The 288,358-nt window shown below is 43.8% G+C and overlaps 2 protein-coding genes and 1 long non-coding RNA gene across 7 annotated transcripts; 2 read left to right on the top strand and 1 right to left on the bottom strand.

Annotated features, from left to right (window-relative positions):
- The first annotated feature begins 135,222 nt into the window (after window positions 1-135,222).
- On the top strand, window positions 135,223-142,115 carry LOC115471607. The gene is made up of 3 exons (XR_003942376.1): window positions 135,223-136,030; window positions 136,426-136,427; window positions 141,846-142,115. It is a non-coding gene; the product is annotated as an uncharacterized LOC115471607 (long non-coding RNA).
- Window positions 142,116-146,093: 3,978 nt separating this feature from the next.
- On the bottom strand, window positions 146,094-190,646 carry GLYCTK (glycerate kinase). Of its 5 annotated transcripts, none has more exons than XM_030205313.1 (7): window positions 190,631-190,646; window positions 190,227-190,317; window positions 168,419-168,606; window positions 166,642-167,091; window positions 166,232-166,383; window positions 153,389-153,564; window positions 146,094-147,517 (listed from the first exon to the last, which is right to left on the bottom strand). In XM_030205313.1, the coding sequence occupies exons 4-7, from the start codon at window positions 167,034-167,036 to the stop codon at window positions 146,624-146,626; spliced, it is 1,617 nt and encodes a 538-aa protein (XP_030061173.1). In that variant the 5' UTR covers window positions 167,037-167,091; window positions 168,419-168,606; window positions 190,227-190,317; window positions 190,631-190,646; the 3' UTR covers window positions 146,094-146,623. The 5 variants fall into 5 exon arrangements, with proteins under 5 accessions (XP_030061173.1, XP_030061171.1, XP_030061174.1 ...); XM_030205311.1 differs by having other exon boundaries at window positions 190,512-190,639; XM_030205314.1 differs by having other exon boundaries at window positions 168,419-168,603; window positions 190,512-190,639.
- A 162-nt stretch (window positions 190,647-190,808) lies between these two features.
- On the top strand, window positions 190,809-280,614 carry WDR82 (WD repeat domain 82). The gene is made up of 9 exons (XM_030208504.1): window positions 190,809-191,318; window positions 203,774-203,871; window positions 217,455-217,521; window positions 217,908-218,007; window positions 225,724-225,840; window positions 263,702-263,857; window positions 271,281-271,350; window positions 273,132-273,274; window positions 278,598-280,614. The coding sequence occupies exons 1-9, from the start codon at window positions 191,158-191,160 to the stop codon at window positions 278,625-278,627; spliced, it is 942 nt and encodes a 313-aa protein (XP_030064364.1). The 5' UTR covers window positions 190,809-191,157; the 3' UTR covers window positions 278,628-280,614.
- Window positions 280,615-288,358: the final 7,744 nt, after the last annotated feature.

The raw sequence follows: 288,358 nt of genomic DNA, 5'->3' as shown, positions 1-288,358 counted from the left end.
CAAGGGTGTGGATGAGGGTTTGGGTAGAGTGCTCGGAAAGAAAGGGGCGGATTTTACGGATGTTGTAAAGAAATAAACTACAGGTCTTGGCGATCTGCTGGATATGATCAGAGAAGGAGAGAGAAGAGTCAAAGATGACCCCAAGGTTTCGAGCTGAGGAGACAGGGAGAATGAGAGAGCCATCAATAGAAATAGAAAACGGGGGGAGTGGGGAGGTGGATTTGGGGGGAAAATGAGAAGCTCGGTTTTGGTCATATTTAATTTCAGGTGGCGTTGAGACATCCAGACAGCAATGTCAGACAAGCACGCTGAAACTTTGATCTGGATGCAAGGCGAGATATCAGGGGTAGAAAGGTAGATTTGGGAGTCATCAGCATAGAGATGGTAGAAAAAGCCATGGGATGAGATTAATGAACCAAGGGAAGAAGTGTAGATAGAAAAGAGGAGAGGACCAAGAACAGAACCCGGAGGTACGCCGACAGGCAGAGGGATAGAAGTAGAAGAGGATCCACCAGAGTGAACACTGAAGTTGCGGAGGGAGAGGTAGGAAGAGAACCAGGAAAGGACAGAGCCCTGGAATCCAAGTGAGGACAGGGTATTGAGGAGTATGCTGTGATCGACAGTGTCAAAAGCAGCGAAAAGATCAAGAAGAATGAGGATGGAATAGAGACCTCTGGATTTTGCCAGTAATAGGTCATTGGAGACTTTAGTAAGCGCAGTTTCGGTTGAGTGGAGAGGGCGAAAACCAGATTGTAATGGGTCAAGAATAGCATGTGAGGACAGAAAATCAAGGCAGCGGCGGTGAACAGCAAGCTCAAGTAATTTGGAGAGAAAGGGAAGGAGGGAGATGGGTCGGTAATTAGAGGGACAAGTAGGGTCGAGTGAAGGCTTCTTAAGGAAAGGTGTGACCACAGCATGTTTAAAGGCAGCAGGGACAGTCGCAGTGGAAAGTGAGAGGTTGAGAATGTGACAGATAAAAGGAATAAGAGCAGGAGAGATGGCATTAAGAAGGTGGGTGGGAATGGGATCAGAGGAACAGGTGGTACATTTTGAGGAAGAAAGGAGAAGTGTAGTTTCCTCAATAGTAACTTCAGGATAGAAGGAAAGGGAATAAGGGGAAGGAGAGAGAGGGGAACAGACTAGTGAAGGGAGAGGTGGGGAGGTAGAGAATGCAAGGTTTATCTTTTGAACCTTGTCGTGAAAGAATTCATCAAGGGTCTGAGGAGATAATGAAGGGGGAGTTGGGGGAGGGGGCACCTTGAGGAGAGAGTTCAATGTGGTGAAGAGAAGTCGAGGGTTAGAGCCAAGAGAGTTGGTCAGTTCGATATAATAATCCTGTTTGGCCGTAAAAGGGCAGATTGGAAGGAGGTCAGCATGAACTTAAAGTGTAAGAAATCAGCAAGGGCCCGAGATTTCCGCCAGAGGCGTTTGGCGGAGCGGGTACAGGAACGTAGGTAGCGGATATTAGAAGTCAGCCAAGGCTGGGGTTTTGTACGCCTTATAGGGTGGGTCATCAAAGGTGCAAGAGTGTCTAAGGCAGAGAATAGAGTATTGTTGTAAGAAGAAACAGCCTCGTTGACAGACATGGATGGTGCCACAGTAGAGAGGAGGTTTGAAACATGGGAGGATAGAGATGAAGGGTCAATATCGTGAAGATTCCTAGATAAATTAGATAAGATAGGACGGGACTGGGAGGGAGGAGATTTAAGTGTGAAAGTTATAAGATGGTGATCAGAGAGGGGAAGATCAGAGGCAAGGAAACTAGAGGGTGAACAGTTGGAGGAGAAGATGAGATCAAGACAATGACCATTTTGATGAGTGGGGGAGGTGGAGCATAGTTGGAGATTAAAGGAGGATGTTAAAGCGAGTAACTTGGAAATGTAAGAGTTGGAAGGATCATTAGCAGGAATATTAAAGTCATCAAGGATGAGAGAGGGGGAGGAAGGATCATGGAAGAAGGCAAGCCAGGCATCAAAGTCACTGAGAAAGGATGAAAGGGACTTATCAGGGGGACGATAAATGACCGCTATTCGAAGAGGCAGAGGAGAGAAAAGGCGGATAGAGTGGACTTCAAAGGAGGAAAAACAGTGAGATTGAGGTGGAAGAAGGGGTTGAAATCTGGAGGAGGGAGAGAGAAGTAGTCCAACACCGCCCCCGCGACCAGCAGGGCGAGGAGTATGTGAAAAAAGATAACCGCCATGGCAGAGGGCTGCGACTGAAGCAGAATCATCAGGGCAGAGCCAGGTTTCTGTTATGGCGAGCAGATGGAGGTGACGCGAGATAAAGAGGTCCTGGATATAGGACCTTACCATAATGTAATGTTACTATGAAAGTGTGTACTTTGTTAGTCGACACATACAGGTACAGAGTTTGGACAGAGTGTGCTGGGAGGTCTCAAGTACATTCAAAGATGATAACATATACTAATCTACCTGCATACTTAAAAATTATAGCTCTGAACAGTAACACCACACCTGCAAGGTAGGCACAATTTCTGCCACTTGCACTTGTGTTTTATAATGATGACCCCCCTGGCAAAACTTTTATCTAACCATAACCTTAATCCACATATATATGCCGATGATGTAACGATATATATTCCATTCAAAAAAGACATCAATGAAATCTCTAACGAAATCAGCCAAAGTCTACACATCATGAACACCTGGGCAGATGCATTCCGACTGAAACTGAATACAGAAAAAACTCAATGCCTCATACTTACCTCCCAATACAACACGAATAAATTTACCGCCATCAACACACCTAAACTAAATCTGCCAATCTCAGAAACTTTAAAAATCCTTGGAGTCACTATCAACCGCCACCTAACTCTCGAGACTCATGCGAACAACACAACAAAAAAAATGTTCTACTCCATGTGGAAACTGAAAAGAATTAGACCATTCTTTCCAAGATCTGTCTTCCGCAGTCTAGTGCAATCACTCGTACTCAGTCACCTGGACTATTGCAACTCATTATACGCAGGATGCAAAGAACAAATACTGAAGAAACTTCAAACAGCCCAGAATACAGCAGCCAGACTCATCTTCGGAAAACCAAAATACGAAAGTGCAAAACCCTTACGGGAGAAACTACACTGGCTACCACTCAAGGAACGCATCACTTTTAAAGTATGCACCTTAGTCCACAAAATCATTCACGGTGAAGCCCCTGCATACATGTCCGACCTAATGACCTGCCACCCAGAAACGCTTAAAAGATCGTCCCGAACCTTCCTCAATCTCCATTTCCCTAAGTGCAAAGGCATAAATACAAAGTACTGCTCGGATCGACTTTCGCATACATGAGCACACAATTCTGGAATACACTACCGCGCAGCCTGAAAACGATCTATGAACTGACTGACTTCCGCAAACTACTAAAGACTTATCTCTTCGAGAAAATCTACGGCAAGGATCAAAACACATGAAGCCCATACAATCTCATAGACACGTACCAATACACTCTCTGAAATCTCTTCTCCCGCGCTCTCACCACTCTTAAACCCTACCCACAGATAAATTGTCAGACCTCCCTGTTCCCTCGATACTGTTTTGTCCCCCTCTCAACTCACCACTGTTATATTGCCACTGTTCTATTCCCTAATAATATCCTGAATTTACTCTGTCTTATATAACTCTTCACAATGTAACCCATAATTGTACTGCAACCAATTGTACTTCCATCATTTACAATGTATTGTAAGCCACACTGAGCCCGCAAATAGGTGGGAAAATGTGGGATACAAATGCAAGTAAATAAATAAATATAAATACAGATAGGACCAAATTCTATATATGGTGCCTGAAAAATCAGCACGGAACAAAATTCCACCTAAGCATATTCTATAACCAGCACCTTGATTTAGGCACAGTATATAGAATACAATTAGGTGATATCCCAGGTAAACGTGGCATAAATACCAGCACATAGATTAGACGCAAAGGGCCATATTCTATAACAGTGTGTGTAAATTTTGGAACACCCACAAATGCCCATATCCCCACCCATAACCATGCCCATTTTGGCTGCGCATATTAGAATTCAGGCACTCTGCATTACAATAATGCCTTTGTATCGCTCCATGGTGCTACCGCACCTCGAATATTGTGTTCAATTCTGGTCACCGCATCTCAAAACAGATATAATGGAATTAGAAAAGGTACAGAGAAGGGCGATGAAAATGATAACATAAGAACATAAAAGTAGCCATACTGGGTCAGGCCAATGTTCCATCTAGCCCACTATCCTGTTTTCCAAACAGTGGCCAAGCCAGGTCACAAGTACCTGGCAGAAACCCAAATCGTGGCAACACTCCATACTACAAATGATAAAGGAGATGGTCTAGCCCCCTCTTTGGCCGTTTTCAAGTCCAAACTTAAAGCCCACCTCTTTACCACTGCTTTTGACTCCTAACCACTGCTCACTTCCCCTCCTTTATCCTCACCTCTTTATTCCCCTACCCTTAATTGTTCTATCTGTCTCCTGGCTTATCTAGATTGTAAGCTCTTTGAGCAGGGACTGTCTTTTTGTGTATGGTGTGCAGCGCTGCTTATGCCTTGTAGCGCTATAGAAATTATAAGTAGTAGTAGTAGGATAACTTCCCTATGAGGAAAGGCTGAATCAGCTAGGGCTCTTCAGCTTGGAGAAAAGATGGCTGAGGGGAGATATGATAAAGGTCTATAAAATAATGGGTGGAGTGGAACGGGTAGACGTGAATCGCTTGTTTACTCTTTCCAAAAATTCTAAGACTAGGGGCACGCAATGAAGCTACTAAGTAGTAAATTTAAAACAAATCGGAGTCAGTTTTCCTCACTCAACATGTAAATAAACTCTGGAATTTGTTGCCAGAGGATGTGGTAAAGGTGGTTAGCTTAGTGGGGTTTACAAAAAGGTTTGGTTGGCTTTCTAAAGGAAAGGTTCATAGACCATTATTAAAATGGACTTGGGAAAAATCAACTGCTTATTTCTAGGAAAAGCAGCATAAAATGTTTTGTACTTTTGGGATCTTGCTAGGTACTTGTGACCTGGATTGGCCACTGTTGGAAACAGGATGCTGGGCTTGATGGACCTTCAGTCTGTCCCAGTATGGCAATACTTAGGTGCTTATGTACTAAAAAGCAATTATCAGCACTAATTGGCAATAATTAGAATTTATGTGCGCATGTTTTTAGGTAAATTCTGTATATAGATGCACTTAAATTCTAGTGTGTGGATCTAAAAAGGGGGCACGGGCAGGTTGGGGTATCTCTCTCATGAATATTCATTGTGGTTATCCTAAAAACATGACTGGCTGGGGTACTTCCAGGATCAGGTTTGGAAACCACCGCACTAGTAAATATTTTACAAGAGGCCACTTACAGATGTAACTAACTAAAATACTGCATCTGTACACATTCCTAGCACCTAAAAGTAGGGAGCTTATATTACTACTACTTATCATTTCTAAGCGCTACTAGACGTACACAGTGCTGTACACTTGACATGAAGAGACAGTCCCTGCTCGACAGAGCTTACAATCTAATTAGGACAGACAGGACAGGACAAACAAGAGATAAGGGAATATTAAAGTAAGGATGATAAAATAAGGGTTCTGAACAAGTGAATAAGGGTTAGGAGTTAAAAGCAGCATCAAAAAGATAGGCTTTTACCTTAGATTTGAAGACGGCCAGAGATGGAGCTCGACACACCGGCTCAGGAAGTCTATTCCAGGCATATGGTGCAGCAAGATAAAAGGAATGGAGTCTGGAGTTAGCAGTGGAGGAGAAGGATGCAGATAAGAGAGATTTACCCAGTGAACGGAGTTCCCGGGGAGGAATGTAGGGAGAGATGAGAGTGGAGAGGTACTAAGGAGCTGCAGAGTGAATGCACTTATAGGTCAATAAGAGGAGTTTGAACTGTATGCGGAAATGGATAGGAAGCCAGTGATGTGACTTGAGGAGAGGGCTAATATGAGCATAACGACACTGGCGGAATATTAGTCGTGCAGCAGAATTTTGAACAGATTGAAGAGGAGAGAGATGGCTAAGTGGGATACCTGTGAGAAGCAAGTTGCAATAATCTAAGTGAGAGGTGATAAGAGTGTGGATGAGGGTTCTGGTAGTGTGCTCAGAAAGGAAATGGCGGATTTTGCTGATATTATAGAGAAAGAAACAACAGGTTTTAGCAGTCTGCTGAATATGTGCAGAGAAGAAGAGGGAGCAGTCGAAGATGACCCCAAGGTTGCGAGATGAGACAGGAAGGATGAGAGTGTTATCCACAGAAATAGAGAGGAGGAGAGGTTTGTTTAGGGGGAAAGATGAGAAGCTCAGTCTTGGTCATGTTTATATAAGTATGCCTAAACGCTCAGCCATACCTCAGTGGGTTGTAAGACAGGGGTGGGCAACCACGGTCCTCAAGGGCCACAACCCAGTCAGGTTTTCAAGATTTCCACAATGAATATGCGTGAGATCGATTTGCATATACTGTTTCCTTTATATGCAAATAGATCTCATGCATATTCATTGTGGAAATCTTGAAAACCCGAATGGTTGTGGCCCTCGAGGACCGTGTTTGCCCATCCCTGTTGTAGAGTTAGTTTGTTTACATGGAAATCTGTTTTTCTTGCATTCATAGGGTCATTGGTTTAGAGAGAGAGAGAGAGAGGGAGGGCTATAGGAGACAACAAGAAAAGGGCAAAAAAAGGGGGGGGGATTGGGGTAATGACTGATATTCTGCAGGAGATGAGTTTCACAAAGGATGCTGACTAGCTGAGCTATTAAAATCATGTCACTGTCTAATAATTGGAAAATAAATATTCACTGCATACTGTGCTCATTTGTGATTCCACAGCCTGGATGACAAGGACATAACAAGCGTTATGTGTTTAATGCAGGTTATAAATTGTAGCTCCTGCTCTGCTATTTAATATGTGATCATAAATCAACTGCTGTATTTCTTAATTTTATTTATGGCTGCTTATTGTGGGATGTTTCTCCTACTTTTATGTAGTCAGAGGAGGAACAGAAAGCAGAGAAGACAAAATGACAGAAAAATGAGAGGACAAGGGAAGTGAGAGACGGAGAAAATGTGGTAAAAAAGATACTGGAGGAAGAATAAGATTACAAGACATTATGTAATCAGAATATGAAAGGCAGATAACGACACAAAGCCTCCGGCTGCAATAATGCTGATGCCACATGATTTCAAGCCTTACTCTTAATTTTCTACTCATCTTCTCTACTTATTCCATGCTTACATGATCCCAATACTGATTCTAAAAGGAGAAAGAGAGTCAGAGAAAAAAGAAGGAGGCAGACAAATGATGTACAGTTGTTCAATTATTCAATTTTTCAGTTCCATTCTAATTGATATGATAGATGGATGACTATAAATTGTTACCTTTTTGCGTCTAGCATTCGTTTCCATATTACATATTGCAACTACTCAATACTCATTTATTTTGTTATTACTACTTAAATATATACTATCCTGCATCAGCATTTGTACTGTTAATCACAATCAGTTGAATCTGGTGTATTGGGATATATGGGATATAAACGAAATAAATAAATAAATAAATGATGAGAGCAGTGGCGTAGCTACGGGTGGCCTGGATGGGCCCAGGCCCCGCCCAGTTTTTGATCAGGCCCACCCAGATGTCCTGTGTCTCCTCACCCTCTCCCACCCCGCCATAGCACTTGTCTTCTACGCTATCGGCGCTGCCTCCTCCACATCACAGTCTCCTAGTCCGTCTCCCACTCCTGTGGCAGCTTGCGATTTGCTACTGGCACTGCCTGACAGCTGACAGACGCGGCGCAACGTCCTGCTCCGGGGGCGGGGCCTTCCCTCTGCTGCGCTGATTCAACTTCCTGTTTACGCAGGGCAGAAGAACGCACGCAGCAGAGGGAAGGTCCTGGTCTGGAGCAGGTCGTCAGCTCCACGTCTGTGATGTCAGGCAGCGCCGGTAGCAAATTGTAAGCGCTGCCATGGGGGGGGGGGGGGGGAGACGGCGACTGTGAGGTGGAGGAGGCAGCGCCAATAGCGTCGAATACAAGCGCTGCGGCGGGGGTGGGAAAGGGTGAGGAAGACAGTGGTCTGCTTGCCCTGCAAGGGGAGGGGGCTGAAGGGAAGGGATAGGTTCTGGACGTGTGTGGGGGCAAGGAGAGGTCTGGACGTGTGTGTGGGGGGTGAGGAAGACAAAGGGGAGTGGGCTGAAGGGAAGGGACAGGTTCATGGACGTGTGTGGGGGCAAGGAGAGGTTCTGGACGTGTGTGTGGGGGTGAGGAAGACAAAGGGGAGTGGGCTGAAGGGAAGGGACAGGTTCTGGACGTGTGTGGGAGCAAGGAGAGGTTCTGGACGTGTGTGTGGGGGGTGAGGAAGACAAAGGGGAGTGGGCTGAAGGGAAGGGACAGGTTCTGAACGTGTGGGGGCAAGGAGAGGTTCTGGACGTGTGTGTGGGGGGTGAGGAAGACAAAGGGGAGTGGGCTGAAGGGAAGGGACAGGTTCTGGACGTGTGTGGGGGCAAGGAGAGGTTCTGGACGTGTGTGTGGGGGGTGAGGAAGACAAAGGGGAGTGGGCTGAAGTGAAGGGACAGGTTCTGGACGTGTGTGGGGGGGGTGAGGAAGACAAAGGGAGTGGGCTGAAGGGAAGGGACAGGTTCTGGACGTGTGGGGGCAAGGAGAGGTTCTGGACATGTGTGGGGGTGAGGAAGACAAAAGGGAGTGGGCTGAAGGGAAGGGACAGGTTCTGGACGTGTGTGGGGGAAGGGAGAGGTTCTGGACGTGTGGGGGGGGGGGGGAGGAAGACAAGGGGAGCGGGCTGAAGGGAAGGGACAGGTTCTGGATGTGTGTGTGGGCATCAGGGAAGAAGTGGGGGAAATCCTGGCCACACTGGATCACAGGAGAGGGGGGCAAGACAAAAGAGAGAAGTGACAGGAAGATGCTGGGAGGGGGTGAAGGTGGGGAGAAGAGAGGGAGCAGATGCTGGGCTAGAAGGGTGGGGGGAGAGAGACACTGGGAAAGGTGGAACCATGTGGGAGAGGCCAAGGGGGTGGCAAGGAAATAAACGCGAGGAAGATGGTGATTACAGGGGAAAGAAATATGTAATGGGGAATAGATTGAAGATGGAAGGGAATGGATGGCTGGGGAAGTAGAGAGATGAGGAATAGGAGAACTAGTGTGTGGAAAGGAAATGGAAATCTGACAGATATCTGAAAAGTAAAACAAAGGAAAAAGGGTTAGGATAAAATTTGGGTGGACAGAGAAAAGAAAAGAAAAAAAGAGGAAAGAGCTAAAATGGAAAGGTCAATATGTCAGAGGCAAGTGAAGTGAGGGAATGGAACAAGAGAGGAGAAAAGACAAATGGACAGCAGCTGCTTGAAGGAGAAATAGCAGAAAGATTGGAAAGTTCAAAAGAGAACCTGGATCAACATGATGGAAAAAGAAAATGACCACAACAAAGGTAGAAAAGGCATTTTATTTATTTTGAATCTTAACTGAAATATGATAGCTTGAGAAATGTGCATAGCGGATGTCACTTTCCTCATGAGCTAAAGTGTTTCTGTTTTATTTTGAGTTGGGAGGTGCTGGGGGAGAGGTGGAGAATAGGGGGAGGAAGGGGCGGGGCAGAGAGAAAATTTTGTGCCCACCCACTTTGGGCTGAGGCCCACCCAAAATTGGCTGTCTAGCTACGCCACCTGGATGAGAGACAGAACAAGATACTGAGACAAGGAGAATGAGAAAGATAGAGAATGGTGTAAGGGGGTTCTAAAAGTCCTTCTCCCTTACTAATGGTCTCAGTGTCTTGTCAAACAGCTTATATCAGAAAGACAGGAAGTAACATGGTGTTTCTGACACTTCCCTCTGGGAGTAATATTAAGATGGGAGGTTTCTATATAATATGGCAGCTTAAGAGCCAGCTGTGTAGGTGCCAGTGGGTGCTGAGCACCTCCAATATTGAGTAAGCTCTTTCATTGTATCCAGGAAAGGGTAATTTTGTATTATGCTTGGCACCACCAATCATTTTGAAGTTGATATCTATATACCTCAGGACTTCCCAAACCTGTCCTGGAGACTCCACAGCCAGTTGGACTTTCAGGATATCCACAACGGGTATGTCTGAGTTAAATTCATACACTTTGGAGAGTTAGCATATCCAGAGTTATCTCATGCATATTCATTGTGATATCCTGAAAACCCAACTAGCTGTGGGATCTCAGGACAGGTGTGGGAAAACCTCTAGTAGAGAAACTAAGAAGACCGTCTAGTATTTCCTTCTACCTGTCTCCCAAGGAAGGTGGTTTAAGATTAGAGTTTCTAGGCTTCAAGGAGATCTCAGGGTTCAGGAGAACCCTGAGAGAATCAGAAGATGATCTGGTGTAAGATGGGGATTAGCTCCCTACTCTAAGTATGCACTGTAGATGTTTTTTGCTTAGTTTGTCAAGTAAATTATCTGCTAGAGTTAGAAGAAGAACTGCCACATTTATGGACCTGCTGCCAGGGGCATAGCTCTGAGCTGACCGTGGTCATCCCACTTTGGAGTCCAGCCTATCCAGCAATGGCAGTGACACAGACCAAGTGGCCAGCCCTGCTAGCTTGGGGTCCCACCAAAAATCAGTCCTGGCTATTCCATTGGCTGCTACAGATATTGTTTAAAAGAAATGTTTATTATTTATTTATTTGTTACATTTGTTTCCCACATTTTCCCACCTATTTGCAGGCTTAGTATGGCTTACATAGTACCAGAGAGGCAATCACTAGTACCGGTTTGAACAAATACATAGTGAGGTTGTGATAGAGTAAAGTTTATGTGTGACAAAGACATTGGGAATTGTAAGGAGGAAGAGTTAAATTATGTCCAGTTCTAGCTTTGTTTCGACAGTGCCGCCGGTTAAGGCATTTAAGTTGGTCATTAGCGTATGCCTTTTTGAACAAGTTAGTTTTTAGTAGTTTCCGGAAGTTTCGGTGGTCTATCTTGTTTTCAAGGCGCTTGGTAATGCGTTCCATAGTTGTGTGCTTATGTAGGAGAAGCTAGACGCATAGGTTGATTTGTATTTGAGTCCTTTGCAGCTTGTTAGCAGGCGTTCAGAGTCACCAGGAGATACAGGGCCAGTGCAAGAGTATTAGGAGCCCTAGATGAATAGTCAGCCTTGTGCCCTATCAATTAACTTTGATAACTGGACTTAACAATCATGATTATTCCAATAACATCACCTCTCAGAATGATTCTATATAAAAACATATTATCGACAACATACTTTGAAATATTAAACTTTGTTTCATATATAACAAAAAATGAACCAAGAGTGATATAACCATTAGATGCCACTGTCACCATTTTGACATACTAGGAGCAATCCATATTCAAATGTGTGGCAGAAACAGTGCCAAACTACTCATCCCGACTTGGATCTAGGTTTCACGAATGCTGGCTTTCTTGGGGTATAAACCACAAAACTGCGAGAGGGGAACCTCCTACTTCAAAATGTTGCTGCCGTACATTTTGAATATGGATTGCTCCTAGTATGTTATTATGATATGGATTTATATTCATCAGCCGGTGAATTCATGGATTACTACCCTTTCATCTTCGAATTTCTATGAGCTGCTAATAAGATAAGTGCTGAGCACTATATTTAATATATATTTGATGATGGAGCAACATTGGACCATACAATTTACATTTTGTGTAATGATAGATAACAGTGTCCATATATATGTATGTAGGCATAATTTGTTTTCCGAGCACAATTTATATATTAATAGATTCAGTTGTTAAAGGTGATCTAGCTTTTTGTATATTTATTTAACATTGATTTTCTTGGGGAAGAGATAGAAACAATTTTTTCACCTGGGATATTTAATGGTGGCTCATAGGCAAGACCACTCAGCAGAACCCAGATTGCTGGGAGGGGAGAGGTATCACAGATCCCAAACATTGGAAAGCAAGAAGAGGAGCAGAGGCCCAAAAGTAAGCAAGAACAGGCTCCTCTTTTGCCTGGGCATTTGGCCTCTCAGGCAGCTGCCTATGTTGACTATGCCTACATCCACAAAGATGCCAAGGGTGGCTGATCCAAAAGCTGGAGATTTACCACCACTATGCTGAACGTTTTTCTTGTGGGCCCCAGCCATGTCTAAAACCAGCTCTGGCAGAGGTACATTCCAAAAACTGACATTTTCTAATCAATAAATAGAAAATAAGATTCCTTTTTCTATATTTGTTGTCTGGTCATTTTAATTTTCTAATTGTGTTAGCCCTAGGCTCTGGTTTCTGCTTTCTTCTGTCTTCTCTTAACTTTCCTGCCAGGGTCTCTTTATCCATTTGGCATTTCTTCTCTCTCCATGTCTACCATCCATTTTCCCTCTGTGTCCTTGCTCCTATATTCCCACCATGTTCAGCATCCCCTTTCTCTGTGTGTGTATTCTAGCTCTGTCCAGTATTGCCCTTTTGTGTCCTCATCCCTCCTCGCATGTCTATAATCATCCCTCTGTGTCCCTGTCCCCTTACCTGGCCAGTATTCCCCCTCGGTGTCCCTACCCCTCCCCACACAAAAAGCATTTCTTCTTCTTTCTTCCCTTCCTCCTGCCCTCCTCCCCAGGAATTCAGCAAATATCCCCCTATCTCCTTTCTCCCCCCACCACCACCACCTACTGCAAGTCCAGTAACTCTCCCGCTTCCTTCTTCCCCTGTAGGTCCTGGCATCATTCCTTCCCTCCCCCCCCCCCCCCCCCCTCCATTCTAGTATATCTCCCTCTTTTCCAGCAGGTCCCACGCCATTTAGCTCTACCCTCCCCCTCATGGTATGGTATCTCTCACTTCCCTCTCCCATTCCACATCTTTCCTGCTTTCCTCCTCCCCCGCCATTCCACATCTCTCTCCTTCTCTCCCACCTGATTCAGCAATCTATCACTCATCCCCCCCCCCCCCCCAGGACCTTTAAACTTGTCCTCAATCCTCATCGGTATGGACAGCAGCAGCAGCCACAGCACAAAAAACAACCTGCCTAAGGGCAGTCCACGGGGGCCTTCCCTCTGCCGGTCCAGCCTCTCTGATTCTACTTTCTGTTTCCAGAGGGGCGGGGCTGGCAGAAAGAGGGCCCCACAGACTGCCCACAGGCAGCTTGTTTTCAGAGCTACAACTGCTGCCAGTGCCAGCGAGGATCAGGGCAAGTTTAAAGGTTCCTGTGTGTGTGTGTTTGGGGGGGGGGGGGGGGGTGAATAGCAGATTACCAAACTGGAGGTAGGGGAGGAGGTAAGTGGGAGAGAGGCACCAAATGGGGGTGGGGGGAAGAGAGGAGATAAGCCAATGCTGGAGGGAAGGGCACTTTGGCATATGAGCTGGACAAAGGCAGTAAATGTGTGTGACTTGGCATGTCTGCATCCAGGCCTACCTAAAGCAAACAAATTAGGCTCCTTTTTTGGCCAGTCTTTTGGTGCCGTCTAAATGGTGGCCATTTTTCTTCTCTGTAGACAGGAGTGAGCATGCGATGCAACGAGAGCCTCTTCCCTGAGGAAGTTTTGCCAAACCTGGCCATGTTGGCAGAGGTTCTCCTGTGAACTGAAATTGCTGCCATCTTTGAAGATAAGTGCTGGGCTAATATGCACATTAAGATATTTACTAAATCGTATAGAGAATATATTTTTTCTAAGACTAAGACTAAGATTAAGACTAAAAGTTTAAGACTAAAAGCAATATGAGATATATAGTTTCTAAAAAAGGACTTTGAAGGGCGAGCTAATGAAGATTCTGCACCACAACCATTTTCTTTGGTCAAACTGAGAAAGGAACTGATTGTTCTCTATGGTGTGAGCTGCTACCATATCTGATGGTCCCCATAAAAAGTTTAAAAAAATTCTTTTTCTCCATTGTATTCAGGATGAAAGTTAGATAAATATTGAATGTTTGGGACACCTTATGAAATATTTGCTGAATTCAGTCCCCACATATATCTATACAAGTTGGACTATTCATTAGAACTTTCACATCTAACTGTAAGCAGTTAGGCATATAAATAATAGTATTCTATAAGCTGCATGCATAAGTACCTGACACACCCTTGGCCTGGCCTGCCCCCCTCAGGTCAGGGCCCCTAGTTGTGCACTCTGGAATTTGAGCATGCAACTTATAGAATAGCGTCTCAGGGCAGTTACACACGTAACTGCTAACTGATGCCAATAAGCACCAATTATAGCTGTTAACCCCAGTTAACAAACAATTATTTAATTAAGCCATGTGTGCAACTGACCTTATTCTATAACTTGAAAGTGCAAATTTGTGCACTAGTTGGAAATTTGAGTGCACAAATGTATAGAATTTGGGGATTTGTGTTTGTGTAAAGTCTTCAATTCTGGAAAAACAAGATTTTTTATTACATTTGTACCCCGTGCTTTCCCACTCATGGCAGGCTCAATGTGGCTTACATGGGGCAAAGGAGGGTTAAGTAACTTACCCAGAGTCACAAGGAGCTGCCTGTGCCTGAAGTGGGAATTGAACTCAGTTCCTCAAGACCAACGTCCACCACCCTAACCACTAGGCCACTCCTCCACAGGATATAGACACAGGATTTATTCCTGACTGGTGTCTTTGTCTAACCCTATGGAGCTGAAGCTATTGATTTTCCCCACTGAAGAACCTTGGGGGATGAAGCAAGCTAGACAATAACCTGCAGCATTCAAAAATACCTTTTATAGTAGCCAAGGAAAACAAAGGAGTTACACTGGGAACATATACTCTAGAAGAAAAGAGTGGAGAGAAGAACTAGGGAGAGAGACAGAGAGAGAAGTTGGGTTAGTGAATCTTTGCTTCTGCAGTGAACAGCCAAGTACTTCACATATTCCATGATTTAGCACAGAATAACAAATTGAAGCATCACTTAGCTTTTAGTGAATGAGTAAATGGGAAAATCAATTTGCTTAATGATGGTGAAATGTGAAGGTAATTAACATTTGTGACTGAGGTATTTGGAAATGAAGGAAAGATTCCTATGAACCCAGAGTGTGATGCAGTGTACTCATGTGAACCTCAGCAGTGGGATGCTTATGGATATGATATTGGGGTATTTGTTGAGTCACTATTGCGACTGCACTCTCACAGGCTCCTGGAGCCAAAGAGGCCGCTGCATCAGGAATGCTTGATTACTCTATACTAGGCAGAACCATCTGCATGATGTATTCGTCTATGTTGTATGCTCCATTTGTAGGAACACATTTAGAGAAATGAGTTTACCATCACATATTAGGCTTTCTTGACAGTATTCTGGTATTTTATCCTATGGTGTTGCTCAATCCATGTGACAGAGTCACTTTCATTGATGATGAAATGCATTGAAAGTTTTGTTACTGGTAGGTCATATTGAGTAAAATGGAAATACTGGTGTTGTCTCTAGTTCTCTCATCTGTGGCATTCCACAAGGTACAATCTTATCACCAATGCTTATCGAACAATACCACTGTTAAACTGCTTTATAATGCCAAAAAAAATTGATCATGTGACCCCACTGCTGCGACATGAACACTGGCTTTAGATGGAACAGAGAATTGTTATAAGATCTTGCTACTGATCTATAAAATCCTCCACTTGGTCTCCCCTTTATTTTTGGTTGCCCATCTTGTACTGTATTTCCAACAAGAGTTCTCCACTCAAGCCAACACGTGCCTTTAAGTACATATCGGAAGTCGATGTTTAGTGTAGCAGGTCCTACAGTCTGGAACGCTCACCCTCTATCCATATGTAGAGCAGATACTTTGGCCAGGTTTAAGACCTTGTTGAAGACACATTTATTTTGTTTAGCATTTTAAATCTGGACACGGCCTGTTTCACTGCTGGTGTCTTGTGGAGCATAGTAGATTTGTGATGTTTTGTGTTATCTATCTTTTCTGTTAACACTGGATTGTAGTTTCACTTTTACTTTGTTTTTAATCTGTGTAATCCGCTTTGATGGTCTGACCATAAGTGGCCAATCAAATAAATGAAACCTTGAACCTTGAACTTTTAATTTATATGTTTGTCCATTAGAAGATCTTATTCATTTGCATGAAGTTACATAATAAAGAGTAATATGTTATTTCTACACAGATGATACATAATTATTTCACGAATTGGTAATGATCAATTAAAGGCTGGCGAGCACCTGAATAGCTGCCAATCTGATGTTGTGTACAGTTGGAACTTAATAAATTGAAACTGAGTCCTGTAAAAATTGATCTACTTTGGCTTAGCCATAAAAGAATTCCTTTATGAGTAGGGTTACCATATGTCCAGGTTTACCCGGACATGTCCTCTTTTTGAGGACATGTCCGGGCAACCGGGTGGGTTTTGCCAGCCTGCCCGTTTGTCCAGAAATCCGGACAAACGGGTAGATTGCTAGCCTCCCCTCCCCTTACTGACTAGTGCCCTGGTGATATAGTGACCTCTTCTGCCTTCGGGGCAGGAAAGAGCCCCCTCTTTCCTGCCCAGAGCACTACCCTGCATGCATCCTTCCTGTTGCCTATCTCGACGCCGATTCGAAATGGCCGCCGAGAGTTGAAGTGACCTCGTGAGACTTCAACTCTTGGTGGCCATTTTGAATCAGTGCCGAGATCACCAACAGGAAGGATACGTGCAGGGCAGCGCTCTGGGCAGGAAAGAGGCAGCTCTTTCCTGCCCCGAAGAGGTCACTAGACCACCAGGGCAGTAGTAAGGTAAGGGGAGGGGTTTGACGGGGTATGTGATAGGGGGGAGGGGAAAATGTGATGGGGCGGAGCGAGGGCGTGAAAGGGGGTGGGGCATGTGTCCTCCTTTTGGGGGGACAAAATATGGTAACCCTATTTATGAGTCCACCCATGATTGTCAGATACTGCACTACAACCAAAGCTAGTAGTACAAGAATTAGGAGTACAAACAGATTCTCAATTGAATTTTGAGGCACAAGTATCCTGTGTTGTGAGAACATCTTTTATGTCCCATTGACACGTACGACTTTTGAGATCCTATTTTTCTATTGATCACTTGTGGCTTGTGATTCATATTTTGATAATTAGCTGTCTTGACTATTTTAATACATTCTACCAAGGACTGATCAAAGGCCTCTTAAGGAGGTTGCACATGTGTCTGTTCAAGCTCTTTTCAGTTGGTTTGGGATTGAATCTGGACTGCAGTCTTCAAGTCTTGCTACAGTTTTTTTTTTTTTTTTTGGGGGGGGGGGGGGGGTTGTATTCAGGTCTGGTCTTTGAATGAGCCACTCAAGGATGTTCGTTTTCATTTTTCCGAGTCATTCCATTGTCACTGTTCCTTTGTGTGTGTCTCCAATTCCAGATCTATGTCAGACTCAAACAGGTTTTCCTGCAGGATCTGGCTGTACTTTTGCACCATCCATTTTGCCTTGATTATCACAAGCCTCCCTGTCCCCACTGCTACAAAGCATTCCCAAAACATAATGCTGCCACCATCAGGTGTTACTGTAGAGATGGTATTAGCAGGGTGAAATGCTGTATTTATTTTACACATATTGCTTTGCATTGAGACCAGAAACTTTTGGACTCATCAGACCACGGAATCTTCTGCTACAGGAGAGCACAGTGTCCCCAAAGTGTTTCTTTGCAAACTCTGTATGACACATGAAATGGCCTTTCTTCAGCAATGGCTTCCTTCATGCTACCCTCTTATGTAGGCCATGTTTGCTGAGAAATGTAGAAATTGTTGAACTGTAAACATTTTCTCGTCTTAGAGACTGTTGTAGTTCTTTTTAAGGAACCTTATACCTCACAGAGACCTTCCTCAACAGTTCTTTCACCCTGGGTACTGACTTTACAGGGACAGCCTGACTGAGGCAGTGTATTGCTGGGTGCCCAACTATTTCCACTTTACAGTGATGGACTTACTGTAGCAGTTCACCAAGGGATATTCAAATACAGTGAGATTTTCTTACCCTTACCCCAGTCTTAGAGTTCTTTTAGTGGCTATTTTGGATTTTGCTCACACCTTTTTCAGTAGTATATCAAGGTGAGTTGTTGTTGTTGTTACATTTGTACCCCGCGCATTCCCACTCATGGTAGGCTCAATGCGGTAGGCAATGGAGGGTTAAGTGACTTGCCCAGAGTCACAAGGAGCTGCCTGTGCCGGGAATTGAACTCAGTTCCTCAGTTCCCCAGGACCAAAGTCCACCACCCTAACCACTAGGCCACTCCTCCACTTACATTCAGGTACACTGGATATTTCTCTGTCCCAAGAGGGCTCACAATCTAATTTTGTACCTGAGACAATAGAGGGCTAAATGACTTGCCCAAGATCACAAGGAGCAGCAGTGAGATTTGAACCGGTCACCTCTAGATGTCAAGACCAGTGCTTTAATCACTAGGCCACTCCTCCACTCCACTTTATGCAGGACCCCCCCCCCCCCCCCCCAGCAGTATGCCTCACCTCTCCTTAATCGTACCCAGCACTGTGCCTCTCTGCCCTTTCTTACACATGGGGCTGCAGCAGTATCCAGTCTGCAGGAGTTTCTTATCCTGGGGCCACCACTCTCAGTCTCCTTTTCTCTGCTTCGCCAGTTGACCATACACCTCCCTACTTGTGGGAGGTCCTCTACTTCAGCTAGTCTTCTGGACCTGCTGTTGTCATGAACACTGGCTCCATTATCTGCTTGGCAGATCTCCATAGTCTATGGCATCAGACATTACAGCTCCACTGTCTCCTCTCCCTCCTTCCCCACAGCACCCCCATCAGGCTACTCTCCTAGGCCAGCTGTGCTTGTCCAGTTCAATGTGGACTCCAGGGCTGCAGCTACAGTTTGGTTCCTTCCTGATGTAATTGAAGCTATGTGTTCAACAAGTTTAGACCTTTGCCTCAAATTCACCTCATAATATATAATAACATTGGAATTTATATTTCGCTTGTAACTACACAGTTCTAAGCAGAGTATATATAACAAGGCAACTAGAAATAATTCCTGGGATTTACATAATAAGAAAGAGTATACTATACTAAAAGATTAATTTAGGACATATTTGCAGAACAGTATAGTTTTAAAGGTAGGCAACGGCGGCGGCGGAGGAAGGTTGGTGGTGGGAGAGGGGGGTCCAGAGGGTCGTCGGCAGGGGGGGGGGGTCAAAGTTGTTGTTGGTAGCAGCGGGGGGGGGGGGGGGCAATGGCGGGGGGTCAGCAGTGCCGGGGAGGGGGGCTAAAATGTGCCCCCTCACCTCAGGCTCTGGACCCCCCTCCCGCCGGTCTGGCTACGCCCCTGATTGTGGATATCATGAAAACCTGAATAGCAAGGGGTGTTCCAGCACCGTGTTTGGGAAAGCCTGCTCTAGGCCATTTAAATTGCTTGTGTGGAGCTAACTGAGGATATTCAGCAGCATTCAGGATATCTGGTAGTCTGATCCTTATGCTATAATTTATCTGTTTTTAATTTATTATGTTTGATATCTTGTATGATTGTGGCTGTCCTATGCAATTTGGAGTTCTTTTCTTTATTTCATTTTTATACTGTAAGCTGCCCTGACCTGCTTGCTCAGATTGGGTGGTATATCAAACCAAGTGGTTACCAAACCTGGAGGCACCCCAGCCAGTCAGGTTTCGGGATATCCACAATGAATATTCATGAGAGATGTGTTTAACCCCTAGCTTACCCCTCAGTCAGGGCCACAGGCAAAGCTCCCTGGGCCAGGTTTCCGGGATCAGGGGTCATAAAACAGACTGTAGTGAACTGGGCACAGGCCGGAGTCAGGCAAGGACAAAGAGTAATCTTTCTCTGGGCACTCTCAAGTCCACTCTCATTCCAAAACAACCAGCAGTTGTTGGGTTAAACTTTAACCGGCTTTACTTATCAACAACTTGAAAACAGTTCAGAAATGCAAATTGATATGTACAGTCAGGGCACATAATAGTTCCAGGTCAGCTTCAAACAGAATCTCCTCCAGTCACCAAAAGAAATGGAAATAGTTATTGATCACCAGCAGCACGGTTTCTCTTTTATTTCTGTCCCATCCCAGATCAGGATTCCCCTTCGAACACCCATTGAATGTCCTTCCAGAAGTGAAGCTTCCATGCTCTCACTTCGCCTACCTGAGGTGTCCTCCCCCCCCCCCCCCCCCCCCCGTGCACTCCTTTACATTCTCAAGTCAGGAACACCCCACAGGCACCCTCTGCCCTGTGATAGGGGCTTCATATACTGGATTTTACAGGCGTTCTCACCCCCCCCCCCCCCTTTAGTGTCCAGGACTTCCCCCTCGGTGCTTGGATCTTGGCAGGGATGGGCAACCAAAGAGCACATTCTCCACACAACCATTTCTTTTATTAACTCCTGGCCCTGCCCAAATGGGCTGGCCTCTCCCATGTCCACCCACCACGCTGTCAGTTCCAGCCCTTGTTGCCGTAGTGATCTCCCTGAAAATCCTCACTCCCACTGCTCTAGAGCAGGAACATTTTTCAGGGGGGGTCACATATGTGAGGGAGAACAGGGACAGGTAATCCACCTAGGTAGATGAACAACAAACACTAAAAGAAAATGGGAAGTGAACCAATGACTCCAGAGGCTGGGGCAGCAGGGGGTCAAACTAAGAGATTTTATTACAGACTCGACATGGATCTGTGTTTTGGCCATAGGCCTGCCTCAGGAGTCTCTGTAATGTGCGATCAAATAAAATGTCGCTGGGAAGAAAAGGAGATCTTGAAAAAGACCTAGGGGTTGAACTCGCAGCAACACATAACACAGATCTGTCTACAGAGCCAAATATGAGATTCTGATGTTCCTGGACACATGAGAGACTCATGGTTGTAACTATTCTTTTCTTTGCATATAACATAGTAACAGTAACATAGTAAATGATGGCAGATAAAGAATTATAGTCCATCTAGTCTGCCCAACATGGCAGCCCAACATGCCACTCTGTGCAGGTTACACCACTCTATGCCCTGTTTAAAATGTGAAGATCAATTAAGTTTTGCTTTGATTCCATCTTCTCTATGTAGGGATCCTCTGTGTTTATCCCACATGTTTTGAACTCACCACCTTCAGCAGGAGGGTATTTCAGGCATCCACCATCCTTTCCATGAAAAAGCATTTCCTGATATTACTCCATTCTATCACTCTTCAAACTCAATACACACCCTCTAGTCCTACCGCTTCCCCATCTCTGAAAAAAAGATTTGTTTGTATAATATTGCCTTTCAAGGATTTAAACTTCTATATCACATCTTCTCTGTCTCCCTTTCCTCTAAAGCAAGAGTGGGCAACCTTTATACACAGAGGGTCACAACATTAGAAATTAAAGTCACGGGATAGGAGGTAGTGTCCTATTGTAGATTAAGAACTGGTTAACAGATAGAAAACAGAAAGTAGGGTTAAATGGTCAGTATTCTCAATGGAGACGGATAGATAGTGGGGTTCCCTTGGGGTCTGTGCTAGAACTGTTGCTTTTTAACATATTTATAAATGACCTAGAGATGGGAGTAACTAGTGAAGTAATTACATTTGCTGATGATACAAAGTTATTCAAATTTGTTAGATCGCAAGAGGATTGTGAAAAATTGCAAGAGGACATTACGAGACTGGGAGACAGGAATCCAAACGGCAGATGAAATTTTAATGTAAGCAAGTGCAAAGTGATGCATGTGGGAAAGAGGAACCCAAACTATAGCTATGTGATGCAATATTCCACATTAGGAGTCAGTGTCCAGGGAAGGGTTCGATGTGTCATTGTTGATCATAAATTGAAACCTTCTCCTCAGTGTGCAGCGGCAGCAAAGAAAGCAAATAGAATGTTAGGTATTATAAGGAATGGGAAACCTAAATGAGAATGTTATAATGCATTTGTATCACTCCATGGTGTAACCGCACCTCGAATACTGTGTTTGATTCTGGTCACCACATCTCAAAAAAGATACAGTGGAATTAGGAAAGGTACAGAGAAAGGCGACAAAAATTATAAAGGTGATGGGACAACTCTCCTATGAGGAAAGGCTAAAGCTCTTTAGCTTAGAGAAAAGGTATGATAGAGGTGTATAAAATATTGAGTGGAGTGGAATGGGTATTCATGAATCACTTGCTTACTGTTTCCAAAAATACAAGGACTAGGGGACATGCTACTAAGTTGTAAATTTAAAACAAATCGGGCAAAATATTTCTTCACCCAACATGTAATTAAACTCTGGAATTCATTGCCAGAGAATTTGGTAAAAGCAGTTAGCAGGGTTTAATAAAGTTGGGATAATTTCATAAACAAAAAGTCCATAAGCCATTATTAACATGGATTTAGGAAAATCCACTGCTTATTTCTAGGATACTGTAAAAAGGATTAGGCGTTCTACTTATTAAGTTATCAAAACTCAACAACCAAAAACGAAAAGTAGAAAATAGATAAGTGTGTGTCACATAGTATGATATAACTTAAATTTTTGGGGATGTCTCATAGATAATAGTTTGGCTGTATGTTATGACAAAATATTTCTAGGATAAGCAGCATAAAATCCATTTTACTCTTGGGATCTTGCCAGATACTTCTGACCTGGAGTGGTCACTGTTGGAAACAGGATACTAGGCTTGATGGACTTTCAGTCTGTCCCAGTATGGCAGTGCTTATGTTCTTATGGAACCCTTTCCTAGGAGGTGGTAAGTGCTCGCGCATTAACTCCACGTTAGCCAGATAGCACGTACTAATGTGAACATGCTAGCTGGATAACACTTCCCCACCCATTCACCACCCATGACATGCCCACTCCCAAAAAAATTACCAAAAAAGTAATGTGTGATTATGACAGACATTTTACCACAAAACTTTAACACATTTTGTGGTAAGCCTTTATCCCACATTAAGCATGCATTAGTGCTTAACGCAGTTTAGAAAAAGGGCCCCTTAACCAGGTAAGAGAGGGTTGGGGTTGGAGTACTGCAGCACTTACCATGTTCTGAGTCTTAATAGATAATGCAGAGCAAAAAAAAAAATGCCAATCAAAAGCCAATCTTTTGACTTCCACTGTCTGAGGTGCCTAGGCGGACAGCATCAGATGTTTCTGGGGAGAAGGCTGTGGAGGAGTAGCCTAGTGGTTAGGAACTGGGTTCAATTCTGATTGAAGCTCCTTGTGACTCTGGGCAAGTCACTTAACCCTCCATTGCCCCTGGTACAAAATAAATACCTGAATCAGTGGCGTAGCCAGACAGCCAATTTTGGGTGGGCCTGAGCCCAAAGTGGGTGGGCACAAAAGTTTCTCTGTCCCGCCCCCTTCCTCCCCCTCTCCCCCAGCACCTCCCAACTCAAAATAGAAATAGAAATAGTTTAGCTCATGATGAAAGTGACATCCGCAATGCCCATTTCTCAAGCTATCATATTTCAGTTAAGATTCAAAATAAAATGCCTTTTCTACCTTTGTTGTCTGGTCATTTTCTTTTCCATCATGTTGATCCAGTTTCTCTTTTGAACTTTCCAATCTTTCTGCTATTTCTCCTTCAAGCAGCTGTTGTCCATTTGTCTTTTTCTCTTTTCTTGTTCCATTCCCTCATTTCACTTGCCTCTGACATATTGACCTTTCCATTTTAGCTCTTTTCTCTCTTTTTTTTTTTCTTTTCTTTTCTCTGTCCACCCAAATTTTATCCTAACCCCTTTTCCTTTGGTTTACTTTTCAGATACCTGTCAGATTTCCATTTTATTTTCATCCACTAGTTCTTCTAGTCCCCATCTCTCTACTTTCCCTGCAATCCATTCCCTTCCATCTACAATCTATTCCCCATTACCATATTTCTTTCCCCTGTAATCACCATCCTCCTCGCGTTAATTTCCTTGCCACCCACTTGGCCTCCCACATGGTTCCACCTTTCCCAGTGTCTCTTTCCCTCCACCCTTCTAGTCCAGCATCTGCTCCCTGTCTTCTCCCCACCTTTCACCCCCTCCCAGCATCTTCCTGTCACTTCTTTCTTTCCTCTTGCCCCACCCCTCCCGTGATCCAGTGTGGCCAGGATCTTCCCCATTCCTTCCCTCATGCCCAACTCCCCCTCTCTATGACCTATCCCTCCCCATGGCAAGGATTTCATCCATTCCTTCCCTCATACCCAGCACCCCCTCTCCGTAACCTGCTCCTCCCTGTGGCTAGAATTCTACCTTCCAGAATTCTGCCTGCCAAGCCATCCACCCCTCCCCCCTCTCCCTTCAGCTCTCTAATCTTCCTGTTCACTGCAGTGGCTCCTTTCCGCTGCTGGACCTTCATTACTGCTTGCCTCCAAGATCCGTGGGGAGATGTCATCATCCATTTCTCAGACTGCAGCTTGGGACCAGCCACATGCCTGCTAACAGCTCTGCGCAGCGTTCCGACTCCAAGTCCCGCCCCTTAAGATACAAACGTCCTGTTTCTCTGTATCGGAAACAGGCTGTTTGTGTATTAAGGGGCGGGACTTGGAGTCAGAACGCTGCGCAGAGCTGTTAGCTGGCATGTGGCTGGTCCCGCGCTGCAGTCGGAAGAAAGTGCTTGGGGATTCAATCAGCTGATTTCCTCTGCCATGGATCTTCGGAATCAGATGCTGCAACTTGGTTGCTGAGCTGGCGTGTGCAGCTGGGAGATAACTTTGCTGCTGAAGGTGCTACAACGGAGGAGGGATAGTGGCTGCTTTTCTGCTGGGTGGGCCTGGGATGAAAATGGGTGGGCCCAGGCCCGCCCAGGCCCACCCGTGGCTACGCTCCTGACCTGAATATATGTAAACCGCTTTGAATGTAGTTGCAAAAACCTCAGAAAGGCAGTATATCAAGTCCCATTTCCCTTTATTTGGCCTTCCTTATACCAGTACATTTTCTATAGTAGAAAATAGTTAACTTTGAATACATTTGCTTTCTAGACTTCATCATTCACAGAGGGACCCTTTTACTAAAGGGTTGGCATGCAGCAACAGGCTTGCCGTTTGCCAATCCAGAACTACCATCGGGCTACCGCAGGAGTCCCACCCCTCCAGCATGTGCTTACCTGCCGCGCGCTGTCTGGTTACCACCGGATTAGCGCAGGAGCCCTTACTGCCACCTGGGTGGCAGTAAGTGTTTCTTTCTGCAATGGCCACACGGTAAGTGGTTCACTTACCAGCAAAAAAGACAGCTTCGTACCCGCTGCAGTAAAGGGGAACCTTAGCGTGCATCAAAAACACTAGCTGATGCTAGAGCAGGCACTCTTTTACTGCAGCTTAGTAAATGGACCCCTTAAGCAATTGCCTGTTGTTGCTGGTTTGAGCAACAGCATGGAGAGCTAGTGTTAGGAATCATGACCTGAACAGTGTTCACTTTTTATTTCAATGTGAGCAAGTAGGAAAAGCATGCAGAGTATGGCTCATGGAATTCTGCATAACCCCTCATGTGTGTATGTGTTGTCTCTGAGAGAGGAAAGGGGCAATTTGAATGGAGTGATACCCAAACATGTTGTTAGTGTGGAAAAAATAATGTGAAACAAAATGTGATAGACACATGTTAGAGGTTACTGTCAACAGATTTCAAATGGATTTTAAACTAAAACCACAGGGTGTCACTGTCCCAAGACAATAGATATTACCTACTAATTTTGCAGAAGCATGGCAGTATACATATGGAGGCATATTTTCAAAGCACTTAGACTTCCAAAGTTATATAGAGGGGCATTTTCGAAAGAGACGTCTAAGTTGGGATTTGGACGTTTTTGTAAAACGTCCAAATCCTGAGGCAGGGTAAAGCTCATTTTCGAAAAAAGATGGATGCCCATCTTTCGTTTCAAAAATACCAAGGACGTCCTTCGATTTGGACATCCTTAGATTTAGACATCTTTGATTTTCGGCAATTTTCGAAACCAAAGGCGTCCAAGTCAAAAACATCCAAATGCAAGCCATTTGGATGTGGGAGAAGCCAGCATTTGTAGTGCACTGGTCCCCCTGAAATGCCATGACACCAATTGGGCACCCTAGGGAGGCACTGCAGTGAACTTCATAAAATGCTCCAAGGTACATAGCTCCCTTACCTTGTGTGCTGAACCCCCCAACCCCCCCCCAAAACCCACTACCCCCAACTGTACACCACTACCATAGCCCTTACGGGTGAAGGGGGGCACCTAGATGTGGGTACAGAGGGTTTCTGGTGGGTTTTGGAGCAGTAGCGTAGCCATAGTTTAATTTTTAGATGGGTCTGGAGGTGGACTGGGTGGGCACAGGCCTCGCATTTCCTCTCCACCTGCTACCACCACCACCCCTCCGCCGCATTTCCTCTCCACCTGCTACCCTCCCCCCTCCCCCCGCGACAGCCCCCTTCACATGGTCAGTTCTGGTCATTTTTACTGACCTGAAGCGCTGTTCTTCCTCCAGCACCGGCGATTCCCATAGCCAGCCTTCTGCCAGTGCGCGTCTTCGGAGCCTCTTCTCAGGTGCGTCCCGCCTACTCTGCAACTTCCTGTTTTCCGCAAAGGTGGGGCGCAGGAAGCTGCAGAGTAGGCGGGACGTGCCTGAGAAGAGGCCCCGAAGACGCACGCTGGCAGAAGGCTGGCTATGGAAATCGCCGGTGCTGGAGGGAGAACGGCGCTTCAGGGCAGTAAAAGTGAGCAGACCACGTGGACGGGGAGAGCGGGCAGAAGAGGCTGGGCGGGCCTGGAGCAAAAGTGGCTGGGCCTGGGCCCGTCCAGGCCCACCTGTGGCTACGCCCCTGTTTTGGAGGGCTTGCTGTTTCCTCCACAAATGGGGGTATGGGCCTGGGTACACCTGTCTGAAATGCACTGCACTCACTAAAACTGCGCCAGGGACCTACCTGCATGCACTGTCATAGACCCGAGTATGACATCTGAGGCTGGCAAGTAATATTTTTAATAAAGTCTTTTGAGGGTGGGAGGGGGTTAGTGACCACCGGGGGAGTAAGGGGAGGTCATCCCCGATTGCCTCCAGTGGTCACCTGGTCATTCCGGGCACCTTTTTGTGCCTTATTCATAATAAAAACAGGTCCAGGTGAAAACATCCAAGTTGTAGTCATGAACATCTCTGCTTTTTTCGATTATGGGTCAAAGACGTCCAAATCTTAGGAACGCCCAAGTCCCGCCTTCACCATGCCTCCGATATGCCCCCTTGAAATTTGGACGTCCTTGCGATGGACCTCAGTAAGAGACGTCCAAAATTGGGTTTCGATTATACCGATTTGGACGTCTCTGAGAGATGGACATCCAAGTGCCAATTTATGTCACTTTTTGGATGTCCATCTCTTTCAAAAATGAGCCTGATAGTAACCTTACAAAGTTCTTGTAAGTCTAAGTGCTTTGAAAATGAGCCACTATGTAACCAGCATCAAACTACATAGTTAGTCATTCGGTGTCACTATAGCAACCATTAGGAGAGCTATATGGTTCAATCACTAGGTTTCAAAATAGGGATGGGTGTGGCAATGGCATATGGGTGAGTGGGGAGGATGAACAGATTTATTATTTTGCAGCTGCTGGAACTACCTCTCCCATAGAAATGCATAGGGTCATCGGGTGGGGGATCTTTATTTCTCTGGAATCCCATTTGATCAAGTTCAGTTTCGAATTAATGAGCTGGATGTTCAGAGATGGTAGTGACCAATAATTTAAACAGCTGCCAGAACATTTAAATTATTACATATATTAAGTGCCTTATGCATATATTTACTTGCACTAAACATAAGTATAATGTGGTCAGTGCTGCCACCACTATCCATTTAGTTTAGGCCTTCTATTAAGCAAGCCCAAACTAAACAAATAAATTACAGTAATACCTCGGTTTTCGTTGACCGGTTATCGTCGGTTTTGGTTTTCGTCAATTTTTTTCCATGAAAAATTTGTCTCGGATTTCGTTGGCGTGCCCACATGACCTCGCTGATAATTTTGCGAAAACAAAGGGTGACCCTACTATTACTACTATTTAGCATTTCTATAGCGCTAGAAAGCGTACGCAGCGCTGCACAAACATAGAAGAAAGACAGTCCCTGCTCAAAGAGCTTACAATCTAATAGACAAAAATAAAGCAAGCAAATCAATTAATGTGTAGAGGAAAGAGGAGAGGAGGGTAGGTGGGGCGAGTGGTTACAAGTCAAAAGCAATGTTAAAGAGGTGGGCTTTCAATCTAGATTTAAAGATGGTCAAGGATGGGGTAAGATGTAGGGGCTCAGGAAGTCTATTCCAGGTGTAGGGTGCAGCGAGACAGAAGGGGCGAAGTCTGGAGTTGGCAGTAGTGGAGAAGGGAACAGATAAGAAGGATTTATCCATGGAACGGAGTGCACGGGAAGGGGTGTAGGGAAGGACGAGTGTGGAGAGATACTGGGGAGCAGCAGAGTGAGTACATTTATAGGTTAGTAGAAGAAGTTTGAATAGGATGCGAAAACGGATAGGGAGCCAGTGAAGCGACTTGAGGAGAGGGGTAGTATGAGTAAAGCGACCCTGGCGGAAGACAAGACGGGCAGCAGAGTTTTGAACCGACTGGAGAGGGGAGAGGTGACTAAGTGGGAGGCCAGCAAGAAGCAGATTGCAGTAGTCTAAACGAGAGGTGACAAGGGTGTGGATGAGGGTTTTGGTAGAGTGCTCGGAAAGAAAGGGGCAGATTTTACGGATGTTGTAAAGAAATAAACTACAGGTCTTGGCGATCTGCTGGATATGAGTAGAGAAGGAGAGAGAAGAGTCAAAGATGACCCCAAGGTTTCGAGCTGAGGAGACAGGGAGAATGAGAGAGCCATCAACAGAAATAGAAAACGGGGGGAGTAGGGAGGTGGGTTTGGGGGGAAAAATGAGAAGCTCGGTTTTGGTCATATTTAATTTCAGGTGGCGTTGAGACATCCAGACAGCAATGTCAGACAAGCACGCTGAAACTTTGATCTGGATGCAAGGCGAGATATCAGGGGTAGAAAGGTAGATTTGGGAGTCATCAGCATAGAGATGGTAGAAAAAGCCATGGGATGAGATTAATGAACCAAGGGAAGAAGTGTAGATAGAAAAGAGGAGGGGACCAAGAACAGAACCCGGAGGTACGCCGACAGGCAGAGGGATAAAAGTAGAAGAGGATCCACCAGAGTGAACACTGAAGGTGCGGAGGGAGAGGTAGGAAGAGAACTAGGACAGGACAGAGCCCTGGAATCCAAGTGAGGACAGGGTATCGAGGAGTATGCTGTGATCGACAGTGTCAAAAGCAGCGGAAAGATCAAGAAGAATGAGGATGAAATAGAGACCTCTGGATTTAGCCAGTAGTAGGTCATTGGAGACTTTAGTAAGCGCAGTTTCGGTTGAGTGGAGAGGGCGAAAACCAGATTGTAGTGGGTCAAGAATAGCATGTGAGGACAGAAAATCAAGGCAGCGGCGGTGAACAGCAAGCTCAAGTAATTTGGAGAGAAAGGGAAGGAGGGAGATGGGTTGGTAATTAGAGGGACAAGTAGGGTCGAGTGAAGGCTTCTTAAGGAGAGATGTGACCACAGCATGTTTAAAGGCAGCAGGGACAGTCGCAGTGGAAAGTGAGAGGTTGAGAATGTGACAGATAAAAGGAATAAGAGCAGGAGAGATGGTGTTAAGAAGGTGGGTGGGATTGGGATCTCCTGCTCAGAAATAATTGCCTTGGTTTTTTGTCAGTTTCAGATTTCGCCGATTGTTTTCGGATGGATTATCGACGAAAACCGAGGTATCACTGTATCTTAATAGTAGTTGAATACCCCTCACCCTGTCTCTTCACTAAAAATAGGCATGGAGAAGCACAGAGCAGCAGGCACAACCCTAAAGGCTATAGAAGGAGTAAGTTACATGAAGTGGCAGTTACAACCCTAAACAAAGGAACAGAGGAGGGTAACCTGCACAGAGCAACAGTTACAAACTAAAGAAAGGAACCAGAAGAGGGCAACCTGAGTGGAGAAACAGTTACAACCTAAACAAAGGAATAGAGCAGGGTAACATGCAAGGTCAGAAGTTACAAGTCTAAAAAAAAAAATGTGTGTATGGGGTGGGGGGGACGTAAGCTGCACAGAACAGTAGTTATAACCCTAAACACTTCACTGAGCAGACTAAGTGGTCATGCAGGTCTTTATCTGACATTATTTTCTATTTTACTATGTATCTCTTTCTTCATTGACTCGGTCAGTTGTTATGTACTGCATATGACCTCTGAGTCAGTGAACTGCCTCAAGGACACAAATTCTTCTAACTTTACATCACTGTATTTTGTGGCCGACATGAAATTAGCTAGATTGTAATAAAAGGGCACTGATATGTGTGTGTGTGGAGGAGAGGCATCAGGAATGGAAGTCTATTGTTATAATGCAAAAATACATAAGTATTGCCATACTGGGCTAGACCAAAAGTCCGTCAAGCCCACATCCTGTTTCTAACAGTGGTCAATCCAGGTCACAAATACCTGGCAAGATCTTGAAAAAGTACCAGTGTGGACCTGCTGTTGATGGAATGGTGCTAGAGTATGTTTTTGGGACACAGCCAACCTTAGGGGCAATTTTACTAAATGGGGGTAAGCCCACAGTGGGCTTACTGTGTGCCAATCTGGAGCTACAGCCAGTCCAACGCAGGCTTCGGCGGTAGGTTTCACCCCAGTGCATGGCATTTCTGGTGCTAGCGGAAATATTCAAAAAATATTTCCACAGGGAACCCCCCGGGCAGTGCTGCTCACTACCTGTTTACCACCAGGTTAATGCAGGAGCCCTTACCGCCACCTCAATGGGTGGTGGTAAGTGCTGCCCCCCCCCCCCCCCACCACCACCACCACCACCACCAAAGCAATCTTACCGCATGGCCATGTTTTTTTTCGGCCTTTTTACCCACTGCAGCAAAAAGGCCCTCAGCGCATGGCAAAAATGGCCTCTGCCGCTTGCGCAGGGCCCTTTTTACCACAGCTTAGTAAAATGGCCCCTTAGGGAGTAGTTCTGTGCTCCCAAAGACACTGTGTTTCTGGCCCTCCCTGTGCCAATCAGATGTTTGCCACTTAGCACAGTGGTTTTACCTTGCCCTGGGCCTCCATGCCACAGGGGGCCCCAAACCTGTCTCAAGCTGGCACAGCCTGCAGGTGGGCTTTAGGGCCCCTCCCCATTTTTTGCCCTTGGCCCCTGAATGTCTAACACCAGCCCTGACTGCCCGCATCCCCTTCTCCTACTTCCAGGGTTCAGTGTGGCTTACAACTAACATATACAATCAGTTTTAAAAACACACAGTAACAAATATTGCAGCACTCTCACATAACTTTTATCATACTACAGTTAGTACTCACTATACTGCAGTTGATACCCATCATACTACATTTGACTTTAGTCAGTGAACAAACAGAGTCATCACAACTCGGTGCCTACTTGTCTAAACAGAAAGACTTTCAATACTTTTCCTGAATTCTAAAGTGTTTAAGTAGTAGTAGTAGTTTGTTATTAATCGCAATTCTGTGAGTAAATTGTTCCATAAAACAGGAGCTACAACCAAGAAAACATACTTCCAGTTTTCCAATAACCCAATCTGCTGGAACATAGGGACAACTAGCAAACCTGATACAATCAATGGTACTAAGCCATGCCGACTACTGCAATGGAATTTATGCGGGATGTAAAGAGAATCTTATAAAGAAGCTTCAGATCGCTCAAAACACAGCAGTCAGACTTATATTTGGAAAATCACAATTCAAAAGCGTCAGACCCCTTCGTGAAAAACCTACATTGGCTCCCAATCAAAGAATGTATTACTTTTAAAATCTGCACCCTGGTCCACAAAATTATTTATGGTGATACCCCGGGATATATGACTGACCTCATAGACCTGCCAAGCAGAAACTCAACAAGATCATCACGAACATACTTAAATCTTCACAACCCTAGTTGCAAAGGACTGAAATACAAATAAATTTATGGATCCAGCGTCTCCTAATTAAGCACGCAACTCTGGAATGCACCTAAAGCCATAAAAACTACGTACAACCACCTCAACTTCCGGAAATCACTAAAGACCAACCTGTTCAAAAAGGCATACTCCACTGACCCAACTTAAGTGACTGAACCAGCAACACAAAGAAACCTAAACACTATGAGTGCTATATAACTTCCCTCTCTATGATTTCAAATGTGTCTGTAACATATTTATCTCATTTTAATAACATCACTTTATATTTGTTTCATCACCGGAGGTGGCTATCGCCTCACGGTACTATGTAAGCCACATTGAGCCTGCAAATAGGTGGGAAAATGTGGGATACAAATGTAATAAATAAATAAATAAATAAATAAACCCTGATTCTCAAATTATGTTCTGCTTGGACAGTGTAGACTGACACCTATTACAGGAACTTCCCCATTAAAAGAGGCAATTCTATAATGGGATGTCTACATTTACACACATGCTACATGTGTAAATGTACCAGGGGTGTAGCCAGACCTCAACATTGGGGGGGGGGAGGGGTCAGGAGCTCAAAGTGAGGGGCACAGTATGGTCCACCCCACCGCAACCCCACATACCTTGGCTGGCGAGCATGTACACGACATGAGAAGAAGCAGTGCAGGCATTGTGCAGAAAATAGTGCTGGAGAAAGGCTTCAGCTGGAGGGGGTTTGGGGACCTCTACCAGCCAAACCAGGGGCTCCGCATTCAGGCCCCACTGAAATGCACACAATACTGACATATGCGTGTAAACATCATACTCCACCTACGCACTGTTCTGTAACAGCATGTCTAAGTGGCATATCCCCAAATTTGGGTGCGCTGCCAAAATGTGCATGCAAATTAATTGGTTAATGAGCTCTTAACCATCAATAATTGGGTGCTAACAACAATTATTGCAGTTAATTGCCACATTAAAATTTGTATGTGCATCTGGCTGTGAACTATTTTGTAAGGCACAGCACCTAACTCTAATAGCACGTAACTTCAAAGGGGTCGTGGCCAGGAATATATTGGGGCTATTGAGGAAACTTGCGTGCATAGTTTTAGAATACTGGGTAAGTGTGCCTAACTTGGGTGCCAACATTTACACCCAGGGCCGCCGAGACACTGGGCCAGGCCCGGGGCAAGGCCGCCCCTGGGGCCCCGCCCCTGCCACCATCCCCCACCTCGAGGTCGCCGCCGCTGCTCCCTCCTCCACTCGCCCCCACCTCCGTCCGCCCCTGGGCCGGGCCCCCTGCATTGAAATCACAGCACCTCTCACCTCCGTGTGAAAGCGCTGCAGGCAGCAGCAGATCGCCTCCCTTCGGGCCTCCTTCCCTCCCTGTGTCCTGCCCTCGTCCGACGTAACTTCCGTGAGGGCGGGACACAGGGAGGGAAGGAGGCCCAAAGGTAAACGATCTGCTGCTGCCTGCAGTGCTTTCATACGGAGGTGAGAGGTGCTCTGATTTCAACGCAGGGGGCCCGGCCCGGTGACAGATGGTCAACGACAGAGGGCGGGTGGGATTGCCCCCCCCCCTCCTCTCGGCGGCCCTGTTTACACCAGGTTTCAGTAGGTATAAGTCTGGTGTCTACAGGTAGGCATGGGGATGGGCGCTTTGCGCTATTCTATAATAGAAGAGCACACGCCCTTTATATAATAACATTTTGCAGTGTCAATTTTTGAGCACTATGTTCTGAATCTGGTCCATGGTGTATAAATGCAAGGGGGCTTGAACATGGGCAGAGTATGGTTGGCACATAGGCAAGGCTCCCACTTATGTGCATAAACTTACAGAATATTGTACGTTATGTACAACTCTGCCATACATCTGCTCCTAACTCATGTTTTACTGGTCTATCATTATATGATGTATTTTACTTTCTGTTAATATATTTTGAACATATTCATGCTTTTCTAATTGTTATGTAAGCCACATTGAACCTGAGTTCTACTCGGGCTAATGCAGGATATAAATGCCATAAAGAAAGAAGAAAGAAATATTTAATGCCCACATTTATCCCATCTCTATGGCTGGTGTAAATGCAGATGCATAAATGTTAGGCACATGGTACCAGGTTACACTGGAATTCTATAGTGGAATGAGGCACCCGGTTTACATTGGCATCTTATAGTGGAAGGGGGAACCCAGGTTACACTATCATGTTATAATGGAACCGGGTACCTGGGTTACATTAGCATTCTATAATCGAACCAGGCTCCCAGGTTACACTAGCATTCTATAGTGGAAATGGTCACCCGGGTTACACTTGCATTCTATAGTGGAATGGGGCACCCAGGTTACATTGGCATTATATAGTGGAATGAGGCACCCGGGTTACATTGGCATCTTATAGTGGAAGGGGGAACCCAGGTTACACTAGCATGATATAATGGAACCGGGTACCTGGGTTACACTAGCATTCTATAATGGAACTGGGCATCCAGTTACACTGGCATTCTACAGTGGAACTGGGCACCCGGGTTACATAGGCATTACATTGAGCCTGCAAATAGGTGGGAAAATGTGGGATACAAATGCAACAAATAAATAAATAAATTATATAGTGGAATCGGGCACCCGGGTTACACTAGCATTCTATAGTGGAACTGGGCACACAGATTCCTTCATAGAATAGGCTCTCACCTCACAGCATCAGGGTACCTAAATGAAGGCACCCTCATATAGAACTGCCCCCTTAATACTTTATGTACTACTATCAAAATTGTGAACTTTATGTAATAACGCAATCCGCAGCCAGTGCAACTGAGGCAATAGAGGTGTACCTGAGACACAGACTTGCTCCTTTCAGAACACACACTGTGACATTTTGCATAACCTGTAATGAACTCAATGCTATTTCTGGAAGACCCAGAAATAAACTGTTACAATAGTTTATATATGAAAGGATCAGTAATTGAAACAACGCACAAAGGCTATGCAACGCCAGAAATAGTTTAAGATGATGTAACATGAGCAACTTGTAGAATACCATTTTTACCATTTGTGCCACCTGAATTTTCATTGATAGGTTTATCTATCATGACTTCCAAATTTCTTAATGAACGTACAGTTGGTGTTAGTTCCGTAGCTATTGAAACTTGAGATGGTTGTTGTAATACATAGGACACCTGCTCAACCATTACCTCATCATCACAAACTGCATCAAATAAAATTTATAGAGTAAGACACATGTAATTGATTTGATTGTTTTGTTGTTGGTGATGATGGTTTTTTGTTTTTGCTGTGTTGTTTTGGGATTTTTTTTCTATTGAAATAGGGTGGGGATGGGTCTACATGCAGTGATTAAGAACATAAGAACAGCCACACTGAGAGGCAGATGCAGCAACCAAACGTAAAAAAATCTAAATCGTTAAAGTCCCTAACGATTTTAAAATAACGAAAAATGCACCAAAAAAAAAAGTCACACATGCTGAGATCGGTAGTGAAACGTACAATGTATCAAAGAATCACAATACACATCGGTCTGGACCTCTCGTTAGGACAGCTCCGTGGCAGGAAAAAGTGTTAAGTGAAAAAATAAACAAACTTTGAGCCAATCCCAGCGCATTAGCAGAGCTAAAAGCGCTGTGATTGGTCCAAAGGACCTCAGAAAACACATAAAAAAATAAAAATAAAAAAAGGATCGGGAGGGGGCAAGGGCGCTCATCAGGAGCGTCCTGTACGGACGGCCTTGCCCCCCCCCCCCCCGCTGCTCCCCACTTTCCGCTGCTCCCCCCACCCCGAAAAAGCAAACTTCTAGAAGCCCCTGCCCCCCTCCCTTCCTCACTACTCTCAGCTCCGCCTCCCGACATCCTCCGTCTGTGCCCCGCCCCCTTTGGGGATCGTCGCCGCCATTCCCCTTCTCCATCGGGCCCCCTCCCTCTTACCGGGCCCGTGCAGCGCCTCTCTCCTCTGTCCGAAGGCGCTGCACGGGCAAGAAGAACGCTGAATCAGCTGATGCCTGCCTTCGCGATAGAGCGTCTTTCTCCTCCTGGGCCCGCCCCTGTCTGACGTCAGTAACCTACGTAGGTTACTGACGTCAGACAGGGGCAGGCCCAAGAGGAGAAAGACGCTCTATCGATGCCATCGCGAAGGCAGTCATCAGCTGATTCAGCGTTCTTCTTGCCCGTGCAGCGCCTTCGGACAGAGGAGAGAGGCGCTGCACGGGCCCGGTAAGAGGGAGGGGGGCCCGATGGAGAAGGGGAATGGCGGCGACGATCCCCAAAGGGGGCGGGGCACAGACGGAGGATGTCGGGAGGCGGAGCTGAGAGTAGTGAGGAAGGGAGGGGGGCAGGGGCTTCTAGAAGTTTGCTTTTTCGGGGTGGGGGGAGCAGCGGAAAGTGGGGAGCAGCGGGGGGGGGCAAGGCCGTCCGTACAGGACGCTCCTGATGAGCGCCCTTGCCCCCTCCCGATCCTTTTTTTATTTTTATTTTTTTATGTGTTTTCTGAGGTCCTTTGGACCAATCACAGCGCTTTTAGCTCTGCTAATGCGCTGGGATTGGCTCAAAGTTTGTTTATTTTTTCACTTAACACTTTTTCCTGCCACGGAGCTGTCCTAACGAGAGGTCCAGACCTCTCGTTAGTTTTCCTGCCTTTTTCCTGCGTAAAGGCAATCGGAAAAGGTTAGTGCATGTCGTTTCAATGGGGTTTTCACACTAATTGCTCATCTCCATTCCGTTTTCGTTAGCTGCTACTACCGTCGAAAAATAGGCTTTAGTGCATGGAAAGGATCGGAAATTCTTCCCCGAGGGCTCATTTAACGATGAAAAACGTTTAGTGCATCTGCCTCTGAGTCAGACCAATGATCCATCCAGCCCAGTATTCTGCTTCCAACAGTGGCCAATTCAGGTCACAAGTACCTGTCAGAAACACAATTAGCACCATTCCACGCTATCAATCCCAGGGCAAGCAGTGGATTCTCCCACATCCATATCAAAAACAGGCTATGGACCTTTCCTCCAGGAACTTGTCCAAATCTTTTTTAAACCCAGATACACTAACCACCATTACCAAATCCTCCAGCAACAAGTTCCAGAGCTTAACTATTCTTTGAGTGAAAAAATATTTCCTCCTATTTATTTTAAAAGTATTCCCATGCAATTTCATTGAGTGTCCTCTGGTCTTTTTACTTTTTGAATGAGAGAAAAGTCAATTCACCTCCACCCATTCTACTCCACTCAGGATTTTATAGACCTCAATCATATCCCCCTTCAGCTATCACTTTTCCAAGCTGAAGAGCCCTAACCTCTTTAGCCATTCCTCATATAGGAACGGTTCCATCATCTATCATTTTGGTCGCTCTTCCTTGGACCTTTTCTAATTCCGCTATACTGTATGTTTTTTGAGATACTGTGACCAGAACTGAATACAGTACTCAAGGTGAGGTTGTACCATGGAGCGATACAGAGGCATTATAATAATTTTGGTCTCCTCTCCTAATAATTTCTAGCATCCTGTTTGCTTTTTTGGCACCGCTGCACACTGAGCAGAAGATTTCAGCGTATTGTCTATAATGGCAGGTCTTTTTCTTGAGTGCTGACTCCTAAAGTGGACCCTAGCCTTAGATAACTATGATTTGGATTATTCTTCCCAATGTGCATCACTTTGCATTTGTCCACATTAAATTTCATCTGCCATTTGGATGCCCAGTCTTCCAGTTTCCTAAGGTCTTCCTGCAATTCTTCACAACTTTTGACAACTTTAATAGTTTCATGTCATCCGTAAATTTAATCACCTAACTCGTCGTTCCGATTTTCAGATCATTTATAAAAATGTTAAGTAACACCGGTCCCAGTATAGATCCCTGCAGCACTCAACTATTCACCCTCATCCATTGAGAAAAATAGCCATTTAACCCTACCCTCTGTTTTCTGTCCAATAACCAATTCCTAATCCACAAAGGAACATTGCCTCCTATCCCATGACTCTTTAATTTTCTCAGAAGTTTCTCATGAGGTACTTTGTCAAAAGCTTTCTGAAAAATCTAGATACACTACATCAACCGGCTCACATTTATTCACGCCTTCAAACAAATGAAACAAATTGGAAAGGCATGACTTCCTTTGGCTGAATCCATGCTGACTCTTTCCCATGTTTGTCTACATGTTCTGTAATTTTATTCTTTATAATAGTTTCCACTATTTTGCCCGGCACTGAAGTCAGGCATACTGGTCTGTAATTACTCGGACCACCCCTGGAACCCTTTTTAAAAATCAGCATCACATTGGCCACCCTCCAATTTTCAGGTACTACAGATGATTTTAACGACAGGTTACAGATCACTAGCAGCAATTTGGCTCAGGACATCTTCCAAGTTCACCAAGATTTCTTTCAGTTCCTCTGCATTGTCACCTCTGAAAACCATTTCTGGTACACAAAGATCTCTCACAATCAAAACAAAAAGGAAGACCCACTGTAATTGCAAAAATGTGTGTGAGCAAAACAAATATGCTATACATGGAAGAAAAAAGCCTCAAAGAGCTCCAGATCTAAAGATCTATAGAGCTAAAGAACAAATTGATCATCATTGGCTAAAAAACCTTCCAAATGAATAAAAAAATAACTGTCTAGAAAATCCCACAACTGAAAATAATTGCTGTGTATCAAAAAAATCTATTCTCATTAATAAAGCAAAATCCAATAGAGTCTAGAAAACTCCATGAAACGTACTTAGCTTCAACAAACTTTCAAACATCCCTCCTGGAGCTCAAACAGTTCTTGTGGCTATTTTCAGTGTCCATCAGTCCCCAGACCAACGTTGGCTAGCATTTTGCTCAGCTCAGATTAGCATTGCTGCTTCAGGGGCTCAATTATTGGGGCTGTGAAGAAAAAAAGTATATTAAGTCAAAGAGCATAACCACATCAGCATAAAGCACTCAGTCACACATTTCTTACTCCAATTTGGACGGCAACTCCAAACATAACTACTGTCTGACGACTCTAATCAGCCCCCCAAAATGGCAGGCTTAAATAAAGATGATGTCAGAGGCCGGGCAGTACTCAGCCAATAAAATGATGAATTTAGAAAAAATGACACCATTCAATGCGAGAGTTTAAACCCTCGGGTTCCAGGGAGTGTAACAAGAAAATCCACTTCTGTTTTTTCTGTAATAATAGTTTGCGAATATCACCACTCCTAACCAAAGACTGTACTTGCTACAGGACCAGACACTAAAGTTCATTGAATGAGTACTTAAACAAGAGACAATGCGCTGCTAAGGGCAAATTAGTTTTCCCCATTTGGATAGCACTCCTGTGCTACACTAAACGCACTTGCAAACTTCTTGAAGTTTGTCCCACATAGATCTTATTGCAAGGACATTGCAGGCAGTAAACCACCATACTAGATTTACAGGAAGTGGTGTACTTTAAAAAATATGTCTTCCCTGTCACCAGATTTGTACATTCTGAAGTTATTGGCATAATTTCGCACATAGAACAATTCCCACATGTCTCGTGTCAGCCACTTCTCATCAGATACAAAGACCTCTCCACTGAGGGCAAAGCTGAAGGACACAAAAGTTCTTTTAAGTTCTTTCCCCGACTGTAAGCAAGGTCAGGTCTTTAAACACAGGTAGAGACTGAACCACTTCCCAGTTCTTTCATACAGCCCACACTACCTTGAAAGAGCTCATACTTCATAACATAAGTTAAAGTCATTCCGTCATCAGCAGCATGTGCCTTGGGGACCAAAAGAAGATCCCAATTATTAAATCTTGCTCTGCGATATGCTTGCTGGATCACTGGAAAGTGACCCAGTTATAGTGGGTCTTCCTTTTTGTTTTGATTGTGAGAGTGTTGCTCAGATAGACTACACATCCACTTAGTTTTTTGGTTTAGTTGATTCTAAACACATAGATCTCTTACATCTTCTTCCATAAAGACTGAAGCAAAGAATTAATTCAATCCCTCCACTATAGCCTTGTCCTCCCTGAGTGCTCCTTTTACTCCTTCCTAATCTAACGGTCCCATAGATTCTCTCACAGGCTTCCTGCTTCTGATATACCTGAAAAAAGTGTTACTATGAGCTTTCATCTCCGCGGCAAGTTTTTCTTCATATTCTCTTTCAGCCTCAGTGCTTTGCATCTAGCTTGACAGTGCTTATGTTGCTTCTTATTTTCTTCATTCAGATCCTTTTTCCATTTTTTGAAAGATGTTCTTTTGGCTCTAATAGTCTCTTTCACCTCATCTTTTAACCACATTGAATGTCATTTGCTCTTTCTTCCACCTTTGTTAATACGTGGAATACATCTAGTCTGGGCTTTCATGATGGTATTTTTAAACAATGTCCACGCCTGATTCAGAGTCCTAACCTTTGCTGCCGAACCTTTCAGCTTCTTTTTAACCATTTTCCTCATTTTGTCATAGTTGCCCTTTCAAAAATTAAAAGCTCCTCCAGTTGATTTCCTTGGTGATTTCACTCCAGATAGCTCAAATTTGTTCATGTTATGACCACTGTTTCCCAGTGGATCCAACACCGTTACCTCCTGTACTATTCCCCACATTCCACTAAAGATTTGATCCAATATAGCTCCCCTTCTCGTTGGTTCCTGGAACAGTTGCTCCAAGAAGCAGTCATTATTATAATGTTGCCTAATTTGCCAGCTTTCCTATTTTCTGTAGACATATTTTCATCTGTCTGTTCATTCTGTCCCAGTGGATGGTAATACAGCCCTACCAGTATATTTCTTCCCTTTCACACCTTGAATTTCTATCCATAAAGATTCCACCCCGCTATCCATTTAATGTAGAATGTTTATTTTGCTTGATTCAATTCCCTCTTTAACATATAGCGAACCCCCCCCCCCTTCCCAATTTGATCCACTTTATCATTGTGATATAGTTTGTACCCTGCTAGCACAGCATCCCATTGATTGTCCTCCTTCCACCAGGTCTCTGAAATGTCTATTACATCTGTCTCTTCATTCAGTGCTATATATTCCAATTCTCCTATCTTATTTTTAAGGCTTCTTGCATTTGTATATAGACACTTCAAATTGTCTTTTTTCCTTGAATTTACAGGCATTGGGCCAGTGGTCATTCCAGGTTAGCATGCCATTAGCCCGCGTTGGGCTTATCAACACTTTGTAAAAGGGCTCATAATTATTTAGCACATGGCGATGCAGCTGCACTAACCAATTAGTGCAATACACGTCTACTCTCGCACCCCTAGTGCAAAAAAATTATATATATTTTTTAGTGCATGGGAAGCGCGTTCTCATCCTAAAATGACTGCAGGATGCCTGAGCGCCCCCCACAGTAGTGGTTTTTAATCTGCATTAGTGCTTACCGCAGCTTAGTAAAAGGGGCTCTTAATTGGTCATGAGTTGCCACTTAAAGATCGGACTATGTTTTATGCCGTCTCATTTATGCAGTTACCCTGGCTGAATATCGGCCCTTAACTGGCTAAGTGTTGACTTCGCCCCCTGAAACGTCCCCCAAATAGCCGTTTTTTACTTTGGTGCTAACCGCTAATTTTCAGCAGCCATAACCAGTTAAGTGTGAAAATGAGCAGATAGCCTCAAACAAGCAATTTAACTAATCAGCAGCCATTTCCAGCCAGTTAAATCATTTGAATATCGACCAGTGGCATACCCACAGGTGGGCCTGGGTGGGCCGGGGCCCACCACTTAGGGCTCAGGCCCACCCAACAGTAGCACACGTTTAGCGGTAGCTGGTGGGGATCCCAAGCTCTACCAGCTGGAGTCTTCCCCCTGATGGTAACGAAATCGCTAATCTCCACGATACATGCATCTACACATGCTCAGTTTTCAGCGCATGCCTGCTGCAGACTGCCAAGGTGGAAAGAAGTGTTTTCCCACCAGCTGAGATATTTTTTTGGTGGGGGGGGGGGGGGGGGGGGGGGAGGGAGGGAGAACACTTGGTGCCACCCACTTCTTGCCTAGACACACCCAAATTCTGTTGTCTGGCTATTCCCCTGATATCGACAAGCTGAAGTTTAAAAAACATTTTAAGAAAACTTTGACTGGTGCCAGGCTGGCAGTAAGGTGTTCAGATGTACTAGTATGCTTAATCAAGCATGCATGTGCATTCCAGGCTATTTGTAAGGAGTGAATCTCTCTACTAAGCCCCAAAATAAAATGCTGTGATAGTCAAGATGTGGCAACACAACTGCTCTCATGACTCAGTCTTCTTTATAGTTAAGGTTAAACTATTATCTTGAAACAATCACAATCAAAAGTTATCCTTCTTCCCCACACTCCATCCTCATTTTTCCCACTCTCTTCATTGGAGCTGGTGTGGTGATGAGGAGGGAGAGGGTACAAGAAAAAAAAAACTTAGATTGCAAGACCTCTAGGGACAGAGAAAGTACCTGCATATAGGGCTAGATTCTATATAATGCACCTCAATTTCTACATGGAAATCAAAGTATATTCAATAAAGTACAGTTGAATTTAGGCATACATTATAGAATACACCAAGCACTGCTCCACATGACTACATTTAGTCACAGTCAATTATGCCAACTTAAACCTGGGTGTAAATCCCCACGCGTAAATTACTACTTACTACTTATCATTTCTAAAGCACTACTAGACGTACGCAGCGCTGTACACTTGACCATGAACAGACAGTCCCTGCTCGACAGAGCTTACAATCTAATTAGGACAGACAAACAGGACAAATAAGGGATAAGGATAAAGAGTAGCAAGATTCCGGAATCCCAAACGGTAGCAAGATTCCATACAGAATCCCAAAGAGTAGCAAGATTCTGTGCAGAATCCTAAAGAGTATCAAGGTTTTGGAATCCCAAAGACTACTACTACTACTTATCATTTCTATTGCGCTACTAGACGTACGCAGTGATTTACACTTGAACATGAAGAGACAGTCCCTGCTCGACAGAGCTTACAATCTAATTAGGACAAACAAGAGATAAAGGAATATTAAAGTGAGGATGATAAAATAAGGGTTCTGAACAAGTGAATAAGGGTTAGGAGTTAAAAGCAGCATCAAAAAGGTGAGCTTTTAGCTTAGATTTGATTTGAAGACGGCCAGAGATGGAGCTTGACATACCGGCTCAGGAAGTCTATTCCAGGCATATGGTGCAGCAAGATAAAAGGAACGGAGTCTGGAGTTAGCAGTGGAGGAGAAGGGTGCAGATAAGAGAGATTTACCCAGTGAACGGAGTTCCCGGGGAGGAATGTAGGGAGAGATGAGAGTGGAGAGGCACTGAGGAGCTGCAGAGTGAATGCACTTATAGGTCAGTAAGAGGAGTTTGAACTGAATGCGGAAACAGATAGGGAGCCAATGAAGTGACTTGAGGAGAGGGCTAATATGAGCATAACGACACTGGCGGAATATTAGTTGTGTAGCAGAATTTTGAACAGATTGAAAAGGAGAGAGATGGCTAAGTGGGAGACCTGTGAGAAGCAAGTTGCAATAGTCTAAGCGAGAGGTGATAAGAGTGTGGATGAGAGTTCTGTTAGTGTGCTCAGAAAGGAAAGGGCGAATTTTGCTGATATTATAGAGAAAGAAACGACAGGTTTTAGCAGTCTGTTGAATATGTGCAGAGAAGGAGAGGGAGGAGTTGAAGATGACCCCAATTAGGCATGGAGCGGGTGTATTCTTTAACAACGAGCATAGATTTTAGAAACGCCCACACCCCTCCCATTCCACTCCCATAACCATGCCCACTTTTCAACTATGCGACTTAGAATTTACAAGCACCATGTTACAAAATACATTTAGCATGTTGTGAACGTAAATCTTAATTGATACCAATTAGTGCTGATAATTGCTTGTTAACATCCAATTAACAGCACTGATCAGCTAACCAATTAATTTATGTACATTGTTATAGAATACACTTCGATTTCTGTGTGGAAATTAAGACGCCATATGTAGAATCCCAGGAATAATGTGTACAGCACTGCGTACGTCTAGTGGTGCTATAGAAATGATTAGTAGTAGTAGTAAGAAGAGAGGATATGTGCGATGGTGCTGTCGGTATAAATGCTTTTGGTGCATACAGGGGATGGGAGCTATTCATTATGGTGCTGATGGATACTTGGATCACGGTGTTAAAATAACGTTTCTGATGATGCTGGGAAGGAGGAAGACGCAGCCTTAAACCTATGGAACTAAGGCAGACAAAAGAGATTTGCAACTTGTTTGTTGGTTGGCTGGTCAGTACACCTTTTCTCACTTGTCATCCACAATTAATAATTACAGCAGAAGTAACCAAGTTATTTCCTCTGCGCCTGGTAAAGATCAATAGCTTAAAAACTGCCAAGCTCAGAAATCACCTCACTCTCCAGCAACAGCCTGAAACCTTCCCTCCAAATCTGAACTGATTTCTGTCAAAACTGTTCCACTCCCTCCAGGTCAGTGCTAATGGGACTGAACTCAAGTTCTATCGGTCGTATACAGAACATGTTAACATAAAAGCAATTACAAGTGCTTTATTCAAGGTTTCCTTCAGTAACAAAATAATAGATGGGAATGTGAATACTTGATTCGTTTAGACTTTTCTTTGTGTGTTTTTCTGCAGTGGCTTATAATCATGCCACATATAACTTAACATTTATTTCTTTTTTGCCTTGAAATCTTCACAGAGTCATCAAGGATGAGAAATTATGACATTGAGAGTGAGAGAGGAAGTTATCAACACTGGCAACCATTACCCCAGTTATTAGTAGCCAGGTCTCATTGTATAAAACTGGGCTAGTGCTCAAATAGCACAAGTTAGTGCTAAAATAACACATCTTAATGGTAGCCTACGTTGATAACCATACCCCTGAAAGTCACTATATCAGGACAATTCCTTAAAAGGAGTTAAATGACAGTAGTGGAATTTTTTATACCTTCTTATTGCATTGGGTATCTGATGTCCTAGGCAAACCTACAGGCATACATCCCCCTCCACCCCAGGTGGCCCAAGGCCCCATATCCCCCACCTTGGGCAGTCCAAGGCTCCCCCCTCACAGGGTAGCCCAAGGTCCTACTGTCTCCTCCCCCCCCCCCCCCCCCCACCCACGGATTAAACCTCTACCTCTGTTCTAGGGTAGCCAAGGCTCTGCCCCCTCTGCCAGGGGTAGTCCAAGCTCCTATCCCATAGTCCAGCGTCATCGCTTCTTTTGTCTATCTCAAGGCATCCAGAATCTACCTATCCCCTCCCTACCCCCTTCCAGATGGGCAGTATTTCCTCTTCCCTTGGCAGGTAGCCAGTATATCTCCCTTCCCTCCCTACTCCCGCAGATGGCCACCATGTCTCCTTCCTTTCCTATTGCACTCTCCCCAAGTAGCCATATTCCCCTCTCTCCCTCCCTCCTCCTAAGTTTCCAGAATCCCACCTCCTACTTTCTTTCCTCCTGCTACTCTCACAATTGTTACATCCTCCCTACCTAGGGCATCAGATACCTACGTATTTGTCCCCAAGTCCATTTTAATAATGGTCTATGAACTTTTCCTTTAGGAAGATATCCAAACTTTTTTAAAATCCCGCTAAGCAAACTGCTTTTACTACATTCTCTGGCAACAAATTCCAGAATTTAATTACACGTTCAGTGAAGAAATATTTTCTCCGATTCATTTTAAATTTACTACTTTGTAGCTTCATGTGGAACCTTGCATTACATAGCTATAATTCGGGTTCTTCTTTCCCACATGCATCACTTTGCACTTGCTCGCATTAAACGTCATCTGCCATTTGGATGCCCAGTCTCCCAATCTCATAAGGTCCTCTTGTAATTTTTCACAATCCTTTTGTGAACTAACAACTTTGAATAACTTTGTCAGCAAATTTAATTACCTCACTAGTTACACCCATCTCTAGATCATTTATAAATATGTTGAAAAGCAGAGGCCCCAGCACAGACCCCTGGGGGACCCCACTATCTACCCTTCTCCATGGAGAATATTGACCATTTAACCCTACTCTCTGTTTTCTGTCTTTTTAACCAATGGGAGGGAGGCTCTGGAAGCCAAATTTATGCTCTTAGGTAGAAATCTGAAGTCCAGATCCTTCAGGGTAGCATTTTCAGAGGTGCTCCCTGTTCCACGCGCAGGACCCAAAAGGCAGGCAGAGCTCTGAAGTCTCAATGCGTGGTTGAGATGATGGTGCAGGAATGAGGGATTTAGATTTGTTAGGAACTGGGTGACGTTCTGGGAAAGGGGGAGACTGTTCTGAAGGGATGGGCTCCACCTTAACTGGGATGGAAACAGGCTGCTGGCACTAACTTTTAAAAAGGAGATAGAGCAGCTCTTAAACTAGAATGGAAGGGGGATGGGATCCAACAGTTGCTCAGGAGCTCATGGTTCGGTGTGGAGTATCTTTGAAATTGAAGGATACAGTTGAAACAAGACATTTAGGGAATCCCAGTAGAGATGATTCAACAATGCTGAAAGTAAGCCAGGTGTGCTTCATGAGAGAGCAGGATAAAGGGTGTACATTATCCCCTTCAACATCTAAGCAGCTTGTACATCAAAGGAAAAAAACATAATTTGAAGTGCCTGTATACAACTGCTAGGAGCCTAAATGATGAGGTAGATATAATAGGCATCTCAGAGACTTGGTGGAAAGAGGACAATCAATGGGACACTGTGTTAACAGGGTGCAAATTGTATCACAATGATAGAAAGGATCACATTGGAGGGGGGTTGTGTTAAAGAGGAAATTGAGTCAAATAAAATAAACATTTCACGTGAAACAGATAGCAGCGTAGAATCATTATGGATTGAAATTCCATGTGTGAAGGGAAGGAGTATTCTTGTAGGACTGTACTACCGTCCTCTGGGACAGAACGAACAGACAGATGAAGAAATGTTTACAGAGATTAGGAAAGCTGGCAAATTGGGAGATAAAATTTGTGAGAGGAGATAGTGTGAGAGGTCCCCTGGGAAATAGTGATCATAACATGGTCAAGTTTGAGCTACTATCTGGGATTAACCCACAAAGGAAATCTACTGTAGCTGCATTTAATTTTCGAAAGGGTGACTATAATAAAATGAGGAAAATGGTTAAAAAGAACTAAAAGGATTGGCTGCAAAGGTTAGGACACTAAATCAGGCATGGACATTATTCAAAAATACCATCTTGGAAGCCCAGTCCTGGTGCATTCCACTTATTTGCAAAGGTGGAAAGAAAAGAAGATGTCAGCCAGCATTGTTAAAAGCTGGAGTAAAAGAGGCCATTACAGCCAAAACATTGTCCTTCAAAGAATGGAAAAAGGATCCAAATGAAGAAAATAAGAAGCAACATAAGTGCTGGCAAGTCAGATGCAAAGCATTAATAAAGAAGACTAAAAGAGAATATGAAGAGAAACTTGCTGCAGAGGCTAAAACTCACAGTAGCAACTTTTTCAAATACATCAGAAGCAGAAAGACTGCGAGGGAATCTGTGGATCTGTTAGATCACAAAGGAGCAAAAGGGGTGCTCAGAGAGGCCAAGGCCATAGTGGAGAAACTGAATGAATTCTTTGATTCTGTCTTTACGGAAAAAGATGTAAGAGATCTGCCTGTACCGGAAATAGATTTCAAGGGTGATGATGCAGAGGAACTGAAAGAAATCTTGGTGAACCTGGAAGATGTATTGAGCCACATTTACAAATTAAAGAGTAGTAAATCTCCTGGACCAGATGGCATACATTAAAGGGTACTCAAAGAACTCAAGCATGAAATTGCTGATCTGCTGTTAGCACCTGAAGATTGGAGGGTGGCCAATGCGATGCTGATTCTTTTAAAGGGTTCCAGGGGTGATCCAGGAAATTACAGACTGGTAAGTCTGACTTCATTGCCGAGAAAAATAGCAGAAACTATTATAAAGAATAAAATTAGAGAGAGCATAGACAAACATGGTTCAATGGGACAGAGTCAGCATGGGTTCAGCCAAGGGAAGTCTTGCCTCACTAATTTCTTCATTTCTTTGAAGGCATGAATAAACATATGGATAAAGGTGAGTTGGTTGATGTAGTGTACCAAGATTTTCAGAAAGCTTTTGATAAAGTTCCTCATGAGAGATTCCTGAGAAAATTAAAGAGTCATGGCATAAAAGGCAATGTTCTGGTGTGGATTAGGAATTGGTTATTGGACAGAAAACAGAGGGTAGGGTTAAATGATCATTTCTCTTGATGGAGGAGGGTGAACAGTGGAGTGCCACAGGGATCAGTACTGGGACCAGTGCTATTTCACATATTTATAAATTATATGGAAATCAGAATGACGAGTGAGGTGATTAAATTTGCAGATGACACAAAACTATTCAAGGTTGTTAAAACACATGCGGACTGTGAAATATTGCAGGAAGACCTTAGGAAATTGAAAGACTGGGCATCCAAATGGCAGATGAAATTTAGAATGGAGGAAAAGTCCATGGTCTGCTATTGAGACAAACATGGGGAAGCAACTGCTTGCCCGAGGATTGGTAGCATGGAGTGTTGCCACAATTTGTTTCTGCCATGTACTTATTTCCAACAGTGGCCAAGCCAGATCACAAGTACCTTGCAGAAAGCCAAATCATGGCAACACTCCATGCTACCATTCCCAGGGCAAGCAGTTGCTTCCCCATGTTTTTCCCAGGATACTGGGCTAGATGGACCATTGTTCTGACCCAGTATGGCTATTCTTATGTTCTTATAAGGAGGGTGGATCTCTGAGGAGGGATTTTGAAGAAAGAGGGGTAGAAGGTAGGTGTAGGGGAGTGGAAATGTATAGACAGGAGAGGATTAAAAAAATCAAGTAATATGGGGGAACAAAAATGTCAGTTATGAGAAAGGAGGATCATTATGAGACTGAGATGATGTCATTGGTTGTTCTTTCATCAACTGACCCTCTCTGATACTAGTACCAGTTTGTCTGTGTTAATATGGAACATGTTTAAATAAACCATTGTTGATAGTCATGACCTGCTTGGTAAACACTTTCCTCTGACTTTATTAAACTCAGGATCTGTAAAGACACTGATGTAAATAGTAAGCGACACTCTTGTGACACACACTCAAAACATAGAAATATATAAACAGGGATCCTGCTCTTCCATAGTTTCAAAGCTGCTGAAAGGACTGCAAAATCTCACCCTTCCCAGCATTCCCAGCAGAATCAACATGTTAGATTGAGGGCTACTATGTCAGCAATGGTGGTGATGGCTGCCCTATATCTCATTCCCTTCTCCACACTCAATGTGATCTCACCTCAGAGCTGCCAAGGGGGCCTGATTATTGAGAGAGAGATTTTAGGACATGCCCCCAGCCTCACCCCACTCCACCCAGCCCAACTCACTTCACCCCTTAGCAGACCTTAATTCTATGGCCACAACACCAACAAACCACCTCCCCTCCACCCCCAGCAGCAGGAGATGCCTTAATAAAACCTCAGCTCCTGCTGCAATGGGACCAGTCTCAGGATAAAGGCTGTGAGATTTTGCAGCTCTTATCACAAGACTGGTACTTCAGCAGCAGAAGATGACATCTGGAGGGGAAGGCTGCTGAGTGGGAATTCTTGGCTCTACAGTGTGGGAGATGACCTGAGAAGGTGGGAGTCTCCAGCTGAATGCAGGAGACTTGGCAGGTCAGCCATCTCCTTCTGAATACAGCATCATCACTGTGCTTTAACTGTGCCCCCCCCCCCCCTTTGCTTCTGGCTCGAAGTGTGTGTGTGGAACTGCAAAATACATAGTGTGACACTGGCCCAGGACAGTTGAGGAGGAAGATATGACCTGAAGTGCTCTGTTGCATGGTAGTGAAAACTGATTCATCGGAAGTGTTATTTTCTGCAACTTCTACCATATGTATTTTGTCACTGTTTGATTTCTGTTTGCAGAAAATGATTCTTTTTCTTGCACGTTCTGCAGAGCCAGAAGTGATTGTTCCTACAGTGCTGGCATCTGCCATTCTCTTCTCTGGAGTATGCTTGGGTTATTGTGTGCCCTACTCCCTGTGCTATTTTTTCCCTGTTGTCTCTTTGCGGTCTCTGTATTGGGTGCCCAGATTTTCTTCAGTTGCAGATCAGCAGCGTCAGTGCTACTCAGTGCTCACATTGAGGGAAATAAATGGGACCAATTAGAAAGAAAAGTCACTATTTTTCAGCCAAGCTATTTGCTATATATTTTAATTACAGTCATGATAACAGTAAAGGCAAAAAGTTCAAATAAAACGTTTTGATACAAGAATATAGAAAAGTTGTCAAAATAAAATGAATATGGAGGAGGAGGGGTTTTTGTTAGACCCGTGAAGATATTGCTCAACAGTATAACTGCTTAATTGCAAGTTATTTGATCTCAAGATAAAGATTCTTGATTTCAATAGTTGAGCCACTGAGGTCTTTTCCTCCTACCTCTTAGTAAATGTTATCTCAGACTCATTACTAGTGCCTAGCACTTGTATAGTATTGAGGGAAATAAGCATAACATCCCTACCCCCATCAAGCTGACCATGAATATACCCATAATCACAGTTTTGCTACTATATAATGGCCTAAACCTAGCTTGTCTGCATGTTGAGCTGGGTTTCACCTAGCAATCTCACCCTGACACCTGTATCTTTAGTTCCAAAACCTATGTAAGCATAGAAGCCCCCTCCCCCAATTCACACATTGCTGCTGTCTGCTGCAGCTGGTCAGTGGTTTCAGAATGGACTAAGAAGTTGAACATAAGAATAGCCATACTGGATCAGATCAGTGGTCCATCTATCCTGTTTCCAACAGTGGCCAATCCAGATCACAAATACCTAGCAAAAACCCAATTATTAGCAACATTCCATACTACCAATACTGGGGCAAGCAGATTCTTCCCCCATAGTCAATAACAGACTATGGACTTTTCTTCCAGGAACTTGTCCAAACCTTTTTTTAAACCCAGATATGTTAACCGTTGTTACCACATCCTCTGGAGGCAAGTTCCAGAGCTTAATTCTTTGAGTGAAAAAATATTTCCTCCTATTTGTTTTAAAAGTATTTCCATGTAATTTCATTGAGTGTCCCCTGGTTTTTGTATTTTTTGGAAGAGTGAAAAATCGATTCACTTCTACCTGTTCTACACCACCTAGGAATCATATCCTCCCTCATCCATTTCTTTTCCATGCTGACGAGCCCTAACCTCTTTTGCCTTTCCTCATATGAGAGGAGTTCCATCCCCTTTATCATATTGGTTGCTCATCTTTGAACCTTTTCTAATTCCGCTATATCTTTTTTGAGATACGATGACCAGAATTGAACACAATACTCAAGTTGAGGTTGCACCATGGAACAACCCAGAGGGAACATAATATTCTTGGTCTTATTTTGCATCTCTTTTCTAATAATTCCTAGCATCCTGTTTGCTTTTTTGGTTGCCACTGCACACTGGGCAAAAGATTTCAGCATATTGTCTACAATGACACCTAGATCTTTTTCTTGAGTGCTGACTCCTAAGGTGGACCCTAGCATCAGGTAGCTATGATTCAGATTATTCTTCCCAATGTGCATTACCTTGCATTTGCCCACATTAAATTTCATCTGCCATTTGGATGCCCAGTCCTCCAGTATCCTGCAATTTTTCACAATCCACATGTGTTTTGACAACTTTTTGTATCACCTGTAAATGTAATCACCTTGCTCATTTCATTTCCAGATCATTTATAAATATGTTAAATAGCACCACTCCCAGTACTGATCCCTGTGGCACTCCAATATTTATCCTACTCCACTGAGAAAAATAGCCGTTTAACTTTACCCTCTGTTTCTGTCCAATAACCAATTCTAATCCATAGAAGGACATTTGCCTCATATCCTATGATTTTTTTCATTTCTCAGGAGTCTTTCATGAGAAACTTTGTCTAAAGCTTTCTGAAAATCTAGATACACTGCATCAACCGGCTCACCTTTATCCACATGTTTATTCATGTCTTCAAAGACATAAAGCAGATTGGTGAGGCAAGACTTCCCTTGGCTGAGCACATGCTGACTCTGTCCCATCAAACCAAGTTTATCTATGTTTTCTGTAATTTTATTCTTTATAATCATTTCCACTATTTTCCCCAGCACTGAAATCAGGCTTACTGATCTGTAATTTCCAGGATCACCCCTGGAACCCTTTATAAAAATTGATGTTACAGTGGCCACTCTCTAATCTTTAAGTAGTATGGATGATTTTAACGACAGTCCGGTCCAGGTGATGTATCACTCTTTAACTTGTCAATTTGGGTCAGTACGTCTTCCAGGTTCATGAGATTTCTTTCAGTTCCTCCGCATTGTCACCCTTGGTCTGTTGTATTAAATAAATATCGCTCATACATTGGAAAAGGTTTTTAAGTGTATAAATACCTCTTTAACTTCTTGTCTGCCTCAGGCAGTGTGGGGTGCTACTCCCTCTCCACACAGAGAGTGTAGGGAAACAATTTCTCACTTTGTGTTCTTTCTGGTCCAGTCCATTTGCAATTTCTTAATCCTCTCGTTGTGACCAAACATCCATTTTGTAGTCAGGTTCAGGAGGGATGGGGTAGGGAAGTTGCTTGTTCCCATCATTCTCTCTTTTTGCTTGTTCTTCACTTTTTTTTAGTCCTGCTCTTCTGACACCATGTTTTCTAAGCAGGCATGTGTTTCAACAGTGCTTTGTTTAGGCATGCTCCACAGTAACATAGACAAACTTGCATGAGTGTCAGGAAAGGCAAATAGATGGCAGAACTACCAGTGACATCATCTATCTCGTAGCAAGAAGAAATGAATTCTGTTGCCGACACTTCCCATTGGGAGGTGTCCTTCAAAGAGTGTTTTTTTTCCCCCATAAAACTGATAAATCCACTTTGACTCTTGTTCTTTCTGTTTTCTCCTTCCTCTTTCTGGATTTCTTCCTAGGAGTGTTCTGAAGTTCAAGAAGGGAAATCTCAAGCACCCAGAAGAAGACGTGAAATTGGAGATCAAGAGGATGCCAAGATAAGATTTAAACAGGTGATAAGGGGTGAGTTAGTCCCATAATCCTTGGTTTCACTAAAGAGTAACCTCAAAGGTCTGAAGAAGTGGATTTCATAGCTGAAGTTGGAAGGGAGCACTTTGAGTCTTTTCCTGAAGAAAACCACAAATGAACTCCTACTGTTCCCTGTGTTAGGCAGTAGCTCTGTGGCAGCTTCACCATTCACCAATATGAAGAAAACCCAAGGGTCTTCAAAGAGTACCTTAGCTAAGGGGTGAAGAAACTCCTGTTGTGAGCAGGGTTCATTGTATTCTTTAGCACCATACTGACTTGATTTTCTGTGTGGATTGCACCATCTCTATATATAAAAGGCAACACCAACGTTCTATGAAGCCTCCAGCCGGAAGTGTGAAGGGGGAGAGATATCCGGTTTCCCCATGAGTGTCTGCCCCGCCCTCGCTCTCTCTCTAACACAAACAGTGAAGGAAAACAGCAAAGCAGGAAATCAAATCGCTCTCTCTGTAACAATGAAGGACTCAGAGGGGGGAGAGGAGAGAGGGCAGGGACACACACACTCCCACATGCACACAGAAGAAAACCTTGCTAGCCCCCGTTTTATTTGCATCAGAAACGGGGCTTTTTTACTAGTATATAAATACACTGTCAATTAAGCCACCTGCATAAATTCCCCCATAGATCATCTTCTTTTGGAACAATCTCAAACCAGAGTGATCTTGTGATTATCCTGGATTCTACTGGGAAGCACCTGAGGTTACTACACAAACCTAGGGACCTTTAAAAAAAAGCACTTGAGAGATATGGGTTGTTTGGTCACCCCAGCTTGCCCAGAAGAAAGTGAGAGGATATGAGATGGGGCTATCTCTCTCTCTCTTTTTTCATCTCACTTAATATGTAAACCCTGAGTTGGACCATGCTTTGCTTAAGCTGCCTCAAGTATATTGTTATCCATCATGTAGTGGTTAAAGTGATCTTCAGTATTATTAACACAGCTATTGATGGGTCAACCAGTATTATCTTTAGCTGGATGTGGTTCCCCTGAGGCAGCTTAAATGAAATACGGTCCATATTGGGGGTCACATATTAAATTATTAGCGAGAAGACTAACATCGACCAACATCGACCATTTATAATATGCTCAAGGTACGTACTTATATTTTTGAGAATTTTTTAAAGACTACCTTGCAATATGCACTTATTTAAATAATGAGTCTCTTGTGGAGTTTTGAAATTAAATTGAATACCTGAGTAGAAATTTGAATTGGTGCAATGATTAGAAATCACAAGAGATGAATGTTTTTGGACACCTTATGGTGCAAACATCATTCTTATTTTACGAGCACTAAAATGTTTCTTTGGCATGTGTGAGAAATATACAAATGTTTATGGCTAACATTGTGGGGAAGTTAAGTTAAGGAAACTCTTCAGCTATACCCAAGGTAGTGTCCCTCCTCCACCCTGCTGCAGACTCACTCCTCCTTTGGGATTGGCTCTCCCATTCTCTGCAGCTAAGGGACCAGGGATTGTTCATGCTTCTGCCTCTGGGTTCAAAGTTGTCTGAAAGGAGCATCTCTACAGTATCCAAATGCTGTGATGTTTCCATAGGCTGCTTCCCCGCCCCCTCATTCCTGCCACAAGCCATGAGTTTGCTTGCATGTTCGTGTTGCATCTGCTAGGCTGTAGATTATCTCTATGATCTCTGACAGTGTGACATTCTGGCTTTATGATGTCTCAGTGAGCATGTTTGTGATGTGTCTCTCTCCGAAGCAGCGGAGTGTTAGTACCTATCCTTGTGCAAAATACATGATAATAATTGTTGTAAGCCCACCGCCTGCAGTCTTTTGTAGATGGGCAACATATACAGCAGTGGTTTTCAACCCAGTCCTCAGACACACCTAGCCAGTCAGGTTTGCAGGCTACTCACAATGCAAATGCATGAGATAGATTTGCATAAAATAGATATGGTGCATGCACATTTATCTCATGCAAATTCATTGTGGATATCCTGAAAACCTGACTGGGTTGAGAACCTTTGATATACATTAAAAGAAAGAAAGAAAGAAAGAAAGAAAGAAAGAAAGAAAGAAAGAAAGAAAGAAAGAAAGAAAGAAAGAAAGAAAGAAAGAAAGAAAGAAAGAAATAAGGGTCTCTGTTCTGTCCCTCAGTGGCAGTTCTCCAAGTGTCTCTCTGCGTGTCTCTCTGTGTATATGCATGTATGTGTGAAGTCTGTGTATAGGTACTTGCACCTGTGGGGACTTTCTGGGTATAGGAGTCTCTGCAAACGCTCAGCCATGCGTTGGTGGTGTCTCTCTGAATGTAGAGGTATGTGTCTGTGCTGTTCCTCTATGTGCTTCCCTGTCTTGTCTCCTGTCAAGATCTCCCAGAGCCTGCCTGCAGCCATATGAGTGTGCTGTCTGGGGATTTAGGCTTTGACAGGATTGTCTGCTGGCCCATCCATCAGCTGCTCACTGCAGTGACTCTTTCCCCATAGGAATGGAAAGCGAGATCTCATTCTCACCTAATGCCAGAGCTGCCAGACAATGATGGGATGACAAGTCATCATTCCTCTGTCAGCATGGAGTAGGGATGGGGGGGGGGGGGGGGGAGGGAGATAGCAAGGGAAGGAGAGTAAGCCTTTTCTGTCTTTTCAGGCTAAGAGAAAGACAATACCTCATGTAGGCTCCTAAAAGCACAGACATTGGTACTGCTCTGCTGTGTCAGACAAGACCGTTCCATGACAGCCACAGTAGAGATCTGGCTCTTAAAATCTACTAATAGCATCAATGCCGGCCCACAAGTGAATCCAGAGTTGCTTCCCGTTCCCATGCCCTGACAGACGTAGCCCTGTGTTGAGACAATAAGGGGGTAGTCATTAAGGTATGTTACAGCCCTAACGCATGTTATTTGCCTAATAACATGTGTTAAAGGGCAATAACCTGCATTATATTACTGTAAACGAAGATACAGAAGAACAAGCCTTTGCAGTCCAAAGACACGCACAAACTCAGCGACAAAACTGAAAATGATCAGACGATGCTATAAAAGGTTTAAATATTTATTACATCCAAGACTCGACACAGGCCATGTTTTGGCCACTTGGCCTGCATTAGTAGGATGTATGTTGAACAGCTTGTGGTGTTACACAGATTTCAGAGATACACTATCCACAGATTTCAGCAATACATTGTGAGAGGTTTGTCTAGCTAGAGTTTATTTATTGCGTAACTTTGCACCACTGTCATTTTCACATCTTACTATGTGAGTGCTGGCATTTTGCCGGAGTGGACCCTATCACATAGTGCAATACCACAAGCTGTTTAATATACATCCTACTAAGACACCTGATGCAGACCAAGTGGCCAAAACCAAAGATAACCACCCAAAGGTGGAGGTGCGCTAGTTTCCTAAGTCAAAGGATGCAGAAGCAAAAAGTAGGGGGAGTTGGCTCTTCTCAAACACCGGAGGAGACGTAATGATGGAAATAAAATCTTTATTGCAAGAAAAAAAGAAACGACTCAACACAGCAGCCGTGTTTCGGGGCCCAAGCACCTTCCTCAGGAGTCTTATGATGTATAGCGGGATCTAGGTGTCGTCGTTGATGATACATTGAAAACTTCTGCTCAATGTGCTGCTGCAGATAGGAAAGCAAATAGAATGTTGGGTATCATTAGGAAAGGGATGAAAAACAAAAATAAGGATATTATTCTGCCGTTGTATCACTCCATAGTGCGACCACACCTCGAGTATTGTGTTCAATTCTGGTTGCCGCACCTCAAAAAAGACAGAGAGGGGCATAATCGAACGCGAACGCCTATCTCCATGGGCGTCTATGTCCGAAAACGAGTAAGTGAAGAGGAGGGACAGACTGTATTTTCGAAAAAAATGGACGTCTTTTTTTATTTTTCGAAAATACAGTTTGTACGGACCAAATGCCATGGATTTGTTCGTTTCTGAGCTGGGCGGTTTTTTTTTTAGCGATAATGGAAACTAAAACCAGCCAGCTCAAAAACGTCCTAATCCGAGCCATTTGGTCGTGGGAGGGGCCAGGATTCGTAGTACACTGGTCCCCCTGACATGCCAGGACACCAACTGGGCACCCTCGAGGTCAGTGCGGTGGACTTCAGAAACAGCTCCCACATGCATAACTCCCTTACCATGGGTGCTGAGCCCCCAACCCCCTCCCCCAAAACCCACTACCCACAAATGTACAACACTACCATAGCTCTTAGGGGTGAAGGGGGCACCTACATGTGGGTACAGTGGGTTTTGGAGGCCTCCCATTTACCAGCACAAGTGTTACAGGTAGGGGGGATGGGCCTGGGTCCGCCTGCCTGAAGTGCACTGCGGTACCCACTAAAAGTGCTCCAGGGACCTGCATACACGCAGGCCTCTAGGACTTGTTGCTGCTGTAGAACCTTGGCACACCAGTTGACACCTGAAGACTAATGTCTCCGAAAACGTCCTTTATTTGAATAAGCACGTTTACTCACAGTTAACTGCAGATCAGAGGTTGTGCCCCACTGGCAACGAGTCTCCCTGGTACTGAGATTAGCAGTAGGTCAGAGCTGGCAGAATGCTGTACAATGCCCACTTTCAGTAACATGGGTAACACATGAAAGGGAGCTAAAACTGGCTTACAAAAATGGCCACTACCTCATGGACTACCGGAGGGAAAAGCACCATGGGAGTAGAGCCTACCAACTACAAACATCGTGAGCATTTAACACAAGCTAGTGGAATCACGGAGCCTAATACCCTACACCCACCACAATACACTGCTGATGTGCCTCTGCAGTGCGCATAACAGAAAAGGTGTCACACTCACCCAAGAGCCACATCAGAACCAGGGAAAGGCTGTCAGAGGATAGAACACATTCTGCTGTCATGGAGGTGGGTACGGCATTTTAGGCTGGCATACAGGCTGGGGAAAAAAGTTTGTAAAGTGGGTATTTTTGGTGGGAGGGGGTTAGTGACCACTGGGGGAGTCAGGGGAGGTGATCCCCGATTCCCTCCGGTGGTCATCTGGTCAGTTAGGGCACTTTTTTGGGACTTGGACCTGAAAAAATAAAGTCCAAATAAAGCGGACCAAATTCTCGTCCAAAACGCCCTTCTTGTTTTGATTATCACCTAAAGACGCCCATCTCTCCTCGGCCGATAACCACGCCCCAGTCCCGCCTTCACCACGCCTCCGACATGCCCCCGTCCACTTTGTTCGTTCCTGTGACGGAGTGCAGTTGAAGACGACCAAAATCGGCTTTCGATTATATCGATTTGTTCGCCCACGGGAGAAAGATGCCCATCTCCCGATTTGGGTCGAAATATGGGCATCTTTCTCTTTCGAAAATAAGCTGGATAGTGTAATTGGAAAAGGTGCAGAGAAGGGCGACAAAGATGATACAGGGGATGGGAAGACTTCCCTATCAGGATAGGCTGAAGAGGCTGGGGCATAATAGCATAATCTCTTCCAACCAAAAGGCTCACTTAGCTTTTAGCTCAGATCAAGATATACATAGTAGAGAGCAGGTGAGAAATATTTTGAGAAGCAGAGCATAATTGCGACTGATGAAGCTTTTGCTAATGGCAGAAATGGATCTATGTAAATGGGTGACAAACTCAGATGAATTGCACCAGCATTGGCAAGAGAAAACTGTCCAAATCACAAGTCTGGAAAACCGTATGGTGTTATGAAATATTTCAGGTCTCACATGGAGAACTGAACCAGACTTTTAGAATTCCTAGAATGCTGGATTTACAGTAAACAGTCCCTCTGATATTCAAAAGGATTTAACCAGGCAGCAGAGTCTCCTGCCTGGTTAAACCTTACTGAGAGACCTGGCACATGATATTCAGTGGCACTTAACCAGTTAGCCCCACTGAATATCACCACTAACTGGCCATCTCCTAACTAGTTAGCTTAGAGGTGGGCCAGAGGTGGAATGCCTACTTAGCCAGTTTGTGGGAATATTGAGTCTGCTAACCGGCTAAATAACCACATAAACTTAGGACAACAAAAAGGCTGTCCTAACTTTATATGGTAACCAGGCACCAGTCTGAATATCAACCAGCACCCAGTTAACTTCAGGGTGACCGCCGAGACCCACATATTCAATTCCAGGAAACATGCGTGCTCCTAATGTGGAACCTTATATTAGGTAGCTATAGTTTGGATTCCTCTTTCCCACATGCATCACTTTGCACTTGCTCACATTAAACATCATCTGACATTTGGATGCCCAGTCTCATAAGGTCTTCTTGTAATTTTTCACAATCCTCTTCTGATTTAACAACTTTGAATAACTTTGTGTCATCAGCAAATTTAATTACCTCACTAGTTACTCCTATCTCTAGATCATTTATAAATATATTAAAAAACAACGGTTCTAGCACAGACCCCTGGGGAACACCATTATCTACCCTTCTCCATTGAAAACACTGACCATTTAATCCTACTCTCTGTTTTCTATCTTTTAACCAGTTTTTAATCCACAACAGTACACTACCTCCTATCCCATGACTCTTCAATTTCCTCTGGAGTCTTTCAAGAGGTACTTTGTCAAATGCCTTTTGAAAATCCAGATACACAATATCGACTAGCACACCTTTATCCACATGTTTGTTCACCCCTTCAAAGAAATGTAATAGATTCCCTCCGAAGGGACACCACCTTGTAGTGGTGGAGGGGCTTCTGTGTTTCAATGACTCAGAGGGCTATGCTGAAGGGTTACCCATATCAGACAGGCCTCTGAGGAGAAACCAGACAAAGAGTGTCCCAAACTAGGGAGAGTGGAAAGATGGTGACCTGAAGCTCGTACACACAATGGCCCAGCTGTCCTCTGAAGTTCTGTCTGTGTTTACTTGAAATTTCCTCTCTGCATTTGCAGTTACCTTAACTGAGAGGAAGGGGACAATGGGGGGTCAGCCGCCGATGGCCAGTGTTTTGTCCCCTGTGCAGCAAGAGTGGGACCGCTGCGCGACGAGCTGCCCACAGATGACTGGGTTGGTGAGTCCTTTGATTAGCACCGGCGAAGGAGCGTCAATGTTCTTGGACCTGGAAACAACTTCATTGCTCCCGAATCATTTAACCAACATGTCCAAAGGAGTGGAAGAGTGAGTTAGGAGTGTATGCTGAAACAGAAGTCATTTACAGCTGAACCCATGTCGGTGGTGCCACTCCTAAACCCATAAGAGCTATCAACTTGGAGTTTTTTGCTCCCGTGGAGGTTACATTGAAGGCGTTCCAGGACCTAACGGTGGTAGTAAATAATTTTACTTCAGATATAACCTTATTATTGAGCCACATGGATAATCTAATCGAATCCTTTGAGAATGAAAAATTGATACAGCAAATGAAGTTCTATAGGAGTAGGAAACGGTTAAGATTTTGAAAATGATAATAGACCAGAAAAATGTGAACAAAATGAATATTATTACAGATAATTAATATCGAGATTGTTGTTTTCCCAGAGTTCCGGGAATGACTCATAAAGTTTTTTCCTCTGAAATGATTCCTCTTAGTACATTAATTCAAAAGGAGTGAAGCCTGTGAAACTGGGATTACCTTAATCAGTGGGAATTGGATTAGAGACTCAAGTGTTTGTATTGTTAAATAATTTCTGGTTTTAAAAGAGAAAAAAATGAAATCAGGTATATTATTTCCACTAATATTGGGCAATAAGTATGTTTCCAACGAAATAAATTGACTATACACCGTCTTGGGTTTGAAGAAGCCAACCAGACGATCAATGTGGAATAATGATTCAGATAAATAATAACTGGGGATAATCAAGTTAATACCACGTTTTCTTTGTTTACTGTTTAATTTATCTCCTTGTCTTGTTTCACTCTCCCTATTTTATGGTCTAAGGAAGAGTATAGAATTACCTGACTGAAATAATTCTTGTGTGTTATTTTCTCTGTATTTCTGGCAAGTTATTTTAGTGCTTGTAAAATTAAGTTGTTATAAATAAAATAAAATTAAAAAAAAAAGAAATGTAATAGATTGGTAAGACAAGATTTCCCTTCACTAAATCCATGTTGGCTTTTTCTTATTAATCCATGCTTTTGAATATGCTCTGTAATTTTGTTCTTTATAATAGTCTCTACCATATTGCCCAGCACTGACGTCAGGCTCACTAGTCTATAATTTCCCAGAACACCTCTGGAACCTTTTTTAAAAATCAGTGTTGCATTGGGCACCCTCCAATCTTCCAGTACAATGCTTGATTTTAAAGATAAATTACATATTACTAACAATAGTTCTGTAAGTTAATTTTTCAATTCTATCAGTACTCTGGGATGAATACCATCCAGTCCGGGCTATTTGATACTCTTCAATTTGTCAAATTGCACTATTACATCTTCCAGGTTTATAGAGATTTTAGTCAGTTTCTCTGACTCATCAGTTTTGGATATCTTTTCTGGCACCTGTATCTCTCCCAAATCTTCCTCGGTGAAGACCAAAGCAAAGAATTCATTTAATCTCTCCATTATGGCTTTGTATTCCCTGAGTGCCCCTTTTACCCCTCAGTTATCTAGCAGTCCAACCAATTATTTTGGCAGTTTCTTGCTTTTAATATACCTAAAAAAAAAAAAAAATTAGCATATGTTTTTGCCTCCAATGCAATATTTTTTTCAAAGTCCCTCTTTGCCTTCCTTATCAGCACTTTGCATTTGACTTGACATTCCTTATGATGTTTCTTACTGTTTTCAGTTGGCTCCTTCTTCCATTTTCTGAAGGATCTTCTGTTAGCTCTAATAGCTTCTTCACCTCACTTTTTAACCATGCCGGCTGTCATTTGGCCTTCCTTCCTCATTATTTAATACATGGAATTTAACTGGTCTGGGCTTCCTGGATGGTATTTTTGAACAGCATCAATGCCTGATGTAAATTTTTGATCTTTGCAGTAGAGAATGACACGGGGACGAGCACCCACAGTAACTGTGGTGATGGGGATGGGGACAAAGCCTGCGGGGATGGGGTGGAGACACATCCTGCAGGGGCAGGGTGGGGACAGGGACAGATCCCAAGGGGGCGGGGTGGGGATGGGGACAGAGCCCATGAGGATGGGGACAAACTTTGGCCCCATGTCACTTTCTGCTTTGAAGCCTGTTAATGAACTGGACTGTTACTTATGTTTGATTGATGCAGATGACAATATTTTCATTTTGTAGAAAAACAAGCAAACATGCTGGCCACAGCTAGCAAAATTTGCATGGGGGATCCTGTACATCCTGCTACCAGCACATCTTCTAAGAAGACATTTTCTATTGCAGGAGGGACTGTGGAAGACAGAAGAGCTAGACTGAATCCTGAGATTGTTGATGACTTTTATCCACAGATTTAAAAATCATAACTGTGCTTCATAGGGCATATTTTCCCCCTCTAGGGCATATAGGACTGGTTGTATTTTGTACCCCTGGACATTTTAACAGGGTGGATTAGGATTTCTTGGGGTAGTGGAAGTCAGCTGTTGTTGGGGCTGGAAGGCTAGAGGGTGGTGGTAGTGGGAGGGCTTATTATAGCTGCTCATTGTTATTATTTTTTTCTATTTGTAATTTATATACAACAGTTGCACAGCACATTGTTCCTTTTTATACTTTAATGAAAAGATTTAAATATAAAATCATAAGTGTTTGAGGCTTCTGCAGATGAGAACAGAGCTCATGGGGACGGGGTTGGGAAGGGGACAGAACATGCGGGGACTGGGCAGGGACAGAGACGGGGCCTGCAGGGACAGGATGGGGATGGAGACAGAACCCATGGGGATGGGCCAGGGTCAGGGACAAATATTTTCCCCATGTCATTCTCTACTTCGCAGCTGTTCCTCTAAGTTTTTGTTTCACCATTCTTCTCATTTTATCATAGTTTCCTTTTTGAAAGTTAAATGCTAACGTATTGGATTTCCTATGTGTACTTACTCCAAAGCCCATATCAAATCTGATCATATTATGATCACTGTTATCAAGCAGCCCCAGCACCATTACCTCCTGAACCAGATCATGTGCTCCACTAAGGACTAGGTCTAGAATTTTTCCTCCTCTTGTTGGCTCCTGTACCAGCTGCTCCATAAGGCAGCCCTTGATTTTGTCATGGAATTTTACCTCCTTAGCATGCCCTGATGTTATATTTCTCCAGTCAATATTGAGGTCATTGAAATCACCCATTATTATTGTGTTGCTCAGTTTGTTAATCTCCCTAATTTCTGATAACATTTCTACATCCATCTGTTCATCCTGGCCAAGTGGGCGATAGTACACTCCTATCACTATCCTTTTCCCCTTTACACATGGAACTTCAATCCATAGGGATTCCAAGATGTGTTTTGTTTCCTGTTGAATTTTCAATCTATTTGATTCAAGGCCCTCCTTAACAAACAATGCTACCCCTCCACCAATTTGAACCACCCTAACACTATGATATAATTTGTACCCTGGTATGACAGTGTCCCAGTAGTTATCCTCCTTCCACCAGGTCTCAGAGATTCCTATTATATCTAATTTTTCATTTAGTGCGTATTTTATAGAATAAGCCTAAATTTCTACGCAGTTTAAAGAATAAACTGAGCGCTGGTCCGCATAACTAAATTTAGTCCTGGGTAGTTATGCCAAGTAAAACCTGGTGTGAATGCTGAAGCCTAAATTAGGTGCAGATTGGGTGTATTCTATAACAACATACATAGATTTTAGATACACCTGTGACCCGCCCATTCCATGCAAATGGCTGTGCCCCCTTTTCAACTATGCAACGTAGATAACATTGATAACGTGACCAAATCTTCATTTTTTGCACTTTCTCATATAAGCTCTGTTCCGCCTTTCCTGTCTCCTCAATCTATCCGTTCTCTTATCTTGGTACTTGTTATAACTAGGCTGGACTATTGTAATTCTCTGTATGTGGGTCTCCCGCTTCATTCTTTAAAGCATCTTCAATTTATTCAATCATCATCAGTCAAACTAATTTATCGTGCACATCATTTTGATTGGGTTACTCCTCTTCTCTATCTAAAACACTGACTCCCAGTGTCCTATTGCATTAGATATAAGCTTCTTATGCTTGCTTTTAAGTGCCAGAATCCCTCTAATCCTGCTTATTTTCATAAACTCCTTGTTCCTTACATTCCACCACGCTCCCTCGGGTCCTCTTCAGGAAATTTGCTTTATGTTCCCTCACCTACTGTTCTTTACTTATCTCTCTCTTGTGATACCTCTTAGGCACCAGGTTATGGAACAACCTCCACCCCCCCTCTTAGAGCTGATATGCCTCTTCAGTCCTTCAAAGTCCTTTTGAAAACTTTCCTTTTCTCTTCCACTTTTCCCTCTGCTTAATTGTTCTTTTATTTTTCCTTCCCTCAGCTACAGAAGAATTTTGTTTTTCTTGTTGTAAACCGCTTAGTCGCATGTATAGGCTCAGTTTGCGGTATATCAATGCCTGGAAATAGATAAATACATACATAAGAGTTACAGATAAGTAAATAAATAAATAATGTGTATATCTATGCAGATGACATACTGATCCTCCTGCCTTTAGATAGCCTTGAGATAAAATCTTGAGTCTGTTTAACATATGATCAAGCAGTTCCTTCCATTTGACCTCTTCCAGACTCTACTCCACTCTCTAGTGTTGAGCCATTTTGACTACTGCAATGGGATTTACACCGGATGCAAAGAACACACCCTTAAGAAGCTCCACTGGCTCCCGATAAAAGAGCGTATCCAATTCAAAGTCTGTGCTCGCACCCACAAGATCGTTTACAGGGTTGTTCCAGTTTATATGTTCAGCCTGATTGATCTCCCTCCGAGAAATTCCATAAAGCCGTCTCGCACTTATCTCAATCTCCACTGTCCTAACTGCAGGAATCTAAGATACAAATTGCTCTTCGCCTCCTCTTTTTGCTTTGTGAGTCCTCGTTACTGGAATGCTCTACCATCATCATTAAAATAGACTACCGACCACACTTTGTTTAAGAAATTCCTCAAGACTTATCTCTGTGATAAAACTTACTCCGCAGTAACTTAACTTCCTGCCGTCTCTCATTGTTTCCCCTGTTGTCCTCCCCCCCTCCCCAAGTTGATCCTTATTCTCTGTCCCGAAATTGCACTAGTATGATGTTATTTCTTTAAATATTGTTAGCCACATAGAGCCTGCTATGTTGGGAATATGTGGGATATAAATGTTCTCAATAAATGAATAAAATTACCTCTGATGATAAAGTGGAAAGAAAGTAACCGATCAAAGCTAAATGAAGAAAAAAAAAACAACGGAGGTAAATGCCATAGTACGTTTGCTTTCAGTGATGTGAATTTTAAGTTTGGGAGTTATTCTTGTTAGGTTACAGGCTGTGCAAAATGCAGCCACTTGGGTAGTTATTGTCAGCAGATGGTGGAAAAGAGTTTCCCTGGGACTAGAATCCCTGCATTGGCTTCTGACACGGGCGTAGTTTGAAGGCGCAAGTAACTGATCTGCAGTGGGAATTCTCCTTGTTGCCCAAGGGTTCAATTAATGGCCAAGTGCTAATGTTGCTATTAGAATATGGCCATTAAAAAAAATTAGTGCGTGAGCACTTAACGACACCTCTTTTGTAGGTGGTAAGGGCTCACACACTAATCCTGCACTAATCAGTTAGCACAAGGTAATGTAGCTGAGCTAACTGATCAGCACAGAAATGCCCACACTCTGCCCCAACACATTCCCTCTGTCAAAAAGATAAAAAAATATTTTTTTAGCTCGTGGTTTGTGCGTGCAGGTCTGAAACTTACCACAGAGTGCCTGAGCGCATCCCAAGGTAAGCAATTTTGTTGGAAGCACCCCAGCAAAAATTGTGAATGGATTGAAGCCATGGACTTTATACATACTCTGAATAAGCAGTATTTTTTAACATCTTATATAATGCCAATGTGATAAAGAATGTTCAAGGCAGTTCACAACAAAATGCATGCCTACTGCCTCCAATGTATACAAATCTCTCTCTTGTATATTCATTAGCATTACCCTGAGGTCCTAACTTGTTGGCGGCTCTCAAGAACTGGGAATAACCGAAGTTATGTGAGCAGCTATGTGGACCCCCTCCTTCCTGACACCCCATATTGCAGAGGCTACTTGAGTAGAATTTAAGTCACTGCCTTCCAGGATGCAACCTGCAGAGAAAAAGAGGGGAGGTTGGAAGCTGGAACGGACTAAACGCTGAACTATATGCTCCAACTCATAGATCTACCTTCTCGCAACGCGCTCCTGACTGCAAGGACTTACCTCAATCTCCATTATCCCAGCTGCAGGAATGTTAGATACAAGACCCTTTTTGCTTCGTCCTTCCCCTACACCTGCCCAAAATCCTGGAACATTCTGCCAAGACAATTGAAAGAACTGGCTGACCACTAACTGTTCAAAAAGTCTTTAAAAACATTCTTATTCGCCAAAGCATATTCCATAGGCAACTCCTCTGTTTAACCCCTCACCCTTGCTGCCTATATATGATTATCTGCCGGTTGCTTTGCCCCTTTCTCTCATCCCGTGTGGTCCCCTATTCCATTCACTACCTATCTCACTCTGTAACTGTGTCCTCCAAGCATTGTATAGTTTCCTCTTGTATTAATGTGAGCCACATTGTGCCTGCTCTTGTGGGAAAATGTGGGGTAAAAATGCACAAAAATAAATAAAGCAACTAAGCATAGAAGAGTTACTTTGCTCCCTAATCCAGCCTCTCCCTTCTTCACCTGCCATAGCTCTCTTACCGAAGGTACTACCTTTCACCTAGGGATGGAGGGGAGGTGTAGGGGACAAAATAGCTGAAAAAAAGAGAATTAGAAATAAAAGCCCATGCAGACAACAAAGGTAGAGAAAATCAATTTATTTTCAGTTTAGTGACTGGAATATATAACAGACTGATAGAGTATCTGTATGGCTTTTTGGAGTAAGATGGATTCCCTACAGCCTGTGATAGCTTTGATCCTGTTATGATAACTTTTATTGAATCAATATTAAGTTTATCCAAAATGTTATACATGAGATATTCAGACTCCCACTGTTTGGTTTTAAAAGCTTGTGTATAGTATTTTTAGATTGTTAGGTAATTCTTACATAGATCTCTAAGGGTTTCAGAATCTGCTAGGAATCCTGTGATTTGAAAATAATTTCACTATTAATTTATAAATATGTTCTTTGTATGTTTCATTTTTTATTTTATTTTAAGGAGAGAGATGATGGAGGGTTAAATAATGTTGTCAGAATGAGGATCACCTCATCAAATGGAACAGAGCTGGTAAGAGACCTGTAATAATAAACTAGCAGAACAGAAATCAGCCACAATGCTGTACACCATTAGCCCTTCCAATGAATTTGCCTCCATGGTTGGTGCATATTATGGAGAGATCATTTTATAACAGGGTATCTATGTAAAAAGCCCATATTGGCATCTATTTTAAGCCTATTTTACAAAGGCTACATAGGTGCCTATCAGGCTCATTTTCGAAAGAGATGGGTGTCCAAAAAGTGACATAGATCGGCACTTGGACATCTATCTCACAGAAACGTCCAAATTGGTTTATTCGAAACCGCATTTTGGACGTCTTTCTTGGAAGTCCGTCAGAAGGACGTACAAATCTCAAGGAGGCATGCTAGGGGCGCGTTCAAGACGGGACTTGGATATTCCTAAGACTTGGACGTCTTTGAGCCATAATGGAACAAAGCAAAAACGTCCAGCACTAAAACTTGGACGTTTTGAGCTGGACCCGTTTTTCTTACAAATAAGGCACAAAAGGTGCCCCAACTGACCAGATGACCACTGGAGGGAATCAGAGATGACCTCCCCTTACTCCTCCAGTGGTCACTAATCCCATGCCATCCCCAAAAGTTGTGTCGAAGAACATTACTTGCCAGCCACTATGCCAACTTTGGATGTCATATTCAGGTCAATGATAGCAGTATGAAGGTCCCTGGAGTAGTATAGTACACTTCAGACAGGTGGACCCAGGCCCATCCCCCCACTACCTGTTACACTTGTGCAGGAAACTAAGCCCTCCAAAACCCACTGTACCCACATATAGGTGCCCCTTTCACCCATAAGGCTATGGTAGTGGTGTACAGTTGGGCGTAGTGGGTTTTGGGTGGCTCAGCACACAAAGTAAGAAAGCTGTGTACCTGGGAACATTTTATGAAGTTCAATGCAGTGCCCCTTAGGGTGCCCAATTGCTGCCTGGCATGTCAGGGGGACCAGTCTACTAACAATGCTGGCTCCTCCCACATCCAAATGGCTTGACTTTGGACATTTTAGACTTGGACATCTTTGTTTTGAAAATGGCCAAAATCGCAAAGACGTCCAAATCGCAAAATGTCCAAATTCAAGGAAGACCATGGTATTTTCGAACACAAAAGATGGACGTCCATCTTTTTAAAAAATGACCTTCTCCCTGCCTCAAAATTTGGACATCTTTGTAAAACATCAAAATTCTGACTTAGACGTTTCTTTCGAAAATGCCCCTCCATGTGTCCTGTTAACAGTGCTTTTTTTGTGCCGGTACACAACGGTACGGCGTACCGGCACCTTTTTGTTTGCTCCCCCCGCCCCGTGAGTCCATGTCCCGCACGCAGTGCCAGCCCCCATTTCCGGCCGCTGCTGCTTCTCTTGTTGAGCAGCAGCGGCCGCTACACAAAGAAAAAGATTTTTTTAAAAATTGAAATCTGGCTGAAACGCGGCACCCCGGCACTGTAGACAGCCATTAGGCATTGGCTGTTGCCCCGCAGCTGCTCCTCCTCTTGCCTCTACGTCACTGCGCTCCTCCGGGGTCTTCCTCCAGGGGCAGTGACGTAGAGGCAAGAGGAGGAGTGGCTGCGCGGCAACAGCCAATGCCTAATGGCTGTCTACAGTGCCGGGGTGCCGCGTTTCAGCCAGGTTTCAATTTTTTAAAAAATCTTCTTTTTCTTTGTGTAGCGGCCGCTGCTGCTCAACAGGAGAAGCAGCAGCGGCCGGAAATAGGGGCTGGTGCCGCGTGCGTCGCGACTTTGCGCCGTTCGCGGAGAAACTTGGCAGGGAGAGGGAAACCAGCAGAGGGAAGGATTGGGGAGAGAGAGAAAGAGGGAAACCAACAGAGGAAGGATTGGGGGGAGAGAGAGAAAGAGGGAAACCAACAGAGGAAGGATTGGGGGGAGAGAGAGAAAGAGGGAAAACAACAGAGGGAAGGATTGGGGAGAGAGGGAAAACAACAGAGGGAAGGATTGGGGAAAGAGAAAGAGGGAAAACAACAGAGGGAAGGATTGGGGAGAGAGAGAGAGAGGGAAAACAACAGAGGGAAGGATTGGGGAGAGAGAGAGAGAGGGAAAACAACAGAGGGAAGGATTGGGGAGAGAGAGAGAGAGGGAAAACAACAGAGGGAAGGATTGGGGAGAGAGGGAAAACAACAGAGGGAAGGATTGGGGAGAGAGGGAAACCAACAGAGGGAAGGATTGGGGAGAGAGAGAGAGAGAGAGAGAGAGGGAAAACAACAGAGGGAAGGATTGGGGAGAGAGGGAAAACAACAGAGGGAAGGATTGGGGAGAAAGGGAAACCAACAGAGGGAAGGATTGGGGAGAGAGAGAAAGAGGGAAACCAACAGAGGGAAGGATTGGGGAGAGAGAGAAAGAGGGAAACCAACAGAGGGAAGGATTGGGGAGAGAGAGAAAGAGGGAAACCAACAGAGGGAAGGATTGGGGAGAGAGAGAAAGAGGGAAACCAACAGAGGGAAGGATTGGGGAGAGAGAGAAAGAGGGAAAACAACAGAGGGAAGGATTGGGGAGAGAGAGAGAGAGAGAGGGAAACCAACAAAGGGAAGGATTGGGGAGAGAGAGAAAGAGGGAAACCAACAGAGGGAAGGATTGGGGAGAGAGAGAAAGAGGGAAACCAACAGAGGAAGGATTGGGGGGAGAGAGAGAAAGAGGGAAACCAACAGAGGAAGGATTGGGGGGAGAGAGAGAAAGAGGGAAAACAACAGAGGGAAGGATTGGGGAGAGAGGGAAAACAACAGAGGGAAGGATTGGGGAAAGAGAAAGAGGGAAAACAACAGAGGGAAGGATTGGGGAGAGAGAGAGAGAGGGAAAACAACAGAGGGAAGGATTGGGGAGAGAGAGAGAGAGGGAAAACAACAGAGGGAAGGATTGGGGAGAGAGGGAAAACAACAGAGGGAAGGATTGGGGAGAGAGGGAAACCAACAGAGGGAAGGATTGGGGAGAGAGAGAGAGAGAGGGAAAACAACAGAGGGAAGGATTGGGGAGAGAGGGAAAACAACAGAGGGAAGGATTGGGGAGAAAGGGAAACCAACAGAGGGAAGGATTGGGGAGAGAGAGAAAGAGGGAAACCAACAGAGGGAAGGATTGGGGAGAGAGAGAAAGAGGGAAACCAACAGAGGGAAGGATTGGGGAGAGAGAGAAAGAGGGAAACCAACAGAGGGAAGGATTGGGGAGAGAGAGAAAGAGGGAAACCAACAGAGGGAAGGATTGGGGAGAGAGAGAAAGAGGGAAAACAACAGAGGGAAGGATTGGGGAGAGAGAGAGAGAGAGAGGGAAACCAACAAAGGGAAGGATTGGGGAGAGAGAGAAAGAGGGAAACCAACAGAGGGAAGGATTGGGGAGAGAGAGAAAGAGGGAAACCAACAGAGGAAGGATTGGGGGGAGAGAGAGAAAGAGGGAAACCAACAGAGGAAGGATTGGGGAGAGAGAGAAAGAGGGAAAACAACAGAGGGAAGGATTGGGGAGAGAGAGAAAGAGGGAAACCAACAGAGGGAAGGATTGGGGGGAGAGAGAGAAAGAGGGAAACCAACAGAGGGAAGGATTGGGGGGGGAGAGAGAGGGAAACCAACAGAGGGAAGGATTGGGGGGAGAGAGAGAAAGAGGGAAACCAACAGAGGGAAGGATTGGGGGGAGAGAGAAAGAGGGAAACCAACAGAGGAAGGATTGGGGAGAGAAAGAAAGAGAAACCAACAGAGGGAAGGATTGGGGAGAGAGAAAGAGGGAAAACAACAGAGGGAAGGATTGGGGAGAGAGAGAGAGGGAAAACAACAGAGGGAAGGATTGGGGCGAGAGAGGGAAAAACAGATGGAAGGATTGGGGAGAGAGGGGAAAAACAGATGGAAGGATTGGGGAGAGAGGGGAAAAACAGATGGAAGGATGGGGAGAGAGAGGGAAAAACACAGATGGAAGGATGGGGAAAGAGAGAGGGAAAACAGATGGAAGGATGGGGAGAGAGAGAGAGAGGGAAAAACAGATGGAAGGATGGGGAGAGAGAGAGGGAAAACGGAAAGATGGGGAGAGAAAGAGGGAAGACGCTGGATGGAAGAATGCAGAAAGAAATAGGGGAGACACGGGAAGGATGGGGATAGAAAGCAGAGCTGCTGGATGGAAAAGGGGAATAGAGAAAGACTGGAGAATAAGAGGAAGGGGCATGGGGAGAACAAGCGTGAGGAAAAGATGAAAAGCCACAGGTAGATGAAGGAAATTAAAGAATGGATAGTAAGAATGAATTAAATCTGGACAGAGAGAGAGCCTGAAAAATATTGAAGAAAGCAAAGAAAAAGGAGACAAAAATGACAAATGGCACAGAAGAGTTAAGCGAAACCAAAGGAAAGCAGAATCACAGACTGGGACTAATATGGAAAGAAAAACAGTCACCAGACAACAAAGGTAGAAAAAAAATCATTTTATTTTCATTTTAGTGTTTGTAATATGTCCAATTTGAGAATTTACATTGGCTGTCTTATTTTGCACTGGGTATACTGAAGCTGTAAGAGCTTACAGAGATTATTTATAATGAAAAAAATCACGCTATTTTTTTCTCCTATAGTACTATAATATTTTCAATGATGTCTGTTTATATGCGCCATGGCTGGTATAGGGGGTGTGGTTAATGTGGGTGTGGCTATCATAGGGGTGGATCCATGTGTGGTGACCCCACCCATAATGAGTACCGGCACCTTTTTTTCTACAAAAAAAGCACTGCCTGTTAATATAGAGACCCAGAACCAGCCCCAATTGGGTGTCTATGCTGATATACACATTTATGCCTTCTATGAAGCTAGCATAAATGGGTGTGTGTGCTCAAAGCATGCATTGGTGTATTTTATAAATGCACAGTAACACATTAAATGACAGTAGATAAAGACCTGTAAGGTCCATTGAGTCTTCCCAACAAAGCACCTGTCACTCTTCAGGTTACACTCCTTCATAACTTAACATTGGCATCACAACCAGGGTGGTTGGCAATTTGTTACCAGTCTTGTCACATATAGGGAACTGCAGTTATCCCATACATTCTTAAATTTCATCACCATTTTTGTCTTCACCACCTCTCCTGGGAGGGCATTCCAGACATCCACCATTTCCTGTGAAAAAGTATTTCCTGATGTCGCTCCTAAGTCTACTACCTTCCAGCCTCAACTGTTGACTTCTAGTTCTACCACTTTCCTGTCTCTGACAAAGATTAATTTGTATATTAATTTCTTTTAAATATTTAAATGCCTGTATCATATCCCCCCATTCCTCCTTTCCTCTAGGGTGTACATATTCAGGTTCAAGTCTTCTCATATATCTTCTGGCACAAGCCCCATATCATTTTTGTCACCTTCCTCTAAACCACCTCGTCTTTTGATGTCTTCAGTGAGAATCTGTCTCCAAAATTGAACACAGTACTCCAAATGGGGCCTTTCCAATGACTTGCACAGGGGCATTAACACCTTCTTCTTCTGCTAGATATGCCTTTCTTCATGCAGCCTAGCATCCTTCTGGCTATGGCCACTGCCTTAACAACCTTCGACACTATCACCCAAGGTCCCTCTCTTGGTATGTGCTCATAAGCCTCTCACCTCCTAACAAATACAGCTTTTTAGGTTTCTATACCCCATGTTCTTCACTCTGCATTTCTTTGCATTAAATTTTAACTGCCAAGCATTAGACCATTCCTCTTATTTCATCAGATCAATTCTCATGTTGTCCACTCCCTCTAGGGTGTCCACTCCATTAAATGTGTCACGTCTCAAAGCAGCAACTAGGTTTGTGAGCCCTTGGGCCGCTGCCAAGGAGCGGCAGTGGCAGGCAAAACCACCCCAACCAGCAGTGGGATAATACACACACAAAGCAGGGACTGCAGACAGGGATAAGCAAAGCAGGAACACACTGGACAAAAACACTTGGACTGGAACACAGGACTGGAGAATGGCTTCACCTGCACTTGACCACCCTTCCCCAGGAGTTGAGCCCCTGGGTGCAGGCGGCCGACAGGACTTACCGGACTGGGCAGGAACTGGATACCAGCAGGAAACACACAACAGAGTCAAGACTACAAGCTGCCAGGCAGCCACTAAGACAGAAACACAGACAGGAGGGAGTCAGGACTAAAAGCTGCCAAGCAGCCACTAATAAAGAACATAGACACAAGACAAGGAAATGCAGACCAGAAACAAGACTAGGAACTAAACAATAAAACTAAAGCTAACTACACACAAACAAACAAGAACCAGGCAAGAACTCAGAATAAAACTGGACTAGGAAGAAGTGCACAGAGCATACCCACATACCAGGGACCTTAGACGATGCAAAGGCAAACACAGAAGTTTCTAGGTGATTAATAAAGCCCATCAGCTGCTAAAGCTCAGCTGCAGCAATCACACGGTAACTACAGGTGCTGTTCAGGTACAAACAAGGAAAGCAATTCTGGCAGCCCGGAAGATCTGGACTGAACTGGGCTGAAGTCTGGAACGGGTGACAGTAAACAGACAGTCCATTGCAGCCACCAGGTCTGGCCACCAGAGGGTGAGGTGAGCACAGACAAGGAAACGGTCACAAACGTCTTCATATATCCACAAAAAAGCAAACTTTTCCTTCTAGCCCTTCAGGAACGTCACTCACAAATATATTGAATAGAATTGGCCCTGATACCAATCCTTGAGGCACTCCACTATTCACCTTTTTTGAATAAGATCAGTGCCAAACACAGATTTCTACTAACTGGCAAGGACATATCAAGATAAAGTATGCATATGTTATATTGCATCATATAAACACACAAGGGTGGAAGAACACCAACAAGTCTGTGCCAGAGCCGGTGGTGGGAGGCAGGGATAGTGCTGGGCAGACTTATAGGGTCTGTTTCAGAGCTGGTGGTTGGGAGGCAGGGTTGGTGGTTGGGAGGCGGGGATAGGGCTGGCCAGACTTATACGGTCTGTGCACTGAAGAGGACAGTACAAATAAAAAAGTAGCACATATGAATTTATCTTCTTGGGCAGACTGGATGGACTGTGCAGGTCTTTTTCTGCCGTCATCTACTATGTTACTATGTAAGTCCAAAAATGACCACTTCTGAAACCACGGTAGTAAGAGCACCAAATGAAAGTTTATTGGGACCCTACATGATCCGTGTTTCGGCTAGACAGCCTTCATCAGGGGTCTAAAACATAAAACTAATTAATTTAAAACATCAAAACGCAGTATATAAAATATATATTTTACATATATAAATTGTGAGATGAGACAAATATAAAGCTTTAAAATTAGAAAATATGACTATGAATTATAATAAAATGATATCATGCATAAAACTCATAAGACTTAATTACAGAGTGTTAATATATTGTACAGAAAAAACATTGTGATGTTTTGTAAGTAGAGCAATTAAATATATACTTATATATATATATATATATCCATACTTGCATATGTATATTTTGTATGAATATAGATTATGATAAGATAATGTCATGCATAAAAAATTATAAAAATCAAACACAGAGCAATAATATGTTGCACAAGACTTTCAGTGGCAAAAAGCGGGGTATAAATGTTCTAAATAAATAAATAAAATATGGTGATGTTTTGTAAATAAAACAATTAGATATACGTGAACATAATATGTCTATATATATCGGTACATTCATATGTATATGCATACAAACACACATATATAAATACAACAGAGTTTTAAAAAAAGGTATATAACAAATAAAAATTCTTAGAAATAGATGTAAACATATGACCTTATATGTGTATATATATGTTTCAAAAAGGACACATATGAACACCTGAGATAGTTAAGAGTTTACGTACCAACAGCTTGACGTATACAGATTGACTTCTCGATCTCTCAAGTTGAGGAAGGGTTAACTATAAAAGATGTGAAAAGATCTTGATAAACTGTTCAAATTAAAACCATGGAGATATTTGAATATAAAAATTAAAATTAAAAATAAAATGTTTGAAAAAATAAACAGATGGAAAACAGTAAAAAATGAAAAAAATGAAGATGAAAAGCATTTTTATAAAGTCTAATTTAGAAAAAAATAAAAATTACAAAATAAAAAAAATACAAAGTGAAATAAAATAAATAGTGATTTAAATCATAAATGGAAACTATTCATATTTCACACCATCATCATAATTGAATTATAATTGCTATTTACAATATTGTAGTGGCGTGGTGAGTGGTCCAATTTAATATCAAGATGGAAATAGTGGACTGACACACATAATGACATCACTAACCGTTTTGTCTTGTGAGCATACCTAAACGCCATGGGTTATAGTAGACGATATTTCAGAACAAAAACTATATGGAAGCATTGGACCCCCCTCCTTCTATATTGCATCATATCACATGCTATGAGTTTATCTTGTTCAGCAGACTGGATGGACCGTGTAGGTCTTTATCTGCTGTCATCTACTGTGTTACTATCCTGCTTATTTTCAAACGAGAGTGCCGGCCATCTTCCGACACAAATCGGGAGATGGCTGGCCATCTCCTAAACCCGGCCAAATCGGTATAATCAAAAGTCGATTTTGGCCGGCTTCAACTGCTTTCCGTCGCAGGGCCGGCCAAAGTTAAAGGGGGCGTGCTGGCAGGGTACCGAAGGCGAGATGGGGCGTGGTTACGAGATGGCCGGCTTCGGCCGATAATGGAAACAAGAAGGCTGGCTCTGAAGAGCACTTGGCCGGCTTTAGTTGGTCCATCTATTTTTAGGACCAAGCCTCAAAAAAGTGCCCCAACTGACCAGATGACCACCGGAAGGAATTGGGGATCACCTCCCCTTACTCCCCCAGTGGTCACCAACCCCTTCCCACCCCCCAAAAAAATTATAAACATTTTTATGCCAGGATGATCCATGACAGCACTATGCAGGTCCCTGGAGCAGTTTTTAGTGGGTGCTGCAGTGGACTTCAGGCAGGCGGACCCAGGCCCATCCCCTCCCACACCTGTTACACTTGTGGTGGTAAATGTGAGCCCTCCAAAAAAACCCGAAACCCACTGTACCCACATGTAGGTGCCCCCCTTCACCCATAAGGGCTATGATATTGTTGTACAGTTATGGGTAGTGGGATTGGGGGGTTTGGGGGGGCTCAGCACACAAGGTAAGGGAGCTATGCACCTGGAAGCAATTTGTGAAGTCCACTGCAGTGCCCCCTAGGTTGCCCGGTTGGTGTCCTGGCATGTGAGGGGGACCAGTGCACTCTAAATGCTGGCGGGTCCTCCCACAACGAAATGTCTTGGATTTGGCGGGGTTTGAGATGGCCGGCATTAGTTTCCATTATCGGCGGAAACCAATGGCGGCAATCTCTAATGCTGGCCCAAATGTTGAGATTTGGCCGGCCCCGACCGTATTTTCGAAATGAAACATGGCCGGCCATCTTGTTTCGATAATACGGTCAGGTACGCCGCTTTACGGGGCCGGCCTTAGAGATGGCCGCCCATCTAGATGGCCAGCCCCATTCGATTATGCCCCTCCACGTTACATGTATTCAGTCATGTGATTTTACAAAAGTCCTTTATCATGTGTAAAACAAGCCTTACAAATGGAAAAACTGTGATCAAATTATCCTTTAGAAGAATAGGGATGACCACAGTCAGGTACCCAAGGGTTTGAGCTAGCAAATGCCAGCAATGCTATAGAGCTACAGGCAAGGAAAGAAAGCCTTCAGAGCCATTCACCCATTTTATTAATACAGATTAAAAAGGCATTTATTAGTCATAAAACAAAGTTGAAGGCTATGAGCTAAACTATGTTAATTATCATCACATCAGGCAAGGGTTTTGAATGCTTTGCAGGATTTTGTGATGTGTGCTGAAGATCTTTATAGTAGACTTATAACTGCTCAAGTTGACGTTATGGGATACTGCCTCTTGAGACATCCCGAAATATAATTGAACTGTTTCCCTACATGTGTATGTGGTTTATTTTTGATGTGCTTGAATTTAAAATATTTAAAGAGTAACCCATGATGCATGACAGCTGTTGCAGACTGCTTGAGAATCTATTGAGAGGTGCCCTCGTGGGGATTATTTGCTGATAAGAGTATCAAACTTACATGCCTTAGTGCAGTGCTTCTCAACTCAGTCCTTGGGGCACACCCAGCCAATCAGGTTTTCCACAATGAATATGCATGATATAGATTTGCATACCAAGGAAGCAGTGCAGGCAAATCTATCTCATGCATTTTAATTGTGGATATCCTGAAAACCTGATTGGCTGGTGTGCCCTAAGGACTAGGTTGAGAACCACCGCCTTAAGTTAACTGCCACCATGTTAACTTATTTATTTTTTATTTGTTACATTTGTAGCCCACATTTTCCCACCTATTTGTAGGCTCAATGTGGCTTACATAGTACCGGAGAGGCCTCTGCAGGCTCCGGTTTGAATAAATACAGGGTGATGTTGTGGTAAGATCAAGTTCATTATGGAATTGGAGAACGGAAGAGTTGTGTTATGTCCATTACGTGCTTTAGTTTGGTTGTGTTGCATTAGGCATTTAAGTTGGATCGGTAGGATATGCCTTTTTAAACAGGTTGGTTTTTAGTGATTTACGGAATTTTAGGTGGTTGTAAGTCGTTTTCAAAGCTTTTGGTAATGTGTTCCACAGTTGTGTGCTTATGTAGGAAATACTAGATGCGTACATTGTTTTGTATTTAAGTCCTTTGCAGTTTGGGTAGTGAAGATTTAGATAAGATCGTGTTGATTCGGATGTATTTCTATTTGGTAAGTTGATCAAGTCTGTCATGTAACTCAGGGCTTCTCCACCTCCACCTCTCCTCAGAGAATCTGGTTTGGCTATGGTGCTGCTCCGTGGGTAAGCTGACTGTACTGTAGGTCCTTAACACTTTTTTTGCCCAAACCTTTAACCCTTTTCATAGACTACAGCGTGATTTTGTGTCAAACATTTTCCAGTGTCTTTATTCTTCATCTATTAGTTCTTCTCACATGTCCCCTCACTTCTTTATCTATCTCCATTTACTAAATTCCTGCTCTTTGTCCCTTCTGTTCTTTTTTCTCCCTTCCTTATCCATTCCCTCTCTCTTTCTCACCTTTCTCCCACTTTTCTAGTTCTTTTCTTTCCTCTCTGCTTCCCATGCACCTGCCCAAGCTGTCACACTACAACAGCTTTATGAGTGGGTGAGTATATCATGTGTGACACTATATAAGAGCATGTTCTCCAGCAGTCCTGTAAGCCCTCTCCCTTCCTCTTTCACATAGCCCCCTCATTTTATAATCTTGTATGCTAATTTATGCACCTTGGGTGTATAGGTTATAGAGTAGTAGCAATTAATTGCACCCACTACAAAGAAAATGTTCCACTCAATGTGGAAACTCAAACACTTGAAACAATTCTTCCCGAGGGAAACACTTCGCAACCTAGTACAATCAATGGTACTAAGCCACGTAGACTACTGCAATGGAATTTATGCGGGATGCAAAGAACAGACCTTAAAGAAGCTTCAGACCGCCCAAAACACGACAGCTAGACTTATATTTGGAAAAACGTGATTTGAAAGCGCAAAACCCCTCCGCGAGAAACTACACTGGCTCCCAATCAAAGAACGCATTGCCTTCAAAATCTGCACCCTGGTTCACAAAATTATCTACAGCGAAGCCCCAGGATATATGACAGGCTTGATCGACTTACCAACTAGAAACACATCAGAATCAACACGAACATATCTAAATCTGCACTACCCAAGCTGCAAAGGCCTCAAATACAAATCAACTTACACATCCAGCTTTTCCTACATAAGCACACAACTGTGGAACACACTACCAAAAGCCTTTAAAAATGACGCATGACCACCTAAACTTCCGGAAATCACTAAAAACAAACCTGTTTAAAAAGGCATACCCTACCAATCCAACCTAAATGCCTGATCACTGCGACACAACAAAACCTAAGTACGTAATGGACATAACTCAACTCTTCCTTTGTACGATTCCCTAATTGTGGCTGTGCCACACGAACATTATCTTACCACAACATCACTTTGTATTTGTTCTCACAGGAGTCAGCAAACACCTCTCCGGTACCATGCAAGCCATATTGAGCCTACAAATAGGTGGGAAAATGTGGGATACAAATGTAACAAATAAATAAATAATTGGGAGCAAATTGGTACTAACAACCAATAATTGGAGTTAATTGGCATTCATTGAAACTATAGAAGTTAGCTCTGTGGGTCTATGAGTGCTTGAGCACCCCCAATATTGAGCAAACTCTTTGACTGTGTCTAGGGAGGGATAATTCGCATTGGGTTTAGCACCACTCAATCATTTTGAAAAGTTGGTTTTCTATGATTGACACTAATTTGCAGTTAGGTACATAACTGCACTTAGTTTACATATTATTAAAACTTCTTACACTGCTTAATCAAAAAAAAAAATAGAGTCTAGGCGGTTTACAAATTAAGGGGTCCTTTTACTATGCTGCGGTAAAAGGAGCCTGCACTAGCTGTTTTTGCTGCACGCTGAGGCCCTTTGTACCGCAGTGGAAAAAAGGGTTGAAAAAAGAAATAGCCATGCAGTAAGATTGCTCTTACTTCATGGCCATGCGGGCGGGGGGGGGGGGGGGGGGGGGGCACTTACTGCCACCCACTGAAGTGCTGGTAAGGGGTTCTGTGCTAACTTGGTGGTAACCTGCCAGTGTGCAGCTTTGACCAATTACCCCTGCAGAAATAATTTTGCTAGCACCAGAAATGCCGCACGCTGGGGATGGAACTACCGCCAGCGCCCGCATTGGGCCATTAGTAATTCCAGATTGCCACGAGTAAGCCCACAGTGGGCTTACGGCTGCTTTGTAAAAGGGCCCCTAAAATTGTAAATTTCTAAAAAAGAATTACGTAACTTTTATAAGAATGAAAATAAATCATTTGTACCAGATCATTCAACCTATTCTATAATGTTAGCAGAAACAGTCCATTGTGCGTAACTGCGAGAGGGGTGGGGCAGGGGAGTACCAAGTACTTAAGCGCTAAGGTTTAAAATACTGTCAGTTACAAAGCGTAACTTCTGCATTCAGGGACGAGCATTTGCACCTGCCATAGAGCTAACATAAGTGCTGACGTCTAATGTTATGTGTATAACTGTGGACTTACGCTAGTGTTCTATAATGACAATTACACATGTAATTACCATTATGGAATTCATGCTTAGGGCACACTATAGGTGTCTTACTAAGGCATGCTCACGTTTTTAGCGTGCGCTAAAATTGTGGGCAAGCTAAATGTTAAAGACGCCCTTAGGAATGCATTGGCATCTCTAACATTTAGCGCGCCCACAATTTTAGCGTGCCCCAAAAACGTGAGCGTGCCTTAGTAAAAGACCCTCTCTGTGACTAATATTAGGCAACTTATAGAGAATTACTCCCTAGGTGTTGTGGCACTGATATGGCTACTGAAGTGCTGATCCCCTGGGCTTGTGCTACTGTCATTTCTTTTCCATCTCTCGGCTGCCCTCATTGTCCCTCTTCTCATTCTAACCTTGGGTACTCTTTTTCTCCGTTCCTCCCACAGTTTGGTCTCATTTTCTATGAGGTGAGGAGCTAATACTCAGCTTTCTTTCTTCTGCAGTAACAACAGATCAAGATTTCCAGGTGAGATGCTGATGGTGAAACTGACCCTGATAACCCCCGCAACGAGTGGAGGAAGAATTCCCTGTTGCTGCTGTGCTGAATGGCTGAGAAGAAGTTAAGTCTTACGGCCTCAGAAAGAAAACGGAGGCTTCTGGCCCTCCCTCTCCCCCCACTGTGTTGTATGGCTTTTTATTCCTATGTGATTCTGTCAGTCATTTCATATAGGGATTGAAGCCGTTTAATACACTGGGGAAATTTCCCAGAGAACAAACGTATTACTAAAAAGGCGAGCAGATTAAGTTCTGGCATCTTATACTGCTATCCAAGACAACAGGTCTGTATACCTGGCACTGGCTTCAGATGTAGTAGGTTACATTCTAGCAGATGGCAGTGCCATCTGGTACACAAAGGCTATGTGCCTATCACCTGGCACAGTGGCAGAGCACATTAAGACTCCAAACAAAGGATGTACTGAAACAGGCAATTCATTTTCCAACAGGAATAATTCATGTCTTAAACCGCATCATCCTAGAAAATCCTTAACAAAGATACCAAGGTTGCAGATGGGCTGTGGCTCGAAGACCTACTCCAATGCACTGGTCAGGCTGGTATAGGAACATGATTTGGGAGGTGGTATTGGTGATGAGGAGTGGAGGTCTTTTGAGGAATGTGTCTGCAGTCCTACTCTGTCATCTGCTTCAGTCTCTTTTCTATGTGCCACATAGGACGCTATGGATGCCTTATAAGATTTCAAGACTGGCGGGAGGTGGATCTAATTTGTACAGGTCTTGCAGGGGGGTGTGTGGGCACTTTTTATCACATGTTGTATGGGTGCAGTAATATACTGGGTTTTGGGATGTGTTGCAGGCAAGAACCCAGGATGTAATCCATCTTCAGAACAAGCATTCTTATAAGGTGGTTGTTTTGAGGTCTGCAGCTCTGCTGCGCTTGTTGCAAGGGAGTAGAGCACGGCTATTTGATGTGCTCACAGAGTTGGCCATACAATGTATTCTGTCTGAATGGAAGGACAGCTCTGTTTTGTCCATGAACGCCTGGGTGACTGGAGTCTGTCTTGTGCGCAAGTACAAAGAAGTTGCTGCTGTCAAGCACTGCTGCATTCTGGAATTCTGGAAGGTGTGGACTCCGTTGGATGGCTATTGTACCTTGCATAATGTGTAACCTGTGCTAGGACTGCATTATGTTCTGTGGGTTTTGCTCTGCAGGATGGGGTGGGAGGGTACAGGTTTTTTGGACTGTACGCAAAATGTGATGGGATTGGAGCTGGGAGGGGGTCTGCTTGACTAAATTGTAGAGCTTTGTATGTTTGTCTGCAGTCTTTGGTGCTGGGAGCTCTTGTACTTTATTTTTTGACAATAAAGGCTTTTGAAGTTAAAAAAGAGAAAAGTATTAAATTTAAGAACTGGGAAAAAGTTCCACAAGCACAAGTTGATAACACTATTTTCTTTCTTGCTGTAGAATTTGTTTACCATACGGAATTTGTAGGATTTAAATATTTGGGCAAAAGCTGTGCCAATTCAAATTTGTGCCAGTAAGCCCACCTGCTGGCTTTATGTATAATTTTGTCCTCCTTTTGCCTGTCCCTTGATATCTAGTATAGCGTACTATTGATTGAAGAAGTTAGAGAAGAAATGAGCCAACATTAACAATGTTGTTCGTTTTTTTTTTCAAAATTATCTACGACTTTCTTAGCAGAAGTTGGAGACACTGGGAAATTGTACATAACAGAACTTATTTATCAGAGGCTTGTTCTGAACAGTGTTATAGCTGTTGAAAGATTAAAATTAAAATTTTTGGTTCATCTCACAATTAAAAAAAATTAATCTTGTGTCGAAATATTGTTGAACATGTAAAAAAAAACGTTTTTAAAAATAGTGTGGTAGCCGTGTTAGTCTACTTTTAAAAGTAATGAATAGAAATAAAACAAAACAAAAAGAAAGAAGATAAGATTATATCCTTTTTGTTCAACTGACTTTTTTTCTAATCTTTTTTATTGAATTTTTTGAAAAATACATAATAATCTATAAACATTCATGCCAAAAACTTGAAAAGTATAAAAAATACAAAAACATTAGAAAATTTGCTGTAAACATTTAGAATAATAACAAAGGAAAGAAGATTTTACACTATCGCCACACACTTAATTTTGTCTAGAATGATTGTCCAGTGGTACCCAGTTTGTTAGACTAATAATACATTTTTGACTAGCTTTCAAAGTCTGTAGCTTTCCCCATTTCTACCTAATTATTGTTTATGAAATTTTCCTTGAGAAACTTGTCCAAAGTGCTTTCATACTGAGTTATGTTGGATGCCTTGACCACATCTTCTGGCAACATACTCCACCTTTTGATTGTTCGTTGAATGAAAAAATATTTATTTTGTTTTAAATCTGCTGTTATACTGGGTACACCAATGCCCATCAAGTCCAATATCCTGTCTCTGACAGTGGCCAATCCAAGTCACAGCTACCCTGCAGATCCCAAATGCAGATGTTTCTCAAAATTCATTTCCAGGGATGAGCAATCATCCTCTGGAAACAATTCCATAGCATAATTATTCACTGCATGAAATTCAACTTTCAACAATTTGCTTTTAGTCTGCTGATCATTAAATTCATGAAATGTCCTCTTGGTTTTTTTTTTTTTTGTGTTTGAAAAGTTAAACTGTTCCCTATTTAACCATTCCACACCACTCACAATTTTATAAAAATTCTGTCATATTCTCTCTCAGACATCTTTTCTCCAAGCTGAAGAGCTGTAAATTATTTAGCCTTTTTGCATAAGGGAAGTGATTCATCACATTTATTATTTTTTGTCACCTTTCTTTGAACCTTTTCTAATTCTGCTATACTCTTTTTGAGATGTGGCGATCAGAACAGCACACAATACTCAGAGGGGATAATTCTATAAGTGGGTATCTCCATTTAGGAATCCTGATGTCACGTGGTGAAAACCTATCCTACAATGGCATCAGGGTATCCAGATTCAGTAATAGAATATTAGTATAACCCAGTATCAATGTACCTTACATTTAGGCGCCTGTAGTTACTCTACCCATAGACCTGGTATAACTGCGAGCACCCAAACGTGGCAAATAGCATGCATAACATTTTGTATTTTGTAAGTTGCTCACATAACTGACAGCCCTGTCTAGGCCCTTCCCATACTCCACCTTCTGTATAGGTCACCCAAATTTGGGCACAGATCCCAGATCCACGCATAAACTAATTAGTAAATTAGACGCTTACAATCATTGGAGTTAGCAATTGGCAGTAATAATGTTTTATGCACAGATCTACCTTATACCCTATTCTATAATATGCATGCCTAAATTTCATAACATGCAACTCCAAAGGGGTAAGGCCATGGGAAGAGCATGGGTGGGTCAGGGTGTTCCTAGAAATTAGGCGTGATGTTATAGAATACCAGCATTTGCACACCTAACTGGCATCATTTGGGAACCAGCATTTGCAGGTGTAAATACTTATGCCCAAAGTTAGCTGCAAAATGCGCACTAGGGCCCCGATGCACAAAGACAGCCATAAAATACGGCTGCCTCACTAAAATTTAGCAAATTGCTAACAGCCAGCGATGCACAAAGGGGATCGCATGCAAATAAGCTGTACGGATCCCCCTTTGTGCATCCTCGATGTTTGCAAGTTCAAGCTGTCAAATCCATTTGACAGCTCTGATGCACTGGACCTGCCCGACTCCACACTGTTTGTCTTTTTTTTTTAATTTACTCTGGTGGTCCAGTAGACCTTGACCACCCCAAGCTTTTTTTCAAGTGGACCATACGACCTCCCCCCATAATCCCCCATAACCCACAAACCTTTTTTTTTAATTATTTCCATGGTGGTCTAGTGAACAGAACTCCTTCCCCTACATGTGCACACACACCCCCTCCCGTACCTGACCCCCACCCTTCCCCTCCCTGCACCTTTACAACAAGGTGGAGGCAGGAGTGCAGGAACAACAGCTCTTCCCTCCTGCCTCAGGCCCGCCTGGAACAAAATGGTGGCACCCAGGCCCTGCCCAGTGCATTCTGAGATGCACCAGGCAGGGCTAAACATCATATAAGGAGTTTTTTCCCTTATATGGTGTTTAGCCCTGCCCAGTGCATCCCAGAATATACTGGGCAGGGCCTGGGTGCTGCCATTTTGTTCTGGGCAGGCCCGAGAGACAGGAGGGAGGAGTCGTTGCTCTTGTCCTCCTGCCTCCACCTTGTTGTAAAAGTATAGGGAGGGACAAGGGTGCAGGAGGGAGGGGTGTGTGCCTGCTCGGGGGAAGGGGATTGGTCCACTGGACCACCAGGATAAGTTTTTAAAAAAGGTTCCGGGGTCATGGTTCACTGGACCACAGGGAAAGTTTAAAAAAATTGGGGGAGGTCAGGGTCCACTTGACCACCAAGGAAATAAAACAAGATGCAGCTGGGGGGGGGGGGGGGGGGGGTGTTATGGTCCATTGAACCACCAAGGACATTTTTTTTTTTTAAATTCAGAGGGAGGGCGCCGGGAGGTCAGGTAGGAAGCACAAGCAGGCAGCCTTTATAGCTTCCTGCTTATGCTTCTCTCCTCTCTGACAGCTCCAGAGTAGCCATAAAATTTGCTCTTTAAATTAGGGCTGCTCTGGAGCTGTGCATCCCCTGGAATACACATTAGATTATGAATGAGCTCACTGTAACACATTTGCATGGGATTCTCGATGGCTGCTAACGGCACACGTAGATCCATAGAAAACCTCTTTGTGCATTACTAGCTACGTAAATGTTTGCTTTAGACTGGCTAGAACCAGTCTAAAGCAAACGTTAATAACAAGGAACGCTTTGTGCATCTGGCCCTAAGCTGTAAACTGTGTTAAAATCGTCTGTAGTACCTGAAGACTGAAGGGTAGCCAATGTAACGCCAACTTTGAAAAAGAGATCCAGGGACGATCCAGAAAATTACAGACTGACAAGCCTGACTTCAGTGCCGGGGAAAATAGTGGAAACTATTATAAAGAATAAAATTATTGAACACATAGACAAACCTGGTTTAATGGGACAGAGTCAGCATGGGTTCAGCCAAGGGAAGTCTTGCCTCACCAATTTGCTTCATTTGTTTGAAGGCGTGAATAATCATGTGGATAAAGGTGAGCTGGTTGAAACACATCTCTTAATGTGCAGATAAACTAGCACTTATCTTCAAACATGGCAGCAATTTCAATTCACAGGAGAACCTCCGCCGACATGGTCAGGTTTCGCAAAGCTTCCTCAGGAAAGAGGCTCTCGTTGCATCGCATGCTCACTCCTGTTTATAGAGAAAAAATGGCCGCCAATTTTGGCCAGGAGTGAGCATGCGCTGCAACGAGAGCCTCTTTCCTGAGGAAGCTTTGCGAAACCTGGCCATTTCGGCGGAGGTTCTCCTGTGAATTGAAATTGCTGCCATGTTTGAAGATAAGTGCTAGTGTATCTGCATATAAAGAGATGTGGAGGGGCATAATTGAACGCGAACGCCTATCTCCATGGGCGTCCATATACGAAAATGGGTACGTGAAGAGGCGGGACAGACCATATTTTCAAAAAAAATGGACGTTTTTGAGCTGGGTGTTTGTTTTTTTTAGCGATAATGGAAACTAAAAACGCCCAGCTCAAAAACATCCTAATCCGAGCCATTTGGTCATGGGAAGGGCCACGATTCATAGTACACTCGCCCCCTTGACATGCCAGGACACCAACTGGGCACCCTAGAGGTCAGTGCGGTGGACTTCAGACAACACTCCCACATGCATAGCTCCCTTACCACGGGTGCTGAGCCCCCAATCCCCCTCCCCCAAAACCCACTACCCACAAATGTACAACACTACCATAGCTCTTAGGGGTGAAGGGGGCACCTACATGTGGGTACAGTGGGTTTTGGAGGCCTCCTATTTACCACCACAAGTGTTACAGGTGGGGGGGATGGGCCTAGGTCCACCTGGCTGAAGTGCACTGCGGTACCCACTAAAAGTGCTCCAGGGACCTGTATACATGCAGGCCTCTAGGACTTGTTGCTGCTATATAACATTGGCACACCAGTTGACACCTGAAGACTAATCTCTGCGAAAACGTCCTTTATTGGAATAAGCACGCTTACTCACAGTTAACTGCAGATCAGAGGTTGTGCCCCACAAGCAACGAGTCTCCCTGGTACTGAGATGAGCAGTAGGTCAGAGCTGGCAGAATGGTGTACAATGCCTTCTTTCAGCCACATTCAAGGTAAGAACTAAGTTCTGTAATGTGGCTAACACATGAAAGGGATCTAAAACTGGCTTACAAAAATGGCTACTACTTCATGGACTACCGGAAACAAAACAGGGCACACTCTGACCCAGTAAGCAGAGGGAAAAGCACCATGGGAGTATAGCCTACCAACTACCAACATCGTGAGCATTTAACACAAGCTAGTGGAATCACGGAGCCCAATACCCTACACCCACCACAATGCATTGCTGATGTGACTCTGCAGTGCCCTTAACAGAAAAGGTGTTACACTCACCCGAGAGCCACATCAGAACCAGGGAAAGGTTGTCACAGGATAGAACACATTCTGCTGTCATGGAGGTGGGTACAGCATTTGAGGCTGACATAGAGGCTGGAAAAAAAGTTTTTAACGTGGGGTTTATTTGGTGGGAGGGGGTTAGTGACCACTGGGGGAGTCCGGGGAGGTCACCCCCGATTCCCTCCAGTGGCCATCTGGTCAGTTGGGGCACTTTTTTGGGACCTGTTCGTGAAAAAAAAGGGTCCAAAAAAAAGTGACCCAAAATCGCTGTAAAAACGCCTTTTTTTTCGATTATCAGCTAAAGACGCCCATCTCTCCTTGGCCGATAACCACGCCCCAGTTTCGCCTTCACCACGCCTCCAACACGCCCCCATCAACTTTACCCGTTTCCGCGATGGATTGCAGTTGGAAACGCCCAAAATGGCTTTCGATTATACCGATTTGGGCGCCCACGGGAGAAAGACGCCATCTCCCGATTTGGGTCGCAATATAGGCGTTTTTCTCTTTCGATTATAAGCTGGATAGTAACTGCAATAGAGAATATATTTTTTGCTAACAAGAAGATTAAAAGTTGTAAGATTAAAGCAGCATGAGATATATTGTTTCAAAAAAAAAAAAAAAAAAGGACTTTGAAGGGTGATCTAATAAAGATTCTGCACCACAACCATTTTCTTTGACCAGACTGAGAAAGGAACTGTTTGTTCCCTATGGTGTGAGTTGCTACCATATCTGATGGTCCCCTTTTTAAGAAAAATTTCCCAAAAAATTCTAAATGAAAGGTTTGTTTTCCCCGTTGTATTTCGGATGAAAGACAGATGAATAATGAATGTTTGGGACATCTCATGTAATATTTGTTGAATGTAGTCCCCACATATATAAATATAAGTTGGTCTATCTATTGAATTATATTTAATGTAGGCAGGTTTCTGGGTGGAGATGGGCTGTACAGTGCCCAGGACATTAAAAAATAAAAGGTTTACTTGGGGGGTGGGGTGGGGGGAGATGCCAGACTATGGGGGGATGGGTAGGGGGTAGGACAGGGCTGATGCAGGTCTATGGGGATGGGTAGGGGGTAGGACAGGGCTGATGCTGGGCTACGGGGATGGATGGGGAAGGGAAGGGAGGGAGAGGAAGGGGGAAGGCAAGTCTTGAAAAGGGAAGAAGAAGAGCTGAAAGATGGGTGGGGAGGAAGGAGTGAGAAGGAGAAGAAGTGCAGAAAAGGAATAAGGGAAAGAGTGGCATGGAGGAGAGAAGAGCAAGGAGGGAGAGGTAGAGGAAGAGAAGGAAAAGCGGTGAGAGATAAGGGAATTAGGTAGAGAAAGGTAAGTGGAATGAAAGAATGTGTGCAAGGAGGAGAGGAGCAAGGGTGTGTGTATAATAGCAGAAACAGAGCAAGAGGAGAATGGAAGAGTATAGGTAGGATATTTTGAGTTGGGGGAAGGGAGGGGTGGAGAGCAGGGGGATAGAAAAAAAATTGTGTCCACTCAAAATTGAATGCCTGGCTACGCCATCACTCACTGCATGACCTTCAACAAGTCACCCACAAGGGACAGAGAAAGTACCTGGATATAATATGTAAACCACTTTGGTTGTACCACAGAAAGGTGGTATATCAAATGCTTTAACATTACTTATACCTAACTTCCCTGCACTTATTTTAAGTCTGTGCATTCAGGGTCTTTGTAGCTACATAATATTGTATAGCACTGACAGAACTGTATACTGTAAACAATAGATACAGGAATGAATCTTGAAATATCAAAAGGCAAAGCTAATGCTTCCTAGCTAAATTTAATAAAAGCAACTAAGTGAAAAGGAAGACAAATCTTTGTGTATTCCCAAACATCTTTCTGAGCTAACAGGAACTGACAAGAGGACTCTGAGCTAATCTACCTCAGCCCACCAGCAGCCAGAAGCACCAGGAGGGGACGGTGGAGAAGGCTGGCAGTGAATCGGGTCTATAGTATCGGGGAAGCAAGAAAAAAAGATGCACACTAAAGATGAATTCTCCATTTTTGAGGCTTTTTATTTGGAGGGGGCCAGCAGTGACATTGGTGTTTCTAATTAGCCAAGCTATTCACCTGAGACACAACTGGTAAAATAGTGCGGTATGTGAGAAACGTTAAAGAAAAGGAGCCCTCAATCACTTCATAATGCAAGACCCCATTAGTGCTTCAGGAATAATGAACCCTTTTCAGCATCTCGTGGCTGAATAACATTGTGTGGATAAGTCATTATCAGATATTTAATGAAGTGGTAATGGGGCTGGTGGGGCGCAAAACTCAATTAATGTCTCCTACGAGGCAAGAAGAATGCCAGGGCTAGGAGCCAAAGGCTTTTAATTTACTGCCAAGGCTTTCGTTCATAACTTGGTTACTTATCCCTATCATTATCACAGTTTAATGACAAGATGTCCATATGTCATGTGATTGAGCAAGGCCTGAGGACTATGGTGCAGTGACAGCGGTAAGTTTTAGACAGTGTTTGCCTGTCACTCGCCCTACCTGCCATCATCACTTACACAGAAAATAGAAATTTACAGATATAAACTTTTCCAGCAGCACATCTAGTTTTCCAGCTATTGATTATAAAGAGATAGGTAGCAACATAAAAAGCGAGACAGACGGATTTATGATAAGTAACAAGGCAAAGGGCCTGGGATGCATGTAGCTGACTTTAACACGGCGCCATGCACCCGACGAGCCCACACCCAAGGGGGATCACGGGAGGAGCTGGGCTGCTGGTGGAGGAAACGCTCCCACCATAGCCAGATATCCCCGCTGGGAAAGAAGACATGCAGGTACTGGGTTTTTAAGCCCCTGCAGGCCCCCAGAGGCTATCTTGAGCAAGCAGCTGGGAACAGAAGACATGGAAGAGAGAGTTTGAGAGTTCTCATATGATGAGGAAGGCTGCATCAGTGATGGCAGTTGTGGCTTAGGTGGCGGTTTGCATCAAATGCTGTTCAGGAGGAATCTGCGCCAGCCAGTGGGTATCCATTCCCCGTGTTTCAGGCTGTCAGATGTCTTCAAGGTGAGGTGATGGGGGACTGTGGGAACTCATAGGCATGCTATAAAAAAAGGGAGAGAGACAGTAAGAGAAAAGGAGTAGGTACAGTGGTGTGCGATTCAGGGCTGGCTGGTGCGTATCTTGTTTGACGCACCTCATCGTGCTGTGCTTGGGCATTTCCCCCCTTTCTTGCCTTCCCGGGGGGGCTTTGAGGACTCACACACTGTGCCTGTTGCCGGCATTAAAAAAAAAAAACAGGAAACAACAGGGTTGTTGGGCAGCAGCCATCTTGGGGCTGACCGACTGCACCTTTGGGTTAATGCTGCCCAGCAGCTACATTGGCTTGCCTAGTAGTTGAACAGAAGATCAAGCACAGGAATCTTAAGAAATGGGTATTGCATAGTGGTTAGTGTCTAAACCTGGGAGCACCCCTCCCCCCACTCACACATCCCAGCATACAACACTGAAGCTGGGCTCCGCGAGTATCTCCTAAACCCACAAGTACCTGCCCAGGGGGTTCACTATCTGCTAAGTCTGTGGACATTCAGGAGGGGAACTTTGGTGGGGAAGCACATCATCCACTCACCCATGTGGCACAGGGGGGTATGGATGGCAGTAAAGCTTCCGAAAAGGGGAGCAAAGAAGACAGTTGCGGATTACATGCCAAATAAGAGGCAAACTAAAAGAAAGAAAGCTAGCCAGGGCAGACAAAGAAAGGCCTTCCGGGGGATGGAATTGGGGAGGGCATGACCCAATTCCAAAATAAATTCTCAGCCACCTACATTGCCAAGCAGCTCAGGGATTTCATACATCTATCAAGGGACTAAACTTGGCATGCTCAGTCCATACAGGCAGGCTACACCTTTCACATATCCAGCGACTAATATCCATACAAAATGTGTGACTCCTCAACCGCCAGGCAATGCAGCAAACTTTTCAATGACTTGCAATGCTGGGCCTAGCCTTGGGCCTTGGCCTTATTTTACTTTACACACTCCACTGCCTTATTACCCTAGCTGGGGTTACCCTCCCTACATGCCAGTATACCCAGCATGGCCGAGTTGTTATCCCTAACAGGGATCCCTTCAGTCTCCAGCTTCGATTGGTCAAGGGACAGTGATCACCTCTGGCAACGCGGCCTGTCAGACTTCACTGGTGAACTATAATCAGCTCCAAGGCAGTTATAATGTGGCCCATCACAGTAGCACATTTCTCTGAATATAACAAACAATTTCCTTGTGTCAATACATGCAGCACGTCTGTTGCAGAAGGTCAAAATGAGCTTAAAATAGCGGCAGAGACGAATGCCCTTGAATCAGTAGGAACACCTACTGCTGGTGGTGTGTCAACAAACCTTCCAGTTTTCTCCTCAGAGGTTCATGCAGTTAATATTATTACCATGACAGCGGCACAGGCAGTTAAAAGCCAGACCGCATCGATAGACAGGAATTGCACTGTGCCAGCTGGTACTAATAATCATAATGTTGTGACAGGGGAATGTTTGCTACCTAGGACGGTTGACAGTGGGGCGTAGGTTACACAAACAGCTGATGTGATTGACAAACTGAAAAGGGCACCGGATAGCAGCATAGCACAAGCAACACCGATTACCAACAAACAGGCACCATTTCAGAGTCCTAATCAGGCAGGTGATGTGGCAGATAAGGGTAAGCGGAAGAACAAAGAGAAGGGGAAGGAAAAAAAGAGCAAATCGAGTGCCACCAGTAGCAACAGTAATACCAATTCTTCCTCCTCTTTGGATGAGGAGGAAGCTCAATGAGGGGCCAGTAAAATATTAAACACAGAGGGAGGAAATTACCCCCCAGCCCTAGCCATCCTTCCTTGTCTGTGGGAAATTGTCCCACAATCAGCTAGGAGAAGATAAAAAAGAGAAAGTTTATTGATATATTTCAATTATTAGAAGGGAGGAAAAGAGACAAAAAGAAAAATAGGAATAAGAAGAATGATGAGAGCACAACCAGAATTAAAGGATATCCCAGATCAGTCCTAAATTGGATAACAGTATTTCTACACTTGATAGACGTTGTAGGTCAGACTGATATGTCTCAATTTAGTCCCATGTTAGCTTAAACATACATTTTATTAGCTTACAGGGATTATGAGGGCTTTAGATGGCTAAAATATGATGAGGAATTCAGAGACAAAATGGAGGAGAATTCCTTTTTGACTTGGAGCTCAAAGGATGTAGCCATGTGGCTGTATATCATGATTAACAAAGGTCAATTTGCCAATGCCTCTAATAAATCCTTTCACCAGGCTGCCCACAGTGGACATGGAAGGCGTGCAGGTATACAGGATGCAGTCTGTTGGCGTTTCAATAGAGTATCCTGTAGCCTGCAAGAATACAAATACAGATACGCCTGTTCCATATGCAGTGCAGCCCATGCAGCTGCAAAATGCACCATAAAGAGCACAGACCGACAGCCGGCTCAGCAGTCAGAATAGCATTTTTCAAAAAGCCCCCTCACCTGTGCAGTTAGACATAATCAAGCCATGGTTGTCTAGATACCACTGAAAAAGGGATGCTCAGGTCCTTTGGGAGGGTTTTTCAGCGAGTTTAAGAATCCCCCATATGGGTGATATAGACAGGGGATATGCCAGGAACTCAGCATCCGTTTCACACTTATCCACCATTGTGCAGGCAAAAATAGACAAGGAGATTGAGTTAGATAGGGTTGCAGGACCTTTTGAACACAAACCATTTCACAAGATGGTTGTATCTCCCTTGGCGGTGGTGCCTAAGAAAGAACAAGGAAAAGTTAGGTTGATTCACAATTTGTCACAACCAAAGGGAGGTTCAGTGAATGATTTCCTGTCCCCTGAGGCATGCTCAATACAGTATGCTTCATTTGATCAAGTGGCTCAATTGGTTAACCAATGTGGACAGGGAGCGTTCATGGCTAAGTTTGACATTCAGGCAGCTTTTAGGTTATTACCAGTGCACCCCAACAATTTCCCTATACTGGGTTTCCAGCTTAGGAAAAAATGTTACTTTGACAAGTTTATGCCAATGGGTTGCTCAGTGTCTTGGTCTTAATTTGAGTGCTTCAGCTTCCTTGTGCACTGGATTGTAACTAGGGCTTCAAGGAACAGGAACATTGTTCACTATTTGGCAGTGGCGTACCACGGGGGGGGGGGGGGGCGGTGGGGGTGGTCCGCCCCGGGTGCACGCCGCTGGGGGGGGGGGGGGTGCTGCACGCCTGTCTGCTCCGCTCGTTCCGTGCTCCCTCTGCCTCGGAACAGGTTACTTCCTGTTCCGGGGCAGAGGGAGCATGGAACGAGCGAAGCCGACAGGCACGCGGCACCCCCCCCCCCCAGCAGGTAAAAATGCACCCGGGGGGGTGTCCTTTCGCCGGGGGAGGTGTGTCCTTTCGTCGTGGGTGGGGGTGGGGTTGTGCTGCACCCGGGGGGGGGGGGGCGCATCGGCGATCTGCCCCGGGTGTCAGCCACCCTAGGAACGCCACTGCTATTTGGATGACTTCTTTTTTGTCAGCCCGGCGAACAATGTTTTTTTTCAACACTTTTTGAATAATTTTAGGGCATTTGCAGAGAGATGTGGTGTCTTACTTGCCCCAGACAAAACTGCTGGCCTAATCTCATAGATATCCTTTTCGGTATTGGGTTGGACTCCACTGCCGTGATATCAAATTTGCCGCCCAACAAGGTAGCTAAACTTCGGGGCTTGACATACTGGGCTTTAAGCAAGAAAAAGATCAATTTGCAGGATATGTTTATGTTTGTTTAAAATTTTTGATATACTGCTCACCCTTCCCAGATCAAAGCAGTTTACAGCTAAAAACAAATTTTAAAACATAAGATAGACAGGAACTCCTTAAAACAAATAAGAAAGACCTACTACATGCACACAAGATTAGCAACCATAATCTCAAAAGAACAATACTTCTAAAACAAAACAGAAATAGGTAGACAGTCCAGTCCTCCCACCCCTCGGTTACAGATTGAAGGCCTGCTGATAATAATAAGTTTTCAGTAGTGTTTTAAACTTCCTATAGCTTTCCTCTGCCCATATTTCCCTTGGTAGGCACAGCCAAAGATTATCCTGCTTTAGCTGAGGGTTTTCTCTGCGATTTAAGGATATTTGTTTTACTTACATAGTTTTGTCAGCTGCACAGAAGTGATTTTACCTTTATTCTCCAGATTGGACAGACTCCTGAGGCAGGTGCTTAAGCGCCAAAACATAGCTGCTGTGTCAAATCCTTTTTGGTTAATTGTAAATAAACTTTATCTACTTCCATTCCTTGTGTCTTCCTAATGGTCCCTGGAAGTGCCATCTCTGCCCTACTCTTTGACTGATTCCTTGTAGGCTAGTCCATAACTCTGGTACCCTGCCAAAAGAAAGCCCTCTACCTAGTAGTTACCCAACGAGCGTTTGATATAGGGGTGGTATTGCTATTCTTTGGCCCTGTAATGATCGAAGACACCTAGTGAGTTTATACAATGCTGTCCATCTACTAAGGTATAATGGTTTCTGCTCCCACAACTACTTGTGGGCTAGACAAAGGATCTTAAATTTACTTCTACAGGCTGTGGCAAGCCAATGGTATTTTATGAATACAGGTGTTATATGATCATAGAGTTGAGCGTTCACTAACAGCCTAATAGCAGTATTCTGTAGGGTCATAACCATGGGTAGACTCTTAAGATTGTCGGGTTCAATGGTGGGAGTTCATAGACCTTCCCATTTTATAAGGGTGACAAAGGCTATGAAGGATGATGACCTTAGGATTTGGGAATTCGTTTTGGATAGGTTTAATGGGAGGGTAGTCTAGCAGGGTGAGTCTGTGTCTAATGTGGAATTGCAACTGTATTCAGATGCAACAGGTGGAGTGGGTTTCAGAGTGTAGTTCCAAGGCTTCTGGTGTGCAGGAATTTGGCCTGAATGGTGGAATGGGATAGGCATTACCAGAAACATCACCTTTTTAGAGATTTTCCCCATAGTGGTGGCTATTTCCATTTGGAGGGAAAGGCTGAGTAACAAGCGGGTGATATTCTGGTCATATAACAAGGTTGTGGTTGATGTCATCAATACACAGACTGCATGCTGTTCTCGAGTGGTTCACGAATACCATCCGGTCCAGGCAATTTGCCACTCTTCAATTAGTCAAATTGCACCATTACACAATTAGTCAAATTGCACCATTACATCTTCCAGATTTATAGAGATTTCATTCAGTTTCTCTGACTCATCAGCTTTGACTCTCATTTCTGGCACCAGTATCTCTCCCAAATCTTTCTCAGTGAAGAACGAAGCAAAGAATTTATTTAATCTTTCTGCTATGGCATTGTCTTCCCTGAATGCCCCTTTTACCCCTCAGTCATCTAGTGGTTCAACTGATTCTTTTGCCAGCTTCTTGCTTTTAATATACCTAAACAACATTTTACTATGTGTTTTTGCCTCCAATGCAAACTTTTTTTTTCAAAGTTCCTCTTTGCCTTCCTTACCAGTACTTTGCACTTGACTTGCCATTCCTTATGCTGTTTCTTATTATTTTCAGTCAGATCCTTCTTCCATTTTCTGAAGGATTTTCTTTTAGCTGTTATTCCTTCACCTTGCTGTATAAACATGTCGGCTGTCATTTGGTCTTCCTTCCTCCTTTTTAATACATGGAATATATATGGCCTAGGCTCCCAGGATGATATTTTTGAACAGCATCCACGCCTGATGTAAATTTTTGACCTTCGCAGCTGCTCCTCTACGTTTGTTTTCACCGTTCTCATTTTATCATAGTCTCCTTTTTGAAAGTTAAATGCTAACATACTGGATTTCCTGTGTGTACTTACTCCAAAGCTGATATCAAATCTGATCACATTATGATCACTGTTATCAAACGGCCTGTGCACCATTACCTCCTGAACCAGATCATGTACTTCTCTAAGGACTAGGTCTAGAGTTTTTCCTCCTCTTGTTGGCTCCTTTACAAGCTGCTCCATAAAGCAGTCCTCAATTTTGTCAAGGAATTTTACCTCCCTAGCATGCCCTGATGTTATATTTATCCATTGTTGTGTTCCCAGTTTGTTAGCCTCCCTAATTTCTGAAAACATTTCCACAGTTGTCTGTTCATCCTGGTCAGGTGGATGGTAGTACACTCCTATCACTATTCTTTTCCCCTTTACGCATAGAATTTCAATCCACAGGGATTCCAAGATGTGTTTTGTGTCCTGCAGAATTTTCAACCTATTTGATTCAAGGTCCTCCTTAACATACAATGCTACCCCTCCACCAATTCGATCCATTCTATCACTATGATATAATTTGTACCCTGGTATGACAGCGTCCCACTAGTTATCCTCCTTCCACCAGGTCTCAGAGATGCCTATTGTATCTAATTTTTCATTTCGTGAGATATATTCTAACTCTCTCATTTTATTTCTTAGGCCACTGGCATTTGAATATAGACATTTCAAACTATATTTGTTGTTCCTATTTACATCTTGCTCAGCAGTTGACAGTGTTAATGGTCTCTATTGCAACCTCACTATCGGGATACCCTTTCTTCCCTGTTTTGGTGATATCTTTGAAAGATACCTTGTTCCAAATTATGCGTTTTTGAATGACTGTCAGCCTTCCCCCAGGTTTAAAAGCTGATCTATGTCCTTTTAAATGCCGATGCCAGCATTTTATTTTGAATGTTTTAAAAGGAACGTTAGCTTTGGGAAATATGCATAGCAAATGTCTTTGTATTGTGTTCAGGAGAAAAGGCAATGCATTTCTGTTTTTATTTCTTCAGTGCTGCAGTACATGCTAAGTTTAACTTTTTGGGGTTCCCAGTTCAATTTTTGTCTAAATATTTTTATTTATAATTTGTGATCCCTTGTTCTGTATTTGTTGAGGGTCTGTGGGTGTGATCGTAATGGCTGGTCAGGAAATCAGAGAGAAGGAAAGGAAGGGGAGGGGTTCAAGGAGGGGACCCTCCTTTATTTTCTGATTTGGGTCCTAGCGTATCTAACACCAATCCTCCCCCTTGCTGTATTGCTGGTGGAGATCCCCAAGCATCCTCAGTTGAGGACCTCCTCCAAAGACAGCCAGAACTGCCTTCTGCTAAGCTCTGCAGGCTGCGACAGTATACTTGAGCCATTGACAACTAAGCATGTGTGGGGTGCCAGCATCAGTGGCTTAGGGATGCTGATGCTGCTGCTGCTGCTGCTGCTGCTGCTGCTGCCTGTCAAGCTTGGTAAAAGGGAGTTCTGGCCATTGTTAATATGTGTTGTAGCTTAAGGCCTATCCACTGGAATGGTGGTGGGCCAAGTTACAGGACTTTGGTCAGCTGAGAAGCCTTGACTAGGCCTGATAACCCACTAATGGCATTACAGTTGAGAACCTGCAAAAGCAGGACTATATGATGAGTCTTAATGAAACTTGGTACACCTTACAAATTGAATGTAGCACATATGATGATTGAATAATGGACTAAAATGGATGAAATCTGGTTTTTAAAATGAAGTTTGTGGTACTTAGATCATAAGAGCATATGACAGCTGATATGAAACTGAGATGTCAATAATAGGATATTTTAGTAAAAATAAGATGTTGACGAGAGCGGAAATGTCACAAACAGGTGCAAGATATTTTTGTAATAAGAAATAACATGTTGTTTACAATAACGGAAATGTTTCAAAATAGCTAGAACAGGAAGGGAGATGGTACAGATGGTACAGATGGACACCTGCCGGAAATGATTCAGAGGTTAGGCAATATTTAGAAAAAAAAGAGTCTTGCCATTGACTTGCATTCAGATCTTCGCCTATAAAAGGGATGAGATTTTGGCAGATAGTTGGAACATTCCCCAACTTGTCTTGGAGAACAGAAGCTCTGTTCCATTGAACCCAGAACCTGTCTGATGAATGTATTGAATAGAAGACTTTATTTTGGTAAGAATAAACAAAATCCTATTTCTGAAAACTATCCTTGTCTTTATTTCTACTGTTTATCTATCATTTACTCTACCAGATAATCCACACACAGGTGACACTTACTTCCCCAAGTAATTGGAATAGATTTGAATAATATATATGTGGGAACATAAATGGCCCAAGATACACCTAGATCCTGAAAGGCAGAAAGTTGTGGTCATGGGAATAAGGTGTGAACTCCGCCTTCTGATGCCTCCCCAGAACAGACCCCCATGGGAACTAACGCTCTTTATTCCTCCATGTAGAGGGGTCAAGAAGGGGTCTAAAAGGGGGGCAATTAAAACACCATCTTCAGAGAAAGTCTTCAGCTGACAGAGCTTGCTAATGTATTTATATTTTTGAGGTGGGGTAGGGTGGGGCAGAGAAAATGTTGTTCCCACCCACTTTGGGCTCAGGCGCACCCAAAATTGCCTGTCTGGCTATGCCACTGATCTGGGAGAGGGGGAGAAAAAGGTTAATAGGCAAATTGCATCTTGGGTCTTGCAGTTTGGGTCTTGCAAATCTTGCATCCACGGGCGGAGGAACTATGCAAGGGTTTTTACTGGAAAGATGATGTTCACCTGTCAGGCATAGGCAATGACTTATTTAATAACAATGTGCAGTACATGTTAAAAAAACCTGTTTTTAGCCACAGCTGTCTGCAGCTAGTTGGGGGAGATTTTGTATCCCGAGGCAAGTTATAACTACCCCGGGCTAGTGGCAGATGTATCTGAGCCTGCACCTTGAGTTGAACAACTTTGCTGCATGGCAAGGGAGTTCTGGGATTAGACCTTGGTCAGTATTGCTTATGGCGGCGGACTGGAGCGTGTACTGTGTTAGCTCTTTAGAGCTTGATTTTGGCTTGGGTACCCTGAGATTACTGAACATTTGTATTGACATTGTGATTATTTAATAATAAAGCTGCGGCCAAGTTGTTACCATTTTGAATCCAAGTGTCTGTGTAGTTAATTTACTGTATGTGTTACAAACCTGGGCTGGGTCAGGGTGTCACGGCTGCCTATGTTAGGGATCATTCTGCTACCCAGAAGGGCTTCTCAGCTCAGTCCTTGGGACATACTGTAGACTAGGCTGATTTAGAGGGGTAGCCTAATGGTTAAATCAGTGGGCAGGAAACCAGGGTTCAAATCTCACTGTGGCTTCTTGTGAGTGTGAGCAAATCAGTCAACTCTACTGCTTCAGGTACAAACTCAGATTGTGAGCCCTCCAGGGACTGAGAAATAAGTACTGTACTTGAATATAACTTCCCTTGAACTACAACTGAAAAAGGTGTGAGCTGAATTCTAAATATTGGTGTGTCTCAGGGTCTATGCTGAGAACCAGTGTGATGCTTGGCTGCAAACTTCACAGAAGCTCTTTGGAGTTTCTCTCTTCTACAGCATAAGAATTTCATCCTTGAAGCTTTCTATTATTACAGAACAGAGTCCAAGGGAGCAGACTCAGGTGTGAAATCAGAAAACAGTTCTTCAAAGAAAAGGTGGAGGAGAATGGACCTCTCACAATTTTGTGGCTGGGTTCTAGCACCATGAGATTTCATTTGCAGCCATCTGGGATTTTTCCCTGTAATTTATATTTCCTCCCAATTTTGGTCCAGCTATTGAACATGTCACTATTACACAACAGCTATGACTTTTTCCTCCTCATGTCACTGTTGCTGCAGCCTCCCCAGCCCCTTCAGCTGCGAACCATGCACCTGGACTCCAAGAACTTTGCAATCGTAGACTGTAAATCTGGCCACTAGGGGGGGTCACTTATCATACAATGGCTATGACTCTTTCCTCATGTTACTGCCTCTGCAGCCTCAACAACCCTGGTTGACTTGGGGAGTGAAAGACCTAAGCTACAAATTAAGCTCAGATCCTTCTGCCTGACAGTGCATAGAACCACCAGTGAGCCACCAGCCTGACTGCATCATAGTCGACATATTATGTAATGGCTTTGGAGATGCTGACTTTATTCTAGATAAATAGCTACCTAATTCAGCCTATATATATTTCCAATAAATGACATTGGTCAGGCAAATTTCTTTAAATACATATTTTCTACAAAACGAATAACATTCACTTCTGCTTCATAAACATCTCCCCAGAGTTCAGCTTATTCAGTTATTTGCTTAACTGCCTTTCTTTTACCATAATAAAGCAGTTGTATAGAGCCCTTCAAAAGTATGATAAAGCTAAACCAATACATTTTACTACAATCAAAAGAACACACATAATTAAATGGGCACAGGAATGCATATTATAGTGTTTCAAAGGAGAACACTACAAAAGGGGTTACAGCATTACATATTATAAAAGTTCTGAAAGAAATACACGTAGGAAGGGGATATCGAGAAATAAAATGAATGGGACCAGGTGGGACACGAGGGAAAAGGCTTGTGTCAACCTCTTCCCCCAGCCTACTAAGGTAGAAATAAAGGATGGTCCAATCTGTGTAACATTTGCATGCCTGGAAGAACAGGTTTTTACAGCAGCTTTGAATTTTGGATAGGATGGTCCACTTCTAAAGCTATCTGGGAACAAATTCCACAAATATGAGATCAAATAAGAAGTAGTACAGCGAGTGATCTTTAACGATATTCTGGTCGGCAAAGGAACAGTCAGGGGACAATATTCTGGGAGCAAAACAGCATTCATGAGCACAGGCACTGAAACACTTTCCTGATTGGAGAGGGCGAAACAAACCAGTCGCATCCCCAAGCTCTAGTTGCTGATGCTGTGATGGGTAAAATATGGTCCAACCCATTCCACTGCATGTTTATTTGGACTTTGCTCACACCTTTTTCAGTAGTAGCTCAAGGTGAGTTATATTCAGGTACACCGGGTATTTCTCTGCCCCTCCCTGGAAGACTCACAATCTATGTTTGTACCTGAGGCAATGGAGGGTTAAATGATTTGCCCAAGATCACAACAAGCAGCCCCTCCCTGGAAGACTCACAATCTATGTTTGTACCTGAGGCAATGGAGGGTTAAATGATTTGCCCAAGATCACAACAAGCAGCAGTGGGATTTGAACTTGTCACCTCTAGCTATCAAGACTGGTGCTCTAACCATTAGGCTACTCCTCCACTGTTGGTGGCTAGGAGGAAACATAAGGGATAAGTGCCTGCCCACAACTATTCCAGCACCCAGCACTCACCTACTTTGTACAATACACCTCAGTCCTGACCTGCCCACCTCGGTCCTATTCCACAGCATCCTTTCTTTCAGATCATTTCCTGTGTCTTTTTCAGTCCCACCATTTCCCCCTTTCAGAATCTCTCCATAGAAGTAAAGAAAATACAGATTCAATTCAAAGGAGTCAACTTTTCAAAATGACTGGGATTGCTAACCCTAATGGAAATTACCCTTTTCTGGACACAGTTAAGGTGTTTTCTCAATATAAAGGGTACTCAAGCACTTGTAGAACTGTAAACTATAATTCAATTAACTTTTTTTGTCTCAGAAGCAATGGACCCTGGCAAGCACAAATGAGTCTGAAAGTGGCTACTGGGCAGACATAGAAACATTTAGATTTAGAAAGAGAGAAAATCAGGAAGGAATACATGAATGGATATCAGTAAGTCAAATCCCACTGCAGCTTCTTCTGACCCTGGGCAAGTCATTTAACCCTCCATTGCTCTAGATACAAAAATTAGATTGTGAGCCCTCCAGGAACAGGGAAATACCTACTGTACCTGAATATAACTAACATTGAGCTACCATTGAAAAGATGTGTGCAAAACCCAAATAAATAAACTTTCCATCTCCAAGGAATGCTGCTTGTACCCTGAAACTGCTCCCCCTTCCAGCAACCCACCATAAAGGAGGTCATAAGTACATAAGTAGTGCCATACTGGGAAAGACCAAAGGTCCATCCAGCCCAGCATCCTGTCACCGACAGTGGCCAATCCAGGTCAAGGGCACCTGGCACGCTCCCCAAACGTAAAAACATTCCAGACAAGTTATACCTAAAAATGCGGAATTTTTCCAAGTCCATTTAATAGCGGTCTATGGACTTGTCCTTTAGGAATCTATCCAACCCCTTTTTAAACACCGTCAAGCTAACCGCCCGTACCACGTTCTCCGGCAACGAATTCCAGAGTCTAATTACACGTTGGGTGAAGAAAAATTTTCTCTGATTCGTTTTAAATTTACCACACTGTAGCTTCAACTCATGCCCTCTAGTCCTAGTATTTTTGGATAGCGTGAACAGTCGCTTCACATCCACCCGATCCATTCCACTCATTATTTTATACACTTCTATCATATCTCCCCTCAGCCGTCTCTTCTCCAAGCTGAAAAGCCCTAGCCTTCTCAGCCTCTCTTCATAGGAAAGTCGTCCCATCCCCACTATCATTTTCGTCGCCCTTCGCTGTACCTTTTCCAATTCTACTATATCTTTTTTGAGATACGGAGACCAGTACTGAACACAATACTCCAGGTGCGGTCGCACCATGGAGCGATACAACGGCATTATAACATCCACACACCTGGACTCCATACCCTTCCTAATAACACCCAACATTCTATTCGCTTTCCTAGCCGCAGCAGCACACTGAGCAGAAGGTTTCAGCGTATCATCGACGACGACACCCAGATCCCTTTCTTGATCCGTAACTCCTAACGTGGAACCTTGCAAGACGTAGCTATAATTCGGGTTCCTCTTACCCACATGCATCACTTTGCACTTGTCAACATTGAACTTCATCTGCCACTTGCACACCCATTCTCCCAGTCTCGCAAGGTCCTCCTGTAATCGTTCACATTCCTCCTGCGACTTGACGACCCTGAATAATTTTGTGTCATCGGCGAATTTAATTACCTCACTAGTTATTCCCATCTCTAGGTCATTTATAAATACATTAAAAAGCAACGGACCCAGCACAGACCCCTGCGGGACCCCACTAACTACCCTCCTCCACTGAGAATACTGGCCACGCAATCCTACTCTCTGCTTCCTATCTTTCAACCAGTTCTTAATCCATAATAATACCCTACCTCCGATTCCATGACTCTGCAATTTCTTCAGGAGTCTTTCGTGCGGCACTTTGTCAACGCCTTCTGAAATCCAGATATACAATATCAACCGGCTCCCCATTGTCCACATGTTTGCTTACCCCCTCAAAAAAATGCATTAGATTGGTGAGGCAAGACTTCCCTTCACTAAATCCGTGCTGACTTTGTCTCATCAGTCCATGTTTTTGTATATGCTCTGCAATTTTATTCTTAATAATAGCCTCCACCATCTTGCCCGGCACCGACGTCAGACTCACCGGTCTATAATTTCCCGGATCTCCTCTGGAACCCTTCTTAAAAATCGGAGTAACATTGGCTACCCTCCAGTCTTCCGGTACTACACTCGATTTTAGGGACAGATTGCATATTTCTAACAGTAGCTCCGCAAGTTCATTTTTTAGTTCTATTAATACTCTGGGATGAATACCATCAGGTCCCGGTGATTTACTACTCTTCAGCTTGCTGCATAGCCTGAGAATACTCCCCCTTCTACAAACTCCCCATAGTGTAAAGGACTGCTTATTCTTTATCTTTTATAACTTGAGACTGCTCCCTCTTCCAGAAACTCACCATAGTGTAAAGAAGCCTACATGGGTTTGAAATGCTTCCCACTAGCTGTCAGGTTTTTTTCATCACAAGGGTTCAAATCTCACAGCTCCCACAGAGCAAGCAAAGTTCACATTCTCTGAAAGGCCGATGATCAGAAGCAAAAGCAGGCGCTAGAGGCTGTTGGCGCCATACTAGCGCCTCTGTTTGCTGCCGCCCCATGATCAGAGCCCCAAAGCACATGAAACAATGCGCTCGCGGGCTCTGAACATAACTAGCATGCAAAACAGGGCTCTTAGCGCAAGTAGCATGCAAATGCATGCTAAACCTATTCATCCCAAATGATCAGCAACCAGCGCGCCAAAGATTGGCTCGCTGGCCACGGCAAACCCTACACCAGCTCGGAGCTGGCGTTAGGGTTTGCAGACCATTGGGGAGGAATAGTGAGCCCTGTCCAGCATTCTTTTGCATGCCAGCAGGCCCCATTCCCCCCAATGCAGCACCCCCCGGAGGAACAGATGACCACTCCCCCCCTAGCAACAAGGTCTCCAGCCCCCCTAACCCCCCCCCAGCATTAGTAAGGGGTCCCTGGTGACCCAGTGGGCGACCGACAATGACCCAACCCCCCACCCCAAGTGACAGGGGGCTGGAGGTCCGGAGGCAGTTTTTCTGGGTCCAGCAGCAGACACAATACAAGGTCTTTTCATTTGTGTCCACTTACTTCATCTGTGGCTCAGCAGCCTAAAAACTGACTACCAGCAGCCAGTCCTAAGACTACATTTTGGGGCTAGGGTACTGTATAGTAGTTCTTTCAATAACTCAGAACAGTATTTACCACTATCCATCACAACCTGGGTACCTTCAACTTTCTGTCAGCACAGTATAGTACATTGTTCAGCACTACCTTTCAGAAGCCAGGTAATCTGAAGTGTCTGCACATGATGTTACAGAGTGCTTCCTAACCTTGAAACCCTACATCTCATCATCTTAGCATGGTGTCATGGAATTGTTTCATCTTATTTTCCCTTCTGTCCCTTTGTTGTTTTCTTTCAGTCATGGAATTTTTACCATTACCCTTCATAACCTAGGTATGCTTCACCTTTCAAGATCTCAGCATTGTGTTATGGTGTTGATTCACCCCACTGAAGCGTGGGCAAAGACCCATCTAATTTTGTGGAGTTCCCCCTGAAGAAGCCGTCGAGTTGAAATGTGGATCCATGTTGGGGAGATGGCACTGTTTCTATGTTGTACTGAAGTAATACAAACACAAATCTCTTTGGTCATTGGATTTTAAACAGGAGTGGAAGTAGTAACTATACATATGACCAATATCAACGGAAGCAACCTCAAGAAATGAGATCTCAGCTGAGTTTTTGCATTTATGTAATTACTAGTAAAAAAAGCCCCGTTTCTGATGCAAATGAAACGGGGGCTAGCAAGGTTTTCTTCAGAGTGTGCATGTGGGAGTGTGTGTCCCTGCCCTCTCTCCCTCCCCCTCCCCCCTCCGAGTCCAGTCCTTCAGTGTTAAGTTTCCTGCTGTTCTGTGTTTTTGTTACAGAGAGAGTGAGGGCATATCTCTCCCCTCCCCCCTCTGAGTCCTTCACTGTGTGAGATTTCGTGCTGTGCTGTTTTCCTTCACTCATGGGGAAACCGGATATCTCTGGTGCTTCACACTTCCGGCTGGAGGCTTCATAGAACGTTGGTCTTGCCTTTTATATATATAGATTAAGCAGGTTTAAGGACATAACTTATATGTGCGATGATAGAAAACAATTCAGAGGCACATTATGGTTTTTGAGGACATAAATTTTATATTTCTTTAGTGGTTTGATAATGAGTTATAATTGAATGAAGAAAAATAAGTAAAACAATAAAAATGTTTATATTGCATATAATATTCGCCTGGATTGGGTTTTTGCATTGTTATGGTGTGCTTGCCATTACCCTGCAGTGGGTACTATGCCCATTTCATAATACATCAGCAGAGTACTGAGCTGCTTGACATGGTTGCTCAGATATGTATCATCCTCTAGCACCATTGCTCATAGCCTAGATATGGTCCTTATGTGACTGAAAGGAGCAGGAGAGATCACATGTGCTTCTTACATGGAGAAGTGAAGTCCTTCCCTTCTGTTTTATCTTCTGAAATAAAACTGGGTCCTGAGGCAAATGATCTCCTTAAAAAACAAGTCATACATGCACCATAATATATGCTTTTTTTCTACTTCTATCCCACTGTCAGTTGGTGTACCTCAGGGATCTGTCCTGGGACCTCTTCTCTTCTCCATCTATACTTCTTCCCTTGGTACTCTGATCTCATCCCATGGTTTTCAGTATCATCTTTACGCTGATGACTCCCAGATCTACCTCTCCACACCAGAAATCTCAGCCAAAACCCAGGCCAAAGTATCAGCCTGCCTGTCTGACACTGCTGCCTGGATGTCTCAGCGCCATCTGAAACTAAACATGACCAAGACTGAGCTTCTTATCTTTACCCCTAAACCAACCTCTCCTCCTCCTCCCTCATTCTCTATTTCTTTGGATAACACTCTCATCCTTCCTGTCTCATCAGCCCGTAACCTTGGGGTCATCTTCAACTCCTCCCTCTCCTTCTCTGCACATATTCAACAGACTGCTAAAACCTGTCATTTCTTTCTCTATATCAGCAAAATTCGCCCTTTCCTTTCTGAGTACACTACCAGAACCCTCATCCACGCTCTTATCATCTCTCGCTTAGACTATTGCAACTTGCTTCTTACAGGTCTCCCACTTAGCCATCTCTCTCCTCTTCAATCTGTTCAAACTTCTGCTGCACGACTAATATCTCGCCAGTGTCGTTATGCTCATATTAGCCCTCTCCTCAAGTCATTTCACTGGCTTCCTATCCGTTTCCGCATACAGTTCAAACTCCTCTTATTGACCTATAAGTGCATTCACTCTGCAGCTCCTCAGTACCTCTCCACTCTCATCTCTCCCTACATTCTTCCCCGGGAACTCTGTTCACTGGGTAAATCTCTCTTAGCTGCACCCTTCTCCTCCACCGCTAACTCCAGACTCCATTCCTTTTATCTTGCTGCACCATATGCCTGGAATAGACTTCCTGAGCCAGTACGCCAAGCTCCATCTTTGGCCGTCTTCAAATCTAAGCTAAAAGCCCACCTTTTTGATGCTGCTTTTAACTCCTAACCCTTATTCACTTGTTCAGAACCCTTATTTTATCATCCTCACCTTAAGATTCCCTTATCTCTTGTTTGTCCTGTTTGTCCTAATTAGATTGTAAGCTCTGTCGAGCAGGGACTGTCTCTTCATGTTCAAGTGTACAGTGCTGCGTACGTCTAGTAGCGCTATAGAAATGATAAGTAGTAGTAGTAGTAGTAGTAGTTTTGTTAACTCGTTCTTCTGTTGAAATGCTGGCAAAGTTACGTGATCCCATGGTGTTACATTTTCCATCATTGAAATGTGTTAAATATTTAAAGATTTTAAAATCATCATTTACTTATATGTTAGTGAGTACTTGGAATAGTTTACCTAAAGATCTTAGATGCTTAGCTGATTATTTGAGTTTTAGTAAACAACTGAAAACTTGGCTATTTAAACATCTTAATTAATATATCACTATAGATTTCATTTTAGTAGGCCTTATGGTACGTTAATTCTATGCTTTATGGTATTGTGACTTCCTGGGCTATTCCCAGTTCTCTTTTTGGATCTTTCTGTAATCTGCGTTGAACTTGCAAGGTATAGGCAGGATATAAGTACATAATGTAATGTAATACATGCTTTTCTTTCTGAGAAGTTCTGAGAGAAGAGGACATTTCTCTGGGTATGTGACATTATTTTGCCTCTGTGATGGTAACTTAAAGATTGGGTTTAAAAGAAAAATTGTAGGTTATTGATAAACACAGAATAATAATAATAATAATAATAATAAAGCAAACTTTATTAACTAGTCTCCATACCCTTTTCCCCATAGTTTTAAAACTTGAATTTTCTGCCATAGCATTAACAGATAGACTCTAGAAGGCACAGCAGGGCCTAGTTCAGCCTTAGAAAACAAAACAAAAGGAGTTCTGTGTGGAGCTGCCATTATAAAATACTATCCTAATTTCTAAGGTAACTTTAGACATGAGTACTTAGACTAGATCAAAGGCTTGTGTAAGTGCTCATGCCTAACTGAAGGCATTGAGGCACATACCATGTGCATACTGCTGCTGGTCATGCCCCTGACCCACCCATGCCCCCCTTGCAGTTGTGTGCTATGAATTTTCCCCCAGATTCTATATGTCGCTCTGAGATTTCTGCACGGAAATCGAAGCGTATTCCATAACAATGCACATAACTGAATTGCTTAACAAGCCAATCACTGCTGATAATTGCCAATTAACAAGCAATTATTGACACTACCTGGCATCAATTAGAATTTATGCGCAGAACTGTCTTAAGCATATTCTATAATGTGCTGCGAGTAATTTCTGTTGCATAGCTGAAAAGGCGGCATGGCCATGGGCAGGCTGTAGGCGTTTCTAAAATCTGTGTGTGTTATAGAATACACCCAATCTGCGCCTAATTTAGGCATCAGCATTTATACCAAACACCAGGACAGATAAAGTCAATCAAATCTTTAAAACAGGCACAGAATCTGTCTCCCAGCTGTAAGCTTGAATAAACAACAGTGTTTTAAGTTCCCTTTTAAATTCTTTAAAATCTGTGATATTCCCGAGCCTTAAAGGTAGCCTATTCAGTGTCAAGATGGCGGCACGCTAGGACTCTTGGTGCAGCTCCTCGGATGTTTGCTGAACTAAGTTTTTCCTTTTTGATATGCCCCATACAAAGCGTAAGGGGGATTGTTAGAGCGGTTTCCTCGGCTGCCGGAACGTCTTCCCCGCAGCAACAAACAATCGAGCGCTACACTACAAAACCGCCGGTCTTACAAACCGAGAGGGGCCCTGCTGTAGCTATGGGGGAAGACACCCTTAGTGACTTGGGGCTTGAAGTGTCACTCTCCCCTCCGGATTATCATCCACCGCTGCTCCCTGATGGCCGTCCTCCCAGGCAGGACCTGCCCGACCCGGCAGTGGGTATGGTCATCGATCGAGGAACAGGAGAGACAAACCTTACAGGGGGCCTGGAATTTGGAAAAATCCAGGCAGAGCAAGGAGCTCTGAAATCAGACCCGCAGCGGTGACTCTGGAGAGCATTTGGGAAGCTCTCCAGAGAGTGGAAATGACGACCGCCAGATCCGCAAATGAAATTACAGCTTTAGTAAGTACTGTTGAAAATTTAAAACTTTCTCTTAATACCACAAAACAAGAAACTACGGAGCAACTAAATGTTGTTAAACAAGATATTTCTCAGTTACAAGGGATATTAGCCTCGGTTATTAAAGATAATTCTACAATTCATCGTAGACTTGAACAGATAGAAAATTATAACCGTAGGCTGAACCTACAATTTTTGAATTTTCCTAAGGAGTTGGGGATTAACCCACAAGATGCCTTTAAGACATATCTTCTAGAAATATTAAATTTTACCCCAGAGACTATTCCTCCGCTGAATAAAATATTCTATATACAAACAAAAAAAACTAGAGGAAGATCCCCTGCAAGCGTTACCATAAGGAAATAGAGTTGAATATATCTGAGATACTACAAACAACTTTAAATGTGGAATCAGAAAGAATGACTTTAATAGTGTCCATTATTTTTCAACAAGACTTGGAAGCGGTAAAACGCATGTACTTTAAGAAGATGCAAGCTTTGTTTCGAGGGAAAAAAGTTTGGATGTACCCGGATATAACCAAACAAACGCAAGAAAGGAGAAAACTTTTCTTTCTATGAGAACAGAAGTGGTTAAATTGGGAACCTCTTTTTATTTGAACTACCTGTGTAAATGTGTTCTCAAATATATGGGTTTAAAATATATCTTTTATCACCCAGAACAACTTAAAGCGTTTATAAATATGAAAACAATTGGCTAATCGTTAATTCCTAATTTTAATGCTATAATTTGAATTTAAAGATCGGATAGGCCTGTTAAGCATATTTCTTTGTGATTAATACTATTGTTATAAAATGTCTTCATATTCCTTACACTCCCCCTCAAGTTTTGAGATCTAAAGAAGAAAAAACCTTTTCCAATTTAGAAAATTATGTTTTCTTATATAATAATTTTCGATCTGTATTTCCTGTCAAGTATAATAACTTTTTAATTAATGAAAATGAAAAAAAAGGTAGCCTATTCCAGAATACTGGACAAGCAATACAAAATGTCTGTATTCATCAGACCATATTATGATATGATGTGAGGGAACATCAAGTAAATTTTTGGTTCCTGATCTGAACAATCGATTGGGTTGGTATCTCTGAGGCTTGTGTTTTAAATCTTAAAAACCAAACAAATAATTTTTAACTGTATCCTATGTTCAACAGGCAACCAGTGTAAATAAGCCTTTTAAAACAGGAATAACATGTTTTGAACGACGTAGTCCCCGTCAGAACCCTAACCACTGAGTTCTGTGCTATTTATGCTTTTATCTGGGTTCTCTGGAGTCCTAAGAACAATGCATTAGCATCATCAAAACAAGGAGTAATTAAACCTGTTACAACAGTTCTGAAATTGTGTGGCTTCAATAAATCCTTCAATCTCCTTTAGGTGCAATTTAAAATAAACATCTCTAATTTTGTATACATGCACTTTCATTGTCAGTCCTTCATCAAGCATCACACCCAAATCCCTCAGATTTCACACAATGGGTATTAAATCATTATCAAACTGAAACACTGTTGGAATACCATCAGAGTCATAAGTAGTCAACAGTAAAATCTTATTTATATTCAGTGCCAATTATCAGCTCATTATTATAGTAAATTATACACACAACTGACCTTTATTCTAGAAATTGTGTCTACAACTTTGAGCGCTAAGAGTAAAGTTGGGCACCTGACTTTATAGAATTAGGGGGAAAATAACCAGGTCTTAACGTAACTTGCTTCAGTGCCACCAACTTCCCTCCTGAAAAGCGCAATAAGGATAAACTTTAATCAAATGAGGATCTTGAAGTATTTTTTCTTCCTAAAACCCAAGTCATAACATGCAGGTCATTGAAATTGCTAATTTTTAAAAGTGAAATGTCAAGGTACCCTCTATGGTAGACTATTACTTCTTTTATTTCTTTCAGTGTCCTTTGTTTAGCAGCCTAGGTTCTGAAATACATAAGATGAGTTTGATTTTTTTTCCCTATTGGCAGTGGCAGCAAATAGGAAAACTGTTTCATAAATCTGATGAACATAATTCTAAAACTGGGCTTCTATAAATATTCTATAAAGGAACAAATGCACTTGCTTTCTTTTATTCCATACCAGCTTAATTGTGTATCTATAATTTAGATATGAGCACTCATGCCAGGCTGGCATAACTGCTCATGCTTAAATATCACAGATATCACAGTACTCTTTAAGTTACATGTTTAAACATAAGTCCTGCCCATGCCCCACCCACATTCTGCCTATGTGTATGCCTTCCTGTAAAATTTGTTATATGTAAGATATTCATATGTTCAGTGGTGTAGGCAGAAATTTTTTACAGGGGTTGCATCCCCTGGCCCACCCCGGTAACTTAAAATCACTCCACTCTGCTCTAGCCTTTGCCCGGACTGACTCAAGCTGTACTCCTGGCATCAATCTTACTCCTTTCAGTGCCTACGGAAAGTGTGGCCTACCCACCCTCACAAGCTTCTGCTGTTGGGTTCTTTCCAGCTCTGCCAATAGAAGGCGCTGTGGCCACACCCACCTTCTTTTGGAACTTGCTACTGGGCATGACACTGCAGGCACCAGTTGGGAGCCTGCTCCATCTATTTTCACAGGCTCCACCACTTGCCGGTGATGATGGAGGACTTTAACTGCCTCTGCCAATGCAAGATGCTGTGGCCATGCTCCCCCTGTACAAGGAGGGCCATAGTAACTTCATGTCACTGTGCTTTTGTTGGTTCTGAAGATGTGTCCTACTCTCTATAACTGGGATATCTTTGTGACACTCTGTACCATACTTTGTATTATCTCTGTGATACATTGTACCATATCTTGTAAGCCGCACTGAACCTGCTATCAAGCCGGAAAGATCGGGGTATAAATGCTATAAATAAATAAATAATAAATAAGAAGGGCCATGCCGGCCCTAGTGCTGAGAATGGCTGAATGCCCCACTGAAGCCATCCAGGGGAGCAATATGCCCTGAGATAGCTTCACAGGGACTGACATCTCGATGCTGAGAAGCAAATGTGGGCGCTAGAAGCCATTAGCAAAGGCCTAGCGCCCGCATTTGCTACGACACAATGTTCAGAGCTGGCGAATGCAAGAAATAATGAGCTCACCAGTTCTGAACGAAATGAGAATGCAAATGGATGCTAAACAGGGTTATCAGAATTCCACCCCAATGCTCAGCGGGCAGCACGCCAAACAAAGGCGTTGCTCCCGTTTTTGCTTAACAGAAGTTGCATCAGAAGGCAGGTTTCAGCAGAGAGAAGATCCTGGAGTAAGCCTGTGAGGATCGGCGTTGGATCAGCTGGCTGACTGCTGCATAATTTAGAGCTATTGCAGGAGGGAGGAAGGCAGGCAGGCAGAGACACCAGACCCACAGGAATGATAACTGCAACTTTTTTTTTTTTTTTTTTACTGCTGGAGCAAAGTTTTTTACTGTTTCCACAGGGTGGTAAAAGGTTTTGCTCCCACACCTGCAGTAAATGGGCCAAATAATTTTCTTTTACTGCTGATTACTGCAGTTTACCACAGCTCCCATCCCATGTCATTCTCTACCCCATACCTCAAAAGAGTAGGAGAGACTCCGTCCTGCAGGCACCACCTCAAAATGGCGGCACCCTGCCCAGTGCATCCTGGAATGTGCTGGGTGGGGCTTAACTACTATATGAGAATTTCTCCCTTATATGTTAGTCAAACACCACCCAGTGCATCCCAGGATGCACCGGGCAGGGTGCCGCCATTTTCAGGTGGTGCCTGCAAGAGAAGAGTGCTAGTCCCACCTCCTGTTTTGAGGTTTGAGGGGGTTTGAAGGGGCAAGAGTGCCCACCACTAGACACCATGCTAGCCCTCAGGCAGGTGGGTGGGGTCTAATAAGGGTCCCACTAGACATTCAGGTTTTATTTGGTATTGTTGGTGAGGGGGAGGCTTAAGTGTTGGGGTAGGGGGGCCTGGAGAATGGTATGGGTGTGGTGGCCCACTGCTTTGAGATAGGTTATACTATGGGACAGGGGAGCCTCTCCTTGAGCTTGATTCAATCCTGTTTTTTGTTTTCTTGATTACTGATGTACGTGTGTAATTTATTTTATTATTGTATGTATTGTATTTTTATTAACTCTTACTAGTGTTGTGGATGGTTTTTTAAGGCTAGGAAATTTGTATTGTAAATACATAAATTACATTCCTGTAGATAGGAATGTTAACCCCTCTCCAAATAAAAACATCCACCCATATGTAAAATGATTCCTTCTCTTCCTCCCTCCCTCAAAAAAAATCAAACCTTTTTGGAGTCTATGAATACATAGCATTACCATCACCCGCTAGGAATCTAGTTATCACCTTCATTGCAGATCTATAGCACTGCCTCTGATATAAAGCTCTTATACTTTGCTATTCAAGTTAACAGAGATCAAAAAATTTTCATATGAAAATAAACCATTTGAGGTGAACTAAGGCTTCCAAGCCCTAACCTTGCGTCTGATCTATGTGTCAGCAATATAAGGTTTCAGAAAAAGTCCTGAAGATGAATCTTTAAATAGCCCTGTGGTTTTCACCCTTTCAGCCATGCAGCAAAGGTCAGTGGATAAACTGTTGAATTGTGACATTTCTTGTTCCTTGTAAGGAAACAGTTCACTGGAATTACAGAAGTGAACAAAAGTGAAGGCAACCTTTGACCTGAGCAGACAAAGCTGGTGCTTAATTTTGGAAGTATTCTTTGTCTGACATTGCAGTAATTCTTCCAATGTTTTTGAAGGAGGCACTGAGATGCAATCCTCCCTCCCCCATGACAGCAGAGGGGAGAAGGTCACATGCATTGGGGTCATTCTCCAGGAAACTGGGACCAAGGCACTGGAATCCTGACACATGAACATTCAACTTTCGATTGTGAAAGCAAGTCATCTGGGACTTATTATGTATGAGAGGCTTACAGGTGAAGTTGACCCACCGGTATGACCTATACAATCAAGTAGCAATCTCTGATAACTTTGTTAACTAATTAAACCAAATTGCTGTTTAATGCACAATGCAGTCTGCATTGTATCTGAGGGCCAGATGCACTAAACTTAACGAGCCCTTAACAAGCCCTTAACGCGCAAGTAGTAAACCCTGGAATGCACTGAACACTTTTCCGATGACGGTAGCAGCTAACGAAAAAGGAATGCAGATGAGCAAATCGTGTAGAAACCCTATTGTAATGAGATGCACTAACCTTTTCCGATTGCCTTAACGCTGGAAAACGGAGGAAAATCTAACGAGAGGTCTGTACCTCTCGGGGCTGCGCGGGATTGGAAAAATTATTAAAATGTAAAAAAAAAACAATCAGGGGGCTAAAACGGCCAAGTGCTCGTCATGAACGGCCATTATAGCCGTTCTACACCCGAAAAACCGCCCAAGTGCTTGTCACTTTATTGATAAATGTTCAATAAAGACTTCATACAACTTAAAAAAGTGGAAAAAAATCCAAGTTCTCGTCCTTTTTTTTTTAAACAAAACTATTAGGATTTGAACCCGCCACCACTGGCTTACAAGACCGGTGCTCTAACCACTCGGCCACAACTGTACTTACTTGGATGTCTCACCCTTACTTCCAGGTGTCTGACCTGAGTGAAGCACGGCCAAAAAGGACGTTTTTATTATTCTGGGGTTGAATGATGTCCAAAAAAGAGCCTGCTGTGATTGGCTCAGAGGCTTCCAGGTCTCTCAGCTGAGTGAAGCACGGTCAATCACAGCGCATTTAGCTCAGCTAAACATGCTGTGATTGGCTCAGAGACTTCCAGGTCTCTGAGCTGAGTGAAGCACGGCCAAAAAGGACGTTTTTATTATTGCGGGGTTGAATGTCCAAAAAAGATCCTGCAGCATCGGAGCCTATTTGATTTTTTTTAAATAAAGCTTTGCTTAAAAAAAAAAAAAAAAGTCAATTTTGGGTGCCCCCCCCCCCCCCCCTTGCAATAATAAAAACGTCCTTTTTGGCTGTGCTTCACTCAGCTCTGAGACCTGGAAGTAAGGGAGGGACATCCAAGTAAGTACAGTTGTGGCCGAGTGGTTAGAGCTGCTGTGGTCTTGTAATCCAGAGGTGGTGGGTTCAAATTCCACTAATAGTTTTGTTAAAAAAAAAAAAAAGGATGAGCACTTGGATTTTTTTTGGCATGCGCAGAGCAGCTAGCATAACGCTTTGCTGCTCTGCGCATGCTTGACCGGCAGATTGGCCGACAGTTTTACGATGGAATAGAGAATGCAAGTGAGCTACAATGAATAGCTCATTTGCATTCCCTTTCCTTGATGCATAGCCGTTCCCTACCGATTTGCTATGGAATTCGGTACGGAACGGCTCTAACGACGACTTTAGTGCATCCCCCCCTGAGTGTGTAGAGGGTGGGTGCAATCATCTCTACTCTCCTGAAAACTCAGAATATAGATAAATATTGTGTGTGGGAGCAGGAAGGGGGTGGGGTGGGGTGGGGTGGGGTGGGGGCAGGGGGGAGGTCTCACCTTTCATTCCTGCTCCTTTTCACTTAATGACCTGGTGCTTGTGGTGATGGGTCTCATTCTAATCTCTGTCCTCTACAGCTGACTCATATTGTTGAAGTTCATAGCATAGAAACCCATAATGTGAGAGCCTAGAGCACGTGCATACAGGTTTCATTTCCACTTAAACTAAAGTTGACAGATCCATTTTTATATTTCACTCAAGTGATAGCGTCTGTAGGGAATGTCAATCTATCTGTCCATTTGTCTGTACACATAGGCTTGTTTTCCTTCAAAAGTGTGGAAAATGTATACCTCCCTGCTATCTGAAATATGTCATTCCAATCCTCTTCATCTAAATCTTTTCCTGGGTAGGAAATCAGGATTTTGCCTAACGGGTACCAATAATGAGGCCTTTCCCCCCTGTAGCCCCTAGTTCTATTTATCCTTCCCCAAAGTACCAAGAGATGATCTGTAAATGGATTCGCTAGCTTTTGTGCCTTGATCCCCTCCATCCTTATCCACAGAAAATACCTAACTAGCCAAGCTTTATAAAAAATTGCTCAGTTTGCACAATTGGTATATGTTGGCCCACCTTTCAATCAAACGTACTTTAATTGTGCAACTGAATAGTAAATCTGGCAGTTGAGTAGACCCAACCCTCCTTGCTCTTGACTCCTAAAGAGTATCCGCTTGAAAATTCATGGTCTTTCTCGCAAACAAATGTAAGATCTTCTATAATTCCATAAAGGTTTCCAGAAGGACACCTCACCTATTGGCAGTGATTAAGATAAATATAAGAACTGAGGTAAGGGACAAAAGTGCTGACAGAATTCAAAAAGGCATGGGATGAACACAGAGGATCCTTTAAGTAGAAAATGAATGGTATAAAAAACAAAACTTAAATGACTGCATGTGTGTTGAGTGGTGCTTAGACAGCGACTCCAGCTGTGAAGAACTAAGTCCTGTATATGGCAAGACAGATTAGGATGGGTTGGAGAGGGCTTCAACGACAACTCCAGCAGTTGGAATGTATGGACAGTGCTGGGCAGACTTCCTTGGTCTATGTCCCAAAAATGGCAAAGAAAGACCAGGATCAAGTATTTTTATATCACATCCATTGTTGGTTTAATAATGAATTGAAAACGAGTGTGATTGCTGGGCAGACTGTATGGACCGTTTAGGTCTTTATCTGCCATCATCTATCTATTTATTTATTTTCCATTATTATAACTTCAGAAACTTTTTCTGTTTTAATATATGATTTGGTAAGCCGCTCAGGTATCCTTTGATGGGCGGTATATCAAATATCTAATAAACTTGAAACTTACTATGTAAGATATTCATCTTGACTGCAGCAATTCTGTGCAATCACTTATACATATTCCTAATAATATTTCTGATCAAAGGCTGACAATTAACTTTATATACTTATTGGCCTCTCTGCTCAATTTCATTGTCAAATATTTAAGGAATTCCCTTGCCCATTTAAATAGAAATCTCTGCTTAAGTCTAATTGCCAATTCGTCAGCCAGATTAAGATCCAGCACTTTAGTCTTAGATTTACCTTAAATCTTGTTGTGGCCCCATATTTTTTCAACTCATTCGTAAGTTCAGGCAGCACTAAATGTGGTTCAGAAAGACTAAGCATGATACTATCCATGAATAAAGTATAAAAGTAACCTTATGTTCCTGCTGACCTACTCTAATCCCTCTAATGTCAGCTCTTAACCAAAGCCTTTCAACAAAAGGCTCAATGGAGAGAGCCAAATAAGGGTGACAGCAGGCAGCCCTGTCTGATATCTCTCCTCAAAAGGGAAAAATTCTGAATAAGTCTCTGTATATTTTCTTTACCTGAAAAGGAAAATTGTTCTTGAATAATATAGCCATCCTGACCTCATATCTCTCTTGTCCCTTCCATTACTATACACATGCCCATGAATGTTGTTATCTCGTAGCAGATGCTCATCTCTTGGACAAAAATGTGTTTCTTGGAGCATTACTAGGTTCCATACCAACCTCTCTATCTCATTAAACACCAATTGCCAATTCTTTGGCTCTTTAGCACACCCACTTAGCATTTTTAAACATACACTCACCTCCCTCACACAGCCAGACCACTTACATCTTATGAACCATTGTGTAGTGTCCAACCCCATCCTCCTCCCCATCTACCAAACCTTTTCCCTCCTACCCCACTACCACCATGCTAGCAGCCATTTGCTGCTACCTACCCCTATGAAAAAGTTGAGACCCTGAGAAAAAAATGCTAGCATCCCTGCTTTGCTCTCACACATTAAACAGGAAGTTCAAAAATTAGAAGCCCCAATAACTTTCTTAATAGTTTCAAATCCACATGAGTTCGGTGCCTTTATTTTAAGCTCTCTATTCCTGCTGTTTTGAAAGTTCAGACTCACAGTCCAGCTCCAACCTGCCGACCAAACAACCAATTACATCTTCAAGGCTGGTTTAAATGTATATCAAGACTCAAGAATCCCCAGTCATACAAAAGAAACTATATGCTCTCCGCAAGCTGAAATTATGCAGAAACCCTGTTGATTGGATCCACAGACTGAAATCCAGACAGCTCATTCCTAGGCACAAAATATTTGCTGTCTGTCAACAGCAAGATCCTTATGCAAGATGCTGGAAATTCTCTGAAGCCTATTTCTCCCTCTTGGGGCATATCGCCATTGGGACCACCTGTTTGTGTCCTTCTCCTACTGATATTTGGATCCCTACTGCTGAGGCACATTAGACAGCCCTAACTTCTCTAAGGCTTGGCAAGCTTCCTCCGGTGTCTTTGCCCTCTTAGATACTCCATTGATAGTGAATGGGGAAAGTCCATTGTACTGAATGTTCCAATGCCTAGGGAAAACTGTGCACTTCTACAATGTAGTTGCTGAAACATCATTATATTCTCTTCAGTTATAACTTCCCAGCCATCTTGCTTTGCTCAAGAATTCCTCTTTCTCAGCAAAACTATGAAGGCATGCTATGATGTCTCTTTATTGATAGGATGTTTGGGACCCAGATTGCTATGGGTCCTTCTCAATCTTCACATCTAATTCCTCCTTTCCAGCCTCTTTGATAAAACAGTACCTCCCTGAACATTAGCCACACCATCTAGAAACAGAGAAAATAATGACAGATAAAGACCATTAGGACTATCCAGTCTGACCAACCATACTATCCATTATAGGTCCCTGTTCATTAGGTATTCTATATGATCCACTATCTCTTCTTCTCCCTTACAGATCCTATGTGTTTGTCCCATGCTTTCCTGAATTTGTATACAATCTTGGTCTCCACCACCTGCACCGGGATGCGTTTCTACATATCCATCACTCTTTCTGTAAAGAAGTATTTCCTTAGATTACTTCTGAGTCTATACCCTTTCAAGTTCACCCTATGCCCTCTCATTCCTGAGCTTCTTTAAGTGGAGAAGTAACCTAATGGTTAGTGCAGCAGCCTCAGAACCAGGGGAACTGGGTTCAATTCCCACTGAAGCTCCTTGTGACTCTGGACAAGTCACTTGATCCTCCACTGCTCTGGGTACAAAATAAGTACCTATATATAATATATAAACTGCTTTGATTATAACCAAAGAAAGACAGTATATATCAAATCCCATCCCCTTTCCCTTTCAATTAGAAGAGAATCACCTCCTGTGCATTTATGCTTTGAAGGTATTTAAATGTCTCTATTGTACTTCCCTTCTGCCACCCTTCCTCCGAAGTATACATATGAGATCTTTAAGTCTGTCCCCATACACTTTACGACAAATATCACTGACCATTTTAGTAGTCGCCCTCTGAAGACTTATACAGAGGTACTATCACATCTCTTTTCCTGCTGGCCATTCCTTTACTTGTGCACCCAATCATCCTTCTGGCTTTTATGGTCACCTTTTCTACCTGTTTGGCCACCTTAAGATCACTGGATAGGATCACCCCCGTCTGATTTTCTTTCTTGCACAGAAGTACCTCAACCCCCTATACTGAACTGTTCCTTCAGGAATTTGCCACCTAGCTGCCTGACCCTGCACTTTTTAGCATTAAATTTTAACTGCCAAATTGTAGGCTACTCTTCATACAATCTACATCATCAAAGGTGTCTATCCTAATGCAGATTTTGGTGTCATCATGGAGTATCCTCTTATCTTAATGCTCTTTGAAGGGTTAAACAACCCCTCTCAGACTTCTTTTCTCCAAGCTAAAAAGCTGTAACATATCTAGCCTTTCTTCGTAAGGGAGATGTTTCATCCCCGTTACAATTTTTGTTGCCCTTCTCTGAACTGTTCTAGTTCTGCTATATCCTTTTCGATATGGGACTGCCAGAACTGAATACAGTACTCGAGGTGTGAATGCACCAGGAACCTCTACAGAAGCATAATGTGGACAGTGGATTATGGACGAGATGGTTCACAGCAAGCTTAGAAGAAAAAAACCCAGACATATCTATATTCTTTAAGAAGCAGTTGGAAACAGTTATTCATCTGATAGCTGGCTATGAAACTCTGATGGCAGAAAATGTCTATATAGAAAGGCACTGGAATCCATTGGAAACTGTGTAAACATCACAACACTGCTGTACCGGAAAAGTACTTGGATCAAGACCCAAATAGAATTACAGAAAATGAAGAGGTTATGATCACAAATTGCAGTGGTAGGGGTGATAAGTGAGGGTGTTGAGTAAGAGAGTCATGGTTAGGAGTCGAAAGCAGTAGCAAAGAGGTGGGCTTTAAGCCTATTCTCTGCCTATACCCACCCAGTTCCCACCCCCAAAATGGTATGAAGTTAATGCAGTCACTATGCTCATGCACTAACAGTTACTTGTGCTAATTTGTGCTTGTGGAAGGAAATTATATAATGGGATGACCAATTATATAACACTAACATAGGAGAACAAGTACAGGCATATAATTTAGGTGTGACCACTTATACCAGTCATGGAACTGATGAAAATGCTTGCACCATGATTGCTTACATATATGCACATAAATTATAGAAAATTATTTATACACAATTGTGTACTCCACCCACTCTCTTTCCAGACTCAGCTCATATGTATGCCTGCCTTCAAACTATATGCTATCACATTTAGGTGCCATTTTATAGAACAGCGTATGGCTGGAATGGTGAAATTATGCCTTACCTGATAATTTCCCTTCTTTTAGTCGGTTGTACCATTCTGAACACGTGAGTGTTATTCCTCCTACCAGCAGAGGGAGGACAAAAAACTGATCTTTTCCAGTGAATTCACCAGTATAACCAGCTGGTGTTCAGTGGAAAACTCCATCATGCATTTGCCAAAAGCAGCAGAAGGTCCTTTTGTAACGCACACCAGTGCCCCATGAACCACTGCAGCTGCAATGACACCACATCTGTGGCACCTGCTATACTGCATAGGCAAGAATTTCTCTGATTTTATTTATTTATTTTAAACTGTAAGGGGAAAGAGCAGAGCTCCCCACTAGCTCTGGGCCTTAGTCTTCTGAGGGTGAAAAGAACACTGTGGCTGACTAAAGAAAAGGAAATTATCAGGTAACACAATTTCACCTTCCTTGTTGTCTGGCTGTACCATTCTGAATAAGGGGGATGTACCCGAGCAGAACAACTGGGTGAGGAAGACAAAGACCCCCCTAATCACTGCTCTGCCAAAGTCCGAACAGGCCCAGGCCAGCACATCTAACCTGTAATGCTTCACAAAAGAATGGAACAATGACCATGTCATTATCCTACAAATCTCCTCTAAGGTAACTGCCCAGGCCTCCGCACAGAACATCACCTGTGCCTGTGTTGAGTGAACCCTCAACCCCAAAGGTACCTGACAATTCTTACAAATGTAGGCGATTCGATAGCCACCTTGATCCACCTCACAACTGATATCTTGGATGCAGCCTGGTCCTTCTAAGGGCCATGGAAAAGGACAAAGAGAAGATCAGAGAGACAAAAATCATTCACCTCCTCCAAGTAAGGCAGTAATGTCTGCCGAATGTCCAGCTTGTACAGTCTTTGAGCCAAAAGTTCAGAGCCTACTTCTACAAAAGAGGGCAAACAGATCTCCTGGTTCACACAGAATGGAGAACTCACCTTGGGAAGAAGCAAGGAATGGTGTGAATGGACATTAAGTCCTCTGAAAAGAGGAGGTATAGGTCCCAAGAAGACAGAGCCTGTAGCTCTGAGACCCTCCAACAGATAATTGCAACAAGGATAAACATCTTGCGTTTGAGGTCCTTAATGAAGGCCAACCACAAAAGCTCAAAAGGAGCCCCAGAGAGATCATGGAGAATCAGATTCAGGTCCCAGGAGGGGAAAAAAGGGTCACACTGGAGGGTGCAAATGTGCTACCCCCTTCAAAGAACAGCCACCTCCCCATGCGCTGCCAAGGAAAGGCCCCTCACTTTGCCTTGAAAACTGGAAAGGGTAGCCACCTGGACCTTTAAGGATGTGAGCGCCAGACCCAGATCCAGGCCCTGCTGCAAGAAACCCAAACATCTGTGCCTTCCAAGGGGAAAGTGTCCGCCCAGCAAACCAAACCTTGAAAACCTTTCATGCCTGCACATAAGCCAGGGACATGGAAGACTTCCAGGATATAATCAAGATAGAGACAACAGCAGGTGAGAAACCCTGCCTCACTAAACTTCTTCCTTCAAGGGTCAAACCGTAAGCCAAACAGGTTCTGGATCTTCCACTTCCACTGGATCCTGACATAGAAGACTGCAACCTTTGAGTAGTGGGAGTGATTTGGAAATGAACAGCTGCCCCAGGTCTGAATACCACGGCCAATGGGGCTAATGTGGAACTACCAGATGAACTAGATAAGAATACCATGCAACCCTGGGCAATAGCTGGCCTATCAGAGGCTACAAAGGGAAGACATACAGGGGTTCCTCCTCTGACCACAGCTGGACCAAAGCACCTATCCTTTTGGAGACCGCATCCCTCCTGCAGCTGAAGAAATGCTCCACTTTAGTATTGGAGTATATACCCATCAGGCTTCAACCAATTCATAATGAGCTGGATTGCAGTCACCCCCAGCTCCCATTCCCCCGGATCTAACAGGGAACAGCTGAGAAAGTCTGCCTGGACATTGCCTTGCCTGAAATATAAGAACATAAAAATAGCCTTACTGGGTCAGACCAATGGTCCATCTAGCCCAGTATCCCGTTTCCAACTGTGGCCAATCCAGGTCACAAATACCTGGCAGAAACCCAAATAGTAGCAACATTCCATGCTACCAATTCAAGGGCAAGCAGTGGCTTGCCCACGTTGGTCTCAATAGCAGATTATGGACTTTTTCTCCAGCAACTTGTTCAAACCTTTTAAAACCGAGATACACTAACTGCTGTTACTACATCTTCTGGAAAAGAGTTTAAGAGCTTAACAATTCATGGAGTGAAAAAATATTTCTTCCTATTTGTTTTAAAAGTATTTCCATGTAACTCCATTAAGCGTCCCCTAGTCTTTATACTTTTTGAAAGAGTAAAAAATCGATTCATTTCTACTGGTTCTATACCTCTCAGGATTTTGTAAACCACAATAATGTCTCCCATCAGCAGTCTCTTTTCAAAGCTGAAGAGCCCTAGCCTCTTTAGCCATTCCTCATATGAGTGGAGCTCCATTTCCTTTATCATTTTGGTCACTCTTGTTTGAATCTTTTCTCATTCTGCTATATCTTTTTTTAAACACAGCAACTAGAATTGAACATAATACTCTAGGTGAGGTCACACCATGGAGCCATACAAAGGCATTCTCAGTCTTATTTACCATCCCTTTCTTAATAATTTCTAGCATCCTGTTAGCTTTTTTGGCCACTGCTGCTGCACACTGGGCACAAGATTTCAGTGTATTGTCTACAATGAAACCTAGATATTTTTCTTTTTTTTAATTTATACTTTATTCATATATTTCAATACATCACCACAAAGTGTGAATTGCAATCTGCATTAATTACAATTGGAAAATATAAAAAAAATGTGGAAATTTCTAAACTGCCTGTTTGTCCACAAGTTAACAAGAAAACAAGATTCCAAGAATAAGGAAACAAAAATTTTTTTTTACAATAAGCAGGAAAAAAAGAAAACAATGGTTGCTACCTCTGGTTCAGACCCAAGCCTGTAATTTAGGGAGGGCATACTACATTCACAGTAACTCTAGCATCTAGAAATTCTTTCAACTGTTTTGGGTCTTCAAACTGAAACTGTTTACCCTCAAACATCACATTACAAATACAAGGAAATCGTAGAACAAAATTTGCTCCCAAAGCCACCACCCTGGGACGCAGTTCCAAAAAGGCCCTCCGTCTCATCTGTGTAGGTCTTGAGAGATCTGGAAAAATTCTAATCTTTGAGCCCAAAAACAGAGTTTCTAAGTGTCTCAAGGAAAGCCTTAATACAGCATTCCTATCTGGCTCCAGCGCAAAAGTAACAAGCAAAGTCAACCTCTGGGTAATTATTTCCAATGAACTTTCCAGGAAGGAAGTAAGGTTCAATCCTTCCCCCATTACCGGGGGATTTCCTTCCACCGAACCAACGCTCCTGATGTAATAAACCCGTGTAATGGGGGGTAGCGAGTCCTTATCCATCCCTAGAATGTCAACCATATACTTCTTAACCATCTCCAGTGGTGAGATTAAAGGGGATTTGGGAAAATTAAGAAACCTAAGGTTTAATCTTCTAGCCTGGTTTTCCAGGTATTCTAATCGTTTATGAAGAAAATTATTATCTTTAACCAAAGCTGCTTCTACAGATCCCATATCTTGAATTTTCATGTTCACATTCTCCAATTTCAGATTTTGCTGTGCAGTCATTTGCGCTTGAAGGAGGGCTGTTTTAGAAAGAGTTTTAATATCAGAAACATTCTGTTTTAAAGTAGGTTGCATAGAGGTTTGACTGTTGTACATCATATCCCATAGTGACTCTAACGTCACCGTTGCTGGTCTAACCACGCCACTGGCCACTGGAGGTGAATGGAGCTGATCCTCAACCCGAGCCAACTTGGAAACTATATCTCTAGGAAGTACCTTTAAAGCTGATTGCAGTAGTGGCTCTTGAAGCTGAGATTCAGCGTCCGTTGCTGCAGACTTTCCCCCGGTCAAATCAGGTTGAACCACTTCGGTCTCCTTCTCTGCTCGAACTGCCAGCAACTCTCCTCCAGGCTGGGGCGGTGCAATACGTTCCACGGGGCTCAAGGAAGCCCCGTTTCCGCTCTCCATCGACGTCGACGCGACGAGAGTTACAGAAGGAGTCGAAATTCCCTGAGGTCCCGGTTGCTGCCTGGAGAATTGCAGGGTCGCTTGTCTCATCGTTGAAGAGGTCCCAGGAACCGAGGGATGTTCCTTTACCTTCCCCCTCCACTTCCCCATATTCCACAGGGCGACGGAGGCACCGAGGAGAACTTGCTAACAAGCAGCCTTCAGGAGCAAACACAGGTGCGTCCATTCACAGCGCCATCTTGGAATTCTCTCACCTAGATCTTTTTCTTGAGTGCTGACCCCCAAGATGGACCCTAGCATCAGGTAACTATGATATGGATTGTTCTTCCCAATGTGCATCACTTTGCATTTGTCCACATTAAATTTCATCTGCCATTTGGATGCCCAGTTTTCCAATTTCCCAAGATCTTCCTGCAATTTTTCACAGTCTGCATATGTTTTAACAGCCTTGAATAGTTTTGTATCATCTGCAAATTTAATCACCTTACTTGTCGTTCCAATTTCCAGAACATTTATAAATATGTTAAATAGCAGCAGTCCCAGTACAGATTCCTGGGCAACTCCACTATTCACCCTTCTCCACTGACAGAAATGGCCATTTATGCCTACTCTCTGTTTTCTGTCCAATAACCAATTCCTAATCCACATCAGAACATTGCCTCTTATCCCATGACTTTTTAATTTTCTCAATAGTCTCTCATGAGGAACTTTGTCAAAAATGTTCTGAAAATCTAGATACACTACATCAAACAGCTCACCTTTAGCAACATATTTATTTGTGCCTTCAAAAAATGAAGCAAATTGGTGAGGTTAAAACTTCCCTTGGCTGAAATCATGCTGACTCTGTCCCATAAACCATTTTTATCTACGTGTTCCGTAATTTTATTATTTTAATAGTTTCCACTACGTTACCCTGCACTGATGGCAGGCCTACCGGTCTGCCATTTCCCAGATCACCCTTGGAACCCCTTTGGCGTTACATTGGCCACCTTCCAATCAGATTACTAACAGCAGATCAGCAATTTCATGATTGAGTTCTTTGAGTACCCTTGGAACATGATATCTTTAATTTGTCGATTTGGCTCAATATGAGGCATATTTTCAAAGCACTTTGGGAGGCTAAGTTCCATAGGTTTCTATGGAACTTTGGGAGGCTAAGTGCTTTGAAAATGAGCCTGTATGTCTACCAGGTTCACCAAGATTTCTTTCAGTTCCTCTGCATCATCACCCTTGAAAACCATTTCTGGTACAGGTAGATCTCTTACATCTTCTTTAGTAAAGAATGAAGCAAAGAATTCATTCAGTCTCTCCGCTATGGCCTTGTCCTCCCTGAGTGCCCCTTTTGCTCCTTGATGATCTAACAGTCCCTTGGATTCCCTCGCAGGCTCTCTGCTTCTGATGTAACTGAAAAAGTTGTTAGAGTGAGTTTTGCCTCTATGGCAAGTTTCTCTTCAAATTCTCTTTTAGCCTTCTTTATCAATGCTTTGCATCTAACTTGCTAGTGTTTATCTTGATTCTTATTTTCTTCATTTGGGTCCTTTTTCCATTCTTTGAAGGTTGTTCTTCTGGCTCTAATAGCCTCTTTCACGTCACCTTTTAACAATGCTGACTGTTGTTTTCTCTTACATAAGTACATAAGTATTGCCATACTGGGACAAACCAAAGGTCCATCAAGCTAAGCATCCTGTTTCCAACAGTGGCCAATCCAGATCCCCAAAAGAGTACAAAACATTTTATTCTGCTTATCCCAGAAATATTTTCCCCAAGTCCAATTTAATAATGGTCTATGGACTTTTCTTTTAGGAAGCCGTCCAAACCTTTTTTAAACTCTGCTAAGCTAACCACATTCTATGGCAACGAATTCCAGAGTTGAATTACACGTTGAGTTAAGAACAATTTTCTCCGATTCGTTTTAAATTTACTACTTTGTAGCTTTACCACATGCCCCCTTAGTCCTAGTATTTTTGAAAAGTGTAAACAGACGTTTCACGTTTACCCGTTCCACTCCACTCATTATTTTATAGACCTCTATCATATCTCCCCTCAGTCGTCTTTTCTCCAAGCTGAAGAGCCCCAGCCGCTTTAGCCTTTCCTCATAGGCAAGTCATCCCATCCTCTTTATCATTTCTGTCACCCTTCTCTGTACCTTATCTAAATTCCACGGCGACCAGAACTGAACACAATATTTGAGGTGCGGTTGCACTATGGAGCGATACAAAGGAATTATAATGTCCTCATTTTTATTTTCCATTCCTTTCATAATAATACCTAACATTCTATTTGCTTTCTTAGCCGCCGCAGCACACTGAGCAGAAGGCTTCAACGTATGATCAACAACGACACCTAGTAACAAAGTAGATGATGGCAGAGAAAGACCTGCACGGTCCATCCAGTCTGCCCAACAAGATAAACTCATATGTGCTACTTTTTGTGTATACCTGACCTCGATTTGTATCTGCCATTTTCAGGGCACAGACCGTAGAAGTCTGCCCAGCGCTAGCCCCGCCTCCCAACCATTAGCCCCGCCTTCCCTCACCGGCTCTGCCCCACCTAGATCCCTTTCTTGGTCAGTGACTCCTAACGTGGAACCTTGCATAACATAGCTATAATTCGGGTTCCTCTTTCCCACATACATCACTGTGCACTTGCTCACATTAAACATCATCTGCCATTTAGACGCCCAGACTCGTAAGGTCCTCTTGTAATTTTTCACAATCCTCCCGCGATTTAACTACTTTGAATAACTGTGTCATCAGCAAATTTAATTACCTCACTAGTTACTCCCATCTCTAGGTCATTTATAAATATGTTAAAAAGCAGCGGTTCCAGCACAGACCCCTGGGGAACCCCACTAACTACCCTTCTCCATTGAGAATACTGACCATTTAACCCTACTCTCTGTTTTCAATCTTTTAACCAGTTTTTAATCCACAATAGGACACTACCTCCTATCCCATGACTCTCCAATTTCCTCTGGAGTCTTTCATGAGGTACTTTGTCAAACGCCTTCTGAAAATCCAGATACACAATATCAACTGGCTCACCTTTATTCACATGTTTGTTCACCCCTTCAAAGAAATGTAATAGATTGGTGAGGCAACATTTCACTAAATCCATGTTGGCTTCGTCTCATTAATCCATGCTTTTGAATATGCTCTGTAATTTTGTTCTTTATAATAGCCTCTACCGCTTTTGAATATGCTCTGTAATTTTGTTCTTTATAATAGCCTCTACCGCTCTCTACTATTCTAAGATCTTGGATATCAGACCAGGGTCCCCCCCTGGTCCCTTGGAGAGCGCAATTAATCCAACAAATGTGTTTGGATAGGTGTAGCATTCGCTCTCTAGATAGTGTCCCTGGAGTAAGATTCCGTGAGCAATGGGAACCTCCATGGTTGACGTTGCCCTCTAGAGGGAGAAGTCATATTCTGAATTTCTAATGCAGCTTACTTGGGGTGGGGTGTCATTGTGGACATTGAGATGGGTTCTCTCAGACCTTTGTTTTCGTCTTAACTTTAAACATACTAAGCTGTCAAGTTTGAAATGTTATGTCGTTCCCACAGGATCCATCTCAGGAGATTATGGGAATAGGTTGTGGACCTTGTTGGGGATGTGTCGCACATCCAGCCTGTCCCAAGGCGGTAGGGAGGGTGGGGAAGGGAGGGGTTGGGGAGGGAAGTGGTTCAGGTATTGTTGGTTGACAAATATGCTATGTTAACATTGCTTTTCTACGGTTTATATCATTGTACTGTATCAGTTAAGTAATGTTGTCAATAAAAATGATTGAACATAATAGTCTCTTACCATTTTGCCCGGCACTGATGTCAGACTCACCGGTCTATAATTTCCCGGATCTCCTCTGGAACCTTTTTTAAAAATTGGCGTTACATTGGCCATCCTCCAATCTTCCAGTACCACGCGCGATTTTAAGGATAAATTACATATTACTAACAATAGTTCCACAAGTTAATTTTTCAGTTCTATCAATACTCTGGGATGAATATCATCTGGTCCAGGAGATTTATTACTCTTCAATTTGTCAAATTGCCCCATTACATCATCTAGGTCTATAGAGATTTCATTCAGTTTCTCCGACTCGTCAGCTTTGAATACCATTTTTGGCACCGGTATCTCACCCAAATCCTCCTCAGTGAAGACTGAAGCAAAGAATTAATTTAATCTCTCTGCTACAGCTTTGTGTTCCCTGATCGCCCCTTTCACCCCTCGGTCATCTAGCGGTCCAACCGATTCTTTTGCCGACTTCCTGTTTTTAATATACCTAAAAAAATTTTTACTATGTATTTTTGCCTCCAACGCAATTTTTTTTCAAAGTCCCTCTTTGCCTTCCTTATCAGTGCTTTGCATTTGATTTGACATTCCTTATGCTGTTTCTTATTATTTTCAGTCGGTTCCTTCTTCCATTTTCTGAAGGATTTTCTTATAGCTCTAACAGCTTCCTTCACTTCACTTTTTAACCATGCCGGCTGTCATTTGGTATTCCGTCCTCCTTTTTTAATACGCGGAATATATTTGGCCTGGGCTTCCAGAATGGTGTTTTTGAACAGCATCCATGCCTGATCCTCTAAGTTCGTTTTTCACCGTTCTTCTCATTTTATCATAGTTTCCTTTTTTAAAGTTAAACGCTAACATATTGGATTTCCTATATATACTTGCTTCAAAGCTAATATCAAATTTGATCATATTATGATCACTGTTATCAAGCAGCCCCAGAAACATTACCTCCTGCACCAGATCATGCGCTGGACTAGGGCTAGAATTTTTCCTTCTCTCGTCAACTCCAGTACCAGCTGCTCCATAAAGCAATCCTTGATTTCATCAAGGAAATTTACCTCCCTAGCATGCCCCAATGTTACATTTACCCAGTCAATTTTGGGGTAAATGAAATCACCCATTATTATTGTGTTGCCCAGTTTGTTTGCTTCCCTAATTTCCTTTAACATTTCTACATCCATCTGTTCATCCTGGCCAGGTGGATGGTAGTACAGTCCTATCACTATTCTTTTCCACTTTACACATGGAATTTCAATCCATAGGGATTCCAAGATGTGTTTTGTTTTCTGCAGAATTTTCAATCTATTTGATTCAAGGCTCTCCTTAACATACAATGCTACCTCTCCACCAATTCGATCCACCTTATCACTACGATATAATTTGTACCCCATTATGACAGTTTCATGCTGGTTATCCTCCTTCCACCAGGTCTCAGAGATGTCTATTATATCTAATTTTTTATTTAGTGGAAAATATTCTAACTCTCCCATTTCTTAGGCTTTTAGCATTCGCATATAGACATTTCAAACTGTTTGTTGTTCCTATTTACATCATGCTCAGTACTTGACAGTATTAATTTGCAATCTTTTGTCTGATTTTTATTTTTTATTTAAGGACACCTGATCTACTACGGTCTCTTTTGCAACCTCACTATCAGGATACCCTATCTTCCCTGTTTTGGGGATATCTTTGAAAGATACCTTATCCCAAACCATGGGCTTGCCTTACGAATAGGCATGTCTCCTTTTGTTCACTGAGGTCTTTTATATTCCACTTTTTAATATTTGGGCGATCCTTCTGATACAGATTAGTTATGTAGAATGTCTTGTTTTCTAGTGTGGTTAAAATTCTACAGATTCCTTATGCAAGTGGTAATTGAAGTCACCTATTACTAAACTGTTGCCCAATTTGCCAGCTTTCTTAATTTCTGTAAATATTTCTTCATCTGTCTGTCTGTTCCGTCCTGGTGGACGGTAGTAAAGCCCTACAAAAACACTCCTTCCCTTCATATACGGAATTTCTATCCATAATGATTCCAAACTGCTATCTGCTTCATATAGAATGTTTATTTTGTTTGACTCAATTCCTTCTTTAATATATAGTGCAATCCCCTTCCAATTTGATCCCCTCTATCATTGTGATATAATTTGTACCCTGTTAACCCAGTGCCCCATTGATTGTCCTCCTTTAACCAAGTCTCTGAGATTTCTATTATAATCTACCTCAACATTTAGTGCTATATACTCTAACTGTCCTATTTTACTTTTTAGGCTTCTAACATTTGTATACAAGCACTTCAAATTGTGTTTTTTCCTTGTATCTACAAGCTGCTTAAGAGGTTGATAGGGATAATATGCATCCTTTACCCTGCTCTCTCCTTAAACACTGGCTTTCACCATTGTTGAAACCTCTTTATTGGGATTTCCTAAATGTCCTGTTTCAATAGTATCCTTTAAGGATACTACTCACCAAACTATGCGCTCTTGCAAATGTCCCTCCACCTAATGGCAGAGGCTTGCTGCTTCCAATGCCACATCCTGGCTCCTGGTACCACCTTGTTTGTTGAAGTAGGCTACCACCATGGTGTTGTCTGCCATCACTCGAATCATCTTCTCCCAAATCTGGGGGAGGAACTCCACTAAGGCCAAGAGCACCGAGTCTCTAAGCACTTGCTGGACCAAGGTCCCCTGCTCCACATGGTCCAGGCAGTGCAGTCTCATCTGAGGGGAGTCCAACCAACAGAAGGTGAATAGGGTTGTCTCACCAGCCAGACTGGCCCTGGTATGGAGTGGTAAGGGGGCGTTTGAAGTCCTGAGAGACAAGAAAGCTGACCTCAGAGGCCACATGTATGCTCATGCCCAAACCACCACTGCCACCATAAAGCCCTAGAGTTGCAGATAGTCTCATATCCTGGGAGATGTTAGCTCGAACAGTGTGTTTCTGGGCATGAAGCTTGGCTGCTCTGGGAGAAAACCCATCCCTCATGCTGTGCTGAAGCAGACTCCCAGGTATTCCAGGACTTGGGAAGTAAGCGGATGACTCTTGATGTGTCACCACCCAGCCCAGACCCTCCAAGGAGGGTACTGGCCTGAGGGACTGTCTCTTTGTATCAGGTGTTCAGCGCTGCGTGCGTCTGGTAGCGCTATACAAATGCTAATAATAATAATAATAATAAGTGGCCAACTTGGCCTCCAAGTTGGTTTGATCAGCCAATCATACAGGTAGGGATGAACCTGAGTTTCAAGGCACCACAAATGCACTACCACCACCACTACCATCACCTTAGAAAAGGAGCTAAGAGCCATGGCCAGTCTGAAGGGAAGGGCCAAAACTGAAAATGGCACATCAAAACACAAAAGCATAGGATCCACTTGTGATGATCCACTATGGGAATGTGCAGATAGGCCTCCATGAGGTTCAAGGAGGTCAAGAACTTGAACAAGCAAACTGATGTGATCACAGACTGAAGGGTTCCCATCCAAATGTGCTGCACGCAGAGGCAAGCATTCAACCCTTTGAGATCCAAGATGGGCCAAAACGAGCCTCCCTTCTTTGGGAGCACAAAACAAATAGAATAACTCCCCAGGCCCTGTTCCGCCACTGGGATGGGCTCCATCGCCCCCAGCTTAAGAAGATGCTGTAGAGTAAGAGTGACAGCCCATTGCTTTAGCTCTGAACCACAGGGAAACACCATGATGGTGTTGGGACGGAGCAGGCAAGTTCCAGGGAGTAACCCTCCTCGACTACCTCCAGAAATAACTGATCTGAGGTGATGCAGACACACCTGTGGTGTAAGAGGGACAGCCTGCCCACTACTGAGGAGCCCAGCACACCCTCACTGGGCAGATCTGACAGCTCCGGCTCCACTAGAGGAACCTGAGCTTCCTGATTTCTTGGGGCCATGAAAAGAACATGGCTTGAAAAGCCTTCCCCTTCCCAAAGCCTGGGTAGTCGAGCATTGAGCCAGCTGAAAAAAGCCGCTTCCTTGAAGCAACCTCTAGTCACCGAGGACTGCTGGGAACCTTTTTGCCTTAGGTCAGGAAGTTAGAGGGGCTGAGCCTCCCCCATATACTTCACGAACTTCTCCAGGTCTTCTCCAAACAGCAAGCACTACCTGAAGGGCAGCTGACTGAGAAGCTTCTTGGATGCCACAACTGCAGAACAATGGAACAACTAAAGCCAGCGACAGCTGACCACAGGAACACTGAACCTGACTTCAGATGAGAGACCTCCGGGGACCACGGCATCTGTTGTAACCCTCACAGCATTGTCCAAGCTATGTAGCCAAGGTTAACCCCAGCCTAAACTGGTGTTCCATGCACTTCTCATGGAGTTTTTGGAAGACCAAACCTTCATGCATGGGAACAGCGGTTTTCTTATGACTGCTGTGACTAGCTCGTTCAACTTAGGGTACAACCAATATCTTTCCACCCCCTCAGGGATGAAGGTATAATGGCAGTTTAAGGCCTTGGCTCCTTTGAGAGCCCCATCTGGGGATTCCCACTCCACTAACATCATGTGTAAGAAGGCCTAGTAGAGTGGGACATGCTTCAGGGGCCCCGCCAATGCCTCCAACAAACGGTCCCTTTCAGAGGGGTCAGCAACAGGAGCTCTGGGGAGCCTGAGGGCCTTCCTAACTAAGTCAATGAGATAGGAGAGCTCTTCTTGTCAGAAAAGGTGAAGCATGTGAGACCACTCTTCTTCCTTCTCACTCAGAGAATGGCCCTACTCATAATTTGAATCCAAGGGGGATCAAGTTCCAAAAGACCCACTAGATCCTCTGCAGACCACCCAGTGCCTCAGAAGCCACCCAGTCCCTCCCCCTGCGGCACCTGGTGTCATGCACAGGGCCCCAGATAGGCCCCTCTAGGCCTTTAGGGGCACCACTGGTCAAGGAGCCAGCCTCCACCTTCAGAGCCTGTTTAACCATTTGGGTTAAGCTCTGGAGCCAAAAGGAGCTGGGTGGGTTGGAGAGGAACCCCAGAAGCCCCAATGGGGGCTGTGAATTCTCTTGCTGCATAGAAACTGCAGCAAGAGATAAAGGGGTATGTTCAAACATGTCCACCATTTGCACCAAAAACATCAGTACTGTGGTCCCAATGCCTTTGTGCAGGGAATCTGTGAAGCAACTCCAGTGGCACCCTTACCGACCCCCCTCACAAGCAAACTTGCTATTCTAAAAATAACAATAATTGGGGACCAGAGTAGCTCTTCAAAAAAAATCCTGATAATGGAGGGATATTATTGATGTGACAACATTTGAAAAAATCTTTATGAATGAGAAAAAACGCTTAATGGGTAGGGGGCTTGGCATATTCAGATTTATGTGGTCGACTATCCCTTATCCAGTCAAGTATGACAGAGGGCTGCTGGGCAAGGGATGAGAATGAGGGAGGGAGATGTTGCTGGACAAGGTAGGAGGTGTAGAAATTTGGGACACAGGGCAAGTAGTGAGGAAAGAAGGTGGGATGCAGGAAAAGAGAAAGAGAGCAAGCAATAGGAAGAGAGACAAAAGGAGGATTCAAGATAAGGAGTGGAGTATGAAAGATGCAACGGGATGCACGGGAAGGAGTAGAGGTGAGTGAAAGGGGATGTTAGGAAGTAGGGGAGGGAGAGAGAGACAGAAGGGGGGGAACGGTGCTTTGCTGGAGCCTCTACTTCAAAGGGACAGTCACACATTCACTACCAAAGAAGACAGCACTGTGCTAGAGCAGCTAACTGGTAAGTCAAGAGGTCAGAAAGTAGGATGTAAACATCTGTCCCAGGCTCAGAAAAGGCTGGTCCCAGCACTGCGAGAGGCAACACACCAACACCTCATTTACAGGCTTCAAGTTTATTGTCATCTAATTTTAAAGATTTTACATAATTTTCAACATATTCTTAAAGTTGAATTTCAACAAAATTTGATTCAAAGTAAAGGCTTCCCAAACAAGAAGTTTCTCCTGGTAATTTGGTTTTGTGGCATAATAAACAGCTGATGATAGGTAAACAGTTAATTGGCTGGCCTCTTTGGCAAAACTGTGGAATTTGGTTCTTGAGCCAACTGATCTCTGATGGTACTCTGAAGACGTTTGCCCAGTTACAGGCAGAATTTCAAATCCCTAACTCTCAACTTTTGCATTGGTATCAGTTACGTAATGCTGTCAATTCCAAAAAGTGGGCACTAAATGGGGTATCCCAGCAGACCATTCTTTCTGGTTTTATCGACATTCAGTGCCAGCAGCAGCATGCGGCCTCATTGTTTTACAAAGCCTTGAGGTCCAGTGCTGCCACGTCACGCAGTTCCACGCAACAGGTGTGGGAATTGGATTTAAATGATGCATTGTCGGATGTCCAGTGGTCGCGTCTTTGGTCGACCGGCCTCCGGGCATCATTGTCGGCTGCAATAACTCAATCCCTCTTCTTCATGTATCACAGGGCCCTCTGGACACCTAGAAAGAGTAAACTGTCTGGGTCCTCTAGTTGTGATTTGTGTTGGTCCTGTAAAAACAAAACTGGAACTCTCACACACCTACTGTTGGAATGTCCACCTCTTGTAACATTTTGGTCAGATGTTTGGGAAAAATTGGAAAAGATTTTTGGTTTCCAAGAATCTTTTTTACCTAAATATGTGATATGGAAATCTGTTTGTATATCATTTCTCTACACGGATAATGATAAGTTATTGTATGACTTTTTGGTTTCAGTTGCGCTGAAACTGGTCATTTCACACTGGAAGGATAATTCCCATGTGAATGTGGTGGTGTGGTGGAATTGGATTCTGCTTTATAAAAAATATGAGCAATCTGCAGTACTCTCCCTGTCTGGACACAAATCAGCTATCCGCAAATGGAAGTCTTTAGACCTTTTTCTATCCAATAAGGACTAATTTTAGGGTTAGAACTCAGCACTCTGTACCATATTGTGTGTTTTGTTCTGTTCTGTTGCATTTTCTGTGGTGTATTGTTATGATTTAATAAACTTATTATAAAAAAAAAAAAACAAAGTAAAGGGTAAAGGGTACTGGAGCATACTGTCACATTGGCACAGCTTTTCAGAGCCTGGTAAACATTTCAATCATCACTTTGCTCCTCCTCCCTCAGAGCAATGTGTGATCTCTCCAGAACAGGCAAGTTTCAAGTTTATTGTATATTTAATATAACACTCAAGAGAAGAACCAAAGCAGTTTACAATTACAAATAACAACAATAAGGAAAAGAACTACACTAATAAAAGGAAAGGAAAGAAAGAGATCAGTACTGCTGCACACTGAACCATCCACCTCTTCAAGCACCAACCCAATACTTAAGCCCCAACAGCTTGATGGAATAGATGAGTTTTGAGTTTAACTTTAAAGTCATCAAGAGACTGTGTGAGATGAAGGTCCAAAGGAATGGCATTCCACAGAGTGGGCCCTGTACCCTGAACAACCACTTCCTAAGCAGATAAACAAGTGAAGGAAAGCAAAGGTATCTGGAGTACTCGACCTTGAGAGGACCTGAGAATCCGCTGTGGAGTGTAAGGTAACAAAAGCAGGTCAAATATAAGGGGGACTCAGGAGAGGGCTTTAAAAATCAACAGCAAAAATTTATATGTCACCCTATAAGATATAGGGAGCCAAAGTTCATCTTGCAACGAGGGGGTGACATGCTCGGTCAGACCGATTCCTTTGAGTAGATGTAGTGTAGCATTTTGCACTAATTGTAGGCGCTGCATCTGCCACTGAGTAACACCGCAAAGAAGAGCACTACAGTAATACAACAAAGAGAGGACAAGAGAATGCACAAGCACTCTGAGTGCTGATTCAGTAAGATTTAGTAGTCGGGGAGGAAGTGACGTCAGCTGAAGGAGATGGCAGCTTGATTATTGAGCTCCGCTGTCTTTAGAGCGAAAACAAAGCATCCCTCGTGCCGAATCGGCGAAAATACCCTCTATCGCTAGCTAAAACGCTTCGGAGCGATGGCAGCAAAAAAGAAGCTAGCGAAATTTAAATTTACGGAGACAGCTCCAAGCGCTAAAACGGGAGCAGGGTCCCGGTCACGAGGCGCCAAGATGGCGACCGAAGAAAGCGAATCGGACCTGGATCCCGAAGAGCAGATCGAAAATGGAGAAGAGATTGACAAAAGTGAGTTCATCCGCTGGTTCAAAGATTTGAAAGCAGAGATGGTAACTACAAGACGCAGTATACAAACTGCAGTGGCAGAGTTACGTGGAGAAGTCAAAGAGATTGGTAACCGGCTAGGAGAGAACGAGGAAAAAATAGAAGCAATGACGACAGAGGTGCAGGAGCTTCGGGGAGCCCTAAAAGTCGAACAACAGGCAAGGGCAGAGATGGATACCTTGCTAGAAGATTTGGAAAATCGGACTAGAAGGTGCAATTTGAGGTTCCGGGGCATTCCTGAGGAAGACCAGTTCAAGGACTCTGAAAAAGTGGTAAGAGAAATTTGTGCTCAACTGCTAAATCAGACAAATAATGAGGGTGAAAGTGAAGCTAGTGAATTAGTGGAACTGGAACGTGCACATAGAAGTCTGGGATCTTCGAGAAATGGAGTACCTAGAGACATAGTTGCCTGCTTCCTGCGTTTTCCAGTTAAAGAAAAGGTGTGGAGAAGGGCCCGTGAAGTGGGAGACATAACCTGGAAGTCAGCTAAGATCCGGATTTTTCAGGACTTAGCCAGAAAAACGTTACAACGCAGAAGAGACTTTAAGGATATAACCAGCTATCTGCAAAAGTCTGGACTCCGCTATAGATGGCTGTTCCCGTTCGGTTTGCAAGTAACTGTGGGAAATGTGATGCGACGACTTCAAACACTTCAAGGAGCATGGAAAACTTTAAAGGAGATGGGATGCACAGACATTCCTAGAAAGGATGATGCAAAGCAACCAACCCAACGAAGTTCTGAGAGAAAGAATCAGTCGGGATGGCAGCGGGTCGAAGGCGGAAAGTCACCGCGATCGTCACGACTCCTCGTGACGATCGCGGTGACTTTCCGCCTTCGACCCGCTGCCAAGGAGTTGGCAGGCACTGAGGATGGTACCTGAGCATCATCTGGACAGAATGAGAATTTAACTTTAGTTTTCTTTTTCCTTTTTGATTTTTAGCTATTAAAGGTAAAAAGAGTAATGAAAACATGATAGAGGGGTTATTTACAGATGTGGATACAAAGGGAAATAGGGGGGGGGATGCTTAAAAGGTTCATTGATTAGGCGCCAGGCTCTGAAGAGGGCGCACTTCCTAAGGGGGAAACACTGGCACGTAGCGAAGGATGCCAGTTGCAGGGGGGAGGAGGGGGGAATAGGGGGGGGAAGGGATTGGGTTAACTGCTGGTGGGAGGGGGAATGGAGAAATGAAGATTGTATCATGGAATGTTAATTATTATTATTTATTGCATTTGTATCCCACATTTTCCCACCTCTTTGCGGGCTCAGTGTGGCTTACAATAAGATATGAATAGTAGAAATACATTTGTAACAACTTGGATGCGGAATACATTGTGCAGAGTTGTGCGAGACATTCGATTATCATTAGGAATATAACAATGGGACATCAACATAGAAACATTAATGGCCTTAACAATCCGGGTAAGAGGAGTATAATCTTACAAGAATTGCGTAGACTAAAATGTGACATAATAATGCTACAGGAAACTCATATGAGGAAAAAAGATGAATCACTCTTATTGAATAAAGGTCTAGGGGTGGGATATGCATTAGCTGATTCCAGAGGGAATAGAACGGGAGGGTTGGTGATTTATGTGAAGGAGCATTTGCAGTTTGTTAAGGAATCCATATACAAAGATAAAGAGGGACGATGCCTTGCAATAAAGGGAAGGGTCAACAATCGTAAAACTACTTTCATAAATCTTTATGCACCAAACACGGGACAGGGGCAATACATTGAATCTATCAGGACAGATCTTGCTACCTTTGCGGAAGGGATGGTGATAATGGGGGGAGATTTCAATTACCCAGTGGGAAAACTTGACCATTCCAGCAAACAGGAGAGGGGGAGAAGCTACGTGGAACGGCAAATTCGCACGATGATGAGGGAGTTAGATTTAGTTGATATATGGTGCTTGAAACATCCAGGACAGAGACAATATACACACTATGCCCATGTACAAGGAACATATGCTAGAATCGACGCACTCTGGGGTAGCCGGAGCGTATGGGGTGAAGTAAAAGCAGCAGAAATTGAGAGCATACATGCCTCTGATCATGCAGCGGTGTGGGTCACTATAGAAAGGGTGGAGCAAGAAGGGAAGGGATGCATGTGGAGGCTAAATGAATCATTACTTGATGGGGAGAGAGACTGCCAAGATATTAGGAAGGCTATTAAGGATTATTTGGTGTTAAATGATACGGGAGAAGTTTCGGAGGGAATATTATGGGATGCCCTGAAGGCAGTAATATGGGGGGTGTTAATTAAAAAAGGGGCATATAAGAAGAAACTGAAGATAGCGAGGGAACTGGAAGTGCATAAGCAATTGACAAGGCTAGAAGCGCTACATCAAAGGGAGGGGGGAGTAAAGCATCTCCAGGAATTAAAAAAATGGAGAACAGAATTGTAAAAGATCCAACTGAAAACGATGGAATTCCATCGACAATTAATGCAACAGAGATTCTTTGAGTTCAGTAACAAAGCAGGGACCTTACTAGCAAGGGGTTTGAGGAACAGAAGGGTACAGAATACGATCAATAAAATAAAGGGCCCCAAAGACTCCATATTGTATCAAGATGAGGAAATTAGGAAGCAATTTAGGATCTTTTATGAAACTTTATATAAAAAGGAAACCTCAGTGACGGCAGAAGATATCAGGACCTACCTACAGAGTTTAGGCCTACAGAGAGTGACAGCCCAACAGAGATGGGAGATAGAGGCTACAGTTACGTTAAAAGAAGTGATTGGGGTTATTAGAGGGTTAAAGGGAGGGAAATCCCCAGGGGTGGATGGATTTACAGCCAAGTATTATAAATTATTTCAACAAGAATTGGGGCCACTATTGGTGCGGCTAGGTAACGCATGTTTTGCGGGGCATAGCCTTCCGGATAGTATGCAGGAAGCGAGGATATCTGTACTGTTGAAACCTGGGAGAGATCCCACACTTTGTGGGTCTTATAGACCGATATCCCTGCTGAATGTTGACGTTAAAATATTAGCCAAAGTAATGGCTGACAGGTTAAGTGGGATTCTACCCTCCCTGATTCATGAAGATCAATCTGGATTCATTAGGCATAGACAGGTAGCAGATAACATAAGAAGAACCCTGAATCTAGCCTGGGGAGCACAGAGGAGAGGAGACTCCATGACATTATTAACTGTGGATGCTGAAAAGGCATTTGATAGGGTCGAATGGGACTACCTATGGGAGGTCATGCTGGAAATGGGGTTGGGCAGACCATTTGTAGGGTGGGTCAAGGGGATGTATGAGAAGCCGAGGGCAAGGATTAAAGTCAATGGAGGGTGGTCGACCCCATTCAATATTCAGCGAGGAACACGGCAGGGATGTCCCCTCTCACCCCTATTATTCGCCATATCAATTGAATCTCTAGCTCAACGTATTCGGGCCTTAAAAGAAATTCAGGGGGTTCAAATGGGTAGGAAGACACATAAAATAGCCCTATTTGCAGATGATATTTTATGCTACATCGGATCCCCACTAGATACGCTTCCGGTGCTTATAAGAGAATTAAAAGAATTTGGAAAATTATCTGGTTTTCGAGTAAATTTTGACAAATCTGAACTCATGGGGATAACAGTCGATAATCGCGAAATAGAACAATTAGGTTTGAGATATAACTTTCGCTGGACGGACAGAAGCTTTAGATATTTAGGTATACAGATATCACGAGACCTAGATGACTTATACCGGTTAAATTATGTTCCACTCATTGTGGCAATTAGAAGGGACCTTCGCAAATGGCGGGAGGGTTGGTTGTCATGGTGGGGCCGAATAGCGGCGGTTAAAATGAATATACTACCCCGACTGTTATTTTTATTTCATACATTACCAATCAGGGTCTCGAAAAGGGAGCTGCAGAAAATACAGACGGAACTAGGGGAATTTATCTGGGGAGGGCGGCAGGCCAGACTGTCCAGGAAAATAATGTGGGGTAAGGTAGAACAGGGAGGAAGGGGAGTCCCTAACATCACTTGGTATTACTGGGCAGCGCAACTGAGGCAAATTGAAGTTTGGAGTGGGGTGGACCTCTCGCCGGTAACTCGACTAGAACAGATCTTTGTGCAGAAAGGTAGACTAGATGCATTACTATGGGGATCGTTTTCGAAACATACATACAAAACTCTAACCCTCAATCCCTTCATCTCACACCTACTTACCCTCTGGGGGGGGGGGTCTTAAAATGAAGCTCCGAGGTTCCCAGAACAGATCAACTTATGCTTGGTTAACTCAGGAACCGGGATTTTCTGGAGGGACAGGGAACAAGACAATGATATCTTGGATAGATAAGGGATTGATCAGGTTTAGGGAATTCACGAGAGAGGGAAACATAAAGAGCTTTGAAGAGCTCAGGCAAGAATATGATTTACCTGAGACGGACCATTACGCTTACCTTCAGGTCAAGAATTACATGATGGCAGCAAAATGACAAAGGTAATTGGCTAGAAAGCGAAAAATTCGAAAACTTGTGGGGGGCAATAAAGGTAGGGGGGAAGGGGATCTCCAAGATATGTGATCATATTAGAGGCACTGACCTTGTGAAGTTACCATATATGAAAGCTTGGGAACAAGATACACAGCAAGAGCTCAGTAGAGGAGATTGGATGAATATTTGTCTTGAGGCCAAAAAGACATCAATTTGTGTACTGGTTAAGGAAAATGCATATAAGGTTCTGAGTCGTTGGTACTATACGCCAGATAAAATAAAGAGAATGTACCCTGCCACAGATATCTGTTGGAGGTGTGGAGAGGAGAAGGGAACATATTTTCATATTTGGTGGGGGTGCCCAGTAATACAGGAATTCTGGGGGCAGATAACGGCATTAATAACGCGAGCCATAGGAAGTCAATTTCTGTGTGATCCAAAGTGGTGCCTGTTGGGGTATGGGAATAAAAGGGGAAAACATTGGCAAACTAGAGTTAAACGGATATGCTTGGCGGCAGCTAAAACAATGATAGCAGTAAAATGGAAGCACAGGATAGGCCCTACACAGCAAGAGTGGATTAATAAGCTAACTATTTTGATGGGAATGGAAAAGTTGACTGACAAACGTAAGGGGAAGTATAACCCGAATGCGGAGGAATGGGTACATTTATTAGAACTGATGAAGGGGAAAGAGGGGGAGAAGTGAAAATAGTGATTAATGAAATGAATGCTGGGGGAAAGAGAGAAGAGGGAAAGGCCATACTGCTGCAAAGGGAGGATGATGGGAGGGGGGGGGGGAGGAGGGGGGGGTTGAAAAGGGGGAAGGGGGGAAAAAAAGGATGTTGGACATAGCAGGATTATTGTTGTATTAGATAGTTATGGGGGAATTGATCTCCAAATGTTTGATATTCAGATACAGTAGGATTACTATTGTATTAGAGGGTAAGGGGAGATTCATTCTCCAAGATTTTGTTACTTTGAAGTGTTAATAAAAAAGTTTTATAAATAAAAAAAAAAAAAAAGATTTAGTAGTCGGCGAACAGAGTATAATTTCTGCAATTTGAAGAAGCAACTCTTCACAATTTGTGTAATGTATTGGCTAAACGACAGTGAATTGTCTATCATTACTCCCAATATACGCACCAATATATGGCAGGCTGTGTATTGTCACGATAGACAATACACAGCCTGCCATCCTCAACAGTTGGGACTGAGAACTAGTCAGGGTAGAGTTAAAAAAGACTGTAGTGTATTTCTCCAAGTTCAACTGAAGATGATGGGAGGTAAGCCACTGGGAAATTTCTCCAGAGCCAATTGAGGCTAGAATTTGGATATTATCTGCATATACAAAAACGATGAGCCCCAATTATTCAACATAAGTCAAGAAAGGAGCAAGAAAAATGTTAACAACAGAGGCACCAAGATGGATCCCTGTGGCATCCCACAGGGCATAATATATGGGGAAGAACAAACATCTTGTATTTTAACTATATAAGACCTGTAAGATAGGAGCGAACCCATTGTAAGGCTAAGCCCCAAATCCCCATGGTATATAGTCGATCAAGAAAAAGATCATGATCCTTCAGATAGAAGGCCACTGTTAAATCTAAAGAGACAGGACCGTGGTCGATTTAGCAGCCTAGTATTGGAGAAGATGGGTAATGAGTCCTAGTAGGGCAGTTTCCAAAAACCTGTTTGGTTAGGATGTAAGGATTCCTGCTGGTCCAAGTAATCCTCTTAATTGTTGTCAATTTGCTCTAGAAATTTGGAAAGAAATGGTAAGTGAGCTATGGGGCAATAGTTGGACACCTGCACTAGATTTTTGTAGCAATCTTTAGGGTTAGGAAAGATATAAGCTAATTTCCAACAAGTGGATGCATTGCGTTGGGAGAATGATGTAGTGACCATAAAAGAAATGTAAGGGAGTAGTACAGAATGAAATAGCTTCACCAACTTGGAAGGTAAGGGGTCCTGGGGTGCTGTCGTCAAACACAGCCTACCCCATTACCTTTCTTCCCTATTTCCTATTCACCTGCCCATCTTCTCCATTCACTAAATGATCATCGTTTAATCTTGCCCGGTCCTAAACTTGCCCAGTTTGAATTCACCCATCATCATGCATTTGTTTTGCCTCTCCTTCCCACTGGAAGTCCCTCCCATTAGACATCCGTGCTGAAACCTCTTAAGAATTTTAAGTCAAAGTTAAAGACCTGGCTTTTGACAAAGGCTTATACCTCAATCTAAGCTGAAGAAATCGACTGCTGCCATCCTACCCCCCTTCACCTTCTATTTAAACTATCTCCCCCCTCCCTCTCCTGACACAAGTTTCCTCTCTCCCCATTTTTTATCCTATCCCTCTGAGTGCACACTCTTCCCTTCTTTACTATCAATTTTTGTAGTTCTTTTCCTTTATAATGTATTTAAATTACTGTAAACTGCTGAGAGCAGCCAGTTAGTCATGGCTGTATAGAAAATTTTAAATAAACCCTAAAGGAAAGGTGGTGTTGTAAAGCAGAGCCTGGAAGGGGAACAAATGCTTCTAGGGGATAATGTCTCAAAATATCTGTTGGTAGAGAGGGCAAACTAGGGGAATTTACGAGCATGGCTGACTGATGCTAAGAGACCACCTGAGAGTGGAAGTGAGATGCCAACGCATCAGAACTTGGCAGCCATTAGCAGAGCTAATCTCCGCAGGAGGATCAGTCAAAGAGCATAGAATAGTGTAAAGCTTCCCTGAAGTAGGTGCACATTGAATTTGAGAAGAGAAATATGCGCATTTGGCCTGAAGTATGTCCTGTTTACAGTGTGCTGCTTGAGTTTTATATTTAGACAATTCAGTTGTCGATGAAGTAGATAGTGAAGGGGTATACCAAAGCTCTGAATGACGGCCAGCTCCAGTAGGCACCGACTAAAATGAAGCCAACTGGTTGTAGGTCTCAGACAGCATCTTATCCCAGGAGAAGGCTTGGTCTTTCAAAGACAGTCTTGAACAGTGTGTCAAAGAAGACTCAAATGTAGATAGGGTGCATGGTCTAGAAGAAATACAAAGGCTGAACCTCAAAACAAAGTGATCTGTCCAAGGTATAGGCAGAGGAGAGGCAGAGATGGTATAAGGGGAGGAGGTGTAAGAAACTGTCACATCTAAGAGATGACCGGTCTGGTGAGTCGGGGACTTTACATGCTGAATGAGAGAAAGGTCTTGAAGTAGATCTTAAGTCCCTTGCCCAGGGACAAGTGCTATCATCCAAATGAAGATTTAAATCTCCTACTATAATGGGATTTTGGCTTTGCAGCATCAGTTGGACTAAGAGAGTCTGCAGTAACTGAAATGCTCCGGCTATGTGGAGATAAGAGCAAGGAGATATCAATCGGAGGGGTAGCTAGAACTCAAAAGTTCTAAATGGTCTCAAGTGGTGGGGTATGGGTAACATAACTCGAAATAACATTCAAATGGGAAGAGCAGATGACAGCCAGCTCCCCTCCCCTTTTATTCGGGCAGTTACAATAAAGAAACGAAAACCCAGGAGGGGTCATCGATTGGGCAAGATAGGCGGATTCACTGTATAGAAGTGATATCTCAATAAGACAGAGAATATGCAAAGTGGGTAGAAAATATGGTCCTGTACCAGAAACAATTTTCTTCGAAGAGAACAAACATTTAGGACGCCAATCTGCAGAGGATAGGGATTGCTAGCACAAGGGATCGTAGTAGCGGTAACAGTAGGAACAGATAGTAATTGGCATATCTGAGGTTTAGGAGGGTCTGCTCACAATAACTGGTGTCCACAGACAACAGGAATACTAGTCATGTCCGAAAGCGGGTCAGGAAAGGGAACAAAGAGACAGATGCACAGTATCCCAATACTGATCGTGTACTCGATCGCACATGAAGGAGCACACTAAGTAGCACACTAAGGAGCATTACCTGCTCCTTGGGCTCATTGCGCCACATCGAACACTTCAATTTGTGGAAGCCAGTACCAATGTCACATTATGTGACTGCTAAGGGTGGTATCTCAGATGCCGTGGTTGTGGTCCAACAGAGAACAGCAGCAAGATGTAGCAACAGCAAGGTCTGTAAGAAAAGAAAACATAGCAACATAGCATAGCAAAATAAAGAGCAAAGTACAGAGTAGGGTTCTCAATCCTCAGGACACAACAAGCCAGTCCAGGTTTCATGATTTCCACAATAAATATGCATGAGATAAATTTGCTTGCAGTACCTCCATAGTATGCAAATCTCTCATTCATATTCTTTGTGGATATCCTGAAAACCCTGACTGGGTGGGTAAGACAAGAGGACTGGGTTGAAAGCCCCTGCTCTAGAGGCTCGAGTGCTTCCTGAATGAAGTTCAGCTCCTGTTGTAAATTTAGGGGTTCAGAGACCCCCCAAGAAGGCTAAAGTGACCTTAAATCTGACTCCATCTCTAAATAGCACTAGTACTGGGGTAATCAAGGAGTTGTGAAGTTCTAAAAGGAATTGCCACTAAGAGAGACGTTAGGTCTAAGGAAAAGATACCAGCCTTATGACAAACTGGATTTAGATTACAAGTTATACACTGCAGCGAAAGATAGCCTGATACAGCAAAAGCATTTATACTTACAGCCTTTCATCATTAAGTGAAGCCCACAAATCATCATTTGGAATGAGGAGTTTATTTGCCAAGGTACAAGTCAAATCAGTGATTGACAACAGGCACGTACAATCAATTAGTTATAGGAATATAATCCAGCTGCAAACAGGTGTTAATTAGTTCCTAATCTTTTATAATTTCTTTTACCAATTAGAGGTTTTACAAGGGAAAGCAATTAGGTAATTTGTCAATTCTGCTGGACACATTGTTTTCCCTTGGAGAGAGAGAGTGGCAACCCTTCTCTCTAACTTAAACCAGGAAATACTCTGATTTTTATAGGTGCCCTCAGGATATGGATAATATGACAATAGATATACCTGATTGGATCTATGCTAATGTCATGGTTGTCACTGATTGGCTCATGCTAATGAGTAGCTTTTATCTTGCTAACATGGTTTTGTCTTTAGCTTGCTTGACCACAAATCTTAAGCAAGACCCTGCATCCAGCTACACCTTTCCTTTCTCACACCATGGCTGACCACAATCCTGCTCTCAGGAAAGTCTCCCTTATTTAGGCCTCAATCCGGGCTACAAACTAGGCCATACTTTTCCAGTAAGCTCCCAGTTATGTCAGCCATCAGATTTCTGACTCAGCCAAGGTCTGTAATGGCCTGAGCTCTATGACTGGGCCCGCCACCATTCCAGTGGGGGGGGGGGGGGGGGGGGTCTCTGGCTGTACCATAATTATACACTCCCCACATGGAAAGTAGGAAAATGGCATGAGCAACGAAGTTTAGAAAATTTTCTGGAAAAGCCATGGAAATTGTCTGTAACTTTTATGAAAATCCTGTGCATATTTCCTGGGAGGAAACAGTGTAGATATTGAGGAGACTGATCTATTAAAGCACGGTAGCCTGTGCTATTGCAAACATTAATTGCCACTAGCTCTTTTATTTTCAAAGCAGCTGATTCAATAACACATATGTGGCATAGCCATGTTACCCGTAGTGCAATTACTGCAGTTTAGTGATTCCAGCCTCTATATGCCAATGTATTTAATACTAAAATACCAATCTATGAGTTATACAGTACCAGACTCTTCAAAACAAAATAAACCTTGTGAAAAATCTCACCAATTTTATGGAAAATTGTCCAGAAATGTTCAAAAGCTCCAGTTCCTGATGCAATGGGGATTGAGTGCCTTTAGGATGGATGTGCATGGCATGAGGGTGCTCAGCAGAGGTCCCTGCTTCTAATTAGGATAATCTGGATATCCATCACATTTGTGCTCGTCAAGCCTGTAATCAACAGAAAATGCCCACTCTGAAATTTGCTGAAGAACGTGTAAGAGTCATTGCGGGCTAGAAATGCCTCCACATCCAAACCTTCCTGCTCAGCCTGTTTCACTAGTTCTGGAGAGCAGAAGGCACCAGCTGCATCCGTTGGCCCATCCTGTCCATCGGTTCCACCACTGAGAAACATGATGTCCCACCTCCCTAAGTTGCAGTCAGCTTTGGTCATCTGAACTCTGTGGAGTTCCAGGGCCACTCTGAGAGCCAGCTCCTGGTTCCTGCCTCCTTTCCCATCTCCTTGAAGATGAACTGTGCTTTCACCCCCAGCCAGCAGACAAACTGCTCTTCCCGGTCTGAAACTCTTCATGGTCTCTAAGCAGCCAGGCAGGTCCAAATCCGGAATCTGTAGTTCTGCTGTTAGCTTCAGCAGATCTCTCTCTGCTTGCAGATTGGTGCCAGGCTCCACCAGGTAAGAGCACACCAGTTGAATGAGCAGACTGTAGAAATGGGACACTTCCCTGACCTCACCACTCACTGCTGCAGACAGAATCAGGGGGAGGTACCCCAGCTCTTGGGCTCGGCATCTGGCCTGGGCTAATGCTAGGCTGTTGGAGCCAATGATCACATTGTGGACATGTTTAAATTCTCTGGAATCTGGCAGAGAACTGGGTCGCTGGAGTGCCGATTTTACAGCCTTAGGTACGGCATGCTCCAAGTTATACTTGCCAAGGATTTGCAGACAGTCACTGGCACTGTGAGAACTGGGGACTGTAGGACCGCTTGCTATAATGTCCAGCGAATCTCCAATGACGTCAGACAGGATGAGACTCACAACCTGGAATGGAGAGGAAGCAGTATAAGGGCAGTGTATACCTCAGAGAAGAGAAAGGCTACAGCAGTATTTCTGTTCATTTGGCTTTATTAAGCTAAAATCAGAGTAACTTGCATTGTAGAAGATAGCAAAAATACTCTTTCTGGCCAAGTAACATAGGGGTATTTCAGCCACAGGTGGTAAGCGTTTTTGTTTGTTTGTTTTTTTAGCCACCACAGGTATTCTGTGGAGATATTCAATGCTGAGCCATGAACGGGCAACACAGTACTAAATATCCAGGTTTATGCAGCCAGATATCCTTTATCTGGTTAGGTGCAATATTTAGCACTTAACTGCCTAAGCAAAACTGGATAAAGATAAGACTGTGCTTTATGTGGTCCAATTGGTTAACTCTCATACCTTAGTGGCCCAAGTACACTATGCAAAGTTCACCAAAATAACCTAGTACAAGAGGTCCAAGATAACCAGATGATGAAAAGATAAGTGCAGTGTGACATCAATATAGCATAGAAATGACGATTTAATGGTTGAACATAAACTCAACAAGGCCACGTTTTGGCAGCTGCCTGCATCAGGGATATGATGCTGCACAAGTCTTTATGGGGTCTATTTACTACAGTGCATTAAGCAGTTAACATGCAAATTAGCATGCGCTGTTACCACACAAGCATGGTAACTGTTACCTCAGTGGCACAACAGCACACACTAATTTGTGCGTTAATTGCATATTGCATTAGGAGGCGGGAACTGGGTGGATTATTTATTAATTTATTGCATTTGTATCCCACATTTTCCCACCTATTTGCAGGCTCAATGTGGTTTACATAGTACCGTATTGGGGATCGCCAGTTTAGGTATAACAATTACAAAGGGAGTAATGGTATAATAAGGTTCATGTGTACAAGACACAATAGTGGATCGTAGAGAGGGGGAGTTGTGTTTTGTCCATACGCTCTTTGGTTTCGCTTGTGTTTCACGGTTTATGTACTTAGGTTGGGTCGGTAGGGTATGCCTTTTCGAACAGATTAGTTTTCAGTGATTTCCGGAAGTTTAGTTGGTCATACATTGTTTTCACGGCTTTAGGTAATGCGTTCCATAGTTGTGTGCTTATATAGGAAAAGCTGAATGCATAAGTTGATTTGTATTTGAGTCCTTTGCAGTTTGGGTAGTGGAGATTCAGGTATGTTCATGCCGATTTTGTTGCGTTTCTGGTTGGCAGGTCTATGAGGTCTGTCATATATCCCAGGGCTTCGCAGTACATAATTTTATGAACCAGTGTGCAGATTTTGAAAGCAATATGTTCTTTGATTGGGAGCCAGTGCAGTTTTTCTCGGAGGGGTTTTCGCTTTCGAATCGTGTTTTTCCAAATATGAGCCTGGCTGCCGTGTTTTGGGTGGTCTGAAGTTTATGATTTGTTCTTTACATCCCGCATAGATTCCATGCAGTAATTATGAACGGAGAATGGGCGTGGACTGAACACTGCAGTTACAGCAGGGTTCTTAACAAGTGCTGTCACTTGTGCAATTAGTATGGGTGCACTTAATGCCATCTTAACCATCATTTGTGCACTTAATACACAGTAAAGAACATTTCAGTGCAGTAACTGCTGAGAATATGTTGGGAATGCCCTGCACAGCCTTTGCACTTACTACTACTACTTCTCATTTCTATAGTGCTACTAGACATACGCGGCGCTGTACACTTGAACATGAAGAGACAGTCCCTGCTTGACAGAGCTTACAATCTAATTAGGACAAACAGGACAAATAAGAGATAAGGGAATTACTAAGGTGGGAATGATAAAATATGGGTATTGAACGAGTGAGTAAGGGTTAAGAGTTAAAAGCAGCATCAAAAAGGTGGGCTTTTAGCCTAGATTTGAAGACGGCCAGAGATGAAAGTTTAATTTACCGGCTCAGGAAGTCTATTCCAGGCATATGGTGCAGCAAGATAAAAGGAACGGAGTCTGGAGTTAGCGGTGGAGGAGAAGGGTACAGATTAGAGAGATTTACCCAGTAAACGGAGTTCCTAGGGAGGTGTGTAGGGAGAGATAAGAGTGGAGAGGTACTGAGGAGCTGCAAAACGAATGCACTTGTAAGTCAATAAGAGGAGTTTGAACTGCATGCGGAAACGGATAGGGAGCCAGTGAAGTGACTTGAGGAGAGGATTAATATGAGCATAACGACACTGGCGGAATATAAGTTGTGTAGCAGACTGACTTACTGCACATCAATTTTTACTGTTAAAGCAAGGTAAATGCAAACCCTTAGTGCACTTTAATAAAAGGACCCCTCCCATGGCCTACACATATCCAGATAAAGTAAGGCAGGATTCCATGTATGCTGAGGATGGGTCCAAAAGGTATACAGAATGTGGTGATATTCAACCATTAGCTATATAACTTATCCATATAAATCAACGTGCAAAATAGCAGGAATAGCTTTATACAGACAAGTTATAAAGTTATGCTACAATAGTCAGCAGTCTGGCATGGATGGAAACCACTACTGAATACCCACAATAAAGATATATGGATAAGTTATCTATGTATCTTTATGCGGTTTCAAATACTTAACACTGCTTCTACAGTTTAAAGGGCAGCAGTTAATAGCTTCCCAGAAAGGGGGAAAAGCAAATCTTTAGTCCCAGGTAGTGATCTGCCAGCTTCCTCTCAAGTGCATGCCCATCTGGCTGACTGCACATTTCAACCTCTTTACAGGCCCAAACAACAGATGAGACAGTCAGGTATCAGAGATAGATCAGTCCTGGTAGTATGTGGTATGTATTGTTGCCACTCTTTCAGTTCTTACGACTTTTGCCTCATTAGCGTCTCTCTAATACAAGTAGTAAGTGCTTACAAAGACTTCTGGTTTCTGAAGGAACTGTTTTTCAACCTTTTTCCTGTTCTAAGTTAGAAACTCATGGTGCAAGGTCCCACCAGCACATCACAAAGACCTTGTCAGGACAGAACACAAGAAATAGGGGTGGATTCTAAAAGGAAATCAAGTCAGGATACAGCATGAGGATAGTGGGACACACTAACGAAAGGCCATGACTTTAGAAAAAAATGGGGAAATAAGTTGACATGAAGAATAATTCACTAAAGGATCATTCCCAAGACTACTGTACTGACTGACACTGAATACTGACAGGGGATGATAGTAATTGTGCCTACTATGAAGCCTGGGTTCCTTTTTGTTCCATTGTTAAACTGTGCTGCCACCTTGTGGACAAACCTTGTTTGGCAAGGGTATTATTTCTTCAGTCAGGTAGTAGGAAGAAGTCAGAACTATCCTTAAACCAGAGCCAGCTGACAAAAAGAACAAGGATAAAGAAGGGGAGATGGGGATGAGCCTAGGCTGCACAGATTTTGGAGGTAGTTTTATAAAAAGGCACCTATTTTATAAAGCAAAAAATAGGCTCTTGCTGTCCTTTCTAGAACCCTTGCGTGACCATTTATATCATATAGTTAGGCATAAGCTGGTGTAAATGCTTTCGCCTAAAACCTCTCTCTTCTTAGCTGCTACTCATATGTATATTCTTACTGTCATAAATGCTTTTCAGCCTTGCCATCTCTTTCTTAGTGGTGAGACAGTCAGTTACTGAACACAATACAAGCCACTCACTATCAGGACTGATCCTAGTAGATAGGAAGAGGAATGGACATTAGGAAAAAGGAAGTGAGTGTGTATAAGTCTCTGGTGAGACCTCATTTACAGTACAATTCTAGAGACTGCACCTTTAAAAAGATATAAACAGGATGGAGTTGGTCCAGAGGACAGCTACTAAAATGGTCAGTGCTCTTGATCTATATGGGGACAGATAAGACCTCAAAATGTATACCTTAGAAGAAAGGCAGCAGAGGAAAGATATGATATAGACATTTAAATTTCTTTGTGACATAAATGCATAGGAGGTGAGTCTCAACTGAAAGGAAGCTCTGGAATGAGGGGAAATAGGATAAAGGTGAAAGGGGTAACACTCAGTACCTTCTCCTCACGCCTGACATCTCTCTCCCTCTGCTCCTGGGTCTGGCACTTCCCCTCTCTCACTACTTCCCCCTCCCCCCTTTACCTCAACAATCCCTTTCTAAGTAGAGGGCCCTGGAATTTGGCACTGACCGGAACTTTCTCTCTGCTATGGCCCGCCCCTTTATGACATAACTTCCTGCTTCCACAAGAGTAACCTAAGAAAACACTTCTTTTCAGAAAGAGGGGTGGATGAGTAGAACAGCCTCCTGATGGAGATGGTGGAGATGAAGACTGTAACTGAATTCAAGAACGCACGGGATAGGCACACAGGATCTCTACTGAAGAGGAAGGGATAGTAGATAAGGATGTGCAGACTGGTAAGGCCACATGGTCTTTACCTGCTGTCATTTTCAATATTTCTGTTCAATGGCACTGCTGAATATACACATAAAGTTAGATTAACTTTACATGTTAGAGAGGCTGGATGAATATACGAAGGCCCGGTGAGTTTTACTGGAGCTAGCCTGGAATTCAGTCTCAGTGGGTAGAATCGTTTTAACAGTAGAATAGAGTTGGTGGTATAGAGGAGGATTTAGTATAATTAACTGAGTGGTCCTTTTTTCCCTCTCCAGTAAGAATGGGGATGGTGTGTGAACTGCACAGGGGATTATACTGACTGATTTTTATAACAGTAAAGAGTCTGAGGATTTGAAAGTTTTATTGAGGATATATTTTAGTTTTATAGTATTACTTAAGTAAGCAATGTTGACAGATTTATATTCAATGGGGCCAATATTCAGACCATGGGAAGTAGCCCAGTTAACTCCCGCAGTCGATGGCGAGGCTGGATATTCAATTCTGGACCGTTTCCAGTGACAAGCATTGAATATGTGGTTTATTTTTGGCCAGTTTAAACTTAACCAGCCAAGCCAATATTCAGTGCTGGCCATTTACCTTTACAATGGCCAAAGATAGGCCTGCCATTTAGACAGCTTGATTTGACCGCTAAACTTAGCTGCTGATACGCTGAATATTTGTGATATGGCCGGATAGCCACTATGCGCTAACTGCAAATATATTCAGTGGGAGAGAGCCTGCTATCTCCCGCTGAATATTCATGGATAGTCCGTTAAGTGATATTTAAGCGGCAAGGAGCTGTTCCCGGATGGTTAAGTAGCACCAAATATTGGGGTGGGGGGGGGGGGGGGGGGGGAATGTATTTAATGCTTTACTATTTTTTTTATTCCTTGATATTTTGGAGTCGATATTCAGCTTGTGGAGCTTAGTGTTTTGCTGACCACCGCTGGCATTATTTAAAGATATTCAATGCCAGGCTTCAGCACTGAATATCTGGCTTTGCAGAACCGGCTAACACATAGCTGATTAAGTCTAATATTCAGCACTTAACCGGCTATGGGTTACTGCACAAAGATAGGACAGCCTTTTACGCAGTCCCATTTATGTGGTTAACATTGCCAGTTAAGGGCTGAATATTGGAACTTAACCGGCCTAGTGCCAACTACACTCCAAAAACAGCTGGTTTGCATTTTGTCAGTGGCGCTAATTGAATAAGTACCATTGAAAATTAGCGGTTAGCCCTGAACAGGCAATAGGTCAGGAGCCATTTCTGGCCAGTTAAATCTGTTTGAATATCGACCTGGTTATGTATTCCATGATTTATTATACATTTATTGAGGTATTGTGTTACTGCTATTGCTGTAACATAAGACAAGTGCTTGTTTTCCAACAGAATGGAATTATCTGAAAACTGAAATTACAAACCAAAACTTTTTTTCTCGCCCTCCCCCTTGAGCCAATCCGCCTCGTACCCTGCCCTCTTCTCCCTCAGCCAATCCTCTCCCACCAATCCTCTGTGATCACATTCTCAACCTGTATACTTTACCTGTGCAGGGTATGCTGCCCGAGCCAATCCCCCACCTTTCAGCCGAGAAAGACTCTTGCGCACAGTGTTAAGTTCATGAATGGTTGCTCCTTTTGATGCCAGCATTTTTGTGAGGGTCTGCTTCTCCTCCAGGGTCACAGGAGGAACAGGAGCAGGTAACAGGGCAGAGCCTCCTCCTGCCACAACAAATAAGCTTCAGTAAGACCCCCCACATCTCCCTTAACAATTCTATACACATGAGCCTAAGAGCACAGTGTCCCCTGCAATTCTGTATAAGCTCCAGGAAGGAGCTTGGAGCCTGAGAGCAGATTGATCCCCTGCAATTCTGTACAAATTCCAGTGAGGGCTCTAGAACTTCAAAGCAAAGTGTTCCCTGAAACTCTATACAAATGCCAGTAAGGCATCTGGAATCTGAGAACAAAGTGAACCCCTATAATTCTATATAGTGGAGCCTGTACAGTAAGGAGTATGATCACTGGAACAGACTGACCCCCTGAAATTCTTTACCAACTCCAGCGAGGGTCCTGGAGCCTGAGAATAGAATGTCCCCTGCAATTCTCACCTTCAGCTACTCCTGAAAAAGGTATGAGCAAAATCTAAATAAATTAATAAATAAACTAAAATGCTGTACAAACTCCACTGAGGGGTTTGAAGTCTGAGAGCAGAGTGACCCCCTGCAATTCTGTCTATACTTCACTGAGGGGCTTAGAGCTTGAGAGAAGATGGACCTCCTGCAATTCTGTACAAACCTCAGTGGAGGGGTCTGAAGCCTGAGAGCAGTGATCCCCCTGCAATTCTGTACAAACTCCAGTTAGGGATCTAGAACCTGAGAGCAGAGTGTCCCCTGAAGTTCTATACAAACTCCAGTGAGGCGCCTGCAATTCTGAACAGTGACGGGGATGGAGCCAGGGAATAGAGTGACCACCTGCAATTCTGTACAGCAGGGGCAGACTGACCATTTGGGCAACAGAGCAGTACCCGAGGGCCCAGTACCTCCTCCCCACATGACTGACATCTCTCTCCCCTTTGTCCCTGGGTCCAGCACAGCCCCTCTCTTACCCCCCCCCCCCCCCCCCTTTACCTCAAAAGTCCCTTTTTATGTACAGGGCTCCGGAATTTGGCACTGACCGGAGCCTTCTCTCTGCCACAGCCCACCCCTTTATGATGTAACTTCCTGCTACCGCAAGGTTGGGCTGTAGCAGAGAGATTCCAGTTAGTGGCAGACAGCTAGGTCCCTATACGGAGAAAGAGCCTTTTGAGTTAAAGCGAGAGCCAGATCCAGAGACAGAGAAGAACATAGAATATAAGAGTAGCCATACTGGGTCAAACCAATGGTCCATCTAGCCCAGTATCCTGTTTCCAACAGTGGCCAAGCCAGGTCACAAGTACCTGACAGAAACTCAAATCGTTGCAACATTCCATGTTACAAATCCCAGGGCAAGTAGTTGCTTCCCCATGTTTGTCTCAATAACAGACTATGGACTTTTCCTCAAGGAACTTGTCCAAACCTTTTTTAAGCCTAGATATGCTAACTGATGTTACAACATCCTCTAGCAAAGCGTTCCAGAGCTTAACTATTCGCCGAGTGAAAAAATATTTTCTCTTATTTCTTTTAAAAGTATTTCCATGTAACTTTCTTGAGTGTCCCCTAGTCTTTGTACTTTTTGAAAGAGTAAAAAATCAATTTACTTCTACTCATTCTACACCACTCAGAATTTTGTATCTCCCCTTATCCGTCTCTTTTCGAAGCTGAAGAGTCCTAACCTCTAGCCTTTCCTCATATGAAAGAGTTCTATCCCTTTTATCATTTTGGTTGCTCTTCTTTGAACCTTTTTAAAATTCTGCTATATCTTTTTTGAGATATGGCAACCAGAACTGAACACAATACTCAAGGTGCGGTCGTACCATGGAGCGATACAGAGGCATTATAGTATTTTCGGTCTTATTCACCATCCCTTTCCTAATAATTCCTAGAATCCTGTTTGCTTTGTTGGCCACCGCCGCACATTGAGCAGAAGATTTCAGGGTATTATCTACAGCGACACTTAGATCTTTTCCTTGAGTGCTGACCCCCAAGGTGGACCCTAGCATCAGGTAACTATGATTTGGATTATTCTTTCCAATGTGCATCACCTTGCATTTGTCCATACTAAATTTCATCTGCCATTTGGATGCCTAGTTTTCCAATTCCATAAGGTCTTCCTGCAATATTGCACAGTCTGCATGAGTTTTAACAAGGAAAAATTAGGTCTTACCTGCCAATTTGCTTTCCTTTAGTCCCTCTGGACTGGTCCAGAATGACTGATGGGTTATGCATGCCTACCAGCAGATGGAGACTGAGAACACTGATTTTTCAACAAGCCTATAAGACCGATAACTGATGGCATTTTTTAATAACATCCACACTTGACATGGAGGCGTATTTTCAAAGCACATAGACTTACAAAGTTACATTGAGGAGCATTTTCGATAGAACGTCTAAATCAGAATTTGGACATTTTACAAAAACGTCCAAATTCTGAATAGGAAAGAAGGTCATTTTCGAAAAAGATAGACGTCTATCTTTTGTGTTTGAAAATGCTATGGATGTCTTGTGATTTGGACGTTTTTGGTTTTGGTCCATTCTCGAACACAAAATGTCCAAATGCAAAACGTCCAAAATAGAGGAGGCGTGGCTTAATGGTTAGTGCAGCGGGCTTTGATCCCGGCAACATGGGTTCAACTCCCACTGCTGCTCCTTGTGACTTTGGGCAAGTCAAATGCACAAGGGGCATTTTTGGATATGACATCTAAGTCTGAATTTGACCGTTTTTTTTGTAAAACGTCCAAAATCAGAATAGGAAATGTCATTTTCTACAAAAAAAAAACAAAAGTCTATCTTTTCCTTTTGAAAATGTTGTTTGGAAAAGCGTTTTGCGATTTGGATGTTTTATTTTTTGGTCCATTTTCAAACAAAAAAAACATCCAAATGCAAAACGTACAAAATACACAAGAAAATCCACAATAGAGAGTGAAACCATTCACATGTTCTAAGTGTGGTAAAAGCTTTGGTTGTAATATAAATCTCAAAGTGCATCAGAAAGTCCACACGGGAGAGAAACCATTTGCATGTATAGAGTCTGGTAAAAGCTTTGGTCAGAAAGTAAACCTCACAATGCACCAGAGATTACACACAGGAGGGGAAACCATTTACATGTCCTGAGTGTAGGAAAAGCTTTGGTTAGAAAGAAAGCCTCACATGGCATCAGAGAATCCACACAGGGATGAAACAATTTACATGTACTAAGGAGGTAAAAGCTTCAGTTGCACTGGGACAGGTAATTAGGGATTTACACTCTTGCTATGAAGTATGGAAAAATAGCACTCTGGTATTTCGATATATGTAATTAAACCTTCTTTTCTTCTATAGATCTGAATTCAAACCCAAATCTAATGATAAACAATAGACACAAGGCTCAGATGTTATAGAAAGCTTGGCATCCGGTAGAATAGTGGAAAAGTGACATCCCAGGAAAGCAATAGGGCATCCTAGGGGGCACTACAGTGGACTTTATAAAATGCTCCCAGGTACACATCTCACCATTGCTCCCTTACCTTGTCTGCTGAGCCCTACCCAAAACCCACTACCCCCAATTTCACACCACTGCCATAGCCCTTATGGGAGCACCTATATGTGGGTACAGTGGGTTTCTGGTGGGTTTTGGATGGCTCACAGTTTCCTCCACAAGTGTAACAAGTAGGAGGAGGTAGAAGCCTGAGTCCACCTGTCTGCAGTGCACTGCACTGCACCACTACTAGACTACTCCAGGGACCTGCATGCTATTCTAATAGACCTGAGTATAACATCTGAGGCTGGCTGGCATAGAGGCAAGTAATATTTTTAATCACATTTTTTGGGGTGGGAGGGGGATAGTGACCACTGGGGAAGTAAGGGGAGGTGATCCCTGATTCCCTCCAGTGGTCATCTGGTAATTTCGGGTACCTCTCGTGTGGAGTAGAGGAGTAGCCTAGTGGTTAGTGCAGCAGACTTTGATCCTGGGGAAGTGGGTTCAATTCCCACTGCAGCTATTTGTCATAAAAACAGGTCTAGCTCAAAAGTTTAAGTTTTAGTCTTGGACATTTTAATTTTGTTCCATTATGGCTGAAAGACGCTTAAGTCTTAGAAACGCCCACGTCCCGCCTTGAACACGACCCTGGCATGCCCCCTTGAGATTTAGACGGCCTTCTGACGGACTTCAGAGAAAAAAGTCTAAAAAGAGGTTTTGAAAATACTGATTTGGACATTTTTGTGAGATAAACGTCCAAATGCAGACATGCCACTTTTTGGACGTTTTTCTCTTTTGAAAATGAGCCTGATAGTAACTTATGGCACTTAGCACTTATAGCACTTAGACTTAAAGTGCTTTGAAAATGAGCTCCTTACGACCTTATTTTTGAAAATGATGGGCGCCCATATTTCGACCCAAATCGGGAGATGGGCACCCATCTCGCAAAGGCGCCCAAATCGGTATAATCGAAAGCCGATTTTGGGCGTCTTCAACTGCACTCCGTCACGGGAATGAACAAAGTTGACAGGGGCGTGTCGGAGGCGTGGTGAAGGCGGGACTGGGGTGTGTTTATCGGCCGAGGAGAGATGGGCGCCCTTGGCCGATAATAAAAAAAAAAGAAAGGCGTTTTTACCGCGAATTTGGGTCACTTTTTTTGGACCCTTTTTTTTCACGATCAAGTCCCCAAAAAGTGCCCTAAATGACCAGATGACCACCGGAGGGAATCGGGGATCACCACCCCTGACTCCCCCAGTGGTCACTAACCCCCTCCCACAAAAAAACAACAACTTTAACAACTTTTTTTTCCAGCCTGTATGCCTGCCTCAAATGCCATACCCAGCTCCATCACAGCAGTATGCAGGTCCCTGGAGCAGTTGTTAGTGGGTGCAGTGCACTTCACCCAGATAGACCCAGGCCCATCCCCCCCCCCCCCCAAATGTTACACTTGTGGTGGTAAATAGGAGCACCCAAGGGAAAGGAGCTATAGACTTGGGAGGTATTTAACTTTTTTTTTACTTGTTACAAGTGACCCTAGGGTGCCCGGTTGGTGTCCTGGCATGAGAGGGGGACCAGTGCACTACGAATCTTGGCCCCTCCCACGACCAAATGCCTTGGATTTGTTCGTTTTTTAGCTGGGTGCCTTCGGTTTCCATTATCGCTGAAAAACGAAACCGCCCAGCTCAAATCCGCACAAATCCGATGCATTTGCCTGGCACAAACCGTATTATCGAAAAAAAGATTGACGCCCATTTTTTTTCGAAAACACGGTCTGTCCCGCTCCTTCATGTACCCTTTCTTGGAGACAGACGCCCATGGAGATGGGCGTTCGCGTTCGATTATGCCCCTCTTAGTGTCCTAACTTTTGCAGCCGATCCTTTTAACTTCTTTTTAACCATTCTCCTCATTTTATTATAGTCGCCCTTTTGAAAATTAAATGCAGCTACAGTAGATTTCCTTTGCAGGTTCATCCCAGATAGTAGTTCAAACTTGATCATGTTATGATCACTGTTTCCCAAGGGACCCAACACTGCCACCTCTTGCACTATGCCCTGCATGCCATCAAGGACCAGATCCAAAATGGCTTCCCCTCTCGTCGGTTCCTGGACCATTTGCTCCAAGAAGCAGTTGTTTGTTATATCTAGAAATGCTATCTCCCTGGCACTCCCTGATGTAACATTTATCCAGTCAATATTGGGGTAACTGAAGTCAAACGATATAACAATTTTCTACAATTATTAGAGTGTTGAAAGGTGTTCTAGGATCCACTTATATGAAAAAAGATGTGGAGAAAAAAAGACCTCAGTAAGACCGGTCACACCTCCCTTCAAAGGATACACCTTATAATAAGAAGGAGTGCCTCATTAATCATCAATCTTTAAAAAAACTCCACATTGCATAACTTCATAAGCTGATAGCCAAACACCTAACCAATCACCCATCAATGGAAACACAAAAATTCAAATATCTTTTACCATACAAAAATGTTACTTATCTTGGATGGTAAGCCAATGGATAAACGTCTTCCACAAGTCCGTATTATACCTCAAAAAGGTGTGGCATTATCTTCATATCCCAACAGGGAGCCCTGTTTCGCCAAAAATTGGCTGCATCAGGGGGAAAGTTTCAATGTCAACATCCAAGAAATGAGCTCGCCTTCCGTGCTTCCTTAGGCTTACAAATGAAATTAAATGGCGGCCAGCTTCTTCCTCAATCGTTAAGGTTTATATACTCGGCGTGTGACATCACCGCTATCCAAACCAATAAGTTTAAAGAAAGGCTTTCCATTCAATTGAAATGTTCAATCCAGAAGGAATCACGGTTTTCAAAGTAAAAATCCAGCGTTGCTCTTTTTGCCTAAGCAATCATCTAATATCACCTTTTCACTCTGTAATTTGAATCTGCTCAACTACTATGCACTGTAGTTCAGTAAATTTATGTTGTTTATAAATGCAGTGGGTTACCATAGGTTCTTGCATTTTTTCTGTCTATATGCAGTGTCTGTGTTCTATCAATTGCGTTTTTAATGGGCGAGATGCTTGGCCCACGTAATACAAGCTACATGGGCAATGTATAACATATATAACATTCCTAGATGCACAATTAGTTACATTGCGAAGTGGATAGTTCTTTCCTGTGCGCTGATCCTTAAACACATTAGACACTATCATGTTATCACATACTGAACATCTTCCACAAGCTGTATGGGAACCCTCACTGTCATTCCGTGCTATAGTTCGATTCCACGTTTCAGCTGTGCATAAAGCATCACTTAGATTCCTATTTCTTTGAAAGGAAAAGATCACATCAAGATTCTGAAAACAAGGATGGACCCGTAATAATGGTAGATGTTTTTTAATGATTCTAGTCATAATATTAGTATGAGAATTAAATTTTGTCACAAACGTCAGCAATTCTTTAGCATCTTGTGTCTCGATCTTAGGTTGTAGCAACCATTCTCTATGGTTATGTAGGGCTCTCTTTTTGGCAGTAGATACCAATTTGTCAGGATAACCCCGATCCAGCAATCTCTGTTCTAAATTATTGGCATGATGTTTAAATTCCATTTTAGAGGAACAAATCATTCTATATCTGATAAATTGAGCAAAGGGTATGTTCATCCTACAGTGATTAGGGTGCATACTCTGATATTGAAGCGTAGTATTCCTATCAGTAGGTTTTATGAACACAGATGTATTCAACTGATTATCTTTCTTCTCCACTTGAACATCCAAAAAAGCAATGCATGAAACACTATGATGAAACTCAAATTTAATAGTGTCATGACATGCATTAAGCTCACTGATAAAGTGAGCCAGTTGGATCAAAGTCCCATCCCAGATCATAAAAATATCATCAATGTAGCGAAACCAGCAGATGGCATGAACAAACCAATTGGAAGTATATATCCATTTATTTTCAAATTCTTCCATAAATAAATTGGCAATCGTAGGGGAGCAAGCTGCTCCCATAGACACCCCCGTTTGTTGAAAATAATATTTATGATCACACGTAAAGTAATTTTCAGAGAGAGTAATCTGTGTCAATTCCAACATAAAACTTGTGGGAATAAGATGGGGGCGAGGTCTACATTCTAGAGTTTGTTGCACTACTTGCAAAGCTTCATTTTGGGGAATGGAGGTGTATAACGCGCACACATCTAGTGTGACTAATATCATGCCGGGGGTGAGCTGTCCTTGCATAGATTCCAGTAATCTTAAGAAATGAGAGCTGTCTTGTACAAATGATTTTATCATGAACATATAGGGTTGTAAGATCTTATCTATAAACTGAGCTGAACGTTCCAACAGGGATCCTTGGGCCGATACAATCGGTCGGCCCGGAGGTTTATGTATATTCTTATGAATCTTAGGAAGTGTGTAGAAAACAGGAACCAAAAATGTAAATTCTTTGTTAGTCAAAAAGCCCTCTTGTCTTCCTTTCTCAGTCAGCTTCGCTATATGTTCTTGCACTATGTCAGAGGGATCTTCACTTAATTCCAAATAAGTGTCTCTATCACATAGTTGGCGTCTAATCTCCATCATATAATCTATGGTATTCTGTATCATGATGACAGCATCCCCTTTGCCGGCTCTTCGTATAGTAATACTAGTATCATTTTTTAAGCTTTATATAGCCATGCGCTCTTCTTTTTCTAAATTCAACTTCCGTCTAGGTAAGTGAGTTTCCACTTCCTCCAGATCTTTCAAAATACACAGTTTGAACGTAGACAGCACCGCATCTAAATTACCCGTTGGAATCCATTTTGACAGTTCACTTACAATGGACCTATCTCTAATCTCCTCATGATCTTCTGAAGCAAAAAATAATTTCAAATTCAACTTTCGAATAAACTTTTCAATGTCCATTCTAAATAAAAAAGGATCATGAAAACCAGTAGGAATGAACGACAACCCTCTACTCAATACTTTAATTTCATGCAATGTTAACTCTCTATCAGAAATGTTCACCACTGCTGGTTGCGTCGTTGTGACCTGGTTTGCGGTCTTTGGTTCAAATTCCGATTTCCCTTGTCTCTTGACTTCCAGGTTCTGTTTCTTCCATAACCATCTTTTCTTAGATCCCCCGGCGGATCATTGGGTTCATCATTGCTACTAAAGGTGTCAGAGGAAAATTGAAGGCGTGTTTGTTTCTTATTAGTATTATCTGCTGTGTCCTTTTTCATCCAGGGATAAACATATCCCTCTTTAGAGTCTCGCTCATCTTTGGTATTTCTTAATCTTCTGAGCCCGTAGTTCTTTCTGAAATTTATCCAATTTGAATTGGAAATCCTTCAACTCTTCAGCAAAATTTGTTGTCCCTTCTTCTGCTTTTATTAACTCTTCACAATGCTGTTTCTCTATTGTGACCTGCTCTTGTGTCCTCTTTACTAGTAAAACCGTTAAATCCAGACAGCATCGATATAAGACCGTGTTTTGGCGAAACAGGGCTCCCTGTCGGGACATGAAGATAATGCCACACCTTTTTGAGGTATAATACGGACTTTGTGGAAGATGTTTATCCATTGGCTTACCATCCAAGATAAGTAACATTTTTGTATGGTACAAGGTATTTGAATTTTTGTGTTTCCATTGATGGGTGATTGATTAGGTGTTTGGATATCAGCTTATGAAGTTATGCAATGTGGAGTTTTTTTAAAGACTGATAATTAATGAGGCACTCCTTATTATAAGGTGTATCCGGTCTTACTGAGGTCTTTTTTTCTCCACATCTTTTTTCATATAAGTGGATCCTAGAACACCTTTCAACACTCTAATAATTGTAGAAAATTGTTATTTCGATTTGAGTTATATTCTACATATTCCAAGGTGATTTGGTAACTGAAGTCACCCATTATTATATTGTTGCCCATTTTTCCAGCTTTCCTAGTCTCTGTCTGTTCATTCTGTCCTGGTGGACGGTAGTACAGCCCTACAATACTCCCTTCCCTTCACACATGGAATTTCTATCCATAATGATTCCACACTGCTATCTGTTTTATGTGAAATGTTTATTTTATTTGACTCAGTTCCCTCTTTAACATATAGTGCAAGCCCACTCCCTCCAAATTGATCCTTTTGATCATTGCGATGCAATTTGTACCCTGTTAACACAGTGTCCCATTGATTGTCCTCTTTCCACCAAGTCTCTGAGATGCCTATTATATCTACCTTATCATTTAGCGCTAAATACTCTAACTCTCCCATCTTATTTTTTAGGCTTCTAGCATTTGTATACAGTTCCAGCCCCCCTGCCCCGCCCTCCGAGCACCAGGGCCCACCTCCGAATAAAAGTCATACCTGATCGGGGTTAAGGTGGCATCAGCAGTAGTGAAAAGCGTGCTGACTTGGCGCGCCTTCAACCTTCCCTTCTGTCTCTCAAGCTCTGGTCCCGCCTTCATTTCCTGTTTCTGCAAAGGCGGGACCACAGAGCTTGAGAGACAGAAGGGAAGGCTAAAGGCGCGCCAAGTCAGCACGCTTTTCACTGCTGCTGCTGCTGCCACCGACGCCACCTTAACCCCGACCAGGTATGACTTTTAAATTTCGGAGGGGGCCCTGGTACTCGGACAGAGGGAGGGCGGGCTGCTCTGGAAAAGCTTTTGTCTTTGACGCCATTGGTTTCCTTGTCAGATCAGCCTCCATGTAGGGTTGCTGGTGTGTTTTCACTATGACAGCACTGCAGGATTAAATAAAACACCATTCCATTTGTGGGGCACAAAGATTGGCTACCACAGTAGTAGGAAAATGCTGATAGGAGAGAGTCATTGAATAAGCAGCATTATGGTTCCTCCCACTATAACCCTGGAACTGGGAGGGAGAGGGGACGAGGGGGAGAGGGAGGGGGAATGGCACTTTGCGATAAATAATTAGATTTTGGGTTGCTGTTTGGGCACTCGGTCTCTGAAAGGTTCGCCATCACTGGTCTAGAGTTTCCCCCAGCAATTCTGTACAAACTCTCTACAATTCTTGTTTTTATTTATTATTATATTTATCTGATTTAATTAATAACTTCACCAGAAGTATGTTCAAGTGAGGTACATGAAACCAAGTATGATTAATTATAAATATAGCAATAAACTATAAGCTTAATTATAAATAAAATAATAAACTGCTAAACAATTAAAATAATCTTTTCCCACTTAGAATTGGGCCATTACAATTTTAACAATGAAAGGAGATGCAGTTTTCTCTTTTGGGCTACCTGGATATCTTTCCTTCTACTTTATATCTCCTCACAATTTAATTTTTCAGTCCAGTGACCGGGGCCAAGTAATCAAAGGCCCCAAGTCATAGAACATGATGATGACTATAAGGACCTTTTAGCATTCCAAAATTCATTCATCTTGCAAACTGATGCCTGGTGTGCTTGTTTTGAATCAACCTAATTTACCTCTTCTTTTATTACAGCAAAATCCATGGACCCTATCTTTCGTACTCACTCTTATTATTTTTGTTGTCTATACGATACGTAAACGTTTACTATTTTACTATTTCATTGTTTAATTTGTATTTTAATGCATTGTAGTTTTCCCTACAGTCTTCTGTAAGCCACATTGAGCCTACTACTAGTGGGAAAATATGGGGTATAAATGTGTTAAATAAATAAATATACAAATGGAAAAGTACATGACAAATGCACATTTGCCTCAGGGTGAGCAGAACTCAAAAGTTCCTAGCATGCACGGAGATGACCAAAATAGTACTGCCCAAAAATGGGCAGGGTTAGGTCAGGGAAGGGAAGAATATTTGTGAGGATGTTATGGTATAAGCTAATTGTCAGAATTAAATATGTAAGCAGAGTTATTGATTTTACTGGATCAGTTATACCAATATAAAAATACAGCTTTAAAAAACATATTGAAAATGCAGCAGAAACTGGCTTTCATTTCAAGCCCATCCTCTTTCCCCATCCCTTTTTCTGGGAACTTCTGATAGCATGGCTACGCAATTACAAACACTTAACAGAGACAAAAGGTACTGGGATATAGCTTTCTTCTCCTCCCATCTGAAACAAAGCATGACTAGGTGGATACTTGAAGGCTCATCAGGACATCTCGGAAAACCAAAGACCCAAGAGACAGAAAGTCTGGAGAACCCATTGAAGACAAAGACTTCAGAGGAAAAGCATAAACAAGGCATTTGCTTTTTGCCTCAGATATGTATATCTGCCCCCTCCCATCAGCTATCAGGGAGGACATGTGCAGTAAGGAAAGACTTGTAATGTGATCATATGAACAGACTAAAACCTGTGCAAAAGCCCTCAAAGCTATAGAAAAGCCATTTGCCAGCAGATATCCAGGAAACATGTGACCATGCTTCCCTGCAAACTACAATACCCAAGATCCCCTGCAAACTACAATATCCAGGACTCAGGGAACATTATAAAAGCCTGGGAGCAGCCCAGCTAGCTAGTTTTCTCTTCAATCCTGCATCTTCCTGGGACCTGCAGCTCACCTGCCTGCCTGCTATGAGGACCTCTTCTGCAACCATGTGCTTACCTCATGCTGTTCATACTATGTAACAAGGACTTGTAAGTAACATAACTTTTGATCTAGACCTGCTACCTTACTTTACTTAAGTACAGATTCTCTGTAAAGATCTGTAAGACCTACCTCTCGTTTGGTTTGCAATATTATTTACATGATTTGTACCTTAAATAAACCTTTTCTGAAACTAAATAGATGGTGTTTGTGTCCTGGGTGCATGACTTTAAATCTGGAAATGCAGGACACTGCATTTCAACAGAGATAATATTTAATTCATTGCAATTGTGATTATTGTTGCTTTAATCGGCAACTGGTGAATTATATATATATATATATATATATAAAAAATTATAAACATTAGTGAGTGCTCTAGAGCTCTTCCCCCAAGATAAATCATTTCTTGTAACAGGATTTCATTCTGAAAGCTCCATATGCATTTTCCCACAGAAGCGAACATATTTGCCTGGAATTAAAACTGGGCCAGCTGTAGGAATGGCACCAAATGGAATTGCACATTGTGTTTCCCTTTAAGGGTTGGTTAGCAGGGCAATGGGAAAGTGATTCCCATGATTCAGGTCCTATGGGCCATCTTAAAATTACCCAAAATGGATTAGGTCAAACAGGGGTAGAAGTGACAAAGAGAAGAGCAAGTGGGAAGCAGGAAGGAAAGGAGAAATAGTGCATATAATCAAAAACTACGGCAATGAAAGGAAGACTTGAGAGCAAACAATGAAAGACAAGGAAAAACTAGGAGGGTGATAATGAGGAGAAATGATGGGATAAAGTTCCTGGAGAGAAAGATCATGGCCTTACCCGAGATCAGAACCAGGAGCAGATCATTAGCTGTCAGCCCCAAAGTCAATCTCTCGATTTCCTCAGCTGCAAATAGTGCAGCCTCATCTGGAAGATTGTGCTTGGCTCCTTCCATGACTTTGATCCTACTGTCTGATTTAAGTAACATCTTCCTATAAAATACAACAGAAGTGATATGCGTGAATACGTAAGTTCCTCTATCGTCTCCTATTCTTACTATTTTTTCCTTCTTCTTAATTGATTTTATATTGTAAACTGCTCTGAAAGTTTTCACTCTAAGGTGGTATATCAAATTTTAATAAACTTGAAACTCGACGAATATCATCAAGTTCACCCTTGCCATGTCAGTATTCTGGTGCAACAACTTTCACAGACACTAGCAAAAAGAAACCACCTTCTAACACTCTTACCTTCTTCCTGCCTCCTGAAGACTTGCACATATGCCAAGTGGGACACTGACTAGGCCCTGCACCAGATGATTCCCTATGATCTTCTCCGCTTCTGCAGCCATTCCAAGCACAGCTTTCCCAAAACCCACCAGATACAGGTTCTTCTGAATCGAAAACTTTTGGCCCCCCACGATGAGTCTGGGGGAACCTTCATTCACAAGTGTTATGCTCCTCCTCAGCATGTTCTCTGGCATAACGGCACTAACTGCACAGTGGAAGATCTGCTGCCCATGCTCCTGGAGAGACATGCTGTAGCAGTGGGTTTGCTTATGTGCCCGATAAGAGTTTTGAAACCAAATGATTTTTTTCACATAAGCTTGGTGGATGCAATACAATTTTCTAAATATGTTGGCCATGATGTATGAAGCCAACTCTTAGGACTCCCTGTTCCAACGCCGAGTCATGTTTAACCTGAAAAGAACAAGAGAGGATGAAATTCGGTGCCTTTGAATGACATTTTCGCTCTTTCTTGATATCATCGGATTTTTCTGTAGATTTATTTCTTTGCAGACTTACATGTTTCTAATCACTGTCTTAGTAAACACATACCTCCTCAACAAATTCTATAGTTACTAACAATTTTCTGGTACGGCTGTATTCATCTTTCTTTTTTTTTTGACAGACTTAGGCATCTTTAATCATGCTCCTGACTCCACCTGGTCTTAGTTTTGTACAAACTAAGGGTTCAGTAATTACATTTCCAGAAATGTGACAAGCAGTAATGTGATGTAACTTTACATTAAATTTCTATACCTATAGGCCCTTCTTTACACACAGTCTAACTCTCATTTCTTTACAGATTCTAGTATCTCTGGTCACTCTTGAGAGATTTCATTACCACTGACCACTCCTAGACTAAGAAAGTGTACAAAAGACAGAGTTTAAAAATAGAACATTCAGGTCATAATAAAGAGCTGGTAAGTTCGTTCTTCCAAAGAATCTAGGGGGCCAATATAAAACCTGTGACGGTTATTTTTTAAAAACACCATCCAGTTGGGTAAAAAAGCACTGGATATTCAGCACTGGCATCTGGATAGAAGTCGGCGCTGAATATCCAGGAATCAGCACTGACCAGTGGTGCTATCTGGTTAGTGGCAATGTTCATATCGCATAACAAACATTTAAAATAAAAATAAGGTTCGGAAAGCCTTTGTGCTATCCTAATTTTATCAGTTTGTTATCTAGTTAGCTGTCTGAATATTGTGCTAATCAGGTAAATCTGGCCCTGCCCAAGCTCTGCCCACAGACCATCTTGGCACTGTCCAGATAGTGCCAAGGCAGTCAGACGGAATATTCAGCGTTAGTAAATGTTAGCTGACATTTATGGTTAGCAGCACCTGCTAACCACACAAGTGCCTTGACTACCAGCTGGTAGGTTCTTTAACCTCTCTTAAGGATCTGAATTAATGACAGGTAACCTTATCTGAGAAAAACTGGCACTCTTACCCCAAGAATAACAACCTGTATATAATTTGCCTTAAGCTACCAACAAAAAGGCATAAGCTAAATACAAACTGAGAAATCCAAGAACTATTCATTACAAACACCTTCAACATGCAGGCCACTGGAATCATCTCTTGCTTTCTCACTCTCACACACACATCACAGCCCATTCATATACACACTGTTTTCTCCAAGTATATTATCTTCAATATACAAAACTATCTATCTGGTTAATAAACATTTTTTTCTTTACAAAAAGCATAATTTTAACTGCTATACTCAAATGCAGAATTACCTTCTAGTTTCCCTTTGTACAGTGTGTATGGATGAAGTGACTTATGAATACTGCTCTTTGAATGCACTCTTGCTATCCATGGGTCGGAAGTTTGTTTTTTTATTTTAAACCAGTCCCAAGGTCGCTTCTCTCCAGAACAACATTAATGATTAAACACAGGCCAGTCTCCCAAATCTTCTCCACGTCTACTGCAAAACAGGAGAGGCCCGTTACCTTCATGTTTAGGGTTCTCTATATTTTAAGCATCTCTGGTTAATACAGGAATCAGCAGTTGCTACTTAGGATGGCCAATGAGGAGGCAGTGTTTTGTAAGATAAATAAAGAGTTCTGTAGCAACAGAAAGACTCCGTGTTGGATCTAACTCGAACACACTGCAGTTAGAAAGAGACTTATAGCTTTGCTTTATATTTAAAAATCAGAAATCACAAACCTTCTTCATGCACATAGCCTCCAATATGTAAGATCCCTAAATAGGAACTGTGAAGAAACAGTGTGTTTTAAGCCTGTAAAATGTATTAGATTTCCTATTTTAATTATGTATTTCTCCTATTTGGCCAGCAGGTGGTGTTTCTTTGCTGTAAAGCTGTTATAGGGAACTGAATGTTCTTGTTGTTTAACACAAGCAGGAAGCAAGCATCAGTATACTTTCAAATCCTGTTGATTGGGCTCCGACTGGCCCAGGAGCTCATTTCCTTTAGAGTGTACTGATTTTGCCAGGAAGAAAGAGCGACAGATCTCTTTGCTGAGGTTCTGTGAATTATATGTCCTGATCTTCCCAGGTACTATTTAGACAATATATAGATGTTTAGTTAGTGTTATAATTGATCCATATTTGAAGGGACCTTTTACTAAGCCACGTGTCTGTGTGTGCCCAACGTGCGCAAAAATTGAGTTACTGCAGGCTACCGCGTGGCCCTTGTGGTAATTTTTAGTGCATGTCCGCTACGCGCCAAGTGGCATTTGGCACGCGTAAGTCATTACTGCCCGGTTACCGCGTGAGACTTTACCACTAGGTCAATGGCTGGCGATAAGGTCTCACATCCAAAATGGACGCACAGCAATTTTCATTTTGCCGCATGTCCATTTTCGGCAAAAATTTTACAGGCGCACTGAAAAATGGATTGGCGTGTGCCCATAATCCATGCCTACACTACTGCAAGCCATTTTCAGCGCACCTTAGTAAAAGGATCCCTCAGTTACCTGTTATTGTTTGTCAATTGCACATTTTTGTCCACTGTTCCAAGTTCTGAGAATAAACACAATTGTTTGTTTGTTCTGCCTATCTGGACTGATAAAGAATCTTAGTGGTTTGTGTGTTGGATCCATGAGTGCTTTCTGGGAACTGTGGCACCATTAGGAGTGTGGCTCCAGTAACCTAGAAATCACTGAGGATAACTGGAGAGCAGGGGACTCACCCAGAGATGGTTGTGACCCAGTCGGTGGGAGGAGGATGCTAGTGTACAGCACAAGCAGCAGCTGCAAGGGACCTGAGCTGTGCTGGGGATAGACCCTCTAAGTGGCCATGGGGTAATCCCAGGTGGGTGGCTAGGCGTTTTGTGACAGATTTCCCAGATACTTCCAGCCGCCTACTGAACCATGGGTGTGGAGGAGGAAAGGCGGACCGGTACTGGAATCCGGGGATGTTGCCCCACATACCACATAGAAGGGAGAAGAGCTGGTCGCTGTACTAACATGGTTATTACAGGAAAACTCAGCCCATTAACGTAGGCTCAAAGTTTCTTTAGGGTCTCGTATACCCTCTCCATCTGGTTGTTAGACTGAGGGTGATAGGCTGAGAAGTCCAACTGGACGCCGAAGTTCTTACATATTCTGCCAGAAGCGAGAGGTGAACTGAACTCCATGATCACCAACTATGCGTTCCAGCAGTTCATGGAGACGAAATATCTCCTCGATAAAGAGCTGGGCCAAGGAGGAAGCCTATGGAAGGGAGTTCAGAGGAACAAAATGTGCCATCTTAGAGAAGCGATCTACCACCATCCAGATAGTAGAATACCCTTGAGATGGTAGAAGATCGGTGACAAAATCCATGGCAGTGTATGACCAGGGTCGCTCTGGAACTGGAAGAGGCTGGAGGAAGTCCAACAGGCACACATGCACTGGCTTATTCTTGGCACAACTGACATATGAGTTGACGTATTCTTGAACTTCCTAAGCCATTTGAGGCCAATAATAATGGCATTGGACCAGCAGGAGTGTCCTCTCTTTTCCTGGGTGACCTGACAATTTAGAGTCATGCGCCCACTGCAACAGCTTCTTTCTTAGTCATTTGGGAACCAGTGTCTTCCCAGGGGGCACTGTAATCTGGGAGACAGCCAGTATCTTCCTTGGATCGATGATGGGTTGAGGCTCGGAGATGCAAAAATCAAAGTGGGAGAAGAGTGACCACCTGGCCTGACGGGGGTTCTGTCTTTTGGTTTCTTGTAAATATACCAAGTTCTTATGCTCAATGGTGATGGGTCCCTTTCAAAAGGCGTCTCCACTACTCCAGGGCTAAGCTGCAGTAATTGTGGATAAATAGCCAGTGATAGTTGGTAAAGCCCAGGAATCTCTGAAGGGCCTTAAGGCCCATGGGTTGTGGCCAATCCTGGATTGGTGCAGATTTGTCCAAATCCATCTGAAAGCTGGAAGAAGAAACTATATACCCCAAAAAGGGAAAGGCCATGTGCTTAAAGGTTTCTCCAAATTAACATATAGGCCTTTTTCCCATATTGGGCTGCAGCACCGTCTTGACATGAATTTGATGCTTGGACAGGGAGGTAGAACATAAGAACATAACAGTAGCCATATTGGGTCAGACCAATGGTCCATCTACTCCAGTATCCTGTTTCCAACAGTGGCCAAGACAGGTCACAAGTACCTGGAAGAAAACCCAAAAATTGAGGCAATTGGATGGACCGATCAGGTCTTCATTTTGTGATAAGTAAGAGGGTCCTACCCGGGGTAGGCCACTAGAGGGCGTTAGCAGGAGAATAGGTGGAGGTCGCTAGGACCGGGGAGAGCCCTGGGATGTCCACAGGTGTAGGAGGTAATGGGCTGGGTCCTGTGTAGCTAATTAACCACTTTATACCACACCTGAGTTGTGAAAGGAAGAGAAGTGAGCTGGCAGCAGAAGAAGAGAGATCCCCCTGGAAGATACTGGCTAACCTTATGGACTTGTGGTGGACTGGGTGTCCAAAGGAAACAAGCAGGCTGAAAACCCTGGGGTAAGAAGGCTCTAAAGCATTAGTGTTGGACTGTGTGTCCCCAGTACTTGTAAAGAACTGTGTGTTCAAAGGAAGGACTGTGTGTCCAAAGTACTGAGAGAAGCAGGCTGCAAAGCCTGGGGTTGGGAGTCCCCAAAGTATTGAAGCTAGTACTGAGCCCATGTATCTGTGTGGGGCGGCTCAGTGTGAAGACCTATGAAAGCATAAAGTATTAAGCTAGAAGAAGTGTGCCCAGGGGCTGGAATAAAGAGTTGCCTGAGAAATATGCAGTTTGTGAGACCTGTTTAATTTGCTTAGTGGGAACCAGGTCACCCTGAGCGAGAAGGGGTAGCACACTAATTTGCATATGATCTGCATATTGAGAACCAGGTCACCCTGAGTGAAGAGGGGGATATCACAATTTGCTGTCACTTACTATGTTACAATTAATCCTCTTTGCTCCCAGACTGATGCGCAGACCTCAGTTCTGACACAGGCATAAGCATTGGATGTCACCTGACCTACTGGCGTGTGCATGTGGTGACCTCTCAGCACACAGTGCCAGTAAATCAGAGACAAATTTTACATGTGCACACTAGTGTTCTAAGTTTCAACTTCCATTCCTTCCTTGCTTACAGTACTGTGGCTCAAATCCAGAGAGAGACTGAGGGAGCTGACTGGAATTTTCTTTTATGTAAAAAAAAAAAAAAAAAAAAAATCGATTTACTTCTACTCATTCTACACCACTTAAGATTTGTAGACTTCAATCATATCTCCTCCATCCATCTCTTTTCCAAGCTGAAGAGCCCTAATCTCTTTAGCCTTTCCTCATACGAGAGGAATTCCATCCTCTTTATGATTTTGGTCGCTCTTCTTTGAATCTTTTCTAATTATGAGATACGGCAACCAGAACCGAACGCAATACTCAAGGTGAGGTCACACTATGGAGTGATACAGAGGCATTATAGTATTTTCAGTCTCATCCACCGTCCATTTCCTAATAATTCCTAGCATCCTGTTTGCTTTTTTGGTTGCCGCCACACACCGAGCAGAAGATTTCAGTGTATTATCTACAATGACACCTAGAACTACGATTCAGATTATTCCTTCCAATGTGCATCACCTTGCATTTGTCCACTTTAAATTTCATCTGCAATTTGGATGCCCAGTCTTCCAATTTCCTAAGATCTTCCTAGTCTGCATGCTTTTTTTTAAACAACCTTGAATAGTTTTATGTCATCTACAAATTTAATCATCTCGCTCATTGTCCTGATTTCCATAACATTTATAAATGTTAAATAGCACCGGTCCTAGTACAGATCCCTGCGGCACTCCACTGTTCACCTTCCTCCATTGAGAGAAATGACCATTTAACCCTACCCTCTGTTTTCTGTCCAATAACCAATTCCTAATCCACACCAGAACCTTGCCTCCTATCCCATGACTTTAATTTTCTCAGGCGTCTCTCATGAGGAGCTTTATCAAAAGCTTTCTGAAAATCTAGATACATTACATCAACTGGCTCACCTTTATCTGAATGTTTATTCATGCTTTCAAAGAAATGAAGCAAACTGGTGAGGCAAGACTTCCCTTGGCTGAACCCATGCTGTCTCATTAATCGTGTTTGTCTATGTGTTCTGTAATTTTATTCTTTATAATAGTTTCCATTGTTTTGCACAGCACTGACATCAGGATTACCGGTCAGTAATTTCCTGGATCATCCCTGAGTAGGTAGTCCGAGACCCTGGGGTAAAGGAGATCTTGGAACACCTCATTTATGAAGTGTTGGAAAATAGCGGAGGTACTGCATAATCCAAATGGCACCACCAGGTATTCATAATGTCCATCCTGTGTGCTGAAAGCTGTTTTCCACTCATTGCCAGCTCAGATCCGGATTAAATTATAGGTCCCACGGAGGTCCAGTTTGGTGAAAATGGTGGCCCCCTGTAAGCAGTCAAACAACTCTGCTATGAGCAGCAAGGGGTATTTATTCTCGACAGTGATCGCGTTCAAACCACGGTAATCAATTGATGGCTGCAAGGGATCTGTCCTTCTTCCCTACAAAAAAGAATCCTGCTCTTGTCAGAGAGGTAGAGGGATGGATAAAGCCCTGTCATAAATTATCCTGGATGTACTCCCTCATAACTTTAGTATCTGGAATGGAGAGCATATAGACCTTACCACTGGGTGGCACCTTATCCAGTAAGAGGTGAATAGGGCATTCATATTCTTGATGAGGCAGTAGGGTTTTGGCTTCATTCTTGGAAAACACATCAGTGAAGGTACCATATACTGTGGGAAGACCCAGGATTGGACAAGGTTTGGCTTTAGCCAGAGGTAGCCGAGGGTGCACTGGAGTGAGGCAGGAATGAAAGTAGGTCAGGCCCCAGGCCAAAATGTCCCCAGAGCACTAGTCAACACGAGGTTCATGTTTTTGTAACCAGCAATGTCCCAGAATGAGCTGGTTGACTTGACTTAGGGAGTATGTAGAACTCTGACTTCCTGGTGCAAAATGCCCACTTAGGGAGAGATGGGGCTAGCTATCCTCACCAGGTGTCCAGGCAGTGGATCTCCGTAGATCAAAGAGATATAAAGTGATCTCCGGAGGGAATCTACAGGGATCCCATGTTGATGTATCAGTCGCTCATCCAAAATTCCCAGTGGCCCCCAAGTCAAGCAAGGCCTGAACCAGGATTCATTTGTCTCCTCAATGAGTGATGAGGGAGGCTGATGTAGTTCGAGGTGGGCCTAAGGGTGCCTCCCGAACCAACCCTAGGCCTTGGATTTTCCCTGTTTCTTGGGACATTGAGTGGCCTAATATCCTGAGTATGCACAATATAAGCAGAGGTCTTATGCTCTGTAGCGTTGCTTTTTGTCTTTGGAGAGTCACGAAAACCCTTAGCTTCTGAAACCAGGGTGCCAAATGTATGGGTGGCTTCGATCGCTCCATTCCTTGGCCCTCTCTTGGAATTGGACATCAATCTTAATTAATGCAGAAGGATATGAGGTCATCCAGATTGGGCGACAGGTCCCGTCCCGCAAACTCATCCTTAATGCTCCCGGCAGGACCCTGCCAAAAACATCACCTGGGCTTCTTGGTTCCACTGAAATTCCGAAACCAGGGTCTGGAACTGCATGGCATGATGGCCCATGATCAGTGTTCTCATCTGAGGCGCAGTAGCTTGGACACTACTGAGAAGGAGCACCCCAGTTCATCAAACATCCATTGTTGGACGGCCTTATGCACTGGTGTGCATCGGCATCAGGGGTGCTTGAGGCTACCCTGCCTCCTGTTGCGGCCCCACTTGACCCTCAGCCTGTGGTATGGCCTCCAACACCAATCCTACATATGATCCCGGTGTCGACTGCCACCCAAGCTGGTACTCCCTCGATGTTGGTGGAGGAAGCATCGCCGAAGATGAAGTGGGAGCTGACTTCTCAATGCTGTTCTTGAGGACATGGCTCCTCCACGTCAAGGCAGGTTCGGTCTTGACACTCCCACCCAGAGGTATTGTCTGACATCGAAGAGGAGCGCTCAAGGGATTCAGAGGAGGATGCAAGGTACTTTTCCTCAGACGAGTCCTATGGAATTCCCTCCAAACCCTCCCCCCTTCACTTGAAAGGTAAAAAAGTCTCCTCCGGAGAGTCTTTCATTCCCTTCTTTTGTCAAGGAAATGGCTGATGCCATTCCGTTTCCTTTGGAAGTGGACGATGAGCCCAGGGCCTAGATGCTCGAGGTCCTGGACTATACATCTCCTCCTAGGGAGGCTGTGACTGTCCTGCTCCATGAGGTACTCCAGGAAGTCCTCGTTAGGAACTGGGAGCCCCTCTGATGGCCCCAGTCATGCCCAAAAAGATCAATAACATGTACCGGATCCAGAGTACACCTGGTTTTGACAAGCCTCAGTTGCCTCACAATTCCATGGTGGTGGAATCCGCTCTCAAAGGAGCCAGGAGTTCCAGGGACTATGCCTCAGCGCCCCTAGGTAGAGAAGCTAGAACCCTATTCTTTTGGGAGAAATATTTACCAGGCTTCAATGCTCATCTCCCAAATACAAATCATACCATCTCTTCATGAGCATCTACTTACAAACTCTGTATGCAAGTTGTCGGACCTCGCTGAGATTCTCCGTCTGAAGCAGGCCAAGTCACTTTGCAAGTTGGTGAAGCAGCAGAAGGTATGTTGAAAGTTCTTGGCCAGGGGCACTTACAACACACTTTTGATGTGGCATCCAGGATCTCTGCCCAGAGTATAGCAATGTGCAGATCCTCATGGCTGCATATTTCCGACTTGGAACATTCTGTTCAGCAGAGGTTGGCGGAAGCCCAATACCGTGGGGATAACCTTTTTGGAGAGAAGGTTAAGGAGGTCACTGACCAAATCAAAAACATACTGATACCATCTCTTCTCTCACCCGCCGGTCACCTTCTGCATCTACTTCCTCAGCTAGGAGGAATTTTGGCAAGCCAAGGAGAAGTTCCTATTACTATCAAAGGCATAGGTACAAGCCCCTTCAGCTTGCCAGCCTGCTCAAGCTTATCTCCATCACGCTCGTTCACGTCAACAGCGTGCACCAAAGGCCTCAGCTGCCCCCAGGCAAAGCAAGGGACAAGCTTTTGACTAGCTCCAGCACAGCATATCTACTGTCATAGTGTCCATCCCAGACGACTTGTCGGTCAGGGGGGAAGCTGAAGTTTTTTCGTGAAAGCTGGCCCCTTATAATCTCCAACCAGTGGGTTCTTTAAATAGTCCATCTCAGATACGCTTTCAATTGGTATCTAAAACCTTATGCACTCAATTGGTACCTAAAACCTCCAAATTGCCCACCAAGCGCACATTTCTTCAGCTCTCAGCACAGGCATGCACTTGCAGAGGAACTCTCAGCCCTTCTGAGGACCCATGCGGTCAAGCCTGTATCACCATGGAAGGAAGGGCAGGGATTCTATTCCAGGTACTTCCTTGTGCAATAGAAGATAGGGGGGATGCGTCCCATCCAAGACCTAAGGGCCCTGAACAAGTTCCTAGTTCGAGAAACGTTCAGGATGGTTTCCCTGGACACCCTTTTCCCAATGATTCAGGAAAATGATGGCTATGCTCTCTGGACTTAAAGGATGAATATATTCACATCCTGAAACTTCCAACCCACCGGAAGTATCTTCGATTTCCGCTGGGAACACATCACTTTCAGTACCGTGTGCTGTCTTTTGGCCTCGCATCAGCTCCCAGGGTCTTCACCAAATGTCTAGTGGTAGTTTCAGCATCGCTATGCAGACTGGGAGTCCATGTGTTCCCCCGTATCTTGACGACTGACTGGTAAAAAACACCTTTTCGGATGGTGCTCAGGAGTCCATACGAATGACTATTTAGATACAAGTGCAAGGTGATGCATGTGGGAAAAAATAACCCGAATTATAGCTACGTCATGCAAGGTTCCACGTTAGGAGTTACGGACCAAGAAAGGGATCTGGGTGTCGTCGTCGATAATACACTGAAACCTTTTGCTCAGTGTGCTGCTGCGGCTTGGAAAGCGAATAGAATGTTGGGTATTATTAGGAAAGGTATGGAAAACAGGTGTGAGGATGTTATAATGCCATTGTATCGCTCCATGGTGCGACCGCACCTTGAGTATTGTGTTCAATTCCGGTCGCCGCATCTCAAGACAGATATAGTAGAATTGGAAAATGTGCAGCGAAGGGCGACAAATGATAGCGGGGATGGGACGACTTCCCTATGAAGAAAGACTAAGGAGGCTAGGACTTTTCAGCTTGGAGAAGAGATGGCTGAGGGGAGACATGATAGAGGTATATAAAATGAGTGGAGTGGAACAGGTGGATGTGAAGCATCTGTTCACGCTTTCCAAAAATACTAGGACTAGGGGGCATGCGATGAAACTACAGTGTAGTAAATTTAAAACACATCGGAGAAAATGTTTCTTCACCCAACGCATAATTAAACTCTGGAATTTGTTGCCAGAGAACGTGGTGAAGGCGGTTAACTTAGCAGACTTGGACTTGGGAAAAATCCAGAATTCCAGGAATAACATGTATAGAATGTTTGTACGTTTGGGAAGCTCGCCAGGTGCCCTTGGCCTGGATTGGCCACTGTCGTGGACAGGATGCTGGGCTTGATGGACCCTTGGTCTTTTCTCAGTGTGGCATTACTTATGTACTTATGCTCGAGCTACTACGGTTCATTTTAAAACTACCCTATGTCCCATCTTCACTCTTTCCAGTGACTGGAGTTCATAGGAGCCCTTCTTGATACACAGAAGATTCAAGCCTACCTTCTGAAAACGAGAGCGAATACTCTTGTTGCACTCGCTTTGAAGGTTCAAGCCTCTCAGCAGGTCACATCTTGGCAGATGTTGAGATTGTTGGGCCACATGGCTTCCACAGTGTATGTTACACCCATACAATGGACCCTGGCTTTTCAGTGGTATCAAGCCATTGGGAACCTGGAAGATGTCATCCAAGTGTCCCTAGAGCTTGTTAAGCTCCCTTCAGTAGTGTACTAGTCGATCCGATTTGACTCTGGGACTTCCATTCCAAATTCCGCAGCCACAAAAAGTGCTGACAACGGATGCATCTCTCCCAAGATGGGGGAGCTCATGTAGACAGGCTTCACACCCAAGGTCCTTGATCCACCTAGGAAATGAATCTTCAGATCAATCTCCTGGAACTCCGGGCAATCTGGAATGCTCTAAAGGCTTTCAGAGATCAGCTGTCTCATCCAAACAGACAATCAGGCTGCTATGTATTATATCAACAAGCGGGGGGAACCGGATCATGCCCTCTGTATTAGGAGGATATCCGGATGTGGGACTGGGTTCGTCAACATGGCAAATTTCTTCGAGCCACTTATCTGGCAGACAAAAACAATATCCTGGCCGACAGATTGAGCAGGATAATGCAACCACACGAGTGGTCTTTTGATATGGGCATAGCCTGCAAGATCTTCTAAGCATGGGGCACCCCCTCGCTGGATCTTTTTGGCACTCGGATCAACCAGAATGTCCCTCAGTTATGTTCCAGGCTTCAAGCACATGACAGACTAGAGTCAGATGCCTTCCTCCTCAATTGGGGGACAGTTCTCCGTATGCGTATCTTCCCATACCTCTAGTGAGGAAGACTTCGTTGAAACTCAAGCAAGACCACAGAACCATGATTCTGACTGCGCCATACTGGCCACGGCAGATATTGTTCCCTCTTCTTCTGGAATTAGCCTCCGAAGAGCTGTGGAGATTGGAGTGTTTTCCAACACTTATCAAGTGGAACGAGGGGTCTCTTCTACATCCCAACCTCCAGTCTCTGGATCTCACAGCTTGGATGTTGAGATCCTAGAATTTGTTTCCTTGGGTCTTTTAGAGGGTGTCTCCTGGGTCTTGCTGGATTTCAGGAAAGACTTCCCTAAGAGGTGCTGTTCTTTCAAATAGAGGGGGGTCTGCCATCTGGTGTGAGAGCAAGGCCCTAGATCCCCCTTGCTTGCCCTACACAGACCCTTCTTGAATACGCTCTACACTTATCAGAGTCTGGTCTCAAGACCAACTCTATAAGGGTTCACCTTAGTACAATTAGTGCTTATCATCATAGTGCTTATTATCATCATCATGTAGAAGGTAAGTCCATCTCTGAACAGCCTCTAGTTGTTCGCTTTATGAGAGGTTTGCTTTTGTCAAAGCCTCCTATCAAACCTCCACCAGTGTCATGGGATCTCAACGTTGTTCTCACCCAGCTGATGAAATATCCTTTTGAGCCACTGAATTCATGCCATCTGAAGTATTGACCTGGAAGGTCATTGTCCTGGTGGCTACTTCAGTTTGTAGAGTCAGTGAGCTTCAGGCCTTAGTGGTGGATGCACCTTATACTAAGTTTCATCACAATAGAGTAGTCCTCCGCACTCACCCTAAATTCCTGCTGAAAGTGGTGTCGGAGTTCCATCTGAACCAGTTGATTGTCTTGCCAACATTCTTTCCCCGACCTCATGCCCATCCTGGTGAAAGCACCTTGCACACCTTGGATTGCAAGAGAGCATTGGTGTACAACATGTAGCAGACTAGGACCCATACATAGACAGTCCACCCAACTTTTTGTTTCCTTTGATCCCAACAGGATGGGGGTCGAATTGAGAAACGCACCATTTCTAATTGGCTGGCAGATTGCATTTTCTTCGCTTATGCCTAGGCTGGGCTGGCCCTAGAGGGTCATGTCACAACTCATAATGTCAGAGCCATGGCTGCGTCGGTAGCCCACTTGAGGTCAGTCTCCATTGAAGAAATTTGCAAGACTGTGACGTGGTCTTCAGTCCACACATTCACATCACACTACTGCCTCGAGCAGGATACCCGACGTGACAGTCGGTTCAGGAAGACAGTGTTGCAGATTCTGTTTGGGGTCTAGAATCTAACTCCACCATCCTAGGCCTGCTTTATTTTGTTCCAGGCTGCACTCTCATTCAGATTATATATAGTTTCAAGTTCATCTGTGTTATGTCCTTGCTGTTGCGAGGCCCAATTGACCAATGTTTGTTCTTTTTGGTGAGCCTGGCTGCTAGTGATTCCCCACTTGTGAGAATACATAAGCCTGTATGTCCTCAGAGAAAGGGAATATACTTACCTGTAGCAGGTATACTCCAAGGACAGCAGGCTTTATATTCTCACATTCTCTCCCACCTCCATCTGGATGTCTCCTTTATTATTTTTACTTTTTTGAAGTAGTATAAAACTGAAGAGACCCCGTTCTTGCAGTGGGCAGGAAGGCACTCGCACATGTGCGGAGGAGCATGTCTTGTGCTCCACAAAGCTCTGATTATGCTTTTTAAAAGTCCCAGACTGGGTGATGCGGGTCGGCATCACCCACCTGTGAGAATACAAAGCCTGCTGTCCTTGCAGAATACCTGCTACAATTATCTTTGCATTTCTTTGGGAATGGTACAGCATAATGAGCCCACTTAGTCCAACATCACTGTCTCTCATAAGATGTAACGAGGGAATGACTCTTTTATTTTTGTGAAAAACAGGAGTACTCTCTGTTCCCCTTCCAATCTGAGACTGAATCAGAGGGCTCTGCATTTCAGAGCTACCAAAAAGAAGCAATTTTAAAGATATTTTTCAGACTATGGTATCAAATACTGGCACAATCCCCTCCTGCTCCTCCGTGTCCTTCCAATAAAATAGCATATTAATTCTGGCGACTACAGGGCTGGAGGGGGGCAAAATATAGCTATTGCCTACCCTTGATCCAGCCCAGCTGGCACAGAAATCTTTACTAAAAACTTAAAACAGTTTTCCAACTTTTGTGTGTGTAGTTTAACTTCAGCCCTCTGTCTCTACTTGCTCTTGGTTTTCTCTCTAATCTCACTTTCTTTCTTTTAAGGATTCTCTTCCAGTCTTCCTCCCATGTCATCAACATTTTTCTTTCCTTCATGTATATTTGTCTCTCCATGGTTTCTCTCTACAGCTTCTCTCTTCTAGTCCTACTCTCTACAGCTTTTCTTGTAGTCTTACTCCCATCTCCTCTTTTCACCCATTTCTCACCTTCATGTCTCTTCTCTCCACCATAACCCCCTTTTCCCTCTTTTTTTCCCAGTCTTTCAAAGCTAATCTCCATCTTTTTCAGCTCCTCTTCTATTTGCAGCTTGTGTCCCCTCTGCCTGCTCTTTTTCCTCTCTCCCAGATCATGTCTCCTCCTGCCAACCTTCCTCTACACCGCTCATGCTCCCACTGAGTTCCTGAGTTTATCTTGTTGGGCAGACTGGATGGACCATGCACGTCTTTTTCTGCTGTCATCTACTATGCTACTATGCATGACCCTTATAGCCTGTGTCTACTCCTGACCCATGGCTCCATTATTAGTTCCTGTTCCCATCACCCAACCTCTCTTCCATTTATAGCTCCTTTCTGCCAGCATTTCAGAGCAGCATTGTCTCTCTTAACCAGTAACCCATTTCCATTCTGACATGCCCCCATGAACTTTGGTCATCTCCACGACACAAAGCAGTTGAGGACGCCCAAAATCGGCTTTCGATTATGCCGATTGGGGCGACCCTGGGAAAAGGATGCCCATCTCCCAATTTGTTCTTTTCTCTCAGTAACTTGTACTGGTTTGTTATGCCTTCCTTTTCTCCTAGATAGGGAACGGTACAGTATAGGGGGTGAAGTGCTTCAGTGTGCGAAAAAAAGCAGGACTTGGGGGCAATTGTGTCTGATAAAGTTTTCAAACAGGTAGAAAAAGAGACGGCCAAAGCCAGAAGGGTGCTTGGGTGCCTAAAGAGAGGCATGACCAGCAGGAAAAAGGAGGTGATAGTGCCGTTGTATAAGTCTCTGGTGAGGCCCCATTTGGAGTACTGTGTGCAGTTCTGGAGACTGCACCTACGGAAAGATATAAACAGGATGGAGTCGGTCCAGAGGGCGGCTACGAAATTAGTAAACGAATGCATAAATTATAGGGACAGGCTGTCACGTTTGTGACCGTTTCCCTGGCGGTGCTCACCTCGCCCTCTGGTGGCCAGAACCGGTGGCTGCTATGAACTGTCACACGTTCCAGACTTCAGCTCAGTCCGGTCCGGATCTTCCAGGCTGCCAGACTTGCTTTCTTGTTTGTGCCTGAACAGCACCCGTAGCTGCCTTGTGATTCCTGCAGCTGAACTTCAGCAGCTGATGGGCTTTATTAATCACCAGGAAACTTCTGTGTTTGCCTTTGCATCGTCTAAGGTCCCTGGTATGTGGGTGTGCTCTGTGCACTTCTGCCTAGTTCTGTTTCTTGTCTGAAATTCTTGCCTGGTTCTAGTCTTTGTGTAGTTAGCTTGTTCTTTATTGCTTGTTTCTTATTTGTATTTCTTTGTCTGCTCCTTGGTTAGTCTGTGTGTAGGTTAGCTATTAGCTTTTGTTTGCTAGTTCCCTGCTTAGTGGCTGCTTGGCAGCTTTCCGTTCTTGCTCTGTTGTCTGTCTGTGTTTTTTCCCTAGTGGCTGCCTGGCAGCTTTCAGTTCTTGTCCTTTAGCCTGTCCACTTCCTGCCTAGTGTTGTATTGTCTGTCTGTAAGTCCTAGCCCAGTATTCTGTCTTGCTTCCCGTGTAGATTCCTTTCCCCTCTGACCCTCAGTCCTTGTTCAGCCTAATTGGTATCCAGTTCCTGCCCTGTAAGTCCTGCCAGCCACCTGCACCCAGGGGCTCAACTCCTGAGGAACGGCGGTCAAGTGCAGGTGAAATCTAGCTGTTCCTGTCAGAGTTCTACCTTGTCTCTGGTGTGGGGTGGTTTTGCCTGCCACTGCTGCTCCACAGCAGTGGCCCAAGGGCTCACGAACCTAGTTTCTGCCTTGAAAACCTGACACAGGCTTATGAACCTCAACATGTATACGCTGGAAGAGAGGAGGGAGACATGATAGAAATGTTTAAATATCTCAAGGGCATTTATGTACAGGAAGAGAGCCTTTTTAAAATGAAGGAGAGCTCTGGAATGAGGGTGCATAAGACAAAGTTAAGAGGGAATAGGCTTAGGAGTAACCTAAGTATTATTTCACAGAAAGGGTGGTGGAGGCGTGGAATGGCCTCCCGGTGGAGGTGATGGAGTCTAGGACTGTTCCAGAATTTAAAAAGGCATGGGATAAGCATGTGGGACCACTTAGGAACAGTTAGAATTGGGGGTTACAGAGGATGGGCAGACTGGATGGGTCTTTTGGCCTTTATCTGCCGTCATGTTTCTATATCAACCTTCTTGATCAAGTTTCTTTATGTCACAAACCACAATATATATATATATTTTGGGAGGGGCAACTAGATTAGGTTTGCACATACCATGGAGCACCATGAGTATACAGTGTACTATCGCTACACTTATTACCGGAGCAATAAAGAAATACTATAGTGTCAAAGACTATGTGAAAAATTTTGTTTACAGCACTGCATGAATTTGCAATATCTGTGCAACAATCATCTACAAAACAAAACACAAATTAAGTACCTGTAGTGTGTTGCTCATTTTTTAAAGCCAGAAATCTTTAGCTGTTTTAGGTTACTGATACTTCTTTTTTCTTGCAAAATCAGTCATTCACCTAAGATACATGATTTCTAAAGGTGCAGCCATGCTCCTCCATAAATCTGATAACTTTATCAAGAGCAGCAATTGCTTTAGCAGGCATAATTTTCATAGTCGGCACATCATCAACTTCATCATCCTCACCATCACTCTGGTTGTTCTCTGGGATATCATGATGTGTTTGAACTGCCTGTATAATGTCCTCCTCTGACAGAAATTCTGTATTAGGAACACAAGCATCATTATTTTCATCCCACTCCAACCACTCACTAATCATTTCTGCAGACCTTTATCGATGTCCTTTAACTTATTGTAGATACGGGCTGCTTTTTGCTCATTTGTCTGGCTAAAGGTCTTCATGAAATCTGTTTCAGTAAAGTCTTCAAAGTCTTACTCACTGGAAGAACTGCTTTAGGCAAAGGCACCATCCAGGCCTCTCATCCAATAGTTTTCAATGGATGCTTGTTTTACATCATCCCATGACTTCTTAACCATGTAAATAATTTCTTTCAGATTCAACTTTTTCAGAAATTCTGGAATGTTAGGATTTTCTGATGAAACAAGGGCTGAAATTTCCTCTCTACTGTAACTGTGTTTGAAGTTTTTGATTATGCCCTGGTCTAGTGGTTGGATATTAGATGTGGTGTTCAAGGGACGGTATAGAAGTTTGATGTTCCCGTCCCTTGAGATTACAGAATCCACTGCGGGGGGGGGGGGGGGGGGGGGGGGGGGGGGGGTGCTGGGCAGTTATCCAACAACAGGAGTACCTTTTACCTAAGCTTCTTTGAACACAAATGTCTGGTGAAACCATTCATTGAACAACTTGGTCATCTATGCATTTTTGCTACTTTTATAAATTACAAGCAATTTTGATGCACAAGCAGTGTGAGTTTTCAAATCGTCCAATCAGCATTGGAGATAGCTTGTGACTGCCAGTTTTATTAGTGCAGAAAAGAAGAAATGACACAATCTTATTTTCTTAAAGCATGTTGTTTTATTAGGCTCATATTTAAATGCCAAAGTTTTATCTGGTAACAATTTTGTGAACGTGGCTGTTTCATCACAATTATACACTTGCTCTTCTGTATAGCTGCCATCTTCAAGGACAGCCCTTAACTGGCTAGGGAACACGCAGGCAGCAGTTTCATCTGTTGATCGGCTTTCCCCCGAAATTAGCACTTGTGAAATTCCATTGCGTTTCTTGAAAAAATTCATGCCCAATCAATAGTCCAAATTTTTCAGCTTGTGCTTGGAGTATTGGGCCACTAAGAGGTGTTCCTTTATCTCGCTCTTGTGCAACCCATGTGCACAGTGCTTTCTCAAGCTCAGGTTTGGCTGCATAATGCACACGCTTTCGTTTCAATATTTTTAATGAAGTCATGTAGCTTTGCTTCATGTACAAGCCAACAGTGTTGATTCTGAAATTTTTAGGTCCTTCGCTATTTTAGCTTGCTACACTCCTTTGATTACTCTATCCACAGCCAATACGTTTTCATCGACTGAGTAGCAGAATTTGCGTTTCTTTAAATCCATACTGAATATAAAATATCTACTATAATAAAACGCACCCTCAACGTTCTGAAGACAAAGGTTCTGAAGTCACACCACTACGAGAAAGGGTTCGTTAGTTCATGGTGGTGAAGCCACCCCACTGACAATGCCTCCCTGCCCCGCCCTCGCGTCAAACGGACCTATCAGAAAAAACTACACGGCAAGAAGGGAGTAGCAGTGCACACTAACAAAGCTCAAACGTTACCAGGCAACGGAACGCGACATAGAACGGACCTATCAGAAGAAAAAACATGACGAGAAGGGAGGAGCATTCAGCTGTAGAACGCCTCATTGTCTGTGCAGCACGGAGAGCAGACGACCACCGCTGGAAAGAGAAAAGAATATCACAGCAGTGGGTATGTGCGGAAATACACTATATTGGTGTTCGCTTGACGAGGATCCGGGGGAGCAGAACAGCGTGTCCCTCACCATCTGGGACGTGGGCGGCCAGGACTAGCTACGTGCCAGCTGCAAGCATTCCCCCCGACCCAGCCAGCATCAAACAGCGAGCCAGGCGGGGGGAGGAGTAGGGAAACACGCTCTGTGTATTTCCCTACTCCTCCTCTGCCTAGGAATCGCTGGAGACTGGCTGCAAACCTACATCAATAGCAAAAAATAGAAATGAAACCAAAATATACAAAACCAAGGAGTAACAACAGATCATTAAGAAAAAAAACACTGTTTCTCACGCCGATGCAGGTAACTCCACCCCCCTTCCTCTTCCCCTTTTCACGAACCGACTGAGAACGTGCAAAACCATCCCCCGCCTCCGCCAAGCCGTCTCCCACCTCGGGGATGCACCGAGCACCCGGAACAACACCGCGCTGCTTCCCGCAGTGCAATCGTCTTCCATCGTTCCTCTCCAGCAGGCATGTAACGGACCAGACATACCGGTTCAACACCCGACGGCCCCAGAGCGGCCTCCTCTCCCTTCCGCAAACCTGAGCACCCAGAAAAAGACGCCGCTGCTACCCACAGCGCTTTCCTCTTCAACCGTTCCCCTCCAGCCGCATTAAAATGGACCGAAAATACCGCATACACAACCTACACTTATATCCCTTAATATCAAACAGAAAAAAAACCCCCACATGCTAGCGCCCATTTCATTTGTTTCGGAAACAGGCCTTTTTTACTAGTTCTTTATAAAGCAGAAAGTAGACAGAAATACGTCTCACCTCTGTCACACTTGAGCCGGAAAGGAAGTTTGTAGTAGCTACCACCAGGTCATTTCTGGTACAACATAAGTACATAAGTAATGCCACACTGGGAAAAGACCAAGGGTCCATCGAGCCCAGCATCCTGTCCACGACAGCGGCCAATCCAGGCCAAGGGCACCTGGCAAGCTTCCCAAACGTACAAACATTCTATACATGTTATTCCTGAAATTGTGGACTTTTCCCAAGTCCATTTAGTAGTGGTTTATGGACTTGTCCTTTAGGAAACTGTCTAACCCCTTTTTAAACTCTGCTAAGCTAACCGCCTTTCACCACGTTCTCCGGCAACAAATTCCAGAGTTTAATTATGCGTTGGGTGAAGAAACATTTTCTCCGACTTGTTTTAAATTTACTACACTGTAGTTTCATCGCATGCCCCCTAGTCCTAATATTTTTGGAAAGCGTGAACAGATGCTTCACATCCACCTGTTCCACTCCACTCATTATTTTATATACCTCTATCATGTCTCCCCTCAGCCATCTCTTCTCCAAGCTGAAAAGCCCTAGCCTCCTTAGTATTTCTTCATAGGGAAGTCATCCCATCCCCGCTATCATTTTAGTTGCCCTTCGCTGCACCTTTTCCAATTCTACTACATCTTTCTTGAGATGCGGCGACCAGAATTGAACTCAATACTCAAGGTGCGGTCACACCATGGAGCGATACAACGGCATTATAACATCCTCACACCCGTTTTCCATACCTTTTCCTAATAATACCCAACATTCTATTCGCTTTCCTAGCCGCAGTAGCACACTGAGCAGAAGGTTTCAGTGTATTATCGACGACGACACCCAGATCCCTTTCTTGGTCCGTAACTCCTAACGTGGAACCTTGCATGATGTAGCTATAATTCGGGTTCTTTTTTCCCACATGCATCACCTTGCACTTGCTCACATTAAACATCATCTGCCATTTAGCCGCCCAGTCTCCCAGTCTCGTAAGGTCCTTCTGTAATTTTTCACAATCCTGTCGCCTACCATGTATTATCAAATACCGTGAATTAACTCTATGATTTGGGAGGCAGGTTGTTACCGTGTATAAAGCAATCAGGCACTTTAATGGTGTGTGTACTAACGGTGCACCATTGCACCTTTGGCAGTGTGGACAAGAATAACACGCAGACTGGATGGGATGACTGCCGCTTCTTCAAAATGGCCACCAAGACTTCAAGCAACCATCTCATGAGGCTGCCACAGGCAGTCTCAGCGGCCATCTTGAAAAAGCAGACACTGGCCAGAGCAGCAGTGGGCAGGAAGGAGTGGGGTTCTTTCCTGCCCTAAGAGGTATTCCCGATATGTGTCTCTGCAGCTTCTCCCACGCTAGACCAGTGAGTGCAGGGGTTGGGGGGGGGGGGGGGCCTGGAAAAAGATGGAGTATGGGGGGCTGGAAAAAGTGAATATCTGTGTACAGGGAGGGTGGCTGTAAAGTGAAGTGTGGATGCAGGGAGGGGGGCTGGAAAAAATATATGTGGATGATATCTGTACAGGAAGGGGGCTGTAAGATGGATACATGTGGATGCAGGGAGGAGGGGCTGAGAACAAAAATGGATGGCTGTGGGTGAAGAATTGCAAATTTTTTGTACAGAATTTTGAATTTTTTGGCACAGAATTCCAGCAGTATACCCTAGAATGTCACACAATATGCAGTATAACATTTTAGTAGACAGCATTGGGTATGAGCAATGAAACATATAGAGTAACAGGAGTTGGAAAAAAAGGGAACTAATTTAAAGAAAGTTGCACAAATATAATTTCAGCAGGGATAGCAGTAGATAAGCAAGTCCTGCTACAATATGTGCAGTTGGTACCACACCTTGTGAGTGTATGACTAGCAAGTTAATTACTTCTTCCATTAATGGCCTGGGGGAAGAGCCAAGCTTTCATAGTAACATAGTAGATGACGGCAGAAAAAGACCTGCATGGTCCATCCAGTCTGCCCAACAAGATAAACTCACATGTGCTACTTTTTGTGTATACCCTACTTTGATTTGTACCTGTCCTCTTCAGGGCACAGACCGTATAAGTCTGCCCAGCACTATCCCCACCTCCCAACCACGCCTCCCACCACCGGCTCTGGCACAGACCGTATAAATCTGCCCAGCACTATCCCCGCCTCCCAACCACCAGTCCCACCACCGGCTCTGGCACAGACCGTATAAGTCTGCCCAGCACTATCCCCGCCTCCCACCACCAGCTCTGGCACAGACCGTACAAGTCTGCTCAGCGCTATCCCCGCCTCCCACCACCGGCTCTGCCACCCAATCTCGGCTAAGCTCCTGAGGATCCATTCCTTCTGAACAGGATATGTTTATCCCACGCATGTTTGAATTCCGTTACTGTTTTCATTTCCACCACCTCCCGCGGGAGGGCATTCGAAGCATCCACTACTCTCTCCATGAAATAATACTTCCTGACATTTTTCTTGAGTCTGCCCCCCTTCAATCTCATTTCATGTCCTCTCGTTCTACCGCCTTCGCATCTCCGGAAAAGGGTCGTTTGCGTATTAATACCTTTCAAATATTTGAACGTCTGTATCATATCACCCCTGTTTCTCCTTTCAATGTGATGTGCAGCATTTACCGTGTACTAAATCTGTTAGCGCACCTTAGTAAAGGAACCCTTAACCCTCCATTACCACAGGTACAAAACTTATACAGTAAGGCCACTGGGGACAAAGTACCTGTATGTAACATATAAATCACTTTGGTTGTACCACAGAAAGGTGGCATATTTTTATTTTATTTTTGTTACATTTGTACCCTGCACTTTCCCACTCAAGGTAGGCTCAATGCGGCTTACATAGGGCAATGGAGGGTTAAGTGACTTGCCCAGAGTCACAAGGAGGTGCCTGTGCCTGAAGTGGGAATCAAACTCAGTTCCCCAGGACCAAAGTCCACCACCCTAACCACTAGGCACCTCCTCCACTACATTACCCTTACCATTACTGCATTACCCTTATTCTCAGTCATTTTAAGTTTCTCCTGTCTTGTTTTAACACCACCACTAACCCTGTTACCTTTTCTTTCCTGAGCATCCCTAACAAGAAATGGACTTATTTTGCTCATTTTTATCTACTGCTAAAGTCTCAAGGCCAAAGACTGTTGCAGAGACAATGACAGACACCTAGACTAGGGCTGGGAGAAGGGAAACACAGTCACAAACTATGGCTGGCATGTTAACAGGTGGCCAAGTTACCCAAATCCAGGGTGGATTTTGAGTTAGTCCTGGATTTTCAACATTTCCACCATGGTATCTTATGAGACCTTTAGAATTGATTGCAATGGATAAAATTAGGGACTACAAATTCCACACTGCTTTTCAAAACCAGAACTGACCAAAAAATGGCTCCTGCCTGCAAATGGATAACTTTGGGGCTCTGAGGTACAGGAAGGTGACAAAAGTAAAAATTGGGGAAAAAAAGTATTTTGACTTTAAAGACATTTACAAAAATATTTTAGGTATTGTAAATCACAGCAGTTTGTTTCAGTGCTCTTCTGTTTGTCTCATGTTTTGCATACATATAACTATTGGAATAGTTTAATGGTTAGAGCAGCAAGCTGAGAACCAGCTAAGATAGGGGTCAAATCCAACTGACATTCCTTCAGATCTTGCGCAAGTTACTATACCCTCAATTAACCCCCCCCCCCTTAATTAGTAAGTCAGCGCCACTGCAAAAAATTGGAGCTGTGGCCAGTACCTGTTAAGAAGGCAGATACCTAACTATTGTAATATATTTTGCCTTGAGGAGGTGTTTAGAAAGGTCAGTAGTTAAATCTAAATTCAACCATTTCCTACCCAACCCCCACCTACCTTCCTGAAGCTCATAATCCAAAACTGGGCTGCCTATAAGATAACCGGAACTCCCTCTTCCTCTCCAGAGTCCAAGCCCTTTTCCGCTCCCCTGACAGAAAAACAAAAAGTATTGCTGACAAGATAATGCTGAATAAAAGCTTCACATTTTAACGTACATAGCAAGCATTATATCATGCATGTGTGTGTGTGTGTGTGTGTGGGGGGGGGGGGGGGGGTAAAGAAAGTCTGTGCCTTCCACAGCCCGCTGTACTCTGCTTCAGCCTCCCGAAACGAGCAAATCACCTATGTAGAAGAACAAAATGCTGAAAGCACATAAAGAAACTCATCTTCTTTAAACAGCAAAGTAAGATAAACATCCACTTGAATAAACTAACAAAGAAGAAAAAATAAGACAACACTACCTCACCGAGTAGTCAAAAAAAAAAAGGGGGGACACACCACAGACCCCACCACCTAGTCTCTATAAAAGCACTGCCTCCAACAAGATGGCGAAAATGACAACCCTTTACGCAAAACGTCAACCCCCACCCCAATGGCACGAGCCGCTGTACCGCGCCTTGTGGCTGCTGCCCACCTAGCTCCCACAATGCATCAGGTTTTTTTTTTCCTTTCCTTGCTGGTGCTGCGGTACTGACATGGCGGAGACAATGAAAAAAAGAAGTTCGGAGTAACGCAGTCCGGTCTTCAGCATAGCAGCACTGGCCGCTCGAATCCCCGTAGTCCCCACCCCACCCCCCACTTCCTGGGGCGCCCGTCGTCGGGTCTGCCCGCCCCGTTCCTCCTTCCTCAGGCAGGCCTTGGGTAATCCTGTCCCTTGCCCGACCGTAGGCCTGCCTGGTCGCCACCGGCGCGACCTTCCTCAGTCCCTCGCGTGTTTACTTTAGGCCTCCCTTCGTCCGGGTTCCCTCCGCCTTCTTTCCTGCAGGCCATGAAGCTGACGGATAATGTGCTGCGCAGCTTCCGCGTGGCGAAGGTTTTCCGCGAAAATTCCGACAAAATCAACTGCTTTGACTTCAGCCCTAATGGGGAAACGGTGATTTCCAGCAGTGACGATGATTCCATCGTCCTTTATGACTGTCAGGAGGGCAAGTGAGTAAGAGAAGGCGTAACGGCGGGGTGTCTGTTAAAGGTGTCTGTCTTTTTGTTTTTCTGGAAAGTAATTTAGTAAGTAGGCGCCAAAGGTGCACCTGGTACCGGTTTTGGTTTCTGGTTGGGGAGCTTTGTAGTGGTGCCAGCTCGCTTTTCTGTTTATATGGATCTGGTTCTGTTAAGAAGCATTTATGTAGGTCGTTAGGTTTTGCTGCACTACTGATTGTTGAATTGTATGGTATTGCGTTTTTGTATTCGGCTCGGGGGATGTTCTGGACAGACTAGGCGAGAAGGAAGGCGAACTGATTGGGGAAGGGGATGGGTAAAGAACGGGAGTGGGCAAGCGAGATGATCTATTGCGGTGGACAGGAGTAGGTGGGATTACTCTGGGAAGACTGAAATTGTGGCGGGAGTACAGGAGCGGTGCATATTAAAATCAGCTTGCTTTCAATGAAAGGGGGAGGCGGGAAATTCAGGATGAGATTAACTCGGTGTTGAAAAGCAGGAATTGATATGTGCAAGTCCAAATTCACTGCTTGTATTACATATTTCGTTTAGGAGCGTCCTAGTTTATTTTTTAACAGTATCCTTAAAATGAGAAATCCATATGTGTGTGTGGGCCACGTGATCAGAACCCATCTGTATGCTGCTGTCTGCTGATTATCTTAGTCCGTTGGAGTATGATCGATACTCCACAAATTATGTGAATATCCTCCAGAATTGTATTAGTTTCCACAAAATAGCGCTGCAATATTTTAATTCATGATGTATTGTAAGCCACATTGAGTCTGCAAAGAGGTGGGAAAATGTGGGATACAAATGCAACGAATAAATAAATTGTGTTGGATAGATGCTGCTGAAGTGGTTTGTGTAAAGGAAAAGGGAATTTTTTTTCTTAAATTGCCTGCATTTGGCCCAGACCACGTTGGTGGTTCCTGATTTAAAAAAAGAAAAGGTATAACTATAGATAGCTTAGTACTATGTGGCTGAGAGGCACATTGGAATGCATTTTCTTAATAGCATCAAAGTAGTTGCTAAATATGGCTTTTAGACTTATTTTTACTTTCCAAGGAGTTGTTAAGTATTGAAATATTTTTTGTAATACACTCTCTTCTGAATTCTCTTCCCTGTATTTTCACCATACTTAAAACCCTACCCTTAGATAAAATTGCTATACCCTAATGTTCTCTTGCTTTTATTCTATCGCCCTATCATTTCCCCATTGATACATTCCATTGTTCTATTTCCCAAATGATATTTTGTCCATTGATTCATCCCACTGTTCTACTTCCCAAATGACATTCTATCGTCCTATCATGTCCCCATTGATACATTCCATCGTTCTAATTCCCAAATGATTTTTTGATTTTGACTTTGTCTTCCCATAACTCCTCACTATGTAACCATAACTATACTGTAACAAATTGTATTTCCATCATTCACACTGTATTGTAAGCCACACTGAGCCCGCAAACAGGTGGGAAAATGTGGGATACAAATGCAATAAATAATAAATAAATATACCTAATTTCTCTGTTATAAATATATTCAATTAGCAATAGGCTGGACTCAAGGAGTCAAATTTTATTTTTAAATTATGAAGGAATTACTTGTACAGATGAACAAAATGATTAGTGGCCGACAGTTGTAATTGTTCCTGTATTGAGCTGTATGGGAAAAGTGAAACATCAACACACCAATAAAAATGCAAATTATCGCTGAATAAAATACAGTTTACCATACAATACTATATCATGCCTTAGCCTAGTGGCTGTGAAATGAAAAGTCCAGCTTGATCCCCATGGGGAAGTGGAGCAAATTCCTGGTTAGTTGCAAATGAAGGCTTGCCGTATATGCTCAAATATAAACCAAGCTTTTTGGGCCCAAAATGTGGGTCTCAGTTTATATTTGTGTCTTTTCATCTGCCACCGTCGTTACTGTCATTTCTTCCTCCATACCCAAGCCCTACAGTTACAAGCATTTTACTGGCAGTTCTTCTTGCCTTCCTTTGGCTGCTGTGGACAAAGTAAGTTATGCACAGGGTTGGTGCAGGGGCTTAAGCATCTGCACATAGCTGCTTCCGCATCAGCCAAAGGAAGGAACTGCTAGTAAAATACTGGTAACGGGGGCGGGGGGGGGGGGGGGAGTGTAGGAGTATGGAGGAAGAAATAGCGGTACCCACAGTGGTGGGGCTGTATGTGGAGGAAGAAATGCTGATTATTGGGGTGGTTGGGTGTTACCATACACTTGAGTATAAACCCCTCTGGTTTATATTTCAGTTTCACCCTAATGGGGGGTGGGGGGATGGAGATGAGTATATACAGTAAATAGTGCCTGGTTCTGATTGTTAGAGCAGGGGTTCTTAACCTTTTTGTGTTCCTGCACCACTTTAACTGATCGGTAAAACCCTTGCACCTCCTTAAACCACATGTCCACGAAGGAAGTTACTACTGACAGCTACATGTCATTGTTATCTGCTAACAGCGCTAATTGCCAACATGTACCTACAATTATGGTAGTACACAGTTACACTAGCAGTAACTGTCCTAATAACTGCCTTTGCTCTGACTAGAAAGTTTCAATGAATTTTCTGTTTTCAAGACCATTCGGGCATCACTGGTTAAGAAGCTCTGTGCTAGAGATTCAAAAGGTGTAGGAGAACTGCCAGGCTCAAAAAAACAAAACAAAAACACAGCAGTTGATAAGCCTCAGCTAACAAATATTATGTAAAATATAAAGTCATGAGTGTGAAAGACAAACTTGCATTGTTACATAGTAAATAATGGCAGATAAAGACCAGTCTGCCCCAAAGTGGCCAGAGCTACACCTGCCACAATGTGTAGGTTACACTCCTTCATCAGCAATCGGCAGTTTGTCACCATGCCAGCCATATATAGGCAGTTAAATATGATTCAGTCTTGGAACACCATACTAATAGTCCAAAGCAGTGGTTCCTAAACCTGGTCCTGGAGGCACCCCAACCAGTCAGGTTTTCAGTATATCCACAATGAATATTCATGAGAGATTTGCCTGCAGTGGGGTATCTCCAGGACCAGGTTTTGGAACCACTGGCCCAAAGAGTTTTATTATGGCTGCAGAATAGTCACATTCATTATCAATATATGATTTATTTTTTATTAATTAATTTGTTACATTTGTGCCCCACATTTTCCCCACCTATTTGCAGGTGCAGTGTGGCTTACATAGTACTGTAATGGTGTTTGCCAATTCGGTTGATAACAAATACAGGTTATATTGTGGTCTAATGAGGTAGGTGTATATCAGGCACCATGAGGGTCAAAGGGAATGTAGATTGTATATTGTCCAGTTCGCGCATTGGTTATGCTGTGTTGCTGGGTGTGGGGATTTACGGTGGATCAGTGGGGTAAGCCATTTTGAAGAAGTTGGTTTTTAGTGATTTCCTGAAATTTAGATGGTCATGGATTGCTTTCACAGCTTTTGGGAGTCCATTCCATAATTGTGCGCTTATGTAGGAGAAGCAGGATGTGTAAGTTGTTTTGTATTTAAGTCCTTTACAATTTGGGTAATGTAGGTTTAGGTATGATCATGATAATCCGATTCTGTTTCTGGTTGGTAGATCTATGATGTCTGTCGTGTATCCTTGGACTACGCCATAGATAATTTTGTAGTCTAGAGTTCAGATTTTAAAGATGATCCTTTCTTTGGGAGCCAGTACAGCTTTTCTCGGAGGAGTCTGGCACTTTTGAATCGTGTTTTACCAAATATCAGCCTGGCTGCTGTGTTTTGGGCAGTCTGGAGTTTTTTTGTGATTTCTTTGCATCCCGCGTATATTCCGTTGCAGTAATCTGCATGGCTTAGGACCATTGATTGTATTAGGTTACAAAAACGTTCTCTCGGGAAGAAAGGCTTTAATCGTTTAAGTTTCCATATTGAGTAGAACATTTTCTTTATTACGGAGTTTACTTGGCTCTCAAGGGTAAGGTTGCGGTCAATTGTGACTCCGAGTATTTTTAGACTGTCTGAGGTAGGAAGGGTGTGTCCTGGGGTGTTTATAGTTGTTGGTTTGTACTTGTTGTGTTGTGTTGTGTTGAGATGAGAGGATGAGGCAGTGTTTTTTTTCAGTGTTCAGTTTCAGTTGGAATGAATTTGCCCAAGAGGCCATGATGTTCGGGCCGTCATTGATTTCATTGGTTATTTCTGTTAAGTCATGTCTGAAGGGAATGTAGATTGTAACATCATCTGCATAGATAAACGTGTTGAGGCCTTGATTGGATAGGGACTTTGCTAGTGGGATCATCATTATGTTGAAGAGTATTGGATATAGTAGAATTGGAAAAGGTACAGCGAAGGGCGACGAAAATGATAGTGGGGATGGGACGACTTTCCTATGAAGAGAGGCTGAGAAGGCTAGGGCTTTTCAGCTTGGAGAAGAGACGGCTGAGGGGAGATATGATAGAAGTGTATAAAATAATGAGTGGAATGGATCGGGTGGATGTGAAGCGACTGTTCACGCTATCCAAAAATACTAGGACTAGAGGGCATGAGTTGAAGCTACAGTGTGGTAAATTTAAAACGAATCGGAGAAAATTTTTTTTCACCCAACGTGTAATTAGACTCTGGAATTCGTTGCCGGAGAACGTGGTACGGGCGGTTAGCTTGACGGAGTTTAAAAAGGGGTTAGATAGATTCCTAAAGGACAAGTCCATAGGCCGCTATTAAATGGACTTGGAAAAATTCCGCATTTTTAGGTATAACTTGTCTGGAATGTTTTTACGTTTGGGGAGCGTGCCAGGTGCTCTTGACCTGGATTGGCCACTGTCGGTGACAGGATGCTGGGCTAGATGGACCTTTGGTCTTTCCCAGTATGGCACTACTTATGTACTTAACAAAGATACGGACTTGAAATTTTGAACAAGCATTATGCTTGTGCTGGACATAATACTGCCAGATTTGCAACTAACCAGCATCTATAACCGCCCTGCAGGATCTCTTCAAAGTTGGTACTGTCAGCGCAAATGGTAAAATGTACCAAAGTTCAAAGCCAATTATTAAAAAAGAGTCTGCTTGAATCAGCTTGTGAACAGTATCATCTGAAAGAGAAAATTGTGCTCTACAACACTGTTTTTGTTTTGCAATGCCACCATTAAGTAGCCATTTATTCAGGTCAAAGTATGTTATATTTTGTGTGCGTGATGTATTGCATTGGTCCATGATGGCTGAGCCATTACTGGTTATCACATTGATGAAGTTTTCGACGTCTGTGTTGTGCTGAGGAAGTGTGCTGCGTAATTTTATTATTTTTTCGTTAAAGTAGTTAGCAAGTTTGTCTGCAGGTGGGATGTCTGTGTTGGTTGTGGTGATAGGGGTGGTGTCTAATAACTTATTTATGAGTTGAAATAGTTTCTTCAGATCTTTGTAATCCGGTTCTATTTTAGTTTTGTAGTATGACCTTTTGGTTTGTCTTATTGCATATTTGTATTTTCTATGTATTTGTGTCCATGCATTGAGTGTATATTCATCTTTTATTTTTTTCCATGTTCGTTTAAGTTTCCTGGTTTGTGTTTTGAGTTTTTTAAATTCGTCATTGAACCATGGTATTGAGTTTTGTCTTCTTGATATTCTTGTCTTTAAGGGTGCTATTTCATTTAGTACGCTTCTGCATCTATCCTCCCAGTGATTGAGATAAGGTATGGAATCCATTTGCATTGTCCATTCGTTGTCATATATCAGTTGCCAGAATACTTGTGGGTTGATTTGCCCTCTCGTAGTGTAAGTTGTATGTTCTGGTGTACGGTTTAATCCCTTCTTCCGCCAGTCTAGTGATAGGTTCAGTTTGTAGTGGTTGGTCCAAGGTGTTTCTGTCCATTTGATGTCTGTTATTAATAAGTTATGATCCGTGGACAGTTTGTGTGACAAGAGATCTAGTGTGTGTCCCTTGGTGTGGGTAGCTTGCATGTGAGGCCATTTTAGATCCCAGGATTGTAGGAAGTCTTTGCATTCACATGCATTGGTGGAATCGGGGTCTTCTAGGTGGAGGTTTATGTCACCTAGTATTAGTGTAGCTTTCTGTTGATTGAATTGATAGCTCTCTAACCCCATAAATAGTAAACACAGTTCTTGTGTATTCCCCAGTTGAAGCCCCAAAGCCTACTACTACTTATTTCTAAAGCGCTACTAGACGTAAAAGATTGTAAACGAGCAGGGGTCATAGACCAGTGCATAAACACATGTTGGTCTCCCACATTTGAGCAGAAACACTGGTCTGTCTTACCAGGAATAAAGCTTCTTTCCACAGCAGGATGCCAAAGGTCTAGTGAAATTCTGCCTCCCATTGTGTCACTTAAGGCTTGTGGGTTGCTGGATCCAGAGAACCTCCAGGGTTTCTGGTGCTTAGTGGTCATCTCTTTATAGGGAGCACTGTGCAGGCTTTGTCGACATTGGAGATAGAAGAAAAAGTCCAATTTATTTGTTACATTTGTACCCCATATTTTCCCCACCTATTTGCAGGCTCAATGTGGCTTACATAGTACCGTACAGGTGTTCACCCGTCGGTTGGTAACAAATACAGGTTATATTGTGGTCGAAGTGAGGTAGGTGTGTATCAGGCACCATGAGGATGGCAGTTAAGTCCTACTCTATCTGGTGCTGGGCAAATACTTTCATCTGCCCCTCCTGCAATAAATGAGCTATCAGAACTAAACCCTTTAATTTCAATCTCCCCGCCTTCCTCTTCTGCTCTGGAGAGGTGTCCATAAATAAGGCAGTAATAAGAGCTAAAACCAAGACTATGCCCAGGTTCTCCATATGACTCAGCAGCTGTCTCCAAAGCCGCAGGACATGACTATTATAGGGATTATAGAAAGAAGGAGAACCCTTTGATATCACCGGTTCCCATTGAAATGTATAAAGGTGATTTGGGGGGGGGGGGGGGGGCTACATGATAATGCTCCATCTGTGTTAAAGGTTTCAGACTCGCCCCATTCTTCTAGTCCCAAATGTGCTGTACCTGGCCTGCCAAATAGTAACTATGTCGGCTTGTAGTTCAGATCAAAAAGTATCTAAACAGAGAGCTTAATACCCAAATATTTTAAAATTATGTTTTAACCCTCGAAGAGGAAGTTGTTCTGAGTGCAATTCACTTCCTCTCCTGATTGATATTAAGGGTTTCAGTTTTTTCCAGATTGGCCTTTAAACCTGATATTCTGCCACATAACTTCATCTCCTGCAAGAGATCATGAGAAAGGCTGAGAAACCAACAAGATTACGTCATCTGCAAATGATGAGATCTTAGGGGCCTGAGAACCTGCAGTTATACTAGTTATGCTAGTGGCATCTCTAATCCACTGAGTAAAACGCTCCATGACCAGGGCAAATAAAACTGGGGAATGTGGGCATGCACGATTACTGAGCTTCAGGCTCTCTTGCTAGGATCCCTTTCTTGTTTTTTGGAGGTGGGTGTCTTCTGGGGGGGGGGGGGGATCCCTTTCTTGCTTTTCGGAGGTGGGTGTCTCCCTGCACACTGTTCTTTCCTTTATTCCAGAATTGGTATCAGCATTTCATCTCAACCAGTCTGTGGAGCTTCTGTCGTTTTGCAGAGGATAGAGAGGTTCAGTATTCTTCCTTGAAGCTTCTTGATGGGCGTAGAGTCCTCAATAGATATCTGGAAATCATGAATAAGTTTAGCAAATCGGATAGACTCTGCTTTTTGATAAACAGAGGCTTGGCCTTATGACTTCCAAGCCCACTATTGCTAGATGGCTGAAAGAGACTATTGAGCCAGCTTATTTGTTTGCAGGGAAGCAGGCTTCTCAGACCTTGCGGGCTCATTCTACAAGGCATATAGCGACATCCTGGGCAGAGGCTACCTTACTGTCTCCAGTGGATATTTGCAAGGCACCAACGTGGTCGACGCTGCAAACCTTTGCCAAGCACTACAGGTAGACATTGTGGTGCACTTGGAAGGCAATTTTTGGGTTTCATTCCTCAGGGCGACTGTGCCAAGATCCCACCCTCTCTAGGGATTGCTTTGGAACATCCCACAGGTTCTGGAATAATGGAAAGTTACATAATAGAAGCAAAAATGAGGTCTTAACTGATAATTTTCTTTCCATTAGTCCTTCCCACTATTCCAGAGGCCGCCTGAGGTTTCTGAGACCTTTAGTTGGTGCAAAGTAATGGGTCAAACAATAACTTCCATTTTGTATGGTACTTCCTCTTGTTCAGTACAAGTTCAGAGATGAGAGGTCCACACGTTAGCTCGTCTTGTTAGTGTTTAGTTTATCAAGTTGTTTAAGGTTGTAATGTGTTCCGAGTTTCTCCTTACTGTTAAATACTGAGATGCTGGACTGGATGCTAAGAGAGATGTCTGAGCTCGGTTTTACGTTCTCCGTCTCCATCTGCCAGTTGATGGTCACAGCTATTCCACAGGTTTTGGAATAGTGGAAAGCTATGTAATAGAAAGAATTATCAGGTGTGATTTAATTTCTCCTTGGAGAAAGGTAGGCTTAGAATTAAATAGGTAACCTCAGTGACTCAGTTTTATACTACTCTGCTCACTTAGTGCAGGCAGATTAATGATTAGATTTTTCTATCATTAAGTCTTTTATATTTATGTGTATTGTTACTTATATCCCACATTATCCGAAAGGGAGTTTATGTTCAATGTGGATATTTACAGCGAAAAATGTAAAATAGGACCGCATTTCAATCAAAAATGGTAATTGCAATTAGTCGCACAATTAAAGCCAGGGCATAGCCAGCTGTTCATGGAAGGGGGCATAGGGATGGACTGGGAGGTACGCATTTCCTGTCTTCCCCCCCTCCCCACACACATTAGATATCATACCTTTACTGGTGGGGATTCCGAAGCCAGTTGAAGAAGTTCACTTCCAAAGCGTCCCCTTTTCTTGTGCTGCCTCAGGAGTGAGGAAGTCAGCGGGGTTCCTCCAGCTACCGATGCAGGCACTTCTCGAGCATACTCAGTTCATGCACAAACTGAGTATTCTTGGGGAATGCAAGCATTGGTGGCTGGAGGCAGCCCGCTGACTTCCTCGCTTCAGAGGCAGTACAAAGAGGGAAGGGGGTGGCTCATCCAGTGGGTTTCTTCGGCTGGCGGGTCTTCAGCTACCCCACCAACCATTGAACAGTTACTGTAGCTTTGGAGGGGGCCTGCACCCATTCTCAATCCCCCCCCCCCTTCCTGGATTGCTGGCAGCTCCCCTCCCTCCCTGTTTTCCTTGCTATTTGCAGTACTTCACCTTGCAAAGACTGTGTATTGAAATGCTGCCTGGACCAGGAGTAGGAAGGGGCAGAATGGGTCAGAAGGAAAGGTTCAGTGCAGTCTGAGGCAGCGTTTTAATTAACTGCCATTTCTGGGCAAAGATTTACTGCAAATAAAGAAAACCAGGAGGAGACAGGAGCCTCCAGCGGTCTAGGAGAGTAGGAAGAGATGCTGGACCAAGCATGCAGATGGGGGGGAGAGCGGGTTAATCATTAATTGCGATTAATGATTAATGTGCATTCCTAATTGGTCAAATAACTTTTCAGGTGCACACCTCTAGCACTCGGGAACATTAAAGTATAAGAGTGAACTGCACAAGAATTCCTACTGAGAAAAGCAAAAAGACAGTATTTAGCTTGCTGAATTTTGATTCATCAAAGATTTAAAAAACATACAAGCAATTTTAAACTTTATATGAGAGGAGATCGAAAGCCTGTGTAATTTTTTAAGGAGTGGAGAAACGCTCAAATTTATTCAATTTTTTTTTTTTTTGTTACATTTGTGCCCCACGCTTTCCCACTCATGGCAGGCTCAATGCGTCTTACGTGGGGGGTTAAGTGACTTACCCAGAGTCACAAGGAGCTGCCTGTGCCTGAAGTGGGAATCAAACTCAGTTCCTCAGTTCCCCAGGACCAAAGTCCACCACCCTAACCACTAGGCCACTCCTCCTCTAACTTAAAAATTATTATCTGGCTGCTGTGTTTTGGAGTAGCTGTAATCTCCTTAAAAGTTTCTTAGTAATTCTCCCATATAAAGAATTGCAGTAATCAAGATAAGGCAGAAGGACAGCCTGAGCAATATTTCCAAAACTTTCTACGCTTAAACTGGACCGAATTACCCTTAATTGAGAAAGATGAAAATGAAGCCTCATAAGAGCATTAATCTGCTCTTCAAAGGTTAACCTTGAATCCAGTGTAATGAGTAAACTTTAGATCTTTTTTGTGATATGTAAAATTTCTCCTGTAGTAAGTTGCAGGCAATATTTGTTTTCAGCCCCTTTGACTTACGGGCTCATAAAAAGTTTCTTAAGTTAATAAAATATTTAGTCAGCATAGCCACAATGTTTTCAAAGGTGTCTAACTCTGGACATAGATGTCATCAGTGTACGTCATTACCTGCACACCAAGTGAAGTTAAGAATGCTCCCAATGGTCTCATATATATGTTAAAAGAGCAAAGGAGACAAGGGGGACCCCCTGAGGAACACCACACCCAGGAAGCCAGGGCCCAGAAATACCACCATTTTTCTGAACGCTATATGTTCTGTTCAAAAATTCCTCAAACCATGAAATCACTCACTTATTTCTAGGATAAGCAGCATAAAATCTACTTTACTTTTTTGAGATCTTGCCAGGTATTTGTGTTCTGGATTGGCCACTGTTGGAAACAGGATACTGGGCTTGATGGACTTTCGGTCTGTCCAGTATGGTGACACTTCTTATTCCAAGTTTTTGCCCATATCATAGTAACATAGTAAATGTCGACAGGTAAAGAACTGCATGGTCCATCCAATCTGCCCAATAAAATAAGGGAAATGGGACTTGATATACCGCCTTTCTGAGGTTTTTGCAACTACATTCAAAGTGGTTTACGTATATTCAGGTACTTATTTTGTACCAGGGGCAATGGAGGGTTAAGTGACTTGCCCAGAGTCACAAGGAGCTGCAGTGGGAATCAAACTCAGTTCCCCAGGATCAAAGTCCGCACTAACCACTAGTCTCATAACATATGATGCACTATAACATATATTCTTGATATTGATCTATCCTTGCCATTTTCATGGCACAAACTGTAGAAGTCTGACTGGCATTGGACTTATTTCCCAATTACTGGAGTTACCATCTAAGCACTGGAAATTCTTTCCACATTTTAAACAATTTTTCAATCTGTGGTCTATATTTTTATTTTTATCATCTTTGCTTGTTTTGTCTTCTCTTACTTTCACCTCTGGCCCTTCATTCATTCTGGTCTTTCTTCTTTTTCAGTTTCATTGTGCTCTTGTCTTGTGCCCTCAGTGGATATTTTTATATTTTTCTCTGGTTCCCTCTTTCTGCATGCTTTCCTTCCCCTGTTCCCTCTCCCCTTTCTCCTACACTCTCTCTCCTCCCTTCCTCTTCCTTTATTTCCTTAGATTCCTCTCTCTCCCACCCACCAAATCCAGGGTCCTCTCTTACCCCTTTCTCCATTCCTAGGTCTCTCCTTCTCCTACCCAGGCTATTGTTTTCTTTCCTTCTCCTCCACTATATTAATATTTTTTTAAGAATTTCAGTGCAAAAGAAGAGAGCATTTTAAAAAAGAACAGAATTCCCCACTAACCTGCTTTGTAGTCCTTCCAGTTGCCTCGCCTTTTTTTCTGCAGTGGCAGGGGCAGTGATTCAGACAACCTGCTTGTGCCAACCTGAGTCTTCTTTATGCTTCCTGTCTATGCGGAAGTGGGAAGTTGTGTCAGAGAGAAGACTTGGGGTTTGGCGTGAGCAGGGTGTCTGAATTGCTGTCACTACAGAAGAAAACTTCAAATGCTGGGTCACTGGCTGGAGATGGGACCATGGCACACCAGTGTGCTGCGGTACAGCAGTTGAAAAATGCTGCTGTAAAGACCTGTCTCATAAATCAGAGCTACTGTGGCTCTTCTAAAATCTTTCTTTTTCATTGGATACAGTTTGTAAAGCAATGCCTGGTCATTGCTTCATTACACTATTGCTTGGACCAAGCCACAGTAAAGGACAGTGCCTTCAGTCTGCTGTACTGGCCAATCTGTGTGATGTAGCAACTCTTGCACAGTGTTTTTTTTTTCAGTGCAGCCTGCTCTTATATAGGAGACTGTATATAAAAATGTGAGCAATCCTAAGCTTGGGAGTTGGCTACTTGTGTGCCTGAGTCCTGCTTTTTGATGGAAACAAGGCATTATCGCTCATCCATAACAGATGTTTCCTGTAGACAGCAGGATTCATTGGTACACAGTGTTTCCTGACTCCCTCAAGAAATTTTTGAGCTTTGAAACTCAGGAACTGCTGTGTGCGAGAAGGGCCATGCGTATACAGAACTTTACACTAAGGTCTGATCTCTGGAAGAGCTGTTCTATCCTGGCAATGTACTGTAACATGCAATTGTGTTAATCCTGCTTGTCAGTGGTAAATATATGTTAAGGTGAGAACAATGTTTTGTATATTAAAACTAATTTTTTTTTCTGACAGGCCAAAGAGAACATTGTACAGCAAGAAGTATGGTGTGGACCTCATAAGATACACTCATGCTGCTAACACAGTGGTGTACAGCTCCAACAAAATTGATGGTAAGAGTCGGTCTCGTGGGCATGGGTATCTGTAGGCATTAAAACAGTGTTCTCCATATTGGAAGTAGACGCTAACGGAAAACCTCCACCGGAACTGGAATGGGATAGCATGGTGGTGTTTGCCGGTTGGAATTAGCATTGTGTGAGTGTATGTGCAAATAAAATAAATGAAATCTGATTCTTATATTCTCTTTAAAGACTTTTTGGTTGTGTGCAGAATTTCACTGTCCATCCTAAAACAAGTCTGTCCAGAAAGCTAATATGGGAAGCCCAAGACAGATTTTCATATCAATTTACGTAAATTATCTGGCTACTGCATCTATGCCAATTATGCCTCAGTTGCCACATAACAGTTAGAGCTACTTAATTGGTTCAGAGATATCTGCTGAAGAACACCAATGTAATAACTTTCATAATGTGCTGCTTATAAAATATTGCCTTAACCATTTATATGGTTAGTAGTTCAGATTCCACACACATTTATTTTAGAAGAAACACACTTGTTAACCAAATTACACAGGCAACCTCCATTGGATGTAATCTCTAGTATAAAGACAACAGCGGAGTGGATGACAAATGGCAGGAGTCTTTTTAACAGTTCTTCAGTCTGACTCGACATGGACTGTGTTTCGGTGACAACCTGCATCGGGAGTCTGTGATTGTCACATGGAAAATATAGGTCTAGATTTTATGGAGTTTGCTGCGATTGAATATGAACGGTGGGAGCAGGATTTTTTATTTTTTAAGATATATATATATATATATATATATATATATATATATATATATATATACACTGCACCTTTGGGTCATAATTGCAGTTGAATAATTGTATGCCAGTTTAGATCCCTGTGTTTCAAGCTTTCAGATACTTTCTTTTCTTTTTTTTTAATTTACGACAAACTGGTTTCACAGCTGGTGATATTTTACCTTGGGTACTTTGTCAGGAAAGGCTTTTGATATATATGGTATAGATCTAGTTTGATTCTAGGCCTATATTTTCTGTGTGATAACCAGACTCCTGACGCAGATCTTGTTGCTGAAACATATCCATGTTGAGTCGGATTGAAAAACTGTTAAAAGGACTCCTGCCATTTTGTTATCCACTCCACTGTTGTCTTTTTGCTTGCTTGTTTTGTGCAGAGTGTGGAATATTGTCTTTTCTGCATAACTTCTACCCGGTGCAGATTTCAGTGTAACTAAATCATTTCTTTAAGGGCAAGGAGGATAGCAAGCCTTCACATAAGGGTGATGTCGCTGACAGCGCCCAGTGTGGGGAAAAAGCTTCTCCAGCTTGTGCAGTTTCTAGGGTTGTTGGAGTTGAACTAGACAATATATTTAATATGAGATTGCGTATTAATCTTGTGGTTAAATCTTTTTTTTTTTCCTATTAAAAACTTCATATAAAATATTTTAATACTTCTACTTTTAGACTAGAAGTTGCTTTTTCTTTCTAGAATTCACTAATATAATGTGGTTTTCTTAGTAGTTATCTCTTTCTTTCTAGAATTTTATTACATTTCCCTTCTCTAAACAAGGTTAAGTTTTAAGAGGTTTTTGACCACTTCTGTTTTCTATCAAACAGTTCTATTTTGGAATTCATTACCATTAGAACTTCGTAGAATCAATAATTACTTGTTTTTTTTAGAAACTCTCTAAAAACGTTTTTATTTAGAAAATATTTTAAAGTGTTATTTTAAATTGGTTTGTAATTGAATGATACAATGGATTAGCATTTTTTAGGTCATTGATGGTGTCTTATCTGTACAACTTGTTCATTCTTTTTATCTGTGACCCACTTTGAATTGTGTATGGTATTAGCGGGATATAAGTCCAGTATAACGTTAAGTATGGTGTCATTTGTTGGCTGTGAAGAATTCTGATGTCTTTTCCCTGTTTCATAACTAAGGGGGTCATTTACTAAAGATTAGCACGCTATCTTCAACAAGGTCCATAGGAATTAAATGGGTCCTGTGGCAGATAATGTGCCTGACCTGTTGTGAAAGACCCCTAAATTAAAATCTGACATTACTGCACTTATTTTGGCAAGTGTTATGCCATTTATTTATTTATTTGGATTTTGCTCACATCTTTTTCAGTAGTAGCTCAAGGTGAGTTACATTCATGTACACTGGGTACTTTTCTGTCCCTGGAGGGCTCACAATCTAATTTTGTACCTAAGGCAATGGAGGGTTAAGTGACTTTCCCGAGATCACAAGGAACAGCAGTGGGATTTAAACCAGCCACCTCCGAATGTCAATTCTGGTGCTGTAACCACTGGGCTGATACTCCACTCCTCTATAAGTTATAAAAAAATAAATTCCTCTAAAAAGGAAATGTCAGAAACATGGATTTTGTGATGTGCTTGCAGTTTTTGGTTTGCTTTAAAAAAAAAAAAAGAAAAGTTGAAAAAAGTATGAAAATGAAAATTTTCTGCACTGTGAAGAGAATTTTAAAAACATTTGTGTAAACACTGAGACACTGCCTTTCATCAGAATGCCTTTTAACAGTCAGCAAGGCTTGGTTGCCTCTATCTGTTTTACAGCACAAATTCTAAGTTCGCTACATAATGAGGACATTTTGGGAGGGTGACTTTGCCTGCCTCTGGGCTGAGGTAGTAGTTTGTACAGTTTGAGGGTCTACGATACCACCCGGTACTGGAGATAACTGTACAGGCCACTGCCTTGCCTGGGACAGAGCACATTCTACCAGAAAAGCTGGCAGATCTGTCATCGGGAGCTTGGACCAGAGGTGAAGGTAAGACATGACTCTAGTGATTTTGGCTCACTGAAACCATGCCGCTGTTTGATTCATTTTAATATTTAATTTATAGATTATATATCACCTAGAGCTTTTTGGAACTATAGGCAAGCTTGAAAAAAAATGCATTCTCTTCAATAAGCAAGCAAAATAAACATGCATTTAAAACAGTCAAAATAAAACGGGTTGCTGATCTCCTTTGATTCTGGGATGGTTTATTCTTTCCCATTAGACCACTTTATACATTGATTCCAGCCTTACTTGATACTGTTTAAAAACCATATCAAAATTTCTAAAGCTGAGATAATTTATTAATGGATCTCAATGGCTTTAGAAGCAAATTTGAGCTCCTAGGGACATGATAGGGAAAGAACCTTTTTGAGGGTATGTACACATCACAACAGCGGAGTCACTTATGGGTTCTCCTGAGAGGAACATAAGTCTTCCTGAGGGTGCTAAATGTGTTTGAAGTTGGTGCTTTTGGATTTTGTCTCTGTGTTGGCACTCCCTTTAAGACAGTGATCTCCATTATTTTTCAAGTGAGAGCCACTTAAGAATAAAGAGTGGCATTCTATAAATGGGGTTCAAAATTGGACGCTGAAAAAAAACAGGCACCAAGTGCTACTCTATAAAGAGTGTACACCCTAGTACAGGGGTAGGCAACTCCAGTCCTCGAGAGCCGCAGGCAGGTCAGGTTTTCAGGATATCCACAATGAATATGCAGGAGATAGATTTGCAAGCACTGCCTCCATGGTATGCAAATCTATCTCCTGCATATTCATTGTGGATATCCTGAAAACCTGACCTGCCTGCGGCTCTCGAGGACCGGAGTTGCCTACCCCTGCCGTAGTACATAGAGCTGATTCCCATGCCTAGACACCAGACTTACACCTACTGAAACCTGGTATAAATGCTGTCCCCCAAGTTAGGCGTATGCTAAGGCAGTATTCTTTAACTACACGTGCAACTTTTGGGAATGCCCATGGTCACTCCCCTTTTGAGTTAAGTGCTAGTAGCTAGGTGCCATGCCTTTATAAAATAGCATGCAGCCAGTTAACTTCAATAATTGGTTGTTGGCACCCAATTATTGGTAGCTAAGGACTCGTTGCTCAATGGGCACGCAAATCTGGGTTCCATATGTAAAATCTGGGGTAAAATGTCACTGTGAGAGGGTCCCCCTCTGATATGCAGGCACTGTCAGAATGGTTCATCTAACTAAACAAACCTTCCCACAAGTTCTCTCTCCTCTCAGCTACTCTCCCCACCCCACCCCACACACATTCGTTCCCAAAAACAACCTATCCCAGCCAATTGTAATGCTCATCCACCTCTTATCCAGTGAGACATTATGGAGCCTGATATCCTGCAAGTTAAATTTCCCCTCCCTCCTTCAGGTTATTAATCTGCTCTCACTTGTCTGGACTCATGTTGCTGGCATTGCCTCCAGAATAGCTTTTCTGCTTTTTATTCCTGCACTGCATAGCTCTCGGTGAGAGCGAACCACTTTGTGTGTGAACTCCCACACAGTTCTTAGCTTTGTGAAAATACCACAGTAGTTCAGATACTGCACAGTTCAAACTTAAAACAGTTCAGGTAAAAACAGATGTTTGAGGCAGCATTTGTAGCAAACCTCCAGAAACGTTCGGAGGAGAGTGTATTTGGGGGGGGGGGGATTTAGGGAGCCATGCTCATGGTCGTTGATGGCCTCCACTGGCTCTTGGGCCTTACACTGAAGAATGTGACTCTACAATGAAAATACTTGATCATTTTTGAGATCTCCTTTTCAGGAGGAGAGTTAATTGGAATTTTTATCATTACAAAATTATCATCTCTCTAATCCTGGTTTCCCATGTCTAAGTGTATTCTGCTTAGCATAAAGCATCAGACAACTTTGAAGTAAGAGTTTGATACTGAACTCCGTTATTAGTAACACAAAATAGATTTTGCTTTGTGTAGGAGGCATCTGAATATCTCTGTGTATGCTTCCAAAGGGAAAAACTACTTACATAGCATCCCACAGATCAATCCAGAGACTTGTGGGTTATGTCCCTACCAGCAGGTGGAGATAGAGAGAACTTCAGAGGTTTACTATATGTGGTCATGTGCAGTCACCTTAACTTCAGTATTCTCTTTATCTAGCAGGTGGATGCTCATATCTGTGCAGTTCTGGATTGATTTGCTCCTGGCCTGGTCCCCTGGGTCTAGTCGAGCTTCTGGGGTCTGAGGTGTCCTGGTCTTGGAACTTGGGTGCACATCTGGTGGTGCCAGGTCCCTCCCTTCCTCCCCCATCAACCCCTCCTCTCTGCCTGACTGGGGTTTGTGGTTCTCACTCTCCTGACTTTAACAGGAGTCTGAGGTTTCTTTTGCTCTGGCGTCCTCTCCTGCCTTAAAAAAAAAATAGAAAAAATGCCATTTGAGCACTGTTTAAAAAAAAAAAAAAAAAAGAATCTCTTCAGTCTGATTTGTCCAGCACAGCAAGCTCATGCCAGTTTGCAGTACCGACTGAATGGTGCGAGGACCGACTTGGCATGCGAGAGCGATTCCCGAGGGGGTGAGTAGTCATTATCCTATCTACGCCGGTGGGGCAGAGCAAAAGCGGCTCCCAGTGTGGGAGCCACTGGGCTGCTGCAGTTTGCTGTGCTGGAGATCTACTGTACAGCCCAACTCTGTGGAGTGGTATGCTCCTTCCCTCCCAGCTCATTTTGGTGGGCGCAGGTTAGGTTTCTTGGGTGTGCGTGCGCACTTGAGGGTGCCATCTTTCTTGCCACTCCACATGGCAGTGCTCAAGCCCCAGCGCTCCCCTGGGGCCTGATTTGCTTGCGAGTCAGATAATTTTATATATAGGCTTTTCAGAAATGTGACTGGGGAACTGGGATGGATCACTCCTAGTTTCTTCATATTTGGTATTTAAGAGCTTCTGAGGAAGGAGGCCTTGGGCTGTTTGCAGACTCCTGTGGGAGTTTCCCGCAGCTTTTCAGGGACGAGGTCCCTGCAGCTGTTCTGTGGCAGCGAGAGCCTTAAGCTGCAGCTAGAAAGTACTGACTATCTGAAAGTCTTCTGGTAGAGATGCCTGTGCTTCACTAGGTGATATACACTAAGAATATTTCTGGACCCTCTTTGAGGAGGTTCAGGGTGTGTGTACATCATTAATGGAAGGGAGAAAGGGATCAGGATTAGGAATCCTACACTAGGTTTTTCACTCTTTTTCCCTCTTCCCCTTTCTCAGAGCATGGCAGTACAGTTTGTTTAGTTAGTCAGGCTTAGGGCTGTTGACGCCATGTTTCTGTGAGAAATGTTACATTTTGAGGCTATGAAGCGGTCAGGGGCGGATTTCATTAGGTAGTTGGGGCAGGTATCTAGTTTACAGCGAGTGTTGGAGAACCTGCTGATCACCCATGCAACTGTATCGACAGTGAGGAGGGCAAAATTTAACCAGGTTCGGTCAGTCTGGTATTCTCCAGTGGTTGGGTCCAACTCATTAAGGAAGTTTTCGATGTCAGTGTTGTCCTGAGGTAGCGTGTTGCGTAGGTTTACAATTTTTTCATTGAAATACTTAGCAACTTCATCTGCAGATGGGATGTCTGTATTCGATGTAGTGACCAGATTAATGTCTTGGAGTTTGTTCACGAGTTAGTATAATTTCTTTGTGTCTTTGTAATCTGTCCCTATTTTAGTTTTATAGTATGATCTTTTGGTCTGTCTTATAGCATATTTGTACTTTCTTTGTGATTGTTTCCATGTGTTGCTTGTGTGTTCATCTTTTGTTTTTTTTCCATGCTCGTTCGAGTTTTCTAGATTGTGTTTTTAGCTTTTTCAGTTCATCGTTGAACCATGGTATCGAGTTATGCTTAAGTGAAGATCTTGTTCTTAAGGGTGCTATTTCATCTAGTATGCATTTGCATCTTTTGTCCCATTTCATGAGGTAGTGTATGGAGTCTGTTTGTGTTGTCCATTCATTGTTATATGTCTGTTGCCAGAATGTTTTCGTGTCTATTTGTCCTTTTGTTCTATAGTATGTGTGTTCTTGTATTTGGTGTACTCCCGCCAGTGTAGGGATGTTTAGTTTGTAGTGATCAATCCAGGGTGTTTCTGTCCATTTAATATCTGGGCACAGTCTACTGAATTCATCATCTTCAAAAAAGCCAAGAATTTTTTTTTCTGTTTCTTCTGGTAAAACTTTACCTTTCTTCTTGTCTGGTTTTGCCAGAATTCCACAAACTGATTTCAGATTTCTTGCTTTTTTAACCATTCTAGTTGAAACCATGAATTCTGAGGCAGTTCTTTCAATAGACCAGCTGTTTGGTGCTAAAGTTAGTATTTGCAGTTTTTCTGCATGATTTGCTGAAACTTGGACTTTGTTTTTCAACTCGTTTAGCAGGTCATCATAATCAGAACATTTGTCACATTTCTGACTGGTAGAAGGTTGAGTTTCAAACTCATTTAGGTCTAAGCCACCAGCAACTGCAAGATGATGACTCAAAGTATTTTGCACTCGCCTGATTTTGCGCTTGGTGTAGCCTCGTACATCACGCTTGCTGACTTTTTTGAACTTTAATGGAGAAATACCAAGAGATGTCAAACTTGTGTTAAACTTGCCAGAAATGTCACTGTGTTCATCATCTGCTATTGTTGATGATGATAAAGAATCAGCAGCTCTGTTACTGACGTCTTTTCGACAAGATGGACATAGTTTCTGACCCGGCACAGATATTTTGCTTGTTAAGGCCTTTAGCTGGGCTGCTAGTGTGTCATCCAGCACTCTTAAGCCCCTTTTTGCATTATGACCACCTTTGGAAAATGGGTTACAGCAGGTTCTTTGCAAAAATTCAAACTTTTTCAACAGTAAGGATTCATGATGAAGGCAAATAGTTGATCCAGCATTGAAAGGTTGACCAGAACGCTCTTGTAACAACTTCTGTTGATCAGGTAGAAGCTCGTCAATTAATTTCAAACCTTTATTTTTATTGTATGTCAGTAAATGACACTCTGATGTACTTGAACAGCCAATTGAACAGCCAACTGAGCAAAGTGGAAATTCATCTGATCTTTCTGGATCCATTGATGACCATTAGCATCAGTTCAACAAACGCATTTATTCTTGCAATCAGGTTTTCAATGGGTAAAATTTTACTTCAGTCTAAAGTGATTAATATCTTCATTTGTGGCATTTAATTCAATATAAATGAGCCTGTCGGTGCAGGTGCGAGTTTCTTCAACAAGAAGTATGTATACAATGGTTTCCACCCTGTTTTTTTAGTTTACTTGAACACAGTTTTATAACATAATGTTTAAAGAAAACTTCTTTAGCCAGTTAGACTTGGCCAATTATGATTGGTGAACCCTGTTGCAAGGCAGAATTGTTTGTTTCATTGCCCAATTGTATGCTTCTGGTACCTCCTGGCTCCTGAGTGTCTGTTGCTAGGCTTACTTTGATGCCTACAGTTCACTAAGAGGTCAAACTGTAGCAAGGGTGAAGAAACACCAGCAACAGACACTCAGACGCCTTGCAACAGGGTCCACCAATCATAATTGGCCAAGTCGGTCATCCTAACTGACTGCAGTTTTCTTTAAACCTGTTATGAAACCTGGCCTCATCCTTCCACATCCTAAAAAACATTCCTGTTTTTTAGTTTTCTTGAATACAGTTTTATAACATAATGTGTTCTTTATTTTAAAAAATTGGTGCTTTTTGAAAGAAGAATCACTTTTACTACACTTGTATCAAGGGTGTAGTGAAGAAATCACAGGCTGCTGCCCGCAAACATTTAAGGGCATTTTTGCAATCCTTATATGAAGAGACTCCAAAATGAAAACTACATATTCTGATAGAAGGAAATCTGCTCTTTCAAATGGTGGTAAAAGAAAGAATATTGAAGCTGTCCCACTGGAGATCAAGGGCATCAAAGATAGCCCAAAATGGGCAAAAATGCTTTTTATACCAACTTTGAACGCTTATAATTTTTCAACCACTTGAAGGATAGTGCTGCAAATTGGAATGCCTCATTACAGCCGTGCATTTAGTACACCTACCAAAAATCAACCTGTTATTATTAAGTTCTGGTCTGTTGAAAGTTTGTGAGATGAGATCAAGTGTGTGCCCTTTGACGTGGGTTTCTTGCATTTGTGGTTATTTGAGATCCCATAATTGGAGGAATTCCTTACATTCTCGTGCGTTGATTGAGTTTGGGTCTTCTAAGTGAAGGTGATGTCTCCTATTACTAGTACATTGGAATTGGTTACACATGTGTTTGAAATGAAGTCCATGAAGTTAGTCTGGCCTTCGTTCCAATTACCTGGAGGTCTGTAAAACAGGACACCATTGAAATGATCGCGAAGGGTTTTGTTGTGGATTCTGATTGAGGCCATTTCAAGTTGAGGTGTCATGGACTCTGCAGTGGTTTCGGTGGTAAAGTGGGATTGATAGATTAGTGCTATGCCTCCGCCTCTCTTTTCCTTTCTGGTCTAGTGTGTGATTTTGTATCCTGGAGAGCATAGGTCTAGGATTATGGGGTCCTTTTGGTCATGGATCCAGGTTTCATTGATGAAAAGTAGGTCAAGGTCTTCTGCCATGATCCAGTCTGTTAGTATTGCTGTTTTGTTTACTGCTAATCTGGCGTTGATGTAGCCCACTTGGATTGTTTGGTATTGTGTCGACTTTTATTAGTTGTCGTTTGTTTGGACCCTTCTTTGCATTCTGTAGTGGTTGTCCGCATGTTGGTGTTCTTCCTTTGTTTAAGTTGTTGTCAGTTTGATGAGGTGTAGTGTATCTTTCTGCCGCTTTTGACACTGTCGATCACAGCATATTCCTTGATACCCTGTTCTCACTTGGATTCCAGGGCTCTGTCCTTTCTTGGTTCTCTTCCTACCTCTCCCTCTGCACCTTCAGTGTTCACTCTAGTGGATCCTCTTCTATCCCTCTGCCTGTTGGCGTACCGCAGGGTTCTGTTCTTGGTCCACTCCTCTTTTCTATCTACACTTCTTCCCTTGGTTCATTAATCTCATCCCATGGCTTTCTACCATCTCTATGCTGATGACTCCCAAATCTACCTTTCTACCCCTGATATCTCACCTTGCATCCAAACCAAAGTTTAAGCGTGCTAGTCTGACATTGCTGTCTGGATGTCTCAACGCCACCTCAAATTAAACATGGCCAAAACCAAGCTTCTCATTTCCCCCCCAAACCCACCTCCCCGTTCCCCGCGTTTTCTATTTCTGTGTTTTCTATTTGTTGATGGCTTTCTCATTCTCCCTGTGTCTTCAGCTCGTAACCTTGGGGTCATCTTTGACTCCTCTCTCTCCTTCTCTACTCATATCCAGCAGATCGCCAAGACCTGTCGTTTCTTTCTTTACAACATCCGTAAAATCTGCCCTTTTCTTTCCGAGCACTCTACCAGAACCCTCATCCACACCCTTGTCACCTCTCGTTTAGACTACTGCATTCTGCTTCTTGCTGGCCTCCCACTTAGTCACCTCTCCAGTCGGTTCAAAACTCTGCTGCCCGCCTCGTCTTCCGCCAGGGTCGCTTTACTCATACTACCCCTCAGGTCGCTTCACTGTTTCCCTATCCGTTTTCACATCCTGTCCAAACTTCTTCTACTAACCTATAAATGTACTCACTCTGCTGCTCCCCAGTATCTCTCCACACTCGTCCTTCCCTACACCCCTTCTCGTGCACTCCGTTCCATGGATAAATCCTTTTTATCTGTTCCCTTCTCCACTACTGCCAACTCCAGACTTCGCGCCTTCTGTCTCGCTGCAACTCCAGACTTCGCGCCTTCTGTCTCGCTGCACCCTATGCCTGGAATAGACTTCCTGAGCCCCTACGTCTTGCCCCATCCTTGACCATCTTTAAATCTAGATTGAATGCCCATCTCTTTAACATTGCTTTTGACTTGTAACCACTTGTAACCACTCGCCTTCACCTACCCTCCTTTCCTCTTTCCTCTACACATTAATTGATTTGTTTGCTTTATTTTTTGTTTATTAGATTGTAAGCTGTTTGAGCAGCGACTGTCTTCTTTGTTTGTGCAGCGCTGCATATGCTTTGTAGCGCTATAAAAATGCTAAATAGTAGTAGTATCTGATCAGTCTTTGATGATTGTATAGTATGCGTATAATGTTACTTTCTGCAAGAGGGGTGGTTAGTGTTAAGTGGATCAGTGTTAAGGAGTAGATTATTAGGAGTAGTTTGAAGGTTTTCATTTTGGTTTCTATTCACTGTGGGCTACTAGTAAGACTGTGTTCTGGATGCATGATAAGACTTTGTTCTTTGGAGTGGGGTCTGGTGTTCTGGTCTTGTGTGTTATTTCAGCTTGCCTTTCAAGCTGTTGATGTCAGTGCTGGATCAGGTTTCAGTGATAGGTTAATGAACAGAGGAAATGGGGGAGATGGGGGAAAGAGTGGTTCTGAGTCAAGGTGCTCCTTTAATCGGTCTCTTAGCAACTGATTGCTTCCCTCCCTCCTTGCCCAGTGAATTTTCAGGGCTCCTGTTTCTGGTTTTGGCTGGAGGCAGGGGGGGGGGGGGAACTTCAGAGCACTTTCAAGGTCTTTAGCAAGGAGGTGTCACACATGCAACACAGAGCCCTTAGGTTGGAAGATTTCTACTTCAGAGCACCTACAAGATAATTAGCAGGGAGGTGTCATGCATGTAGCTTCTTTCACTGAAAATGCCTTCATAGCCCTCAGTAACTATTTAGCCCTTACCCTGGTTCCCTGCTGTCAAGCCTCTTGAGACTTTTCAACTGCAAAGTCTCAATATCTTGAAGTATTACCCTGGTACACCAGTCTCCTCATTCTCTGAAGTTTCCCTTATTGAATAAACTCAGACAATTCACTTATAGTTCCCTTTCCGTTAGTGGACGTGAGCTGCTCTCAGCATGGCATTTGGCGTGTGCGGTGTCGAACAGCGCTGAGTGGCCACGAGCTGCTCAGGTCCCCCACTTTGCACCTCGAAAGCTGCTGCCGAAGGTTCCTCCTCTCGCCTTTCCTCCCCCGGCTCTGCAGCTGTGTGCGCGGTGCTCCCTGCTTTCCTCCTCTCTCTGCTGCCTCGGGCGGCCGACCGGCCGTCACTCCTCTAGGTGTGCAGCGGAGGTTGGGGCGCCACTGCCTGGCCGGCAATGCCAGAGGTGCGGACGGATGCTGGCCTGCGCTCCTCCCAGTGTGCAGTGGAGTCTGGCGATGCAGAGGCGCAGACGGGTGCCGAGGCTCAGGCTGGGGCAGCGCTGCTACCCTGAGGCAGGGAGAAGCTGCGTTCGGCTCCCGGTGATGACCTGGCCAAGGCAGGATGTCCAAGAGGCGGCCTGGGTTCTGCAGCGCCTCCCACTCCGCTTCCCAAGCGAAATCGTCAGTCTGGTCCAGGCAGCAACCGACCGTCAGCCTGCTGACCGCCATGTCCATTCGAGGGTCGAACGGTCCTGTCCTCAGCCGGTCTCCAACCAGGGTCCCTGGAGCTAGCTGCTCCCGTGACCTTCTAGTCAGCGACCATCTTTATGAAACATTTTCTTTGTTCTTTTCCGTGTCCCGTCTGGGTTCCATGGCTGCCATTTGCAGTTCGGCCACTTGGTCCTCTATCCTGCCATGGATGACTTTTGCCGATCGCCCACTTGATCTGCTGTCCTTCCCTTTTCAGGCTTTGCAGGCTTGGCGTGGCAGCGCTAGGTATTCCAGATTTGACGTGGCAGCGCATGTAACCGCGGCCTGTGGATAATTGCTCCAGTCTGCTGAGGTTGTAGTACCCCACCCCACTTGAGGACTGCTTTGGTACATTCCACAAGTCTCTGGATTGATCTGTGGGATGCTATGGAAGGTAAAATTAGTCCTTACCTGATAATTTTCTTTCCATTAGTCTCAACAGATCAACCCAGAGGCCCGCCCTTCGTTGTTCTGGGTTGAGTGTTTTCTTCTAGTTGCCTCAGTTTTATCAGATTCCTTCATTTGATTTTTGGCTACAAAATTTTAAAAAAGGCAAAAGAAATCAAAACATAAAGGAAACCTTCTGTTACCCTCCCGCAGGAGCGTTTGAGGAGCTTACATGGGCTTTATGCATGCAGGAGAGGACTTCCTCTTTCGTCTTCCACTGCTTTGGTATCGACAATACTGAAGTTAAGGTGGCTTCACATGACCACATATAGTAAACCTCTGAAGTTTTCTCTATCTCCACCTGTTGGTAGAGGGACATAACCCACAAGTCTCTGGATTGATCTATTGGGACTAATGGAAAGAAAATTATCAGGTAAGAACTAATTTTACCTTCTAGGCCCTTCAGGTTTGCTTATTGAGCTACTTTACAGTGTATTTAGAGGGATGACTGCATTTTAAATCTGAAAACAAAAAACAAAACCTTTTAAAGTAGGCACAACATGGCTGGAACTCCCCCCCACCCCCCCAAGTGTATAGTGCAGTGAAAAGAAATGGTTCATTGTGTCAGATATTGCAAATATAAATCTTGTAATTGTGAATTTAATGACTAGATAGTGCTTGGCTTCCAGATCTCAGATGCACTTTCTGTTTGCCTATGGTCCCCTGACTGGATGCTGATGGTCCTCAAATTGTGCCTTCAGAGGAATCCAGAGTCCTTTGTCACTGTGCCTTGGTCATTCTCCAGTGTAATATCTCTAGTTTAATAGCTAAAGGCCCTTGCAACTTGTGAGCTCTTGATACATGTGCTTCTCTATACTTTTTGATCTCTGCTTGGTTTACAGGGTAGCACCTTTGACTGACTTCTGAATTTGTCTGGTCCCTTTTATGAGTGTGGGAACCAGCAATAACATTTTTGCAGCAAGTGTCTGCTTGTGTTTTTATGGTTTGTTTCTGTGTCCTTACAGATACAATCAGATATCTTTCCCTCCATGACAATAAATACATCCGCTACTTCCCTGGACACAGCAAAAGGTTAGTGTGGGTCTTATAGACTGAATGCTATGTTTTGATAGGTTGACATTTCAGTGTTGAACTGCCTGCATCACTGCAAACATTCAGTCTTTTAAAGAGAAGAAAATAGGCTTAACAGTTTTCATATATCTCTGTATGTATTTTTGGCTGCTGTTTCTCAGTACTGTTTTGAGGTGTTATTTCTGTTCAAGTATACTGGCAGAGACCCTTGTTGTTTTAGAAATGTATGATCAATGTGTTTGTACATGGAAAAACTTTTAAAGCAGTTATGTGATGGTTAGCTGCTGTCAAAATGGTCATATGTTGTCACTGAATTGAAGATGGTCATTGTTGTTTCATGCATGTTTTCTCCATTTTTCTCAGCATTTCCTTCTGGTCCCTTGCAGGGTGGTTGCTCTGTCCATGTCTCCTGTTGATGACACTTTTATTTCTGGCTCACTTGATAAGACTATCCGTCTCTGGGATCTCCGCTCTCCAAATTGTCAGGTGGGTATTAGGAATTTACACCTTGGTTCATAGGTAATTGGAGAAGGGCAGTGGAGAAAGGAGAACAAAGTCGAGTAGGTGGGACAGGGAAGTTGGGGGCGAAAAGGGTGTTCCGAGCAAGTAGTTTTTATCCCCTCCTACCAGCAGGAGGTGAAGAAAACTGATCTTTTCCAGTGAACCCATCAGTATAACCTGCTGGTGCTTGGTGGAAAACTCCAGTATTTTCTCTACCTCTGGCAGATGGTAGGTTGTGCAGGCTTCAATCACACAGGTTTTCGGTATTCTCCTGGACTTTGTTGAGCACAGAGCCTGGCTCTGCTGCCCCAGTTGCGCTGCTTGGTGTCCAGTGGATGGGGTGTATGGCTCAGCCCTGTGGGGCCCTGCTACATCCTGCCTTTTGTTGCCCATGCTCCCTGTTTGGGTGTTTTACCTCTGCAGCTCCCAGACAAAGTAAAAATTTGATCGGCTTGGGTTTAGCTTTATTCTCAGGTTTAGAGAATAAAATTGCCCCCCCCCCCCCCCAAAAAAAAAAAAATGCAGCTTAGAAAATAATAAAAAGGAAGAAGGCATTTGAGTACACCTGCAGAGAGCTGGGGGCAGTGGAGCAGGCCCTGCCCAGAGTGGGGGTTTGGGCCATTACTCTTTATTTCATGGCCCCTAAGAAGAGGGGGTCCTTTTGGCTGATTTTGGACCTAAAAGGGGTGAATGCCTGTCTTGGGGTGCAGCATTTTTGAATGGAGACTGTGCACTTGGTGGTCGCCTCGTTGCAACCAAGTGAGTTCTCGACCTCTGTCAAATTTGTGGAGGCATAACTCCATATTCCCATTGCACAATAGAATAAGAATTTTTTTGCACTTCTGTGTGCTGGGTCAGCATTTTCAGTTTTGGACTCTGCCCTTTGGTTTGGTGACAGCTTCCTGCATCTTTTCCAAGGTGATGATGGTGGTGGCTCCCTTGAAGGATTGGTTGATCTGATCAGACTCGGCTGCAAATTTCAGGATGGCACCTTCTCTGGCATGTCTGTGCTGGGTGGTGAATCAAAGCAAGAGTCATCTCTTTCTTTCTGGTGCTAGAGTACCTGGGAATCTGTTTTGACACGACTTGGGGGGAGGGGAGGTGGTACTCACTCTCAGAGGGGTGTATGGCAAAAAACAGCAGGAGCAGAGGGATTTGACCAGAGTCTAAGTGCTTAACTCCCTGAAGGTTCAGCTGACAACCCTCTCCAGCTTTCGGAGCATGGTTCTGGGAGCTTCCCTTGCTACGCAGGGAGGCGTTGCCAGATTATTGAAAGGGGTCGCTCATTTGCATCCTCTGATGTGTCCTTCTCTTTTCTGTCGGGATCTAAATCTAGGGCTCCCTGAGGGCAACCTCAGTTACGGACCTTACCTTGAAGACATTTTTTCTGGTTGTATTCCCTTCGGCCCAGAGGGTGGCAGAGCTCTGGGCTCGTTCCTGCCAAGACCAATGTTTCCTCTAAGGAATGGCCTGGTGTGTACATATTTTTTTTTCATGTGAACAACAAGTTTTAAAACCAACAATTTTTGAGCACCAGTATTAGCGATGCATTTCTGTATATAGCACAAAAAAACCCAAAACAGTTTTGTGAGCAATTGTCACATCTGTGGCCGTGACCACCCTCAGACTTAACTTATTCCTGGGGGTCAGCTTCCTAGCTGGCTCCTGTTTCTTCTGTCTGTCCTTTCTGAGCTAGCTCTGGCTTCCTGTGCTGGCTGCATCCAGCAGCATGACAATAATTGCTTCACTATACTGCACCTGTGGGTGTTGCCTGGGTTATCTCTCTCTATCTCTCTCTGTGCTGGCTGCTTCCAGCATGACTCTAATTGCTTCACTACACTACACCTGGGTGTGGGAAGCCTCTCTGTTTCAGTGTGCTTTCTGCCTGCTCCTTGGTTTGTGCCTGAACAGCCTCCGTAGTTACTTAGAGATTGCTGCAGCTGCGCCTCTGGTGTTGAAGGGCTTTATTAAGCACTTAGAGACTGCAGCCTTTGCCTTTGCATCGTCTAAGGTCCCTGGTATGTTAGAGTGCTCTGTGCACTGCTACCTTGTCCAGTTCAGTGTGAGTTTCTAGCTTGTTACTAGTAGCTTGGGCATAGCCTTTCTTGTTGGCTTGTGTACAGCTTTACTAGTTCTCCGTTGTGTTGTGTTGTGTGAGTTCCTAGCGTGTGACTAGTTAGCTTGGGCACAGCTTTGCTTGTTAGCTTGTGTACAGCTTTCCTAGTTCTCCTGTGTGTTGTGTTGTGTGAGTTTCTAGCTTGTGACTGGTTAGCTTGGGCATAGCTTCCCTGTTAGCTTGTGTACAGCTTTTCTAGTCTTATGTTTAGCTTTCTGGTTTTCCCGTGTGTGTTTTCCTTTGCTTCTGGAGCTTCAGCCCTAGTCCTGTCCGCTGCCAGTACTCCTTGCTACTGGAGCTCCAGCCATAGTCTTGCTTCTTGACCTGACCATTGCCTGAATCTGACTACTCTCTGCCCGCTGTCTGACCTGACTACTGCCTGTACCCAGATATTCTCTGCTCGCTCCTTGACCTGACCATTGCCTGATTCTGACTATTCTCTGCCCGCTGTCTGACCTGACTACTGCCTGTACCCAGATATTCTCTGCCTGCTGCCTGCCCCGACTACTGCCTGAACCCGGATATTCTCTGCCTGTGGCCAGACCTGACTATTGCCGGAACCCGGACATTCCTTGCATGTCTGCCTTTCGCCTAGGTGCCTGGGGGCATGTCTGTATCCTGATTCCTGTTGTACCTGCCTGCTAGTTCCAGTTCCGGTTTTCCTGTAAGCCCTGCCGGCTGCCCGAACCTGAGGGCTCAACCCTCAGGGAACGGTGGCTAAGCGTAGGTGAAGCCTAGGTCGTGTGTTCCTGTCCAGCGGGTTCCGGTCCCGTGGGTTCCCGTCCTCCACTCCAGTGTGTTCCAGTCCAGTGCGCACCCGTCCGGTGCGTTCCAGTCCTGTGTATCCCTGTGCAGAACTCCAGTCCGGGGTTCCAGTCCAGCCTTGCCTTGCCTCTGCTTTGAAGGTGACCTTGCCTGCCACTGCCGCTCCACGGTAGTGGTCCAAGGGCTCACAAACCCAGTGCTTCCAGGGAAGAAGCCTGACAGAATGCCAAGGTCCTTGAGAACGCGACAGCAATCATGTAAAATCTGTGAGCATCGTTCCTAAAATATATGGGCAATTGCTCATGCACTCTGCTTAGAGGGAACATTGGCCAGGACCCATACCTCTCTCTTTCAGAGGATTTGATGACTATTCACACATTTCTTTTCTGCCTAAGGTGACTCTTCCATTTTCATGTGGATCAGGAGGGGTTTTACCCTCCTTTGTAGAGGGAGCTTTGGAAGCTGGGCAAAAGGAATAGCTGTGACTGTTTTCGTTGGTTTCTTTACTACTATCTTAACAATTCACTTCTTAGCAATGCAGCTGTAGGAGAGACTAAACAAACAAACAAAAAAAAACTGTATGGAAGATGAGCCATTGAAATGTTGCTGGGAAGTAGTGACCACAAATACTTGGTTTAAGCAACATAGTTCATGATCTGCAAGCCCTGATGGTAGAGGCAGATGATGATGCTATCACGGAGACAAGGTTCAATGACTCCCATGAATGGGACACAAACATACCAGGCTATAATCTATTTAGGAAGGATGGTCAAAAAGATTGGAGCAGTAGCTCTCTATGTGAGGAACAATATTAACACATTAGTGCCCAATGTTCTCATATGGGATTTTATTATGGGAACATTGGGCAGTAATGGGTTAAAGTGACTGAAATGCAGGGGGCCTGGGGAAAGGGATATGGATCACCTTGAAAAGAGAAGACTGAACTTCTTCCCACATGAGTGTTTTCAGACACAATTGGAACAGCTTGATAAAGATCTGGTTGCAGCTATCCAAAAGTTGGGAAAGAAAGAGGGAAGTGCTGTTACTGGGAGATTTTGACGTGCCGGATGTGGACTTGGAAAATTCCATCTGCAGAATCGGAAAGAAGCAGGGAAATCGTGGAAGCCTTGCAAAGTGCTCTACATAGACAAATGGTGATGGAACCCACGAGGGGAAGGAGTGACACTGGTTCTGTTGCTCATAAATGGGGAAAGTGTGTCTAATGACAGAGTGGATGCCCACCTGGGCAGTAGTGATCATCAAACAGTATGGTTTGATAGAGCGGAGGGCAGCCACTCAAAACCCAGTCCTGAATTTCAAAGATGCTGACTTTAGTAAAATGGGGGCGTTTATGTAGAAAGAGCTGATGGGATGGGAAGACATATGAGAAGTGGAAAGACAGTGGTCCAGGCTGAAAGGCGTTATTAAAATGATTACTGACTTTTATGTGAGCAGAGTAAATAAAAGCAAGAAAAAAAGGAAACCAATATGGTTCTCCAAGCAAGTGACTGAAAAAATAAAGGCAAAACAGTTGTTCATGAAATACAGGAAAACTCAAGAGGAACACAGAAAGAATACTGGATGAAACTGAAAGAAACCAAGACAGAGATACGTCTGGCAAAAGCAGAGGCGGAAATGGCTAGAAGTATAAGAAAAGAAGACCAGAATTTTTTTCAAGTATATTAGTGAAAGTAGGAAAGCTAAAAATGGAATTGTGAGACCGAAAGATGTTATTGGCAGCTATATGGCGAGCAATGGAAAACGTGAACGTGCTAAACAAATACTTCTGTGTTCATGGAAGAAAATACTGGAGAAGGACCATGATTGATTAGTAAAGGTGCATATGAGAATGGAGTGGATATTGCACCATTCACGAAGAATGTGTTTATGAACAACTTGAAAAATTGAAGGTGGACACAGCTGTAGGACAAAACGGGATCCATCCCAAGATATTGAGGGAGCTTAGAGAGGTTCTGGTGGGTCCTTTTAAAGATTTGTTTAATCCTTGGAGACTGGAGATGTTCTGTGAGATTGGAGAAGAGCGGATGTGGTCCCTAATCATAAATGTAACGACAGAGAAGAAGCTGGAAACTACAGGCCTGTAAGCCTCACTTCGGTTATTGGAAAAGTAATGAAAGCGTTGCTGAAGGAAAGGATAGTGAATTTCCTGGATCCATTGAGTTACAAGATCTGAAGCAACATGGTTTTACCAAAAGATAAATTGTGCCAAACCAGTTTAGTTGATTTTTTTGACTTGGCGACCAGAGAATTGGATTGAGGATGTGCGCTAAATTTATTGTACTTGGATTTCAGCAAAGCCTTTGGCACGGTTCCTCATAGGAGGTTCTTAAATAAAGGACCCAAAGTGATGAACTAGATTATAAACTGGTTGGCAGACAGGCACCAAAGGGTGGTGGTCAATGGAATTCACTCGGAGGAAGGAAAGGTGAGAAGCGGAGTGCCTCAAGGATTGGTGCAGGGGCCGTTTCTGTTCAGTATATTTATGAGCGACATTGCTGAAGGCTTAAAAGCTAAGGTTTTGCCTTTTTGCACATACCAAGATTTGTAACAGTGGACACCCTGGAGGGCGTAGGAAACATGAAAAGGGATCTGCAAATTTAGAAGAATGGTCTAATGTTTAGCAATTAAAATTTAATGTAAATAATTGCATAGTGATGCATTTGGGAAGTAGAAATCCAAGGGAGCTGTATGTCCTAGGTGGTGACAGGAAGAGGGTGATGGTGTCTGAGGATCTTAAAGCAACAAAACAGTGTGACAAGGCAGTGGGATGCTAAGCTGCATCAAGAGAGGTGTAACGAACAGAAGAAAGGAGGTGTTGATGCCCCTGTACAAGTCACTGGTGAGGCCCCAGCCTGTGTTCAGTTTTGGAGGCTATTTCTTACTAAGGATGTAAAAAGACTAGAAGCAGTCCAGAGAAAGATGACAAAAATATGGGGCTTGTGCCATAAGACTTATGAGAAGAGACTAGACCTGAATATCTATTGCTTGGAGGAAAGAAGGGACAGGGGAGATATGATACAGATGGTTAAATACTTGAAAGGTGTTATAGAGACTAATCTTTTCCAGAGAAGGGGAAATGGTAAAACTAGAAGACATGAGCTGAGGTTGTGGGGTAGTAGATAATTCTTTTTCGTGGAGACGGTGGTCGAGGCCTGGAATGCCCTCCGGAGGGGAGGTGGTACTAGAGAAGAAAAACTGTGACAGAATTCAAAAGGTGTGGGATGAACACAGAGAATCTCTGTTTAGAAAATGGGTGATGGTTAAAAAAAACAAACAAACCTTAAATGGCTACATATGTGTGGTTGTGTGAGTGACGCTTGGATGGTGACTCTGGCTGTGAAAAACTAAGGCTGGTGCCGGGCAGACTTTGTAGGTCTGTGTTCTGTATATGGCAATCTAGTTTAGTTTAGGATGGGCTGGAAAGGGCTTCAATGGCTGGAACCGAGGACAGTGCTGGCAGACTTTTTACGATCTGGGTCCTGCAAATAACAAGATGGATTCAGATAGGCTGGAGTGTGCTTTGACGGTCACTCCAGTAGTTGGAACATAAGGACAGAGCCGGGCATACAAATATGGTCTATGTTCCAGAAATAGCAAAGAAAGACCATGATCAAGTATATAATATCACGTTCATTGTTGATTTTTAATCCTGAATTGATGATCAGTATGACTGCTGGGCAGACTGGATGGACTGTTCAGGTCTTGATCGGCTGTCACTTACTATATTACTATGTCTGCAGGGTTCTTCTGTTATTTGCAGGTGATGAACAAGTTACATCTCTTGGACCCCCTCTGTCCTTTTTCATGGTCCTTGATATGCTGCCTCCAAAGCCTCTATTGTGAGGTGGATCAAGTTGGCTACCGAGGCCACATTCGTTTGCAGGAATAAGGCGGTGCCTCCTGGATTTTGAGCTCATGCCACTTGAGAGGATATCTGCCAGGTGGCGATGTGGTCATCACTGCACTCTTTTGTGAAGCATTACAGGATTGACATGCTGTTAGATCCTGCTTGAACTTTGGTAGAACTGTCATTCAGGGGACCTTGTCTTCCCTCGCTCACCGAGTCTGCTTGAGTACATCCTGCTTTTTCAGGATGGTATGACCAAGATGATAGGTGAATTGTCATGCCTTTTTAATTTTCTTTCCTTTAGTTTGGCCATACCGTCCTGTGATCCGCCTTCAGAAGACTTGGTCCCAGGCTCTTGGGCTGCTCTTCCTTCCCTCCATTCAGGTTAAAAAAAAAATGAAAAATTGGGAATGAAAGATGAGTGCCACGGTTGTATTCCAAAAATGCTGCAGTGGTTGATGGGGGGTATAGGTGTGCCCTCTGTTAGAGGGACTTTCTGCTGCTGTGGCAAATTCATACTACTGGAGTTTTCCACTGAGCACCAGCAGGTTATACTGGTGAGTTACTGGAAGAGATTAGCGTTCTCTCCCCTCCTACCAGCAGACAGAGATATAACACCCGTTGCTTCAGGATGGTATGGCTTGATTAAAAGAGAGGAAATTAACAGGTATGACATAATTTCACCATAAATTGGGGAGGTGGTATATTCATGTGTACTCCTCTTAGTAAATATGCTTTTGAGAAGAATGAAAAATAAGACCCACGGTCAAATAGTTGCTTGATAGTTTTTGCAACTATTTAGGTTCAAAGTTGGTGGCCTGTCAGTTATTTATTTAGGCACTGTTTGTGATGCTAGCATATGCATTTTTTTTCTCTGTAGCATATGTGCTTTACTCAGGAACGTTGTTTTTAAATAGTTGGTGTGTTGACTGAAATCTTTTCTATTTCCCAGGGTCTCATGCATCTTCAGGGGAAGCCGGTTTGTTCCTTTGACCCTGAAGGACTCATTTTTGCAGCTGGAATCAATTCTGAAATGGTTAAACTTTACGATTTGCGCTCTTTTGACAAGGTAATGTACCCTTATGGGGGTAGTCCAGAAATGATTTTGTCTTTTATGGCACAATAAGAACACCTTACCATCCATTTTTCTAAGTTTATCACATTAGATCCAGAGGTAGGATTTGTTCTATCATATGCTGGAGCTAATTGCACTGGGTGCACACATACAACCTTTGACCAACAATAGTAGGTGTGATGCTTGTTATGTAAGATAGAATTGCCCAATCTCATTGATGGACTGCTGTCTGCATCTTAATATTGCTGAGTTGTTTAGTAATTGCAATCTATTTAGGGAGTGGAGCTGCCGAATGGAATTTGCAGACCCTTAATCATATTCTGTATATTTTGTTAGTGCCAACAGACAAATCGTAAACCTTTTACCTATCACTGAAAGCTATCAGGGTTATTCACTTGTGGATGTAAATCTGTAATTGATTCGTATTGTGATATATTTTCCTACAGGATGAGTGGAAGTTAAGGAAGGAGAGTGGGACTCAAATCACTGATCACTACTTCATAGGAACAGCATTTTCCTTCTCATATCAAGAAAATACTCTTTTGCAAACTTGAAACATTTTTTCTTTTTTGAACTTTTACATTTTTATTAACTTTTTTGAAAAAGGATATATATTTCCTAACCCAACAAAATATCAAATACACACCTTCAGATATCAAAAAGGGAACAGTAAAAATAGTCCCTAAACTAAACAAACAGAACCCTCCTAACTCCCAACCCTCCCCCATCCAATGGAATTAGAGAATCCACAGATGATGGCTATGAGAAGTGTGGTAAATGTCGTAACCAGATAGACACCCCATAAAATAAGATGCATTACTGGTTATGCACACTGTCTTGTGCATACTAGTCAATAAAGGACTTCTCTTGTCTGTGTGCCGCTGGTTTGCTAAGGTAAAAGACTTAGATGACTTCAAGGATGATACAGCTGCCTTAACCTCTTCCACAGTAATGTCCCCATCCTAGGATGCTTGTTGGATCGCTGTTAGCTGTGGTAGGGCAGCCTCAATCAAAAATAGCTGTATCACTGTAGGAAGGATGCACTTCAGACAAGTGCAGGGTCTGATGGAACCGCATAAAAGAGGCTCGTGAGTGAACCATCTTCAACCTAAAAGATCTGATTTGTGACTGAGTCTTTTCTTCCTTTTAGTTTGTGTGCAAGGATTTTACTGGCTCTATTACTCTCAGCAAAAAATACACTCTTAGATGGATATCATGAGTGATTTGATCTGCCCAAAGACCTCCGTAATTGCGTCTGTTTAGCAGAAGTGAGTGCTTGAAAAAGGTCACGTTCACAAGCTAAAATTTCTGACTGCAGGACAGCATCTTGTTCTAAACATTGTCTTGTCTGCTTGCCCACTTAATCGTATGCCCTCTGTATTCCTTAAACTGTCCTGAATCATTCCCAAGGAGACAGAGGACAAATTATTAGTGAAATAATCAATTATGTGCTGGCAAATATCAGCCACTACCTCCGTCTCTCCCAGAATGCTCTCATTTATTTTTTTTAATTTATTTTTATTTCTTACATTTGTATCCCACATTTTCCCACCTATTTGCAGACTCAGTGTGGCTTACATAGTACCGTAATGGCATTCGCCAGTTCCGGTATGAACAAATACAAGGTGTTATTGTGGTAGAATAAGGTTCATGTATGGTAGATATATTGGGGAAGTTAGGGAGGAAGAGAGAAGTTTGGGTGTGTCCATTAGGATCTTTGGTTTTTTTGTGTTGCAGGTACTCGGGCCTTTATGTTGGGTCGGTGGGGTATGCCTTCTTGAACAGGTTTGTTTTTAGTTCTTTCCGGAAATGTAGGTGATCGTACGTTGTTTTTACTACTTTTTGCAGAGCGTTCCATAGTTGTGTGCTTAAGATAGGAAAAGCTGGATGCATACATTTATTTGTATTTGAGTCCTTTGCTGCTTGGGTAGTGAAGATTTAGGTTCGTGCTGATCTTGTGTTTCTGGTTGGCAGGTCTATGAGGTCTGTCATGTAACCCGGGGCTTCGCCGTAGATAATTTTATGAACCAGGGTGCAGATTTTGAAAGTAATACGTTCTTTGACTGGGAGCCAGTGCAGTTTTTCTCGGAGGGGTTTGGAGCTTTCAAAACGCGTTTTTCCAAATATAAGTTTGGCTGCTGTGTTTTGAGCGGTCTGAAGTTTCTTTATAATTTGTTCTTTGCAACCCGGGTAGATTCCATTGCAGTAGTCTGCATGGCTTAGTACCATTGATTGTATCAAGTTTTGGAATGTTTCCCTCAGGAAGAATGGTTTCATACGTTTAAGTTTCCACATTGAGTGAAACATTTTCTTTATGGTAGATTTTTCTTGGTTCTCTAGTGAGATGTTCCGGTCGATTGTTACTCTGAGAATTTTCAGGCTGTTTGCGATAGGGTGTTTGTTTGTGGGTTTATATGTGTTGTATTGGGATGTGATGATGAGGCAGTGTGTTTTTTCTGTGTTGAGTTTTAATTGGAATACGTTTGCCCATGAGTCCATGAGCTTGATTTCATTGGTGATTTCTGCCAGATCGTGTTTGTAAGGGATATATATTGTGACATCATCAGCATATATGAGTGGGTTAAGGCCTTGAATGGATAAGGACTAGTGGGGTCATCATGAGGTTGAAAAGGCTCGGTGATAGTGGTGATCCTTGCGGTACTCTGCAGTCTGGTTTCCAAGGTGATGATATGTTTTTGTTAGCTTTCGCTTGATATGTTCTTGTGGTTAGGAAACCCTTGATCCATTTGAGTGTATTTCCATTGATTCCAAAGTAATCTAGGAGTCTTGACTGTGTCGAATGCACTGGACATGTCAAATTGTAGGAGAATATGCTTTTACCTATTGCTATTTCCTGCTTGAATTTAGTTAGGAGAGTGAGTAATACTGTTTCGGTGCTGTGTAGGGGGCGGAATCCTGATTGTGATTCGTGTAGTATTGTGAATTTGTCTATGTAGTCATTAAGTTATTTGGTTACTAAGAGGCATATTTTCAAAGCACTTTGGGAGGCTAAGTTCCATAGGTTTCTATGGAACTTTGGGAGGCTAAGTGCTTTGAAAATATGCCTCTAAGCCTTCCATTAATTTGACTACCAGTGGGATAGATGCAACTGGACGGTAGTTGGTAATGTCATTTGTTTTGTTCTTGGTGTCTTTTGATATTGGGGTGAGTAGAATGTTGCCTTTTTCTTTAGGGAAGGTACCTTGTTGAAGCATGAAGTTTAGGTGGGATGTGAGGTCTGTTATGAAACGGTGGGGGGGGGGGGGGGGGCGGATATTATTAGGTAGCTGGGGCAAGTATCCAATTGACAGTGACTGTTGGAGTATCTCTTAATCGCCTTAATCATTAGTGGAGCTCATGATCTGGTGCAGGGGGTAACGGTGCGAGGGCCACTTGATAACAGTGATCATAATATGATCAGTTTTGATATTGCCTACGAAATAAGTGAACTCAGGAAATCAAATACACTAGCGTTTAACTTTAGAAAAGGAGACTACAATAAAATGAGAACAGTGAAAAAAAGATTGAAGGGAGCAGCTGAAAGGGTAACAAACTTGAATCAGGCGTGGATGCTGTTCAAAAACATCATCCTAGAAGTACAGGGCAAATATATTCCGCGTATTACAAAAAGAGGAAAAAAAGACCAAACGTCAGCCGGCGTGGCTAAACAGTAAGGTGAAGGAAGCTATTAGAGCCAAAAAACAATCCTTCAGAAAATGGAGAAGGGAACCTACTGAAGACAATAAGATAAAACATAAGGAATGTCAAGTCAAATGCAAAAAGGAGATAAGGAGGGCTAAGAAGCACTTTGAAAAAAAGTTAGCGTTAGAAGCAAAAACACATAGCAAAACATTTTTTTTAGGTATATTAAAAGCAGGAAGCCGGCTGAAGAATCGGTAGGACTGCTGGACGACTGTGGTGTTAAAGGGGTGATCAGGGAAGACAAAGCCGTAGTGGAGAAATTAAATGAATTCTTTGCTTCGGTCTTCACCAAGGAGGATTTGGGAGGGATACTGGGGCCGGAAAAGGTATTTGCAGCAGACAAGTCAGAAAGACTAAATGATTTCTCTGTAAACTTGGAGGATGTAATGGGGCAGTTCTGCAAACTGAAAAGTAGTAAATCACCAGGACCGCATGGTATTCATTCCAGAGTATTAATAGAGCTGAAAAATGAACTTGTGGAGCTACTGGTAGTAATATGCAATTTATCCCTAAAATCAGGTGTGGTACCGGAAGATTGGAGGGTGGCCAATGTAACGCCGATTTTTAAAAGAGTTCCAGAGGAGATCCGGGAAATTATAGACCAGTGAGTCTGACGTCGGTGCCGGGACAAATGGTGGAGGCAATTTATAAAGAATAAAATTACAGAGCACGTACAAAAGCATGGGCTACTGAGACAAATTCAGCATGGATTTAGTGAAGGGAAGTCTTGCCTTGCCTCACCAATCTACTGCATTTTTTCTAGGGGGTGAACAAACATGTAGGCAAAGGGGAGAGCCGATGGATATTGTGTATCTAGATTTTCAGAAGGCGTTTGACAAAGTGCCTCATGAAAGACTCCAAAGGAAACTGGAGAGTCATGGGATCGGAAGCAGTGTATTGTTATGGATTAAGAGCTGGTTAAAAGATAGGAAGCAGAGAGTAGGGTTGAATGGTCATTATTCTCGATGGAGCAGGGTAGTTAGTGGGGTCCCTCAGGGGTCTGTGCTGGGACCGCTGCTTTTTAATATATTTATAAATTACCTAGAGATGGAAGTAACTAGTGAGGTAATTAAATTCGCAGATGACAAAGGGGCTCATTTTCAAAGCACTTAGCCTTCTAAAGTTCCATAGAAACCTATGGAACTTTGGAAGGCTAAGTGCTTTGAAAATATGCCTCAAAGTTATCCAGGGTTGTCTCGTCGCAGGAGGAGTGTGAAAGATTGCAAGAAGACCTCATGAGACTGGGGGATTTGGCGTCCAAATGGCAGATGAAGTTCAGTGTTGACAAGTGCAAAGTGATGCATGTGGGAAGGAGGAACCCTAATTACAGCTATGTCATGCAAGGTTCCGCTTTAGGAGTATGGACCAAGAAAGGGATCTGGGAGTCTTCATGGATAGGACGTTGAAATCTTCAACTCAATGTGCTGCGGCGGCTAAGAAGGCAAACGGAATGTTGAGTATTATTAGAAAAGGGATGGAAAACAAGTTTTTCTTTACTCAGCACGTAGTTAGACTCTGAAACTCATTGCCAGAGAAAGAAGTGACGGCAGCTGGCCTTGCTGAGTTTAAAGGGGGTCTGGACAGATTCCTGAAGGAAAAGTCCATTGATCATTATTAAATTCTGGGTTTTTGCCAGGTTCTTGGGGCCTGGATTGGCCGCTGTCGGAGACAGAGTGCTGGGCTTGATGGACCTTTGGTCTTTTCCCAGCGTGGCAGTGCTTATGTACTTATGGGTAACTGTATCGGTGGTGGTGAGAGCAAAATTTGACCAGATTCGGTCCGCTGGGAATTCACCAGGGGGTGGGTCCAGTTAATGAGGTTTTGGATGTCTGTGTTGTCCTGTGGTAGCGTTTTGCTTAGGTTTGCAATTTTTTCGTTACCAGCCCAGAGCACAGACCAGACTGGAGCATGAGCTGACCAGACAATAGTCTCTATCCCAGTCTGAACCAAGCAAGGTCAGTCCTAGAATGAGTGTTATGTACTGTAGAGTAATATGTAAACTGCCTAGATCTAGGATGCTATTCCCTCCACCCATCCGTAACTTCCAAATCATGCAGTAAAGCTTTCAGTTTACCCTGTGCCATACCGCACTGTAGTTGTGTTGTCTGAGGGTGCACTGTCATGTTGAAATTTCTCCCTTTCCTCAGCAATCCTCCAGACTGTTCAAGACGCTTGGGTTATGCACTCCTACCAGCAGAGGGAAACTGAGAACACTAAAACTTATTATACAAGTAGCCTGTGCAGACCTTCTACTAACCAGTATTTTCTCAGCAGAGGGTAGATGTGTGCAGCCTGTGCAGTGTACTCAGTCTGGTAGGCCCGTTTGGGGTTTCTAGGTTGGGTTGTAAATGTTAGAGAACCCACACTTGGATCTCTATTACAGGGTGTAAGTCCTAAGGGGCTTCTTATTCCCTGTGGGGTGTCACACCCGGGTGGCCGGGTCCCTCCCCCTGTGCCTCTTCCTCTGGAGGACTGCCATTTTAGCTGCGCGTCCCGGGTCAGCCTCAACGGAGCTGCTTTTGGCCGTGCATTCCGTACCGGTGCCGGGGGACCCGTGTGTGGCGGGAAGCGTGCCTAGTTTAGCCGCAGATCACGTGATCAAGTTAAAAATACTCATTTTTTTTTTTTTTGATTAGGGGCATACACAGAGGCTAGGTTGTACCAGCAATAGAAATCTGCACCACCAGAAACATCCCCTGTGGATCAGCAATTGTCTAGTGTTGGGTGAATACCAGATTCTTACCCACCCCACAGATTTTTTTCTTCAATTGAGAAGCAAACCAACATTGAGGGTAGTAAGAATGTACCAGATATTTTTTCATTCTTTCTAACCAGATGAGTTTCCTGAATAAAGCAAATGTTGGCAGACAGTCAAAGTGCTTTCTTAAAGACATCTCCACTTATGTGGGGAATTCAGCCCTTTTCATGTTCAAGGACATAAACTTAACGTTAGCTGTAAGCCGTACCTGTGGTCCTTCTGCATACAACTGTCCTGACATGAACCTGCAAGAGCTGAGTACCACAATCCTCCCTCAACTCCTTTTCCATCTCTCCCAATCCCCCATCCTCCCACATCCAACCTGTACACCCTTCCTTTCTCCGTTTTTGAGATGGGGGGGGGGGGGGAGGGAAGTGCATGGAGGAAGGACCCCCCCCCCCTCGGGACACATCCCATAATTGGTAACCATGTCATACATAGAAGCAAAATGCAATCATTTAAAGGTGCTTAAAAACATCTCATAAGCTGACTAGCACTGTATGAAATAAGAGCCAGCAAACTAGCTAACCAGTGGTGAGAAAGCTGTCTCTTGTGGAACAGTAAGCCGTTGTCACCACTTGGTCCAGGGCACTGAGGCCCAAATGGAATGCGAATAAAACACCAAGAGGCTTTGCTGCTCCTCGCTTCACTCCCCGTTGGTCTTGTTTAGGAGACATGGCTTGGCGCTGTAGGTGGCACCCTCGTCCCCCTAGTCACCCATTGTCATCTGGAGGTTGCATGAGGCTGCTTATGTGGGTAAGAGGATGGCTCTTCAGGCTCAGTCCACCAGCCCAATGATTGTAGAATCGCAATTGCTGCCACTGTTGAGGTAACATGGAAGTTATTCCCTTGCGTGGAGAAGCTGAATCTAAAGGGGAAAGTCCACTGGTAACAGACATTATCATCCCTCAATTTACCAACAATATCTTTCATCTCTTTCCTATTTTACAGTAATGAGACATCAGAAAATATCTCAGGGTAAGTGTCCCATTCCGCTACTCCCAGTTCCCTCGTGGCTGTAATCAGTTTCTCCTTAATTGTGAAATAGTGAAAGCAAACTACAATGTGCTTTGGCACATTCTGAGTAGGTTTTCCAATCCTTTTTGTGCCCGATACAGTTTAAGCTCTTCCTCAGTAACCAACACTGCTGCTTGCTCATATATATGCCGCTCTTTATGACTGCCGTGATGCAGTCCAAGTACCTCGGAACCTCAAAACATCGAGCTTATCTCAGAGCTCCATGTTCTGCTAGGCCAGGTCCTGATACTTGCGCTCCAAGTATTAATTTGCCCTGAACACTCCTCCATATGGGTCTCCGCTTCTTCCAAGCACATGCCCAGCTTCTGCGTATCTCCTGAGATCTGTGTTCAGTGTAGCGAACACTGTTCGTGTTGCTGTTACATCCACCTTAAATTCCTTAAACCAGCCCCGCAGTTCCTCCAGCGCGTTTTGTAGGAGACCTGCCAGGAGCCCCTCTAACAAAGGCCCCAAGCCACTCGGTTGACACCATATTGCCATTGTCTCTTCGCGGCTGTGACCCACCTTGGTAGGTGAATTCCTGCAGATCGGTAGTTTTTTTTTCTTGCTGGTCATTGCTCTGGTTTGTGCTCCCAATGTTTGTGTATCAGAAGAAATGCTTTGTTAAAGGTATTTTGCTAAACAATGATAACTCTTTCCACATTTTTGTAGCTTGGGGGGGGGGGGAGGGTCTTCCGTGCTCCAGCCTACCTTTAAAGCCCTGGTGGTCTAGCAGCCGTGGGGCAGGAGTGATCCCCACTCGCTCTTGCTCGTGCTAGGTTCACAGTAAAAATGGCTGCCGCGACTTTCTGCAAAGGGCACGGCAGCTATTTTGAGATTGGAACTGGCATAGGTAGGAGTTGCTCCTGCTTGTGCTAGTTCCACTTGTAAGATGGCTGCTACATCATGAGCTCCTGCAGGATTTGTCATGAGCTACTGCAGGATTTGTGGCAGCCATTTTGATAGTGAAACCATGAGCAAGAGTTAGTGAAAGTTCACTCCTACCCTAAAGAGGCCACTAAACCATCAGAGTGTTTAATGTAGGCAGGGGTGAGGGGTGGGGCACCTTTTTTTTCCTTGAAAAAAAACCACTGGTTATGTGTGTGGGGAAGACTCCGCCCCTTCTGCCTCGTATCACCTTATGCCTGGAACAGGCTTCCCGAGCCCATACGCCATGCGCCCTCCCTGCCCATTTTCAAGTCCTTACTCAAAGCCCATCTCTTCTCCCTTGCTTTTGGCGCATAACCACCTTCCCCATTCATGATACCTACACTGACTACATAGTTTGTAACCTTTAGATTGTAAGCTCTTTGAGCAGGGACGGTCCTTCCCCATGTTAAACTTGTACAGCGCTGCGTAACCCTGGCAGCGCTATAGAAATGCTAAGTAGTAGTAGAAGATAAAGTGATGCTTGTGGAAGATAAAGTTGTGCAGCTGAATTTTGAATAGAGTCATTCCGTGTCAAGTGGACCAATTTTAAAGGTCGTCCCCACCTCACCATCTCAGATTTTGATGAAATTTGGTACATAGTTTCTTTATGATAAAAAAACTAAACTGTGCAAAATTTTAGTTCAAAAGACTAAAAATTGGAGGTTCTAGGGGTTGCAAAATATCGCCTGAGCAAAAATGACATTTTGGGCCAACTTCCAGAAGCTGTAAAACTGGTAGTAGTACAAGGGGGATATTTGGAGAACCTGCACTACATTTAGGGCTTAATGAACTGGCAAAACCCCATGTTCCTAGTCCTCTTACTTTTTGAATGGTTTAGGCTCAAACTTTGCCAAAAAAAACGGCAAAAAATCTATTTACAGCGATGTTGAGGCTGCTGTAGTTTCTAAACTAGTTGGCCTTTCAGGTTGATTTTTGGTAGGTGTACTAAATGCACGGCTGTAATGAGGCATTCCAATTTGCAGCACTTTCCTTCAAGTGGTTGAAAAATTATAAGCGTTCAAAGTTGGTATAAAAAGCATTTTTGCCCATTTTGGGCTATCTTTGATGCCCTTGATCTCCAGTGGGACAGCTTCAATAATCTTTCTTTTACCACCATTAGAAAGAGCAGATTTCCTTCTATCAGAATATGTAGTTTTCAATTTGGAGTCTCTCCATATATGGATTGCAAAAAAAGTGTTTTTTGGCCAGTATTGTTGAATGATAGATGAAACGGATATAGGGCCCATCGATGTTTCTAATTGCTGTATAAGTCACTCAGTTGCTTTAAGCATGCGTTGGTCCATGGTGGCTACGCCACTACCAATTCAATAGGAAGTGGCAACCTCATCACCAAGAGGTCACGCCCGATAGCCAGGCAAGTCCAGCCACTTGGCACAGGTTCCCAAGCCTGAAGGTGGGCATCTTACTTGAGGTTCCCAAGCCTCATTTGGTTGTCTTTGCCTAGTTTCTCAAGCCTAATGGGGGTGTCTTAATGGTTCCCAAGTAAAACCTCAGTGCTGAAGTGACAAGAATCTTTCACTGATAAGTTTCACTGCTGTTTCTGGAAATGTATACTGTCGTCCAAGTGCTGTAGTTGCTGGTACTGGAAGAACTGCTTGAATATGCTGTTCAGAAATCCAACAAGAATCTCTTCTGCTAGGCCAATGAAATGATCGTGCAGGCCCGCATGGATGCATAAAGTTGACCAAGGCATCATGTTCTTCAAATGATGTGTCACAGACATTGCCAATCCACCATTTGATGTCATAAACACAGGCAACATACTGCCCAGGCTGAAGTTGAGACACATTTATGCCGGGTACACTCACTGGGTCATCTGACTGACAAAGTTTGACAACAAATGAGGAGGAATCATTTGACACTACTGACTGAAATTTGGTTCAAGTCAATGGGAATAAACTGGTGATTTTCACGAGTTCCAGCAACTGTGGAAGCTTTACTGAATCTTTCTTCTTGTGCAGATCTTGAAGATTCAATTTCATCCTTGGAAACAAAAGTTTACTTATTTTTTGATCACAAAATTCAAACAAGCCTTGTGCTGTGAGAATTTGGCTATTTTTAGGTCGTTGCAAACTAGCCTGAGCAGCTAGTCGCTTTGTTGTACCACCTATGGCATCACATGGTGACTTGCCATGGCTTGTGCCAAAGAAATTCCACTGTGCACTTATTCCAAATTCTGTTTGATGATAGCACAAGTTGGCAAAGTGTTTGAAGTTCTTGTATTGTGCAGCTGAGCCATCACTATAGTATGTTACATATTTTATATCTCCAATTTTGCTTTTCAAGAACGCGATTAATTTTTCCAAGAATGCATGTACAGCAACTGCATCATGCCGCAAGCTGTCACTTATTATGCAAACACTTATGCACTGAATTTCACTTGAAGCATCACGGAAGTACACAACAAATGGATGCAGTGTAGCTTGACTGTTTTCCCAGTGGAAACCTTGAACAGCATCTTGGACAATAAAGGAGTAGTTTTCAGCAAAGTCCACGAGAACAACAATTTCACAAGGATTTAGGTTTTCTTTAACAGTTTTTAAGTATTGTGTCTGATGTTTGGAAATGTAATGGTGAATTGACAGGTTTGAAACTTTCAATGCAAGCTCAGATACAAAATCATCAACATACATCTGTTTGGTCTCCAGTGTAGTGCGATCTGTATGAACCCACTGCTTAAACTCGATTGTTTCACCTGGGTCAGCATCACTGAACACTTCTGTCAGGTAATTTTCAAGCACATCTTTACCTGGACATATTTCACACCTGTGAAGCATGCATTCTTTGCATTCCAAATTGCACACAGTTTTAGCCATCAGTGCTTTGTAATCTTCGTTCAGCAGATGGCTTCCAGCAAGCATAAGCTTCATATTTTGATGAATGACACAAACACACACTGAATGCATACCAGATGAGCCAACAGTGACACACCATTTTGGCCTTAGCTCACAAAATTTGGAAAAACCCACTTCTGGCCCATTTCGAGTACGATATGCAACATACATTTCTTTTAGATTGCTAAGCAGCAAGCGCTTTTGCATTTGAATTTTTTCAGTGCCAGTTCTGACAGAGACAAAATCTTTTTTCCCTGGGCACAGTCTACTGAATTCATCATCTTCAAAAAAGCCAAGAATTTTTTTTTCTGTTCTGGTAAAACTTTACCTTTCTTCTTGTCTGGTTTTGCCAGAATTCCACAAACTGATTTCAGATTTCTTGCTTTTTTAACCATTCTAGTTGAACCATTCTAGTTGAAACCATGAATTCTGAGGCAGTTCTTTCAATAGACCAGCTGTTTGGTGCTAAAGTTAGTATTTGCAGTTTTTCTGCATGATTTGCTGAAACTTGGACTTTGTTTTTCAACTCGTTTAGCAGGTCATCATAATCAGAACATTTGTCACATTTCTGACTGGTAGAAGGTTGAGTTTCAAACTCATTTAGGTCTAAGCCACCAGCAACTGCAAGATGATGACTCAAAGTATTTTGCACTCGCCTGATTTTGCGCTTGGTGTAGCCTCGTACATCACGCTTGCTGACTTTTTTGAACTTTGACATCTCTTGGTATTTCTCCATTAAACTTGTGTTAAACTTGCCAGAAATGTCACTGTGTTCATCATCTGCTATTGTTGATGATGATAAAGAATCAGCAGCTCTGTTACTGACGTGTCTTCGACAAGATGGACATAGTTTCTGACCCGGCACAGATATTTTGCTTGTTAAGGCCTTTAGCTGGGCTGCTAGTGTGTCATCCAGCACTCTTAAGCCCCTTTTTGCATTATGATCACCTTTGGAAAATGGGTTACAGCAGGTTCTTTGCAAAAATTCAAACTTTTTCAACAGTAAGGATTCATGATGAAGGCAAATAGTTGATCCAGCATCGAAAAGTTGACCAGAACGCTCTTGTAACAACTTCTGTTGATCAGGCAGAAGCTCGTCAATTAATTTCAAACCTTTATTTTTATTGTATGTCAGTAAATGACACTCTGATGTACTTGAACAGCCAACTGAGCAAAGTGGAAATTCATCTGATCTTTCTGGATCCATTGATGACCATTAGCATCAGTTCAACAAACGCATTTATTCTTGCAATCAGGTTTTCAGTGGGTAAAATTTTACTTCAGTCTAAAGTGATTAATATCTTCATTTGTGGCATTTAATTCAATATAAATGAGCCTGTCGGTGCAGGTGCGAGTTTCTTCAACAAGAAGTATATATACAATGGTTTCCACCCTGTTTTTTTAGTTTACTTGAACACAGTTTTATAACATAATGTTTCAAGAAAACTTCTTTAGCCAGTTAGACTTGGCCAATTATGATTGGTGAACCCTGTTGCAAGGCAGAATTGTTTGTTTCATTGCCCAGTTGTATGCTTCTGGTACCTCCTGGCTCCTGAGTGTCTGTTGCTAGGCTTACTTTGATGCCTACAGTTCACTAAGAGGTCAAACTGTAGCAAGGGTGAAGAAACACCAGCAACAGACACTCAGACGCCTTGCAACAGGGTCCACCAATCATAATTGGCCAAGTCGGTCATCCTAACTGACTGCAGTTTTCTTTAAACCTGTTATGAAACCTGGCCTCATCCTTCCACATCCTAAAAAACATTCCTGTTTTTTAGTTTTCTTGAATACAGTTTTATAACATAATGTGTTCTTTATTTTAAAAAATTGGTGCTTTTTGAAAGAAGAATCACTTTTACTACACTTGTATCAAGGGTGTAGTGAAGAAATCACAGGCTGCTGCCCGCAAACATTTAAGGGCATTTTTGCAATCCTTATATGAAGAGACTCCAAAATGAAAACTACATATTCTGATAGAAGGAAATCTGCTCTTTCTAATGGTGGTAAAAGAAAGAATATTGAAGCTGCCCCACTGGAGATCAAGGGCATCAAAGATAGCCCAAAATGGGCAAAAATGCTTTTTATACCAACTTTGAACGCTTATACTTTTTCAACCACTTGAAGGATAGTGCTGCAAATTGGAATGCCTCATTACAGCCGTGCATTTAGTACACCTACCAAAAATCAACCTGAAAGGCCAACTAGTTTAGAAACTACAGCAGCCTCAACATCGCTGTAAATAGATTTTTTGCCGTTTTTTTTGGCAAAGTTTGAGCCTAAACCATTCAAAAAGTAAGAGGACTAGGAACATGGGGTTTTGCCAGTTCATTAAGCCCTAAAGTAGTGCAGGTTCTCCAAATATCCCCCTTGTACTACTACTACTACCAGTTTTACAGCTTCTGGAAGTTGGCCCAAAATGTCATTTTTGCTCAGGCGACATTTTGCAGCCCTTTACTTGAGGTCCCCTAGAACCTCCAATTTTTAGTCTTTTGAACTAAAATTTTGCACAGCTTAGTTTTTTATCATAAAGAAACTATGTATCAAATTTCATCAAAATCTGAGATGGTGAGGTGGGGACGACCTTTAAAATTGGTCCACTTGTCACGGAAGACTCAATCAACCGGCTCTCCTTTATCCACATGTTTTGTTCACCCCTTCAAAGAAATGTAATAGATTGGTGAGGCAAGATTTCCCTTCATTAAAATCTATGTTGGCTTTGTCTCATTAATCCATGCTTTTGAATATGCTCTGTAATTTTGCTCTTTACAAGAGTCTCTACTATTTTGCCTGGCACCAATGTCAGGCTCACTGGTCTATAATTTCTCTGATCTCCTCTGGCACCTTTTTTAAAAATCATGGTTACATATTGCCACCCTCTCATCTTCTGGTACCACGCTTGATTTTAAAGATAAATTACATATTACTAACAATAGTTCCGCAAGTTCATTTTTGAATTCTGCCAGTACTCTGGGATGAACACTATCCGGTTCAGGAGATTTGCTACTCTTCAGTTTGTCAAATTGTGCTATTACATCCTCCATATTTTTAGAGATTTTATTCAGTTTCTTTGACTTGTCAGCTTTGAATACCATTTCTGGCACTGGTATCTCTCCCAAATCTTCCTTGGTGAAGACCAAAGCAAAGAATTCATTTAATCTCTCTGCTACAGCTTTGTCTTTTCTGATTGCCCCTTTTATCCCTCGGTCATCTAGTGGTCCAACCGATTCTTTTGCCATCTTCTTGCTTTTAATATGCCTAAAAAATGTTTACTATGTTTTTTGCCTCCAACACAATCTTTTTTTCAAATTCCCTCTTTGCTTTCCTTATCAGCGCTTTGCATTTGACTTGCCATTCCTTATGCTGTTCCTTATCATTTTTCAGTCGGTTCCTTCTTCCATTTTCTGAAGGATTTTCTTTTAGTTCTAATAGCTTCCTTCACCTCGGTTTTTAACCATGCCGGCTGTCGTTTGGCCATCCTTCCTCCTTTTTTAATAGAATATATTTAGCCTGGGCTTCCAGGATGGTACTTTTGAACAGCATCCTTCTTTCACAGAATTATTCCAATTTCTCACCACTGCCTCAAAGAATAATACCACCTAAAAATAGATGAATCACAGTAGGCTCGGGCACAAAATTATCCACCCTCGCAATTGTTGCCCCTACAGAATTCTTTTGCTCCATTTCAGAATTATGGTCCAGAAAATAGAACTGAGGTGGAACAAAAAGCAGTGAAAGTGTCCTAAGATAAAAGACACCCCCAAAGCACTAATAAAGAATCTAATACCAGAAAACTGTTTTTGCTAGGGGATTCTGTTATCAGAGGCATTAACTTTGAAACGCAGTTCAAGGGGCCCAGCAAAGTGAAATGCCTTCCAGGCTCCTCAGTTGCCAGATGTACCAGACAAATACTGACTATAATCAGAGAAGAAACTAAGGAATTTAACATTGATGTTAACCACTTGGGAAAAAATGACCTGGCCAATAATACCCCACTTGCAGCACAGAGAGCTTTTCAGGGGCTGGGGTAGGGGTTAAAACCTTTCGTACAAAGGGCAGCTTTTTCTGAAGTACCACCTACTTTTGGAAAAGGAGAGAAGTTTACAAAATACTGAGAATTTCAGTAAGGGGCCCAAGGCCTGGTGTCATCAAGAATGTTTTAGGTATATAATAGGATAGGGCAACACATGGAAAAACTAAAGAACGGATCACATTCAAGCTTTGCACCCTAGTCCATAAAATCATCCTTGGCGACGCCCCAGCTTACATGTCGGACCTAATAGACCTACCACCCAGGAACGCAAAGAAATCTTCTCGTACATTCCTCAAGCTTCATCCCCCTAAGTGCAAAGGCCTGAAATACAAACTAATGCACTCATCAACCTTCTCCTACATGAGCATGCAGTTCTGGAACGCGTTGCCACGTCACCTGAAAACGGGCTATGAATTGACCAACTTCCGTAAAGCATTAAAAACTTATCTCTTTGACAAGATATATCACAATGAGCAACACATGTAACTGTACAACCTTAATACATCCAGCATTATCTTATAATGCCTTCTGCTCTTACACTATCATGTATTTCATCTTCATGTAACCCAAAACACTCTGTAAAGCCAAATGTATACTCTCTTCTATTTCAGTATCCATGACGAATTGTAAGCCACATTGAGCCTGCAAAGAGGTGGGATAATGTGGGATACAAATGTAAAAAAACAAAACTGCATCTCACTGTGGTAGGAAAAAAATTCTCGGAGAGAAATTCAGACAATACTGTATGTATCTGGGTGTTAACGGGGGTGTCATATGGAGGCAGGTCAGCTAATGACAAGGTGTGACAGTAAAGAAACAATGAAAACAGTCATTTTAGGAAATCACTTCTTACCAACACAGCAGGAAGTGAGATTAAAGAAAAAAGTATACAGAAGATGCGACTGCCACTAAAATGGAACTGGAAAGCGATGACCACAAATGTGCAGTGCAAGCAACAAAGTTCATGATCTGCAAGCCCTGATGTTAGAGGCACACTTAGACATTGCTGCAATCAAAGAGACATGGTTGAATAATTCCCATGAATGGGTTGCAAATATACTGGGTTATAATTTATTTAGGAAAGATAGAGATGGTCGCAAAGGTGGAGGAGTAGCTCTGTGAGAGACAATATCGCAGTGACTGAAATGACAGGGGCCTTCAAGGAAGAAGCGATATGGATCACTTTAGAAAGAAATGATGGAATCTCTGTGCACATGGGTGTTGTCTACAGACCTCCAACACAATCAGAGGAACTAGATAAAAGATCTGGTTACAAATATCCAAAAGTTGGGAAAGAAAAGAGAGATGCTGTTGCTGGGAGATTTCATCGTGCCTCATGCGGATTGGGACGTTCCATCTGCAGAATCGGAAACAAGTAGAGAGATCGTGGACGTCTTACAAAGTGCTCTGCTCAGACAAATGGTGACAACCGACGAGGGGAGGAAAGGAGCGACGCTGGATCTGGTGCACACAAATGGGGAAGGTGTGTCTAGTGTCCGAGTTGGTGTCCACCTGGGCATCAGTGATCATCAAACAGTTTGGTTTGATATAACAGCTGATGGAGAGCAGCCACTCAAAACAAGTCCTGGATTTCAAACATGCTGACTTTGGCAAATGGGGGAATACCTGAAGAAAGAGCTCATGGGCTGGGAGGACATACAAGTGGAAAGGCAGTGGTTCATGCTGAAATGAGCTATAAATATGGCTAAATCCTTTATGAAAGGTTAGTAAATAAAAGCAAAAGAGAAAAAATGAAATTGATATGGTTCTCCAAGCAAGTGACTGAGAAAATAAATGCTGAAGAGTTGTTGTTTATGAATAACAAAAAATCTCAAGAAGAGGAACACGGAGAGACATACCGGATGAAACTGAAAGAAGCCAAGAGAGAGATACATCTGGCAAAAGTGCAAACGTAAGAACAAATGGCTAGAAACGTAAGGTGGGCACAAAACGTTTTTCAGGTATATTAGTGAAAGGAGGAAGACTGAAAATGGAATTATGAGACTAAAAGATGCTGTGAACTGCTGTGTGGAGAATGATGAGAAAAAGCAAACATGCTAAACAAATACTTCTGTGTACACGGAAGAAAATCCTGGAGAAGGATCACAATTGACTGGCAAAAGTACATATGAGAGTGGAGTGGATATGGCACCATTCACGGAAAAAAAAGTGTTTATGAACAGCTTGAAAAGTTGAAGGTGTGTCACTAGATTTACTCAGGGAAAAAAAAGAGAGTTTCTGTTATTGAGAGATGAAGTTAAAGCTTTGGGAGCTAGCTTTTTGCTAGCCTATCCATGTAAATGTCTAATCAAATACTTAGATAATAAGTACATTTTCTATGAACCTGAACAATTGAAAAGCTTTGTTGGATCAAAGAAGATTGTCAAATGACCTCTTGGACTAAGGGAAATAATGAAGTATTGACTACCTGTGGGGCGGTCTAGGTCCTATTGCCTAAATAAGAAAAATAATTTGTTTTTGTTCTCCTCAATTTCTTTGACTTCCCCCTAAAGTGTTGGTGGTCTAAGATAGGAAAATATTGTTTCTATTGATATGAGAAATATTATTGTAATTTCTTTTGTTTGATATTTCAATTCCGAGTTTTCTTTAACAAGTGTATCTTGTAACTATGTGAAATTATAAATAAATAAATAAAAAAAGAAAAGTTGAAGGTGGACAAAGTCATTGGACTGGACAGGATCCATCCCAGGATATTGAGGGAGCTCTTAAAGATTTGATTAATAAGCCATTTGAGATGGGGGAGGTTCCTTGTGATTGGAAAAGAGAGGATGTGGTCCCCCTTTATAAATAAAGTGGTGACAAGAGAAGAAGCTGGAAACTACAGGCAGGTAAGCCTCACTTCAGTTATTTGAAAAGTAAAGGAAGTGATGCTGAAGGAAAGGATCATGAATTTCCTGGAATCCAATAGGTTACAAGATCCGAGACCAAAGGGTAAATCGTGTCAAACGAATCTGATTGAGTTCTTTGACTGGGTGACCAGAGAATTGGATCGAGGATGTCTGCTAGATTTAAGCTACTTAGATTTCAGCAAAGCCTTTGACACGGTTCCTCATAGGAGGCTCTTGAATAACCTTGACAGGCTGAAATTACGACCCAAAGTAGTGAACTGGTTGACAGAGGTTGGTGGTTAATGGAATTCACTCGGAGGAAGGTAAGGTTGTCCCTCGTCTCGCGGGTGCGAGCGTCCCAGCAGATCACAGCTCGGCAGATGTTGAGATTGCTAGGCCACATGGCCTCCACAGTTCATGTGACTCCCATGGCCCGCCTTCACATGAGATCTGCTCAATGGACCCTAGCTTCCCAGTGGTTTCAGGCTGCTGGGGATCTAGAAGACGTAATCCACCTGTCCACGAGTTTTCTCGAATCCCTGTATTGGTGGACGATTTGGTCCAATCTGACTCTGGGACGTCCTTTCCAAATTCCTCAGCCACAAAAAGTGCTGACCACGGATGCGTCTCTCCTGGGATGGGGAGCTCATGTCGATGGGCTTCACACCCAAGGAAGTTGGTCCCTCCAGGAACGTGATCTGCAGATCAATCTTCTGGAGTTGCGAGCGATCTGGAACGCTCTGAAGGCTTTCAGGGATCGGCTGTCCCACCAAATTATCCAAATTCAGACAGACAACCAGGTTGCCATGTACTACGTCAACAAGCAGGGGGGCACCGGATCTCGCCCCCTGTGTCAGGAAGCCGTCAGCATGTGGCTCTGGGTTCGCCGTCACGGCATGGTGCTCCAAGCCACATATCTGGCAGGCGTAAACAACAGTCTGGCCGACAGGTTGAGCAGGATTATGCAACCTCGCGCCTGGTCGCTCAATTCCCGTGTAGTGCGACAGATCTTCCAGGTGTGGGGCACCCCCTTGGTAGACCTCTTCGCATCTCGAGCCAACCAGAAAGTCCCTCAGTTCTGTTCCAGGCTTCAGGCCCACGGCAGATTGGCATCGGATGCCTTCCTCCTGGACTGGGGGGGAGGGTCTGCTGTATGCTTATCCTCCCATACCTCTGGTGGGGAAGACTTTGTTGAAACTCAAGCAAGATCGAGGCACCATGATTCTGATTGCTCCTTTTTGGCCGCGTCAGATCTGGTTCCCTCTTCTTCTGGAGTTGTCCTCCGAAGAACCGTGGAGATTGGAGTGTTTTCCGACCCTCATCTCACAGGACGAAGGGGCGCTTCTGCATCCCAACCTCCGGTCCCCTGGCTCTCACGGCCTGGATGTTGAGAGCGTAGACTTTGCCTCTTTGGGTCTGTCAGAGGGTGTCTCCCGCATCTTGCTTGCTTCCAGGAAAGATTCCACTAAGAGGAGTTACTTCTTTCTATGGAGGAGGTTTGCCGTCTGGTGTGACAGCAAGGCCCTAGATCCTCGCTCTTGTCCTACACAGATCCTGCTTGAATACCTTCTGCACTTGTCTGAGTCTGGTCTCAAGACCAACTCTAAGGGTTCACCTTAGTGCAATCAGTGCATACCATTACCGTGTGGAAGGTAAGCCGATCTCAGGACAGCCTTTAGTTGTTCGCTTCATGAGAGGTTTGATGTTGTCAAAGCCCCCTGTCAAGCCTCCTCCAGTGTCATGGGATCTCAATGTCGTTCTCACCCAGCTGATGAAACCTCCTTTTGAGCCACTGAATTCCTGCCATCTGAAGTACTTGACCTGGAAGGTCATTTTCTTGGTGGCAGTTACTTCAGCTTGTAGAGTCAGTGAGCTTCAGGCCCTGGTAGCCCAGGCCCCTTACACCAAATTTCATCATAACAGAGTAGTCCTCCGCACTCACCCTAAGTTCTTGCCAAAGGTCGTGTCGGAGTTCCATCTGAACCAGTCAAATGTCTTGCCAACGTTCTTTCCCCGTCCTCATTCCTGCCCTGCTGAACGTCAGCTGCACACATTGGACTGCAAGAGAGCATTGGCCTTCTATCTGGAGCGGACACAGCCCAACAGACAGTCCGCCCAATTGTTTGTTTCTTTTGATCCCAATAGGAGGTGAGTGGCTGTGAGGAAACGCACCATATCCAATTGGCTAGCAGATTGCATTTCCTTCACTTACGCCCAGGCGGGGCTGGCTCTTGAGGGTCATGTCACGGCTCATAATGTTAGAGCCATGGCTGCGTCGGTAGCCCACTTGAAGTCAGCCTCTATTGAAGAAATTTGCAAAGCTGCGACGTGGTCATCTGTCCACACATTCACATCTCATTACTGCCTGCAGCAGGATACCCGACGCGACAGTCGGTTCGGGCAGTCAGTTCTTCAGAACCTGTTTGGGCTTTAGGATCCAACTCCACCCCCCGAGGGCCCTGTTTGTTCTGTTCCAGGCTGCACTCTCAGTTAGTTGGTAAATTGTTTAGGTCAATCTCAGTTTTGTCCTCGCCGTTGCGAGGCCCAATTGACCATGGTTGTTGTTTTGAGTGAGCCTGGGGGCTAGGGATACCCCATCAGTGAGAATAAGCAGCCTGCTTGTCCTCGGAGAAAGCGAATGCTACATACCTGTAGAAGGTATTCTCCGAGGACAGCAGGCTGATTGTTCTCACAAACCCGCCCACCTCCCCTTTGGAGTTGTGTCTTCCCTTGCTTTGTTTTGCTACTTATGGGACTGACGAACACGAGCCGGTTCGGGCGGGAAGACGGCCGCGCATGCGCGGTGCGCATGGACGCGCGAGGACTAGCAAAGGCCTTTGCTAGTGAAGTTTCCGATTGGAGGGGCTGCTGTGGACGTCACCCATCAGTGAGAACAATCAGCCTGCTGTCCTCGGAGAATACCTTCTACAGGTATGTAGCATTCGCTTTCTGTTCAATATATTTGTGAGCAGCATTGCTGAAGAAAGGATCTGCAAAAGTTAAAAGATTGGCCTAATGTTTGTCAATTTAAATTCATTCGAAGTACAAAGTGATGCACTTAGGAAGTAGAAATCCAAGGGAGACAAATGTGCTAGGCGGTGAAAGGCTGATATGCACAGGCAGGGAGAAGAAGTTTGGGGTGATAGTATCTGAGGATCTGAAGGCGGCAAAATAGTATGACAAGGTAGTAGTCGTAGCCAGAAGGATGCTAGGCTGTATAGAGAGGTGTAACCAGCAGAAGAAAGGAGTTGTTGATGCCCCTGTACAAGTCGTTGGTGAGGCCCCACCTAGAGTATTATGTTCAGTTTTGGAGGCTGTATCTTGCTAATGATGTAAAAAGACTTGAAGCGGTCCAGAGGAAGGCAACAAAAGACATATGAGAAGAAACTGGAAGATCTGAATATGTATACCCTTGAGGAGAGAATAGACAGAGGAGATATGATACAGACGTTTAAGTACTAGATAGGTATTGATATAGAAACAATTATTTTCCAGAGAAGGGAAAGTGGTAAAAATAGAGGACATGAATTGAGGTTGCAGGGTGGTAGACTTAGGAGTAATGTCAGAAAATTGTTTCATGGCGAGGGTGGTGGATGCCTGGAATGACCTCATGAGGGAGGTGGTAGAAAATAAAACTGTGGTGGAATTCAAAAAGGTGTAGGATGAACACAGAGGATCTATAATTAGAAAATGAATGATATAAAAAACAAAACTTAAAGGGTTGCATATGTGTTTGCATGTCAAGTAGTGCTTAGATGACTACTCTGGCTGCATCAACTAAGGCCGTTGCTGGGCTGGTTTCTACGGACTGAGTCCCACAAATGGCAATCTGGTTTAGGATGGGCTAGAGAGAGCTTCAACGTAAATTCCAGTTTTTGGAATGTGAGGACAGTGCTGTGCAGACTTTTACAGTCTTTGTCTTGCAAATGACAAGACGAATTTGGATATGCTGGAGTGGGCTTTCACGGCAACTCCAGTAGTTGGAACATAAGGACAGAGCCGGGCGGACTTCTACGGTCTGTGTCTCAGAAACACCAAAGCGACACAATGATCAAGTATATAATGTCATGGATCAAGTATATAATATCACGTTCATTGTTGATTTAAATCTAGAATTGCTGCCTTGGAGGAAGGAGGTCTTCTAAAAGAAGAGCATCACCCTGGTGCAGCTGGAAGTAATCCTGTAGCTAGATCCAGCCCACCAAGGAATGCAATATCCTTTCACACTGCAGAGTTTCTGGCCAGGAAGGAAGGGTTAAGACTGCTGTTGTAGTTGGTGATTCGATTAGTAGGCATGTAAATAGCTGGGTGGCTGGTGGACATGAGAATCGCCTAGTCACATGTCTATTTGGTGCAAAGATGGCGGACCTCGCATGTCACCTAGATAGGATTTTAGATAGTGCTGGGGGAGGAGTCTGCTGTCTTGGTACATGTGAGTACCAATGACAGGAAAATGTGGGAGGGAGGTTCTGGAAGCAAAATTTAGGCTCTTAGGTAGAAAGCTAAGGAACTAGGTAATATTCTGTGGAAGGGGGAACCTCTTCCAGAATGATGGATGGGACAAGGCTGCTGGCATCGGCATTTAAAAAGGAGATAGAGCAGCTTTTAAACTAGAACCTTGGGGGGGTGGGGGGGGGGGGGCGACAGTTGTTCAAAAGCGCTTGGTTCGGAACAAGGTATCTTTGAAAGATATCACCAGAACAGGGAAGATTGGATATTCCAATAGTGAGGTTACAGTAGAGACCATGGTGGATCAGGTGTGTTTAAATAAAAAGCGGACAAAAGATTGTAAATTTACACTGTCAACTGCTGAGCAACATGTAAATAGGAACAACAAACATAGTTTTAAATGTCTATATTAGATTGCCAGAAGCCTAAGAAATAAGATGGGAGAATATATTGCACTAAATGAAAAATTAGATATAATAGGCATCGCTGAGACCTGGTGGAAGGAGGATAACCAGTGGGAAACTGTCATAACAGGGTACAAATTATATCGTAGTGATAGGGTGGATCGAATTGGTGGAGGGGTAGCATTGTATGTTAAGGAGAGCCTCGAATCAAATAGATTGAAAATTCTGCAGGAAACAAAACACATCTTGGAATCCCTATGGATTGAAATTCCATGTGTAAATGAGAAAAGGATAGTGATAGGAGTGTTCTACCGTCCACCTGGCCAGGATGGACAGATATAGAAATGTTGTCAGAAATTAGGGAGGCAAACAAACTTGGGAATACAATAATAGGTGATTTGAATTACCCTGTTCTCCGAGGACAAGCAGGCTGCTTGTTCTCACGACTGGGTGACGTCCGCGGCAGCCCCTACCAACCGGAAAAAAGCTTCGCGGGACGGTCGGCACGCAGGGCACGCCCACCGCGCATGCGCGGCCGTCTTCCCGCCCGTGCGCGACCGCTCCCGCCAGTTCCTTTTTTTCCCGCGCCTGGAGAGAGTCGTGTTTTGCGCTCTCTCTGTTCAGCCGCCGGATCGTTCGATCGCGTATACGCTGATCGTGCTTGTTTCTAACTTTGTTTTCGGTTTTTCGTTACCGCCCGGTTTCTTTTTAAAAAAAAAAAAAGAAACCCTGCGCGTGTGGGACACGCGCTCCCTTTTTTCCCTCGCTTCCAGCGGGGACGCCACGTTGCGGCCTAGTGGCCGCTCGGTCGTTTGTTTTTCGGGGTGTGATTTTAGCCACCATTGACGACTTTGACTTCGCCGACGCGATTTTTCCGTCGATGTCCTCGAAGGTCCCGAGTGGATTTAAAAAGTGTGGTCGCTGCGGCCGGCCGATCTCGCAGACCGACACCCACGCTTGGTGCCTCCAGTGCCTCGGGCCGGAGCACAATCTCAAGTCGTGTTCTTTGTGTCTCGGTCTCCGGAAACGGACTCAGGTTGCGAGGCAAGTTCTGCGGGACCGTCTTTTTGGAACTTGCGCCGGCCCCTCGACGTCGACCTCGAAGGCATCGGTATCGACGCCCGGCCCTTCGGTACCGGTATCGATGCCCGAGACATCGGCACCGATGGCAGCGACCCCAGGAGAACAGGTCCCGTCGGGCCGCCGGTCCTCCGGTGAGAGTGGGGGTGAGAGGCCGCGTGGGCAGTCGGCCCCGGTCACGCCCTCAGCTCGTGGCCCACGGGACCAAACCCTGTCTGACCCGGTACCTCGAGACCGAGGGGGATCGACCTCCTCCTCCTCCATGCCCTCCGGCGCCGGTGACGTGCATCGGAAGAAAGACAAGAAGCGTCGTCACCGGTCGCCTTCGGTGCATCCCGATGTCGGAGAGGAGGCGACGCCGAAGCGTCATCGTCGTGAGGAGAGGTCTCCGTCGGTTGTGGAGGTACCGACGCGTCGGGGTTCCGGCACCTCGGTGCCGTCTCCTGGCCCCCAGCAGCTTCCGGCACCGACACCCTTACCGGCCCCACCGCCTTTCCCGGCAGCGGGCCTGGACGAGTGCCTCAGAGCCATCCTTCCGGGGATCCTGGAAGGGCTGATGCGCCAGGCTGTGCACCCCCGGCGCCGATGACTGTGGCGCCGGCGAGCTCTAGCCCGGCGCCGGGGCTGTCGACAACCGCCGCCGCTTGCGGTGCCGGTCTCGACCGCCACGCAGGTGGAGTCCCCGTCGACGTCGATGGAGGGAGCTCCGTCCCCGCCGGCGCGGGAGTCCACCGCTCGACGACACCGAGACCTTGGTGCCTCGACGTCGAGCCGGGCCCGGTTCAGGACTCAGCTACATGAGCTAATGTCCGATACCGAGGATGAGGACTCGTGGGGGGAAGAGGAGGACCCTAGATATTTCTCCTCAGAGGAGTCTACGGGCCTTCCCTCGGACCCCACGCCTTCACCGGAGAGGAAGCTCTCACCTCCTGAGAGTCTCTCCTTTGCCTCCTTTGTGCGGGATATGTCTATCAGCATTCCCTTCCCCGTGGTCTCTGTGGAAGAGCCGAGGGCCGAGATGCTCGAGGTCCTCGACTATCCATCACCACCTAGAGAGTCCTCCACGGTGCCGCTGCCCAATGTCCTGAAGGAGACGCTGCTCCGGAACTGGGTGCGACCTTTAACTAACCCCACCATTCCCAAGAAAGCAGAGTCCCAGTACAGGATCCACTCTGACCCAGAGCTCATGCGGCCCCAATTGCCCCATGACTCAGCGGTCGTGGATTCTGCTCTCAAGAGGGCACGGAGTTCGAGGGATACCGCCTCGGCGCCCCCGGGGCGGGAGTCTCGCACTCTGGACTCGTTTGGGAGGAAGGCCTACCAATCCTCCATGCTCGTGACCCGCATCCAGTCATACCTGCTCTATATGAGCATCCACATGCGGACCAATGTGCAACAGCTGGCGGACCTGGTCGATAAGCTCCCGCCGGAGCAGTCCAGGCCTTATCAGGAGGTGGTCAGGCAGCTGAAGGCGTGCAGAAAGTTCCTGTCCAGGGGTATTTTTGACACCTGTGACGTGGCATCTCGTGCTGCGGCCCAAGGTATAGTGATGCGCAGGCTCTCATGGCTGCGTGCCTCTGACCTGGACAACCGCACCCAGCAGAGACTGGCTGACGTCCCTTGCCGGGGGGATAACATTTTCGGTGAGAAGGTCGAGCAGATGGTGGACCAACTGCATCAGCGGGAAACCGCTCTCGACAAGCTCTCCCACCGGGCGCCTTCAGCATCCACCTCCACAGGTGGACGTTTTTCCCGGGCCCGGCAGGCTGCACCCTATTCTTTTGCAAAGCGTAGGTACAACCAGCCGGCCCGAAGGCCTCGTCAGGCACAGGGACAGCCCCAGCGCGCTCGTTCTCGTCAACAGCGTGCGCCTAAGCAGCCCCCTGCGCCTCCACAGCAAAAGCCGGGGACGGGCTTTTGACTGGATCCACGGGAACATAGCCGCCCTACAAGTGTCCGTACCGGACGATCTGCCGGTCGGAGGGAGGTTAAAATTTTTTCACCAAAGGTGGCCTCTCATAACCTCCGACCAGTGGGTTCTCCAAATAGTGCGGTGCGGATACGCCCTGAATTTGGCCTCCCTGCCTCCAAATTGTCCTCCGGGAGCTCAGTCTTTCAGCTCCCATCACAAGCGAGTACTTGCAGAGGAACTCTCCGCCCTTCTCAGCGCCAATGCGGTCGAGCCCGTACCACCCGGGCAGGAAGGGCAGGGATTCTATTCCAGGTACTTCCTTGTGGAAAAGAAAACAGGGGGGATGCGTCCCATCCTAGACCTGAGAGGCCTGAACAAATTCCTGGTCAAAGAAAAGTTCAGGATGCTTTCCTTGGGCACCCTTCTGCCAATGATTCAGAAAAACGATTGGCTATGTTCCCTGGATTTAAAGGACGCATATACTCACATACCGATACTGCCAGCTCACAGGCAGTATCTCAGATTCCGCCTGGGCGCACGGCACTTTCAGTATTGTGTGCTGCCCTTTGGGCTCGCCTCTGCCCCATGAGTGTTTACCAAGTGCCTCGTGGTGGTAGCGGCCTACCTACGCAAGCTGGGAGTGCACGTGTTCCCATATCTCGACGATTGGCTGGTCAAGAATACCTCGGAGGCAGGAGCCCTCCGGTCCATGCAGTGCACTATTCAACTTCTGGAGCTGCTGGGGTTTGTGATAAATTACCCAAAGTCCCATCTCCAGCCAACTCAGTCTCTGGAATTCATAGGAGCGCTGCTGAATTCCCAGACGGCTCAGGCCTACCTTCCCGAAGCGAGGGCCACCAACCTCTTGGCCCTGGCTTCGCAGACCAGAGCGTCTCAGCAGATCACAGCTCGGCAGATGTTGAGACTTCTGGGTCATATGGCCTCCACAGTTCATGTGACTCCCATGGCTCGTCTTCACATGAGATCTGCTCAATGGACCCTAGCTTCCCAGTGGTTCCAAGCCACCGGGAATCTAGAAGATGTCATCCGCCTCTCCACCAGTTGCCGCACTTCACTGCTCTGGTGGACCATCCGGACCAATTTGACCCTGGGACGTCCATTCCAAATTCCGCAGCCCACGAAAGTGCTGACGACGGATGCATCTCGCCTGGGGTGGGGAGCCCATGTCGATGGGCTTCACACCCAGGGTCTGTGGTCCCTCCAGGAAAAGGATCTGCAGATCAACCTCCTGGAGCTCCGAGCGATCTGGAACGCACTGAAGGCTTTCAGAGATCGGCTGTCCTGCCAAATTATCCAAATTCGGACAGACAATCAGGTTGCAATGTATTACGTCAACAAGCAGGGGGGCACCGGATCTCGCCCCCTGTGCCAGGAGGCCGTCGGGATGTGGCGTTGGGCGTGTCGGTTCGGCATGCTCCTCCAAGCCACGTACCTGGCAGGCGTAAACAACAGTCTGGCCGACAGACTGAGCAGAGTCATGCAACCGCACGAGTGGTCGCTTCATGCCAGAGTGGTACGCAAGATCTTCCGAGCGTGGGGCACCCCCTCGGTGGACCTTTTCGCCTCTCAGTCCAACCACAAGCTGCCTCTGTTCTGTTCCAGACTTCAGGCACACGGCAGGCTAGCGTCGGATGCCTTTCTCCTCCATTGGGGGACCGGCCTCCTGTATGCTTATCCTCCCATACCTTTGGTGGGGAAGACCTTACTGAAGCTCAAGCAAGACCACGGCGCCATGATTCTGATAGCGCCTTTTTGGCCCGTCAGATCTGGTTCCCTCTTCTTCTGGAGTTGTCCTCAGAAGAACCGTGGAGATTGGAGTGTTTTCCGACTCTCATTTCGCAGAACGACGGAGCGTTGCTGCACCCCAACCTTCTGGCTCTCACAGCCTGGATGTTGAGGGCGTAGACTTCACTGCGTTGGGTCTGTCTGAGGGTGTCTCCCGGGTCTTACTTGCCTCTAGGAAGGATTCCACTAAAAAGAGTTACTTTTTCAAGTGGAGGAGGTTTGTCGTGTGGTGTGAGAGCAAGGCCCTAGAACCTCGGTCTTGCCCTGCACAGAACCTGCTTGAATACCTTCTGCACTTATCAGAGTCTGGCCTCAAGACCAACTCAGTAAGGAATCACCTTAGTGCGATTAGTGCTTACCATTATCGTGTGGAAGGTAAAGCCATCTCTGGAGAGCCTTTAGTCGTTCGATTCATGAGAGGCTTGCTTTTGTCAAAGCCCCCTATCAAGCCTCCTACTGTGTCATGGGATCTCAACGTCGTCCTCACCCAGCTGATGAAACCTCCTTTTGAGCCACTGAATACCTGCCATCTGAAGTACTTGACCTGGAAGGTCATTTTCTTGGTGGCAGTTACTTCAGCTCGTAGGGTCAGTGAGCTTCAAGCCCTAGTAGCTCATGCTCCATATTCCAAATTTCATCACAACAGAGTAGTGCTCCGCACCCACCCAAAGTTCCTGCCGAAGGTGGTGTCAGAGTTCCATCTTAACCAGTCAATTGTCTTGCCAACATTCTTCCCCAGGCCGCATACCCGCCCTGCTGAACGTCAGTTGCACACATTGGACTGCAAGAGAGCATTGGCCTTCTACCTGGAGCGGACACAGCCCAACAGACAGTCCGCCCAATTGTTTATTTCTTTCGACCCTAACAGGCTAGGGGTCGCTGTCGGGAAACGCACCATCTCTAATTGGCTAGCAGATTGCATTTCCTTCACTTACGCCCAGGCTGGGCTGACTCTTGAGGGTCATGTCACGGCTCATAGTGTCAGAGCCATGGCAGCGTCGGTGGCCCACTTGAAGTCAGCCACTATTGAAGAGATCTGCAAGGCTGCGACGTGGTCATCTGTCCACACATTCACATCTCATTACTGCCTCCAGCAGGATACCCGACGCGACAGTCGGTTCGGGCAGTCGGTGCTGCAGAATCTGTTTGGGGTGTAAATCCAACTCCACCCTCCAGGACCCGAATTTATTCTGGTCAGGCTGCACTCTCAGTTAGTTGTTCTTCGTAGGTCAATTTCTGTTGTACCCTCGCCGTTGCGAGGTTCAATTGACCTGGGTTCTTGTTTTGAGTGAGCCTGAGAGCTAGGGATACCCCAGTCGTGAGAACAAGCAGCCTGCTTGTCCTCGGAGAAAGTGAATGATACATACCTGTAGCAGGTGTTCTCCGAGGACAGCAGGCTGATTGTTCTCACCTACCCTCCCTCCTCCCCTTTGGAGTTGTGTGTTTCATCTTTTGCTAGTCATTCAACTGGCGGGAGCGGTCGCGCACGGGCGGGAAGACGGCCGCGCATGCGCGATGGGCGTGCCCTGCGTGCCGACCGTCCCGCGAAGCTTTTTTCCGGTTGGTGGGGGCTGCCGCGGACGTCACCCAGTCGTGAGAACAATCAGCCTGCTGTCCTCGGAGAACACCTGCTACAGGTATGTATCATTCACTATATTGAATGGGTAAATATAACATCAGGGCATGCTAGGGAGGTAAAATTCCTTGACAAAATCAATGACTGCTTTATAGAGCAGCTGGTACTGGAGCCAACAAAAGGAGGAAAAATTTTACACCTAGTCCTTAGTGGAGCGCTTGATCTGGTGCAGGAGGTAACAGTGATCATAATACGATCAGATTTGATATCGGCTTTGAATAAATACACACAGGAAATCCAATACATTAGCATTTAACTTTCAAAAAGGAGACTATGATAAAATAAGAATGGTGAAAACAAAAACCTTAGAGGAGCAGCTGCAAAGATCAAAAATTCACATTGGGTGTGGATGCTTGGAAGATGTACTGAGCCAAATTGACAAGTTAAAGACCGATAAATCACCTGGACCAGATGGTATACACCCCAGGGTAGTGAAAGAAATCAAACATGAAATTGCTGATCTGCTCTAGTGATCTATAACCTGTTAAAATTGTGTGTAGTACCTGAAGATTAGAGGGTGGTCAATGTGTCACCGATGTTTAAAAAGGGTTCCAGGGTGATCCAGGAAATTACAGAGCAGTAAGTCTGACTTCAATGCCGGTAAAAAGTGGAAACTATTATGAAGAATAAAATTACAGAACATTTAACCAAACATGGTTTAATGGGACATAGCCTGCATGAATTCAGTCAGGGGAGGTGTTGCCTTACTGATTTGCTTAATTTCTTTGAAGGTATGAACAAAAATGTTGATAAAGGTGAGCTGGTTGATGTAGTGTAGCTAGATTTTCAGAAAGCGTTTGACAAAGTACCTTATGAGAGACTCCTTAGAAGATTTAGTTATAGGATAGGAGGCAATGTCCTTCTATGGATTAAGAATTGGTTATTGGACAGAAAACAGAGGGTAGGGTTAATTGGCCATTTTTCTCGATGGAGGAGGGTGAATACTGGAGTGCCGCATAGATCTGTACTGGGACAGGTGCTTATTAAACATTTTAGAAATGATCTGGAAATTGAAGTGACGAGTGAGGTAAAGCTTTTGAATTGTTCGGGGTACCCACCAAAGATGTGCTTTTGTTGCTCTTATTATTCATCCTTTCAGTTGAACCTTTGACCCAATTAATTAGATCCTCTCTGGGAGTAGTGGGTATATCATATGCTGGGCAAGATCACAAGATTCTGCTCTTTTCAGATGATATTTTAACTGTGAACTCCAGATGCCTTCCTCTCTCAAGTTATTGAGGTGTTTTATAGATATGGTAACGTATCTGGATTCAAAATAAATATGGAAAAGTCTGAAATTCTGAATATCAATATATAGAGGCTAATGAGGCTAGACAGTTGCAGCGGTACGTCCCATTTCACAGAGCAAACCAATCCATACCGTACTTGGGCATTCAATTGTCTGCTTTACCCAAAGAGTTGTATGAGCTGAATTTTCCCCCCTCAAACTTAAGAAGTTGCTGTTTGAGCTAGAATGCTGAGAAGGCTTGAACTTGTCCGGGCTGGGATGGATTAATGCCGTAAAATGATCATATTACCAAAACTATTTTATCTCTTGGCTATACCTAAGGGCTTCTTCCATTTATTGAATACAGAGACCTTTTACTGTATTTGGGGGGAAAAAAAGCTACTCTAGCAGATGAAACAACATTGAGGTCCCACACTTTGCTCTTTATCATATAGCAGCACAGCTTCAAATCATCTCTGATTGTTGCATGGTTCTTAGAAGCCATGGTTGTCTATAGAGCAGATATAGCAGGGGAGATACCCTTGTGAGCGCTGTCATGGCTGTCTGCATGTCAGGTGAGGAGTCTAATGTTTACATAAGAGAAACTTGGCCACATGGCTTGCACACAAACCAAGCTGTTTCCTGATAGGAGTGAGCTTAATGATACTTCCTATTCTTTATGCACAAGATTTGACCCCGGGGCAGGGAGGCTTAGTGTTTCTTAGATGGGCTTCTGCTTTGTTTTGTACCCTGGGGCAAGTATGGGAGGAAGGTATACTAGTACCCTGGCTGATCTTATTGAGGAATATGGTGATATACAATGGGAATCCTTCCAATATTGGCAACGTTTGAATTTTGAGGGCCCAAGGAGAACTGCAACTAGGGGAAACAGACCTAGAACAGGCTCTACGCATGAGAACAACTGAAGGAAGGATAAGTAGAATCTATAGGGCTCTGCTAGCTTGACGAACTCAAGTGATTTATTAAATTGCTAGATGAGAAAACTAAGTTAGCATGAACTTGGGAGTTTGACTAGACTGAGATGTAGCATGAACTTGGGAGTTTAAGGACTAGCCCGAGATGTTTACTTGTTTAAAGTTTCAGTGACTAGTACCATGATTGAAAATGAATACCAACATTTTTTATGCTGCTGTGTGTCTTGTTAATGTCTATGAAAGTGGCACTGATAGGTGTTGGCAAAATTGTTGGGAAAGGGACACCTATTTATACTGCCTCTCAATGCAAACATTCTGGTCTGCAGTATCGTACCTCAGTCCAGAGTGTTGTTTACTTCATTATAAAGTGGCTGAAACTTCAGGAGGCTCAAACTGGCAATTCATCTTTTTACAGCTGCAGAGATCAGCTTGGCATGATTTGGGAAACAAATGCAAACTCACCATTGGAGAAGGTTCTTTTGAAACTGGACTATATATGCTTAATAACACAACTCTTCCGTTCTCCGATTCCCTAATGTGGCTGTGCCACATGAACTTGATCGTGCCACACCATGACCCTGTATTTGTTCACACCGGAGCCTGCAAGGGCCTCTCCGGTACTATGTAAGCCATATTGAGCCTACAAATAGGTGGGAAAATGTGGGATACAAATGTAACAAATAAAAAAAAAAAAAATCTAAGTTGACAGCTCTTAATCATGGCTGGATGTTGCTCTCCCATACTGTGTTCACTGCATGGAGAACTCACTGATTCATGATTTTTTCGTGTTAACCCCTTTATGGATTTCTTTTAACTTTGTTTTATGCCAGACCTACCCGTGATAAGTTGGTGTTAGTTTGTGGTTGGGGGGAGGGTGTGGCAGGGTTTTACTTTGTTCTGTGTATTGGGCTGCAGTACTGTGATGCGAATTGTTAGCATAGCTCTGTATTTGGTTTCTTATTGAAAATGTCAAAGTTGTAAAAAAAAATAAGACCGCTCAACAGCAATGTGAAAGACTGATATCAAATTATAGAAAGTGCTTGGTTGGAGTTTTGTTGCTAAAAGTGGTGCAACCAGTTAATTTTAGGGAAGAAAATTTGTCTATAAAGCTATTTTTTGTTGTTGTTAACTGTAATTTCTAAATTTACTGTGTTACTGCCTTTCATTCCTCCAGACTGGTCTAGACTGCTGGGTTATGCGCACCTATCAGCAGGTGGAGACTGAACTTCTGACTTCTAAGTGATCCTATATGTAGCCTATGCAGATCCCAGAGAGTCTCCAGCAGGTGGTAGACGTGGTAAGCCTGTGCAATTTTGGATTATTCGTAGGCTTAGGGAGATTGGGTTCTTGCTGGTGGTTTTTACAAAAATAAAAAGTAAAAACTTAAGTTCCTCTCCTGGGTGCCCCATCCATGTTTAACTGGCAGAGGCTAAGACTCACGGGGTCTCCTAGCCCGAGGATGCTAAACCCGGGTGGACATTCTCTCCCCCCCCCCCCCCCCCCCCCCCACCTCAACTTCTCCTGTCTGCTGTGCTCTCTCTGAACTTCAAGGCACACAGAGACCTAAGCTCCTACTTGAGTACCCTTTCAGCCATCTGTGTATATTCCGTGGTGGTGGTGGGGGGAGTGGTCTAGCTTGTAGCTTTGGACTCAAGAGGAGTGATTGCAGCTGAGTTAATTTGTCTGTGGAGAGTTGCAGCATGTTTTGGAGACGCTACAGTGCTGTAAAGCATGTGACTGCAGGGGCATTGAGGGCTCCAGGGCAGCATGCAAATTGTGAGGGGGCTAAGGTGGCTGAAAGGCAATGCCTTCCGACGGAGCTGCACAATTTAGATTGGGGGAGGAGGGGGGGGGCCTCGGTATCTGTGGCTGGGGAGTGTGATGCTGACCAGGAGGCAGCTCTGGCAGTGGCGGAAGCTGCCACCATTTTGAATCCTGCTATGGTTGAGGACCAGCCACCTTGTTTGGAGGTTTTCCTATGTGGGGAGATGGTCTTGAGTAAGGGGAAAGCAGGTATCTCAGAGGTTGTTTCTTCTGGATTTTATTTTAGCAATGTACAAGGCTTTTTGCTCAAAGGGTAGGCACCTTATTGCAAGATTTGCCTGTGGCGGTGGGGGGGATCCAATACCCCAAAGAGACAGTGATTGGACTGGGATGAGATTGCTTTGGAGAATACTTAGTTTGTTCTGAGGAGGAGCTGCTTCTGGAGGAGGGGCAGCTGGAGCAGAGTGAGCTGCCTGGAGAGGACTCCTTGGACCAGGAGTTGCCTCCAGGTGAGAATTTCGTATTTTTCACAGAGATAAGCTTCAGGAGCTCACTTCACAGATTTTCTCAGTGTTGAATTTTGAGGAGGGTTCTGTGGAGGGAAGTGCCTTGCAAGTTGGACCCCCCTGCTGAAAAGCATTTGTAAGGTCTCACGGTCCTTTCCTATGAATCGGGATATTAGGGACATCGTACAGTCGCAGTGGGATACACCTTGTGCACCATTTGGTTTGGCTCAGCCCATGGTAAAACTTTACCTCATCCCAGATCAAGATAGAGTTCTTGCAGCCTCAATAGTATCAGCTATTATGAAGAAGACTACTGTTTCTGTGGGTGAGGGAGGGAACAGTGCTGAAGGATCCTCAAGACTGTAAGATGGAGACTCTTCTTAAACAGAGTTTTGATATGTCCACTCTGGTGGTGCAGGCAGCTGTTCGCAGAGGTTTGGTGGCCAGGAAGTTCTTCCGGAGGGATGAGAAGATCCTAGACAGGCTGGCAGATGGATCGGTTTTAGTGGATCAAGAGCTGGCCAAAATTGAGATGGGAACTTCCTTCTTAGTATGATTTACTCCAGACGTCTACTAATCTGATGGTGGCAGCACAAAGATCCTTGTGACTGCATGGATGGTCAGCTGATGCAGCATCTAAGTCAAAGCTGGGTAAATTTCCATTCAGGGGTAAGCTTTTATTTGGTGAGGAGCTGGATAAGCAAGTCAGAAGCCTTGGGGAAACTATAATGCCCCAAGTTACCAGAGGATAGTCCAAAACCAGGGGAGCAGATGTTTTTCAGCAAGTGGTAGATATCAGGATGCCCATCGTTATCCGGCCTGGTACAATTAGTGGTACTCAACATATTAGATTTTTTTCAGTGGTCACAAGTCCTTTCACGGTGCTAGGTGAAGTGAGACTCAGGTCCAGCCCTGTCCATTTCAGCTGTGGTGGCAACTTGTGTTGCAGCAATTTTATCAGAGGTGGGCCCAAGTTGCCTTGGATCAGTGAGTGTTGGAGGTCATCCATGAAGGGTTACGCCTTTGTAGTTCGTATGGCCATTGCCAGAGGACTTTCTCGAGTCTGCTTGCTGGTCCAGTTGGATAGCAGGAGCTTCTGCAACTTCAGGTGGTAGTTCCAGTTTGGAGGCAGAAAAGGGTTTGGGATGATCGATTTATTTATGGTCCTGAAAAGAAGAGAGAACTTTTCACCCTATTCTAGATTTCAAAAGGGTCAGTCGGGCTTAGTTTTCATATGGAAACATTGATCGGTCATCGTGGCCATCCACAAGGAAGCATTCCTAACTTCTCTAGATCTCACCGAGGCCTACTTTCATATTTCTGTTCAGCAGGCTCATCAGCACTTCCTGAGGTTCACAGTTTTGGGGCTAAAAAATCGGTGCTGTGCGCTCCCTTTTGGTCTGGCTTCTGCTCTCTGCATATTTGCCAAGCTTATAGTTGTGGTGGCAGCAGCTCTTAGGAAGTAGGGATCCTGGTTGATCTGTATCGGGATGACTGGTTGATCTGGGCAAAATCAGCAAGGTCATGGTTCGGGTAGTGCAGTCTTAGGAGTCATTTGCTGAGTGGTGAACGTACTGATGTCTTCTCAGAGGATAGACTATTTGGGAGTCCACAGGCATCTAGGCTGAGTCTTTCTTTCTGCTGGAGGCCAGGATACAGAAATTGCAGTCTCAAATTTCTTCTCTTCTGGTGGCAAGGTGTCCAATAGCCAGGGAGTATCTGCAGGTGTTTCCACAGTGAAGACCAGAGGTGTGGAGTTAGTTGGAATCAATTTTGGGTGGAGTCAGGTGCAGTTAGGATCCTGGAGTATAAGTTGCCACTTTGGGAGGAGTGTGGGCCAGTTTACAGTGGTCTCTGCACAGTCCCAAATTGTTGAAGGACATGAGCCTGGAGTCCCCAAAGTGGACAATTTTGGGGTGCACATTGCTTGGGGCAGGTGGCCCAGGGCTTCTGGTTGTAGAGGAGGCCCAGTGGTCCATCAACAGGTTGGAGACGAGCGATTTGTTTGATGTTTTTCTTTCATCCCCCTGGTAGAGGGCAAGGAGTTGAGAATTCTCTCGGGCAGTGCAACGGCAGCAATTTTGGATAAGTGGGCAGAGATTTGGAACTGAAATCACCAGGGAGGCAGAAAGAATTGGCAAGTAGCAGAAGAAGCAGCTCTTCTATTAGCTTAGGCAGAAACTCACCTGGCATATTTGTTTGCAGCTAATGTAGCCAGAGTGGAAAATGTGCAAGCGGAAACATCCTGGGTCCAGGGGAATGCTATCTGGAGCAGGGCATTTTCCATCTCTTAGGGCAGACCTGGTGTCAGCCCTTTATGGATCTGTTGGCAACGGTGGCAAACGTGAAGGAGACCAGCTTTCCAGAGAGTCTTGGGCCATTGATGCTTAGCCTGCTGTGGCTGAGTGATGAACTGCTCTGTGTTTCTGCTGTGGGCCTTGCTGGGTCAAGTCATTCAGGAGAGTCATTTACCTAATGTCTGAGAAGACCTTGGTATGAGGACCTGATGAGGCTGGTGGAGGGGCCGCCACTGCAGCTTCCCAAGTCAGAGGCTTTGTTGATGCAGGGTCCAGTGAGGATGCCAGCTCTTTCTCTGTTTTGTCTTACAGCTTGGCTTTTAAGAGGTCATGTCTGAGCAAGAAGGGTTATTCAAAAAAAGTAATTTTCACCGTATTGAAGTTGTCAGCAGTCTACTTCCTAGGCCTAAAGAGTGTGGTGTATTTTTGAGGATTAGTGTGACCAGCGCTGGTTGGTTCTTAAGATTTCAGTGCCAGATGTCTTGTATTTTTTCAGGATAGTTTTGATAAGGGCCTGGTCTTCGCTTCCTTGAAGGTCCAGTTGGTGGCATTGGTGTGTTATAGGGGGCTGGTACATGGAAAGATGTCTTTGCATTCAGATGTGATATGTTTCTTAAGAGGTGTTAACTCCTTTAGCCTTGTTGTCATCCATTGTTACCTTCCTGGGACTGGTATATCATTCTGTTGGCTTTGGTTCAGGCCCCTTTGAGCCACTCTCTGCAAGTACCGTTAAGGATCTCGCTATCTTTTCCTGATAGCTATTTCATCAGCTAGAAAAATTTCAGAGTTGTAATCCTTGTCATGCTGGGAACCTTTTCTGATGCTTTTTAAGGAGAAAAAGTGCTGCTTACGGTCTTTTCTTTTCTCCCAAAGGTGTTGTCCTCTTTTCAAGTTAAGTATTGCCTTTGTGTTGGGAGATGTTAAGGGTGACGTGGAGCAGAGGCAGTTTTGATTGGATGACAGAAGGGCGTTTGGTTGAAGATGTGTTTTTTGGTTCATTGCAGTTGGTAAAATAGCACTGTGAGGTGATTGGTTGTTTGAAAAAAAAAAAAAAAAACAACAACAAAAAATCAAATCACCAAATATAGTATAAGCGAGCTAGCCAGCTTCCAGTGCTGTGTTTCCTGGCTTACAGCAGGAAGCAGCTTGATATACTTGGTATACTTGGGTGCGGAGCAGCAGAAGAGAGAGTTGGTTGTGGGGGAGCAATTATCGACTTAGTTCATACTGGCTCTGTGATCTGTACAGGCTTGCTTATAGGATCACGTAAAAGTTAGATCTTGGTCTTCATCTGCTGGTAGGTGTGCATAACCCAGCAGTCTGGACCAGTCTGGAAGGATTAAAGGAAAGTAAATTAGCAGGTAAGACCTAATTTTCTCCTTGGGACTTGAACACATTTGGAGAGATGAAAATAAGCACCGCCTTTATCTTTGTTCACATTAAGCTAACAAGGTGAAGCACAGGGATACAATGTAACTTTGTGTTATCCTTTCATTGATAATAGTGAAAAGTGGATTTGAACCTGTTAATTTCTTTTGAAAATCATAACACTCATGGAGCTTGTTGATATTATGTGTTACTATGTGCCTTATTCCTTCTCATGCAAGGACCAGGATATCTACATTGGAGCTGTGCAGCCATATTGTGAGCACAAAGTACCCTCTGTCTTACCTGAGGTTTTCTTTGTTTCTTTAAAGGGTCCATTTGCCACATTTAAGATGCAGTATGATAGGACCTGTGAATGGACAGGTCTGAAATTTAGTAACGATGGAAAATTGATCTTGATTGCGACCAATGGGGGCTTTATTCGTTTGATTGACGCCTTCAAGGGGGTTGTGCTGCACACATTTGCGGTAAGCATCTTCTGCATATTGGCTTTTTTGGGGTGAGTCGGGTCTTTCATTGAACAATACTTCCCTGCCAGACCAGTATTAGGGAGACATAACCTTGGACTGGATGGCAAAAGGAAGAATGCATGATTATTTGGTTAGTAGACAGTTTGCTGAAGGAATTAAATTAAACAGGCACACATTTCTTTCTGCACAGTTTTCACTTCAACACATTTTTAACTAGATCTTTAATATTGGTAAAAGAAACCTGCATATTAAGAAACAAAGTAATAAATGGCTCAAGCATATAGGAAGAATTCCTTTTTAACAATTAGAGAGATTTGGGAGAGGGGTATTTGCTGTATGATCTAGGGACCTTCTCTGTTTTCTTGGGCATTAACTGGCATGTTTTAATTTATCCTCTCAGCAATGAACATTGGGAACAGAGGACAACAGCTGAAATTATATTTTTATTCTGGGAAAAGAAAAAAAAGTCAACATGAAGGAAAAAAAGTTAAAATGTCCTTTTCTTTTTAAAGAAACACAAAAATAAGTATTAAAACAAACATCACCTAGTCCTTAGCTCTGAGGATATGCAGTACAGCAAGAACAAAAATGGGAAAAGATCTTTTCAGGTAAAATCAGTTTGTTTTGGTGAATAGAAGCCAGGTCAGTAGGGAAAAAAAATTAAAAGCAGTTTAAGCCAGCTCCTCCTCTTTAATTTACATAATAAAAATATAAACAACCACAAATCAAAACACAAAATCAGTCTTGCATTATAGACAAAATGCAATACCACATCTTACACAAAAAACCTGTAGAGAGGGGTAGATTTTTTGAAACTCCCCTGACCCGCCCATTCCACACGCATAACCATGCCACACCATAACTATGCCACGTTTTCAACTGTGGCAACTTGTGGAGGAGTGGCCTAGGTGGTTAGAGTGGTAGACTTTAGTCCTGGAGAACTGGGTTCGATTCCCACTGCAGGCAAGGCAGCTCCTTGTGACTCTGGGCAGAGTCAATTTAACCCTCCATTGCCCCAGTACAAATAAGTACCTGTATATAATATGTAAGCCGCATTGAGCCTGCTATGAGTGGGAAAGCGCGGGGTACAAATGTAATTTAAAAAAATAAATAATAAACAGCCTGGGCCAGAATTCAAAAACCTACAGAACCATAATATCCTGGTCAAAAATCAAACAAAAAAAAAAAAGAGGTAGGCTCCAATGATAGCAACATGGATTACAAAAAGCTAGAGGCCGACCAAATTTCAATTTTGGCACTAAAACCATATCGAAAAGTGTGTTTGGCCTTGTTGCAGTTTTAGGACGAAAATGCTAATGCGTTTTTAGCTGAAACCGAAACTGTATGCTGGGTTCTTCTCCCCCTCCTGGGTTTCATGGTTGGTTGGGCAGGAGTGATCCCATGCTAGCTTCAATCTCAAATAGCTGTCGCTAGCGATTGTGGCAGGTATTTTAGCAGCTGAGAGGGACATGGGGCAGGAGTGACTGGGGATTGCTCAGCCCCCACTAGATCACCAGGGGCTATATAGTAGGCTGGGTGGGGAGCAGGAAGTGGGGTCTCATTCTGTCAATGCCCAGGCCCTTGCAGCCAGTTTTGGCTTCAGCTGAAACCAGGTTTAGTCACCCTCTACAAAAAGCTTGACTGTAAATCTTTTCACCTGCTTTCTAAAACTACAGTAACTCTCCAGTGGGCAAACTGTCGGTTCCAGCAGCCCAGCCAAAGAAAAGCTCTGTGTATCTACAACTGGTATGCCTGCAACAGGGGCCTGTTCATGGGGGCAGGTCCACAGTTCTAGAGCTCTTGAAACATAGAGCCATCAGTGGTTATACAGTTGCAGTTCACTAACAGAATACTATAGTTCCTCCCCAGATAAAGAACACCCAGTGGATTAAAGCAAATTACCTTAAATCTAACTTGCTAGGCTATCAGCAACAAATGCAGAGATGATAAAATCGGTCTAATATGTTCAAAATGCTGGGTCCCAATTGAAATCGTAGCTGCAAACTTTTATACTGTTCGTAGGCCTTCACATTTGATGGCAAATCCAAAAATAAAACACAAAAAGTGGGAGAGTGACCAAGGATACCCAGAAACTGGAGGATGTGTTTCGGCCGTCAGGCCTGCATCAGGAGGTCTGCTGTGCAGGGGTGTTGTAGAGCAATGATGATAGAAGATACTTTAAGATGTCACAACAGTCTCTTGCACAAAAAGTGATTGACTGATGATGATGATTCTTCAACAATGGATTTCTAGCAGCGCGTGGCAGCGGTTTGATGAGACCACGCAATCATTTTCAGAACAGTCTTTTTCAAGACTATCACGCCATTGTTGAAGAATCATCATCATCAGTCATCACTTTTTGTGCAAGAGACTGTTGTGACATCTTCAAAGTATCTTCTATCATCATTGCTCTACAACACCCTGCACAGCAGACTGCTGATGCAGGCCTGACGGCCGAAACACGACGTTGTCGAGTCTTCAAACTTCTAATAAACTTTTGATTAAGAACATCCTCCAGTTTCTGGTATCCTTGGTCACTCTCCCACTTTTTGTGTTCTGTTGTCCTCATCGTGGGGCGTTTGAGTTCTCTGCTTGCCAGCGGATCTTCTGTCAAATCCAAAAATAGGACAATTAAAATAAAACTTCCATTATGTAATCCTATGTTTCCAGAACCTGTGGGATAGTTATGTCCCATTAACCAGCAGGTGGAGATAGAAAACTGGGCTCAGACATCTCTCTTGGCATCTAGCTCCTCGGTATTTTCTATTTCCAGCAGGTGGATGGACACATTGTTTAGCCTCTGGTTCTGAGTGATTTGCTCCTGGTCCAGTTAGTCCCCCGTTGAGCTTTGCAGGTGACTTGAGTCTACAGAGTCGTATCTGGAGGTCTTCAGATCCCTGTTTCTAGTACCCCGCACATTTACTTCTTTCCTTCACCTTCCCCCTGTTTTCCTAGGGAGCTCCTCCGTTTTTCCAGCACAGCAACCTAAAAAAGGAAAGGAGAGAGGAAAGAGGTGTTCCTGAGAGCGTGGGACAGAGTATTGGTCCTGATCCGTTCCCTTCTGGGGGTAAGACTTGTAAAGACTGAGCTTGAGGGGAGCAGCCGGCAGTAGTAAGTCCGACTAAAGTTTGATTCAGAACTGCTTGAAGACTACAAAGTCTACTTGGTGCAGGGGATGGATGCTGATTCAGCACTTGGGACCATGTTGTTCTACTTGTGACAGTTGGGGTGAATTTCGACATTGGTGGAGGCAGTGTACCAGCTGTGGGACCCATTGACTGGCATTGGGACATTGCAGTGCGTGCAAACTGGATGTGGAGGAAATGGTGGGCAGCATGTCTTCTGATTTGATTTGACTCCAGATATGCCAGGGATTTTGGTCCCTCTGCAGGGCCGGTGAACAGTTGATGCAGGAGGGCGCACAGGGAATGGGCTCCATTTTCTCGGGGCTGACTGGCAATGAAGAATAACCCCTATCTGATCACACACAGAACACAGCTGCCATTTTACAGTCTCTGGGCCCAACAGAGCATTCAGCTGCATTGGGATCTTTGTTTTATCCTGAGTTTATAATGCTCTTACACCTGGCCTATTACTAAAGCAGGGACCTTGCTGCCCCTCCAACTCCTGAGAGATCTTGTTTAAACTTCCAGGAGTGGGCAGGTGAGGCTATCTCTGCTTCTCCCTCCTTATCTGATATGGCCTCGTCTGTTCGAGGAGCCATCATTGAAGGAGCTGTTGGAGGAGGAAGAGCTATGCCCTGAGGGAGGGGGATGATCTGAAAGAACTGAGGTTGTTTAATAAAGAGGTGCTCGGTACTCTTATTTCTGAGGCACTGGTGGTGCTTTCCATTGAGACACTTTCTGCTTTGACATCAGGAGTTCCATCTTGATTGATAATAGAGGGGGCTTAGATGTTTTCCTAACAACCTTCCCGATGCATGTAGACATTCAGGACCTATAGCAGCAGAGGTAGATCTCACCAGACCTGGGCTGAGAGTGGGAAGAGCCATGACTCGCCTCTACCCCTTGGTTTCAGAGGAGAAAGATATATTGGCACGCTTCCCAGGGTGGACTCCTTGTTGCGGCGGTGACTAAGAAGATCGGTGGAAGGGGGTGTTGCCCTTGAAAAACTCGTTGAAACAAGCTTTTGACTGGCCTCGTTGAGCCTTCAAGTGACTGCAGCTCATTCATGGCAAGAGGTTGCCTGAAGTGGCATCAACAATCTGCAACACAAGACGGGTGCCAAAAAGCTTAGCTGGAAGCGGGGTCAGCCTACTGGGCGATGTTATTTGACATGTTATGGGTTACTGTCCAGAGTATGTCTTTGGCTGTCACTGCATGTCAGCATCTCTGGTTGCGGTATAGGGCAGTGGATGCAGCGTCAGTCATGTCTAGTTAAACTGCCTGTTTTGGGGTAAGTGGCTGTTTAGAGAAGGTCTCAATAATAACCTGGTGAAAGAAATGGGGGAAACTAAGCCACAGCGGTTATCAGAGGATAAACCAAAAGCCTCTGGTCATTCGTCTTCTGGGGACTCTTGATCTTGCCGGGCCTGATCGCCAGTACTACGGTCAGAAGTTCAGCTTTCAGGCACACCAGTCTACCTTTCACTCAGACAGCTAGAGTGCCCAGTGCCTCCAGAACTTCACAGTGATGCAAGGCTGGTTCACTCGGTGGGAGGACGTCTTCAGAAGTTCTGGAAGGAGTGAGCCAAAATCATATCAGACCAGTGGGTTCTGGATATTCTTACAGAAAGTTACAAGTTGGAGCCCCCCACCCGAAAAGAGTTGGAGCCCAGTTTTCTTGCAGTTTCCTTGTTAAAAGGGAATCAAGGTGGTCAAGGTTCAGGCCACCGTAGATTCCTTGCGGGTGCTCCGGGCCGTTGTTCCAGTTCCCCAGGTTAAACAGGGAGAAGGCAGATACCCCATCTACTTTATTATCTCTATAGAAGAAAGGCATCTCTCCTACATAAGAAGAGCTCAGTATCTTTCTTCCAACAGTGGCCAGTCCAGGTCACAAGAAACTGGCAGAAACCCAATTAATAGCACCAATCCTTGGGCAATTAGTGGTTACCCCCATGACCATCTCATAACATAGACTTTCCTTCAGGAACTTGTCCAAACCTTTTTTTAAACCCAGATATGACTGACTGCCAGTACCACGTTCTCCTGCACCAAGTTCCAGAGTTCAGCTATTCTTTGAGTGAAAAAATATTTCCCTCCTATTTGTTTTAAAAGAATTTCCATGCAATTTCATTGAGTGTCCTCAGGCCTTAGATCTCAAAGGTCTAAACTTCTGCTGAGTGGCCCTTCTTTTGCACGGAAACACAAGAGCAGTCATAGCCTTGGTTCAAATGGGAGAATTTCTCACTGCCTTCAATCTTAAGGAGATGTACTTGCAAATACCCATAAGGCCACTGTATCGGCGGTTTCTACATTTTGCAGTCTTAAGCCATCACTTCCAGTTCAGGGCTTTCCCTTTAGTCTCGTCACGGCACCAAGAACATGTGCTAATATTGTGGTGGTTGGTGGCGTCCTTCCTTTGGCACCAGGAATCAGAGTTCACTAGTATGACAACTCGCTTATAGGTACGTCATTCTCTTCAGACAGAGTGGCAGCAATGGACAATGACTGTGGCGATAGAAGTGGTGCCATGGACAAGTTCTTCAGCTGTTGGAAAGAACTGGGCTTGATGCCCTACTGCAGCCCTGACCGGAGATAAATTTACTGTCTTCCTTCCTTGGCCCTGGTAATCTGTGTGTTGAAAAGGACCGCATTGCGCCAGGGTCGAATAATTCTCATAGCCTCGGATCGACCCGCAGGACGCTGTTTTGTACATGGACCTGATTTGACTGCTGGATAGGGGTCCTCTTCGTCTTCCGCAGGTACAACGGCCTACTGAAGGAAGATCTGGTGCTTATGGAGGATCCATGCCCCTTTAGTCTTATGGCTTGGCCATTGAAAGGACTCTGCTGGGATGAAAAGGTTATTCTGATTCTGTTGTTGCTGCCTTGCTTCAGGCTTGGAAACGTTCAACATCCGAGGGTGTGGAGGACATTCAAAGGCTAGTGATTTGAGCGCGGACTTTCAGCTCAGATCATGCACATCCTAGTGTTTTCACCAAGCAGGTCTTCAAACAGGGTTGGCATTGGGTTTTCTAAAAGTTCAGGTTGCGGCTTTGACCTGTTTTAGGGGCCAACTATAGAAGACATCTCATTTCTCAGCTGGATATCATTTTGATGGAACCTTAATTTAGTCCTTCGGGCTCTTCAGAATCCTCCTTTTGAGCCACTCTGGAAGAACTCCTTGAAAGATCTTATGCTAAAGACAGCATTCTTGGTGGCTGTTGCATAGGCATGCAGGGTTTTGGTGCTTCAGGTTCTCCTGTCGGGATCTCTTTGTTCGCTTTTCGGAGGCAGTGCTTTCTTTGCACATGGTTCCTTCCTTTCTTCCAAAAGTAATATCAGTATTTCATCTTAGCTAATCTGTGGAGCTTCCATCCTTTCGCAGAGAGGATGAAGAGACTCAGTATTCTTCCTTGAAGCTTCTTGATATGTGTAGAGTCCTCATTAGATATCTGAAGTTACGAATGAGTTTAGCAAATCGGACAGACTGTTTGTGCTTATTGGTAAACAGAGGCTTGGCCCATGACTTCCAAGTCCAGAATTGCTAGATGGATGAAAGTGACTAATGCATCAGCTTATTTTCTTTCGGGGAAGTGGACTCATTCTACGAGGCTTTCAGCAACATTCTGACGACCTTACTGTCTCTGGCAGATATTTGCAAGGTGGTGACATGGGCATCACTGCATACCTTTGCCATGCACTACAGGGTGGACCTTGTAGCTCAGAAGTCAGTTTGGGTCTTCAGTCCTCAGGGCGCCTGCACCAGGATTCTACCCACTCTAGGGATTATTTTTGAACATCCCACAGGTTCTGGAATAGTGGGAAGCTATTTAATGGAAGGAGAAATGAGGCCTTACCTGACAGTTTTTCTTTCCATTAGTCCTTCCCCACTATTCCAGAGGCCTGCCCGAGGTTTCTGGGATAGTTGGTGCGAAGTAATGGGTCAAATAAGTACCATTACCTTTCATGGTGCTTCCTGCATATCTTTTGTTTTCTACAAGATGTCCAGAGATGAAGGGTCCAAACATTTGCTTGTCTGGTTAATGTTAAGTTAGCGAGTTGTTTAAGGTGGTTGTGTTTGTTCTGAGTTTCCATTTACTGCTTGTCAGCGTAAATACTGAGGAGCTGGACTGGGTGCCAAGAGATATCTCGGCGCAGTTTTTAGTTCTCTATCTCTACCTGCTGGTTGATGGACACAACTGTCCCACAGGTTCTGGAATAGTGGGCAGGACTAATGGGGGAAAAAAATGATCAGGTAAGACCTAATTTCTCCATTCTTTATGTTTTGTGATTCAGGGATATAACAACGGTAAGGCAGTGACACTGGAGGCATCGTTCACACCTGACTCTCAGTTCATTATGATAGGTAAGCTGTGCAATTGCCATAGCACTGACCCTTCAGGAGCATATTTAAACAGTGTAATCCACCCCTGCTTTAACACCCTTTTCTTCCTGACGTCTCATCTCATTTCAGGACACTGGTGAGAGAGACCCATGGCTAGAAGGATTTCTGTGTGTTCCCCACACTACCTTAGTTTGGCATACTGATATGATGAATTGGTAGATGACTTCTTGACTTTCTTACCATTGTTAGCCATGCAGCATGGAGTAGTTAACTCTGAAAATCCTATCCTTGTTCCAGTCTCCCATCTTCTCAACTGTATTCTTCAGAGGAACCATCAGATCACTTCAGTTAGATACTGACCCATGGGTTTTTTCAGCAAGACAAGTGAAATTTAAGCTTCCCTGATCTATAACTCTTCCAACTAGCAGATTTATGATGGTCCTAATTCTGAGGCACTTTCATTTGTCAGAAATGTAAATATCACTCAAAGCTTTTGCAATCTCTTGAATACTATTATACATCACTAGTAAAAGAGGCCCCGTTTCGTAGAGGAATGAAACGGGCGCTAGCAAGGTTCCACGCCCTCTCTCTCTCCCTCCCTCTCTCCCGGTCTGTCGTCCGAGTTCCAGCCCTCCTCCCCTCCGAGTTCCAGCCCCCCTCCCTCCCTCCGTCTCCTCCCAGGTCTCTCCCTCCCCTTCGAGTTGCAGGACCCACCCTCCCTGCCCTTCAAGTTCCACGGCCCCCTCCCCTTCAAGTTGCAGGATGTCCCCCCTCTCCTCCGAGTTCAATGCCCCGCACCTCCCTCCCTCGAAGTGCAAGCAGGACCTGTCCTCCGGCAGCCCCTCGCCTTCCTGCGTGCCGGCTCTAATTTAAAAATTGTTACCTGCGTCTGCATTAAAGGCAAGCGGCGCCTCACACTGTCTTCCCATCTGTCTGAGCTCTGCCTCTGGTCCCGCCCTTCCGAAAACAGGAAATGAGGGTGGGACCAGAGGCAGAGCTCAGACAGATGGAAGGCAGTGTGAAGCGCCGCTCGCCTTCAATGCTGACGCCAGACCCCGAGGTAATTTTTAAATTAGAGCCGGCACGCAGGAAGGCGAGGGGCTGCCGGAGGACAGGTACTGCTTGCACTTCGAGGGGGGGGGGGGCGTGGAACTCGGAGGGGGAGGGGGGACATCCTGCAACTTGAAGGTGAGGGGGCCGTGGAACTTGAAGGGCAGGGAGGGGGGATCCTGCAACTCGAAGGGGAGGGAGACCTGGGAGGAGACGGAGGGAGGGGGGCTGGAACTCGGACGACAGACCGGGAGAGAAAGAGGGAGGGGGCTGTGGAACCTTGCTAGCGCCCGTTTCATTCCTCTATGAACGGCCTCTTTTACTAGTGATGTATAATAGTATTCATGAGATTGCAAAAACTTTGAGTATATTTACATTTCTGACAAATGAAAGTCCCTCCGAGTGGAGGGAGGGAGGGGGCGTCCTGCAACTCTGAAGTGGAGGGAGGGGGCGATTGTTTACCTCACCTCCGGTGCCTGCTGCTGGGTTCCCTTCCCTCTCACTTCCCATTGGTCCGCCCTGTGACATCATCCCCAGGCCGGACCAGTGGGAACTGTGTTATGAACCCAGGCATCCAGACGGTTGTGCAGAGGTCCAAATTATTATATAGAATGTGCCAACCTTCAGGCTTCACCTCCCCATAATTTATTTTTGTCAAATGCAGTTTAGCGCTTCATGCTATTGCTTATTTATTCTTCTGTCACTTCTCTATATCTTGGATATCTAATCAGTTTTGGTTTTGTTTTTGCAAGGCTCAGAAGATGGGAAGATCCATGTCTGGAATGGAGAGAGTGGGATGAAAGTGGCAGTTCTGGATGGGAAGCATACAGGTCCCATAACCTGCCTACAGTTTAATCCCAAGTTCATGACCTTTGCCAGCGCTTGTTCCAATATGGTGAGGTGTAGCTTGTTTCAGTGTGGTGGCCGAGTTTGGTCATGGGTGTACAGCAGGGAGAAATGGAGAGAGCACAGAGATAAGAATGGGCTAATGTGAAATGGGAGTAATAGTGAAGACGAGGAACAGTACATATTTGAGAATCATTGCAGGAAATCACCTAAATTAAGGCACTTGTCCAGGGACAAGCAGGATTGCCTTACAACATGATTGACATCACTAATGACCCCAGCTTAGGAAACTACACCAGCTTTGAGTCTAAAAGCTTGTGTGGCCTCACCATGCATATATGCAACTTCCTACCTGCTGCTGTTATACAGGACCACTAAGTCTTAGTCCGTTCAGCAGAGCCAATTGAATGCGTCGCCAAGAGCTAGCGTTCATGTCACGACATCAAAGTTTTGTGAAATTTTGCACTTTGAGAGTCCTGTGGCTGTTATATGGTTCCCGATACCCCAGTATCACCTTAGGTAGATCTTCGATTGGCTTTAATGTGAAATTGGTCTTGCATGCTAATTTCCACTCAGTAAGGCTGTTTTTCCTCCAGCTGTAGCAGCAAGCACAGCTATCCTGCCATTGAGAACACACCCAGCAATGACTCGCCAGTTCTCTATCTGAGCCTTTCAGTTGTGCCTGCCTCTTGGCTTGACTTCTTTCCTGTTTTTTCTCCCCCAGCAAACGTTATGAAACACAGCCTTTTCTTAAAGAAAAATAAATCCTCTTTCTTAAAACAAACGAAAACCTGCAGAAGTGCCCTAGGGTAGGGGTGGGGGAATCAGCCAGAAAGAAAGAATGACTCGCCTTGCCAGGGTAGCCTTGCCAAGAAGACAGCCCATGGGCTAAGGTTCGGATCCCTGTAGGTTTTACCAGGGGTATATCCATGGTGAGCTAATATTGGCCTAAGGACTCAATCTCCAGGCACACATTGGGCCCTGGGGAGTCAGACCTATAACAGAGAAATCCTGCAGGCAAAGTGTAAATAGGATCTGACCTTTTTCTAAGCCAATTCTCCCACCTTGGAAAACAGTGGGTGAAAATGTGAGGGATATTACTTTGATCAGGATGATATGGATATTGTATTGTAAAATTGGATTCTTACAACAAATTACTTTCTTACGCATTATTCTTTATGTATCCAATACTATTTATTGTAAGCCATATTGAACTCAAACTTGTTTGGGATAATGTGGATATAAATGTCACAAACTAAATAAATAAGGCCCTGACCAAGAACTCAAAGTTTCTTTCAGAAGCATCCAAGAAGAGTGAACAGTTAGAGTAATTCCTGAACTTCCAGAACAAACGTGGGAAGTGTGTCCTCTAGGATGTGAAGCAGTAGAAACCAGAGAAGAGCCCTATAGCTGGCAGAGTAAAGGAAACAAGATCCAGAGAACATCATGTGTGTGGGGTAGGGGACTTAATGTGTTGGAGAAGTGTGAGCTATCTGGTAAGGTTAGTTGCTGGTGAAACAATCTGTTGGATGGTCCGTATGAATATTAAAATACCACAGGACTAGAAGATATGTAGGTGTTCTTGCAGTGCCTGCTATCAAGGTTGCCATCTCCTCCAACAAGACTGCAGATGAAGGTGGAGAGAATGAAATAGCTAATGTAGGTTTAGAATCTAGGCATCTGAAATGGGGAGCTAAGACAGTCGCTGTTGTGTTCTGGCACTTTCTGGACATCCTAAATGCCTTGACTAGATGATTAGAGGCAGACCAGATTTTGGATTGGCACCAGATCTGTTCTGAAATCCTGGTTTGGGCAGGAAATGTTGGTGCATTTGTTGAACCACTAGACTACTAGGGCTTGTTAAGGTAGGCCTGGGCAGGGCGGGGGGGTGATGATGGTGGAGTGTGATCAGGGTGGGAGGAACTCTTTTTGGTCAGGTGTGGGGGGTTATGGCAGTTTCAGTTTCTGCTGAAACTGGCTAATTCCGGTCATAGATTTGGTTTCGGTTGAGTTCAATAGATGGTACTGTTTCTCTGTTCCTTTTCCAATAAACGGCTCCATCCTTCAGTTGAATTAGCCAAATGCAGATCTTTGGTCATAATCCCTGTGGTTCTTGCTAGGCCAGGCTACCGAGGCATCAGCAAAGTGATGCTAAAAGCTTCTTTTAACTCTACCTTATAAGATTCACTCACCATAGGTCATTTGGTAACAGCATTCCTGCATAGGAGGGTCATGCCACACAATCTCTGAATGCAGATAACTTTGTGGATCCACCTGAGCACTGGTGACCCAAAAACCAGAAATTTCAAGTCGCACAGTCACTGTATACCATTGCCTGCAGAAGAAGGGCCTGGAGGTATGAAACATGATTAGGCAGAGACCTAGCTAAGTTGTTATGAAGGTCCCTGAGAACTATGCTTCAGAGCAATTGGGACTTCTGGGAAGAGGGATACAGCTTCCTTTCCATCTTGGCCACCATAGGGTTGAAAACTGATGTATCCTACTCCTAGGAAATATCCGTCTAATAGCCTGAAGCAGTGTGGTGCAAGGAGACTACCTGCTAACAAGAGAAGTGTAAAACCCAGATGATATCCCTTTCAGTGCCAATCCCCAGCTCCCTCAAAATAAAATTAATCTTGAACAAAAATGACTTCCCCAATGAAAGAGTTTTAGTGGAAAAAAGGACACAGAGAAATGGAGGCAAGAGGAAGGGGGGGGGGGGGGGGGGGTAGTGGAAGTAACCTTCCCCCTCTTGATCTAGCCCTACTCTCTGCCTCTGGGCAATCAAAGGGCTAGCATGGGAGCATACATGCCAGCACCCCGCTTTACCAGGGGCAGCTGATAGCTGAATCCTGATCAACCAAAGAGTGAATTCCTGGGAGCTTGTTTACTGATACTTTTCTCTAACAAGGGGAATCGGCCCAAAGATTCTGGCCCTGGGAGTGTGCTTAGCTGTAGAAATTGCCCAAGGACTGTTGCTTTGGGAATTTGATTGGGATCTTGCTCCACTAGGGGAAGCTGGGGCCTAACAGTCCTGCTTAGAGAATGACACGGGGTTGGGGACATGCAAGTAACTTCAGGGATGGGAATGAGGACAGAGCCCACAAGGATGGGGACAAACTTTACAAAGCTTGAGACAAGCCTTAAACAGGCTGACCCAACTAGGGGAACAGCATCTATAAAATTGCTAGTATCAATAAGGAAAAACCTAACAGAAAACTGGCAACTAAATTCAGTTCATGGCTACTTAAGACTCCAGAACATATGGAAAACCATTTTTTATTGACAATAAATGTCAGTCATCATACATAACAACATACAATACAATTTTAACCTCACTCAAACATTCGCATGCTCCAGCCATCCATCAATATACGTAATAGTAGTGCACAGCTATATTCACCTCTCACAAGATGTTACAGCTCATTATCAATAAATACAATATAAATATAACAATTTAGAACTTATCAGTTTGAATCAAAAAAGTTCACCATTAACGCTGGTTCTATAAACTAGAACCTGCGTATGTTCTATATCAATTGTCCTGTATTTGACTAGAACGAGCTTAATACAATGTTGCACCATATACGTGTATTATAAGAAAATTCTTCAGGCCACAATAGTGGCGATTTGAAGTTTTCAAGCACGGATGCATGTCCCCAGCCAACCCAATTTTGGGGTTTGGATATTCTCAGTGATACCGGTCATCAATTGGGAACACTATTGTGGCCTGAAGAATTTTCTTATAATACACGTATATGGTGCAACATTGTATTAAGCTCGTTCTAGTCAAATACAGGACAATTGATATAGAACATACGCAGGTTCTAGTTTATAGAACCAGCGTTAGTGGTGAACTTTTTTTGATCAAACTGATAAGTTCTAAATTGTTATATTTATATTGTATTTATTGATAATGAGCTGTAACATCTTGTGAGAGGTGTATATAGCTGTGCACTACTATTACGTATATTGATGGATGGCTGGAGCATGCGAATGTTTGAGTGAGGTAAAATTGTATTGTATGTTGTTATGTATGGATGATTGACATTTATTGTCAATAAAAAAATGGTTTTCCATATGTTCTGGAGTCTAAGTAGCCATGTGTTAAAACTGACTCTGGTTTTGAAAAAATTCCCTATAGCTAAATAGTTGGTAACTAAATTCAGTGACAGGAAAAACTGCAGAGACTGCTTTTGGATGTAAATGAAGCACTTTCAATCACATCATTTGTGTGTTGTTTGTTTTGGTGTGGCACTAGGGCTATCTCAAATATTCGTATTCAATTCGGCCCCCGAATACATTATTCATATTAGACCGAATAGGTGATTGCAGATATTAATCCTACTGAAATAAACACTTGATCTCTGATCTTACATTGCTGCTTTTATTATTTATGTTAAAACTACCAGGACGTCTTCTGAGAGTTGTATAGAATATTTTTCTTTTTATACTTAAATAAAATGATTTAAATATAAATGTTTGAGGCTTGTGCAGATGGGGACAGAGCTCACGGAGACTGGGACAGAGCTCACGGAGACTGGGACAGACTTTGTCCCCCATGTTTGTTCTGTAAGTCTGCTGCCACAATCCCGATTGTTGGAGAAAAAAAAAAGATACTGATAGGTGGGGAAATAGCACTGCCTCTAAATTGGAGGAGTGATGTTTCTATTTTTCCATCTTCTGGCAGAGGGACATAAAAACTTTTCTAGATTGGTCTGGCTTGGATAAGGAAATATTTGCAAAAGTGTGTGCTTCACTGACTACACAGTTCTAAAGACAATGCTTTAGCTGGTTATGTTTCTGTTTACATTTGTGTATGTATATGTATAAAATTGGTATGTGAGAGGGCCTCTGGTGTATCTGCCTTATTTCCAGCCCTTTCTTCCCCATTGCATACTGCAGACACTTGTATGTAGAGAATTCCTGCCTTCTTTCTCCAGCTTCTGTCCATAGCTTGTGGGCTGAAAGCTAGGAATCTTCCGTGTCAAGCAGGAGAAGCCTCTGTTCTCCCTGCAGTAGGCCTAACAGTGTGCCACAGCAATTTCCATTTAGTTTTCCATATCATTGGGGCCCTGAGTCAGCTATGGGAGACGTTGACATTTCTCGAGAAAGATAATGAGATTAAGCTTAATACATGCCGAGAGCCTGCAGTTTCTCTCCATTTGGCTTATGTGCCAGCCTTTCCTATTACATGTGCAGCTTTTATTTTCAAGTTGGTAGTGAATGGGGGATTGAGTGTGGTGGGGCTGTTTAGGCTTGCAAGGTTGGTGTATGGGGTATTATCTGGACAGGGTAGTGAAGAGGTACACTAGAAGGGGTTGTTGCAAGCTTTCTGGTCTTTATGTTTCTTTTTTTTTTTTTTTCTCCAGGCATTTTGGCTGCCAACGATAGATGACTGACAGCAACAATTTTCATCAACAAGGTGTTGAAAATGAATAAATGGCATTTAATCAAATCCAACCTTTCACATACATTCTATGCTGACATCCTTTCATGGGCATGGATTAGGAAATAAAGAAAAGGTTTTCTTGTGACTATATTCCTTCAAAAGGACATGCATGGATTGTGTTTGTTTTTACTCTCTGGATCAGATGAATTAAAAAGCAGGATCCAGACAGTTCTTTCACCTGTTCAGCTTGGGCTCTTTTCATCTGGAAATGTTTTCTTTCAAGATGTATTGCTCATTTTTGTGATTATATTAACTCTGTGGTGCATAGGAGGCCACACATTTTCTTCTGTTTCACCCATGGAAACTTCATTATTTTAAGATGTCTTCCGTGCCAAGTCCTTAAGCTTTTCTTCTGAAAGCCCACAACACAAAGGAAGATGTTTTAGGCAATGTCTTCGGTAGCTTGGGCTTTGCCCCATCTGATGAGCATTCAAATTTCAGCTTTGTGCCATCCACCATAGGGAACTCCACAAAAATTGAATCTTTTTTTCGAGGAAGGAAAAAGCTTTCAAATTAAAAGTCACAAGCAAGTCCCAGTCTTCGTTTGGACACTTATGTTTTGTTTTGTTTTTCTTCTCTTCGTCCTTTGTGGGTTGTACCTTTTGTTGTTCCGACACAGTCAAAAGATGTGTGAGTGACTTTTGGTGGGTCTGATAAAGTAATACAACTTCCAGATTCCAGTTTTCTTCAGTATCAGTATGGCATCTGAAACTCTGCACTGCTTTTTATAAATATTGAAAGTAGGCCTGCAGAAGGGAGGAGGGTTTTTTTTTTTTTTTTTAATGACTTTGGATATTAGAGACTATTAATATTAGCCAGTATTGCAAAGTTCAGGTTGATCAAATGTTTTGAATGATATACTGCTTTTTCTTGCACTTGCAAATGTAAATATGCTGGAATTTTGTGGTATTGCCAGGTCTTTGTATTTGCCTTTCTTTGCTGTAATCAAAATTGTATTAAGAGTTTTTATGCAAAGTTATGATTGAATCCATTGCCTGCAGGTCTTGTTCTAAAGTTGGTCATCACCCCAGCTGGCATGTATCCCTCTTATTTACTATGTCATTTAACACACAGCAACTGTTTCACCTTTCCTTACCATTTCCTTTACTGTTTACCTTATATAGGAAAGGAGCTTCTGTTTTTGTGTAGAGAATTTTTTTTTTTTTTTTGCAGTTACGCATTGGATGAAAGTATTGGTGAGCTGCTGGTGACATCTTGCTCTTCAGAACGTCCTGTGTAGTTGGTTTATCACTTAGATTAGAATGAGTTAAACACACAAAAAATGACAGCAACTATGGCAAAACTAGAGTATTTAGAATTGTAAGATAATCTTCATCTGTCATCTCATGGGCATTTTGTTCAGGATGGACAAAGAATTCTCAAAAATTGCAAATTTGTCCTCGAGAAATGTAGCATGAAGTTAAATCATTGTGTTATCAAACTGCCTTAACCTGTAGCTTATCCTGCTGCGCCCCCATCCCACCCCTCCCCCAGCCAAAATAAGCTGCACTGGTGGGCACCTTGTGGTGAGATGCAAAACGTTTTGGTCTCAGTAGAAGGGAGGCAGAGGAGTGAGACCTGGTTTGCATGCTTAATAAATCCAGTTATCCCTTTGTTCATGTCATGTGTTGTCTGACAGTCTTATAAAAGGTTGCTCTAGCCATGATTGCAGTATAAAGGATTTGCTAGGAGCTCATCTGGGCTACCAGCAGGCCCCCCAGCCCCTCCACTCTGCAAAGCTTCTTTTCCTATGTTTACTCTTTTGCATTGCTGCTTGCCAGGGAACAGTAGGTACACACAGCCACAACTGTACTCTGGTACAATGGTATAACAGTACCAGTTCAGTTTATTTTAAGCCACTTAAAATTATAGGTCTGTTTTGTTGGGGTAAGCCAGGGATTTTGTTCCTTGCTGTGATAGCAGGTGAATGTATTGCCCCTCTCGCCCCTCATTTGCTTTTTAGTTAATGTTTTCTTATTTCTCAGTGAGCCTAGCTGTGGAGGATGACTGACTGTGGAACAAAGATTGAGGAGAAATTCCTAGCACAGGAAAAATATGGGAATCTAGAGGTAGAAGGCATGCCTGGTGGAAGTCTAGCACTTCTGTGCACTGAGTAAAAGTATTAGTGTGACAGCTGCCCAAGCTGTATGGAAGCTATCCATTAATATTGGAATTGTTACAAGAGTTAATCATAAATCTGAGCAATTTGTAATTTCTAAAGGGAAAGCACAATGCATGCTAGTTTCTGGTAATGGAAAGGATATAACCTATCTGCTGAAGAGAACCTGCTGCTTTGCCTTATTATATTTTTTGTGCTAATTCCCATGGTTGATCTGTCTGATTAGATTTGTACAGTACAACTATTCTATGGACTGCTAAAGGTCTTGCAGACAGTGTTGACAAATACCTGTCCTATCTTTGCAAAGATAACCTGATTCTTTGTAGTTTCGTATAATAGTTTATCTGTACACTGATTCACAGTTATGGGTTTTAGAAGACAAACATGGAAAGCTGTATAATCAAACCAGTAAGCGTTTAGGTGTAGGTTAAGTGAGCTGTTGAAGGAAACAATTCCAGAAACTTGCCGACCTGTCACAAGAAGTTCTTTAGTGGATGAGCATTAGTAAGAACTTGCATTTAGAAAGCAGTTTGGGGACATTAGATGCTTCCTCAATCATGCTGGAGCCTTTACCTAACAAACTTTTCATTAGCCTCAACAGCAGATGATCCAGGAACTGGTGGGTTGTATCCACCTACCAGCAGGTGGAGATAGAGAACACTGAAGAGAAAGCAGTGACTCTGGGATGTTCAGCCCTTACCACTTCAGCATATCTCTATCTCCAGCAGGTAGTGGACGGATTCCTTCCAGCTCCTGGATTACTTGTGGGGAGCTCCTGGGCCTTGTTCCAGTTAAGCTTTGGTGCGTGTGGCAGAGGGGTGCCCACCTTGAGGACATACTTATTGGTGCAGGTCCCTGTCCTACCCTGTATCCCCTTGCTCTCTTCCTTCAGCTCCTGGTTGTGCAAAAAAAAAAAAATTTCTCACAGCACTGCAGTTACAGCCGGAAAAATAAAAAGTCTTAAAAAAGGAGCCCTCCTGGCAGTCTTGTTCTCTGCATCTCTGTCTGCCGAGCTGTTGGGGAGCGGGAGTGCCTCTTTGGGCTCACTTGAGAGCTGCCGCTGCAGTTGGGACTTTCTCCTGCTTACTCTGTGAGTATTTCTTTTTTCTGGGCGGCGTTTTCCTTGGGCCGCAGAGGCTGTTAAAAGGTGTTTCCTGCTGTGGCTCTTGCCGTTCCGCAGCGGGAACTTGTCTTGCCAAGTCGCCAATGCGATCTCCGGCAAAGAGAGCTCCGTAGATTTACTCAGGGAGTTTTCTCGTACTTCGGACAGGACTGTGCAGGCTGGGGTTGCTTAGGAGGTGACTTGATCCTGCGCAATTTTTTGTTTCCGATGCTTCCTGCTCTTTGGCCCTGGGGGGCGTGGGGTGTTTTCTCTACAGCGGCTGCTTCAGTTAACGTTGATCCTTCAGATGGGTTATATCTGGAACGGATTTTCACTTGAGTTTATTCTACTCCATCAGGCTTATTTTATGAAAGAGCCTCTTCTGCGGTGCTCCCTTCTGCCCATTCTACCTTGCTTGAGAGCAGAAAGGAGATGCCTGGTCATGGGGACGTTGGTCTCCTCTTCAGATTGAAGACCCTGCTGTTAAGTACAGAACACTTAGGGGGATCTGTGGGTCCACATTCTCCTCCTCCTTCACTTGTAGCAGCATCTGGTGATTCTGGCCGCCCTTCTAGATTAGAGGAAATAGAGGAAAGTAAGTTGTGCCCTGTTGAGCAGGATTATCCCACGGCGGTCAGGATTTTATCGGGATGAGCTGCCTACTTTGATTTCTCAGGCTTTCGAAGCTCTCAATATTGCTGATCCGGAGGAACAGGCGTCCGTTGCGGTCAATCCTAAGATGGCTAGCACGCGGAGGCCATCTAAATCCTTTCCGATGCATGATTCCATTCAAGAGTTAATTTCCGCTCAGTGGTCTGATCCTGAAGGTGGCTAGGGCTATGGCCCGCCGTGTCTAATGCTACGCTGGACACTTTTGTGTTACCTAAGGTAGATGCTTTAGTTACTGCAGTCACTAAGAAAACCACGCTTCCGGTGGAAGGGGGTGTTGCTCTTTAAAAATATGCAGGATAGGCGTCTGGAGGCTTCGCTAAAACACTCCTTTGATGTGGCGACCCTGGCTTTACAAGCCTCCATATGTACTTATGCTGCCAGGGCATGTCTCTACTGGTTTCAACAGGGTATGGATCAAGACCAGGATTCTGCGTCATTTCCTATTCCCGGTGCTCCTATGGAATTGACCCTTGCCTATTTGGCGGATGCCTTCTATGACTTTGTCAGGGCCTCTGCTAAACAAATGGCTGTGGCCAGGGCCGCCGAGAGACTGGCCCGGGGCAAGGCCGCCACCACTGCTCCCCCCTCCACCAAGATCGCCGCAGCCACTGCTCCTCCTCCACCCCCCCCCCCCCCCCCCGAGGTCACCGCCGCTCCTACCCTCCATCCATTATCAGGCCGGGCCCCCTGCATTGAAATCGCAGTCTCCTCCCCTCATCAGACATCTTCTGTGTCGGATCGGTCTTCATCCTGGTCCCGTAGTGTTAATTGCTCCAGATTGGCTGCTGCGTCCGTGGTATGTATGTAGATTTAGTTTGTCTGCTGGTGGAACCTCCACTGAGGCTTCTGTTGTTTCCTGACCTCCTTCATCAGGGTCCGGTGCAGATGGAACATGTCTCCCGCTTTGGTCTTATGGCCTAGCTCTTGATAGGGCAAGACTGAGGAAGAAGGGCTATGCTGATCCTGTCATTACTACTTTGCTTCAGGCCCGGAAACGTACCACCACGACGGTTTACTCCAGAGTGTGTGGTGCACCTTCGAGCCCTGGTGCGCAGAGCAAGCTTGGTCCCCCTTTAAGGCGTCTGTGGTTCAGATCTTGGCGTTTCTGCAAGAGGGTTTGCAAAAGGACTTGGCGTATAATTCTCTTCAGGCGCACTTCACGGCCTTTGCCTGTTTCAGGGGTCGAGTGTCTGGTTCTTCCCTAGCGGCTCATTCTGACGTTTGGTTTTTGAAGGATGCTCTTCATCTTCAACCCCCGATTCGGCGACTGTGCCCTTGGAAGTTGAATCTTGTGCTTAGCGCACTTTAGGGGAGCACCTTTTGAGTCTTTCCGTTTGACTTCTGATAAAGATCTTAATCTTAAAACAGTGTTTTTGATAGCCATCACTTTGGCGCGTCGAATCTCAAAACTTCAGGCACTTTCCTGTCGGGAACCCTTTCTCCAATTTTTGGATTCGGGCTTCTCTGCGGACTGCCATCCTTTTTGCCTAAGGTCATGTCAGCCTTCCATTTGAGTCAGCCTCTGTTCCTTCCCTCCTTTCAGAGGTCGGAGTTTCTGGAGAATTTTGCATGCTTCGTCTGTTGGGTGTTCATCGATCTGTTCTCCGCTATCTTAAAATGACCAATGAATTTCGTTGCTCGGATCATCGTTTTGTTCTTTTGTCCGGCCCTAGAAGAGGTTATGCGGCGTCCAAAGCGACAATTGCTCGGTGGCTTGAGGAAGCCATTTTTTCAGCATACCTTGTCAAGGGTCGGGTTCCTCCAGATGATTTGCATGCTCATTCGACGTGAGTGCAGGCTACTTCTTGGACTGAAATGGGCGCGCTTTCCTTGGACGACATTTGTTGAGCTGCCACCTGGGATTCCCGGTAGTCCTTTGTTAAACCCTATAGGTTTGATGCTGCAACAAGAGGAGGTGCCCTTTTTGGGATGACGGTTCTCTCACGGGGAGCTGCATCTTCCCACCCTTCTTAAGGGATTGCATTTTTACATCCCACCAGTTCCTGGATTCATCTGCTGCTGAGGCTGTGGAAGGTAAAATTATGTATCACCTGATAATTTTCTTTCCTTTAGTTGTAGCAGATGATTCCAGGATCCCTCCTTTTTTTTGTTATGGCCGCGCACTGGGTGTTCAGTTGTAGATACTACTTTTTCTGTGTGGCGGAGATCAAGACATAAAGAAGAAAAGAGCAAATAGTTTTGCAGATGTAGGAGTATTGCAATTTTTTTCTCACAGCGCTCCCAATTGTTCTATTCAAGTTGTTTGCCCTGGAATCTCAGGGTTTCTGTTGGCTGTTGCCGCATTGTTGTGAGGAGTGTTCATGTTTTAATATTGTTGTTTCTTACCTCCTGCTTTGGGGTACGACCTATGCTGAAGGGGTAAGGTTCTGGATGTCCAGAGTTACTGCTTTCTCTTCAGTGTTCTCTATCTGCACTTGCTGGTAGGCGGATACAGCCCACCAGTTCCTGGATCAATTTACCAAACAAGTTTACACTGAAGTTACTCTCCATGTTAAGTTGACTTCTCAGCAGATGGGCGATGTTTAACAGCAGAGAAGTGAAAGGTAAAAATGTATGTGTATGATTTTATGTAAAGGTTTGTTTTTGTTTTGTTTTTTTTAAACTTTTTGTGGATGCAGGTTAAATGGAATTATCTGTTCTGTCTCAGCCAGTATCTAAATAGAAGTGAACCTGAATGCATTCTTTGTTGCTGGTATTTGTCTTTATCCAAGTTTTATCTGCTGAGATTATTCTGCAGCATTTTAAATAAAGGGAAACAAAAGTGGGGTCTTCAGAAGGACACTATCCCTGCAATCATTTGTGTAGTGAGCTCTGTTGTTTCAATATCCTTATAGTTGTAAATTATATTTTTACTTAAATAAAAATATTACTAAACAAGCCTTTCTGGGAAGTATCTCTATAGTACAAAATTGTATTGTGTGCCAATTTCTGCATTAGAAGTACCTCAGCTAAGGAGGGGCCTGATTGCTTACTAGCAGTGCTCAGCACCCAGACCCAAGTTTAATTTTCATGCCCAGCTTCTATTCCTCACACCAGTTGGAGATGCTGTGGAGACGGCTTAGTAGCCCAAGTGGAAAAAGGATCCCAGCCCTCAGCATCCTCATTGGCTCAAAGAAATAGGTGTAATGGGCTCTAGAGGCTTCTCATGCTTTGTTCTTCAACCTGTTCACTTAACCATACTCTTGGACATTATATTATTGCCTCTACCACATTGGTGTAGGGCATTTCCTCAATAAATAAAGTAAATTGGGCAGCAAGTCCTTATATACTTGACATGTTAGGAAAGGAGAAAGTCTCCTCCAGAGCTTTTCATTTCCCTCTTTTGTTAGGAAATGGCAGCTACCATTCCATTTCCTTTGGAGGTGGAGGATGATCCAGGGCCAAGATGCTCAAGGTCCTGGATTATTAGTCTCCTCCTGAAGAGGCTGTGATGGTCCCACTGCACGAGATCTTGCAGGATGTTCTGCGAAATTGGAGTCCCCTCTTTTGTCATAGTACTTCCCAAAAATTGACACACTGTAACCAGATTTAGAACACCCCTGGGTTTGATAAGCCTTAGCTTCTTCATCATTCCCTGATGGTTGAATCTGCACTCAAAAGGGCCAAGAGTTCTATAGTTTGGTGCCCCTGGACAGAGAAGCTAGGACCTTGGATTCCTTTGGGTGGAAGATGTTTCAGACTGCTCAGCTTGTGGTATTCAATCATACTAGCTCTTCACGAGCATGTACTTGTGGGTCTTGGTGCGCAAGCTGACCGAATCACTTTTTGCCAGTTGGCCAAGCAGCAGAAGGCATGTCGAAAATTCTCGGCCAAGGGAATCTACAGCACTTTTAATGTGCTTCCAGGTTCTCTGCCCAAAGTATAGCGATTCATAGATACTCATGGCTGCATATCTGACTTGGAAGCAGTGATTCAGCAGAGATTGGCGGATGCCCCATGCCTGCGGGATAACCTTTTGCAAGAAGGTGGAGGAGGTTGCTGACCAGATCAAAACGCACACTGATACCATTCACTGTCCTGCCATATGCCTTTTGCATCTATCTCCTCATCTAGGAGGTTTTGAGCAAGTCGAAACAGGGTGCCTATTACGGAGGTGTAGGTACGCATCCTGCTCTTGCTTGCCTCAGCAGACACAACCCCAGTGAGCTCGTTCTTGTCAACAGAGTGCACATAAGGCCCCTGTAGCTCCCCAGTCAAAGCAGGGGACAAGCTTTTTTTTTAACCTTTATTTTATTGTTTACAAGTTATATTTGTTCATACTGGAACTAGCGAACACCGTTATGGTACTATGTAAGCCACATTGAGCCTGTAAACGTGTGGGGAAAATGTGGGATACAAATGTAACAATAAAAAATATATCAAGAAAACATTCTTGAAATAAAATTAATACATAACTCTTGCATTAGATACCAGGAAATCAATTAATATACCATCCCAGAAGTCCACAATTGTTGGAGAGAGGCAGGAGATCAATCCGTACAGTGGAAATAAGCATTTAGCTTGATAAGGGAATAATATCCTAAAGTGCAGATAACCTAATCAGAGAAAGAAGTTCAGAACTATACTCAGTGGGCGCTGCCAAAGCTTGACCTTAATCCACTTTTATTACTGAGAAACATCACCAATTGTGAAAGATCAAAAAATTATATAATTCTCATTCTTACATTTAACCTTGCACTGGCAAGGAAACTTCAAAAGAAAAAGAGCGCCAGGACCAACACCCTAGGTCTCAAAAGTAGGAATTGTTTACGGACATCTCTGAGTAACTTTACCCACATCTGGAAACATATGAACTTTCATTGTACAAAACAAAGTGCCTCTGTGACGGATATAAATCCTCAGAAGCCAGTCTCTATCGTAATCCAAAGCCATAGTAGCAACCAGCAAGGCTAGAATTACAAGTTCAAGAAAAGCAGTTAAATTCAAAGTATCTTCTGTAATAGGTGACAAACTATCACCTATTACATCCGAACACACCTAAAATACTCGCACACAACCTACCCATCATCTGCCCATCTACTACCTCTTTTACATCAGCTTAGGATCAACTGTATTTAAATCATGTACTGATTTTATCATAACCTTTTACATTAGCCTATGATTAACTGTATTTAAAACATGTATTGATTTTAAAATAACCTCACTCTGTAAGCCACATTGAGCCTACAAAAAGGTGGGATAATGTGGGGTACAAATGCAATAAATAATAATATTTCTCTCTCCAACGTTTTTTCTTAAATGGAGGAAGATAGAATACCCTAGGACAGGAGGTAATGACTCTTTAGGAAAACAAAGGATCTAAAGCAAATATTTTTTGAACATTTCCTGAGCAGAAACTCTCAGTATCCTGAGAAAGTTTATTAATCAAAGATTCCTCCTGTGTACTTGGTTGTGCAAATTTTCACATTTAAGTTCTAAACTTGACAGTCCATTAATCAAAGCAGAAACTGAGGAATCAGCTTGTTGAACAGAAGTAGTTTGCTTTTCCACTAAGTTTAACACATTCACTTGAAACTCAGAAACCTACAGTTTATGTTCTATTATCACAACTTTTTGTCCATGCTATGTATTTTCCCCACTTGGGCTGAATTCTGTACTAACTTTTTTGTTTGGTGAGTACTGGTTGCCACTCCAAAGCTTATGTGGTCAATTTTCTCCAGTCTCTTAGGCATTTGGGGGGGGGGGGCAAGATTTTGACTGGCTCCAGCAGAGCAGAGCCGCAGTAAGTGTTTCTGCTGGATGACTTGCCGGTCGGGGGCAGGCTGAA

The sequence above is a fragment of the Microcaecilia unicolor genome, chromosome 6 (genome assembly GCF_901765095.1).
Source record: "Microcaecilia unicolor chromosome 6, aMicUni1.1, whole genome shotgun sequence".
Lineage (NCBI taxonomy): Eukaryota > Metazoa > Chordata > Amphibia > Gymnophiona > Siphonopidae > Microcaecilia > Microcaecilia unicolor.
Note: the sequence above shows the minus strand (reverse complement) of the source record. Positions and strands in the feature narration are given on the sequence as shown.

Bases quoted from the DNA above. Each gene is read 5' to 3' on its own strand.
- GLYCTK (XM_030205313.1), bottom strand. From the start codon at position 167,036: ATGGCCAACATATTTAGAAAATTGTATTGCATCCACCAAGCTTATGTG. The intron at 166,384-166,641 runs GTAAGAGTGTTA...TGTATTTTATAG, and splicing joins CTTCAGGAGGCAGGAAGAAG to GAAGATGTTACTTAAATCAG. The intron at 153,565-166,231 runs GTAAGGCCATGA...TTGTTGTGGCAG, and splicing joins GCTCCTGGTTCTGATCTCGG to GAGGAGGCTCTGCCCTGTTA.
- WDR82 (XM_030208504.1), top strand. From the start codon at position 191,158: ATGAAGCTGACGGATAATGTGCTGCGCAGCTTCCGCGTGGCGAAGGTT. The intron at 218,008-225,723 runs GTGGGTATTAGG...TCTATTTCCCAG, and splicing joins TCCGCTCTCCAAATTGTCAG to GGTCTCATGCATCTTCAGGG. The intron at 263,858-271,280 runs GTAAGCATCTTC...TTTGTGATTCAG, and splicing joins TTGTGCTGCACACATTTGCG to GGATATAACAACGGTAAGGC.